The sequence below is a fragment of the Sarcophilus harrisii genome, chromosome 1, assembly GCF_902635505.1.
Source record: "Sarcophilus harrisii chromosome 1, mSarHar1.11, whole genome shotgun sequence".
NCBI classification, from domain to species: Eukaryota; Metazoa; Chordata; class Mammalia; order Dasyuromorphia; family Dasyuridae; genus Sarcophilus; species Sarcophilus harrisii.
The window spans coordinates 242,523,633-242,811,990 of record NC_045426.1 but is presented as its reverse complement, the minus strand read 5'-3'; the positions used below and the strand labels follow the sequence as shown (position 1 = coordinate 242,811,990).

Genomic DNA, 288,358 nt, shown 5'->3' with positions numbered 1-288,358 from the left:
TGGCCTTCCTTGATTAACAAATAGAAAGTTGCCTACTGTGCATTACGAAAGACTATATTTTTGAAACAAGATGGACTTGCTCTTCACAATGAAAAACCATCCCTCACCATCCATATTTGTTGGGGTCACTTTTTCCTGAGACTCTACTCTATTGAGTACAATATTGCCAAGCTCAAGATGGAAGTCAAAGAGCAGACATGAGTGAAACTGTAAATGAAGAAATTATGAAAATGGGGGCAGATTTCAGAGTTCAAGATCTTGGAGTTATTTTTTTTTTAAATGATGATGAATTCCAAGAAATGAATATCCTATCTCTGAGGGTGTCTCTGGCAAAGTGCAGATGAGGGCTTTAGGAGTTGTGGAGCTTGACAAATTAAGAAATCAGAATGTTAGAAAGGTTATCACCATGTAGATGACCTCCAAAGGTTGGGGTCATGAGGAAAAGTGTCAGCTATGTGATGAATTCACTGAGGAAAGAGGGAGACTTACCTGGAAGTCAGCAAATGATAATTGACAAGGATCTTGGCAGAATAATATAATCTGAAACAGTGGTCTTTGAAAGAAATGTTGTTGAGAAATGTAGCAGAATAAAGATCTAAAAGTGAGAGCCAGGAGCAAGGAATATGCCAGTTCTTTCTTTTGGTGTTGTGTGTTTGACAGAATGAGAGAAGAACGTCTAGAAATATGCTGACTTCAGAGAAAAGTCCATTCTTCAGCAAGTGGCAGGAGACTGAAGTAGTATGAAAGGAAGAAGAATCTGAAGGGAAGCTTGTTAATAAAAGAAAGGAAGCAATACCACCAGTATTTTCAAAGATGATTAGGGAAAAAAGGAAAAGAAGTTATATATTCTAAAATGTTTATAGCGGCTCTTTTTGTAGTAGCAAAGAACTGGCTATTGCAGGGATGCTGCTCAATTGGAGAATAACTAAACAGTTGAGTTATGTGATTGTGATGGAATGCTACTGTGTTATAAGAAATGATAAGATCAATTATCTTAGAAAAAAGTAAAGATTTGCACAAAATAATGAAGAGTGAAATGAATAGGACCAAGAGAACACTGTATAAAATAACAGCAATATTGTTTTAAGAATGATTGAACAAATGAACGATTTCAAATACCCAAATTAAAGATAAAGATTTTGAAGAAAGAAACTATTTGCAATCAGAGAAAGAACTGATAAATAGAAATATAGAAAAGTTTTACATATACACAAATACACACATATATAACACAAATAGATGTCTATACATATGTGTATAGGTACATATGTTTACATAAACAAATATGTACATAAATACACACAAAAATTATTTATATCTAATAGTAGCCATCTTTAGGTCAGATGGAAAGGAAAGACAAAAAGAAAAAATTTATATTGTGATTTTATTATATATTTAAAAGGAATAATAAATTTACATAATAGTTTTGAAGTTTCATGTGCAATTATCTTTTTTACTATACTATGTTATGGGAATGCTTGCTTTATCTCATAAATTAAAAATAAAATAAATTTAAAAAATAAAAAGGAAGACTGATAGCTTTGGATAGGCCATGTGCATTGGTTCTCACATCAAACAAGGATATTATTTATTTGTGCTTTATATGTGTTTATATGTTCTAAATTTCAAATTATACCTTGGGTTTGAGGAATCATCCTGTCAGTAAAATCTTTACAACAACATTAATAGACGTTTCTATAAAAATGTTCATAATTTTCAATCTACATAAAAAGAAAAACTTTGAAAACAGTGAGATGAACTATGGGCAAAGATAAATAATTTTAAAAGTTCTAGCTAAGCCCACATTCTTTGAGAAGCAGCCTAGCAAAGATTAAAAAAGACATCAGATGAAGCAATAATCAACTAAAAACAAAGGGGAAAACCTATAAATTTCTCCATTCAGTTCAGGTAAAAACAAAGATGACACCAGGTGCCTGAGATGTTTTGGTTGGAGTGCATAGGAGAAGCCTGAAGTCAGCATATTCTGGTAGATCAAGCCAGAAGTCACTAGGAAAACATCCCCATCACAGCCACAGCAGGGAACAAAGATAGTCATCTAGACAGTCCGTGCTGAGGACTCTCCTGGAGGATTGAAGTCCCTTAGTCTACAAAATCTGACTGGATTTGTTAGAATCAAAGCAAGGAACAAAGATAGATCCCGGCAACTGACTATATGAGGAGATGAGTAGAAAATAAAGACATCTTTGTCGGGTTTTTTCCAGGAGACCTGAAGCAAGCATAATCTGAACCCCTCATATTTAACAGGGCTGTAAGGGATGTAACAAGTTAGCAATTGAGTCTAGAGAAGCAGTCAACGGGAACTTTTTGGAAGGCAAAAGTCAGAGGATATGGCAGAAGGCAAGGATTTGTCCTGATTTTAGGTTCAGCTCTCTATGTAGTGCAGGCCTTTGAAAGAAGGCATGGAAGGAAATTAGAAAAATCATCCCAACTAACATGCAGAAACTACAGAGCATATCCCTGGAATAAAGTTCTATTCCAGGAAAGGTAGCTGAAGATATCTGTTAACAAAGAAAGGAAAAAAAATTATTGCAGTGAAGAAATAGTATGGATTATGAGATATTTACAAAGCAAGTCGGGAAGAAGAAAACAACTTTACAATTAGTACAGGTAGAGCTAACAAACCAAACAAACCAAAACAAAAAAACAGCAGAACTGATAACAAAACCTCTGAGAGTAAATAGAAGAAATAATAAAAGAAATAAAAAATAATGAAATTAGGGCACTTAAGGAAAAGATAGAAAAGAATAAACTAAGACAGATAACAGAAAACTTTTAGAAAAAAGAAAAAGGAAAAAAAGAGAACAAGATGATTCAATGAGACAATAAATTATATTAGAGAAGAGGATTCTGGGAAGATGACAGAGTAGGTTGATAAATTTCAAGTTCTTCATATTTCCCTCACAAATAGAAGAAATTTGTTCCTGAGGGCTAACATAGACTGGTGAAAAATCAAGATTTGGGGCAGAACAGGGATGTTCCAGGTACAACTCAAGAAGATCTGAAGAAAGACCCCAGGGTGGGATTAATCTTTGTGAAGTACAAATTTCTCTTGGCTAGCTCTGCAGAAGCACCAAGTGGTGCTACTACCTGGGGCTAGTAGGGGGTGGTTGGAGCCTCAGCAGAAATTGCAGAAATTTTCACCACCTGGACAGCATGAGGAACCCGGGTCTGCATCCAGGAAGACAGAGGGAACCTGTGTTGATTAGAAACGCCAGGCCCAGCTGTGCTGCAGGAATGCAGCTCTGTTGTTGAGAAAATCAAATGAAATATCATTGGTAAAGCACTTAGTGCAGTACCTGGCTCGTAGCATATGCTTAATAAATGCTTGTTCTTTTCTTTTCCCCATACAGATTTCAAAACATTCTTGGGAATTGAACAAATAAATTCTACTGGAACAGAACCATCACCACAGAAAGAATTATCATCCACAATTCCCTGAACTTAACACTGATGTATAAAAATTTAAGAATACATACCAAACACTCATAAGTTGCAGATTACATACAACAAAATGTATATAAATCTAACAGAAGAAATAAAAACAATTTGTGAATAGGATGAGGTAAACCCTATCCCATTAGTTCTGTCTATGGCTGAATTTATCCCAAAGATGCTTTAAGAGTCTACAAAAAATGAGCTTACATTTCCATACTTTCATTCAAGAAAGAAAAAGGCAATTATTGTCAATATCTCTGTAGTAGCTTACAGAATATTAAATTAAAAGAATAATAGTAAGACAATGATTTACCACAAGACCATGTCAATCTGAAGTCCATTGAAAGAAAGATAAGAAGAGTAAGAAAATAATTATGAGAGGTGCTATGGTGTACTGATAGAAAAAAGATCTAGAAAGATGGGAGTCCAATTCCTATTTCTTACATATATCCTAGTTTTGTGATTCTGGACCAGTCTCTTGGGCTCCTTGCCCTAAGCAAATTTCTAAGACTTCAAGTGGCAGGGCTGGTACATTTTTTTTTTTTAAATTGGAGGTTCTTTTGCTGATGAAATCGCAAGTCCCACTAAAATAGTAATGCATTTATATATCACATTAAGGTTTGTTCAACACTTCACTTACATTAACTCGTTTGAAATCTTTTAATATAATTTTATTTTACATAACTTTTTTCATTTAATAAGCATTGATTTACTCTCCAGCATCCTCCCAACAGAAAAAAGAAACAAAACAAAGCCATTGTAAGAAATGTTCATGGTCAAGTAAATCCAGTTCCTACACTGATCATATTAAAATATCATTTGTCTCATTGTTCACTTTAAGTCCATTATGCTCTTTTCATTGTTGGTCCCCTCAAATCTTGTTAATCAGTGTGTGGATTAGCATTCTTAAATTTTTCCAAGTTGTCGTCTTTACAATCTCCTGTTTATTGTAGAAGTCATTATTCTTACTACTCATTTCATTGTGCTCTAATTCATACAAATTTCTCATGTTTCTCTAAAATGACCCCTTTTATAATTTTTATGGCACAAAAGTATTCTATAACATTAATATAATAACTTGTTCAGCTATTACTCCAAAATGGGAACCCCTCTAATTTCCAGTATTTTGCTACTAAAAAAAAGATAAAAAAACCTGCCTTAAATATATTTGTACACATGGATCTATATTACTTGATTCTAACAAGAATCCTATGATGGAGAGTGATTTTGTTGTTACTATTTTGCAGTTGAGGAAACTGAGATGAGATGAGATGAGAAATCTAAGGGATACATATGGTTACATAGCTAGTAAGTCAGTCCAAATGTTCTTACTCAAAATCTAACACACTAGCCACTACCAATGAAAACTGACTGTTGAGGAATTGCCATTGTCTATATTGGATTTTGCTTTTATTTCTATTCTAGTGGCTGTTATTTTGAACACAAAAATATTGCTTTAGAAAAGAAAAGGGCTTCAGTTACTTGGAAGGAAAACTGTTCTAAAGAAACTTGAAACAGAACCTAGGACTGAGCATTTTTGTTTCAAACAACAGTCACAAAATGTTTGGCAAAGTTCTCCCTGGTTAGAGTGGAAATATGTTTTCTCTGTAATTAAGAAATTAAAGAGGAAAGATAAGTGAGAGCATCCCCACTTCTGGATGACAGAGGACATAACTCATGCCAGGGGCCTGAATTCTTATCACATCCCCATTATGCCCATTTATCATGTCCATTCATCTACTTATCTGGTCTGCTGGAGGGTGCAAACATCAAAAAGCTCGAGCAACCCTAAGCCCTTGGAGAGACTATGATATTGGGCATGACCCTTCAGAATGCATCATGAAACAGACACAGTGTCAAATAGATTATATGGCAAGAGGTTAGAATGCTACGCAGTACAAAAGACTATATAATTCAAAATAGAAAAAAAATTTAGCATCCTTTAAAAAAAAACTAGTAAATCTCTCTCTCTCTCTCTCTCTCTCTCTCTCTCTCTCTCTCTCTCTCTCTCTCTCTCTCTCTCTCTTTCTCCCTCCCTCCCTCCTAGCTTTCCTAACTGTCTTTTCCAATCTAGTTTATTCAGAGCTGCATGGCTTCAGTTGTTTGCTGTAAAATAGTTTTAAAGGGAAAAATATGCTGTCAGAAACTTAATAGTCCATTCTTGTCACTACACTAACGCTTTATCCAGGCTCTTGTAACCAATCAGCCTGAATGGAGTGCTGAACTGAGAGAGATGCCAGAACTTGAATCAGAGAAAGGCTTAAGGGGCAAGGATAGAAGGAGAATGGTGTTCAGCAAGAATGAGGTGAATAAAAGCAGAGCATGATAGTGCCAAGAGCAATCATGTCTCAATAAATTTCTTAGATACTGACAAGTTCACAGCTTATTATTTAGATCACATTTTTTAAGGCTGCCTATAAATACCATATTAACCATTTGCATGCATATTGATTTTGGCCACTTGGTAGACATGCTGGTCCAATTTAGGCAATATGCATATTAAAGCAGCTAAATCCCAAATTATGATTCTATTTTAATTACTTAATTTAATTGGTCATGCAGAAACAACTTGGAGAAGTAGACAGGAAAATGGATTTAGGGTCAGAGGTCCTGAGTTTTAATTCTAATTCTGACTTATTTGACTTTGGGCTGTAAAATGAAAAAAAGAATTCAACTAAAAACTCTTTAGAAGTCCCTTCCATTTCTCAATCTTATGATTAGTTTGATTACCTAAGTAGGAGTTATAATTACTTAAAAACAATTAATAAAATAGTCAAATAGGTAGAATTGTACAGATCACAGGCCTTGTTTAATTAAATATTTCAAGAGAGAACTCCATAAGTCATAGGCACATTTTTGTTTGTTCTAAGAGGTGTCTATTTGTACAGTACTTGTGGACATTAATTCTATGCTCCTTAAGCTGATGACAAAATATCATTTATGAGAATGGTATTTGAGGAGAGAGACTCACTGCTTTCTCTCTCTCTCTTTCTCTCTCTCTCTCTGTCTCTTTCTCTTCTCTCTCCTCTTCTCTTCTCTTCTCTTCTCTTCTCTTCTCTTCTCTTCTCTTCTCTTCTCTTCTCTTCTCTTCTCTTCTCTTCTCTTCTCTTCTCTTCTCTTCTCTTCTCTTCTCTCTCTTCTCTTCTCTTCTCTTCCTTTCTCTCTCTCTCTCTCTCTCTCTCTCTCTCTCTCTCTCTCTCTCTCTCTCTCTTTCTCTCTCTCTTTCTCTCTCAGCAATTGGGGTTAATTGAGTTACCCAGGGTCACACAAGTGGTAAGAGTTAAATCTCTAGGCTGGTGCTGTTTCTACTGCATCATCTACCCATCCCATGATTTGTATTAAAGAGCATATGGTAATTATGTGACATAGTGCATAGACTGCTCAATTTGAAGACCTGAGTTTGAATCTTGATTCAAATAGGAGTTACTAACTGTGTGACCTAGTGACATTACTTAAGTTCTCTTCAACTCAATTGTCATAAAAATCATAGGCTATAATATTTACAGAAATAATTTCTAAAGTGCTTTGTAAACTCTGAGTGGGAAGGTCATTACTATTGGTGGGAAGGATTAAAAAATGTCTTGCAAGAGGTGGCATTTGAGTTGGGTGTCAATAGATAGGAGCTCAACAGGCAAAGCAAAAGGAACAAAATTATTGATATAGGGTACTGCCCCTTTCTGATATGGACATTTTATTTATATTAAAGAAAGGCAAAATGATATCTATATGAAAAACAGAAAAAGACAGCTTGAGGAGAAATCAAATTTTGAGAGAGCCTGAAGGAAAACATATGGCCCCCTCAGATAAAAATGCTTGAGAAGAGTTAAATTTTGAGAGTACTAGAAAGCACTGCCCTTCAAAGAAAGGTAATGCTTGAAGGAAGAGATAGCTATTATATATTTTTTCCTTACCAGCTAAATTGAATATGACTATTTTCAGGATTTTGAAATTTATTTCTGGTGTGATAAAATCTATATTTATAAGAGTTTTTCCATAACAGGTTAGGACTATGCCTCTCCCCAGTAACATGTTAGGTCCACACTTCTCCCCAAGCCCAACAGAGATTAGTTTTCCTTAAAAGATGACAAATAGTATCTAGGACCCTACTAGCCCCTGCCTCCATTGATACAACTTTTTGCTAATCTAAGAACAGAAAAAGTCATATCACATAGTTCAGCCTCTCAAATTTGGTGGGTGCCCAAAATCTAAAGAACCATCATAACTTATTCTGCTGATCTTCAATAATGAGATAAGGGCACTGCATTTATCAAAGCTAATAGATCCTCATTGTTAGCCTTTCTATGCTTATGATTAAGTCAATTCTTTTTGTTAATTGGACCTATAGATGTCTCCTCACATCTCATACGTCTGAATTAAAAGTATAGCAATCTGTTCTTAATAGTTGAGAAATGTAAAATCAAAGAATTGTTTGGGGACAGTAGAAGAATTATATTTAATACTTTCTGTCATATCCAAGAGAAATGTGAGTGTGGGGTTCTTTAGTCTAAGATAGCCATGGCTACTACTCTTAGTAAAGCCTTGATTTCAGACAGGAGAATAATTAAGAAGCTTGATTAAAATACAGATGAGGAGACTCAGAGAAGCCAGATAGAGGATCTACTAATGGAAGAAAAGGGAAAAAAAAGGTTGAAAGAATTGAGAATCCAGGAGAAGAGAATCTGTGAAAAGGTGACAAAAAATGGGGGTAAGTAACTGATAAGAGCTGAATATAGTGAATTACATTATAAATAGAGGTTACAGTTGATACTGAGAGCTGATCTGATTGGAGGGACAATTTTGATCCTGATTGTGGTAAATGGCCTCCTCTAATGTCTCCAATGCTGGTAGGAAGAGCTGTTTGGGGAAGTTCACCTATAGTTTAATAGAGAGTAAATCCCTCAAAGCCTTGCTTACAGCATCTTTTGTGCCTCAGAGGAAGTATTCTCAAAGCCTTTAGAGAGGAAACTTGAAGAGCTTTATAGACCTCATGATTTTTTAAAAAATATTTTTATTTATTTCATAATTACATGTAAACAATTTTTAATAATTTTAAAAACATTTTTGGCTTTCAAATTCTCTCATTCCCTTGTGCCCTACCTCTCCTTGAGAAGGCAAATAATTTGATATTAATTATACAAGTTAAATTATGCAAGATACGTTTCCATTGCAAAAGAAAACAGAGACAAAAAAAAACCCTAAGAAAATTAAATAAAAAGAAGTGCTTTAATCTACATTCAAGAAATTTAGTAGTGAAGGAGAGGTGCCAGATGAGGTGGTATTTGAATAGGGCAGAAAGGTCAAGAGAACTTTTAGGACTGGGGAAAATTGGCCATTTTTTATGGAGTGAGTAAGAAAGGGTAAAAATCTATGTGAGAAAAGGGATAATGCAAGGTCCTGGAGTGAACAGAATCAGAGAACACTAATACAGAATCACTAAGTTTGAAGGCCAAGGGATAGAAATTTAAATGGCACAAACTAGGAGTCAAGCTCAGTCACTAACTAAATATAGAGACTCCTGGTACAGTATGTGTATCAGATATAATTGTGGTGTGGATGGTGGGTATAACTGTGGGGACAAGAGGAGAGAAGTGTTTGGGATAATCTGTGGGAATTATATAAACTACTGAAAAGGATAAATTATAAATATTGTTGAGCAGCATAAGAACCAGTTCCTATAAACTAGACAAAAAATAAATCAAGAAAATATTTTTAAGATTGATACATTATAACTTTTCAAAGTAAATTTTCTCATAACAAATATTTCAAAATAGGTTTGGGAGAGAAATATAAACACTGAATATTCAAGAATATTCTAAATATTGAGAAGCAAAATTCCTTTCCTTAGGGATACTGAGTGAAACAATTTTTTTTGGCTATTATATATTATATGGATAAAAAAGGATTGAACATGTAACAGTTGTACACTCTTGTTTCTTTGTTCTACAGAAATCTCTCGATGAAAAGGAAAATGTGAACGATTTCTAAAAAATAAGAGAACAGCTAGCATATTTTTAATAGTCCTCAGGTTAGGGTAAGCTGATCCTGTTAGTCAAACATATACTTCAGTAACATCCAAAAAGTGGTCACATCCAATAATCTCTGGTTGATTAGGGTACTCCTTGAATTGGTCAGATAATCCTTTTATATACCTAGTTGCAAAACATTTATAAAGGAACTGTTCAATTAAGCTTTCTTAGAAATGTAAAATGATCTTCTAATTAGGAAAATGCAAATGTTTTAATTTTAGTAAATTAATCTGTTATTTAAAATACTGCTAATTGTACTAGTCTTGTTATTGAAAAAGAAACCACATCTCTATCCATTGATTCCAACAATGTAATAGCCATTATTAAGCTGGAAAGAAACCTTCTGGGAAGATAACACAGAAACCCTGAACTTAAATAAGATTAAGAGTTGTTCTAAAAAGGATTTAAGTCAATATTTAATCAATCATTAGAGATCTGTTGCTGTATAAAAATTTAAACACACAAAATGAACACCTTGAGACACTCTTGGAATATATAAGGCAAAGAAATTTCAAATAAACACCATCTTAGCCAGTGAGTAAAACCCTCAGTTGTTGTGGGCTACAGAATGGCATAGCAGTATAGACAAAGCATGATAGGGCAATAGATCACAGTAATAACATTTGCAATAAACAATAACAGAACAAAGCAGACATCTATAAGAATCCCACAAGGAATTTACGTTATCCATAATTTTTCTTTATATTTGAGAAACTGTGTCAGGAAGGACCATTACATTCAATGGCACCAATTAATTTCTGCAACTTTTAATGGCATCTTCTGAGTAAAAACCTCAGATAATACCCCAAGTGTATGATTGATAACCATTTATGTTTGATTTGTACTGGATTTCTGATTTTTTTTTTAGTGTTTTTAAAGAGTCCCTCTGCAGCCAATCAAGCAATCAACATGAAATACTCAGATCGTCTCTTGAAAAGTCTAAGAACACAGAAAAAGACAATGGGGCTTCCTTTGCTGGCTGATAGTTATTGGTGATTTTATTTAAGTAGTTTTCTGCATGATGGATTACCAGAATTTTTATTCTAAGAGAAAAAGATAGTCAAAAGAAAGCATTTGATTCCTGTTCTATATCCAAGATTTCAGAATTTTAATGAAACCTTTAAAAATGTGGTGTAAAAGCATTCAATTTGAAATAATCTGTTCAGGGAAAGTAATAAACTATTACTTTCTTTTACTTTTTTATCTTTAGTAAAATAAAAAGAAATAAAAAGAAAGGATAGAAGGAACGAGAAGAAAGAAAATAAGAGAAAGAAAGGAATACAATAAAGGAAGGAATAATAGCAATAATAGTTCACATTTTCATCATACTTTAAAATTTGCAAACGTATTTTATATAGAAGAAAGAAGAAAGGAAGAAGAATAAGAGCTAAAGTTGAACAACAAGTACCTTATACAACTCTTATTTTCTTTCCTCAGACATATTTTTGGTAGGAATGAATATGAGAAATAAGTTTAATTTGGTGATTGAATTTAGACCCTTCTATCTTTAATCATGAAAACTTTAGTTAATTTTAAGTTTAGTGGCAAATACGAAACAGATTTCTGTCTTGAAATACTGGGCTTTAACATTTCTTCACACAGGAGAAACTCTAAGTAATGAAATGTCATGATGGCAAAAAAAAAAAAAAATTCAGGGCTCCTCTAGATCTTGAGATAGAGTCAAATGATATAGAGTGGTTAAAAAAAAAAAAAAGAAACAAATTTACAAACCCCCCAGCTGTCTTGGTGACTTGGCCCTATTGTAATCTCTTCAGTGTAGTGTAAAGAATTAAATATGTGAATACTCATTAATCATCGAGTGAAGACAAAGCAATTGTATGATTTTTTAAAAGTTTAAATGATTTTAACAAATTCTGTCATCAGAACTCAATGAATGGGCAGCTAGGTGGTACAGTGGATACAGCACCAGCCCTGAAGTCAGGAGGACCTGAGTTCAAATTCATCCTCTGACACTTAACACTTCCTAGCTGTGTGACTCTGGGCAAGTCATTTAACCCCAATTGCCTCAGCAAAAAAAAAAAAAAAAAAAAAAAAAAGAAAAAAAAGAAAAAGAGAAAAAACTCAATGAACTACTATAGAATGTAAGCTTTTTTAGAGTAGGAATCATTTTATTCCTTTTTATGTACCTATACTAGCTAGTAGTATAGTGGATACTTAATAGTTGTTTATTGATTGTAGTAATCTTTCCTCCTTCCTTCTCTCCCTTCTTCCTTCCCTCTCTCAATCCCTCCTTCCTTCCCACTTTTTCCTCCCTCTTTCCCTCCCTCCCACTTTTTCTCACTCTCTTCTTCCTTCCTTCCTTCCTTCCTTCCTTCCTTCCTTCCTTCCTTCCTTCCTTCCTTCCTCCCTCCCTCTCTCCCTCCTTCTCTCCCTCCCTATTCTTCTTCTTTCTCCCCTTCTCTCTTCTCTTGTGCCCTCTTCCTGCTCTCTCTTTCTGTCACCTCCAGCTCCCTCCAAATGTCTCCAGCCAGGACAAAGGTGGAATATGGAGTGAATCTGTCTCCGCCTCCGAGAGTGGGCTTCTGTCCCTGGCCCTGAGAGCTTCTTGCTTATATGCTGTACACTGAGTACACACCAATCATTATATCACCGAGAAACCATTATTTGTTGTAGAATTAAATCATTTCTACTAGATTTAAACTTTGTCTCCTCAATTCCACTTAGTACCTTGTTTCAAGTTCTGGCCCTAACATCTCCTTGTAGGATCAGATCAATCATACTGAACCATGCTAAATTAGATAATTATTGTCTCTATCAATTCTAATGACAACACTTTGCAAGGATTCCAACAGATTCAAAACACATTTATTTCACTAAAATATTAATTCATAATTAATCAATATGATTAACTCATAAATTTAAGAATTAATGACATTTTAGTGAGTATAATGTGATTAGAATTGTTTCAGTATTTTAAAAAAATCATTTTGCTTAATACTTTGAACTTTGTACTTCACAATATGTTAAAGTTAAGCAAATGAATGAATGAGGGCACCACTGTTAATTATTCCATGCTATACAACTCTGATTCTTCTCTTAGACTATCTCCTGAACTCTATGTTCAGGGATGGGCTGCTAAACATACTATTCTCCAAAAATAAAAATCTACATAAAAACACACTTTTAAGTTTAATTTACATGGTAACATTTTTCACTATCACTTTCTTAAATCTAGAGAATCAACAAAACAAAAGATCAAACCCTGATTCAAACCTTTTGACAATTTCTAAACAATAACCATTCATCCTGAAAGTTTAACAATAGACTTTTGTGATAAATTTGAACTGACTCCATTATACTCCCCTGCAGTATGCTGGACTGGATAAAGGTGTCAGTGCAATTGTGCAGTTTAGTTTTTGATTTTTTTCCCTTCAAGATACTTTTAAATAAATAAATATTTTAGGAACATTGAGGTGTACAATGAATAGAGCACTGAACTTGGAGTTAGGAAGACCTAAGTTCACATCTAGCCTCAGACATATTTATATGTGAGATCCTAGGCAAGTCATTTAAGTTGTTTGCCTCAGTTTTTTCAAACTCAAAATGAGGATAATAATAGCACCTAGCTGCAAGATTGTTGTGAGGATCAAATGAGATAATAATTATAAAGCATTGTAAAGCACAGTGTGCTTGATACATAATAAGCATTATGTAAATGTTAATTAAGCTAGCATACATAATTTATTTTTTTAAAATCTATATAGGACCTAATCATATATTCCTATTATGGCATCCTTTTAATTAGCAATGCCTTATTTTGGGGGGACAATAGTGGTAAGAAGCCAGGAAGTTGCTTGAGCTCTCCCTAGTTTCCTTCAGAAACAATGTGAAATTAAACCTTTGAACACCTACAAAAATATTCAATGAAACAATTGTACAATTCAAGAAAGCTTGGAAAGACTTCAGGAAAGGTTGATCTCATTTAGGTAAAAGGGGAATGCAGCCCAGCATAGAGTGTTCCAACAAGGCAAAAGCCTTTAGCCCATAGCATAGATAAGTAGCTGAAACCCCTCTGTTCTGACTCAACAAGAGAGTAGAAAAGCAAAGCAGTGGGGCAGCCTACAGTCCCAGTGCAGAAGGCAAATTGTCAGCTCTGGAAAACAGACAGGACTAGGTCTGAATACCTCAGCTCCATGGGCAAGTCACCAAACACCAGAGGCCCAAGTATTCAAATTCAAAGCTGAAAGCAGCTCAAAGCTCAAAAGTTCACAAGAAACTTGGGATAGTTTTCCCTGTGTTCTAGGAGAAGAGATCAACATTAAAAAAGAGGCAGAAATGTAGAGGGCTCAAACTCTTGAGTCGATGCACTGAGGTCAGGACAGCCGAGCATTTGAGGCTAATTACCGATTGGACAATATTCTATGAACATATGCTTGGAAAATGGCCCTTCCCATTATCCTGTGCTGGCTCAATGATTGGTGTATACAGAGGATTGTAGGAAGGACTAGGGGGTGGAGTAAGACTAGCCAGGGTCACTTTGCCAGTGGATGAGGAAGAAGGAGGTTGTGGAGATCCTGCTTCCATCCCCTTCACTTCAACCCTTAAAGATCAAGAATAAAGACTAAGGACTTTTGCTTATCCTGACTCTGGCTGATTCTAAGGTATCCTATCCTGGGTGCTAGTGTGGTCATCACACAGAAATGAAGAAAGGAAGAAAAGAAAGAAAGAAAGAAAGAAAAAAAGAAAGAAAGAAAGAAAAGGAAGGAAGAAAGAAGGAAAGAAAGAAAGAAAAAAGAAATAAAGAAAACAAGCAAAAACCACTATGGTGACAGGGAAGATCAAAACACCAGCTCAGAAGAAGACCAAATGTCTAAATGAAAAACCTCAAAGAAGGATATGAATTGGGCTCATGTCCAAGAGCCTTCTTAGAAGAGCTCATAAAGGATTTTATAAGTAGAAGAAAAATGAGAGCAACAGCTTGAAAAAGGAGACAAATACTAATTCTAATTGGATAAATAGAAACTAATGACTTTATGAAACATCAAGAATCAGCCAAACAAACTAAAAAGGATGAAAAAAATGGAACAAAATGCAATATAACTCATTGGAAAAACAACTGACCTGGGAAATAGATCCAGGAGAGATAATTTAAGAATTATTGGATTACCTGAAAGCCGTGATCAAAAAAAGAGCCTGGATAGTATCTGTCAAGAAATTATAAAAGAAAACTGCCTTGACATACTAGAATTAGAAAGCAAAATAGTCATTGAAAAAAATCCATTGATCAACTACTGAAAGAGCTGCCACAAGAAAAACTGCACAAAATAGTGTAGTTAAATTTCAGAACTATAAGATCAAGAATAAAATACTACAAGCTGCCAGAAATGAACAATTCAAGTATCAAAAAGCCATGGTCAAAGTTACCTAGGATTTAGCAGCTTCTACAATAAAGGGTCAGAGGGACTGGAATACCATATTCCCAAGGGCAAAGGAACTTGGATTACAATCAAGAATCAACCATCTAGCCAGACTGAGTATAATTTTTCAGGAGAAGAGATAGATCTTCAACGAAGTAGGGGACTTTCAATCATTTCTGATGAACAGACCAAAACTAAACAGAAAATTTGATTTTCAAATACAAAATTCAAAAGAAACATAAAAAGGTAAACGTGAAAGGGAAAAAGCATGTTATTTAAAGGTTAAAGCATTTACATTCTGACATGGGAGGGTGATAATTATAACTTTTGGGATTTTTGTTTTTATTAGGGCAGCTAGAAGGAGTATACATAGATAGGGGGTGCAGGTATAAGTTGACTTTAATGTGATGATATAAAAAAGACATTAAAGGGGGTAAAAAGGATTCTATTGGGTGAAGAGAAAAGGGGAAGTAAAATGGTGGCAAATGACATCACATAAAGAGGCACAAAAGACCTATTACAGTAGAAGAAAATAACAGAGAGGGATGAGCATTGTCTGAAGCTTAATTTCATCATATTTGGTTCAAATAACATATACACTTAGTTGGATATATAAATTTATCTTACCCCATAGGGAATTAGGAGAAAAAAGGGGAAAGAAAAAGGAGAGACTGAATAGAAAGGCGGGCAGATTGTAGGAGAGGTAGTCAGAAACAAAGCACTGGTGAAAAGGGACAGGGTGGAAAGAAAGAAAAAAGTATAAGCAGTGGAGGAAATAAAATAAAGAGAAATACACATCTGATAATCATAACAATGGAATGGACTCTCCCATAAAACAGAAGTAGACAGCAGAGTGGATTAAAAACTAGAATCTTACAATGTATTGTTTACAAGAATCACATTTGAAACAGAGATACACACAGAGTAAAGGTAAAAGACTGGAGCAGAGTATATTATGCTTCAGCTGAAGCAAAAAAAAAAAAAAAAAAAAAGGGAGGGTAGCAATACTGATCTCAAAGCAAAAGCAAGATGTAACTTGCTTCCTTATCTTTAAAGATAAGGAAGCAAGTTACATCTTGCTAAAAGTTACTATAGACAATGAAAATATCAATACTAAACATATGTGCACCAAGTGATACGGCATCCAAATTCTTGGAGAAGTTGTCAGTTTCAGCAAGAAACAAACAAACCCTGGGGACTGTTTGGAACTTAGATCTCACTATTGGCACTTAGGGAGCACAGGCTGGATGGGATAGTGATCCACTTGCATAAGAAATCCAGTAATTAATATTTTAGTTAGAATGATTAGTTGGAATGATTATCTTTAATTTATTACAACAAAATTGACTGAATATACAACCTGGCATATTATAGTAATCATGCATACTATTTAATATATTGTAGAATGTTCCATTTCTAAAATATACTTTTAAATGTTTTAAAAATATATGTGTATTAAATTTTGTCAAAATCTTTTATACATCTTTGTTGTTTTAAGTACCAATATTCTATATAATGTTTATCCATCTTTGTTCATTTTCACCTAACTCTCATTTATGGCTCCAAGAAGCTACGTAGTATTGCAGCAATCATATCCCAGTAAAACCATCTTGACAAGTGGCTTAAACCACACTAAGAGTAACTAATAGTACTCAAACCCATAGGTGAATTAGGAGGATGTTTATCTTAAGCATGTGAAGACTTCCCTCATTGGAATGGGTGGATGAGAACAATTTGTTGCAATGAGCATGACTATAGCTAAAGCAAGTGCTATGGAACACTTAGAACTTGGTCAGATAAAGATGTATCCCAGGCCATTAACAGTCATTTTAACTTTTGTCTTGCCATTGGACTTAAATTAACCTGGAAGGGAAAGTGAAGTTGATGGCTTTGTACAACTGTGCTTCATTCAGATCCAATTCACATCCAAGTCAAGACATTACCCTGTATTGTCATTTTTATTCCTTAAAATAAAGGACAAAGCATATTATGCTTATAATTTTCCCAATATTGAAATAACAATGAATTCTTAGTGTAATTCCAACCTGGTCTAATTTTGTATCCTCTTACAATCTGGCTTCTGATCTCATCATTGCATAAAAATTGTTCTTTCCAAAGTTACCAATGATCTCCTAATTGCCAAATCCAATGGGCTTTTTTCAGTCTTTATTCTTCTTAAACTCTTTACAGATTCTGATACTGTTGATCATTCTCTGCACCTTGAAAGTCTTTTCTTTCTAGGTTTTCAGCACACCACTATCTCTATTGGTTTTTCCTTTTTCCTATCAGACTACTTTTCAGCCTTGTTTGCAGGATTCTCCTCCAGATCATGCCACCTAATCACGAGTATCCATGTTCTGTTTTGCCCTTCTCTTTCAGTACTACTTTTCTTGGTAATCTCATCAACCCTTTATAGAATTACGTATCATTTCTATGGTGATGAATCTCAAATCTACTTATCTTCTCTTAACTTCTCTGCTGCCCTCCAATTTTGTTTTTCCAAATGCTTTTTAGACATCTTGAATTGGATGTATACTTTATCTTACATTTAAGATATTGAAAATTAACTCATTATCTTTCCCCTAAATCTTTCTTCCTTCACACTTCCAAGGTACTGTCAAGAGCAGTATTGTCCTCCCACTCTGTGAGGCTTGCATCTATATATCATTCTTTGTATCTCTGAGTTCCCTATGTTATTTGAGAAATAAGATCTTTATCAGAGAAGTTTATAGTAAACATTTCCCTCAGTTTCCTATTTTTGTTTTAATTTTGGCTGCATTAGTTTTGTTTGTGCAACCCCCTTTTAATTTTATGTAATCAAAACAATCTATTTTACTTCCCAGACTCCCTTCTATCTCATTTGGTCATAAACTATACCCTTATATATAGATCTGATTGGTACACTTTCCCCTGCTCTCTTAATCTATGTCTAAATAAGTTATCCTTTTTGATCTAATCTTGGTACAGGGTGCTGGTCTATGCCTAGTTTTTGCCAGGATGCTTTTCAATTTTCCCAGAAACTTTGTCAATTATTGAGTTTTTAGCTTAAAAGTTTAGATCTTTGGGTTTATCAAATACTAGATTATTATCATTTTTCACCATTGTGAATTGTGTACCTACTATATTCCACTAATCTATCACTCATTTTCTTAGCCAGCACAAGATTGTTTTGCTATTACAGCTTTATAATATTAGTTTGAAATCTGGCACTGCTAGGCCTCCTTCCTTGACAATTTTTTTTCAATGATTTCCTTCATATTCTTGGCCTTTTTTTTCTTCTAAAGGAATTTTGTTATATTTTTCTAATTCTGTAAAATAATTCTTTACCAGTTTGATTGAAATGTAATAAGTAAATAAAGATAATAAGAATCGTCATTTTTACTATATTGGCTTAAATGCTACTTATTTTAAGAAAGGTTCCATTTATTCTTATGTTTTCAAGTGTGTTTTTTTTTAATAGGAATGGTGTTGTCAAAGAGTTTTTCTGTATCTATTAATATAATTATATGATTTTTGTTGTTATTAATATGGTTAATTATGCTGATAGTTTTCTTAATATTAAATCAACCTTGCATTCTGGATATAAATGCCATACTGTATGATCTTTATGATATATTACTGTAATCTTTTTGTTAATATTTTATTAAAATTTTTTGCATTGCTATTTATCAAACAAACTGGTCTATAGTTTTCTTTCTTTGTTTTTTGCTCTCCCTGGTTTAAATATCAAAACCAAAAATTTTGTGTCACAAAAGGAATGTGATAAAATTCCTTTACTATTTTTTCAAATATTTTGTATTGTATTGGGGTTAATTGTTGCTTAAATGTTTGATAGAATTTACTTGTAAATTAATTTGGATCTGGGTATTTTTTCTTAGGGAACTCATTGATGGCTTTCTCAATTTTTTTTTTCTTCTAAGATAAGATTATTTAAGCATTCCACTTTTGCTTTTGTTAATCTGGGCAGTTAATATTTTTGTAAGTATTCATCCACTTTACTTACATTATCAGTTTTATCAGCATATAACTGGACAAAATAACTCAAAATTGCTTTAATTTATCTTCATTTATGAAGTATTCACCCTTTTCATTTTTGATTGAAGTAACTTGACTTTCTTTTCAAAAAAATCAAATTAGCTAATGGTTTATCTTTCTTTCTATAAAACCAGTTCCTACTTTACTTTTATTTATTACTTCAGTGGTTTTTTTTTTTTTACTTTCAAGTTTATTAATCTCTCCTTTAATTTTCAGGATTTCCATTTTTCTGTTATATTTTTAATTCAGGTTAAATGTGTTCTTTCTCTAATTTTTTTTTCATGTTGCATGATCAATTCATTGATCTGCTCTCTCTCTCTCTCTCTCTCTCTCTCTCTCTCTCTCTCTTTCTCTCTCTCTCTCTCTTTGATGTATGCATTTGGAGATATAAAGTTTCCCCTAAGTGCCTACAAATTTTGGAATGCTGCCTCATTGTTGTCATTCTCTTCAATGAAATGATTGCCTGTTTTTATGATTCCTTCTTTATTGCATTAATTATTTAAGAAAATTAAGGTCCTCCACAAGTATAATTTTACTATATATTTCCTTCTGTAATTCATTTAACTTTTAAAAATTTGGATGCTATGTCATTTAGTGCATATATATTTGGTAGTGATATTATTTCATTGTTTATGGTCTTTTTAACAAGATGTTTTCTTCCTTGTCTCTTTTAATTATATTTATTTTTACTTTTTCTTTGAGAAGATGACTGCAACTCCTTTCTTTCTTTTTCAAGCTAAAGAAGAATAGGTTCTGCTCCAGCTTCTTATTTTTAACTCTGCATGTATCTCTTTGTTTCAAGTGTTTTTCTTGTAAACAACATATTGTAAGATTCTGGCTTCTAATCCATTCTATTATCCACTTTTGTTTTATGGATTCATTCATCCCTTTTACATTCAAAATTATAATTACTAATAGTGTATTTCCCTCCATCCAATTTTCTTTTGTTTATTAATCTTTCTCTCTTTTTTAATCTTGTTCTTCCATTAAAGTTTGTTTTTTTTTCTTTTGCTCACTGCCTTCTTTTTATCTGTTTCTTTTTCATCACCATCTTCCCCTTTCTCTTATCCTTTTTACTTCCTACTTCACTGTTGAGTAAGGCATATTTCTATTACCAATTGAGTATGAATATTGAGTATGAATATATATATATTTCCCTCTTTGAATCAATTTCAATTGAGTGATGTTCAAGCATTGTTTCTCCCCTTCTTCCCCTTCACTGTAAAAGTTCTTTCTTGCACTACTTTTTCTCCCACATGAGATAATTTAACTCATTTTATCTCTCCCTTCCCCTTTCTCCTAGGACATCCTTTTTTCTTACTTATCCATTTTTTTTTGTATCATTTCAACATAATCAACTCACTTCCACACTCTCTTTTTTATATAGAATCCTTCTAATTGCCCTGATAATAAAAAAAGCTTTTATAATATATATATATATATATATATTATCTTTCCATGTAGAAAGGTACACAATTTAAAGTTATTGAGAGCTTTATGATTTCTTTTTCATGTTTACCTTATTTTTCTTATGAATTTTATAATGAAAAGTCAAATTTTTACTTGGCAGGTCTTTTCATTAGCAATGCTTGAAAATCCATTATTTCATTAAATATCCACTTTTTCTCTTGAATAATTTACTCAGTTTTGAGGGGTAACTTATTTTTGTTGGTAATTCCAGATTTTTTGCCTTCTGGAATACTATATTCTAAACCCTCTATTCCTTCAACAGGATAGCTGCTAAATCTTATGTGATCTTGATAGTGGCTCCACAGTATTTGAATGGATTGTTTTTGTCTACTTTTCTACTTTTGTCTACTAAATATTTTCTCTTTTGACTTAGGGGCTCTAGAATTTAGTATTCTAATAATGTTCATTTTGGGATTTTTTTCAGGTGATCAGTAAATTCTTTCAGTTTTTATTTTACTTTCTGGTTCTAGGGTATGAGGTCAGTTTTTCTTGAAAATTATTTCTAGGCTCATTTTTTGATCATGGATTCCAGATAATCCAATAATTTTAAAATTATCTCTTCTCAATTTACTTTCCAAGTTGGTTTTTTCCCACAATGAGATATTTCACATTTTCTTCTATTTTTTTCCTTCTTTTTATTTTGTTTTGTTGTTTCTTGATGTCTCATGGAGTCATTAGCATCCCTTTTCCATTTCTAATCTTTAAGGTATAATTTTCTTCAGTGAATTTTTATACCTCTTTTTCTATTTGGCTAATTCTATTTTTTTTACTGAGGCAATTGGGGTTAAATGACTTGACCAGGGTCACACAGCCAGAAAGTGTTAAGTTAAGTGTCTGAGGCCAGATTTGAGTTCAGGTCCTCCTGACTTCAGGGCTGGTGCTCTATCCACTGCACCATCTAGCTGCCCCAACTAATTCTATTTTTTAAGGAGTTATTTTTATCCATGAATTTTTGAACTTTCCCCCCCCCCCATTTGATTAATTTTTAAAAATATATTTTCTTCAGCATTTAAAAATAATTTTCTTTCTTTTCTCTAATTTCTTTAATTAAGTTTCCCTTTAATATTCTCACTTGTTTTAAGCTCTTCTAGGAATTCTTGTTGACCTTGTTTCAAATTCACATTTTTTAAGTCTTTGCTTTGAGGTATTTTGATTTCATTTTCTTTCATTTTTTTCTTTCTAAGTTTGTGTCTTGATCTTCCCTGTCACCATAGTAACCTTCTGTGGTCAGATTCTTTTCTGTTGTTGTTGTGGCTCATTTCCCACACTATTTCTTGATTTGGAACTCTGTGTTAATGTTGAGATCTGTTCCCATGTGTGTATTGGAGATACACTCTGTTTCATGTTTCTTTGAACTGTTTGTCTTTGCACTGCTATTGTTAGAGCTAGATCTACGTTTCTTTGCACTGTTGTTAGAGCTAGATCTAGGTTTCTAGAAGTTTTCAGTGCTACCTATGTTATGTGGTCTGGGGAGACTTGGATCACTATTCTTTTTGTCTGTGCTCCAGGAAAGGCCTCTGATTTCATAGGATTGTAATAGATACTGCTCCTCAGGGCCGCATTTCCTTTAGGAAGAAATATTGGCTTTCAGAGTCTCCTAATCTCTCAGAACCTGAAGTGATACTTTATCTTACATGTCCCATTCCCTCTTGAATGAAGGTGTTTCTCTATGCCCTTAAACTGTGACCTGGAAGAGGGTACAGATAATGAAACTGCTGAACAATGTCTAGTCTTGTGCCTAGTGCTAGCGTGGAGGTACCTTGTAACTTCTTTCTGACAAGTTGTTAGGTCCTCTTACTGTCTCTGATTTGAGACCTCCTAACTCTGATTTGAGTTTTTGGACAACCTCAGATAAGATGGGCATAGGAAAAACACCTATGAATAGGTATATCTAGATAGGATATGCATGAGAAAAGTCCTTTTGTTGTAGTGAAGCCAGAGAGAGAGAAAGCGAGACAGACAGAGAGAGAGAGACGGACAGATAGACAGACAGACAGAGACAGAGAGTGAGATTCAGGATATAGTTGCTAGTTATGTATGGAAAAGGTAAAAAGTTCTTTTGTGGAGTCAGGATATTGGGGTTGGGGCAGCAGCTAAGATTCCATCCATTTCTTCATCTGTAAAATGAAGATATAAATATCAACTATTTCACAGGGTATTTAATACCAAATGAGATAATAATCTAAATACTTTATAAACCTTAAAGCAATATATAAATGCTAACTTTTTTTAAAGCCAGCTTGCTGCATCTTGAGTCAGTTGAGGAAGCTCTAAGAAGTATGACCTCAAAGGTAACTAAGAAAAAAAAAACCCATTTGTTGACAAGTAATCACTCTGTTATTCTTTGAGGTCAAGGAAAAGGAATCTCTATCTCCTACCCTTCATAATTATGCAGAGATGTCCTAGATAGTTTAAAATGAAACCACACAAACAGGAGGTGGTATCATAACTAACAGAAAATTTGGCAAAGTAAATCAAGGAAGGAGACAGCATCAAGAAGGTTGATCTTTGTCAGCAAGAAAGAGAGCTAGCTATGGTCAAGACAGAGTTAGTTCTGGCAACCAGGTGGAGAGGTAAAGACTCACAGAGATCAGCTGAGTGACCTAAACAACAGAGGTGTTGTATTTAGGATCTAGGTGGAAAGTACTATGAGGATACCATGAGAAGAGAAAGGATATTAGGACCCTGAAGTACCAGAAGTATGAATTGCCCTAACCATATGCATTCCCAACTACACTATTACAGGACATCAATTCTAACTCTTCTCATTGATACCATGAATATTTTTGGAAGATCGAGTTACAGGGTTATGGGGAAAATGTTTTATAATTATGGCCTTTGTGGTGACATCTCAGAGCCTTAATTTTAAATTAATTATATTTTTCTTTTTGACTTATTAAAAAGAATCTCACAAGTGGAGGCTTGTGAGCTATAGTTTTAGGTATAAGGGCCCCCAGAATACCTTGTTGCATCCCATAATAGAATATAAGCAGAATGTGGTAGTAGTAGAATGTCTTTGAAGGCAGGGACTCTTTTGAATTTATCTTTCTCATATAACTAGAACCCAAGAATACTGTTCTTTTCTTTGAGCTGAAATACTGTATTGTACCTAGCTAAAGAACTCATTCATTCTAGTATATTTTCTGAAATATTCTAATCTATGGAACTTCAGTTTCAATTTACTATTTGCTTGGATCAATCATTTAGGTAATCAGTGATTGGTAGGAAGGGGATAATCTTGCTAGTATAAGCTAGGACTTACCCCCTTAAAAGCAATCAGGAAAATGATTAGCATTTTGAACCCGGGCCTGTACTACTAGACCAGAGAAACATTTGAGAAGGGCAGATATGTACAATTCTAGTTATGTACCCCTTTCAGAGATGAGAGAAAAGAGCAATCAGCTTCAGTAGCACTCCTACAGCCTTCCCTTCCCTCTCCACCCCTTAGATCCCTTAGATAGCTTGCAGATATAACTGACTTTGGTTCTCCTGTTCTCCAATGAGACAAGTTAAACTTTACATCATAAAATATCAATCCATGACACCTACAAGCCACATTAACATGCTGAGACAACCTACATGTACTTACCTATTTTACAGTGAATTGAACTGAATAGTTCAAGGGCACACAGCCAGATTATAGCAGAGCCAATGCTCAGTTCAGATCTCTTGACTATTAGGCAAATGCTTTTTTCATTAGATCATCTTACCTTCTTCAATATTTCCAGTTTGCAAATATATAAAGTTCTCACACAGATCTTTTCTTAAAATGTTTTTGTTGATATTTTTTATATCACCTTCCAAATGTATACTTTCTTCCACCTCTAAATATTCTTTGAAGCAAAGAATAACAAAAAAATGAGAGTAGAAAAAACACTTCAGTAAAATTAACCAGTATATCTGATAATATATGTAATATTGCAGATCCCATAATCCCAAACTTCTGCCAAAAAACAAGGGAAGTACATTTTCTCACCTTCTCTAGGATCAGGTTTTTTTTTCATAAATATATAGCATTCACTTCAAAGTTTTTTTTTTTTATCCCTTTACATTGTCGTAGTCATTTTGTTCTTTTTCTCATTCTTCTTATATAACTATGCCTTTGAATGCCTTGAATTCTTCACAGTTACAATTTATTATATTAATATATTACATTCATGTATGTATGAATTCCCTAATGAATGGGCATCAATTTTGTTTCTAGATCTTTCCTATCACAAAAAGTACTGCTATGAATGAAGAATACTTTTTTCCCTGTTTTTAATCTTTTAGGCAATAAATGCCTAAAATATGACACAAATGTATTAATCAATCAATAAACAAATATTCATTAAAGGCTTACTGTAAAACTAAGTGAAGTCTTAGTAGAGTGATACGATGATAGCATTTACCCTCAAGGAGCTTATAATCTAACAGGGGAGATAAAAGTTAAACAGATATAAAGCAAACTACATACAGAATAAATAGGAAATCATTAACAGAGAAAATGAACTAGAATTAAAAAGGGTTGGGAAAAATTTCTTCTAAAAGGTGAGATTCTAGTTGGGATTTAAACAAAGCCAAGGATGTCAGTAGGTAGAGCTGAATAGGGAAAGCATTTTAGACATGGGGGACGGTCAGAGAAAATGCTCACTTATAGGAAATGGAGTCTCTTGTTCATTGAACAGCCAAGAGTCCAGTGTGACTGGACCAAAGAATACATATTGCAAAATCAATTGTAAGAAGACTTGGAAAGGTAGAAAGGGGCTAGATTATTAAGGGTTTTAAATATGAAACAGAACATTTTGTACATGAAACTGGAAAAGATTGGAGCCATTGGAATTTACTGAGTAGATAGATGACACATCAGACTTTCATTTTTAGGAAAATCACTTTGGTAACTGAATGGAAGATAGATTGGAATGGAAAGTCTATGCAGCTTTTGAGAGTGATTTATTTATTGCCTTTAACCATTTATTCACTTATGCTTACTTTATTTGTATCAATTTCCTATATATCTTGGATATCACACTTCTATTGCAAAAATCTTTTATAATATTTAAATTATTAAATTAATTTAAAGTATTAGTACAATTATTTAAAACATATTTTCAGTCTCTACTGATAAGTCTACTAATAATAAGTCATAAAGAATCAGCTTTGAAACTAAGATATTTAAGGTTAGCTAAAATGGAGAATTATCTGATACATCTGATGGTCCTAACTGTAAGCGGAAGTAAAAGCAGTAGTTCCCAATCCATTTTCATGGTGGTCCCTGATAAATTGTAATATCATTATTATATTTGTACCTTATCAATGACCCATGGACAGGATATATCAGATTCTAGAGTTTCCCCAGAAGATAAAATATTTGTTTCTACTTAAATTTACATGCAAAGTGGTTCCCAAGCTTTTGGAAATTTGAAAATTAAGAATGATGAATATTTTAGCAATATTTTTTATACTTTGAACTGTTGTACTACTGGGAGCCACCTGACAGTGGCTGCTGGAGATCCAACCCAAACCTGTAGAATGGATCTCTTTTTGTGAGAGGATGATACAAGGAGACTGAGAGGCAGTTGCTGTTCTCTGACCTCTCTGACTGAGAGGTATTGTGTTGTCTGATCTCTCTCCTCTTTCATCTGCCTCCAATTTACCTCATTCACAGTCCATAACACCTGTGTCAGCAAAGGCTGCCCTGCAACAACTTCAGATGCTATGATCCACAGCTGTGGAGACTCTCGGAGAATTGACCTGCCCTTAACAATTCCCCCCCCACCTTTTTTTTGATGTCATTTTCTCTCCACAGCATGGTCCACACATTGAGGAATGCAAGCAGCGCTATCACTTCTGGATGGTTGTAGCAGGTGTTGATCTTGTGAAACATCATGGAGGCAAACTTTCAAATGGAGAAGAACAGGCATTTAAGTTTCTAATCAGTCTCCTGGCTTGGTCCTTTGATGTATTGGCCCATTGAATTATCTCGACCAAAAAAGTCTTATCAGGGCTCTTCTTCCTTTCCTTCTCTGTGGGTTACCAAAGAAACTCTGGAAGGATCCTACTCACAAACAACTCTCGAATGCTGCTGCTGCTTCTTGTAATTCTTATGCTTCTTATACCCCACATTCAGGTGCCATATGTTGTACTACCAGGAGCCACCTGACAGTGGCTGCCAGAAATCCAACCCAAACCTGCAGAATGGATCTCTTCATGTGAGAGGATGATACAAGGAGACTGAGAGGCAGTTACTGTTCTCTGACCTCTCTGACTGAGAGGCTGTTGCATTGTTTGACCTCTCTCCTCTTCCATCTGCCTCCAATATATTTCATTTCTAGTCCGCAACATCTGTATCAGCAAAGGCTGCCTTGCAATGCCTTCAGATGTTATGATCCACAGCTGTGGAGGCTCTTGGAGAATTGACCTGCCCTTAACATTAAACAAAACTACATTTTTTTATAGTAAACTGGATTAGACCATGAAATATGAATCTTGTTGTAGATGTTAACATTGTTAAAAATATCCTTATGTATCTTATATGCTTTCTTTCTTATAAACCCATAACACACACACACACACATACGCTTCATCATGAGTCCATTATAGAGGCAAATTGTATCTTGCTAGTCCCAGTCCAATTTGCACACTTTTTACAATCTTAATTTCAGACTTTGTGAAGCTAAGTGAAAGGCTTAGTTGAGGCATTTTAAAGGATAGTTTAGAAAGGGTTTTTTTTTGAGTGTAAAAAAAGCAGGTTTTTGTAGAGAAAACAAAAAAGAGTCAGATATCCAGTTTTACCCTCCAAAAAAGCTCAATTGCTTCATTTTATACACATAGATATTATTATGAAACATGTAATGATTTAAACAGAAATTTTGAAGGGGAAAAAAACCCCAAAGATCACTTTTTATAGTATTCTCTTTTCTGTATTCTATATTTTCTATCAGCACACTCATCTTTTCCTCTCAAAGAAAATAAAAACGAATCTATTATCAGTAGAATCCAAGTCAAAAGCATGGGACAATAAGGATTATTTGCATAGGATCATAGATTTATAGCTTAAAGAACTTCAAAGAGGTCATGAAGATAATTTCACAGATGAGAAAACTGAGACATAGAGAGTTGGAAATGACTTGTCTGAAGTCACACAAGAATTAAATGGTAGAACCAGTTTTGACTCATGTTCTGTGACTCCTAATTTTATGTCCTTTCTCTTTAAATCCTATAGCCAAATACAGAAGAAAATGTTAAGTAATATTTGCCATCTCCTTTCCCTATATAATATAATAAATGACCATAAACGTTTTGGTCATTAGCAAAATATACCAATTTTATTTAAAGTACTTTTTTGCATTTGTTTTCTATATTATATCTGAACTACTGGATTAACTGCAGCTACTATGCATTATATAGGAATCTGGAGAGAATTGAGGGATGTGGAGTTTACAAGGTCTTAACAGGGTCTGAAGCAAGCAAAAGCAAAGGCAAAGCCTTTGGACAGAACAGGATGTGTAGTATCTATCTAAAACCATCAGCATCTAAGACACAATAGTAAATGATTATAGCAATCTGGTGTTTGATAAACCCAAAGACCCTAGCTTCTGGGATAAAAACTTACTATTTGACAAAAATTGCTGGGAGTATTAGAAAATAATATGACAGAAACTAGGCACTGACCAGCTTCTAATACTCTATCCCAACTTAAAGTTGAAATAGGTTTATGATTTAAATATAAAGTGATACCATAAGCAAATTAAAAGAACAAAGGGTAGTCTACCTCTCAGATCTGTGGAGTAGAAAGGAATTTATGGCCAAAGAAGAACTAGAGCACATTATAGAATGCAAAATGGATATTTTTGATTATCTTAAATTAAAAAGATTTGTAGAAACAAAACTAATACAGAGAAGATTAGAAGAAAAACAGAAAAATAGGAAAAAATTTACATCCAAGGGTTCTGATAAAGGCCTCATTTCTAAAGTATATAGAAAACTGACTCAAATTTGTAAAAATACGAGCCATTGTCCAATTGAGAAATGGTCAAAGGATATGAACAGAAAAATCAGATGAAGAAATTGGAACCATTTCTAGTCATATGAAAAAAATACTCTAAATTACTACTGATCAGAGAAATGCAAATTAAGACAACTATGAGTACCACTACACACTTCTCAGATTGGCTAAGATGACAGGAAAATATAATGATAAATATTGGAGGGGATGTGGGAAAACTGGGACACTAATATATTGTTGATGGAGTTGTGAACTTATCCAACCATTCTGGAGGCAATTTGGAACCATGCCCAAAGTGCTATTAAACTATGTATAGCCTTTGTTTCAGCAGTGTCTCTACTGGGCCTGTATCCCAAAGAGATCATAAAAAAGGGAAAAGGACCTATATGTGTGAAAATATTTGTAGCAGCCCTTTTTGTAGTAGCAAAGAATTGTAAACTGAGTGGATGTCCACAGTTGGGGAATGGCCGAATAAGTTATGATATATAAATGTTATGGAACATTATTTTTCTATAAGAAACAATCAGCAGGATGATTTCAGAAAGGCCTATAGAGACTTAAAGAACTGATGCTAAGTGAAGTGAGTAGAAGCAAGAGAACATTATATACAGCAACAACAAGATTATGCAAAGAATGAAGAAATGCACACTTCCATAATTCTCAAATGAAATATCATTGTCATTGTTTACACTTGTAAACATACAAATCATATAAACATTAAAAAAAGAATTACTGTCAATTCCTCTTTATAATTTCTACATTATAATGTGCCACATTATAATTAGGGTGGGTAATACTCATTGCATGAATATCCTAGCTCATTACTTAATTTTTTATTGTTTTGAGGCTATATTCATTTTTCTCCATCCTATAGTTCCTTTCATCACAAACTATCAAAAATAATTTTAAAAATACAGAACAAAACTAATTTCTAATAGCAGGCTTCTAAATAGCTAGCAAAACAAAACAAAACAAAAAATCTGCAGGTTTTTTATTAAGAAAAAATTTCAAGATTTCACTCTTATAGATCCTTTATATCCAAATATACTTTTCTGTGGAAAAATATTTACTTTGGTTATTTCCAACTGAAAATAACATTCTTGTAATACATTTTATTTTTGCTAATTGATACTTCAAGGACTACTGAAATAAAATATTTGCTCTTTTCATTCCTTTATAGTTAATTTTCTTTAATTATGGAAAATTCATTACAAGTATGTTCTTTGCTATCAGACTGCTATTGGGTGGTTATCCTGGCTGCCAAATTTATTGAATCTTTACCTTATGGCTCCTATCTCAATCTTTTTCTCCCTCATCATTTTGTGGATTGTCCAGTATCTAAAGTGGAAGAAAATCATTATTTATCAAATAATATAACAGCTTTTCATGAAGATATCTGATATTTGTGGAAATTAAATGTTTACTTGCATCAGATATCTTCATGAAAAGATATCTGATGCAAGTAAACATTTAATTTCCACAACTTAAGATATCTGATGCAAGTAAACATTTAATTTCCACAAATATTAAAAGTAACAATATTTGTTGTTTACTGGCTAAATAGATTAATGTTCTTGTGATAAATCTTAATAAGAACTGCAAAAATACTACACAAATTTAGAAATTTTTGGATCTTGGGACATTGCCTAGTCTATGTCTGGCCTCTAGAATGACAACACTCAGACCATCCAAAGCAAATAATCTTATTCTTTAAAAAAATCAAGAAAAAGGAATCTGCTTAGTAACAGAATTCCAATTGTAACATTAAAAACTGGATTAAAGTTTAGCAATCAACTAGTTTAAGCCCCTCATCTTTCAGATGAAAAAACTGCCCAATGTCATACAATATCTTTCAAATCTCAGCCAGTTTGGTTACTAATTGTAACTTTTTAAAAAAGATTTTAAAATTGGATTAAAATTTAGCAATCATTTAACTTAAGCCCTTTGTCTTTCAAATGAATAAACTGAGGATCAAGGATATTATAATTTATCCAGTGTCATGTAGTATCATTCAAATCCCAGCTAATTAGCTATTGAATCTAGACTCCAGTAAACAGATGGATTCTTTCCTACTATGGCATGCTATCTTTTGTTGCATTTATCATCTGACTTCTTTATTAAGAGAAGTTGTTGTATGTCCTTTGATTTGAAGAAGACCAATGACATCATGGGTCTTGACCTAGTTTAGCACATCTGCTGGGATATGTGTGGCTGCTATGCATGTAACAGCTTTTGGAGTCACAGGTGAGAGTTTAATGAAAGGTGGCAATCAAAGATAGACGTTACTAAAAACTCTGAATTTCACATTCTTTCATTCATTCATTCAACATTCAATATCTTGTGTCAAAATGCTCTTATATATATATTATGGAAGTTAAAAAATGAATAAAACAGATCTTCTGATACAAAAATTGCAAAGTAAGGAAAGAACTCACTGAAGCCCTCTCAAATTCATCTCCAAATAACTTCAAAAAACATCTCAGAACTTAATTAGGGGTGAAGAATTAGCTCATTAACATAGCAGGAAGGGTCTGTCTCACAGGGGTGGTTGGAGAGCAAGGTCTAAGAGTAGTAGCTGGCAGGCCACATATCAGGGTTCCTGCAACAAATTTCAAAGAATAATCCATCAGTGAGAACCCTCCCTGAGCAGGCCCAAAGCAAGCAAGGATACTATGGAGACCAGCAGCAAGGCAGGCTCCACTCCAATAAATCCACTCCCAGCTTCAGGGTACCACTTAGGCCTTACCCCCATTGTAAACCAGTAGCAAGACCTGATCCAGAGCAGACCAATAGAGATGTCCCATCTCCAGTATAAGGCAGCAGGGAGTCCCCCCTTCAGGGGAAGCTAGTAGGTAGATTCTTAGGCCCAGTGAAAATCATCAGCAAGGTGAAAAGCACTAGATCAAGAAGCTTGGGACAATGCAGGAGCAGATCCCAACTCTCACATAAAAGAACAAAGTCACAAAATAGTCAGAAAAAATAATCAAACAACCACAACAATCACAACAATAACAAAAGAGCTCAAGCACAGAACATTTCAATGGGGACAGGATCTAGGCAAAAGGATAAGAGGACAATAGTATCAAAATGATCATATGTGAAGCCTGAAAGAAAAATTTAAATTGGTCTCAGGTCCTAAAAGAACTTCTGAAAGAGCTTTAAAAATAATTTTTAAAAGAAAATTAGAGAATTAGAAGAAAATTTGGGAAAAGAAATGATAAAAATCATAACATCATAAAAGAGTCAATATCTTGGTAAAACAAAACAAAACAAAAAAAAGTATATATAAAAAGTTGCCAAAGAAAATAACTCCTTAAAAATAGAATACACCAAATGGAAAAGGAGGTTCAAAAACTCAATAAAGAAAATAATTTCTTAAAAATTAGAATTGGTCAAGTGGAAGCTAATGATTCCATGAGACACCAATATATGATAAAACAAAATCAAAATGATAGAAAAGGAAAGACAATGTAAATTTCTCATTGGAAAAGCAATTGACCTGGAAAAGACATATAGGAGAGATAATTTAAGAAATATTGGACTAACCAATCAGACTCCCAAAAAACTATTTTAATGACCTAGAAAAAATAACAACAAAGTTCATATGGAAAAACAAAAGGTCAAGAATTTCAAGGGAATTAATGAAAAAAAAATCAAATGATGGTGGCTTAGCTGTACCAGATCTAAAATTATATTATAGAGCAGCAGTTACCAAAACTATTTGGTATTGGCTAAGGAATAGATTAGTTGATCAGTGGAATAGATTGGGTTCAAGGGATAAAACAGTCAACAAATATAGCAACCTAGTCTTTGACAAACCCAAAGATCCCAGCTTTTGGGATAAGAACTTACTGTCTGATAAAAATTGCTGCGAAAATTGGAAACTAATATGGCAGAAACTAGGCATTGATCCATACTTAACGCCGTACACCAAGATAAGGTCAAAATGGGTTCATGACCTAGGCATAAAGAATGAAATCATTAATAAATTAGAGGAACATAGGATAGTTTACCTCTCAGACCTGTGGAAGGGGAAGGTCTTTATGACCAAAGCAGAACTAGAGATCATTACTGATCACAAAATAGAAAATTTCGATTATACCAAACTGAAAAGTTTTTGTACAAACAAAACTAATACAGACAAGATTAGAAGGGAAGCAATAAACTGGGAAAATATTTTTACAGTCAAAGGTTCTGATAAAGGCCTCATTTCCAAAATATATAGTATATGCATGGAGAAAGAATGGCCCTGCCCACTACTCTGTGCAAGCTTGATAGAAGATTGGGTGGAGGATTGAGGGAGTGGAGGGAGAAAGCCAGAGTCACTCCTGGCCAGATTTGTGTGGCGATTCCTCTCATTTTGTATTGCCATTCTGTTCACGTCCAAAAAGAATAAAGATCAAGACTTTTGCTGATTCTGACTCTGGCTGATTCTAAAGTATCCAGGGTGCTAATGCGGTCATCACACATCATAGTTATGATTTATACTAGGAATGCAGGTATGGTTCAATGTTAGGAAAATTATCAATATAATTGAACCATATCAAAAAGAATATTTACAGGAATCATGTGATTATTATATGATATGCATATCATATATGCAGAAAAAGCCTTTGACAAAGTACAGCTCTTATCAAAAATACAGAAAACAAAAATAATGGAGCTTAATGATAAGTAATATTTTTATGAAAACATCAGCAAGCATTATCTGTAATAGGATACCTGCCAAATACCTGCTAAGAGAAACCCAGGAATTATAAGACCACAATTACAAAGCAAATGAAAAACATTGCAGGCAATAATAAGCAAAATTATATGAAGAATTGTAAATGATTTAGCTATTCTCATAATGATTCAAGACAATGAAGGTGATTTTGAAACAAACCAAAAAAAGAAAGAGAAAAAATAGCATAATTCAGTCTGTATTTAGAGAGCATCATTTCTTTCTTTGGAGGTGGATAGCATGTTTCATCATGAGTCCATTGGGATTGCTTATCATCTCAGGGAGGGAGGAAGGAAAAAAGAGGGAAGGGATATAGAATATGAAATTCAAAACTTTTTAAAAAGAATGTTCAAATTGTTTCAACATATAATTGGGGAAAATACTATTTTAAAAAGTGAATAAGATATAATCTGTCATGAAGGAGTTTATATTGAATTTAGAACTGCTACTAATATTGTTGTTTTGATGGCGATTGGAATGATTTAGATGAAGTTTTACTTTTAATCATGTTCCAAAATTGTCCTCTTTGAATTCAAGCTTTTATCTTGCAATATAAGCTATGTTTCTCTTGTTCTTTCTTCATTGAAAATTGATATTAAATCTTGGTGGTGGATGTTGTTCAGTCATTTCAGTTTTCTCTGGCTCTTTGTGATGCAATTTAGGGTTTTCTGGGCAAAGATAGCACCTTGGTTTATCATATCCTTCTCCAGCTCAATTACTGAGGAAAAGAAGTAAAGTTAAAAGACTTAGCCAGCATCACATAGTTATTAAATGTCTGAGGCCAAATTTGATCTCACAAAGACTTCTTGGATCCAGAGTTAGCACTCTATCCACTACATAATCTAACTGTATTAATTCCCTATATACAATCTTTAGGGATACCTTATATTCAAGTTTGTCAACTGATTACCTTTCAAATTTTCTTCTTTGTAGAAATTATCTCAGTTCTTTTGTGTATTGGCACCTTTTGGTAGAATAAAAATTCCCTGAGGGAAGAGATCAGATTTTTGTCTTTTGTCTTTGTATTCTAAATTATTTGTACATTGTAGATTTCTAGTAAATATATATAAAACTAAATTATCTTATAGTTTATCTCCCAGTTTCAAAATTACCTTCATTACTTGTCCTTGAATCCTTTCCCTCTTCTTCATACTTACAAATATCTCTTTGTACAAATCAAGAAGTGGAACAATTATACCATAACAAATGGCGCAGGTCTAGAAGAGGATCAGGTCTTGCACCTGTAGCCCAGCCCAAGTCCCATTTGGGTTTTTTTTTCTCTTTCTCTTATCTTCTCTATTTTGTCTACCAGCATCTACCCCCAGAACTGTCTCATTCTACCACTGCCAACTTTTTGAAAGGAATACCTTAACTATTCTCGTCCTCTCTTCTAACCTCTTTGTGACTAAATAAGTGGTCTTTGGTAGATTCTGTGAGTGAAAAATTCATCACCTTGGAGTTGAGGTTGACCAATTTCTCTAAATATTGCTAAGATGGTCCTTTGACAAGAAGCATAAAACCTGTCATAGGCCAGGTTTGAGATCTTGCAAGAACCTTAATATATCATGAAAGAGCAGAATTCTAGTACAGAATAAAGGAATCTAAATATTGCTACTGATACATATAATTTAAGCATCCTCATTGCTACCTATAATGCAACATTGTTGTACTCTCTCAGTCCTTTGTTATATTTATATAAAACAAAGTTCTCTTCTCCTATTTCTATTTATACTTTGTTTCCTTCTGAACCCTCCTTCTCCAGGTATTTTCTCCTTTACTTGTCCTTATTGAACTTCATCCTGTTTGATTTGTATGTTTTCCCTTATCAACTAGTAGATAATACTCCCTCTCTCCCTGACCCCAATGTGCTACTAGAATCTGCTTTTTAGCTGGGTCACCATGTACTTTGTTCCATTTATCTCTCACTTCTTCATGAACTATTTGGAAAGCTTACGGCCAAACATGTTCTGAGTCATGGGTAACTCATGCGAGTGTGTGTCTGCTTTGTGCAAAGAGGGATGTTTCACTCTGAAGCCTAATTCAGTAGATTTATCTGCAACAATTACAACTCTTTGATCACTTTAGAATAGGTGGCGTAATGTGGGGTATAGCTGTCCTTTTCCAATTCACTCTCCTTATCAGGATACATGTCTGTTGATTTGTGGGAAGCTGGCTGTTTTTCGTTCCTGACAAACTCCAGTGATTAAAATGTAGTGGCTTGCTCTTGTTCCCCTGATAAAGGTGACAGCTGCAGAGTTTCCACTGTTAGTGGATATGGTCCATGCAGATTGCTTTTTAATGAAAGCAATATATTATCTTACCTAGAGATCAAGCAGCTTTACCTTGTTAATGTATTCTAGCTTGGCACCACATTCATCTATAAATTAGTTTTATTAAACACACTCCTTACTATTTATCTGGCCTTTAAAGAATTTTTTTAGTAGGAGGTTTTCCCCCCTCCTTCACCTTAACTATCATTAGACACAATGACAACCACCTCAGTACTCCAAAATGGGGTTTCTCATGTATGATTACAGAACTAGAAGAGTTTTTATCACAAATACTGGCATATTCAGTGACTTGATAATCCTTCACAATTAGCCACTAACATATGGGTAGAGAGAGGGGAGCTTAATTCTTCTTTTTTTTTTTTTATTAAAGCTTTTTATTTTCAAAACATATATGCATGGATCATTTCTCAACATTGACTCTTGCAAAATTTTGTGATCCAAATTTCCCCTTCCTTCCCTCTACCTATTCTCCTAGATGGCAAATAATTCAATATGTGTTAAACATATTAAAATATATGTTAAATCCAATATACGTATACATATTTACACAATTATCTTGATGCACAAGAAAAATCAGACCAAAAAGGGGAAAAATGAGAAAAAAAACAAAACGCAAACAAACAACAATAAAGGTAATGAAAATGTTATGTTGTGATCCATACATAGTTCTCACAGTCCTCTCTCTGGGTGTAGATGGCCCTCTTCCTCACAAGATCATTGAAGTTGGCCTCAATTATTTCATTGTTGAAAAGAGCCACATTCATCAGAATTGATCATTGGTTAATCTTGTTGCCGTCTATAATGATCTCCTGGTTCTGCTCATTTCACTCAGCAGCAGTTCATATAAGTCTCACCAGGCCTCTCTGAAATCATCCTGCTGATCGTTTCTTATAAAGCAATAATATTCTATAACAAGTGAATCCTTTTTGATTACAACATTTAACTGACCTTTGAGCATTTCTTCTGATACTGAGCAAGAAAATAAAAAGCCAACTCAAATAAATACCAAGGTGATGAATTAAATTGAACAGTATGAAAGTTTATTCATTTCAGCCTGATTTAATGATTTAGAATTTGAGGATATAGAAAACACCAAGCATATTATATATATATATATATATATATATTTCAAGAATCTGTATATATATATATAATGTATATGTATAATATATATTATACACATATACATATATATGTATATATGTATGTATGTATATGTATGTATATATATACATATATATATAATATATATATATATATATATATCAAGTATCTGTGATTGTAATGGTGAAGCAGCTCACGTTACTGATGCAGATCACAATCTTTTTATGTCTCAAAAAATGGTCTTCTGAATTGCTTTTGTTGAAAAAGTGTCACCTTGAAAGCAACTTTATAACTCTGATCTTCTCTAAACTTACTTAAGGTAGTTTTTGTAGTATAGACATAAAGCCCATGTTTTATTCTCAAAATTTTCAAGAGTCTAGGCTATAGATATATATAAAAGAAATAGCAAATTGTAAATAATAGATTTGCACTTTCCTGTGCAATCATCTTTCTTATTATAATATATTGTTTCATTAATTGTTAATATTGTTTTATTACTAAATTATATGTTTTAGTATATAAATTAGTAATAAAATATTACTTTTTTAAAAAGAATTTGGGGCCTCCATTATACCACAATGAGTACATAATGTACCAGATGAAAGAGAAAAATATTTTTTAACACTTAAACCCCAGGAAATATTCCTTCAAAATATACTTCATAATTATATAAATCATAAAATATATAAAAACAAATCATAATCATAAAAATAAAGTGTGTAAAATGGTCATACCCTTTTGACCAGACATTCTTTTAGTTAAGGAAGCCATTGAGAAGTATTCCCATATATGCCAAAATATTTATAGCATAACTTTTTGTGATAGCAAAAAAGTAGAAACAAAGTCACTTACACAGATTATGGCTAATCAGTTCAACTCTTTAGTGAGTTAATGGTCACAGTTCCACTGGCAACGTTTTGAGCTGTGCTCTTCCCACCTTAAAGGAAGAATCTTATGATATAAGAATGAATAAACTTCAGTCTTCCTCTCTGGGCATTGTTATTACAACATCAGCATCTCAGATTAGCCATATTATTAATCTAAACTTGAATAAACTGATGTAAAAGCCTGAGCAGCATAACTCAATTCCTGTTAGAGAAGTAGTCAAAGGATTTGAAAAACAGTTCCCTAAAGAAAAAATTCAAACTATTAACAACCATGTGAAAGAATACTTCAAATCACTAATATTAAGAAAAAGCAAATCAAAAGTATCCTAAAGTTTTACTTTATACACTGAAGTTTGGCAAAGAAGATAAAAGGTGAGAATAAGTCAAGGTTTAAGGGTTCATGGGAAGAGTATTTTGCTAGAGCTATGAATTAATATAACCACTTTGGAAAGCAATTGGGAATCATAAAAACAAAATGTCTAAAATGGCCATACTCTTTTGAGTAGACATTCTTTTGGTCAAGGAAGCCATTGAGAAGAGTGTTCCCATATATACCAAAATATTTATAGCATCACTTTTTTGTGATAGCAAAGAAGTAGAAACAAAGTGGGATTCTCATTGATTGGGTAATGGCTAAACATATTGTGAAACATGAATGTCATGGAATTTTATTGTAAGAAATAATACATATAGTGAATACAGAGAAGCAAATAAATAAATATCATGGTTGGGGGCAACTAGGTGACACAATGGATAGAGTGCTGAGCCTGGAGCCAGGAAGGCTCATCTTGCTGAATTCAAATCTGACTTAAGACGTTTACTAGCTGTTTGATGTTAGGCAAGTCATTTAATTCTTTTTGATTCGGTCTCCTTATCTGTAAAATGAGCTGGAGAAGAAAATGGCAAATCACTCTAGTATCTTTATGAAGAAAAACCCCAAAGTGGTCCCAAAGTGTTGGGCATGACCGAAATAAACTGAAACAACAAAGATTTGGACATGACTGAAACAACAACAAATATCATAGCTAAATGATTCAACAATCTTCAAGATCACTCTGAATTGTTGTGTAACTGATAAGGAAAACTAAAAAAAAATCTCAGACTGAATGTCATGCAGTTATTTTAATTTCAATATTTCCAAAACCGAACTCAAAACTATCTTCTTTTCCTAACTTTCTTATTGTCAGAATCACCCAGATTCAAAATCTAGGTGCTATCCTCAATTCTTCATTCTTTCTACTCCACAAATATAATTGGTTATCAAGTTCTGTCAATTCTACTTTCTCTACATCTTTCTTCTGATACTGCATTCATTACCTCACTATTGCAATAACTTTCTAGTTGGTCTCCCTGCTTTAAATATCCCTCTACTCTAGTTCATTCTCCACTCAGCTACCAAGAAGATCTTGCTAAACATTGATCTGACAATTTAATTCCCTTATTCAATAAACTCCAATGGCTTTCCATCAGCTCTTGACAAACTATAAAATTCTCTGCTTAGTTTTAACATTCCATTGTAATCTGGGCTCTTCCTACCTTTCTGGTTGTGATGTATGAAAAGTCTGAGGAACATAATTTCTGGGTGATTAACAACCATTTTATTAATTATAGCCAGTGAATAATTAAGAAAAGGATGGTCATTTGTCTTTCTCTCTTAAACCAACGATACCCTCTGGAAAATATTGAATGTTCAAATAGATTTGGAAAGAAGGTTATTCCTGGGAATGGAAATTAATAATCAATGAGGGGACGAACACATTAATGAGGAGATGGGCAAAAATTCTTCAGCCCCTCCTGCAGAGAATATGACTTAATTAAAAAACTCAGCCATCTCCAGCAATCTTGACAAAAGTATACATCTCTATCCAGACCTTTCTGGTTGGTTTTTCACCTTCACAAATTGTCACCTTAAATTCTAATAGAAAATCTCAAGGACAGACAAGTGCTATTTTTTTTTAAGGACAAGATCTTGCTTAGATTGAATTATGTTTGTAAGATTTCCTAGAGTAGATTTCTACTCAAGAGAGAAAAGCATGTATCTTGGGTATTTGGGCAATCTCATCTATTAGCAATGTCTTTCAGAGGCTGGCTGAATAGCATATAAGGGCTGATTTCTCAATGAGGAAATGTAAAGGGAAAACTTTAATCCTGATTTAATAATTGGTTATTAATATAAGAGAGAAATAATCATTCCTTTCATGGTTTTCTTATATTTTATTCTCCTTTACACACTCTATGATCCAATAACTCTACCTCCTTGATGTTCCTCATGCTTTATATCTTGATTTCACAAATTTTCATTGATTGTATCCATACCTAGAATTCTCTCTCCAACCTTTCATGTATTCTGGTTCCCTACTTCTAGGTTCAGCTAAAATTTCACCTTCTTCCAGGAAAGTTTTAGGTCTTCTATAATGTTAACCTTTTTTCTTCTATCTCCAATTTATTGTGTATATAACTTACACAATCATTTATATATTGTCTCCCTCCCCCCCATTATATTGTTAGTTTCATAAAAATAAAGACAGTTTTTGCCCATCCTCTGGGCTTTGCACGGTGGCTGAATGTAGTAGGGGTTTAATAAATAACTTACAAGTTAATATTATTCTCATTAACATTATAATTTTTTGAAGGAGAGAAGAGTATATCAAAATATTTTAGGTACAATAACATATACTTCCTTAGCTTCTAAAGATATAATAGCTTATTTTCACAGAGACTTAAAAGCCAGAAAGATCATATAAACTATATAAATCATCTTCAACTCATTAGTTATTTAAAAAAACTAAATTAAAATTACCCATTATTGTTCTTTCTTCTTTCAATTATATGTATTAATTACCTGTCAGTGGAAGGCACTGAACTGATCTTCTACCTATCTCAGTATTCTCCACTATAACTCTTCTTCAAGAGTAAGTTTTCCTCTATAAATGAAGATAGTACAATATGACTGAGGTCATAATAATGTAAGGGAACAGGAATATGATGCTTCAGTTTATATAGTCACAGATGATAAGATTTTAATCTGATAACAAAATTTCAAATTAAATAAAATTACAGATAGGCCTTTATGAAATATAAACAAATCTTCAGCAGTTCAAGAATGAGGTGGTTTAAATCAAACCTCATAAAATTTGTAAAGTTTCCACTCATGACTCTTTTTTCACCTGAGATTTTTATGTAACCCTAGGTCTATAGGTATATAAAATAGGTATACAAATCAGACATTTACTAATAATAAATCATAATTTCTTGACCCTACATTCAGTTATGATATCCCATTTGGATTCATGAACCATTGTTTAAGCAGGAGTTTAAACAAGTATGAATAATAATTGAAAGAATAAATACAATATTTCAAACAGGTACAGTTATAGCAAGGCAGTAGCTTGGGGAGAGTGTAGCTTTGCAGAATTGGATCCCTGGTAGAAAAGAAGAGAGCTGCCCATTTACTCAACAAAGAGCTAGCACTGGTAATCAACAATAGATGACCTCATATTTATAGTTCCTAAGTCATAGTCATCTTGTTTTGTTAAATTTCATTATTATATAAATATGGGGAAAAGTTCCCAAAGTTTGACATTTTTATTATCATGAAATATCAGCATATTTGTAGAAAAACTACACACCCAGTGATATGAAGTAAGCATAAAGTTTTCAAAAAATTTTAAATTTATTCATTAATTTAAAAAGAATTTATAAAATGCTTGCTTTGTCCAATATCCTTTTTTGTACCTCTGCTTTTCCTTATTTCCTTATTTCTTTCTCACCTTTCATAGTTATATACACATATCATGTCTATGCTCAAACCCATCCATCAACTTTTTCCTGATTTCCAGCCACTTATTGTATATTTCCAATTAAACATTCACAGGCATTTCTAACTTGGCATGTCTAAAAAATAAATTTAATAAATTTCTACAAAATCATTGCTTTTCCTCTCTTCCCTTTTTCTATTAAAGGCACCCATCTGACTTTGGAATTATTAATTCATTCTCATTCAACCCCATCTTCAATAGATTGCTATGCTGTTGTTTCCATCTTCTCACATCTTTCTAATCCTCCTTTTTTACTCATATCACTACTATTCCAGTTCAGGCCCTTTTCACCTTTCAGCTGGTCTGTTGCAATAGCATCTTAACTGAACTCCTTTCATAATTTGTTTCTTCTTCAATTCATCTTCCTCACTTATTGATCTGACCATATTATTGTCTTGCTCAAGAAGTTTCAGTAGCTCCCTGTGGTCTTTAGGATAAAATAAAAATTCCCCTGGACAAGAAAAGCTCTTCACAATATTGCTTCATCTTATTGTCCTTTTTATTTTTAAAATAAAAGTTTGTTTTAATGAATTAAAAATATCAATATGAACATTTCAATGACAAAAATAGAAAATGTATTATTACATATGAAATTGAGTCTATTATGAAAAACTTATTTTTAAATGTGTGTAATTAATTTAATAAAAGAGTACCAACATTTCCCTGTTAAGTATGCTGTAGACAGATAATGGGAGAACTCTGGGAAAGGTATACTTAAAACAAGGACAGCAGGGTGCTTATAGTTAAGCACTTACTCAGTGTGATTGATGAGACAATGGCTCTCTAGTTCACATGTACTTAGTGTGATGTAAAGATGTGATCGCTCTAGTTAGCAATTGCCCAGTATGATATGATGATGTAATGATTCTACAGTTGGCACATGCTCAGTGTGCTGTAGTGATGATTCTTAGGATGCAATTGCAGCCTATCTTTTCAGATTTATTACATTTCTTTCCTTCCCTCACTCTGCTCTTGGCAAACTAGCTTACTTACTGTCCCTTGTATATCCCATCTTCTGAATTGGCATAGGCTATTTCTGGATCCCACCCCTCTATACTTAAATATCCTCCTTCCTCACTTCAGCCCCTGAGAACCCTTTAGTCCCTTCAACACTCAACTGAGGTGTCACTTCCTCCAAGAGGAAGGACTGACTTCCCCAATTGTTAGTTTCCTACCATCAAATCACCACCACTACTTTACATATACCTGGCATTTACTTATCCAAGAATGTATTGGTAGAATGTTAAGTTCCTTGAACTATAGGCTGAATATCTTAACTGATTATTTTTAATCACAGTCTGTAGGATATTTATGCAAAGCTCATTGATTATTAGACAAGGCATTATGCTAGATGATGAGAATACAAAGACAATAACAGTCCCTGTCTAGGAGAAGCTTATATTCTACTGGGCAAAGGATTGGGAAGGAGGGCATTTGATTAAAAATGTACACAGATAAATAAGTTCAAAATGCATACAAAACAATTTCAAATTTATCTAATTAATCAGGCAAATTTGGTCAGAAAAGTGAACTACTTTCCCCACACAATATAGTTCAAGATGGGGAAACCCATCCTCAATTTGGCAAATCGGTAATTAGATATGCTTGAGAAAAATAGTTCCCACAGAAAGGAAAGTGAAAGAAATAAAAGGGATATGAGAGAAAAGAAATGTTTTCGTTAGTTGTGCTGACAATTACATGATTCCACAGGACATATGCAAACAGGCTCTTCAATATGCTGACTAGCCTATTTGTTCTTTCCCCATAATACCAACTACTGGTATCTGAACCTAATCTCTGATCACCTCCCTAATCAACTCATAGGGAACCTGCTTATACTCTAGTGTATTGTTTTCCCACCACCTTTTTGTCTCAGTTGCTTTTGCATCAGTTATTTTGATTGACAAAAATGACCTCCTGTTACAAAGCAAGGAGAAATCTACAGATTTGGATCACTGGGGAAGCAAGGAGATTATCAAAGATCTAAATAATGCAAACTACAGCAAATATATACCACTAAATCACATAAACCAGCCTAAATTAGATAGCACTGTCCATATACAATTACACTGTTTGGCTCCCACGACAGCCTTTAAATGTGACATGTTATTTGACACTTTTGCAATTAGGGCTTGGGAAAAAAATCAATTTTTTACTATTCTATTTATAATAAAAAATGCACTTTTTCTGAATCAAATCCTACCCTTTTGAAGTCAAGATTGGCAAAAAACAAAAAAAAAACAAAAAAACAAAAACCCACACAAAAAACCAACAACAAAGTAATGCTAGACTAGCTCTGCCACATTTACATTAAAAAGATAGACATTCTCAGCCTGCTTTTATTTGATTTTATGAAAAGGTAGAGCCCAGACCTAATTACTAATATGTAATTCTTACACACCATTTTCTTTACTTGTTTTACCCCCTAATTGTTATGTGGTAACTTCATAGCTATATGTAAAAAAAAAAAAAAAGTATTGGTTCCATGCAAAGTAGTTGAAGGGAAATGGATCTTACTTCAGGTATTCAGGAATTTGTTCAGTGGTAGATTCTGTTACCTCTTAGAAATATTCTGCTCTTCCCTTTAGCAGAAATTTAGTAGCCTAAGACCTGTTCTAGAAATGAATGAGGTATTGCTTAAACTGCTGCCCTTTCCTTAATTTCCCTATTAAGAGCAACTCCAAACTACCAAATCCCAGATAACCCATAAACATTGGATTTAGATAAACATTCAAAGCATAGGTCATTAGTCAAAACAAATTGTCAGCCTTCTCTTTGGTTTTCCCCTCCCTGATCCCTTGCTACCAGATCCTCAGGTCCCCTGAAAATCTCTGAGAAATTTTGAGTTTTTATTTCTCTGTATAACATTTGAACACCTTCCTCCCTTTTCCAATGTAAATTATCAGTTACATACCTAAACATACATGTGTCTCTAAATTTATAATAAATTTTTGGGTTGGGCTTATAAAAAATAAATTTAGTCATGAATTTATATTTACACACAAAGAAGAATGATTAGTCCATTTTGTTTGGCCTTAAAGAACAGAAATAGAATCAATGAACAAAACATCATAGAAGTAGATTTCTACTCACATTAGTAAAATTTCCTTTTATTCAGAACTGTGCAAAAGTGGGATGGGCTGTCACTGGGTTGAGTTTTCAACATTGAAGATTGTTAGCCAGACAGTGGATGACGACTTCTCAGAGTTGTTATAGAAGGGATAGATATGGACTGGATGATTTCTGAAATTCTCAATTATTTAAATGCAACAAGGAAATTTACTATTTAAAGGAATCCTATACATGAATACTTTTATTAAGCAAAATCAATCTATTTATAATGTATGTAGTTGAGGTTAGATTGGAGTACATCCCATGGAGCATGTGTTGACTCAGTGATGAACTACATAGTAACCTTGAGATGATGTAGGCATTTATTTTATTGGTCTCTGGGTCCCATGATAGTGACACGAAATTTCTCCTCAAAAGGGTAGGCTGCTGCACAAGAAGTGTACAAGGGAGTGATTCTACCTTTCATCTCTCTCTGGTACCATGGTAGCCATGAGCACATGGCATAAGGTAACCCTGTCCAAGTGAACCTAAAGAAAGGATTTTTGTCTGCCTCTTGTTTTCACAACCTCTACATATCATTGTGGAGACTATCTGTTTGGGTTCTCACACACCATCCCATCCCATCTCTAAAATGTCAAAACTCTTTCAAATTGCTCCTTTCTCTACCATCTAAGGCTTGTACCATGTAGTAGCTTCCCTTCCAGCTATCTCTATCTTCTCTGACTCTCATCTACCATATCTTTTCCGTGGTGGGAGTAGGGGATGGAGAAGAATTTAGCCTTAATTCTAGGGCCCATGAATTTAATATTCCAAGTGAGCTATGCCCCAGTTAAAATGACAAGCAAATCTTTTTTTCATGTCACCAAAGAGGCAGACAGAAAAGTTCCAGGTTCCATTTTAAGTTTTATGCTTGGAAGTTTTTAAAGATATTTTAGAATACAGGAAAAAAACAAACAAACCAGCTCATAAAATGCTCCAAGTAAGTACCTAGCTACTGAGATGTAGAAGAGAAACATAGCTCTTTATGCTCAATGAAAGCAGCCTTTATTGAAACCATCCCCTTTGCTCATTGGGAACATTACCAAATGTACCCAGGGAAATGAACATCAAGTCATTGCTTAACATAGCAAGCAGGCAGGGGATTGGGAGAAAGTGAACTTGGAAAGATAACTTTTGCATAACTTCCTCAGAATCCCATTTTCAATTACCGTAGTCATCTTGTGATTCTCCATTTATACCTCATCTTTCTGTCTCTGTCTTTTTCTCTTTGTTTTCTCTGTTTCTGTCTCTTTCTCTCTCTTTTTCTCTCTTTCTGTCTCCCTTCCATTTCATTCCACTTCATCAGCCTTGAACTTCAAGGCTTGCTTCAATCTCATCCTGCTATTGAAAGCATAAGATAATCTCTTTTGCATTTTGTCTGAGCTAAGAAGAGATTGATCTTTATGATGCTAGACTACACATCCTAAGAGGCTTATCTATCATTAAAAATATTTACAGTAAAGTTTTCTGTACTAATCTTTGCTTACGGGGGTGTGTGTGTGTTATACTTTACTGAGTATAGGTGACAATGAATCAGTTTTAAGTTATACATTTACAAATTTGGAAGCAATCTTGTGAGACTGAGACGTTGGGAGCTCCTTTGTCTTCCTTAGTAGGTGCTGGCTGCACTTTGGAAGGATCTTCTGACAATTCTAGGGCATCTTGTATATCAGACTATTGGTAGTAGAATCAGTTCAAAACCTGTCTGGATTTCCAGAAGAGTTGCTGAAATGTGAAATGCTGATTAAATAATCCCACAAATTGCTTAAACACCAAAACATGAAGCAATTTGTGGGATTATTTAAATATTTTTAATATTATTTATTTTAAGTTCTAACATCACAGGAGAATATAACAAGAATTAATTATTCTTGCTTAAATTTTTTGTCAATGTAAGCTTGTGGTATATTAATCATTATTTTGTTTTAAAATATACATTAAATATCTTTCTACTTCTCTCTTTGAGTAGATCCTAGATCTGAGCCAAACCTTCCATTTTTATCTCTGAAATGGGGGTATAAAAAGCTATATGGAATATGTATATGAAATATGTGTTCTGCCTTGGCTAGACCATACTTTGCTCAGTTTCACATTGAGAAGTTGGAATATATTCAGGTATTGACTAGCATTGTGAAGGATATCAAGAAAAATTGAAAAGATGTAGTATAGAGAAAAGAAAACTTATAGGAAGGAGGGCATAATAGTTGTCTTCAAATATTGAAAGAGTTATGTGGGAAAAGGATTTGATTTTTTTCATAATAATAGATTTTTATTTTTTCAAAATACTTGCAAAGATTGTTTTCAGCATTCATCCTTGTAAAACCTTGTGTTCCAAATTTTTCTCCCTCTCTTCCTCCCCTTCCCCTAGACAGCAAGTAATCCAGTATAAGTGAAATATTTGCAATTCTTCTAAACATATTTCCACATTTATCATGCTGCACAAAAAAGCCAGATCAAAAGGGGAATATGAGAAAGAAAAAAAAAAACAAGCAAAGAAACAACAACAAAAAAGATGAAGATGTTATGTTGTGCTCCACATTCAGTCCCCATAGTCCTCTTTCTGGATGCAGATGGCTCACGTCAATCAGTTTGGACTGGCCTGAATCACCTCATTGTTGAAAAGAGCCGCATCCATCACAGCTGATCATTATATAATCTTGTTGCTACATACACTATTCTTTTGATTCCCCTTACTTAAACATCATGTGATATTCAGGTAAGTCTCTCCAGACTTTTCTGAAACCAGTTTGTTGATCATTTCTTATAGAATAATAATATTCTATTACATTCATACACCATAACTTATTCAGCTATTTCCCATCTGATAGGTGTCCATTCACTATCTAGTTCCTTGCCACTACAAAAAGGGCTGCTATAAACATTTTTGCATTTGTGGGTTCTTTTCCCTTTTTAATAATTTCTTTAGGATACAAACCCAATAAAAACACTGTTGTATCAAAGGGATACAGTTTGATAGCCCTTTGGGTATAGTTCCAAATTGTTCTCCAGAATGGGGTTGGATTTGTTCACAACTCCACCAACAATGTATTAGTGTCCCAGTTTTCCTACATCCCCTCTAACATTTACCATTTTGATTTTTTCTTATTAGCCTAAGAGGGCAATTAGGAATAGTGGGCAAAAGTTATAAAGAGGGAGATTTAGACTTATATGAGGAAAAAAATTTCTAATTTAACACCCACTCTCATTTAAACAAAGTAGGAAAGGGATAACCTGATGTTTCATGTATAAAGCTGTGGTTCCTAAAAGGAGGGAAAGAGAGAGTAGAAGAATGAGGAAAATAGGGAAAGAAAGGAAGAGAGAGAAAGAAGAGAGATGCACAGAGAGAGACAAAAACAGAGAGACAGGGGGGTTAGGGAGGGAGAGAAAGGGAGAGAAGGAGGGAGAAAGAGGAAGAGAAAGAAGGAGAGAGAAAGAAAAAGAGAAAGAAAGAGGGAGAGGGAGAGAGAAAGAGAAGAGAGACTTTTGACTTACACAAGAGAATAGGAAACCAACTGCAATATGTCTCTAAATACTACAAGTCTTGTTATCATATTGCAAAACTTCTTAAACTGTGGGTTGTGACTCCATATGGAGTCTCATAAACTGAATGTCAGGAACATGAAATTATTATTTATTACAAGAAAATGTTTGAATTTTATGTCTACTTTATATACCTATATACTGGGGTCACATAAAAATTTCTCAGCTGAAAAGAAGTCACAAGTGGTAAAAGAAACCCTGCTCTAAAGAATACTTAAGAGTAGATCTTACATGGCTGAGTTCATTCTTTTCTACTTCAGTCTGAGATCTTATCTTGCTCCCAGCTGAAGAGCTCATTTACATTTTAAAAATTTCAATAATATTTTATTTTCCAAATATATGTAAAATAGTTTTCAATGTTTATTTTCGTAAGACTTTTTGTTCCAAATTTTCTCTCTCTCTCCCTTACCTTCCTCTTCCTCAAGACAGCAAGTAATCTGATATAAGTTAAGTCTCATTTACTTTTGTACATTCTTTTATATATTCTAATCTGTAGAATTTCTTCAACTTCTCTTTTGCTTGGATAAATGGTTATCATTTGTTATTCATAATGGTATTTTATTTAACCAGCTCTTGGTGGAAGGGTCTAAGCTAGAAAATGTTAGCTAACCTTTCACTTCCTGTTTTTCTTCTAAACATAGTCTCATAGCACATATTAGAGCTATCTGAGGGGTTGTGGATAGATAGAATTAGATCTAAGCATATTTGGATAGTCTTCTTGGAATTTGAAGGAGAGATCAGTTGATCTTGGCAGTCTTGGACTTTGTCTGTTCAATATCCCCGTGTAGGCTGGCAGTAGGTCTTGCTTGGATCTTTTTTATCCTCCTCATCCCCCCAACTTCTAAAAGAAGAAAAACAGTCCCTCTCAAGATGAACTAGTCCAAATTGGATCTTTGATCACATGCCACCTGTGATATGCATGTCCTACACCAAACAGAACTATTCAAAGGTAGAATGGGCTGTCTTTGGAGGTAACAAGTTTTCTTTCATTATCGATTTTTCATATAATGGCTGAATAAATCACTTCTTGGAGATGATGTAATGTTGGGATTCTATGAAATGTAACCTATCATTTTATAATCTCTCTGAATCCCATATAAAGTGATGGAATTGAGCTCTTCTATTCAGGACTAATATTCTATGATTTAGATTACTGAACCCAGAAAAAACATTTATGTAGAACAATATGATATTTCATGAGAGTTTGTACAAAATGTAGAGAGAAAAATAAAATAGAAATTAAGATGTTTGTATATTTGGATGCCTCTTGCAAATTCATAGTTTAGAATTCATGAAATTAGTAGCATAAATGAAACACGCTACATATGACAGTCTGGTAGAGAAAAACAACCCAATCAGTTTCTTTTGTTGTCTCTTTCACATCATTATATATCACTTTTTTTTGTCAAAATGAGAAAATCTACGGTGATTTAGCAAAAATTTTTGTGACTTTACAGAATGCATGTATAGAAGGAGAAGTGTGCTGGTTATTCAAACCTTCTCCCTCTATTTAAAAATCCCTATTTATTTTTCCCATTTATTTGTTTCTAGGGGCACTATATTATGGAATACTCTATCAGCTATACTATTACTATACTAGCAACTTGTTTATGTCAAGAATCACTTTCAGGATATAATAAACTTTTGCTTTCCAATACATTTGGAACATGAAAAGTTTGGGAAAATTCTATTTTGCTGCAATGTAAATGACTAAGTAACACAGTAGGGAAGCATCTCAACTTTCTACCTTTAGGACTGATTTTTCCTTGATATGTGGTCTGTTTGAAGAGTAGAGCACAGAGTATTTGACACATTATATTTTCTTATTCAACACAGAAGGAAGTAAAGGTACTTGTGAAGAAAAGATGGAGGAATGTATTATATGAACTTGCCTGTTTTGACTGTTTTCCCCTCCTGCTCCTATTCATTCCTTCATTGAACATTTATTGTGTACCTACTATGTCCAGAGCACAGTAGGCAATGAGGGAGATTAAAAAAAAAGTCCCTGACTTCATGTAGTTTGCAGCCATGAATTTCTATATCTTTTGTTTTCCTTTGGAGAGGAAATGGAGGGAAGTAGAAATTAGAGAAATAGAAGATGGCCCTGACCCAAAAAATACAGCATCACTCTGAAGAATGATGTCTGGATTTGGGTAATCAATGACAAGCTAAAAAGAAAACTGAAGATCACTATGAACTAGAAATTAAAATAAGAGTCTCTGGATTGGGAAGATAATATATAATATGCCTTTCTGGGCACAGGGAGAAAATTTCATTTTCTTTCTCTGATTTTTTACTTGGGCCAGATGCCTAATGCCATAAAAGCTCTTGACAACATTACGGTATTTCAGTTAAGAAATAGGAAAATGTTCTAATATCTTTAGGGAGGTAGCGAGGAATGACATGTCCATAACTACTACTGGGTAGGAAAAAAAATCTTGGCTATTGTTCACTTGTGAATTAAATATATAGGCAATCACTAGTCAAGATAATGTCACAAGGAAAATATTTTGGTTGCTTTCTGGTAAATTCTTGGAATGCAGAGTCAGTGTGTTCAGTAGTATGGTCTTCTTCAGCAATGCCTTCAGATTTCGAATGATCCTTAATTTAAAAGATTTTTCTTAAACACAAGGTCTGATCAGAAAAGTAGTTCATGAGTCACTCATAAGTCTTTCTAAGAGATGCTTCTAAGAGATTCAGAGACACAAAGTTAAGCCCACAGAGAAATGAAAGATAACACATGAAAGATAATAAATGAAAGATAAAGGAGCTAATGAAAATAAGTTGTCATGTCTGAGACTATAAAACAAACATACCAAATTATAATACTAAAACCTACAATATTAAATACTAATACTAACTACACTCCCTTCTACAATTGCAACCTATTTTCAGTCAACAATCATCTAATTCCACCATTTAAAAATACTCACAGTTATTTATTCCTCATTCAGTCTCTAAAGAAAGTATATATGAATAATATAATTTTTAGAGTTGAAAGGGATTTAAAAGATGAATTATTTTAATAAATAATAGATTAAAGAAGTTTAAATGACAAAATATCTAATGTATAATAATCTTTGTTACTTCAAATTCAAGTCTTTTAAAAATATATACATACATTTCCACATAGTTTAAATTAAGGTAAATATATTAGTATATACCTTAACTTTTTAATTTAATGTTATTATATATTACATATTAATGATATATTATATAAACATACATTTACTGTTATTATATGTTATTATATATTTATATATTATTACCTATAATGTTATTATATATGTATATATATTTATTTAATGTTATATATATTCTATATTACCTATATAATATATAAGTATATTATAAATAATATATTTAATATTATATATAAAGTTATATATAATATTACATTATCACATATTATGTACAAATATATATATAAAATAGATATATTTTTCTATATACTCACATACTTTTTTAATACCACTATAGTATTTAATCTTTGTTTTAATATTACAATTGGTTTATATGGGCCTATTATTGGCCATTTGGATTATTTCCATCTGTTTTGTCATTATGAGTAACCCTGAATGTTTTTGCATAAATAACTTTTTTCTTTAGTAATTCCTTCAATTTATTGATGAAGAAACTAGAGCTCAGAAAAATAAAGTTAAATGAGAGACCCAAGGTCACATAGCTAATTAGTAACAGAGCTAAGACTACAACTGTAGCTTTCTTACTTCGAATTCAATGTCTTTCCTACTATATCAACCTTCTTCCCCTGCTTTAAGAACATTTCTTAAAAGAGTAGAATACTGGCCTCTAGTAGTTTAGTGAAAAACAGGCTACTGTCCCACAATGAAAGACAACATCCCCCTCTGCTGGCTTAATATGGGAAGGGAAAAACTCTATCCACTGACAAAATAGGAATTCAGGAGGGAAGATGAATTTAAAGTTGTACACTATGATTCATGTGCAATGAAGAGCTTTGTGCATAGCTAAATTTCTAGAGAACATTGTGTTTGTTTACACTCCCATTTAGTTGCTCTTGTCTCTCCCTCCACCCCTAATTCCCAATTTCCACCTTTTTCTCATAGATCTTCATTGATCATTTGGAGTAGCATCACACTTGGATTTTACAATTGCTTTAAGAGATAGAAAATCATAGAAATTCAAATAGAATGATTTGACAGTGAGAACTTCAATCCAGACAATCTTTCTCATCTGAAATAGTTTCTGAATTATTTCTGAAAGTTCAGAAAAGATGAGGATCCCAACAAGTAGTCTTTAAGGTATTCAATCCTGCAATCAAATATTTATTAAACACTTACTATATGCCAGGTGCTATCCTAGATGCTATAGCTGTAAAGAGCAAAACAAATCAGTTTTTCCCTTTACATTTTAACAGGAGAGATAACATATAAATATACAGTGCACAAAACATATGTAAAGCAGAAACAAGGTAACTTTGGAAGGAAAGATACTGGAAGGGTCTCATATTGATGGCAGCACTTAAGCAGAAGCTTGAAGGGGAACAGTAATTCTAAGAAGTAGGAAGTGTTGGGTTAGAGAATTTTAAACATGAAGACCAATAGTGTAAAAGCACAAAGATGGGAAATCAAATGTCATGCATGAGGAATGCAAGAGCACAGTGTGTGCATATTTTGAAAGATTGGAAACACAGGGGAGGGTCAGTGTGTTGAGAGTTTCAGATGCTCATATTGTTAATAGGGAACCATTAGAATTTATTGAGTTGGGAGGCAAAGCATGATTAAACCCAGACTTTTAGAAAATCACTTTGCATGTAGGATGGTTTAGAATGGGCAGAGATTTTAGGCAGAGGAACCAATTAGAAGATTATTGCAACAGTCCAGACTGAGGAAGTTTTGATCTAGTCAAGTGGCATTCACTAATGGAGTATATATAATTTATATGAAATCCTAACCTAAAATCATATGATTATAGATTTAGAGCCAATAAGAACCTTAAAGGCCATTTATTTCAATCCCTCCATTTTAAAGGTAATAAAGAATTTTAATAAAGAAAATAATGAATAAAGGTAATAAAGAAAATAAAGAATAAAGAAATAATAAAGGTGATAAATAAAATAATAAATAAAATAAAGAATAGGTAAGGCATAAAGAATAAAGAAAAGATAAGATAAAAGTCACACAAGTAGTTAATCTGAACTATGCATTTTATTCACAGTGATCAAGAGCCTACTTTGTGCCAAACGCCATAGTAAATTCTGGACACACAAAGACAAAAAATAATCCCTTCCTTTTATGACCTCCTAGTCTAATGAGGGAACACAACATGCAAGTAATATGTATAAACACGCTATATATAGGATAAATTGGAAATAAAGTAAGCAAGTCTAATATGTAATAGAATCTACTATTGCCTACATGTGAATTATATTTATTTTCAACTGTATGCAACTCTAATGTGGATATTAGGCACTATGTATTTATTTGCCTGTAGCTTATACATCTGGGATAATTTGACTATGATATCACTTTTTACATAGAAAAGTAGATTTTGTACTTTTACATGCAGATGATTTGAAGATATTGCAAGGTTTTTTTAAATTTGGTGGCATAAGATGGAAACTTGAAAAACAAGAGTTATCTTTTTTGCAGTTCCATTTAGAAAGAGAAAGAGGTTCACAATTCTTGAGTGAATCAAAGAATGAAAAAAAAATTTCCCACTGACAGTTGAACAGAGTTGTTTTCACTCTTCCTCTTGATAAAATATCTGAAGAACATCTCCACTAACTTTTGAGGGAGATAAAGAAGGGACAAAAGACCCTGGAAAAGGCCTTCAGCCAGTAGTGTCTAGTATTGCCTGCGAAAACCTGCTGAGAGCTTTACCAGCAACTAGAAAAGATGAATGATGATGAGGAATGACTAACACAGTCCAATCCAGAAATTTTCTTATAGATTAGCAGTGGCCAGTGAGTCGTAAATAAATGAGTTTTAGCTTGAACAGTTTTTGAGCAACAGTAGAAGGTTCTCTTCACTGAAGGTTTTAGCTTTTTCACTCTAGTTATAGAGGAACTTCCTTAAATTTTCCCTTATCAAAATTGGTGTGTTTGGAGGAGCTTACTTCCTAAACAAGTAGGAGAAGAAATAGAAAAATATTGTGTTTATTCAGAAATATGATTCTTGTTGACTTTTCCTCTTGTTTCTGTTATTTTATTATTCATATTTTGCCCCAAATAAATGTGTTTTTTTCTGTTATAATGCTGCATCCTAATGTTAGGTCCATTATAACATTAAATAAATAAATATCTAGACTGGAATTAATTTACTAATTATAAGTTGTTTTTTTTTTTAACTTAACTGGATTGGGAGAAATAAGTTGAAATAGATGGATTACAGTTAAAGAATCTGAAAAGGTCAAGGACAAGATAAAGCCTGGATGGTTGGTGGAGCTCTGAATTGGTCTAGTCAGACTGGAAAGCAATTTGGAGTTGCTCTAAGAAGTGACTAAAATGTCATTACCCTTTGACCCAAAGATCCCATGGCTAGGCAATAAGAAGGACCCATATGATAAACAAGTTGTGGTACATGAATGAATGTAATGGACTATTACCACACAATAGGAAATGATAAATGATGGTGAATGAAGAGATGTTCTGACATTCATTGCTCCTGCCTCCCTGGATGCTGTCTCTACTTATGCTGCAAGGATTATGTGGGCAGACCTTCCAATTTCCTCTCTAGTTAATTTACTCCAAAGTACCCTCAGTTTTACCAAAGGGAAAACGTACATAAGTATCTCAATTTTTTTTCCTTTCATTAACTGAGTCTAGTCTATTTTGGTTATATGAACAATGGACATAAAAGATCTTGCTTTGGTCCCCGACTAATACTTGAATCTCTAACTTATATCTAATCTAAATCAGAGAGACAGAGCTGGAAGCCATTTAAACCCCTTTTTGACAGATGAGAAAACAGATCTAAGAAGGTTGTTGCTCAGCGTATTTCACACTTCAGGTTGAAATTCAATAACTTTTCTAATTTGAATTGTCATTTCAGTCATGTCTTAATCTTCATGATCCCATTTGGAGTTTTCTCAGTAAAGAAACTCAGTAAAGAAAGGAAAGTTCATCATTTCCTTCTTTGGCTCATTTTACAGATGAGGAAACTGAGGCTAATCAAGTTAAGTGACTTGCCCAGGGTTACATGGCTTCAGGTTGAAGTTCAACAACTTTCTAATTTGAATACCATGCTGGGCCAAAATATAAAACCAAATCAAAGTCAAAATTGGCTCTGGACATTTTTCCCTTTTCGGTAGCACAGGAATCCATACCATTAAAAAAAATTCAAATCTATTAAGACTTTTGTGAATCTATTCCTTTAAAATTTGAGACCTAGATTAAGAAAAATAACTTACTCCAGATAGTGCTAGACTATTTTTTAGTTGACCACTGCATAGCATCTCTATACTCATAACTCTTGTCAATATGTATGGTCAGGTAGAAGTCAACAACCAGAGATTTTGAGATGTTACAAATTAACCTTCTATAAACTAACCCTGAGGGACTCTAGGGATAGAATATCTGATCTTATATTTTTCATACATCTTCAAAAATAAAAATCTGGGTGAAAAAATCCTATAGGGTCTTGCTATGAATCTGTTTGTTTTGTTTTGTCATTTTTTTCTCATTAAATGTTGTATTAGATGTTGCCCCTACAAGGATGAGTTTTTCATAGAAACATCATACAAATGATCTCATCTCAGTTCAAATCCCAGGAAAATATTCTTAAGAAGCTCCAAATTTTCCTGGCTTTGCAAATTAACTACTCAAAGCCTCCCATCATATCTATCTGTGCCTCCTGTGATAAACTTTTCAAAGCCTGAAAGGGACACACCCTTACACACATGAAATAGACATAAAATGAGATCAGGGTTGCTAGGCCACTTTCTTCTTCCCATGAGAACTTCTTTTTAGTTTGTTCTTAAACATAATCTAGACATACAAGTAAAAGCACAATTTCCCAAAGCTACTCAGGAAAAACATAAATCATATCATCCAAAAATACCACTATCAAAAAAAAAAAAAAAGGTGGAAAAGAGGGAAGGAGGAAGAATTTTGAGCTAATTAATAGAGAAGTAAAAAAGAAGGAAAGAATTATTTAAAGTATATTTAAAGTAAATTTAAAAAAATAATCATTAAAGTCCAGTAAAATTTCAAATATAGGAAAATGATGGACAAATAGGTAGCAGCAGTGGCTAAGGGGAAACCTGCAGGAATAGGCTTGCATCAAAATTACATAAATTAAAGCTAATCACAGGAGGAAAGTACTAACATAAAAAAAAAACCCAAAGGGGAACAATGAAAAAATCCCAATTAAATTAATAGATAGAAAGTATATCTAGCTCTTAAAGGCTTGCAAAGCACTTTATAAATGTTATCTCATTTTATTCTTACAACATTATGAGGTCAGTACTATTATTAATCCTGTTTTAAAGATGAGGAAACTGAGGCAGGTAAAAATAAGTGACTTGCCCATGGTCACACATGGATATGTGTCTGAGGTGTTTGAGGTCTTTCTAATGCCAGGTAGAGTGCTCTAGCCAGTGTACCATTTAGCAGATTCAAAAACTTGAGACACAAGTAAACCTAAATCAAATTATCATAACTTTCAGTATGAATGGATTTAACAGTTCCATGAACTGAGAAGGACAAAAGATAAGCTCCATAATCTGTTGCTTACAAAAAACAAAGCTAAAATTAAGTGGCAATGTATAGAATAAAAATAAGAGCCTGGAACAAAATTTACTATATATCAAACAAATAAAAAAAAAAGCAAGAGTTGAAAAACATCAAATAAAGCAAAAGATTTTTTTAAAAAAATCACAATATAAACAGAGTTAAATAAGAAAATTAAATTGTGTTTAAAGGAACCAACATTTTGGTGTATTGTTTCAAATATTATAGCACTGAAATTTATTAGGGAAAAATTAACCAAATTATAAGGAGCCACAAATAACATAATAATAATAGGATATTTAAATGCTTCTTTCTCAGAATCAAACATGTTTAAAAGTTATCAAAAATGAAGTACAAAATTTAACAAATTTTTGGAAAATTTAGAGCTAATAGACAGGACATTTTTGAATGGGACCAATAAGAAATATACATATTTTTAATAATTTTAAATACAAATGATACTTTTACAAAAATTAAGCAACACTAGGTGACAGAGATTTTAAATAAATGTAAAACAATAGTAATTCCTAACATATTATTTACAGATTATAATGCAATAAAAATAGTAATTAATTCAGGGAACACAAACAAAATATTCAATATGATAAGAAGAGCTTAATAATGAAAACCAAAAACAAAAGTTAAATTTAGGAACCTTTAATTATAGAATTAACAATTATGTGAAAGACAATAATAATGATCAGGCATTTGAAAATTTATAGAATATAGTTAAAGCAATCCTCAGAAGAAAAACCACATCCCTAAAATACAGTTTAATAGCATAGCAAAAAGAGGATTTATGAACAACATTTGCATTTTTTAGAAAAAAAATAGAAATCTAGTAAATAAAAACCCAAGATACACAGAAATGGAAATCTTGAAAATTAAAGAACTACATAAATTGGAAATAAAAAGCTATAAAAGTTAAAAAACAAAACAAAAAGCTGGTTTTTGGAAACAACTAACCTGATTGATAAATATTTAACAAATCTAATTAAAAAGCAAGCAGAAAAGCAAATCACTAATAAAAATGAACAAGTTAAAATAAAAAGCGAAAACAAAAATACCCAAACTTAGAAGTAAAAAGAATTATTAGAAACTAATTCTAATTATAGGTTAACAAAAGTGAGAATAGAAAAGAAATTGGATTACCTTCAAAAATATAAATAAAATATACAATCTTGGAGAGCACCAAATAAGGATTTCAAACAATCCAATTACAAAAGAGGAAATAGAACTAAATCAGCTAAGGAAAGAAAAAAAAAATCCTGGTTTTGGATGAGTTTTGGTGACTGCTTAGATAAATAATACTTATACTAACTTTTTCACAGGATTTCTGTGAAGAAAACTCTTTGTACTAAAAGTATAATATAAATGAGTCATTCATTCTCCTTTGCCTTTTTCTTCTGAAAATATTTATTTAGTGTTGGTTTCATATTTAATGTTTCCTGTCAAATACCACAGGGAGAATATGTGATCTATAGCAGTTTAAACCAGAAATTTCTATCTTTCTCTAAAACTTATGGTAGTTTCCAAGCATTAGGAGAAAAAAAAAAAAAACCTAAATTACCTTGTACAGACTAAACTAGACTGTAATATTTAAAGCTCTGTCTCCCTCTGGTGATCGTTGTTATGCTCTTTTGGTTTTCTTTGCACAAGAGGAAATTCTCTCTCTCTCTCTCTCTCACTTCCCTCCTTTTCTCTTCCTCCCTCTTTTTCTCTTTCTTCCCCTCCCTCCCTTCTCTCTTTCTTCCTCTCCTCCTCCCTCCCTCTCTTCCTTCCTTCCTTTTTTCCTATCTTCCTTCTTTTATTTTACCCTGACTTGAAAGCAAGAGTTAAGTTCAATTTGCAATAACTGCTTACTCATTTCACTTTTTAAGATGTCAACCCAATTATCACTTTTGTTAATAGTGTCTCACCCCAAATTTGAGTCATTCTAAAGAATTTGGAATTATGCTGATGGCTTTAAGTTAAAATTAGACTGTTCAAATCTTATTACCCAGTAAGAGACCGTTTCATGACATTTGAGATTTTAAAGCTCCCTCAATCCGGCTCACTATTAACAACCTTCAGGTGCCCATATCTCATATGGAGAGAACCTGCCTATAGGAAATGCTTTATTCTTGGAACATTATCAGATATTTAATCATTCAGGGCTCATTTGACTTTAATCCAAACTGGACTCTGCTTTAGGGAATTGTTGAGTCTTGTGCCAAGCAGGGAAACTTGGGTTGAGATTTTGAAGGATAGCTGAAATGGGAGGAAAAAAATATACTCCTCTTAAAGGTCCCTTTTTATGAAATCACAACCTGCTGGAGTTTCTTTTTGCTTTCTCATAAACTTTATAGAGGGGCAAATACCAGGACCCATCTGCAGATGTAATCTGAGAGCTTTTTCCAGAAATCAAGAGGCCCTGAAGCCCTGCTTCTGGCAAAAGGATGTGGGAGAACAACAGACAAAAAAGCAGAAATTTCACTGTCTAGTTTTATGAATGGTGATGCCTCTTGAGCTCAGGACACGTGGGTCCTGCTCTCTCTCCCAACTTTTGCTTTGTCATATAGGTAGAGTGATTTTTAACTGGGACATAGTGTCATTCTCCTGGTGTTTAGGATTCTGGAGCAAATCTCATCATGTTCTCTTTCTCCCTTTATTAAGTACTGGGAATAAGAGATGACAAAAATGATTACTGTGCCAGCACCCCCTAAATAATTTCTAGGTAAACTAAAGTAGTTCACTAGAACACATTAGAATGAAATAAAGTCCCAAGTTTTCCAAAATTCCCTACTCTACCTTATCTGCAGCCATTTATTTCTTACTACTTGAGGCCCCATAAACCCAGGGAAAGGGCAATTAGACTGTTCCCACAACAAAATTTGCTTTGGGTGGTAGCCAAAAGCAGACTTTTTGCTGGTGAATTAAATTAAAAAATAAATATTTAGGAACTTCTAGGTGCACAGCCCCATTCTAGGTTCTGTGGTTGTAACTCTAGTAATGTATGTGGGTTATTCTGAATCCTCCCAAATGTAATGTGAATAGTTACATAGGACCCCATCCAATAGGGGTTTTAATGTCCACATTACCAGTGACTCAGTCTTTCACCTGGGCCTGTGAAGTACATATTGTGAAACACAACCCCTTAAAGGGGTTGAGAAAAGTTAGCTCTTAATGTGAATAGCAGTACTCTTTAAGCCAGAGATATGCAAAGCCCTTCAAACTGGCTATCTTTGGCTTATATAGTTATTTACTTAATTGAATGCTTAATTGAATCAAAATAGAGTTGACAGAAGTATGGTTCCCTTTACTTCTCCAGCTAGTACCAGCTGCTATTCCTTGGGATGGTGCTACCCTGATGAGGACTGGTCTTTCTGATTGGTGAGTCTCCTTGTCAGGATTGCCTTTTCTTGAGGAAATCTTAGCTTTAATGTTAGCTTCAAACCCAAGTCAACTCACTCAACTGATAGCTTCACTTCTCCATTAAGTGTTGCCCCCAATCTTCCTTTACACCCCTACCTCCCATTATATTTTATTATGTTATTAGAACATAAAATCCTTGAGAGAAGGGACCATCTTGTTTTCTTGTATTTCCAGTTAGCACAGATACATAGTAAATGAATAATTTAATTTTCTTCCTTTTCTCTCTCCCCACTTTCTTTGTTTTTTTTTTTTTTTCCAATAAAGTGAGAGGTGGCAGCAGAGAGCAGCAAGGCTTTATTAAAAACTTCATCTTTCCTTCATACTGAATGGGCAATACTGAAGGGCCATGACTCTCATTTGAGACCTTCCCCAATGAAATCAACATTCTGACATTAGACATCACTCAACTGAAGACTTTTATCATTTGTCTCATTTTATTGCCATAGCTTCCACAGGATAGCTTTTCAGTCTCAAAGTTGTATTTTCTATTTTTCTCTTCTCCCTCTTACAGCCAAACTTTTGCCCTGCTGTATAATCTTTCCATGATCAGTGGCTTAAATGAGAGCTTCCTGACTCTCAAGAGACTCAAATTTTACCTTAACAATCAGAACTGTCCAAATTTTACCGACCAAAATACTTCTTTTAAAAATCATTGATCCTCCAAATGATTGTATAATTAATCATTTTCTTAGATTTATCCTCTTTTGTGATCAAACATGTATATATGCCAATTAGGGAAAGTGCTATCAAATGTCCACTTTTGAAGTCTCCAAATAAGTTCTCCATTTCTTTGATGGAGTTTCTTTTGAAATTGAGTTTCTTTTCAATCACATTTTTCTATTTTTAAAATAAAAGAGCTTTCTTTGGCTCTTTATATCATTGCTTTATTCCCACACAAATGAGGTATCACTCTTGCCTTATTAACAAAGAAATCTGAGTCTTCATGTCTATGCCATAGATCACTTTTTTCTCAAAATTTTTTATGTCCTATCTGAAAACAGTGTTTCTTTATTTTATTTTAGCTATTTTAGCAGTGGATATTAAAACAAAGTTCTTCTTCTACTCATATTAAATATCAAAATGTTCATAACACTGGCAATACCTTATATCCATTGGCAGTTAATAAAAATCTCTTCCTTAACACAAAAACACCATTTTTGCCCTTTTCATCATTGACTATTTCTTTAAAAAAATACTTTGAAGAAAAAGTGTATCTCACATGGGAATATAAGAGCAACAAGACAGCTAATTAAATTCAATTAAAATTCAATGAGTATATATTTTTGTGAAAGACACTTAGACACTAAAGACTGCAAGAAGATGAGCAAAAATGTATCTCTATATTCAAGAAGCTTATTGTCTAGTAAAGGGAAAAGGAAAATTCACAAGTAAACCTAACATAAAGAAGCACACTATTCTATAAGGAAGAAAGCATCAATTCTGGCTTAGGAGTGGTGGTCTTAAGACAAGGATTCATAGAAGAAATGGACCCTGAAGGCAAGGTAGGATTCCAGGTAATAAAGTTTTTTTGGAGGATAGATTTCGTGTGCAGAAGAGAGTGAGCAAAAGCAGAAAGATGGAAAAGCATAGGATAGAGTTAGTGAATTATAAATACTAAAGCCTGTTATTTGTAGCACAGGGAAAGGTAAAACATTTGCTGATCAAGATCTAATCAAGATCTAAAAAAAATCAGCTTCTCAAGTACAGAAAGGGGAGTATGTGAATAGAATAATATTTTTTTGTAAGAAAGAGGTGAGGGTTTTAATAAATAGTAAATAATATTCATTATTAATTATCAATTAATAAATTAATAAATAATCATTAATATTAAAAATGAATAAATAATAAATAAATAATAAAATAAAAAATTCCATGAAAATACAGTCAGAATCACATAAGTTCTGACAGTTCAATTGAAAACTAAAGAAGAGCTTATAATTCTATCACCCAAAAAGCAAAAGATATAGGCTTACAATCAAAAATAATCCTGAAAAACTGAGCACAAATCTCCAGCATAAAAATGTGCATCTTTAATGGGATAGAAAACTTCGGAGATGTTTTAATGAAAAGACCAAAGCTGGGGAAGAATTTGGAAATATGTAAAAGTCCAGAGAAACCTACAAAGAAAAATTGATTTGAGCAAGTAGAAGGAAGTGGGCAATGAAGTGTTCCTATTAATTCAAGAAGAGGAGGAATAAACAAGTGTCATCTCACAACTTTAATGTCTTCAAATGGTATTGAAGGAATTAAATAAGAAAAATGGAAAGCCTGGGGAATGACTGGTTCTATTCTGAGAGTATAAAAAGGGGAAGGAGAAGGGAAGACAAGAGGAGGAGTATACTATTATAGAAAAAAGGAAGACAGGCATGGAACTTGCTATTTTTCTTTATTTTTAAATCTGGTCATTATTATTTATTATTATTATTATAGTTTTTTTTATTTACAAAACATACACAAGGGTAATTTTTCAACATTGACCTTTGCAAAACCTTCTGTTCCAAAATTTTCCCCCTTCCCTCTGCCTCCTCCTCTAAATGGCAGGTAGTACAATACATATTAAATATGTTAAAATATATGTTAAATCCAATATATGTATATATATTTATATGGTTATCTTGATGCACAAGAAAAATCAGATCCAGAAAGAAGGAAAAAACCTGAGAAGGAAAACCAAAATGCAAGCAAACAATAACAGAAAGAATGAAAAATGCTATGTTGTGGTCCATACTCATTTCCCATAGTTCTTTCTCTGGGTAGATGACTCTCTTCATTGCTGAACAATTGGAATTGGTTTGAATCATCTCGTTGTTGAAGAGAGCCACATCCATCAGAAGTTTGTTTTTTTTTTTTAATAGTGAATTTTTATCCCAAAAGCTGGGGTCTTTGGGTTTGTCAAACACTAGATTGCTATAGTTATTGACTATTTTGTCCTGTGGAACTAACCTATTCCACTGATCAACTAATACTTATTATGGCTCCTTGGTATTTGAATTGTTTTTTTTCTGGTGGCTTGTCATATTTTTTTCCTTGGCCAGATAGTCCTGAAATTTACTCACAATATTCCTTAGAGTTTTAATTTTGAAGTCTCTTTCAGGAGGTATTCAGTGAATTCTTTCAAAGGCTATTTTACCTTCTGATTCTGTGACACCAGGATAGTTCTCTTTGATGATTTCCTGAAAAATAGTGGCTCTTTTTTTCATCTTGGTTTTCAGGGAATCCAATAATTCTTAGATTATCTCTCCTAGATCTATTTTCCAGGCCAATTGTTTCCCCAAGTAGGTATTTTATATTTTTCTATTTTTTCATTTTTTTGGTTTTGCTTGACTGATTCTTGATGTCTCATTGAGTCATTCATTTCCATTTGTTCAGTTCTGATTTTAAGTGCATTATTTTCTTCATTTATTTATTTATTTTTTTTACTTCTTTCTGTATTTGTCCCATTGAATTTTTAAATGAATTGTTTTGTTCTATGGAATTTTTTTCCATTTCAAAAATTTTTTAAGGAGTTATTTTCTTTTTCCATGTCACAAATTCTGTTTTCCTAGGAGTTATTTACCTTTTCTAATTCAAAAATTCTGTTTTCCTGGGAGTTATTTACCTTTTCCATTTCACAAGTTCTGTTTTTAAGGAGTTATTTTCTTTTTTTTGTTTCACAAATTCTGTTTTTTAGGGAGTTGTTTTCTTTTTCCATTTTGTTAAATCTATCTTTTAATGAGTTATCTGCCTTTTCCAAACCCTCTTGCAAAGTTTTCCTTTCCTTTCCCTATTTTTCTTCTAGCTCTCTTTTAAGATCCTTTTTAATTTCTTCTAGGAAAGTTTTGTGTGGTGGGGACCAGGTTATATCACTCTTTGGGGGTTCATCTGGAGACAAAATGCTTTTAGTCTCCTCAGGGTTTGTAATTTGTTCTTCTCTTTCACCATAAATATTATCTATAGTTAGAGTTTGCTTTGCCTTTTTATTCATTTAAAAAAAATTAGAATCTGCTTTTAGGGCAATAGAGGTTTCTCAAGCTTCCTCAATAGGCAGCAGCAAAACATCCCTGACTGTGTTGGGTTCATGCTGACTCATTCCCAGTGTGCATGGCCAGGTCCCATGAGACTCCAGTATTTTGGGGTTCACTATTTACCTTTTGGGGTTGTGTTGGATGTTTATAACTTCTCTGCTGATCTACTGGCTTGCAACTAGGACCGAGCAGCCAACATTGGTGTAGATTCTTCCTGGTAGATTCTCCTCAGTGTGGAGTTTGCACCACCCCATGGAGACTACACCCTGCCCCTTGTCTGCATAGTGTACACTGGCCTCTGTGCTCTGCCTGCCTGCCTGCCTGTACCTGGCCACCTCCCATACCCAACCGAAACAGACCTTTTCTGGCGATCTTCAAAATTATCTTCTGCTGGTAATTTGTTGCCCTCCCAACATTTGTGGATTCTGACAGTCCAGAACTAATTTAGAGGCTGTATTTGATAATTGGTGTGAGGGTAGTAGGAGATGATCAGAAAGAAACATATGTCCTCTCCACCATCTTGGCTCCACCCCCACAATTTTTTCATAATTATTATGTATGAGGAAAAAGTATATACATATGGAGAAAAGGGTTAGAGAAGTTGTCAAATGAACCTCATTCTTATCTGAAAGGAATGAAGGAAAATTGAAGACACAAATAGTCTGGTGCAGAAATACTTTACAGAAATATTAAACACAAAAACAAGTAAGCAAGGGAGGGATGATAAGAGGGAGGCTAAAATTGGGAGGGGAATGACTAAAAGCAAACTACAAGCAAAACAAAGTTCTTGACCTTAAAGGGAGAATCAAAAGGAGGTCACAAAGAAGAAAACTACCTAGAATCTAAGTGGGTGTCTTAGATTGTCTCCTAGACAATTGGAGAATGGTTGAAAATTTTGTGTTATATATAATTGTGTGAGAATATCATTGTGCCATATGAAATGATGAAAAAGATGATTTCAAAGAATCCTGGGTAGTACGAATTGATGCAAAATAAAGTGAATAAAACAAGAAGAACAATTTATACATCAACAAAAATATTATGAAACAACTATTTTTAAAGATTTAAGAAATCTGATCAGAACAATAACAATGTTTCTTGAGGACCTATAATGAAATATGTCCCCCATCTCCTGACAAAGAGATAGACACAAGGTGCAGAGGTGCAAATTTTGAACATGGCCACTATGCAGATTTGTTTTAATTAATGGAAATGGGGATGGAATCAAAGGAAAAAGAGAGGGACATTGGAATATAGGCATACCTTGTTTTGTTATACTTTGCTTTATTGAGCTTTACAGAAAAGTTTTACAAATTGAAGTTTTGAGGGAACCTTTGTCAAGGCAGCCTATCAGTACCATTTTTAAAAACAGCATGTGCTTTCCTCATGTCTCTGTATCACATTATTCTTGCAATATTTCAAACTTCGTTATTATTACTATTATATCTGCATATAAAACTGCAGACTTTAAATTGTTTATCTTTTTATGTCAGTATATATTTATGGAATAAAATAAACATTTACATAATATAGTATAATAAAAAGATGATTGTATATGAAAATTCAAATCTACCAAGTGCAACTTTCTATTTCTTTTTTATAACAAAAATTATCATGTAAATTACTTTATTTCCTTTCATTTTTTCTATCTCTTCCCCCCAACCCTACCTAGAGATGGCTGCTATCAGACACAAATGTTATATAAATATATATGTTTTTGCACATGTAAAATACATACACATGTATGTACACACATAATATACATAAGTATTAGGGATGAGCATTTATATGTATATGTAAACACATACATATGTGTATATATGTAAAATTATTTTATATATATCTATGTGGATGCAGATAGCATTTTTTTCATATATCTCTATAGTTAATTTTAGTCTTTATAATAGTAAATATAACTTACTCAAAGTTATTCTTAAAACAACATTGCTATAACTGTATACAATGTTTTCTTAGTTCTGCTCATTTTGCTCATCATTATTTCATCTAAGTATTTTCTAATATTATTGAGCTCATCATTTCTTATAACAAAGTAGTATTCCATCACTATGATATACCATAGCTTGTTCAATCATTCTTCAATTGATGAGCCTCCCTGAAATTTCTAGTTTTTTGCCACCACAAAAAGAGCTGCTACAAATATTTTAAAACATATAGTTCTTTTACTCTTTTCCTGATGAGAAAATACTGCAGTCAGAAAGAAATAATTCAGATGCTTTTGAACCAAACTTAGTATCTGATAAAATTTAGCAGCTAGCATTACAAAGAAGAAGATTTGGAATATGCTTTTTGGGAGATAAAGGAGCTAGAATTACAACCAAAAATAACCTCAGCAAACCTGATTATAATCCTATAGGGGGGAAATGGCATTTAATAAAACAGAGAACTTTCAAGCATTTCTGATGAAATGACTAAAACTCAGTAAAAAAATATTCATTCAAATATAAGAGCCAAAAGAAGTATAAAAAGTTAGTGACAAATCATAAGGAATTTAACAAGGTTACATTTTTTACATGTCTATATGAGAATATGATAATGTATTCTCTAATAATATTATCATCATGAATGTATTATGTCATGATGATCTCAAAAGAAGAATATAAACATGAGAAAGAGGGATGCACTGGAAAAAGGAGAGAGAGAGGAAAAATGAGGAAAATTATCTGTTAAGGAAGACTTTTTTTGCAGGGGAGGGAAATAGTGAGGGAAAGTGGGCAATTCTTGAATTGCTGTCATTTTAGGTGGTTCAAGGAAAGAAGCGCATATATATAAACATAGGGGTATGTGTGTGTGTGTGTGTGTGTGTGTGTGTGTGTGTGTGTATTCACACAGTTGAGTCTAAAACTTTGTATTCCACCTGTCAGACTGGCTAGAATGACAGGGAAAGATAATGCGAAATGTTGGAGGGGATGTGGGAAAACAGGGACACTAATACATTGTTGGTGGAACTGTGAATACATCCAACCATTCTGGAGAGCAATTTGGAACTATGCTCAAAAAGTTATCATACTGTGCATACCCTTTGACCCAGCAGTGTTACTACTGGGCTTATATCCCAAAGAGATCATAAAGAAGGGAAAGGGACCTGTATGTGCACGAATGTTTGTGGCAGCCCTCTTTGTAGTGGCCAGAAACTGGAAACTGAGTGGATGCCCATCAGTTGGAGAATGGCTGAATAAATGAATATTATGGAATATTATTGTTCTGTAAGAAATGACCAACAGGATGATTTCAGAAAGGCCTGGAGAGACTTACAAGAACTGATGCTGACCTGGCCATCCTCAGCAATGAGATCAACCAAATCATTTCCAATGGAGTAGTAATGAACTGAACCAGCTACGCCCAGAGAAAGAACTCTGGGAGATGACTAAAAACCATTACATTGAATTCCACCTATATTTATGCCCACCTGCATTTTTTATTTTCTTCACAGGCTAATTGTACAATATTTCAGAGTATGATTCTTTTTGTACAGCAAAATAACGGTTTGGTCATGTATACTTATTGTGTATCTAATTTATATTTTAATATATTTAACATCTACTGATCATCCTGCCATCTGGGGGAGGGGGGGGGAAGGAGGGGAAAAATTAGAACAAGAGGTTTGGCAATTGTCAATGCTGTAAAGTTACCCATACATATAACCTGTAAATAAAAGGCTATTAAAAAAAAGAAAAAAAAAACAAATTTGTATTGCCCAAGAGGGAAGGAAGTAAGAGGATAAGGGGCTAAAAGAAAGGGGAGGGTGATAGGAAGGAGGGTAGATTAAGGAAGACAGTGGTCAGTAGGAATGCAGACTTTTGAGGAGGGAACAGAATAAATAAGAAGAGAATATATAGAAGAATATAGGATGGAGGGAATAACACAGTTAAGCAATCAGAGCTGTGAATTTGAAAGGGATGAACTCACTTATAAAATGGAAGAGAATAGCAGACTAGATTAGAAATCAGAATCCAAAGATATTGTTTACAAGAGATATATTGCAACCAAAAGCCACATACAGAGGTAAAATAAAGAATTAGAGCAGAATCCATTATGCTTCAGGTGAAGAAAACAAAAAGACAGATTTAGCAGTCATGATCTCAAACAAAGCAAAAGCAACAATAAATAATAGCAATAAACAAAATAAACAATAAAAAGTAGTTAGCAAAGCCATATTTTGTTGAAAGGTATCATAGACAATAAATTAATGCAAACACTGAATGTATTTGTACCAAAAAACAAAGTATCAAAAATTTTGAAGGAAAGTTAAATGAATTAAAGCTGAAATAGAAAATTATATAAGTAGAAAACTTCAATTTGTCCTTCTTAAACCTAGATAAAACTAATCATAAAATAAAAAGAAAGAGCTTAAGGAGATGAATATTATTTAAGAAAAAAGCAAACATTATAGACATCTGGAGAATATTGAATGGAAATGGAAGAGAATGTATGTTTCTTATCTGTTCATTCATACAAAAAATGATCATGTATTAAAGCATAAAAACCTCACAAACAAATACAAAAAAGCAGAAATATTAAATACATCCCCTTTGGAACATAATGAAAAAATAATTCAACAAATGGTCTTTGAAACATAGATTAAAATTAATTGGAAACTAATAATCTTATCTTAAACAAGTGTGTCAAAAACTAAATGATGGAAGCAATAATTTCACTAAAAATAGTGGCAGACTAAAATTTGTGGAATATAGCCAAACAGAACTTAGGGGAAATTTATATTTCTAAATGTTTACATTTATAAAAGGGAGACAAACAGATCAACAAATTGGGCACATTGCAAAAAAGATCAGATTTTCAGGAGAATTTTGAAAATAACAAATAGAATGTATTATATACTTAAAAAATAAGTATACTTATTTTTAAGTATATTCTATTTGTTATTGAAAAATAATAAATTAAAAATTAAATGGTATGGGGGCAGCTAGGTGGCACAGTGAATAGAGCACTACCCTTGAAGTTAGGAGGACCTGAGTTCAAATCTGACCTAAGTCACTTAACACTTCCTAGCTGTGTGACCCTGGGAAAATCATTTAATCCCAATTGCCTCATCAAAAAAAAAAAAAAAAAAAAAAAAGGTGGTGTGAAATGGAGATTCATGGTATCATGTAGGATTCACTTTTTTTTAATATTCTTCTACATGTATAGAAATGCTCTTTTATGACACTGAAGTTTAAAATATAGACAAAACAAAAACAAAAATGAAAAAAAAATTAAAGGAAGATAGAATCAACAGGAGAACTGATAGAATCTGGGAAGTAATGATGAGAGAGGAGTCAAAAATTGCACTGAAGAATGGAACACAAGTAATTAGGACAATAGTGATGTGACAAATAGAAATTAGGAAACTCAGGAGGAGGAAAACAATGGATGGACTGATGATAAATTCAGATATAGATTGTATTGAATTTAGGGTGCTGGTAGAAATTTACAGTATTGTAGAGGGCTGAAACTCTTGAGTTGTTGCATTGAGGTTGGTTCAAGCACTTAGGGCTCATTACTGATTGGACAATACTCTATGGGGATATGCTTGGAAAATGGTCCTTCCCATTATCCTGTGCTGGCTCAATGATTGGTGTATACAGAGGATTGTAGGAGGGACGAGGGGGTGGAGTAAGAGGAGCCAGGGCACTTTTTTGGTAGAGGAGGGAGAAGGTGATTGCGGAGATTCTGCTTCCATCCTGTTCAATCCTGCATCTAAAGACTGAGAATAAAGACTAAGGACTTTTGCTTATCCTGATTCCGGCTGATTCTGGGGTGTCCTGGGTGCTAGCATGGTCATCACATAGTATGAAGTTAGGAAGAATGAAACTAAAAATATTTAGTGGTCATTTTAACAGAGGGGAGTTAGTTAAGACTATAGGTGAAATTATAAAAGATATAGAAAATAAAGAATGAAAAAAGATCAGTACCTTAGCCTTGAAGAACACTAAATTAATTGTGTAGGAGAAAGAGGAACTATCAAAAAAATAAAGGAATGCTTAGAAAGGAAGGAGGAGAACCAGGTGAGTTAAATGTCAGAAACCAGAGGAGAAAAATGTGACATTAATAGGAACTTTTTCAAATGTAGTTTTATGCCACTCTTCTCTGAGAGCAGTATTTTTCTTTATTTGGCAATACCAGTTAGAAATCAAGCAGTTTCTCATTTCCAGTCATAGACTCCAAGAACTTAAGTCATGGATAAGAAAAGTGGCTCCTCTATGAACATCATCTGGGCCATCAGTCTGGGTAGTGCTGTGAAGACTATCCATTTGGGTATGGATCATTAAGCACAGATCATACTGGCTCCAGCCTCCCGCCAGTGCTGGCTCTGGTTCAAGTACTAAAAATTGAAGACAAACCTTATAAAATAGTATATTTTGGCTGACCATATTCCTAGCTAAATAACAGGGGGAAGATACAAGGGCATGCTTTAATTTTCATTTTCTACTACAGGCAGACTAGCATCATGAGAATGTCTCAGAGTAATAATTTGTTGAGTTGGTATGTGTCTCTCTTATATACAACATATTTTTGGATTCTGGTTTCCAGTTCTTTCTGGTCTATGCTTTTACTTTATGAGTTAGCTCATTCTTTTCACATTCACAGATATGGTCCCTAGCTGTGTATTTCACTTCATCCCATTTTCTTCTGTTTATCTGTTTCCCTCTTTTTTTTTTTTTTAATTCTGTCATTCCTCAAAAATTTATATTGTTTCTGACCATTGCATCCTCAAATCTGTCCTTACTCTGATCATACCCCCCCAAATGTCTTATTTCCTTTTCCTCTTATCTTTCTATTGAATAAGATAAATTTCTATACCCAAATGATGTGTGTGTGTGTGTGTGTGTGTGTGTGTGTGTGTAGTATGTGTATTTCCCTCTTTGAACTAATTCTGGACAGAATAATAATCAAGAATTGCCTGTCTCCTCCCCTGCATTTTTTTTTTTTTTGGAGATCATTCCAAGATAAGTGATTCATACTCATGCCCCCCCCCCCTCCTAAGTTATTAGGGCACTTTTGCATTATTAGGTCTTAGGAGTTATATGTATAATCTTCCCATACAGGAATGAAAATAATTTAACTCTATTGAATTCCGTATGATTATTCTTTCATGTTTACATTTTTGTTTTCATGTTTTATCTTTCTTTTGTCTGGTCAAGTCTAGTCAAGAGTCAATTGATGAGATAAATTTTCCTTTTGTCTTATTTTAAGAAATTGCCAACCTACCTCAACCTTTAATAATAAATTAATAAAATAAATAACATTTAATTATATATATATGCATATATAATTAAATGTTATTACATATATATAGATATGTACACACACACACACACACACACACACACACACATACAATCACAAATAAATAAATAATAAAAACACTTCTCCGAAGTGTTTGAATGTCAAACTTTCTTCCCAGCTTTGATCTTTTCATCAGGAATGCTTGAAACTCTCATATCTTGTTAAAGAACCATTTCCCCTCACTAAAGGATTATACTCAGTTTTGCTGGCTATATCATTCTTGCTTGTAATTCTAGGTCCTTTGCCCTCTGGAATACAGGTAAAATACCAAAAGTTTAGAACCGTACCTTCTAGTCTCTTAATGTGGGAGCTGCTAGATCTTGTGTAATACTCACTGTGGATCCATGATATTATTTGTGGTACTTGTAATATTTTCTTCTTAACTTTGGAGTTCTGGCTGCAATCTTCCTGAGAGTTTTCATTTTGGGATATCTTGGAGGAGGCAATCAGTGGATTCTTTCTATTTATATTTTACCCTCTGGTTCTAAGATAATGTGGCATTTTTCCTTTTTAATTTCTCAAAATATGATGTCTAGACATTTTAAAGTCATAACTTTCAAGTAGTCTAATAATTCTAAAATTATCTTTTCAATCTATTTTTCCAGGTCAATTATTTTTACAATGAGATATTTCACATTTTCTCCTATTTTTTCATCCTCTTGATTTTGTTTTATTATTTTTGAAGTCTTTTGGAGTCATTAGCTTCTACTAGTTCAATTCTAATTTTTAAGGAATTCTTTTGATTCAGTGAATTTTTTCCATTTGGCCTATTTTGCTTTTTAAGGTGATATTTTCTTCAGTTTTTTTTTTTTTTTGTGTGTCTCTTTTACTAAGATGTTAATGTCCCTTTTCACAATTTTTGCATCCTTCTCATTTCTTTTCTGACTCTACCATTCTTATCTCTTTCTCTAAATCTTCCAGGAATTGTTACTGGCCTTGTATCCAACCATCACTTTTCTCAGGCTTTGCTTGTAGTTTCTTGACTGAGCTTTATGTTAAAATTTTGCTCTGTCTTGGGGTGGGGAGTTATTGTGACAAACTAAGTTTTTTTATGTTCCTGTTTTCAGAACTAGTTTTGGAGATCACATATTCCCCAATTGATGACCACCCCCATCAAATTCCAATTCTTTGCCACCTCAAAAAAGAGCTGTAAGTAATTTTGTGTATCTTTTTTTTCTTTTGTTTTGCTTAATTTTGTTTTTCTACCTTCCCTCTAATTTGCCCTTCTCTTCTTTCTCTCCTATTTTCTTGATGAGTGAAATGTACTTCTATATCCAATTTTCAGTAAGGATGCACACATTTTTTCCTTCCTTTTAAAGAGTGAGATTCAAATGTTAACCACTTCCCCCTCATCCTTGCTTCTTCCTTGTTTGTATAGGCTTTTTAACTTATGAAACACAATTATGTTAGATAATTTTCCCTAATCTTCTTTTCCCTAATCTTCTTTTCCCTTTCCTCAAACCAAGTATTTTCCAATTTTCCATTTTTTCTTGTAAGACCAGTAAGATATAACCAATTCTGGGAGCATCTTGCCATATTTAAATTTAAGCAATTTGTTCTTGTTTAATACTTGTTATTTTTGTGCATGTGGGTCCCTTTCCCTCCTTTAAGATCTCTTTGGGATATAAGTCCAGTAGTAGTAACAACTGCTGAGTCAAAGGGTATGCACAGTTTGATAACTTTTTGAGCATAGTTCCAAATTGCTCTACAGAATGGTTGGATTTGTTCACAGTTCCACCAACAATGTATCAGTGTCCCAGTTTTTCCACATCCCCTCCAACATTCCTCATCATTTTTTCCTGTATTCTTAGCCAATCTGACAGGTGTGTAGTGGTATCTCAGAGTTGTCTTAATTTGCATTTCTCTGATCAATAGTGATTTGTACCACCTTTTCATATGAAATTAGAAATAGTTTCAATTTCTTCATCTGAAAATTGTTCATATCCTTTGACCATTTATCAATTGGAGAATGGCTTGATTTCTTATGAATTTGAGTCAATTCTCTATATATTTTAGAAATGAAGCCTTTTTCAGATCCTTTGGATATAAAAATGTTTTCCCAGTTTATTGCTTCCATTTTAATCTTGTCTGCATTAATTTTGTTTGTACAAAAACTTTTTCGCTTACTATAATCAAAATTATCTATATTATGATCAATAATGATCTCTAGTTCTTCTTTGGTCATTAATTCCTTCCTCCTCCACAAGTCAGAGAAGTAAAGGATCCTATGTTCTTCTAATTTTTTTATAGTATCATTCTTTATATCTAGATCATGAATCCATTTCAACCTGATCTTGGTATACAGTGTTAGGTGTGGGTCTATGCCTACTTTTTGCCATACTAGTTTCCAATTTTCCCAGCAGTTTTTATCAGTTTCAGTCTTTTGACTTTGTTTCAACATCTCAATAACAGTAGACTGCTCCTGGATTTAATTAGGAAGTTTTGTAAGGATTGACAGAGCTGTAGGCTTCACTTCAGTAGAGCTTCCTGCCCAATTTGTTCCTTTGTAGGCTTCATATTGGTCTAGAAGCTGGAAATGAGAGCCTTCTCTGTTCTGATCATCTGACTGAGCCATCATTCTACTACTGTTTGATTTTGACAATCTTTCTTGCTTGGTCAGGCTAGAGCTTGGGATTTCTTCTCCACCACAAGCCCTATCTCAATTTATCTGAGATCTGTGACCAAGATCTAGGTAATAATTGACAAAGCAGACCATCAGTACTTGTTCTTTTACCCTGCAAGTAGTAGGATATGTATAAGTTAGCAATCAGAACCTGTTTTTCTTTCTTCTCCTTATGTGGAAGTGTTCTACTTTTGACCAGACACCATTCCCAGGCTTCACAAACCTCTCTATTTGTCTCTGTATGCTGACTTGGGCTGGACAAACTACTCATGGTGACTTTTTCTGTTGTATTTTTTATATCTATTGGGAGGAGTTTTGGGGGTAGCTTACTGTACTTCTTGCTACTTACCATCTTGACTCCACTATCTGTGCTAATTTTCAGCAACTTTCCTGATATGAATGGACAAAGGCTGGAAGTGGTGCTCTCCGGAGTAAAGCAGGGTTCATTTTGCTTCTGGGTGTGAGACCTATGACCTCTGGCAATTTCCTAGCAATTTACCTGCAACCTTCCCTTCCCTCTAAAACAGAAGGATGTGCCTCTGGAATTACCAGAAAAAAATATCTTATTACTAGAATTGGCAACTAAAATCAGTCAGCAAGAGTAGAAAAGCACAGGATTACAGAAATTTTCATCTTCAATAATCATGGAAGAAAACCAATTTCTCCTTCAGAGGTTCAGCTTTACTTTGCAGAATATTAGTGTGGAAACAGACTTCTCTGTGATTCCATAAACACAGATCCTTTAAGTGCTCTATAAGCATCACATGTCCACATAAAGCTCCTTTTTATATTCAACTTTGCAGCCCTCCCTTTCAAGGGTAAGTCTGAGATAGAGATGTCCTGGCTTGCAATTTTAATGAGTGGTACTGTTAAAATGTCCTTCTGAATTAACCTCCATTACTTCTACCCTTCATGTCCTAAGCTCTGTTTATATATTTTTGCTGTTCATGGAATAGAGGTCCAGATAAGCTCTTTAAATATGTTCCAGATTTATTGTTCTTTATGGCCTGATGTCTCATGTGTGCCCTGTCAGATGTCTAAGACCCAAACATTGGGGACATATATGTCTGTTCTTCTTCTGTGTTTAGATTTCCCATTCCTTGGTTCTATGAATCAGGGAGGCCAAGTTAGAGGTATTACTGCTTCTGGCACTGGAATGTGATTTCTGAAACATAACTCAGGTCAGCTGAAGTGTTAGAGTTTATTACTTCTCTTCAAAAAACCCAAAGCCTGCCAACTCAAAGGAAAGAAGGCAATTTGGAGACAGATGGGCTTGATGCTCAAATTCCACATTTGTTGACATTTTACTGTTCATTGTAATGTCTCCAGAAGCTTCAGGGCATTTTGTATAATGGCATTCCTGGAAACAACGTGGCGAGTCTTTAAAAAAGTACTGATGCCTTTTCTTTTTATATCACAGTTATTTCCCGTTATAACTCTCCACTTCCATCTTCCCAGCATTGAACTTTCCCTTCAAAGCTGGGAAAGTTAAGTAAAAGTTAAGGAAAAGAAGAAATGTAACATTCTGTTTCTATAGAGCCCCATTTTTTCTGCCTGAGGCACCTCAGGGACACAGTGGAGACCATGCTGGCTGGGCTGAAAAAGGTAGACCTGAGTTCAAATCTGCCTCAGAAAGTTATGAGCTATATAAGCTTGAGTAAGTCATTTAATTTTTCCTAGCTTTCATTTCATCATCTGTAAAATGAGAGGGTTAAATTCAATGGCCTCTAAGTTTCCTTTCAGCTCTAAATATATGATTTTATGATCCTATAGCTCATCACCTGTTCTCTATGCAATGATGGGTTTACAAAGCAGATGTTATATTTCAGCAGCAAATCTCCAACTTGAGTTGGTGGGAATCACATATTTAAGACCCTGTGCAAGATGGAAATATGAAGCAACTCATTTTTGTTAACTAAGAAAACATGGCATGTTGTGTTAGTTGGTTCTATCAGCTATCATACATACATGGAAGTAACATGGAACTAACATGAAAGTAAATTGACAATTTAATGTAATGGTCATTTTCTTTTGAGAAAATACAATTTTACATAAAATAGATTTGAGATGTATTACATTAAATACATATAAGGGAACCCACCACATATGTCTAACTAATTCAAAGAATTGGGGATCTATATCAGAATTGACTTTGTTGTCTAATGTCTTAAGTGTACTATCATAAATCTGTAAACTAACATATGAACTTAATAATATTTTTCTTCTTAATCCCTTTCTATTGTTTTAATGTCAGTTGATACTTCTAGTTTAAGGATAAAGAGCGATTTAATACCGTTATTATTTTTTATAACTCTAATGAGTTGTCCATCTTGAGTTTTTTCTAAACCTTCTCCAGAATATGATTAGGACTAAAATTTTTCATCCAAGAGATCGTTGTGCTGAAAATGATTGAGGGTTTGCATGATTTATGATTTTTAGGTTAGCTTCTAGGAGAAATATCTGATTATGATGGTTGTCATATTCCAGAGAAAGTGTACTTCTTTGGCGCTCTTTATAAGTAGATTAGGCAATCACTTGTCTGGGATGCTGTTTGTATGGTCTTTCCAGAACGCAACTGGGAATCAGGGAGCCTTCCATGGTCTTTTAATGTCCTGTGACTATCTGAACCCTCCCTTGACTATATACTAAGAAAACAGGAAAGCATATTCAGAAAAGGAGAGATAAGATGAAGATATTTCATTAATGATCATTTCTGCAATATTGGCATTGACACACTTCATTGAGCACAAATACAGATTATCAGGCTCTCCATTCTAAGACCACCTTACTCTTTTCACTATTAGGGGATACCCTGTTTTCCAGAGCTAAAGCTCAGAAAGCAAGTTGCACCTGAGGTTGGCATAACAAGAAGTCTTTGCGCCTGTCTTCTGGATGGATTTTGCTGTAGTTAAATCAAAGAATTGTGGGTCTTCGTGGTGGACTTGAAGAATCACCAAATGGTCATTGAGCACAGACAAGCATCTGAAGGAACCAGATTCTAATCATTTTTGCTATGAATAGACATTTTTTTCACTAGGCCAACTTACCTCATTGTTGCTGTTTTTTTCACTGCTATGCTTGCACCTCACTGCTCAGTTCTTAGTCTAGTCACAACTATATATATCAAGACTTAACCTTGTTACCTTTTATTTTCTTGGTCTTGGAAGAGACTCTAGCATATATGTCTAGTTTCTCTCTTCCAATGGAGTAAGGAAAGTTTTTGCTTATAACTTCCATGAGTTGTCTGGTTTGGTTTTATTTTATTTTCCAGAGTTGACAGTTGACAAAACATTTTTGGTCAGAGTTGACAGTTGATGTAATAACCTCTATGGTTCTTTGGTTTATTTTTCAGAGTAAACAGTTGGTATATGACTTCTGTAAGTTCACTGGTGTTTTTGGAGTTAATAGTTATTGTATAACTTTGTAGCTCTTTGGCCATTTATTTTCAGAATCTAACAAGATCAAAGAGAATGCTAAAAGATGATCAAAGTAGATGCAGGATGGAATGGGGATCAGGAGTATAAACTTGCTTTTCAGAAAAAGTTAGTACTGGAGGATATTTTTGAATGTTGTTTTCTAAGTAATCATTGCATAATAGAAGACATTAGGCTTGCTTCCTAACTTCTTTTCTTTTTCTTTTGTGGGATGGTATAAAGAATTCAATATTATTTTAATCTAGTTCTCAAAGGCAAGGCAACTTACTTAATTAAGTGCCCAAATCAAAAAATTCAACTGCTCAGCATTTTGTGTATTTTTGACCAAGTGGTTCTATTCTCTGTCTTAAGAACATGTGACATATGTCTTAGAAAAATTACTTTGGTGACTGGTTGTACAAAGATGGATTAGAGCAAAGCTTCTTAAATTATGACTCTTGACCTCACACAGGGTCAAATAACTGAATGTGGAGGTCATGATATTATGATTTATTATCAGTAAATGTTTGATTTATATGCCTATTTTATACCTACATATCCAGGATGGCATAAAAATTTTTCTGGCCAAAAGGGGTCAGCAATAATAAAAAAAATGTAAGAAGCTCTGGATTAGAGAACAAAGACTTATCCAGAAAGCTCTTGTCATAATACTATTGAGAGGTATCAAAGGTCCTGTCTATATGAATAAGAAAAGGTTTTTTTTTTTCTCAAACACATCTTTCTTGATGATTTTGCTGGTCCTTCATGCTAGTCATAACTACTAACCATGGATGTTCTTCATGGATTTTTTCTATGTCATCTTCTCTTTAGTCTCTATACTTGATCCCTTACTGATTTTATAAGTACTCATGGATTCAACTATCATTATTATGTTGATGATTCTCAAATCTATGTATCTAACTTTCTGCTGACCTCTAGTCTTACAAATGTAATTATCAGAAATCTCAAACTAGATGCCCTATAAGGCATCTTAAGTTCAATATGAATGAAACTGAACTCATTATCTCTCTCCCCACCTCCATTGCAAACTCTTCCCCCTCTTGAACTTCTTTATAACTTTCAAAGACCACACAATTCTCCCAGTCACCCAAGCTCAAAATCTAAGTCTAATATTTTATTTCCTCTCATCCACCATATCTAGTCTATTGCTAAGGCTATTGATTTTACTTTTAACAATATCTCAATCCATTTTTTCTCTTTTGACACTGCTATCACCATGGTTTATACCATGTCATCTCAAGTCAGGACTTTTTCAATGGCCTGTTGCTTATTCTTCCTACCACAACTTTCTCTTTACAAAAGTATACCACTAAATTTTCAGTTATACTAAAGTGCAGATCTGACCAAGTTAACTAACTCTTCTTCCTCCTCTGCTCCCTGACTCCACAAACTCCCTATCATCTCCCAGATCAAATATAAGAAGCTTTTATTTGTCATTCAGAACCCTTTATAACATTCCCTACTTTTCACTCTCCTTACAACTTATACCTTTCCTCCCCAACATACTCTGTGATCTAGTGACACTGGTATTCTTGTTGTTTCTCAAACAAGACACTCCATTTTCTGACTCTGGCATGGCTGTTCCTTGAGCCTAGAATGCTCTCCCTGTTCATCATAGTTTCTTGACTTTCCCTTTAAATTCCAACTTAAATCCTATTTTCTACAGGAACCAATTTCCCAACTCCCCTTAATTCTATTGCTTCTTCCTAGTAATTATTTAATTTTATCCTGTATCTAGTTTGTTTTTAAACATTTGTTTGAATAATGTCTCTGTAATAAGACTGTGGCCTCCTAAAGGACAAGAACAGTTTTTTGTCTTTTAGCTTTTTTTGTATCCCTGGTACTTGGCACAGTGCCATCACATATATTTATTGGCTGAAAAATATGAGAGGTGTAGAGGTAGAAATGAAAAAAATTTGGCAACAGTATACAATCATTGTGTATGTGAGGTGAAGGATCATGAGTAGTTGAGGATTGATGTGGCAGAGAACAAAATCCAGAACTGAAATAACTTGGAAAACTGTTTATTAAGCAGTTTGGCAGAGAGAAAAGCTAAGAAAGGGGTGACCTGCTCTCTTTGAGTATCTCTAAATTACACATTATATAGTGCTCAAACAAAGGAGCAAGGAAACAGTAGCTGATTAGCCAGTAGAGAGGCAGTTTCTAGATAAGACATCATGGTTTGCTTAAGATATATAGCAGGAGGAAACTCTTCACATCATTCTTCAGATATGAAAAATTTCTGGTCAGCATAACCCAGGTCATGGTTAGCAAAAGTGGGATAACACTCTCCTCATCTAAGAAAGAAACCATAGCAGAAGGTGACAGTTTCAGCAGATAATAGAAGCAGAGGAGAAGAAAAGCAGTAAATAAGTAGCTTTAGAGACAGAAAAAATAGTTTTTCAGATTCTCCTCTCTATAGGCAGAGTTACTAATTATACCAAATAGATATTAATCTATCTTCAAAAGTCAATTTTGGAAAGGAATCTCAGTCACTGTGGTAGATAGTGCTTATCACAGTGCCTGAATTTCCCCCATTAACTACTTCTTTGAGAAATTATGTGGTACATTTAATGATAGAAACTGCCTAATTGCTATAAAAATCTATGTGGTACCTGAAATTCCCCTCATATTTAAATCTCTCCAAAATAACTCAAGTCAGAATACATCTTAGGCATGGAACAAGCAAAACCACAGTTCACAAGTTCCTACTGATGTTTTTCTTTTGCCATTAAAAACAAAGAATAAATTCAAGCACAAGCCATTTAATTAAATAGTAAAAGAAGCAACAAGAATGACTTCTGCCATAACACACATATATGTTCACATAGACATATAGACATATGTGTATATATATATATATATATATATATATATATATATACACATACATATGATTATGCACTCCCACAGATCACTATACTACCAGAAAGGTGGTTCAAATATAATACAGGAATCTTCTTTCTTTTTATTTTATCTCTTATTTTATTTTTACTCTATCCAATTTGATATTCCCTACCCAGAATTAACTATCCTAAAGAGATGTAGTTATGAGCTTAGAAACTGTTTATGTGGGATCAGGTACGCTAAAATCCTTAAATTCCATTCCCTCTTCCATTTCCCTTTATTCCCCCAAAGGGCATCTAGAGATGGTGGGGAATGCTTGACCTGGATAGGATGACTTCTCTCAGGCAGTTGCTGAGGATTAAAGAATGAAAAAGGTAATGGTATTCAGGAAAATCTATCTTTCTTCTTATGAGAGTTCCTGTCTCTGATACCATTCTGGGGTATGGAGGAAAGGATGGGGTTCTTAGGTGAAATTAAGGCTGCATTTTCCAAACTAAAGCTAATTTCCTTGTATTTCCCCTCCATTCCTTTGTCCTGTTCCCTCCTCTGACTTCTTCCAGGCCGCTCTGTAACAACCTTCTATCTCATTATCTGTCAAACCACCTCCTATCTTCATTCAAGTCTCCTTAAATCCCAATTCCTCCACGAAATGTCCTCATATTAAACAAAGGATGGGGAGAGATAAACCTCCAACCCAAGTTCTACTTTCTACAGTGCAATGTATATAATTATGCTATAATATAGCATATATAAATATGCTATATTAGAAATATTCAAAAGAAATTAGTAAGATATTCCAAATATTTCATGGATTAGATAGGTTTCTATGGATTGGTTTACACAATCTATTTAAATGTTATCTAGTAGAAAACACATTTTTAGTTTTAGACGACTAATAAATTTAGAAGACACAATTAAATAGGGGATTGCCTAGATTGAGACTATCTCTTCTTTCTCACCTTTCGAAGAAGTACAAAGACATTTTAATAAAAGCTAACAAGGTGATGAGCTTCAAGATCATTTTAATTAGCAGCTTGTTTTTCACTTTTGTAACAACTCCCCTCCTCCCCACCAGGATATACTCTTACCTGGCACTCAACATCACAGTTTGGGTTCCCTAGAAAATGGCTATTTTTAAAAAGGGTTTTAAGAATGATTCTATGGGAGTCCTTAACACTAGAGCTCCCAAAACCTCACCAGTGAGTTTTCCATTAACAATCAGACAATAGATTTAATTTACTTTTGGCAAAAGCATTTACTATAATAAGAATGATTGAATAAAACATTCTTCATTCTTTCCCCATCTGATTATTGTTGGTGCGTCTCTCCACTTCCAGCACAAGTTGTTGTTCACTATAGTGGGCACTGTTTATCACTGCTTAAGCCATAAACCTTCAGACCTTTTAAAATTCATGAGGTCTCTTTGTGAACAACTTGTTCACCTAAGATAGGAAAGAATACAAAGAGAGTAGGCTGTGTGTTCATAGCCAACACAGAAATGTGGGAAACAAAGCAGTCCTGGGAAGGCAGCCCAAAGTAGTCATTCCTCACTCACAGATACAAAGGAGTAACAGAGGTATGGGTTACTCCTTTTGTATACCCACTGAGCTCTGGCTCAGCAACCCCTGAGTCATTCCTTTGGAAAGCTCAGAAGCCAATTAGAGAATTCCTATTTATTATACAACACAGGCCCCTTGGTTTCACATGGCTGGAAGCAGGCCCCCAAAATTCCACACTGTAGATTAGAACTAGGTAGGGAATGTGGATGCATGCTTGGTATAAAGGGATAATAATCAAAGCATGCTCAACCTGGGGAGGAGTGTGATAAAGGCATGGACCATGCTGTCCTGGGGATTCAAACTGTCAAAGTAAATGTAAATTGGGGGAGTTAACACAGAGGGGTTACTATTTGCATTCAAATAGACGACATGGCCAGAGCTTGGTCTTTGGCTGTGACAGATGTTCTTCATTTAAGCAACAGTACACAAAGCAGTTTTGTATTAGGTTTATTGTGAGACCACTCAGTTGAATTCAAGTTTCCAAGAATCACAACCAGCCCAGTTTCTCATTGGAGGAGGAATGGACAAGGTTTATGCTTTTTCCCAGAGGTGATGTGCAGTTGGAAAAAGAAAGATAGCAGCAGATATAGGATAGTGAGCAGCACAATCAAGTCTTGAAACCTGCTGGTGGAAGAAAAGAGTAATATGGTGGTGGATGTAAGGTTAAAGGAAAGAAGAGGAGAGAATGGATATTATTTGAGTTGAAAGTTTGACTCTAATATTCTCACCAGGATAAATAATATCAATAAAACTTATCTGGTATGAGGAACTGGAGCTTCTTATCACTGCTAAGATATATTCTTAATTTGATATGTTACACTTTGACAATATGTGTCCTTTTAGCCATGGAAAAAAAATTAGACTTGAAAACATTCTGACAGCTATCTAATATATTTTATAATGGAGTGAAGTTTCTCACTCTACTGTCCATAATTATACATGGTCTAGGAGTGTGTTGGATATAGGTAGGGGTATTCAAATTGTTAGGGCGATGGAGAGGGCTAGACTAGGAGAGATAATAAATATTGAAATGGAAGAAGTTAGTGGGCGAAGGGGTTCTTTGGTAAATAGTTTTACTGTATCGGTAGACCTTTATTTTACTATTCTCAGCTCTACTAAGAGAAAATTCATTCTCTTTCTTCTCTATCATTCTTCACAAAACAGTCACAGACAGAAATGTTTTCCCTTAAATTATTTTATATGTATAGGAAAATGAATACTATAACATTATGCATATAGATGTTAATTTCTGGGAAAATTATTGTTACTACTGCTAAGCAAACATAAGCCAATTTTAGTCAACTAAATCTAAAATGAATTTATTATAGGAATGAGTTTTTATAATGTTACTCTGATGATATCACTATTCTCAGGACTCAGTGTCTTGTAGGGAAGCTGATCTGCAATTGCTACTTTCCTCTCTGTTACAATATTTTTCTTCCTGAATCTCAGGGGGTTATGCACTAGTGTATCTGACATGCTAACAACACACCCCTTTCCTTGCATAATTGGATTGTCAGGAGCCAGCCTGAGATTTGGCATTATTTTTTCTTTCAAACAATTAAACTTTCCTGTCTCTGTTCAGGACACTTTTTCATAACTGGCTTGTAAAATCTTTGCTGCTCTTCTTTATTCGCAGTTTTTAAGTTTATATAATCTAAGGATGAAAAGAGAACATTTAAGGAATAGGAAAAATACATTCTGAATGCCAGGCTGTTTTTATGATGCTCACAACATATACATATTCCCCTCAGTGGTTTGTGAGGTTCATTCCTCTATCACCTTTTCTGTCCAATCTTCTTTGTGTCACTAAATGGGAGAGATGTTCCCGTTCAGAAAGTAAAAGAGTTTATTTAAGCTCTCCCTGACTTCTACCTGCTACCATCATATTTATGTGTCTATGTATGTGTGTGTAGTGGAGGTGGGAGTGGGGAATAAGACCCTGATAATTGTCTCAGTGGATACAACTAGCTCAAAGCAAAAGCATTTAGTGAAATGGCATACTGAGGCAAGTAGCAACAACCACAACAAAAATCTAGGGTCCACCATCCCACAAATGCAGTGTGTAAGGGAAGGGAGGACACACAGAGAATTCACAAGTAGGTAAGTGCGCACACAGGGAAACGCCTTGTCATAAGTTAACAACAGATCCAAATGGCCTAAGAAAGGGATATATCCTGTTGTATCATTAGTATTTTCCCATCCAACTTGGGGAATCAAGAAGGAAGAAACAATTGACTTTCTAATTGTTTGATTACCTTCCATATTGAGATTTTCCTCATCACAATTCTGATATTTTGCAGGTTGTCATAAGAAATTAAATGGGGGAGTTTTGCAGAAGCTGCAGATGATGTGCAAAAGATGGCAGATGACACAGAAAAACTTTAGAAAACTTTATATTATGCACCATATATATGCATATATATTAATTATAATATCAATATATTTTATCTTTTAATGTTATAATAATTTATACTTCTCTTGTGTAAAGGTCAAAAAATTTTACACAGAGCATGGGGGTGCTGAGTTCCTAACTACTATAATGTAGAAGGGATAATTATAGCTATTGAAAACTGGAACATATGAATATTAGTACTTGACTCCATATAGAGAAATTTTTGAACTGGGCAGTTAGCACTTATTTCTTCTTTCTCAAATTATCATGTTATATGTTTTTCATAGAATGTATTCTTTCTGGGAGCAAGGACTTTTAAAAAATCTTTGTTTACCTAGGGCCTAGTAGATTGCATCACATAGCAGTTGCTTAATAAATGTAAATGTAAAAGAAGAGAACAAAAAATAAATGTAAATGAAGAAAACAAAAACAAAAAAGTGCTATGTGATGGTAAAAAAAATCAATTTTGGTCCTGGGAGATGCATCTCCTTACTCTATTGGTAGAAGTCAGGTATTATGGTATGGAACATAGGAAATACAGACTTGACTGATATGTAGATTGGTTTGGTCAACGTCCTTTTTTGTTTTTGTTTTTTTAAATTATATTACATTATATTATTATAATAATATATGATTTAATGTATATAATTATAATATAATAATGTCATTATTATATCAAATGGTTGAGAAGTGGCAGGTATATAATTCAGCAATGAAGGCAATATAAATAAAAAAGATCAATGAAAATTAGCAATTAAAAAGTGTTGTTGGATTGAATGATATGTCAAAAATTGAAATAATCTAAAAGTACTTTAGAAATAAAAATATTATAAGTTTATTGGAAAGGGAGGCACTCAGAGATTAGAGATGGCTGTTAACAATGTTTTATTTCCTTTTACAAAAAATAGAAATGACAGACAAATTATACTTGACAAAAAATAAAATAAAACCACTGGTCTTGAAGGACCTGAGCCCAAACAATTTATGTCATTGGGAAAAGGAAGACCAATTAGCATTCTTATATACCCATGCACCTGATAAAAACAAAATGGGATCAGTGGTCAGACAAACAGTCTGTAATGTTGTTGTGGCCTTTACATGGTTTAAAAAAATTATGTTTGTTCAGTAATGCCTTTAAACCATACATCTTTAAAAACAAGTTATATATACACATAGTGTAAAAAAGGATTTCTTATAGAGTCTAACTGCTACAAATTTAAGGCATTCTAATAATCCATTCATTTGCTGATGAGGATTATTTTTCATGGTCCTGTTTCCCCAAAGGATATTTAAGGGATTTCCAAATGTATCCAAAGGTCAGCAGTAAGACATGATGAGGTGTGATTACAAGAAGAGTTCCTGTAGCTCTGGCTCATCAACACTCTCTTTGCTTTGAGATTTCTCAATTTTCTGATTTATGTCAGTATGCCTAAGGAGAAAAGAATAAAAAAATTAGGTAAATCTGTGGTTATGTTTGTTACCAAATAACCCTGAGCTCAAACCAATTTGACCCAAATGTAAATTAATTGTCTTCATATGAACCGCACAGTAAATGTTTCAGTGACCAAATTGCTTTTTCATATAAACTTCTCCTTTTTGAACAATAAAATCAAGAATTATGCAACAATACATATTTCACTGAGTCTTAAAAATATTTTTCCAACTTTATAGGTGAATTCCAGCTTCATCAACATTCAAGTCATCCCATTTCAGATATGAGCAACAATGCAGTCTCCTACATCTAGATGAAACCAGAAGTACTCAGACATGTCTACACGGCATAAAGTCACTGGTGAAGCCTTAAATTCTCAAGGAAACCTGGCTCACATTGTAGGAGAATTGGAAATCAATTGCTCAACTTGGATGTATTAAGTCAGGCACTGTGCTAAGTTTGTGGATACAAAGAAAGGTAATAACAGTCTCTGCCCTCAGAGAATTATATTTTAGTATGTGAAACAATGTGTAAATAATTAGGTAGATACAACATAAAAGAAAACTTAGAGATCTTCTACCATCTGTGGGGATATTGTGGGCTGGGTCTGATTCAAGCCTTGGAAGTGTAATAATTGAAACAAAATGAGACACTCAATAGGTCATCCCAATCCAGTAGTGCATAAAGAGTCATTTACTTAGTCATAGCAGAAGGAGGATATTCAACAAGGATGGGTTATGAGGACAGTTTCAGTCAATTCAGTTGAGTGAAATCTCTTTGCTTGAGTCACCCATTGTGTTCTACCAGTCAAGTATAATCATGTCGCTAGCTGCTTTGTATTCTTGTGATGAGGGAGTGCTACAGCAGCATGGGTCTTTAACTCTAGAGTCAATGAACTCTTGAGGAGTTCTAGGGCTGATTAAAAAATCAACATAACTTGTATGGGAAAGAAGAGTTAAGATATTGCTTCTATCACATAGGATCATCTATGGGATCCAAAAAAGGCATCCTGTAAAAAGTGGCATTTGAACAAATCTTGAACAAATCAGGGAAATGAAGAGGTTAGAGTATTCTAGACATGGAAGATAAGATATGTGAAAATTAGCAAACAGCATTGCAAGGCTAGATTATAGGGAAGATGGAAAAAAAAAAACCCAAAATTGTAGGAAGCTTGGAAAGGTAGAAGGAGACCAGATTAAGAAAAATTTGAAACAATAATTTCCAAATTTTAAACTGTTTGGTAAATCTAAGTCATTAACCAGAAAAGTTGGTACAGTAGAATAACTGGTGTCGAGGGCAGAAGACTGAATTCAAGTCTAATCTCTTCAATTTATTAATGGAACAATATTAGGCAAGTCACTTAAGTTCCCCTGAGCCTCAGGGTTTTCACTGAATGGGAATAAGAAAACTTTTCTTGTTTCTCTCAGAGGGATGTTGAAAAAGATCAGAGAATCAATGTCTGCAGCTTTTCAAAGTGTATCATGTAGAACATTCTCTCTATAAATAAATCCAGAAACTAGAAGGAAATTGTAGTGAAATCAAAGGATGACTCATAGGTTCTTCTCAAAAAGGCAAATAAAGAAGTCAGTGAAACTGCTATTATTCTGTTTTATCATGAAAGCCAAAGCAATAAGCAATCTTTCATGGGACACCTGAAACTCTCTGTAAGGCAAGAGAACATTCAAACAACGAAAAGAAATGTCAAATTAAAAGAACAAAAGTGAGAAAATGTGCAATTAAGAAAGTTCCAACATTTCTATTTAACAAGGTATTGGCATTAAAAATGAGTAATGGATAAAATAAAGACATGGAAATGAATATTAAATAAATAAAAAATAAAACAATCACCTAGAGAGCCAAGAGAATCAAGAAATTGCCTAGAAACGCTGGCTCTCTTTGCTAGGTAGGGAGCTACAGCAGCCAAGGAAACATCATTTTAGAATATAAACTCATTTATAAAATCTTATGGAGGAACACTGCAGAAAGTTATGAATAACATTGCTCTAAGGAACAATAAGAAGCAATGAAGGAAAAACAAACTTGTAATAATTCCATGAGAGGTCCAGTTAAGTCAAATAATTTGTGAGCATTTAAAAATGAATCTGAAAGGACAATGAATTGAACAAAAAAGGGGAAAGAATAGTCAAGGGATAGCTAACAAACCTGTTTCTACATGAATGACAGAGGAACAATCACATTTAAACTCTCAGCATATTTCATGTGGAAGTAGAAATAGCAAGAAAACAAAAATATTTTGTGTTTGAGCAACTATACTAGACCAAATAGATAAAGAAGATTTATGTGCTCAAGGCAACACAGTTTTGAGGATGGGAAAGATGGATTCTAAATATATCTGAAAGAGAAGTAGGCATGCTTTGGAAAAAATAATGGGTTCTGTTGTTTCTGGAAAAAAAGGAAATAAAGAAAACATAAATTTTTTGCATCTAAAAATATGAAATTTAGAAAGAAAAAGTGAGAACATAAATGAATTAGAGGAAAACAAAAGCAATACCTTTCAGATATGTGTTTAGGGTTCTGGATTAGTTTATGACCAAACAAGGGATAGAGAGAATCACAGAAAACAAATTGGACAGTTTTGATTACATAAAAATTTAAAAGTTTTCACACAAACTAATGCATGAAATTATAAGGGAAACAGATAATTGGGGAGAAATCTTTGTAACAAGTTTCTCTTATAAAAGTCTTATATTTAGAATATATAGGAACATATTCAAATTTATGAGAACAAGAGGCATTCCTCAGGAAAGAAATTATCAAAGTGTGTGAGTAGTATTTTTTGTCCCCTGAGTCAATTAAGGTTAAGTGACTTGCCCAGGGTCACACAGATAGGAAGTATTAAGTGCCTGAGGTCAGATTTGAACTCAGTGTCCTCCTGACATCCACTATGCCATCTAGACGGTCCAACAGATAGCTTTCAAAAGAAAAAATCCAAGCTATCAGTAAACATAAAAATGCTTAAAAATTGTTAATGTTTAGAAAAATGCAAATTAAAGCAAATCCAAGATTCTATCTCAAACCTATCAGTTTAGGAAAGAAGACAAAGAAAGAAAAATAGTAATTGTTGGGGAGATCTTTGGAAAAGAGGCACCTTAATGAATAGTTGGTGGAGCTATGGATTCTTGATGCAGCTATTGTGAAAAACAATTTAGAACTAGTTTAAAAAATCATTGAACTGTGATACCACTACAGTGGTATGTGCACAGATATTTATAGTAGCTCTTTTTGAAGAGTCAAAGAACTAAAAACTGAAGGATGATCATTAATAGAGAACTGGATAAACAATTTATGATATGTATATATATAAATATAAGGGAATATTATTGTGTCATAAGCAATTGCAAAATTGATACAGTATCAGGAAATCTAGAAAGCTCTGTTTGAATTGATGTAGAGTAAAATGAACCAGGAAAATGATTTCTATAGTGACATTATAAAGAAAAAATTGAAAGACATAGAACTCTAAAACAATACAATAACCAACCAGGGTTTCCAAAGAATTGATAATGAAGTATATTATCTATCTTTTGACAGAATGCTGATGGACTTAACATGCACACTTAGACAAAGTTTTTGGACAGGGCTGATTTTTGTTTTCTTTGACTATACATATCTGTTATAAGGACTTTGTTTCTTTCTCCAATGGAAGCTGATGTGAAGAAAAGAATGGCAAGAATTATGTAGTAAAAATTAAAAGAAAAATAAGAAAGAGGATGATTAAGTGATCTTTAAAATGCATGGAAAAAGAGGAAGTCTTGAAAGAATTGTGGATAAGTAGAATACTTTTTGAAAATTGTAACTGAATTTGTTTTATATCTAAAAGAAAAGCAAGCTTTACATAAGAGATATATAGTATCATGTATAATCCCAATTATTTTATTATAGCATGTATATGGAAATGACCATTTTATTTAAGATATTTGTTAAAGTCAGAACAAAAAAAAGTTTCATAGAAAAAAATACACCCATTCAAGGTTCTCTTCTGAAAAAGATATCTCCATTGTAACAGGACACAGCTGACACAGGCAGGGGTTATAAATCAAATTCAAGACTGACATTTTACAAAAGAGAATTTTAGTTAGTAATTACAGTAGGAGATTCGGAGCAGAAAAGAAAAAATTTCAATGATATAGTATTGATCCAATTGGGAATAGTTTCCATGACTCTTTGATGCCTGTTGCTATTCATGCCTTGGCTTTCATATTTTGTCACCAGGAAGTTATGCAAAAGGCAAGTCTAAGTCATCTGAGACATTTAGAACAGTTTTAATAGTTTTTAAGGAAAAATCATCTTCAGGGCATGGTGGGACAGGCCTGTGATCTTTCTTATTGGGGAGGTTGAGGCTGATGGATCACTTGAGTTTGGAGTACTGAAAAATGGCAAAAGCAAGTGGGGTATCCTCACCAATTTCAGCGCCAATATAGTGAGCCCTTGAGGGTTGGAAGGAAGGCTCCAGGCTTACTAACAAACTGGGCCTGATCAGAAATGGAAGAGGTTATAGAAGAGGAAGAAAAGAACAAAAAAGAAAAAAAAAAGGAGAGAGACAGAAAAAGAGATACAGCGACACTCACAGGCAGAGACAGCAAGAGTCAGAGACACAGAGAGTTTAAAAAAAAAAAAAAAAAAAAAAAAAAAAGGACTTTTTAAGATTTGGTTTCCACACTCATATATTTGTCAAAATCATAGAAAATATCCTGATTCAACAGAACTTTCTTCTACAAATGTATGATTATAAATACTAATTAAAGTAAACGTAGAAGTATATGCTTGTCAAACAAGTTTGCCAGTGCCATAGGATGCAAAATTCAGGTAGAATAGGGATTCCTTATAGTCGGCAAAGTTCATCAAATGTTCCTATTTGTACTTGACATTGTGTTTATTGCATTATGTCCCAGAAAACTGTAGAACTCCCTAAGGGAGCCATAATTACTCAAGAGTTTGGCATAATTGTCACTTGGGAAATAAGTGTTTAAAGACCAGTCTTTTGTCAAGTATGACATGAAATTCACAGAAATAATTCACTAGTATATATAGCATATATATATATATCTTAGAAAGATGCTACAGGTGCACAGAGAATAGGCTAATGATTGAATAAAGAGATTGTTGGATTGTGTTTGTAAAACTGCTATACAATAATTTCAAGCTTTGCCTTGACAATAAATTCTATCTTTTCAAACTAATTTCCCTCTATGATACCACATGACTGAGAATCAAGGACCTGAGGAATCAGAATTTCAGGATCCCCAAAGGACAGTACAGAGAAGCATAATGGGTTGGAATATTTTACTAATTAAAAGATATTATATTGCTAATTAAAAGATATCAGAGAGATAAATATTTTTGGGGAAAAGACATGCATGAGCTTGTACCCTTTTTGAAAGCAACAGATTATAGATAAGATTAACCTTGTGCTTATCTGATACTCATGCATTTGCAAGAGAAATACAAGAAGACATATTGAGTGAACCCCTCACAAACACACACATGAAGTATGATTTATTCATAGACATGGACAAGAATCATATGGGAGGAGAAGTATTGCAATCTGCACAAATAGAGGGAAAGATTATCACTCCATTTGGCTCCAGTTGACAGCTGTTCTTCAATGAAATCCAATAAAGTAGCTGTGATCTGTGTAAAATCACCTCATTAAGGATGTAGCTGGACACAGTCTCACTGAACTCATTCCTATAGATTAGAATTTTAGAAAAGATAAGTGACTAAATTACAGTCCCTTCATAAGGGATTGTAAGGGAGGGATATTTGTGGCAGCCTGACAGTGCTTGTGTGAATAAGTGTGTAGAATTCTATGTATAAGGTCAGTCTTAACTGCATGGATTTTGGCATTAAGGGAGAGGCACAATGAATACTTTTGTTTTTTAACTTTTAGCCCAAAGACAAACTATACTGTCCTGATCCCCATTCCTCAGGAGGGAAAGGAGACTTCTGAAGCTAAAGACAATGTGGATTCAGCAGGAAGACCAAATCAGCATGGAGAGGATTTTGGAATAAATGTAATTAAAACTTTGAAAAATTGAATGGTCCATTTTCGGAGATGGTAAGCTGTCTGTTAATGAAATTCTTTAGGTAAAGGCTGGACAGCCATGTGTTGGGAAAGTTATAGAGGGATTTTTAAAATTCAAATGTAGGTTGGAAGATGCCTTCTAAGGTCCCTTCCAACTTGAAGGTTCTTTGAGTCTACAATTCTGTGTACTTCTTCCAGTATCTTGGAATCATTATTTGATTATCATCAGTGATTATTAGAAAGGATTATGGATTTAGAAGTTGTAGATGATAGACCCAAGGTGATGTTGAATTAAAAAATGTCCCAGTTGAGGATTTTGGAAAAGTGATGTAGATGTCTAACATAGGCTTTTCTTTTTTCTTCTCTTCTGAGAGTCAAATATTAAGGGAAAAAAACAAACATTAAATGGGAATATGGGACAGTAGTTATACTAGATGGGTCTCAATTAAGAATTTAAAAAAATATGGGTTACTATCACCAGATATCTCTACAGACAATTTGATGTTGCTATCAAAGCAAAGAAGCTTGTTCAGTAGGATCAGCATCACCTTTTGAGAATGATACTTTTCCTAAAATATGCAAGGGAAAGCCATGCTCTCATTCTAGTCTTTTCCATGACCCTCCCAAAACTATATTTTAATCTACTTTTTATTGAATTTTTCTCACATTACTTTATATTCATTATATGAATATGTGTATATTTATTTATATGTAAGTATAACTCTGAACCCCATGTGTATCAGTAGAGGACTTCCTGATGACCTCAAATTATCACCCCTTTCTTGAATTTACTGTTGATTAGACTTTGAAACCTAAGAATAACACTGGATAGCCTTAGTTTTAGTTCTGGATACCTAATTCTCAGTGTGGTTAATTTACTGGCAGGAAAACTGACTGCATCCCATGATGCCCACTGCTTCATGAAAATGCTTTAAAAATATTGCACAATTAACTGCTTGGTGCTGGGATGAGGGACTTTTGAATATTAAATCATTGAAATATGACACTGAAGTTGTTCCCTCAAGATAGAAAGAAATCTAGTGGCCAAGATTTAATGTTAAACTTATAAGTAACAGGAATTGGTGCTCATTTTAATGTGTTATAGGTCACAGACTGACAAAGTGTATTAAATCAATGTTTCACTGGTATTTGAACAAAAAGGTAATTGCCAACATTCCTTTCAAATTGTAATATTACAAAGCTAACTTGTTCTTTTAAAAACAAAACAAAAAAGATTTATCTGCTCATTGTAAAAGTCATTCTCTACAATTGAATCATACTGTAGTTATTCAGTTGTAAAATTGAATAGAATTCTAAAGGGTAAAGAGAAAATTTTCCCTCTTTTCTCACGCTGTGAGAAATTTAGAAAAATAAATAACAAACAAAAACCTCCTCATGGAATTGACATTCCTTTTAATTATGTACAATGTTCTTTTAATAGTTTGATATGGAGTATTCATTTCTTCTTTTAACAGAGAGGTTCTTGGGAACATTAAGTCCAAATCAAGTGTACTCCTGGACAGGGTCTCCAACTGATAATTCCTCATGAGTAGAGTAAAGATTTTTACTAGATTGACTACAGTTTGGGCTTAATTGTAGGAAAATCCAAGTTTTAAAGCTGCTTTTCTCCAGCTTCCCTTCCTTCTCTTACAAATCAAGCTAATCACCCAATTAGGTGGTATTTCATACATTATTTATGTCCACTACCAAGTCAAGAGAAAACAGTAACAGGTCTTGTTCTGGCTTTCTAAATCTATAGGAATTTTTTTTTTTAATTCAGAAAAATTTACTAAGGAAATCCAGAAGGCTTTCATTAACTGCAGCCATTTTAGCTATCATCTGAGGCCCTTAGGCCTGAGGCACATTACTAGAATAGAGAGTAGATATTTCGAGTAGATATTTCTTCCTGCTGCCTTGGACAGGTGTTCACAGGCAAAAATGAAGCTGAGAAGTGAATTAATCATTTGATTTATTCTTTCTCAATTCCCCATTCTGGCTTGAACTTCTCTGAAAAATCTACATTTCATCTTGGAACACAAAGCTTCCCCTACCGTGTATCTAACTAGGGCAATGTTTCCTTTCCTTCAGTGGGATTCTAAGAACAAGCTTGGGAAATTCTTTCCTTTGTTTAAGATTCAGTCATAAGACTCTAACTCATCCTTTTCTAATAGTTCCAGCTATGGAGATGAGAAAACCATTCCTTCAATTTTCTAAGTAAAAGGAAGCTTAAAGGCTGAAATGAATCCCTTAAGAATCAAGAATCCAGATGGGAACTGAGGAATAATTTAGCATAGAGAATGATGTATAATGTCTGGGAAATACTTTATCTTTCCTCCCTTGCTCTTCATATCTCTCTTCATTTCTGTTGATATAGAGAAACTGGGCCTTTTTCCAAGAAGTTGGAACTACAATGAATATTTTTTGGATTTCCAGACACCAGGAGGTGACAGAGTCACAATGGATAGAATTGTAAACATTTTTCTTTCCTTCAAACATTTTTTTTTGGAAGAGTGAATGTCAACTCTTATACGAACACATGTATTTTGATTACAAATATTTCTTATGGGATATTTTTCTTTTTTATTATAAAAAGTGTCTGGCACATTATGTATGATTAATAAATGTTTCTTGGTTGTATGCTTAGCGTCAGCTTCAGTCAATCAACCAATATTTATTAATCATCTGCTATGTAACAGGCACTGTGCTAAAAACACTGGGATTACAAAAATAGGCAAAAAATAGTCCTTATCCTCAAGGAGCTTACAAGCTAACAAAGAAACAATATGCAAACAAATATATAGCAAACTATATACAGGATAAATAGGAAATAATTAACAGAGGGAAGGTATTTAGAGTCAGAAGGTGGCTTTCAGTAAAAGATATTAGATTCCAGTTGGGATTTTAAGAAAATCAGAGTCAGTAGTTGGAGAAGAAGAGAAGAGAAGGTGTTTCAAGTATGGAGGATGACCAGAAAGGTGTGTGCAGGGTGAGAAGTTGTTTCTTGCTTGTGGAACAGCAGGAGGCCATCACTGGATCAAAGAGTACAAAGAGTAAGACAAAGTTTCTTGTCTAAAAGTAGAGATAATTTGGCCTTGTTGACTTCTGAGATCCCTTTCCAGAATTACAGCTTTATAGTTTGATTCATTATCTTAATATAAGCAAAAGAAATTAAGTATTATGGTGTGGATCCCTTGGGGGCTGGCCTTGGAGTCAGGAAGACTAGTATTTAAGTCCTACTTCTGACACACATTGTCTGCTTGACCTTGAACAAGTCAATTAGTACTCCAGGTAACTTTAAGACTAAACTGCAGAATTGTTGAGGATCTACATTAGTGCAGGAAGTTTCCCTACTGGAAGCACTCTACAACTTTAAAATCAATGATCCAGAAAAAAAAATTGGAAAAAACAAACATTTTAATATAACAAAGGTCTTGTTGCTCCTTAAGATAGCATCATGGTGAGAAAGAACACTTCCAATCTTTAATTGGCAATCAAATAAACATTGTCTTTTTTGAAAGTTCTGGTTCTGACTCGAGGCTGGCTTACTTTGTGCACGACAGGAAATTTAATTTCCATACTCATCTGGCCCTTGACTCCCTTTCATCAGAGACTGAAAGTTATGCCAAAAGAAACTAAGCAACAGAGATGATTTACGAACCAGGCTGCTGCTTTTGTGCCGCCTGTGCCTACTGATGGCCTCAACTAAGCCTCTTTGATCGATCATTTTCAAGCTTGATCAAAACTTGATAGGCAATTATACATTTGTTTGCAGGGACTGGGATGGCTGTCATCGACCTTTCTCTGGCACCGGCTTCTGAACAAATGAGGACCAGGAAGATTTGTTAAGAGCTCATGCAATTCAAAGTTAAACAAAAGAAAAGTGGGTTATCTCGTTTCATGATGCACATACCATGCATAGTTACGCAGGTGTTCTTCAAGCAGCAAGTTAGAGGAAAGATTGGTACAGCTGCTGCTGTGAGTCCCCTAGAGAAGTATAATGTCAAAGTCAGTGAAAACATGCAATGATGTGAGCACATGCACAAAACTCAAGGAGATTTGAATGTGATGCACAAAGTTGAAAGGGCAGGAAGCACATGCTTCATACTGTAAACAGATTTTTATTATTTGCTACCAAGGAACACAAACCTAGAAGTTATTAGGATAAATATAATTTTAAAGTAACTTAAGTTTTGATACAATATGTAGATAAAGGCAAAAGTCTGAGGCTATTTCAAGGAATGGGTTATTATTCCACATATATTAAAATCCAAGAAAAATTCCATTACCATGACAGTACCACATGATGTACCAATGTTCACCTTAAGAGACCCAGCCTACAGCCAGCTATACAGCCAATGGATTATCTAGAATAACAGTTAATGCAGTTCAATTCATTACTAACAAATTTAATAGTCCTTTGGCTTAAACAATAATTTGGAAAGCCAACATTCAGTTATTTAGGATCTGATTATTCAATTAGTGATTTATTTAGATCATTTGATTGCCTAGTTTTTCCTTGTGTGACCTCCCCTTTGGTGCCCCTGTTACTTTTAGACTTCTCCCCTTAGGACACTTCAGTCCTTATTAGCAATCCCATCAAATTGATCAAGGATAAGACAGAAGGTAAAACACTAACTAGTGGATTAATTTTATACCACATGAAGTACAATTGTGGTGAATGTGAGCAGCATAAGTATCTGTACCAGAATCTCAAATTAAGTCTGGCTGATTTCAGTCATATGTGCTCTCTAGACTTTCTATTATTACAATTTGGTTGTTTTGCTTGAATTTCATTTTAGCTTTTTATCCCTCTTCAGGGGATATACACAGCAGGTTGGGAGAATGTTTTCTAATAGAATGTTCAAGATCTTAAAGTTTTATTTCTCTGTAGTCTCTTCTGTAACAAAACATGTATAATAATAATCTATTCACACACAATTATGTATCCCAAAAGCCTTAATGCAATTTAAAGCCCTAACTTATTAAGCTTAAATAGCTTAGAACTAACTTGACTCCTTTAGGATACTCTGTACTACAACATATTTGTTTTTAACATAATCTCTAAAATTTAGGTTGGAGATCATTACTGCAATTCTACATTAATTCAGGCACTTTAGGAATATATATGTGTATGTATATATATACACATACAGAAATCTAATTAACAAGACATCTATAAAATAAATAATAATATAATAAAAACATATAGTATTCATAATTGTATATTTATTAACACATATTGAATATATTTATGAGAAAGTATCTATATATTTATTTCCTCAAAAGTTATACCTAAGTTTGGTAGACTATTCCTTAAAAAATAGATTTCTATTTGTGTTCTCATTGATTGGACTTAAGAATCAATTGGTCATGTAAGGGAGGAATCAGTATCAAGAAGACAGCTTTCATGGATAGGCAATTTAGATTATAAATTCCATGAAGTTAAGAAATGTCATATTTAAGTTTGATTTCTTTTCCAGCAGCTATCACACTGCTCTGCACCCAAGAAGCTTTTAATAAATGTTTGTAGAAATAAATTGAATGTGTGACATTTTGGTGAAGAAAACTCATAAATTCCCTGGAATCAAGTCATTTTAGTAGACTGGAGAATCTGAATCTGATATCTGATGAATTTACTTGTTCTTTCAGAATATTTGCTAAAAAGACATAAAAAACTCAAACAAACCATAAATTCAGTGTTATGTTTTTCTCTACTTATGCTTTGATCAAACACTTTAAGGATTCCCTTAATGTGACACAGGACAAAAATCTGCTCCATGGTGAATAAGAAACAAGACATTAATTAGTAAAATAGATTTTCCATATAACACTCACTGCCTTATTCTTTCCTTTGCTAGCAGAGCTCACTGAATTTCCCTTGGTGTCTGCAGCTTTCCTTCCTAGTGAGGTAAAGGGTAGTGTTGATGAGGTCTTGGTCTGGTTTACTGTCTGATAGTTATTGTTATTGTTCTGGTTGCCACTTAGTGTCTCCATTATGGACCTGAATGTTCCAAATGGTCTTTTCAGTTGATCACCTGTCTCGTTATTTGGGGGAAGTCGTTGAAGGACCTTAGCCCGCTCTTTGTCCTTTTCCCCATTAGGTTCAAGCTCAGTTTGCTCCACCTGTACCACTGGCTCCTCAAAGGTTACTCGAAGTTTCAAGTTTTGGGAAGTTCGGCGCTTGGAAGATGGAGACTTGAGGGCACTTTTGGGGCTAGTAGCAACCTTTTGAGCAGTAGTACTATCAGGAGTAGACTGTGTGATGTCCCCAGGTGACTGGCCCTGAGATGTACTCCCAGATGTTGCATATTGCGTTTCTAAGTCCAGATCACTACTTTCTGAAGTAGGGGATGGGCTATGGCCATCCACAGACTTAGAGGCCCTGATGCTAAAAGGAAACCTGCGTCCTGTGGCCAAGGTATGTTTTTTAATCATCAGTTGTAGATTTTCAGCACTTTCCACACTTTCTACAATGGGCTGGGGCCTTGGCTTATCAGTCCTTCGCACAGGAGTATTCTTGAGGTCCTCTGAATTTGAATCTGTATCAGACTCGCTCAGTGATCTCTGCATCAGTTGTCTCAGTCGGGCAAGTTTCAGCTCTCTCTTCTCTGGTGGAATCTTTTTCATATTCCTTGAGGAAGTCTGAGCATCCTGGAATTCCAAGGATAGCTTTTCCTGGGTACAGACATTCTCTGAAATTTCTTTCCCCAATAACTGACGAAGGATTTTATCTGAATCTTCATCTTTTGCCCTGAATTTGGTACGGTTGGAGGCTGATAGACTTCCAAGAACTTGAATCCCATCTTGGATGTTTGGTTTATTTTTTGTTACACACAATTCATCTGCATCAGTTGACTTCCAATGGGATTTTCCAGAAGCTGGTGAAGATGGTGAACTAAAAAGAAAGGCAAAAGAAAAAAAGAGGTGTGATATCTTGCTTATAAATTACAATGATTTGTGTTTAGGATATCTAGTAGCTCTTTCTGTGGAACAAGAAAAACCAATGAAAATTACTCTAAAATATGTGGTCAAAATATCATAATACTAGTTATTCATTTGACCCTACAGTATGAAAAATGAAACAAAATAAAAAATATATTTTTTTTGCAACCTGAAAGAAATGATGATTTCTCTTTTGTATTTTTGTTTAATTGTTTTTAATTTGTTTTATTTGTAATTGTAATTGCAATTATATTATAAGAAAAAATTGTAAACAAATACAATTTGTTTAATTGCATTTAATAATTAATCACTGAGTTAAGACCAAAGTTTTTTCCCTTTTCTATTTCCTCATCCAGAAATCAATCAGAGGATGAAATCTTGGGTAAGATTTTTCCAGTCAAGAAAGCTAAGATCTAATCAGTCAATAAAGAAATCCCAAATTTAGGGAAATGGTAGATTCCTGCCCATTGCATTTACTCTGGGAAAATGCAGATTCTATCTTTTATAGATCAGTGTTATGGATATTGATAAATTTCTATAACCAAGATTAGGTGCTAAGTGTTATTTACCTCAAAACCTTTGGTGGAATAAGCTCACCTCTCATTATTATATTCATTCTCTTACTATTTGTTAACCAATCAGAGTTGATATATCCTCAGGTGTACCTCCTTTTCAAAATAACTTTATAAATAGAGAAGATTCAATAGGTTCAGTCTCTTTGCTTACAGAGGGGAACAATCAGCCAGTTTTGTTGACTTCTTTCTAGACAAAGTCAATAAAATTAATTATATTTTACTCAGAAACTCTATCTTTTGGAAATTTTCAATCATCACAAACCTAAGACTGAAATGATATAGTACAAACTTTGGAGTTTTTGTTGACTCTTGAAAATGTTAACTATAGAGACTGATAGCTTCAAACACTGTTTCCTTTCTTCTTTCCAAGAAGAATATTAATTGCCCTGGTAATTTTTTAAAAAGTAAAGGGCAAAAGGGAGAATAGGGATTTTAAATAAAATGTCTGTAAGGCTTTGGGGCAACTAGGTGGCACAGTAGATAGAATGCTGAACCCCAAATCAGGAAGACTCATCTTCCTGAGACTAAATATGGCCTCAGATACACTGTCTTGACTCTAGGCAAGTCAATTATTTTACCTTAGTTTGATATCTGTAAAATGAGCTAGAGAAATAAATAGCAAACCACTTAAGTATCTTTTCTGAGAAAACCCCAACTAGGGTTATGAAGAGTCATACAGTACTTTTTGTTGTGAACAACACAAATCAACAGAATTCCAAACATCAACATTTTTTGCTATTACCTGGGGGAAGAAAGGAGGGCCTTGCCCTCAGATCTCTGTGCTTCTAAAAGCTGCTGGAGCTGATTCTGTAATGTGACACGTTCCACTGTCTGTCTGAAATTTTAAAAAAATGTTTAAACGTTTTATTATTGTAGATAATCTCTTATTTAGAGGAAAACATTGTGCTAAATCATATCATTTCTTTACGAAAGGGACAACAGAAACTTCCTTTAAATTAAGAGATACAAAACAGCCACTGGTTGTAAAAAGTGAAACCAATCTGTGAACAGTTTCTCACATCATATTAACTATCATAAAATATAATGTTTGAACTAAATTAACCAGACTGAATGTTGTTGAGCAGGAATAGTCAGAAGCTACTGATTAATCAGTATTGAAAAAAATGGAATCAGGAGGACCTGAGTTCAAATCTATCACAGATACTTATTAGCTGTGTGGTGCTGAGCAAGTCATTTAAACCCAATTGCTTCCTTTTCCTCCCAAAAGAAATAAAAGTAGTCCAAATGATTCAAAGTAAGGGGCAAAAAAGTCATACCAAGTAATGATTATTATTTTATGTGTACTCTGAGGCTACTTACAGAGTACAATGGGAATGGATTCAAAATCACCAACCATATGTGGCAAAGGGTTAACTCATAGGTATTTGTTTTTATACCTGGTTTCTTTTTTTCCTTTGGTAGGATATTCATGAAGTTATCCTTAGATATATAGTAGTTTTTTGCTGTCTTATTGTTCTTTTTTATTTTTTAAATATAGTTGCTACAAAAGGTAGGTTAGAGACCATTACTACAATTCCATGTACAGATAGCCACTTTAGACATTTTTTTTCCTTGAGTTAGCATGGTTTTGCCACTCACAGTTAAGTCTGGAATTTATTTTTCTTTAATGTGTCCAGTGTGCTCTCAGCTCCCAATGCAGATACTGTCACTAATTTTTGTTGTTTCAGGAACATTGCTAGGATACTGCTGAAAAGTAAAAATCAGACAGCCCTCTGACATTCATAAAATCTTCTTCTCATTAAGGATGGATAGAGAAGTGATGGAGGATCTCAATCCTTCCCCATCTTTCCAGAAATTCTATCTGAGGGATTTAGCTATACTCTTCTCTATACTGCAAGATGCTCCTAAACTTGGAGGTCTTGAACAGAGCTTTCTATTTTATATAAAACCCCAGAAGTTGAAGACGATTTTTCAGATAATATAAATACAATTTCTGTGTAGAATCACTTCATTTCCTCCAGTGTATTTTTTTTCAAAGACTTATCAAATCTAGTGTAAATGTCTTTGATTCAAATATGTTTACTCTGGGCTGAAAGGTAGTGATTGATTCATGAGAGACATCCAAGTCTTGTTCACACCTACTGGATATTTCTGCTTGATTTAGTTGAGAAATTAGTGATCCTCATTCTTACACTATTACACAATAGGTGCTTAATAGATGTTTACTGGAATTATTCCTATCTCTATTTTAGAAATGAGAAAACCAGCTCAATGAGAGTCAATATATTATAATGGGGCAGAGAACCTGAATTCAAATTCCCTCTGTCCAAAATGAGGGGTTTGAACTATGTAATCTCTAAGGTCTTTTCAGGTGTTAAATTTGTGTGTGACTTTCTGAAGGTACACAGTAAATAATACTAGAGCATGAGTCCAACCCTTCTAATTCAAATCCAATGGTTCTCCTACACAACTTCTCTATAACATGAATGCCTTCCCTGGGGAAGAATGTTTTTCCTCACTTTCCTAATAGCTAACTTTAGGCTCTGTCTTTTTAGAGACTACTTTTCTCTCTGTTCTAAAGCCAATTTATGTGAACACCAATTAATAGTTTCCCAAGTCTAGTGCCATGAAAGTTAACCTAACAACCACAACCCCACAGCAATGTTCTTCTCTGGAGGTAGTGAGTCTGAGTTTGTCCCAGTAATGAAGGATTAAGAAAAAAGTATGGGTTTATTTTCATTTTCTCTAATTCATTCTGTCAAGTCCATCTGCAGCTGGAGTTGACCAAAGGTGAAAACCTAATTGGTTACAGAAAGGACTGAAGGTCAGAGAAAACATTAAAGGATAATGCTTTCTCCCCAAATCCTTTCAGTATTGCTGAGTGGTGATAGACAGGAGGCTTGCTAGGAAGAATTTGTAATGAGTGGGTGATACAGAGAGCTTTAGATCTGCTTTCAAAAGGTTTATTAGGTAGCTCTTGGGAGGTTGTGACTTTGAAAGAAGTAGTCAGAAATAATTGTGTTGAGTAGTAACATGGCATCTAAAGAGACTGCTTAAAACTTAGGAAGGAATGATAGTCTTTATTCAATTTTCCCCTCTGAAAAAGAGCATTTAAAAAGAACTAATCTAGTTAATTACAAATGGACAAAAGAGAAATTCTTGATGGAAAAAACACTATGCTAATGCATCAAGATTTTGGCAAAACTGAAGAATACCATTTCAATCTATTGATTCTATTCATTTTTAATTCTTGCCCCCCACATCTTGCCCCTCCACCCCCATTCTGGTAAATGACATAAATATTTGGTAGTTTCATTCCCTCATATCTACCCTACTAAAGGAGGTCAGTATGTGCTCCCAAATACAACTCCACTTTCTTTATCCATATAACACTATTCCCAAGCCCACATAGATATTCCCCATCGTTTCATCCCTGTATCCCTTTTATCTTAACCACTCCTTGCTAGGTCCAGTTTCTTCACAGAGTCAAATTCCCTTCCAAAGCAGTTATCCTTAAATTTAAGTTTTCCTATGAACTGCTAGAGAGTATAGTAAGATAATATTATTTATCTTATTGCCTAGTAAGATATATTGCCCATTGAAAACTTGGTATGTACCAAGCTGAACTTGGTCCACTTAATCCTATGTCAAAATTGAGAGTCCCATGCTCATTAGGGATCTTGATCCTAATCCTTTCACAGTATTAAAATCTTCTGTGTGAACAAGAGGTCCCTGGTCTATCCTCAAACTAATTTATGAGTTGTATGCCTTAAATAGGCTTAGATGAGTTGGGGGATGGACAGCTAGTAGAAAAATAATAGCCATCTAGGTACTTTCCCTTGTCTCTAGTCCCCTCCCCCTGTTTGGACTTCCATCAACCCTTTTAATAGGAAAAGTAGGAGTCCTACCTTTCCCTTGATACCTCCCCCCAACTCCATCTCCATGCGAAGTTATTTATGGGGTATATGAGAGCTAATGGAAAGAGATAGCCAATTTTAGCACTCATGCAAAAGATCAAGAAAAAATAAGGCCACAGGGACTAAAGCTATGCCCATTAAACCAAATTCTTTATTTAAGTCACTTCAGATTTCCCCAACCTGACTTTAGTATACTGTAATAAAACAATTCATCTAGAGAAGGCCCTGGGGTCAACACAGAGCCTTTCTTATTGATTAATCATAGCATTGGCTACATTCACTTAAATACTTTTATTAAGCTGTGCTCACCAACAAGATCTGAGGGGAATTAAAGGACTGCAGCACATTAGTGTGCATATATATTTTATGGCCATGGACAAAAGCTTGTAACCAAATTGCTGAACTTGGGCCATTTGCAAAAAAAAAAAAAAAAGTTTAAGGCATCCCTGAATTCTTTAGTGGGTGAATTTTTATGTGTTATGTACTTTGAGGATCAGTCTAAAGGAGACACTAAAGAAAAAATTGCTGTCATTCTAAAGCTTATTTTTCTTCCCCATCTTACTAAAAGAAAGGGATAAATTCTTTTATGCATTTGCCAGGTGGACTTATGCATGAAATTCTAAACAGCACAATTCTAAACAGTTCAAAGTTCTATTTTTCAATTCCTATTTGTCTGAGTATTCTTTTTTGGTTTTCCTTGAGAGTTTATAGTCTGTCTTTCTGACTTCTAAGTGTAACTATTCCCAATATAACATCCCTCATTATGTACTTTTTTCTTGATGATATATAACCATTCTCATAGCTTTAATTATCATTGCTATTCAAATGACTCCCAGGATTTCTCATTTCCCAGTTCTAAAAGTTTATATTCAGTCATAAATTAATATTTAAGTAATTTAATTTATATTAAGTTGGGGAAGCTCTCAGTATTCTTGTATATATATATAATTTATTAGGTTATCTAGTTCACCTAGCTAAAATTAGCTTAATTAATATTAAATGCTAAATTTGTATTTTTTCCTCCTTTGAATTTATTCAATCAATTGAAGACTAATTAAGATATTTTTGATAGTGTAAGATTTTTGATTTGTAGTATAAGAAACTGATAAGTTCTAGAAAGCTGTTTGAAGTACACAGAGGTTGTGACTCATATGCCAAAAGTTACACACCTATTTTGAAACTAGTTCTTACTGATTTCAAGCATAGTATTCTCTCCTCTATACTGCTGCTTTGAAATTATTATGTATATTCTTATAGATTTGGGATGTAAAATGCCATCTGTATCCAGAGAATTGTGGAGACTGAATGTGGATCAAAGCATAGTATTTTCATCATTTTTTTTGCTTATTTTTTTCCTCGTGTTTTTTCTTCTGTGGGTCTGATTTTTCTTCTACAACTTAATAAATATGGAAATATATTTAAACAGATTGCCCATATTTAACTTATATCAGATTGCTTATTGCAATAAGCAATCTGAGTAAGGGGAAGATAAAGGAATGAGAGACAAAAATTTGGAATACAAAATCTTACAAAAATGAATATTGAAAACTATCTTTATACATATTTGGAAAAATAAAATAATGTAAGAAAAAAGCTTCCATAATTTTAAGTAAATTTTCTTAATCATGGTCAGAAAATTATTATGCATTTAATTTCACCCTGTCAATGTAAAAAAGAGATGAATGGATAAAGAGGATGGAAAACTTTTCTTCCAGTTTAGTCTTGTAATCTCACCAGAATAATTTGTATGCTACAAAGTTATTTCTCTCTGAATTTTTAAAGATTTGAACACAGACAATTAAGGCCGTGCACTAACAGCCTTTTATTTGCCTATGTAAGACGTGATAAAGTAGAAAGAAAACTTGAAATCAGTAAACCTTGGCAAGTCACGAATGTTTTTTGGCTTCAGGTTTCATCTTTAAAAAATTGCAGACAAACTGCTAATTGGTATTGGTATGGTGATTTTCTTTACCAAGTAGCTCCCCATGTAAGTGAAGTCACACACCTAGTCCCTTATTCCTTAGAGTAAATCACACAAAAATGAAATAGATTCTAGAAATTAGCCATATGACCTGTAAAAGGAAAAGGCACTTCATTAACTCTTCAGATGGGCAATTCAGAATAATCTATTTTTTTCTACTGAAAAGGAAATAAAACTCACTCCTTCAGTTGCTTGGTTAGCTTCACAACCTGAGATGCTAGAGACATACACGTCTCCACCACCACTAGGTAACGGGAACACATGGTATGCCCATGTCGCTCAGCACTCTGGGAGGGTTTCTCTCCTGCATGATTCTGCATGGTAACATTTGCTCCATATTCAACCAGAGTCTGTCAAAAAAAAAATTCAGAGAAATTTATTTGTAAAAGAATTGTCAAAACTTTTTTTTTTGTTATCATCACAATTGTCATTTTTCAACAACTACCAACATCTGACATTGATATGGTATTGCCCTAGTTCATTTAAGGACCCCTAAATATGTTGTGGTTTGTCGTTTGTCAAATAAAACTTCTGGTCATTAAATTCTCAGTGAGCTGAAAATTAAAGCTGATTAAGGGAAAGTATTTTCTCTCTCAAGTTTATGATCATCCACAATGCAAAGGTGAACTCAGCATTTGTCATTTACCTCAGAGGAGTATTGAACAAATGAACAATGGTGAGCAAAATTCCATGCTCATTCTAACTTCAATATTTTTCATTCTAGTACTTTCTTTCTCATGTTTTCTATTTTCTTGTTCATGTATTTTTTCTTTTGCCACTTTGTCCCTGTTCTCTTTTTCTCTCCTACCATATGGAAATCTATTCTTCTCAGAGTCTTTGATTAGTGCTATATTTCATGATTTGAGAACTAGCTATTATACAATCTAACTTAATTAAAATGAATTAAACAATCAAGAAGAGAAATCTTTTCTCTTTAATGATGAATAATCTTAAATTTATGTAAGAGCCTGAAAACTGTATTTAACAGGCAAAATCAATTTATTCTCCCTGTATTTCATTTTTGATATTTTTAAGGACTATAGGAAGTATACCTATAACAGTCTACAATTTTTTGAAGGGCTGATGTAGTTGATTCTTTTCCAGTTCTATACTCATTCATCCTTCACATCCAATCAGTTGACAAATTATAATTAATTCTACATTCACCACCTGTCTTACATGCAACTCCTCCTTTCTATGGACATCATAACAATTCTAGTTTAAGCCTTCATCACCTCTAGCCTTTACTACAATAGCTTCAGATTTGGATCATATGTATCCAGCCTCTTTTTTCTCTAATGCATCCTCCACACAATGAACATGTTGATATTCCTAAAGTACAAGTTTGACCACTTTATTCCTGTGATTACAAAGCTTCAGTGGTTCCTTATTGCCTCTAGGATAAAATGCACATTTCTTTGGCATTTAATCTTATCACACTCTGGCTCCTATCTACTTTTGGGAGCTAATTATATGTTATTCTTCCTATCTTCTAATTAAATTGGTCCACCTCTTTTTCCTCCCACATAACATTACAGCTTCCTACTCTGTGCCTTTGCACAAGTTCCATACCATGTTTGTAGTAAGTTTCTCCCTTTCTCCCTTTCATATCTTGAAACTCTTATCTCCCTACAAGGTTTATTTCCAGTGCTATCTCCTTCATTAGACTTTTCCTTTTGCTCATGATTGTTAATAATTTCCTGCCTTTTCCCCAAATAACCATGTATTTATCTTGTATACATATTACATTTACTTATTTGTATACAAATTACATTTACTTATCTATGACCATGTTGCACTATGTCCACTCTCTAGTCCCTTCAACATTTCAGTTAAAGATTGTACTAACTTTGTCTTTGTGCTATCCCCACCCTATCCCCTTTGCATAGGACAGTGACATACACCATAAGCACTTAATACTTGCTTCTTGATTAATGAACCTTCAACTTTGAGGCTAAATTAATTTTTTCTTTCCTACTTGTCTCTTCTATATTCTCTCTAATTTCTTGACATTTTAAAAATGTAGTATCCCAAAATAAAAACAGTAGATAATAGGAACTATAATAGGAAGATGACTGAAATGTTTGCATATTTTATTCCTAATATGATTCAGTTTCAGGCTAGCTTTAGTCGTACTTAAATATAGTCTATTGCAGTGGTTCTCAAAGTATGGTCTAGAGAATCTTGGGGATCTCTGAAATCCTTTTAGAGGGTCTACAAATTCAAAAATAGTTTTTATTTCCAATGTGGTAAATGTCTAGAAATATAATCCAGATAAACAAAAATGCTTTGGAGAGATCCTCAATAATTTTTAATAAGATAAAGATACTGAAAACAAAAGTTTGAGAACCACTGATTTATTGGGTCTCTTAGATAACCCTCTACTTTATATCTTGCTTGGTCATTCATATGTTGTTTTTTTCACTTGTGTCTGACACTTTGTGATCCCCTTTGTGGATTTTTTTGTAAAATATTTGAGTGGTTTGTCATTTCTTCTCCAGCTAATTTTTCAGATAAGCAAACTGAGGTAAATAGAGATAAGTGACTTGCCCAAGTTCACATAGCTAGTAAGTATCTAAAGACAGATTTGAATTCATGAATGAGTCTTTCTAATTCCAGGATTAGTACTCTACCTGCTATGCCATCAAGATGCCCTAATCATTTACTATCTTAAATAACCTCACAAGAATATCTTTATGTAGTCTGTTTTTCTTCTTTAAGTATAATTCTCTCTATTACTTTGTTCCCCCTACTAAATGTTATGTTATAGAATGAATAAGTTATTATTCTTGTAAAGCAAACATCTTATTATCCATATAACTTGGTATGTATACAACCCTATATATATATATATAAAGTTCAATAAAATCATATATAGATACACATATATCACACCATATATATAGATTTGAAGCTATTTGGATCACTGTCTACTGTAGTGCTTGTTAGAGATCATTAATTTAATTCAGATATTCTTCCCTCATTCTAATATTACTTATTTGCTTCTTATTATCAACAATGACTTTTGTTATATTACAGATTTTTCTCTTCTTCTAAAAAGCCTGGTGCTAATGAAGTGGGAATTTGTACTACCTGTATGCATCCTAGGTACCCATGCTGTGATGTTACATGAACTGCACTGTTACCATCTTGGTCAACTTCATCCAAAGAGATCCCTTGTTCTTGCATAAACTGAAGAAGCCAGAGAAGGATTTTTTCCTACAAAATAACAAATCACATGTAAAAAAAAAATAAGCAGAAATAATGAAAAGGAAAAATAAAAATCCATGTAGAGTAGCTTAGAAAGAAACAAGTTTTGTGTCAAAAAAGAATCTTATCAGATTGGAATTGCAAATTGGAAAAACATTTGTTGAAGAGATTAAAGAGGTCTATATCCTTGTTTGAAGAAGTAAGAAACTTAGAAAAATACCCAACTTAAAACCTGAGAAGAAACTTTAGTGCTAGAAGGGATCTCAGAATTTATCTTTTTTAATCTCCTTACTTTACAGATGAAGAAACAAATGGAAGGCCCCCAAAATAGGATAAGTTGCCCAATGTCACATAGTTAGTAATAGGAAAGCTAGATTAGAATTTAGGGCTCCTTGTTTGTAGTAATTTGTTTTCCAACTACTCCAAAAGAGTCTTTAGAATCTTCTGAGATTGTCTCAAAATTTGTGAAATATTGAATAGCAAATACTATTTTGATGAGTGCCATTTATATTTACACTTAAAATCCATTTCTTCCCATTGTCAGTAGGAACATTAGAAAAGATAATACCATCATGATCCTGGAGAAATAGGTTATATAAGAAATCACTAGAGATATCAAATTAGAATCCCTAGGGATTTCACTAAACTGAATGTTAGTGTTATTTTAACTTTTTTTTCCCTTTCCATTACGAAGTAGGGTAAACCAAAGCTGTGAATTCCGACCTCCACAGGCCAAGAGAGACAAGTAAGAAGACTTTGCTACAACCCATTTCTGTGGTATTTTCTTGTTATATTTGGCTCTAGGAAAAAGTAGGGGAATGAAAATATATTACATTGGTTTAAAATAGAAAAATTAAATATAAAGTTTAAATAAATATAAAAGGGGTAAAAACAACAGTCCACATTTGAGTGGGTGGAGTTTGACATTTAGAAGATTGTACATTTGAAACAATCCTGAACTTCTTTTTAACTTTGGGTTCTTCTCCCTCTCCTCTCCCCACCCCCATTATTTGTTCTTACTGGTCATGAACTTTTATACTTTTCTGGATTAAATTTGTCTTCACCTTCAGAACATGCCAACTAATCTGCTAAAAGAATGTTGGATGAAAATAGCAAACTGCTTTAAAGTCATTTATGCAGGGGAACAGGTCAGTGTTTGAAAAGGAGCAAAACATCAAAAATGGATTGAACATTTTTGCACTGGAGTTTTTCCAAATGAGCAAGTGGGAAGTGAGGTCCCCTGCTGAGAAAGACAATCATAATGAGTTCAACAGTACTGAAACCTGCTATGAATGTACATAAGGAGAGTTTAGTTTTGGTAAGTCAAAAAAGACACAGAAAAGGTTACTGCCCTCCTGGGACCCTACAGAATTAGGTAGAGGTGAGGCAAGAGGGATGAGAGACTGGGGCTTCAAGAAGGGTTAGAGAATGGATCATGAGCTTAAACCCTCCTTTCTTCAGGGGCAGGGCAGAAATATTTTATTTTAGTCTGGACCAGGTGACAATAAAATGGAAATAATGATAATATCTTATTCCTGGGATTATTGCTGTAAAGATCAAATGAGATAATTTTTGTAAAGCACAAATTTCCTTTGTTTCCTTCCTTCCGTATAGTAAATGTAAATAACAACTAATGTTTCTGAATTAGATTTTGGGAAATAGTAAGAGAATATGGAGGATACAGTTTACCAAAATGTTCCCAGAAAGAGTAATCTAGGTTAGTAAATATTTCCTTGAAAAAATGAAAATCATAACATCATGAATTTGCATCAGCCATTAGTTTGTCCACTTTCCTAATGGAGATTTTAAGAAAGATATAGACATTTCTGAAGGAAATATTTTAACAGCAGGAAGAATTTAGGGTCACAAAATTGTAGTGTATCAGGGGCTTCAGAGATTATCCAATCAAAATTTCTTATTTTACAAATTAAAAAAATAAGCTCAAAGAGTTGACATGACTTTGTAAAGATCACAGTTAATTAGTAGCAGAGCAGGGATCTTGGTATCCCTGGGTCCCAGTTCATTGTGTTTTTGTATTCTCCCTGCTGTGGTGCAAAAAGAATTATGAGTATGACACCTGCATAAATTTAAACTATGAAACGAATAACATGATTTATCAGTCAGGAAACCTGATTGACTAAAGGGGTTTTTGTCCCAATTGTCTGGGTAACCAACAGTATCTCAAGGAACACAGATAATGTAAAGTGGGAAAAACTGGCAAAGAACTCTCTCTACTTGTTCCTTGAATGTCCTTAGAGGTTTCTGGTTTTTATTCGTTTTGGCTAGTTTCACTCTTTATAAGCAGGCGATGAAGTAATTGCACTCTCTGAAACATCATTTGTCAAGATGAGGAAAATCAGTAGCTATCACCCAGAAGATGAATTATAGCAGATCACTAAAAAACTACTAGCTATCTCATATTTAAAGGGGACATTTAAAACTAATTTTCATAAGAATACAAATCAGATCTAGCCAATGCTTTAAGAATATATATGATGGGCAGAGGATAAGCAAAACAAATGAAGAAAGGAATTTTCCTTTGTACTATCTCTTATAGAAGTATTTATTGAAAAAATAAAATCAGAAGAAGCACATTGAAATGCCTGCTTGTAGAACTTGCTTGTGTGGAATGATTAGAAAATTGCCAAAGAATAGTCTTTGTGAAAATATTTTCTTTGTTCTCTTTCCAATGTTAGCATTCCCATAGGTTATCTAAAATATAAGTGGCTGTGCTTAGACTAGCTGAACTTTTTTTTCATAGTAATGACCCCACAAAAATATTTATGTACTCTGTTCTAGACTATAATTTATGATGTGAGGATACATAATATTCTTGAGTTCAAATAAGATATCTCTAAAGTGATTAGCAGCAATGCATAGAACATATTAGGTGCTTAATAAAAACTTGTACCTCTGGACTAACAATATGAAAACTGATAGTGTGAATCAAAGAATAAAAAATAATCTCTTCAAGTAGGCTTATAATTTCATTATTTTTCTAAATCAAGTCAAAAATATTTCATTATTAACCACTCAGTCTCAAAAAGTATCATTTCCTTCCACTGCTTTCCAAGAGCTTCAAAATAATTAGAAACAACATTTTTTAATCACACTGAACATGATCTACAAAAAGCCATATCCATGAGATGAATAATGTGAAATATCTCTTTACTCACTGTACTTAAAAGTCTCTAAGCGGTTATAGGCTTTCCTCCCTCTTTTCATGTAAACCTAGCCAAAATCTCTCCAAAAAGGTTTTTAATTTTTAGTTAGCATTTATACAGGCAAAGTAAAGTGGAAAATGGAAAGATTTACCTTTAATATTCACATTAATTATAGCCAATTACTATAAAAGGGCAATATCATGTATTCTGGAATGTACACTAGGATTAATGATGTACAATGATCAGTTTCTTCCGAAATGCATCTTAAAGGGGACATAGTGCAACTCTGTCATTATTACATATAAGAAAACTGAGAACCAGAGAAGTTTTATGATTCACTCCACTTCACATAGTTAATAAACCAGAGCAGGATTTAAATCAGATCTTCTGACTTCAAAGCTAGTATTTTTATATAGAGCTAGATGTGTAATCTGCCTGCCTTAGAAATTCATCAGCTATGGAATCCTGAGCAAGTCATTTCACCTTTCTTAACTTCATTTTCTTCATCTATAAAATGAGGATAATTATATCACCTATCTCATAGGGTTGTGATAAGATCGATGAGAACTTACAAAGCACTTTGCTTAAAGTACTATATATTTGCTAGCTATTACCAATAGTTATATTAAAATCATCATCATCATCATCATCATCACAAATGACTTGTCAGATCAATCTATCACATTACTTCTATAGATTGATATAAATTAAGATAGTTACTTTTTTACATTCCAAGGATAGTGGGCTTCTACAAATTTTTAGTTCTTGCTCCTGCCTGTTTCTTTTATTTATTAAGTAAGTTTGCTTATTGAATCAATGAATTCTGCAAAGTAACCCAAATAAAAAAATAAAATAAATAAAAAATACCTAGAAGATGAGAGACAATAAATATATCTTTACTTTCCTTGGTGTTTTTTTTTTACATAAAACTGGACATTTTTCTTGACCATTGTGGATGACAGAAAAAAATGTCACAGATCATTCTGGTAAAAGAAAATAGACTCTACAAAAAGAACCACCAGTGAACCAGAAAGAGTCCACATAGAAAAATGAAAGATATCCCATAAGAATAATGACTATATATATATATATATATATACACAAATACACATATACAGGCACATATGTGTTTATATATATATATATGTACATATACATGCAAAATATATACATATATACATCTTTAAATTTGAGATTTTTAATGCTCAGAAATAATAATCTGTTAAAAACAACACTACAATATATTTCTATGGGGTATGGTCATGAAGTCAGAAAATATGATTTCACATATAACAAACATACTTCTTTTGTTTTTTACCATAAAAATATACCCTTATATCTATTCAAATAAATTGTTGCTTTAAGGGGGTTATAATATGGATCGTTAGTACACTATAGTTCCATTTTTTTCCTGGTTAGCTTAAAATTACTGCTCTTAAAGAAATGTAATGAATTTTATCACTAGACTTGTAATAGCAATATAGGCAACAGATCTGCTATTAACTCTATAACTTCCCAAAGGAAAAAAAAAACTCATGTCACTCATGGTCTCAAATAGACACATGCCTACTTATCTGCTGAAAAGCAGGTTTTCATTATAGCTCGACCAATTTCACATTTAATAAGACACTCCATAAGAATATAGATACGTATTTTGAGTGAAAAAAGGTTTGTTTTTTTTACATAGATAAGTATTTTTAATGAAAAAAAGGTTTAAGTTTTTTTAAGTTTATTACTTGAAATTATAAAAGGAGGATAATTTATAATAACAGCCTACCTGGCCATAGCAGCCTGCATAGTGAATGAGACTTGGGAAATCCTTTGAACAACTTAATTCTGCAATAGCTTCAGTTTCACTCACCATCCATCGTACACACTCAAGCTGGCCATTCTAAATGGTTAAAAAAAAAGGTTAGATATTAAAGTGGTTTTTAATCTGAAAAAAACTTTTCAGAAATGGTAAACTTGGTTCTGGAAGAAATCATTTGTGAACAATGGCTTTTACATGTGGCTTAGTTTATTTACAAGACTGTTAAGCTTGCTTCATGGTCTTGGTCATATTTCATAGCATTTGTAGCCAGAAAAGACATTAAAGAGCAGACAATCTAACTCTCTCATTTTATAGATTAGTGAACTGAAGCCAGTGAAACAAAGAGACTTGCTAAAAATCACTCATGTAATAACTGGTGGAATCAGAATTTATATTGAGATCCTTTGATGCCAAAGCCAGGGTTCTTGCCACTATAATACAGAAGTAGATAGATATATGAATGCATCTGTCCTAGAATCTCTTGCTCCAATGCTTATCCTAATTTTTCTTTAATTTTGGTTTCTTTAGCTGGTGGCACAATTTCAACTAAAATACATATTCCCTTAAACACTTAAAATTTTATGAACTATTTCTATCATAGATCAGCTATATTTACAACTTATGGTTTATAACATGGAAATAAAAAAATTCATTATCATTTTTCTTGACAGATATTTTTCACTAAGTGCTATTTTATGGTTCATGATTGACTATAGGGCTTTCTACCTACACAGTTATTAAGCATTTAAGAATTATTTTGAATAGCAAGTGCTGTTAAGACAAGAAGATAACACTTATAGTAAATATTATGGAGACAAAAGCGGAATCAACTGCTTTGATATTATATATGATATATTATTAATATTAATTATATTATGGTAATATATACATATATGCATGTATGATATGTAATGGGTAAGAAATATTTTATATATGAAATATATATGTATATATAAACATGTAAATGTCTCAGTTTCTAAACATACAAGCATATAATATTTCTCCCTCCTTTCCCCCCAGTCTTTCTTTTCAGGGTATGGATATTTTGTTGTTAAAATGTTTTCCTGATAGGGATATTAAGGACTGTGAAACCTCAAACTATAAAAGAGGTCTTCTTTTGTTCTTTTGATTAGAGATTGTTCATAAATGAGGAAACATTTTCTAACAATCTCAAAGTTTATGTTCACCTTAATAATTATCTTAAAGTTTATACTGATCTTTATAATTATTCACCTCAATGTTTATAAAGTGATATCTCAGTACTCATCATTAATTGATTCCAGAAGGCATAGTGAGTGGTGAAAAAGATGAGTGCTGAACAAATTTTTCTCAAAAGGAATACATCTTCAGTCCTCAGCCTAACTATCCCTTCCCACTCAATTCCCCAAAGAGACAAGTGGGGCTTCCAGTTGCAGAGAAATAAGCCAACCCAGCCCAGCCCAGCCCAGCCCAGTTGGGGTCCTTCCTTCTTGACCAAACTCATTTTTTGATAAATATCCTAAAAAATAAAATATGGAGTGTTGAAGGATACTAAGCACATGACAACTAGTTGAGTCTGACCGGATGATCTGAGCAAGAGGACACAGAGAAGAAGCAGCAGATACAGTTAAAGTCTGAGCCATAGATGGGGCTCTAATAAGTTGCCAGCCACTTTTCTCTTCCAGCTTCCAATGTAGAAGTATTTGAAGCCATATCTGGAGTGCTCTGATTTTTTGAAGCCATCTGAAGCCACAGAGATTTGATAAGAGTTGGTGAAGATGCTGCCTTTCCTACTCTTTCCCTGACTCTTATATTCTCCAATATAAAATTACATGGGAAAATATAGACATGACAGGAGATCTCTGCTGACTTTTCTATGGGCAGAAGTATGAAATGAAACACAAAAGGGAAGACAGGTAAACACCAGGTAACCATAATCAGACTACTGCAGGTTCTGTGCAGCTTTTCCTGGTTATTTTTTTTACCGAGTCACTTGCATAACATAAAATTTTGACTGGCTTTGTCATCTGTACACTTGTGTTGACTATACTGTTGACCCAGTCTATAGTCTCTCCTTTGTAACAGGTTGAACTAATTTCTAGAACATAGCAGACCCAGCTGTGTTCTTTTACACCTTTTCCTTCCCTCTACTTCCATTACTAACAGCTATGTTTCCTTGTGCAGGTGCTTGTTAATATTATAGTTTAAAAATATTTACTTTACCATGATAACAACAATGATATATCATAGGAATAGCATGTTATTATACTTCTCTTGATACTTCCCACATTCATGATCTCATCTGAGTATGGCAAAACAAAACAAAACAAATTTCAAATTTATATAGAGGCTTAATTTATATAAAGAGCTCTTTTTGCCACAATCAAGGGAACTAGAAAGAGCAGGTCTTATAATCACTAGTAAACTGATAAGGAAACTGTGATAAAGGTTAAATGCTGTATCCCAGAGACACATGGCAAATTAGTGATATTAGTAGAAATAAATGCTAGAGTCTGTTTTCACCACATCACTTTTTCTGGATCAATAAGTGAATGGGTAGATCAATGAATGAATGTATGTATTGCACTATTCTTTGTATTTTTTGCTTTTTAAAAACAGATACTCAGACTGATTTCTACAGTCCTAAATTGTATTCAGCAGGCATCTAATACTGCACTTCTTGTGAACCTGGAAAGTAGATTTCTCTTTTTTTTATAACTCTTGATAGAATTGCACAAACTTAGATTAAAACTTTCTTTCTTTGGCAAGGACACAATGAACGAGATAACTATCATATGCTAATTTCCTATATCTTTTTCCCAAAGCTTTTAATTTTGTGTCCTAATTAATTCTACTTCCTTTCAGCTACCTCAGATCATCTGATTAGCTTCTAAATCTTTTGTGTAAAGTTTGTGTAATTTTCCCAGCAGAGCCTTGTTAATTATGAGGGGAAAAAAACTCACCATCTGGAAACTAAGAATAAAACAAGGTGCTAAATTAGGAGAATCTGGCAAAGGACATAGTGGAGTATTTAAAAGATATCAAAGTCCACTCTTTGATGAATGAGTATCTTTTAAAGAGTATTCATTTGGCTGAGACTGATCAAGAGTAATGAGTTTCTTAGTCTCAGGCAATAAGTCTGAAAGACCTAAGGCTACATAATTCTAGAAATAATAAACAAACATAAGAACTATTCCATTTATCAAGTCATTTTTACTTAGGAAAGAAAAAAAACTTCCCCTTTCAACCTATCAAAGTTTTGGAAACACAGTACATACATGATGATTACAAAGGAAAATCAAGAAAAGGTCCTTTCAAAAAGCTTAAAATTTAGACTTATAAGATTTATGTTAATATCAAAGCTTATAATTACAGTGTTTCCTTTACCAAGCTGCTGATTCTTCTTTCAAAATTTTCTTGTATCACTCATTTCTCTTCCCAATTTTTCTTCTACCTCTCTTATTTGATTTTCAAAATCTTTTTTTGAGCTCTTCTATGAGCTGAGATCAATTCATATTTTTCTTGGAAGCTTTGGATGCTGGAGCTTTGACTTTGTTACCTTCTGAGTGTGTATCTTGATTTTTCTTGTCACAATAGTAACTTCCTATGGTCAGAATTTTTTTTTCTGTTGTTTGCTAATTTTTCCAGTTTTTCTTGACGTTTAACTTTCTTAATGGAGGACTCTGCTTCCAGGGTGAAGGGTGCACTGTCCCAAGCTTCGGGGGTTTTGTGAAGCTTAGGTACCTGTAAGTGTCCAGTTCTTCCAAGGTGGTATGATTTAACAAGAGATGTGTTTACTACTCTCTTGGCCTATGTTCTGGTCTGTGAGTGACCACAAGCACACCTTTCTGCCCTGGAGCTGTGATGAGGGTTTCTGCTCCAGTGAAGCTGCAAGCCTGGTGTAATAATACTCCTACTCTCCTTGGGTCTGGCACCCAGAATAGTGACCTAGTCCTGAGTATGAGCAGAGCAACAGTTGCCAGCAAAAATACCTCTATAATCTCCTGATCAGCTATTTGATTTTTTCCACTGACCCCCAACTTTCTGTGGACTGAGAGCTCTGAGAGCAGCCATTGCTACTGCTAATTCAGTGGCTCCTAAAACCTGTTCCTGGTTTGCTAGGCTCAGGTCTGCCCTGGTCTAGCTTGTCCTGGACTGTGTTGCCCTCTTATCCAGGTGCAATACACTCTTACCCTCTGCTGACTATTTGTTTTTGACTGGAAAAATTATTTCACCCTGTTCTTTTGATGGCTCTGACACTTCAAGAATTGTTTTATGGCATTATTTAAAGGTGTTCAGAACAGTTTTTTAACTTATTAAAGCTTTTTAATTTTCAAAAGTATGAATGGATTCTTTTTCAACATTAACCCTTGCAAAACCTTGTGTTCTATTTCCCCCTTTCCCCTTCCCTATATAGCAAGTAATCCAATTTATGTTAAACATGGTAAAAAATATATGTTAAATCCAAAATATTCATCTATTTCCACAGTTATTTTGCTGCACAAGAAAAATCAAATCAAAAAGGAAAAAATGAGAAAGAAAATAAAATGCAAGCAAGCAAACAATAACAAAAAGAGTGAACATGCTATGTTGTGATCCACATTCAGTTCTCACATTCCTCTCTCTGAGTGTGGATGGATCTCTTTATCACAAGATCATTGCAACTGGTCTCAATCATCTTATTGTTGAAAAGAGCCATGTTCATCAGAATTGATCATTGTATAGTCTACTTGTTGCCATGTGTAATGATCTTCTGCTTCTGCTCATTTCACTCAGTATCAGTTCATATAAGTCTTTCCAGCCCTTTCTGAAATCATCCTGCTGATTGTTTCTTATAGAACAATATTATTCCATAACATTCATATACCATAACTTATTCATTCACTCTCTTAACTGATGGGCAAACACTCAGTTTCCAATTTCTTGCCACTACAAAAAGGGCTGCCACAAACATTTTTGCACATGTGGGTCCCTTTTGCTCCTTTAAGATCTCAGAAGAATTTTAGTGAGAACCCAGGTGACTCCTTGCCTTCTCTCTGCCTTCCAAGAATCCACATATTAATAACACATTGACATATCAATTCCACAGAGAAATGATCTACTCATAACTCATTATAAGCTTTCTCATATTTAATAATAAAGACAAGCCAGGTTAATTATGAACTATCTCTTTATCCACTAGGCCTAAAAATTTATGGGGAGAGAATCATGGATACAGCTTCTTTTCTCCTAAGTTACTTCACTTTCCCTCATTTGCTATCCTTCCCTACTTCATAGTAAGCAATAATAATTCATATTTCTATCATTTTTTTCAGGTTTACACAACATCTTCCTTAAAATAATGCTGGTGTAGCAGAAAGTGTGGGTAGCACCCCCATTTAATAGATGATTTAATTGAAGTTTGGAGAATTGAAGAAAAGGAGATTCTTCCTATGTAAGTTTACCGTTTCAGTTTAGTGAGTGTACTTTCATACAAAGTGATCACAGAATCATAGATTTTAGAAGTAAAAAGGCTTTAGAGAAACTTGTCTCTGGCCACTTACTAACTAGTTTTCCTTTAGTTTTTGATACTTCATCTGTAAAATGACAGGATTAAATTAATTCAATGGTTCATAAGGTTCCTTCTAGCTCTAAATCTGTGTTCCTGTGATAGTAAGATTTGAATCAATTCCTTATTTTACATATGGAGTCACTGAGTTCCAGAAAAGAGGATTGATTTGCTCATCATCATCTAGCTACTTAATGACAATGGTCTTGTAAAAAAATATCATGCTATATATAGAGTACATGGAGGCAGAAAATCTGACTTCAAATGTGAATTCTTCTACTACGTGGACAATCTTTTGCAAGTCAATTGACCTCTGAGTATCTATTTTTAAGGATCAAATAGAAAAAAAATATTATTATTCATTGACAAATATTGTTTTGTATCTTCATATTCCAAGGAAAGTCAAAGGACTATCATTCTGCAGATTTATACCTACTAGAAAAATTTCACCCATTCACTTACTTTCAGTAATGAAAAATATCCATTATTTAATAGAGGCATAAAAGCTCACAAAATCAAGATATTTTTGGAATAGTTTGTAGTAAAGAAAATAAAATTATGTAAATTGGAATTGAGTTTTCACATTTAACTTTCTTTTTCATTATGAATATAACGTATAAATCATATTTCATTTATAAAGAACTCAGAATCAAAGCAAAAACATCTTATACATTTTTAGCATTCAATTAGAACTCCAAGAACAGCACACTTTTTATTGAAGAGAAAAAAATGGTCTTTATGATATTTTTAAATAATTTTTTTTATCAAAAAAGATAGTTGTACCTCAATTTGAAATACAATATATATATATGGAAATCCAGATTTACTAAAGATATACTGAGAGGGACACAAACAGAGAGAGAGGAAAGAGAAGAAAGAGAGGAAGGATGGGAGGGAGGGAGGGAAGGAGGGAGAGAGAGGGAGAGAGAGAGAGAGAGAGAGAGAGAGAGAGAGAGAGAGAGAGAAACAGACAGGAATAAAGGGAGAGACAAAACAAGAGGGAGGCACAAAGAGACAGAGACAAAGAAAGAGACAGAGACACAGAGAGAGTGCTGAAGTGTAGGATCTGCTTGTAATTCCTGCTTTCAGGATGATGGATCTTTCTGGGTTTGGGAATTCTGAGTTAGAATAGACTAAGTCTATAAGTTGTTTGCACTAAGTTTCGCATTAATATGGTGAGCCTTCAGGAAAGGAGTCGGGGGACAGCAGCAGGTGGCCTAAGGAAGAATGAATCGGCTCTAATATCTATGAGCTAAATCTGAATGGTGAGTAGACCTTGTTCTTCCACCCTGAACAAGGTGAGTCCAGATCAGTTTTTCTCCCTTCCCTTTTTCTTCCCTCCTTTCGTTTGTATTTCCATTGTTTAGCAGAATGCCTGGCACATAGTAAGCACTTAATGTTTAATGACTGACTGATTAAAGAGTTGACCTTGTAACTGAGGCACTATAGGGCTGTTTTCTTGAAGCAGATTCTCCTGAAGTTTTAAATTCTCCCCTGTTGACATTAATTTGTGTAGTTTCTGACAAAGTGCATGCTGTGCTCTGCAAATGCCCTATACTAATACTCTCAACAACACTTGATACTCAGGACATTTAAACATCAGATATGGTCCATTAAGAAGTCATTTGATTCTCTGAAGCATTAAAATGCTGTCATCTTTTAAGAATATACTTTAAAAAATCAACAGAGGAACAAAGGAGACATTGTTTCATATAGACCTCAAAATATTAAGATTTAAACTGAGGCAAGTATGAATTAAAACAAGTAGACTGGATCATTTTCTTTTTTATTGATTAACTGATATGAACTTGAACCTTAAATAAAAAATTCACAAAAATAGTTCATTGTAAAGATCAAAAGTTCTAATATTATATAAATATTACCACATCTATCCAAATATAGATCATATTTCCAAATGAGATTTCTTTTGAAAAGAGAAAAAGAATTTATAAATATTCACTTAGAGAAAAGTAATTAAATGAGTTTCTGTGAAAGGATTTTTGTTTTGCTTTGTTTTATGTCATGTTACTTTCGATTCAGAGATACTTTATTTTTTGTCATCAAAGTTTTTCATCTTCAGAAAAAACATGTGTTAAATTTAAATTAAACATGTATGTGTAATTATTGGTTTTTTGGTTTACAAAAAATAGCACATCCAGAAAAATATGGCATTTATTCTTTGCTCTTTGTGCTCTAATACTTTTTGATTCCTCATCATTTGGTGAAGATGACATTGGGTTCTTAGATACAGGCTGTATCTGTTGTCCAAGGAACTGTCTGGCTAAATAGGGAGGGGCTTATTAGTGATTGCCCAGCAAATCCTGATTATTCCCTGAAACATTGGAATTCTTCAAACAAAAACCTGAGTTCTATCAACATCAGTTATGAGCAAGTCCAGAGCTCTTGGTACAGACATACCTTTATTGCTAGTCCAGCAGGTGTTAGCTTGTCATTGTTTCTCTCATTTAAGCAGTCTTCTCCCATCAAAGAAGTAAGGTGTTGCAAACATTCTGCATGTCCTTGGGAGGCTGCAATATGCAACAGATTGTTCCCGTTTTCATCATGAATTTTATCCAGGTTGTCTGCAGCTAGGTGTGGCTATGCAAACAGAAAAGGAAGAAAAATTATCCAAATGGTTAGAATGAGCTGTTGGTCCCCCAAGGAGGGTTATGTAAAAAGAGTAGTAGCAGAGAGATAGTTCTTGTAATGTTCTACAACTTGCCCACAAGTTATTAAAAAGCTTATTAAATAGATTAGTTCCATTTAATTCATCAAACATTTTAGAACAAGGATTCTTAGTCTTCTTTGTGGGATGGATCTCACTGGCAGGCTGATGAAATCTATGATCTCTTTCCAGAATTTGTTTTGTTTTTTTCTAAGTCACTTGAGGAAATGCTAAATTTCAATTAGAGGTTATGAAAATAAAGATGCAATTTTTTCCACATTCAAGATAATGGATCCCTTGAAATTCATCCACAAATCTATTGGGGTTAAGAAGCCTTGCCTTACTATTTTTATGTTGACAAAGAATTGGAAATCCATCAATTGGAGAATGGATGAACAAGGCATATGTGATTGTAGTGGAATATTACTGTTATAAGAAATGATGAGTGAGTTGATTTCAGAAAAACCTGGAAAGAATTATGTGAACTGATGCAAAGGGAAGTGAGCAGAACTAGAACATTGTACAAAATAACAGCAATATTGTATAATGATCAACCATGAATTATTTAGTTATTCTCAGCAACATAATGACTCAAGACAATTCCAAAAGACTCATGATGAAAAATGCTATACACCTCCAGAGGAAAAACCGAGGGAGTCTGAATACAGATCAAAACATATTATTTTTCACTTTCTGTATTTTTTTCATATCCCCCCTTGAGTCTCTTTTTTCACAACATGACTAATAAAGTATTATGTTTTACATGATTGAACATGTGCAACCTTGATAAAATTATGTACTATCTCAAGAAAGATGGATATGGGGGAGGAAGAGACAATTTGAAACCTGAAATTTTTTTAAAAAATGAATGCTAAAAGTTATCTTCCCATGTAATTGGGTGGAAATTTTTTATATAAAATCCCTGCTTTAAAACATGAACTCCTAAGGAAGTTGTAGTCTTGGCCATTCATACTGTTTACAATGATTTTTGGTACAGATATACTACTAATTTAGTTATTAGAGGTAGTTCAAGAGGCATTAATTAATCCCTGTTCTAGTTATTCAAGTGTCTGTGGTCATGTCTCTTTATCTAAGTACAACTATGTTCCCCATATCTTGATTTATTACAGCTATCACGAACAGGGGAAAAGAAGCTGATACAACGATTTGGAACATGGAGAAGGGGGAAAGAGAATGGAAGAAATAGACAAAAAGAAAAAGGGATGAAAAAAGAAGTTTTTAGGGGTGCAAGCCCATATTTTATTTACTCAATTACATAATAATATCAAATATTTATATAGCACCTTATTTTCAAATGTTTTGCCAAATATTTATGATCCTCATAACAATTCTGTGAAATAAATGAGGCAGGTATTATTATTCCCATTTCACAGATGAGATAACTAAAACACTGAGAAGTTAGATGATTCATCCAGGCTTACATTTCCAATAAGTAACAGAATTATCAAGTCTCTGATCTATCTAAGATCCAATGGTATTTCTATTACTTAATATGTCTTCTTTTACATCTCCCAATATAATTACATTCAAATAATTATGTTTTTATATAAACCATGTGTAAAATATAATTTTTGATAATGGATAAAGCTCATATTACTGAGAGTGACACTAAAAGCTTATTAAATAGAAATATTAAATAGAAAAACACTATCAGTATACATACTGATGTCTTTAAATATAATTTCTATAACATCATATTGTTAAAAGCAATTTACAACTGTTCTTGTTTCAAATTTAACTCTAATCTGGAAGCCAGTAGAGAATATGGCATTCTGATATGGGGTATTTCATTTTAGATCTTTTTAATCACAAGGTTATCTTAAATCATTTTGGAAGTATTTTTCTCTAGTTTCTAGTAACTGGGAACTAAAGAAAAATTTCATTTAAGTGAAGGTGTAAATAATCTTTGGGCAGGGAGAAAGAGGGAACGTCTTAAGAATGTTTAATGAATATTTTAGTATCAACACTTTGGAATACTTCATCCTCTAAGTGGGTCTGTCATCAGAATGAGACACCATTAACCAAATGAGTGAATTGCTCACATTTTGAAAGGCAAAGATTCAAGTTTTAATTTTTTTGAAAATACTGTGGGCATTTTCAGAAAAAAACATGCATTTTGCTTGGATTCAGTTGAATAGTGTAATTATATATAAATAAAATAAACTGGGTGCAGTTTATTTTATCTGTCCACCTCAAACCACTTATTTTGAAAACTGAACAACCCAAGTCTCTGAATTAAAACTGCAAGATGAAAACAAAAATCAAAATATGTTTATTACTTTACTGCTAATGAAATTACCCCACTAAACATAATTTGTAATCTATTTATATATGTTAAAAAGGAACACTTACCAAGAGAGATATCTGTCCTTCTTTAACAATGTTCAAGATGCTCTTAATTTTTTTCATGTCCTCGCTCCTTTCTTCTGGGTTTCCTGAATTCCAGTTCCCATGGCTACTCTGTTCATCCAGTTTGGGCTCTGTGACTGAGGATTGCAGGTGTAAAGTCCTGAGCTGGCTGCCGCCTGGTACAATGTTCTCAACTTTTAGTATGTTGGGATCAGCAAATGCCTTGTTAAGGAAGCCCTTGCTCTGGGCTTCAGGTTCATGGACTGAGTTGCATGTAACCAGAGATGGGGACAACTCTGAATCTTCAGTAGAAAGCTTGTGCTGATCAAGAATAAGAGATTGAGCTTTTTTCAAGTGAGAGCTTTTTACTGGGGACAAGACACAAAAGGGTGTCATGCTAGCTGTTAAGCTCTCAGAATTTCCTGTGGAGCTGTTCTTGCCAGAGAGGCCATTGACAGTTGAACATATACCCAAAATTCTCTTTTCTGTAGCTGCCTTGGTAAAAGATGCAAGCTGTTGGCTTGACTTAATGTAGGGCACATCCAGAATCTCATCCATATCGAGGTCATAATGCTCCAGCTCTCCCAATAAAACACTGGGCTCAAGGTTTTTACTTTTAAGGGCTTCTCCCTCTCCAGGGCACAGTTCTTCAGTTGGAGGTGGTTGATCAAAAGCTCCTCCTTTCTGGTACTCCACCTTCTCATTCTTTTGATCATCACTTTCATTGTTCTCAAGGGTTTCTGGATGGTGTTTCAAAGGGGAAACTCTCTTCACAGGACGAAACTTACTGTATACATCTGCGATTCCTGTTGGCTTTTGTGCATTTGCAATAAGAGTTGAGACTCCACAGTTCCAATTAGAACTAGAAACTAAAATATTAAAAGAGGATTATTAGGAGGAACACAAAATCTTGTTTTTGTTACTTTGGTATTCTAGTCTCTCTCTCTCTCTCTCTCTCTCTCTCTCTCTCTCTCTCTCTCTCTCTCCTCTTTCTCTCTCTCTCTCCTCTCTCTCTCTCTCTCTCTCTCTCTCTCTCTCTCTCTCTCTCTCTCTCTCTCTCACACACACACACACACACACACACAAAATCATGAACCAAATCACTAAGAGACAAGGAGAAGAGGGATTTTGTGAATAGAGAGATTTTAAAAATGGGTTAGTTGGTTATCTATTTTGAAGAGTTGTATTAAATCATTTCCAATAGTTTATTATATATTCACACTGGGTGGAAGGCTATTATTCCAAGTATTGGAAGAAGAAGAATACATGATAGAATTAGAAGATGTGGTCTTTTGTAGTCCTGAAGTATATAATCTAATTTGAGAAAACAGGACACTCTTAAAGAAATCATAATATTTTGAAAGCAATATTTAAATGATAGAATGATACAGTAAAAAGTACAATTGTTGTGGACTCAGATGATCTAAGTTCAAATCTCATGTCTGACACATGTGTGACCTAATTGTTATTTTATTTTTTTGGACTTCACTTGCTTCTGCTGGGAAATATAGAGGTAGCTGACTTAGACAGCTTCTAAGATTCTTCCCAACTCCAAATATATGATCATGCACGTGAGTTGGCAAAAAAGAGTTTGACTAGATAGCACCACCACTATTATGCATATATGTCAAGACTCAAGTTGGAAATTGGGAATTGCTTCCTCTTCAGTCACTTGGCTTGCTGTAAAATAGAGGTATATTCCTTATTCCTTAACATGTATCACAGATAACACCCCAAATTCTGTGGTCAAACTGCTCTGCTGTCTTGTCCCATGAATGATGGAACAGTCTCCTATTAGTATCACATCAGTCCTTTATCTAAAACTTTATATAAGTTTGTAACTTGTAACTTTATATAAGTTTGTGACAACTTGAGTAACTCATGAATTGAGATTGAAATACACAGCTATTAAAAATATCTGAGTCCTTGCCCCATACATGGAAGTAGGGATAATGAGGAGTGAGCTCTTCTCATGCTTTTCCCTGTTGGCCTTTCTCATGGCAATGCCCCTTTTTTGGGAACGATTTCCTTTTCTTTTCCTTTGCACTAGATGTTTTGGGTTATTAGGTGAATCAAGTGGAATAAGGAGTGAAATAAATGGAGATGGGACTAACAAGGGACAAATAACTTAGTGAAATAAAAGCATAAGAAATAAAGCTTTCATTGTTACCACTTCTTAGCTATTTGAAACTCAGTTGGACAAAAAGTTCACAACTCTCCCAGAGACATGGTTACATATTGGCTACTACATACAGTTCCCAAACAAGAGAGAATATGACAAGCTCTTTAGATTTAAATCCTAAGCCCTTGTAAGAGTAAGGTACCAACCAGTCCTTTGGAAGCGTTACTGGAAGATAAAAATCATGAAGAGAAAGATAGGTTGTGACTTAGGTTTGGTTTAGTTTTTCCGTGTTCTTTCCAAGCCTAGTTAAGGTGCAGTTTTCTTAGAGGTAATAATTTAATAAATGAACTTTCATAGTCCATTCCAAACATGTGATTCTATGTAACTTTGGGCTAGTATTTAAAAACTTATAATAAAGTGTGAAGAGAAGAGAGAGTGTGGGCTCAGTTCTGAGTAGGCTCTCAGATACAGATGGCTTCAATCTATGGGTAAGTATTGTCATGCAAATTCTTATGCATTTTCTAAACTAGTAAGAGTGGAATGGGTGACCTTTTGGATATTTTTTTTATCCATTAAAAATGAAGAAAATTTCTGAAGCCCAGACAAGGATTGTGAATTAATTCAGTCTTTGGTATATAGTCATTAAATAAATGTTCATTAACTGATTGAATTTTTTAGTCTCATTCTAGTTCATATTAAGATTCTAGGAATGGTTTAGAGGAGGCCTGGACTATTGTGGTAGGAGGGAAAAATCATGAGGAAAAGATTCACAGCACAGTACTATCCTGTCCTTGGACCTCTTCAACTTCACTAACTGATATATAATGAGAATTCCTTTATTTTCAGGATTTTAATTATGTTATTCCAAATGATAAACATCAACAACTTGAACATTCCCATATAAAAAGATCAAAAAATGGATTGCTTTTGAAACTGAAATTCCGTTTTTTTTATTTTTAAAAGGTATATGATACATTTGACATATTAGTGTCAAGGCTGTTCTGCTTTTCTGTAGCTCCTTCTGAGCATCTTTTTTTTTCTCTTCTGTACAAGTTTTAATTGTTTCATGGAAACATTTTTTCTTTTCTTTTGCAGCATCTTCCATTCTAACAGATAAGAGAAAAATAAAATAAATTCACACATTGACCATGTCTCAAAATATATGTCTTATTCTAAATGGATAGTCCATTATCTCTCTATCAAGAAATTGGAAGCATGCTATTTATATTTGTCTTCTGGAGTCATGAGTAATCACTGTATTGATAAGAATTCATAAGTCTTTTGTTTTTGCCCTATACTTTTTTTCATTTGGTAGTCTCACTGGTTCCCTTGGACTCAATTACCATCACTCTACAGATGATCCACAAATATATACAGAAAGATCCAGTCTCTCAGTTGTGTTATATTCACACATCTCCAAATGCCTCTTGGACATCCCAAAGTATATAATGTCTGTGTAGCTCAATCTAAACATGTCCCAAACAAAATTCATTAAGTTTTGAATCCTCTCAGATCTTCCCCTTTAAACTTCCTTTTTACTATTGATAGCACCATAATCTTCCCTGTCACCTAAGCTTGAAACCTTCACATTCTTATTTCATTTCCAAATCTTGTCATTTCTGTCTTTACATTTCTCATATACATTGCCTTCCCTCTATTCATATAGCAACAATCCTAATAAGGTCCTCATCATCTCCCAACTAAAATATTATTAACTGGCCCCCTACCTCAAATATCTCCTCACTGCAATATATTCTCCATTCTATCGCCAAGGTGATTTTTCTAATGGTAGATCTGACCATGACATTTGCTGCTCACTAAATCCTGCTAGCTTCCAAAATCAAATCTAAATCTTCCAACATGAAAAGCTCTTCAGAATACAGCCTCTTTTTACATTTCTGATTATCTCATATGTTATTTACCTCCATGAATTGTATAATTAAACTATGCTGTCCTAATCGAGACTCTTCTGATAAGACACTTCATCTCTCATCTCAGGGTATTTGTATTGCCTGTCCCTCATGCTTGTAATGCTTTGCTTCTTGATCTCGATCTGCTAGTTTCTGCAGCTTCCTTCAGGACAGCACAAATTGCATCTTCTACAGGAGACCTTTTCCAATTCCCCCAGATACTAATGTCTCCTTTTTTTGGATTACTTATATCTACTCTGTATATACAGAACTAACAAGCATTGTTACTGAAAATCAGAATATAAACAAGTGGAATTGAATGATCATTTTTGTAATATCTTCTACCTTCTTATCTCAGGTATTTAATTCTCTTAGTTCTTCCTTCCAGAACTATTATTTCAGTTATAATTTCACTTTTTATCCTTTGTTTCATTTATTTCAGCTTCTGTCAGAGTTCTAAAATCCAAGTCACTGCTGAGGATATACTTATAAATGTGGTGTTAACTTACCTTTTTTCTGGATTTACCTCTTGGAAATAGTATTTTTTAAATGTGTTTACTGTCTCTTCAAATTCTTCCTATCTTTATTGCTTTACCTACAAAATGCCCAAGTCTTCCCATATCCTTTATAAATTTTTTCATATCCTTTAAAAATTTTTTCATCAAATCCTTCTATCCCCTCAAGCTGATGTCCTATAGCGCTCTTCTTTTTATCTATTAACTTGATTATCTATCAAATCTTCTATTTATCTATTCTAAGGAAAACATTTTTCTACAATTGTTGCCGTTACTTATTTTACTAATTTACTTCTGAACCATTTGTAATTTAACAAAATCCTGGAGAGAAAAAAATATTCAAGAAGCAGGAGGGAAATGATAGGGGAAAAAAGAGAAGTCTAGTAAGATCATACTGCAAACTCTACTACGAAGCAGTAATCTTTTTAATTGCTTATGATGGAGCCATGCCTATAAAATACATATTATGATACTACATAAATTAATTTGCAGATTTGGTGCAATAATAATTACATCATCAAGTCAAATCAAGTCAAGTATTTATTAAGTGTCAGATATGGTTACTTTCCCAAACTGGAAAAAAAAATAGCAACCTTAATTTGAAAGAACATATAATTCAAAATCTCAAGAGACATAATTACAAAAGGTGATCACTAAAGGGTCCCCCAAAAAGTTACCTCTTACTAATCATACTTCAAAGCAGTAATAATCAAAATTATTGTACTATATTAAAAATGTATACCAATTCAATGAATGGAGAGCTAGCCTAAGATCTGGGAAAACCTGGTTTCCATTCCTGTCTCTGGAAGATGCTGACTATGTGAGCCTTGACAAGTCACTTAGCTCTCTAAGTAACTAAGATTTTAAACTGCAGAGAAGATGCCAATCTGTATTGGTAGAAAGAACATCCTCATTTAAGAATTTCCTATAGAACTATACCTTACAAAGTTTTTGTCTCTATATTTTTATCCTAAGTGCCACCTCCAAACCCAGCAAAATTGATCAGAGGAATAAATAAGGTACACAAGACCTAGAAGTTATTAAATATAGCAGGATATTATTCTATAAGCCCAAGAACTCCAATTATACTGAAGTAAGGAATATTTATTAAACAACATATGCCAGGAAAACTAAAAACAATCTGGAAAATTTAGATTAGCCCAGTATCTCACACTATGTATTACAACAAATGCAAAATGAATACATCTACAAATAAAATTTCATATCATAAACAATTAGAGATAAATTTCACAATTATGCATAGGAAAAGAGTTCTCAAGTGATGGGATCATAGGTGATCAAAAACACTATTTTGATTATATAAAGTTAAAATGTTTCTGGATAAAGTCAATACTGTTAGAATTAGAAAAGAAATAATTAAGAGTTAATGGGGAGAAATTATTGTAGGAAATCTCTCCAATAAAGGTCTCATATCCAAAATATTTAAGTAACTGATACAAATAATGGCATGATAGCTATTCCCTCAATGAAGAATGAACAGGGAGTTCTCAAGAGAAGAAAGGCAAGCTATCAACAATCCTATGAAGAAAATGCTCCAAATTACTAACTATAAGAGAAATACAAATTGAGACAACTTTGAGGTTGTACTTCTTACCAAACACATTTTGAGATTGTACTTCTTACCAAACACATTGACAAAGATAGAAAAAAAATGAGTGACCGTTGAAAGAGCTGTGGGAGGACAGGAACATTAATATACTATGAAGTGATCAAGACAATCTGAAAGACAATTTGGAACTATATAGCTGAAATCACCCTGAAATTTCACTACTAGATATTTTCCTCAAAGGGGTCAAAGATAAAGGGAAAAGATTTATGTGTAGGAAAATATTTATAGCAGCACTTTTCTTGTATCAAAGACTTGGAAACAAAGAGAATGCTAATCAATTGGAAAATGCCTTAAGAAATTACAAAATATGAATGAAATAGAATTATTTGCATTTTAGAAATTCAGAGAAACTTAGGTGGATTTATATGACCTCATGCAAAAGGAAATTGGGAACAAGAACATTATACAATTAAAAATTATTGACTGATTACAACTCTGGGAGACTCATACTGACTTATGCTTTTACTTCTCACAGAAAAGATGGACTAGAAGTATAAAATGAGACATACCTTTTCAGACACAAAGGAAAAATTTATTTTTTATACACAAATTATTAATTTAATTTTAATTTAATTAATTTTGTATACACAAATGATTAATTTTTGCAAGGAGGAACTTTCATATTTCTGTTTTTGGGGAGAATGAGGAAATTTAGGAGTGATAGTGATATTCAAAAGAAAAGGAAGAAAATAAAGAAAAAATCATCAATGAATTATTTAAAAAGAAGAGGTCAAAAAGGGACATTTTCGCACATGGCAGTGTTGAAATTACTATGTCAAATCTGAATTTTTTAAAAGTTTTAATTAGTTGGGGGGGAAATTAAAGTGAACATGATAAACAGCTTTATGACCCTTTTTTGCTTTTTTCTTTTTTATACTGATATGGTTATGTCTGCTGATGTTTATTAAATAATAAAATTATATATAACGTATTTATTATGTATAAATATGTTAAATAATAAAAAGAAAAAAGAAAAAATTTTAAAGGAAAATAATTTTAGCAACCATGTGAAAACTGAATTGAAGTGGGGAGAGATTTGAAATAGAGAAACTAGTTAGAGATCATTCCAATATATCAGATGATGAGAACCTGAACTAAGATGGTGGATGTGTGAAAAGTGAGAAGGGGAAATATAAGAAAGATTTTGTGGAATTAAGAAATGATATAATTGACTAATGATTGCTTATAGAATTTGAGGAATAAAAAGTCAAGGATGATAAGGTTGCAAATCAGGGAAATTAGAAGAATTTTCCTTGAAAGAAATAAAAATGTAGAAGTGGAGTATTTTGGGGGGATTAATGATAATAATAATAACTATGACTTGTATATCATTTTAAAGTTTGCATAGTATTTTACATAAGTTATTTTATTTGATCCTTATGACAACTTTGAAATGTAGTTACTGTTATTATCCCCATCCTACAGATGAGGAAACTGAGGCTGAGAGAAGTTAAGAGACTTTTCAATAGGTCACGCAGGTAATATATGACTCAGAATTTGAATTTAGGTCATCCTGAATCCAGGTCATCTACTTTATCCACTGCCACTTGACTAATGAGCTCTAGTTATAGATTCAAAGTATAGAATGAGATACAATTTTTAACTAGAAAAAAGATTTGTTTGACTTCACTTAGCATTTTTTTTCATTGATTGTATTTTTTCCTTTTTGATGGAGAGGGGGACTTGGATTTTGGGGGGGGGTAAGTATAATGTTGCCCAGAAAAGAGTGGAAATTAAATACATTATTGAAACATATTTAAATTACAGAGAGGAGAATAAAAGGATTTCAGAGGGAAACACAAAGAAGCAAGATAATTTTGAAAAGTAGCACTTTGAATTCATTATATACATTTAAAAAACAATTTACAATAAATAAAAAATTAAAAGATAATTAGCTGGATTTTAGACATACTGATTGAGATGTCTGTAAGGCTTTCTCTTCAGAAAGTCTGATAAATAGTTTGTGATGTGGGATTAGAACTGAGGAAAGATTTTAGGGTTGGTTATATAGATCTGAGAGTCACCTGCTGAAATAAAAATTCAGCCCATGGGATACACTGAGTGAAAGGGTGTAGAGAAAGAAGAGAAGAGAGTTCAAGGAAGAACCTTAGGGTAAATTCAGAATTAGCAAGAATGATATGGATGAGTCAGCAAAAGACACTGAAAAGGAATGTTAGAAAAGAAGGAAAATTAGGAGGAAGTAGAACCATGAAAAATCAGAGAAAAGAAAATATCCAGAAGAAGAGACCAAAAAGGCACAGAGAAATAAATTAACAGGCTTTCCTCAGCACATACACATAGTAAGCAGCAAAGCTGCAATCTATCTCCAGGTCTCCTAAATTTAAGTCTACTGTGTTTTCACTATTTCATGCTATCTCTCATAATGACATAATCTAATTCATAGCATTCAAAGACTATGGACTATTTATATATCCTAAATAGGTGGCCTGGTGAATAGAGTGCCAGGTCTGGAATCAGGAAAACTCATCTTCTTGAGTTCAAATCTGGCCTCAGACATTCACTAACTGCATGACTATGGACAAGTAAGTGGCTAGATTATTTTTGCTTCCGTTTTGTCACCTGAAAAATGATCTTGAGAAGGAAATGGCAAAATATTTCATCATCTTTGTCAAGAAAATCCTAATCAGGGCCATGAAGAGAAGACACAACTGAAAAACAACAAAATTATATTTTCTGTAAGTGAAAATAATATTCACAAACATTGCTAATGTACATATTTTGACCTAAAGATTTGTAACAAACACTTCCAACTACTTAATGACTCTGGAAAATCCTGAAAATGTGTATCACAGAAAGTAATAAAAAAAATTAAAAACTCGTAACTCAGTGGGTCAACACAAAGAGCACATTGTACCAATATATTTATGTATTGTATAAGATCCTGAGTTCAAAGGGCTACACTTTTATGTTGGTTTTATTTACATGTGAAATTTTTTCCAAGTGATACAGGGAAATGGATACCATATGTTTCCTAGCTATTTTGTTCTGACAGGAACCATTAAGAACTCTATGTGGAAATGGATTCTGTCTGTGCCTTATGAAAATAATTCCTTCTACATAAGGGTCTAGACATTGCAAAAGAAGCATCAACATTTTGATTTTGTTGTCATTCTCTTTATTCACAAATCTACTATTCTGTCTGAAGCTGAAAATGAAATGTGTTCTTTTCTCCCTTTCTACCTTTGATTTGAAGAAAATCCCCAATAACAACAGCCAGAAGCTACTGTTATCAAAATAGACTGTTCTTGGCTCCATTATTCTTAAGGTGCTCAGATTTGTTGTTTCTGTACATATGCAACTTAACCCAACAAAAATAAATTCTCCAAACTCTAACACTTTCTTTTAAAGTAGGAAACGATAGAACAAATTGATAATCAACTTTTAAGTGTAATTCAAGATAAATTTTCAGAAAGCTTAACTTCTGTTCTCAAATAGTAGTTAATTGTTTTTAGAATATACAGAAATAGAGAAATAATTAACCACTATCAGTCTTCTAGAAATTTTTTTCTAACAAATCCCAAATTAATTAAAAAAACATTAATCAAACTGTCACAAATTTGTTGGAAAATAAGATTGTATACTTGAGTAATCAAAGGTCATTGAGGAAAGGAACTGCATCTTTTTTCCTGTAGTCTCCTATGGTGTTCAGAATAATATTTTGCACATTAAAAATTAATAAATATTGATTAACATAATGACTTAAGTGAATCTGTTCAATAAGTAATGTCTGAATCTCTATTCTTTTTGAATATTTTTAATATTTCAAAAGTTTTATTCATAATGAGTTAAACTTTTCCTTCTTGTGTCCTTCCTTTCCCATCAAGTTCCAAAACCCACTATTTCAGATAATTTATATCTCTTACATTCTTGAAATTAAAGACAGTAAATATTCAATTAGGTCTAAGATACAACAACTCTCTTGTTTTGATACAATTTATTTACAGGGTATAACTATGTACACTTATCCTTTCCACACCACAATTTTCCCCACTGCAGTTTTAATATGTTAGAGGTCAGCAAAAGAAATTAAATAGGAATTTTGGGGGAGTTTTGCAGAAACTGCAGAAAGCATAAGAAGACTAGCAGACAACATTAAAACAGTTTAGAAACTCAGAAATGCACTACATATAATATTATATAATATAGCCTATTATATATATGCGCATATATATACTTAATCCAAATTTTACAATAAGGTAATGTAGACACCCCATAAAAGAAAAAGGGAAAAAAATTCTGACTTCTATGGTATAAAGGGAGGGTCAAAACATTTTACATGGATTTTCCAGATCATAGGGGACACCATGCTTCTAAACCCCAGAACATGACAGGGATTTATTTTGAATCTGGCTTAGAAGCATTGGTCTGGGAAAAATATATATGCAAATTAAAGATAATATGCAAATATTCACTCAACATGTGATTATTCAGCATATTTAAAAACTTGATGACTTAGAAGTGAATGCTACATTAAATATCTGATTTCATTCACATTAGTCTAATATAACAAAGTTTGTGATATGTTTTTATAACTATTTTATTTAATCTTTAAAACAAATATATGACCATTCTGGAGAGTAGTTTGGAACTATGCTCAAAAAGTTATCAAACTGTGCATACCCTTTGATCCAGCAGTGTTACTACTGGGCTTATATCCCAAAGAGATCATAAAGAAGGGAAAGGGACCTGTATGTGCACGAATGTTTGTGGTAGCCCTCTTTGTAGTGGCTAGAAACTGGAAACTGAGTGGATGCCCATCAGTTGGAGAATGGCTGAATAAATTGTGGTATATGAAGATTATGGAATATTACTGTTCTGTAAGAAATGACCAACAGGATGATTTCAGAAAGGCCTGGAGAGACTTACACAAACTGATGCTGAGTAAAATGAGCAGGACAATACTATATGATGACCAGTTCTGATGGACCTGGGTATCCTCAGCAATGAGATCAACCAAATCATTTCCAATGGAGCAGTAATGAACTGAACCAGCTACGCCCAGAGAAAGAACTCTGGGAGATGACTAAAAACCATTACATTGAATTCCCAATCCCTATATTTATGCCCACCTGCATTTTTGATTTCCTTCACAAGCATGGAGCAGTAATGAACTGAACCAGCTACGCCCAGAGAAAGAACTCTGGGAGATGACTAAAAACCATTACATTGAATTCCCAATCCCTATATTTATGCCCACCTGCATTTTTTATTTCCTTCACAAGCTAATTGTACAATATTTCAGAGTATGATTCTTTTTGTACAGCAAAATAACGTTTTGGTCATGTGTACTTATTGTGTAGCTAATTTATATTTTAATATATTTAACATCTACTGGTCATCCTGCCATCTGGGGCAGGGGGTGGGGGGTAAGAGGTGAAAAATTGGAACAAGAGGTTTGGCAATTGTTAATGCTGTAAAGTTACCCATACATATAACCTGTAAATAAAAGGCTATTAAATAAATAAAACAACTATATGATATTGATAGTACATTTGTTCCTTCCACTTTGCAGATGACCCAGATTGAAGTTCAGATTTTCCAAAGCTCCTAAACCTATTTAGTAGAGTCAAAACTTGAACCCAGTCTTCACAAGACAAGGTAATTATTTAGCAAACCATTGAAAGGATACATAAAAAGTTAAGGCAGATATTTAAGATAATTATATGTGTCACATTGTAATCTGCCCGATTTCTACACAGGTCCTACATTAAGCACGTCATACATGTGCATATATGACCCAAACCAGAATGAAACTCATTCTTCTGAACCCTTGACTTTAATCTGATTTCTCTAAGTTTATAATTATAATTATAAGTTAATTGCTGACAGAGGACAATTATTTGGCTCATGAGACTGATAAAATAACATTTTCTTATGCAGATAATGTGTAGTTTGCTACTTTAAGTGTAGGTTTATTTTTAAGCCTCGATGCCAGTGCTGACTGCCAAAATGCCAATTCTTTGCTGACATCTGCTTATAATGCCATCCTAATATGAAATTGGGGCTTCTATATTTGAAAACTAGCTTGAGAAATCAAAAGAGAAAAAATATAGTCTTCTAAGTTTCCTTTATTTAATTTATATCAAGCAAATTTTGTTTTTTAACACTAATAAAACAATTGCTTTATACAGAATTCAATTCCTATCCTAAGCAGAAAGAGAAGTAGGAGCAAAATACTATTTCCATACCAGAGCATATAGTGACTTTTTTTTTTAGCATCCACTAAGAATGGCATTGGGAATCTAAGATTTTCTGAATGCTTTTATTCTGAGTCTTATATGTTTCCTTCTATTTGAACACCTAAGTCTGTAGCAGAAATTAATAAAAGTTTTAATGTGGGTTCCAGGTTCCCAAAGCTTTCATAAATTGACTTCAGTGCAAAAACTTCAAGGTCTGAAGGAAGTGATAAGTGGCTTATACCTTTTTCTAACAACAGGAAGAGAAAGATTCCCAGGGGAAATAACTATCTTCAGTGTTCCTATGACTGAGGGCTGGATAGTAGCCTCAAATTGGAGATAACTTTGACTATCTCTTGATCCATGGAATGGGGTCAGGAATTTTTGTGGTAGGAAAGAAAAATCTGTATTAACATATCTGTGGAAAGAGAAAATCTAAGTGAATCTTCCCTGGAACTCCTCCAGCATATGCTATTTTCTCTTTATTCAAGAATTTGAAAGACTAAGATGAGTGCTCAACCTCAGCTACCTATTTTAGTTCTGTTAGAGGAGAAGGATAAAAGGTGATTATGGTTGAAATTCATTAAAAATTCCTTTAACAAGGTTTTTGATGAATAGGAAAGCCTTGGTGAGCACTACTTGTATTCTCTTTTTCTGTTCCCAAAGATTTGGAGACCAACAGATGAGGAAATCCTAAAATGGTAGCAAGAGAGAGAAAAGGAGTAGGTATATGGGAGATATTTTTTTTAATTTAAGAATTACTAAAATTTTATTTAAAAAATTTCAGCTGATGATCTGATCACAACAGAAAACAAAACAGGGTAACAAAATTACCCTGATATTCTAGAATCAAAAGGCAAAAGAGAAATTGAAAGAAATCATCAATCACCTCCTGAAAGAGATCCCAAAATGATAGCTCCTTTTATAACCAAATTCCAGAGATCCTAGGTCAAGGGGAAAATATTCTAAGCAGTCAGAAAGAAAAAAATGAAATATTATCATGCCATAGTGAGAATAATACAAAATTGAGCAGCTTCTTTGTTAAAAGATTGGAGGACTTAGAATATGGTATTCCAGAGGGCAAAGGAGCTAGAATTACAATCAAGAATCACCTTCCTGGCAAAACTGTATATTGTGTATAATCATTTGGGGGGGGGGAGAGGGAATGGCTATTTAATGAATAGAGGACTTTCAAACATTACTGATGAAAAGACAAGAGGTGAATAGAAAAGTTGGCTTTCAAATATAAGACTCAAGAAAGGCATAAAAGTATATATATGAAAGATGTGGGCTCCACTTCTTGGATAGACTGAGACCTGTGAAGCTCTATGACTTGAGAGGGAGGAAAAGGGGCAAATGTGAAACAGTAGAATTTAAGGGACAAGACTGAGGAGGAACATGTGTAGCACTTATCAAGTTTATAGTACCACAAATGAATAAAAAGAGACAGTAATAAGAATGAGAAAAAGATGGAGCAGACACTAAAATTCAAAGGATTTTAAAAAGTAGTACTTTGCCAAAAAATATCATGCAGGAGATTTTCCCCCCAAATTTTTAAATACTGTCACAATCCTTTACCTATAATTCCAGAGATAAAATTAAATCAGTTTTAGAGAGAGAGAGACACAATCTTCCTCCCCCAAAATGGTAATCTGAAAAAATAGAGAATAGGAAGTAAGAGTTAGGAAGGAACACAAATATATTGTACCTTTAGAAGAGAAAAAGCTGTTGTAAAAAGGATATTAACATCAAGATTATTATATTCACAAGAGGTATTGATAAATATCAATAAAAATGAATGAAGAGAAGAAACAAAGGTAATTGAGTTAATATTTTTTGAGAAAATGAATAAATTTAAATTTCTTAAAGCCACTTCAAGAAGAAAGAAGAAACTTCATGACTATTCATATTGGTTCAGGAAAGTAATCAAAGAATTAAGTAAAAATAACAAAGGAATAAAAATAGAAGTTAAAGGTCTTAAGAAAGAAATTGGGAACTTAAAAAAAAGATAATCAATTTCAGAATAAAAGACAAAGACTCTATAACAAAGGAAGATAGTAGAATTGGATTGCAAAATGGAGAGGCAGAAAAAAAATAAAAGAAGAAAATTAAAAAAAATAAGATCAGAGAAAACATGGGAGTACTAACATTTAAGAATACTTAACATGAAAATAGAAGATAACCAATTTTTTTTTATAATTATGACTTTTTATTGACAGAACCCATACCTGGGTAATTACAGAGACCTTCAACATTCTATTAAGCTGACTTCATCAGCTGAGTTCTTCCTTCATGCCTCTACTCTCCCTAATACTTTTCCATCCCTGTGATACTAAATCCCCCAGTGAGAAAGCAAAAATCTTTCTCTATCAACTACTGTGTGCCTTCTCATCTCCATTCACTTCAGCCTTAACCTCAATGCCCCATTCCATTTATTTGCTTACCTTTTACTATGATCCCTCAAATTAAATTTAATAAGCCTTTGTTAATTTTAGACATCTTCCTCTCATTCTATATTCTGGCTTTTACTAAGACTTGGTACCATCCAAACCCAGGCTGACACAATTTCTGACCTGAGAGAGTTGGACCCTTAATACCCAACTTCTCAAACTCATTAATCCTAGTAGTGTGTGCCTCATTCCCTCAGTAGTTTTACCTCCTTTGAAGTTCACTCTATCAAACTTATCACCTAATTCAGATCTTAGTGGCTGTTATCTATCGACTCTCAAAACATTCTTCCTCTTTTCTCAGTAATTCAGTGCCTGATTCATAATCTCCCTCTTCACTCCAATATTTGTTCTTTTATTAGGAGAATTAAAAAAATCATTGGTGTTCTCTCAAATACCATAACTTTTCAGTTCTCAACTGCCACTCCAGTTTCATATAAGGTATAATCACATCCATATCCTTTTATCTAATAACAATCTTCTATCATTTAATTTCTTCCCATGATTTATATCTAAACTTATTCTTAGTTCTTACTACAATCTCTAATTCCTTTACTTCTCAATACTTTACCAAAGCATTACTACTGCCTTAATAATTTTTCTTCCTAATTCTGACCCTTTGATGAAGCAGTTCAAAGCTCTATTATCTTCTACTTTGTCATCAACTGTCTATTTGAACACTGATGGAAAATTAAAAAGCCTTAGATACTTCTAAGCATGCAATATTCTCCTTTGGTCAAGGTGGAATTAGGGACAGAGAGACCTACACTGAAGTTAAGGTTGAGGAACTTTCTTCTTCCCCATCTCCCTAAGCAGTTTCTTCTAAAGGCTCTAAGTCTCTTTTATCTCCCTAGAATATCTTAGCCCTGAACTGGATTGGGCAGGTATGACCAAATTTTCTCAAAGACTTTTTGCATTTAAAGTCTTTGACTGATTGATTTACTTAATGAAGGTAAATAGATTTTGTCCACACCTATGGTTTGAATGATTCAAACAAGATATATTCATATCTGATAAACATATTAGGTGTGATAAATTAATGTGGTGGGAATGATTTTGAAACCATTTCCTGACATATTCAACTGTAATCCCTCAGATTCATTGTCTATATCATAAACTGTCTATGAGAGATTTCAAACTGGATGTTGCATAGTCATTTCAAACCCAACAAATCTTAACTACAAGTCATTACCTTTTCCTCAAAGCCTCCTTTTGCCAAACTTTCCTGTTTCTAATGAGGGAACCACCATCTTTCCAATTACTTAAGTTCCCATATATCCAATATATTGCAATATCTGGTTTCTATTTCAACAACCCTTATTACATCCAACTTTTCATTTCACCCATCCACCTATCATTCTAGTTTGGGTCCCCATGACTTTAATCATCTCCTAATTGGTCTCCTGCTTCTAGCCTCTTATCACAATCCAGCTTCCACATAGCCATCAAAGTGATTGGCACTTCCTAAAGCAAATATCTAACTGTATATCTTTCCTCACCCCTTATGTGGCTCCCTATAACCTCTAAGATGGAACCTAAACTCCTCTGCTTGTAATTTAAAGTTCTTCAAAAATTGACCCTTTTCTATCTTAACAAGATTATTCATTACTTCCCTATACATATTTTATCAACCAGCCATGCTTTTATACTTTGTTCCCTCTTTTGTGTTAATGATTTTATTCTGGCTGTTTCCCTTACTCCATCTTTACTCTACCTCTTGAAATCTCTGATTTCCTTTAAAACTTAGTTTAAATGCTACTGTCTAGATGGAGGATTTCTTGATCCCAACTCACTCCTTAGCTCCATTCACCACTGTTAGTACTTTCTCTTCTCAAACTACCTCATAGTAATTTTCTATATAGCATGTATATATTAATTTTAGATAAGCACGTTGTCTTCCCAAAATGATTGCTGCCATCATTATATAGTGTTCTTTTAACTCTACTAATTTCATTCTACATCAAGATGATGATTATTACAAAGGTCAGATGAAGACAGTGAGAAAGAGCAATACCTAGTGGCCTGGATCTTGGTGAGGTAAAGTGGAAGAGGGAAGAGAACTATGTAGATCTTTAGAATTATATATTCTACCATTTATTTAATTGACTTTCAGTCTCTGGCTCATTTTTCCTTGTGGATGAAGGGAAAAGAAACATGGCAAAATATGATTGAGGGAAAATCTAGTCTAATAATTATGATAATTATTATGAATAGAATAAAAATCTCCAATAAAATGGAGGTGACTGCCAGAATGGATCACAAAACAAAACTCTAAAATAGACTGTTTACAAGAAACAGACTTGAAACATTAAGATTCACACAGAGTTAAAATGAAGAATTGTAATAGAAGCTATTATGTCTTAACTGAATCTAAAATCTTGGATTGATACCATAAATGGTCATGGTTAAAAGAGATAATTAGGTAAAGTATATTACTGTTAAAAGGAATTATAAACAATGAACACATACACACACATTCAATTCTATATATCTAAACATTTTGCATAATGACTTTATTATCTAATATGTTGGCTATCCCTACTGGATTTATATCATTTGCAAAATTGATGAACATGTCAGCTATGTTTTTATCCAAGATTAAAAGGCTAAACATCATGGTTTTAATCATAGATCTCTTAGAGGACCCTATCTGAAATGTTGGCAACTAACCATTAGACAGTTAGACAACACAGCATATAGAGTGCTGAACTTATGAATCTGAGAAATCTGAGTTCAAACCTTACCCTAGATACCAGCTATGTGATTCTGGGCCATCTCAGACTCAGATTTCTTCTTAGGGCTGTTGTGACATAAAAAACGAGATAAGATTTTCAAGTTACTTTGCAAAAGGTCCTTATGAACTCTAGCTATTATTAGCTATTATTATTGTTAAAAATTACCCTGGTCATCTGATCAGTTCTGAATCCATCTAATTGTATTATTGTATTACCAAAAACTCTTAGATTTCCAATATCAGATCCTTCATGAAATACTGTTTTTACTGTTTTAAATAAGACCTACTATATTTTTCTTATTTATCAGTTTAATAACTCTGCATGAAAAGGAAATAAGTTTGGTCTCATATGATTTGTTCTTGATGAAGCCATGCCATCTCTATTTAATTGGGATTTCATACTGTAGATGCTCTTCCATAATAATCCCTTTAGAGTATCCAAGGAATCAAAGTCAAATTGATAGGCTTATAATATGCAGACACTATTTTCTTCCTTTTTTTTTTTTTTTGAAAATTAGTACATTTGCCCTCTCTGATATTGTAAATACCGTTCATTTTCTACATGTTTTCATATATAAGAATGACAGTAGTTCAACAATCATATTTGCCTATTCTTTCAGTATAAGACATAATTTATTTGAATCAGATGATTTGAATTCACCAAGAACCCCTAGATGTTCTCTTACTATCTCTTTACATGAATATCAAAGTCCTGTTAGCCATTTTTGTTCTTTCATTTCCAGTGGGAAAATAATAAAATAAAAATTGAGCAACCTATCTTCTCTGCTGCCAGTTATCATTATCCCATTGACCCTAAGCAATGGTTTTATCCATTTTCTGACCATTACTTCTACCAATATAGTTTTTTAAAATCTACTCTTTCTGTTGCCCTTATTTGTCTTTGTCAGCTTCAGATCACTTTAAAGTTTAATGTTTTCAATGCTATTTTTATAGGACTGTGATAAACTATTAAATTATTTTCTGTTATATGATATTACTAAAACACTTTTAAAAATACCTAAGTTAATTAATTGGTGAGTTTACTGTGCATCTGCTTTACTTTTTAAAAGAACTTAATTACCTGACTGAAATTTTACCAAAAAAAAGATGTCTAAGAATTACTGAATGAAAATCTTATTTTTCCACTTTGCATTGTACCTTTACAAAAACTGACATTATTTTAGGGCATTTAAAACTAATGGACAAATATAGACAAACAAATATATTAACATATATTTCTTTAAAAATTGTCTTTTCAGATCACAACATGATAAAAGTTAATTACTAATAAGATGAATGTGAAGAAAAAAATTCAGATTTTAAATGGAAAACAAAAATATCATCCTATTAAAAAATAATTTTATCAGGGAAAGAAATGACAATGACATAACATAACTAAAATGTTGGCATGGAACCAAAGCAATCCTTAGAGGAAAGTTTACATTTTCAAACAAAAGAAAAGTTAAAAAAAAAAAAAAGGTAGAATGAATTAAGCAGTCATCATTTATGGTAAGAATACTAAAAATAAATAAATAAATCTTTATTTGACATTATAAATAATAACTATCTAAAAATTATAATTATTTTTGGAGGGGTAGGGGGAAGAACAGAAATACACTAAAAGCCTTTCCAAAAGATCAAGACTAAAGCACACAAATAAGACAGGATAATGAACTTTTAGGGAATGAGAATAGATAAAGAGAAGCCAAAATTATCTCTATGTGCCAATGACATGAGTTTACTTATAAAATCCCAGAGAGATAAAACTTATCAAAGGAAACAATAAGTTTAATAATGTATCAAGATATAAAATAAATCGACAAAAGTATTAATCCTTTAGTTCATTAAGAAAACCCAATAAGATGAAATAGAAAAAAAAAATCTCATCCAAATTAATTATCAAAAAAGTGAATAAAATATCTAGAAGTCTACCTACCAATAAACTTTGAGACTTGTATGTATACAAATGCAAAACACTCTTTACAATTGGAGGGAGATTAGTTTCTCATGGTTTTACTGCAATTAAATTAAAAATAACAAATAACAATGCCACTTAAACTAATTTACAGATTTGGTGCTCTACAAATCATACTTCCAAGGGACAAAATAATAATAAAATTCATTTGGTAGGAAAAAAATCAAGAATATCCTGAAAAATTTTGAGAAAAAGCATTCATAAACGAAGCACAACATTTTTAGAGTTTAAACTACATTTTAATGTAGCAGTCATTAAAGCTATATGGTTCTCCTTTAAAAAACAAACAACTCCAGAAAAATAGAAGAGTGGAACAAATTAGATAAGCAAAAGAGCATAAACAATTGAAAAATGTTTTCCAGTGTTTGGTAAAACAAAGAGCATAAATTATTTTGGGAAATACCTTCATTTTTGGATAAAAATTGTTGGGAAAACTAGAAAACAGCAGAGTTCTGATTTAGATTTTTAGTTCTAGTGACAAGCAAGATGGTGAATTTCTCATTTTCTCTGAGTCCCTTCAACTTACATCTTCAAATGGATGGATTGTCAGATTTAGAATATTTCTAGTTAAATATATTGAAGAAAGAAGAGAGAACCCTTACAAAAATCATCATCATCATACTTAAATAGTGCTTTAATAAAAGTAACTTATACATACTTTATCCTTACAACAATTCTCTTAGGTAGGTACTATAACTATCCTCACTTTACAGATAGGGAAACTGAAGCTAAAAGAGATTTGTGGATTATCTGGAAAGTAAGTGATGGAAGCAGGAAAGAGCTTTATAAATTCTAATCTTAAAGTATTCATTCAGCACCTCACCTCCACTAGCATCCATGTATACACAGCTGGGATACAATTTAAAAAGCATGCTTGTGCTGGGCCTGTCTTAACATTCCATTCCTCTTGCTACAGAGACTCTGGGGGAGGAACAAACAAAAACACCACTCCAGCTAATTATTTATTATTTAATGCTCAGGGCACACCTGGGAGGGGGGTAACTACTAAAATAAAAGAGAAATAGCACCTCCACACTTCTAATTAAATTATAAAGCAAGAATCATCAAGGTTCTTAGAGAAAGAAGCATCATAAGCAGTTGATTTCAATAACTCAGTGTTTGAAAAAACATAAAATACTTAGAGAAGAATTCCCTATTTGATAAGAACTGTTGAAAAAACTTGAAAGCAGTATGAGAGAAATTAAGGCTTAGACTAATACCATAAACCATGTATCGCAATAAATTTGAAATGGAGATGACTTAAATATTAAAGATCACAATATTTTTAAAAAGTAGAACAGAAGCAGATCAAATATCTTTCATAACTATGAAAGGGTGAATTCTTAGCCAAGCAAGAAATAGAAATAAGCACACACACACACACACACACACACACACACACACAAAACAGTTAATTTTGATTATATATAATTAAAAAGCTTGTGCATGGGAAAAAAAATGCAAGCTGAATAAGGAAAGGAATGGTCAATTGTGAAAAAATATTTGTATCTAAAGTCTCTAATGGTTTCCAAGGTATACAGACACTAATTGAGGAGGCTATTAGAATAGTTTTTTCTGGTACAGAGTAAGTATTTAATAAATGTTTATTGAGCTGAATTGAAGAGATGATGATAAGAAAGCAATTAGCAGAATTACCAAGTCCCATCAAAGATATAAGAAATATGAACTCCTTACTACAGATAATATTAATGCATAGGAAAGTTCAATGTAAATATATGTTTTCATTTAAATCAAGTAATCGACTGATCACGGAAGGCTTACTGGATAGAGAGGGTAAACCTTGGAGTTAGGGAATTATTCATTCTAGTCTTGTCTTTGGCATATGCAGCAGATGGTAAAGTGTGTAACTCTGGACAGTCCTGTTAGATTTTCAATATTCTTGAAAATTCCAAAAGCCAATATTATATAGGTTTGTTTTTCATCAGGATCTATGAGTGAGTTTCCATACCAAAAAGTTCCTACAATGAAGTCATGGGTCTGTATAAAAAAAAAAATCTGGTCTCATTCATTTTAATTCACCAGAAATACTTCATGTGTACTATCTCCCAATGAGCTTGAAGTCAACTCCTGGGAACATTCAGCATCTAGAAGGGGATGTGGTAATTACAAAGAACTATCACAGCTTTGTCAAGAATGAGCCAGGCCAGATTAACATAATTTCTTTTAGTTTTTGAATTATTAAGCTCTGGATTGAAGGAAATGTTATGGTCAAGTTTACTTAGATTTTACAAAAATGTTTGATAAAGGATCTCATTTTTTTTTTTTTTTGAGGAAAACATAGGGATATGAACTAGACAATAATATAATTCAGAAAAAGATGGATGACTAGACTGAGAGTAGTTGTCAGTGATTCATTATCAGTAGTTGCTGTGATGTACCCACCCCAAGAATACTTATGCTTGAATGTCATATAACATTTTTATCAGTGACTAAGATAAAGGAATACATGGCACGTTTATCAAATTTGCAAGTGATAGAAGACTGGAAGCTAATAGTAGTTAGTAGTTAGTAGTATCTGTCAGGATTGTTAATATTTGAGAATCGTTTTACATGTTATCTTATTTGTTCCTCACAATAACCCCTTGAAGTCGTTATTATCATCTCTATTTTACATGTAAAGAAACAGGATGACAGAGTTGTGACTTGCTAGGGTCACACACAGCTATTAAGTATCTAAAGCAGGATTTTAATGTAGGCCTTCCTAACTCCAGTTACTATCATTCTATCCACTAATCCAGTTAGCTAACTGGACAATATCCCCAATGATCTTGACACAATAGAGCATTAGGCAGAAATCTAATGAGATTTAATTTAGTAAGGGTAAATAAAAACTCATCATTTTCCCAAGTACAGCATGGATAATGCATGATTAGGCAGGAATTTGTCTGATAAAGACCTGGTGAGTTTTTGTGACCTATACAAACTTAAGAGGAGACAGCAATACAATGCGATAGGTAACAAAAAACAAAAAACAAAAACAAAAACAAACTAATTTGATCTATACTTGTCCCAAGAGCTAAAATTCTTGGTTTTCCAAGATTTTCCAAAATCTTAATTTTAACTTTTATTTGATTACTGGGTATTTTGTATTTACTTGAGTTCATTTTTATTGTTACCATTGTTTTTTACTTTGAGGGAAGAGAATCCAGGACAATGGATATATTTGTGAAGGGCTATGGGAAAGGGGAAAACAGTCAATTTGTGTCTGGGAGATGTAGATATAAAGGGACTTAAAATATGGGGTGCTGAAATAGTAGACCTTGAAAACCTGTATATTTCTTTCTTTGTTTTCTCTCTTTTTCCCTCTTCAATGGTACTAGAAGATTAAAAGACTATTCCAAGTTAGTTGGATTGTAAACCCCAGACCAAATTCTTTTCTAATGAATGAGGAGCAAATTTATTGGGATTAAATTTGTTTTGGGACCTCAATGGACAGAATATCAGCAATAATGAATGAAAATAAAGTACTTTCATTTGAATCAGAGATATAATCTTTTTATGTGAGTTGCTATTAAATATTTATTTAAATTGAAAACAGAAGAGTTATATATTTAGCATCATCAACTATGTCAGTGATTCCCATAAGGTTGTCATGTCAATTTATTATTTTAAGTGCTGGCTCAGGGCCTACAAAAATCTTTGGAAACCATGGATTTCAAATTTATAAGTTCTAGGTTTGTTGCAACATTGGAAAACACTTGGGAATAAGCCTAACACCATTGCCAAGAATATAAATATACCTCTAAGATGGCATTTACTGAAAAGCAAATAAACACTTAGGATTTGGCCATGTGCTGTAATTGGGTTAACTGGGAAAAGCATATTACTTTTTAAGATCTACATGTTTCAAAGTTCAGTTCAAAGGATACTTATCCTAAATTTGCCAGCAGCTAGTTCCCTGAAGTTATTTAGTACTGTTTTTGTGCATATTTTATACTTCTTTGCTTATATATAGTTTACTCATAAGAGAATATAAGCTCCTTAAGGGCAGGTTCTATTTAATTTTTGTTTTTTGGTCTCTGTACAGGCAAAGTCTAGCATAATGCCTAACACATTATAATCATTTAATAAATTTTTAAAAAAGAATGAAAAATATTTACATATAAACTGTCATGTTATTTATTTACTTCATTGTATCTATGTTTTCAGCTGAATTTTGCATAAAACACTACTTTGCCTTGTTTGGAGAAAAATGCATAGAGTTTAGCAGCTACTTTTAAAAAATAACAATCAACTGAACTTATATAACATTAAAATGAATGCATATCTAAATATGCAGGCCAACAAAATAAGCTCCAACTAAATTAAATTGATTATATTTTATTTGAATAGCATATACCATATAATTTTACTTTAAAATTTTGCTAAGTGAAATAACAATGACTTTTCTGACTTACCAAATCTAAGACAGCAAGTATTATGCAATAGCTACACAGAAATCAAATGTTTCATTGCAAATCATTGTTTTTTCACTTTTATAGCAATCGACCAAAACTAATCTTTATTTGCTGAACTGCCTGGCTTCCAAGCTTGTCAAATTTTTACAAGTGTACTCAGACCCCCTACTAGACTGAAAAGTTCCATGAAATCAGGGATAATGCTTTATCCAAATTTTATCCGTTCTTACTCTGAGCCTGAAATAGTGCATAACACAGAATAGATTTTTTTTTAAACAAATAAATGTTTGTGCAATGAGTGAATAGTTTAGGGACCCCCTAACCTATTTTGTAGCCATGATACTAAATGCAAAATTGTGAGGCAGGTGAAGTTTGTCCTTAGGGTTTTCAGTTTCCTAGTTATATATCCCATTTGATGATACAATCCTGAGGTACTTGGCATATTTTTCCCCCCAAAAAATTTCCTTCTCTAAAAAAACTGGAGACTTATTCTCAGTAAACTGACAAGAAATTAAAGTATTACTTCTCCCTGGGGCAAAAGCCTTAAAATTTTATGACAGAATTTCAGCCAAATAATTAGTCATTTGGGAAGATAATTATTAGGAAAAGATTTTTAAGGTAGGGTGGGATCTTCCTGAAACCTTGAAATCTCATGTAAGCATACTCCAGTTTTAGGTTGCTGCTTGACAACTGGATCTAGACCCATATTCTTGAAACTGGGCTTGAATAACCAGTTTCCAAAGGTCAACTGTGATGTTTGTTACATATGCATATATCCATTTTTGTGTATATGAAGATACAGGCAGATTTAAGTGTGTGCATGCATATATATGTCCATAACATATACATATGTATGTTTTATACATAGGGAGACATAGACATAGACATACTACACATATGCGAAAATGAAATTGTGTTAGTTTTTATCATTGTATCTTAGGAACCTAATAAAGCCAAGTATGTGTATATATATATATATATATATGTCGGGGTGCATATATATATGTTTATGTGTATTTATAAATAGATGTACATACACATAGATGTATATATACATATACATCAATATAGAGAAATGTAAACAGAAAGATAATATAGATGACAAAATTATAAATGTTAAATATTGAACTTTTGAATGAAGGATGGAAGAAAGGTACAAAAATTGCTACAGAATAATTCAATGAATAATGTATAATGATATAACATTAGGGGAGGTAGAAAACAAAAATGGTTAACAGGGAACTGAGACTCAAGTAAAAAAATAAAAGTGATCCCTTATCTGTTTTCATTGAGTTCAAGCTACCAGGACTAAGTAAACTACCTCACAGGGTTATAATGGGTGAGCTACTGGGTTTTTATTTATTTGAAACTAAATGCAAAAATAAGAAAAAAATAAAAAAATAAAGTCAGAAAAAGAAAAACAAAACAAAACAAAAAAAATGTGCCTGTTAGAACATCAGGAAGGATTCAAAATATGTAACAGTAAATTTCCATTTCAAAAAAGCATATATAATAATAGAAGACATTATATTCATGAGTATTCCATTTTTCTTTGTTTCCTTGTATGTTATTCTTTTGTTCTCTGCTGTGCACTTTTTATTTTTCCCCCTTTTCATTCCTGCCATCTACCCCAAAAATGGTATAATTATGCAAGAATATATGTATAAATGTGTGTGTGTAGATGTGTTTTTGTGTATTTAAATACATATACACACCTGCACACATCCACACACACATACATCTATATACACACATATATGCACCTACATCACACTTAAACACACTCATTCATATATATTTATACATACAAATACATACCTCTAAAACAATATTAATATGGCTGACATATAATGTAGATTTTTCTGTTGATTGAATCTTTAAATCTGACTTTGTCTCAGATCAATAATTACTAGTTCTACTTTTTTTCCTAATAAATTTACTCCTTATCCTTATTGTTCTGTTTATGTGCATGCCTTATTTCCTATCCTTGCTAACTCTTCTATTGTAGTTCTATTCCTTAACTTGTCTTGTATTACTTAACTTATCCCTACCCATGGATCCCTCCCTCATTTTCTCCCTCAACTCTTTCCTTCCTTCTTTATTCCATGCACATTAATATTATCCCTAAACACTGTACTGTAGCCCATCTAAGCAAGTTATTGTGAAGAAAATGAGAGAAGTTACAGAACTAGAATTGAGCAGATGATGCCCTAGTTTTTTATAAAGAAGGTGGATATTTTAAATCATAGATCCATTAACTTCAAATCTTGGCAAAATTCTAGAATATGTTATATATTAATATTTAGAGAAAAAAGTAATGATCACCAAGAGGCACCTAGGATAAACAAGAAGAAGGGATGGAATTCATTTTCTTTTATGACAGCATTATGAGATTGACACCTCATTATTTCTGCCCCTTCTGTGATTTCAATACTTACAATAGCTGAGAAATTCCTCTCTCCCCCAAATAGATTCATTTAAAATTTAATCTAATTGGTGAATTTTGATAATTTTCTGGATAGAAGGTTAAAGCATTTGTTTTGTAACTAGCAACAAATGTACTAGGAAAAATTATTTGGAAGCTTCTGTTAATTGTTTATCTAGGTGATTGAGAAAAGCTTTTATCAAATAATTAGATAAGTGAAATTAATTTTGAACCACTGAGAGGATTTGAACATGTTTGAGAGGTAGGACTTAAGATGTGATCTCACCATGAAACTTTATTGTTCCTCAATCCTACTTATGCATTTAGTCATTCACTGACTCAGCTAAAGTTCAATTTCAATTCAGGTGATTTCTTAACCAGACAGGACATTTTAAATTTCATATTGAGACTCTGTAACCAAGCCATTAAACAATTCAAACCATTATTTATGATTTTTTAAAAATATTAAATAAAAATTATTTGAATTGAATTTAATATATCCATCAATATTGTTTCTAATGTAAACCAATTCTCATCACAAGATCTAGAGTAATAAACAAAGCCAAGAAATGATAACCATTTTCACAAATTCATCAAAGTAAACATTAACAATAAACAGTCTATGACAGTGGTTCTCAAAGTATGGTCTAGAGAATCCTGGGGAATCTCTGAAATCCTTTTAGAAGGTCTACAAATTCAAAAATAGTTTTTATTGCCAATATGGTAAATGTCTATAAATATAATCCAGATAAACAAAAACACTTTGGAGAGATCCTCAATAATTTTTAATAGGATAAAGATACTGAAAACAAAAGTTTGAGAACCACTGGTCTATGAGATAAGAAGATAATAGACTCAGAACTGTAAGAGACTTTAGAATCCATCAAGATCAACTTGAAGATGAAGAAACCAAGGTTACTAAGTAAGGAATTACTTGAACCCAAGTCTTTCTGTCTCCACATTCAGTATGGTATTCACTCTTCCCCTCTGTGTAGTAGGAAAAAATACATTGAATATATAAAATGATTTTAATGTGAATGAACTAACATATTGGTAGCACTATAAGTAAAGAACTTTAATTTATTCACTGCATACTTGATACAAATAATTTTGAGTATAATTTCAAGTCTGACATCACCCATGGATTTAAGAATTCAGATAGCTACTACTGAGGTTCCAGATTTAATAATCCTCTCAAATCATCACATGAAAGAATAACAAATATATCATAGCTCAATACAACACTCACACCCCAGCAATCCCTTATTTTTTTTTTTTTTTTGCCCATCAGAGAGAGAAAAACAAAGAGGCTTAATTTGATTTACAGAGTGAAAAACACCACTAAATGTACTTTTTGTCAAAGGAGGGGGGCAGTGCTGGGAGGAGAGTTCATCCAGCTGTTTCTCATCTATGTGCCATGATTCTCTGTTTAGTTTACACTATTAGACTCAAAAGCTTTGCTTTAATCTTAACTGCTACAGTATGCCTTATAGTAGATTCTATCATGTAGCTCCTTGATAGGGTTTCAGGCTTTGGCAAAGACCCATCTTTCAAGCTGTCCATTACCATATGGGTAGTAAATGCATCCAACATTTTTTCATTGGCGCCTGTATCATTATGTCTTGTCACCAATGGTTTCTTCGATTTTTCAGTAAATTGTTACATATAATGTGGTTTGAAGCTGATGAGATGATCTACCTTTATAAATATATGGCCAATCCTCTTAGGTCTTCACATCTCTTTTTGCTAATGACTTAATATCTGAGGGAAGGGAACCGGGAACTTTTTGGAGAAAAGCAGTGCAAGAATAACATAACAAAAGGAAAACTTCAAGCTTCCAGAAATCTGTACTCAGTAAAGCAAGTGTAGAAAAAAGGGGGGGAGGGGTAGCGAAAGAGATTGAAGGTCATACCTGATCTATCTTCATTCTGTGAATCACATCTCCGACACAGTTCTGGGATGGTCTTGAGTGATGTTACTGAGTACTAAATGGGAAACCAGAGAGAAAAGAACATGTGAAATGATAACCAAAAGTAGATTAATTTATTTGCTCAAATAGTGACACAAATCAGGACAATAAAACCTAACTCCCTGTAAGGAGAGATTCAGATCACTTGCATGATTTGGAATAGTCTTGGATGTTATAAAAACACAGAGGTAGACAGAGAAACAAAATAAATTTAATAGTTTGCCTTCATTTCGCTCTAGAGTGTAGCCTGTGAAAATGATATCATCTCTGTACTTAATACAATCTGAGTGCTGCTTAGCTTTGAGTATTTTTGTGTCTCATGCACATAATCCACAGAAAATAATAACCCAAAGTTAAATTGGGAAACTTTCAAGAATCACATTAAATGAAATGCACAATAAAGGATTAGGGTAGTTCATGAAGGACTATGAACAGTCTGGACATCCATCTTTGTATGGACTTCCTAAACTGTCCTGCCTTAACCTATGAAAAAAAATACCACTGTAAAAGAAAAAAAAATCTTCAACAGGATGGAGACTGGGAGCACTAATATTTATTTGAACAGGAAAGGGGCTTCATTTTCAAATAGTTATATGGCAGGGCAAGAGTCTGGCATCAACTTAGTAGCTGACTACCAGGATAATATTAAATTCTATCCAGTTAACATATTTTTCATTTAAAAAATATCTTCTGTATTTAAGGAACTGTGCTGGGAGCTAGGGATACACAAAAATGAACTAAAATAGTCACTTCAAGAAGCTTACAATCCATCATACATGAAAGAATATAATACAAGGCAGAATGTAAAAATGCAAAGGAGAGGTCAAAACAAAATACTCTGAGGAGAGGGACTAAAACTTTTATTTGGAAGGAAGAGTGGGTTGAGGTGTGTGCATGTGTATGTGATGGAAGGAGGAAGAAACTAAGTTGAGCATCCACAAGTGGAAATGTAAAAGGGAGTGGAATCATAGCCATAGGAGATAAGTGTGAACAAAGACAGAAACAGAAGAGATGAGATCATTAAATAAAGGTCAGAGGAAAAAGTACAGAGCATTGGGGCTTGGCCAGTCACTGTTCATGGGGAATGAGGCATCTGTTTGTTGACCTTAGAACATTTGAGAAGTCTGTTGTCTTCCTGGGGCATGCATCCGAGCCATAACAAATAACCATCCAAGACTTATCAAAACAGATGACTACTACTGATTTCTGATGATTCATATGGGCACACTTTATACTGCCAGAAGGAATATAAAAAAGAACTGCCAAAAACTACAAAGTACAGGGCAAGAACTAAAAACTATAGGGGCTCATGCTGTGTTCTCCATTGTTGTCCACTGAATGAAAAGATGTTGAAAAGAAAAAAAGAAACTATGGATATTTGTAAATAATGTGGTATCCGAGAATAACATTTGGATTACTGGACAATGGCTTAGAATACAAGGATGATAAACTCCTAGTCAGTAGCTAACGAAAATTGGCAAAATCAATTTAAAATTGTTCTTGCCAGGTATTTTGCTAATCTAATCAAAAGATTACAACTAAAAAGGATGTGGAAAGGGAGTTGTTTATGTTTATCTATTAAGCTGGATACCATAGAAAGTAGGTTTTTAAGAAGAATAACAGTTGAGACCCATAGAAATTCACAGGAGACAAATCAAGAAAGGATATAATAAAATCCACGGTCTCAAAATTTTATATAGGGATGCCAAAAGATTAGTTAATAAACTGGAAGCCCTACTACAAGAAGAAAAATTTGACCTCACAGGATATATATAACTGAAACTTGAAGAAATGAATGAATTTCATTACTGGAACATGTCTATGGAATGATATATCTATTCAAAGAAATAGCAGAGGTAAAATAGGGAGGATGAACAGCATTATCTTTTTAGAAAGCATCTTCATCAGGAAATCTAAGAACAAAATAGAAACATGATGAAAAACATTTGGGTGAAAATCAAGGCAAAGAAATAAAATCACTTATTTATCAAGAGAATACATAACAGACTACTGGAGATAAGTAGACAAGATTGATATATTAGAATAATATATCCAACATCCCTTCCTCTAAAAAAAAAAAAAAGAATACAGAACTGATGGGAGACTTTAATTGTTCAGACATCTACTAAATCTTTCCCTCTCCCTCACCCTCTCCCCTATTCCTACCTCCTTCCCTCCCTCTCTCTTTTCCTCCTTTCCTCTCTTCCTCTCTCTCTGTCTCCCTCCCTCTCTCTCTCTCTCTCTCTCTCTCTCTCTCTTTCCCCTCTTCCTTTTTTTCCCCTTTCTCCTCTTTATCCATTCCAAGAAGATCATCTAATAGAGGGACTAAAAGAGAAAATTCTAAATCTGATCTAACAGGGAAAAACTGGTTGCTGTCATGGAAATTATGAGAATCTTTGGGAGGCAGTAACCCTCTTCTCCTAGACTTTATGATAAAGGCCAGACAGACATAATAGTCTAACATATGCCTTAGACATTGGGAACATAGGTTTCAAGGTTTTGATAAGAATGGATAGGACCTCATGAAATAAACTTCTTCAAAGGCAGGCCAGGAGAGATGGGAGATGATCAAGAATGAAATTTTCAATATATAAAAGGAAGCAATTCTAATAAATACGAAAATCAGGAATTATCTGAAATGCCTAACTCATAGACAAGGAATTCACCAACCAACTTTTTTAATGCAAATTTATAACATAAAACAATAAAAAGATGATTTAAAAAAATGGAGATGAGTATATGAGAACTACCCAGTCCCTAAAAAAGTGTCAGTAACCATAAAACACAAAATGAACAGAGGAAGAAAAGTCAAAACAAAAAGTTACATTGGGAGAAAGAGAAGATAGAGGATTCCTGCATGGAGTATATTATGTGACAAAAAGCATCGAAAGAAACAAGGCAGAGCTACTTGATTTTGATTTTGTTATAGTTGTCATTTTTGCTGCCAAGAAGAATGGACTTTTCATTAAAAATGGCTGAACAAAAATAACTAACAAGATATTCATATCTAAAAAATAAAATAGTAAGAAAATAAATGTCTTAGATGAATTGAAGCACTGAAAAAACTCATGAGTACGATTGCTGTGCCATTATCTTTTTTTTTTATTAATTTTTAATTTAAATTTGTAGTTTTTCACTTAAAATTATTTAATTTTTAAAAAAACCAATCTTTTTTCAATTTCAATGTAATTTATTTATTTTGTTTCCATAGAGCCACCATCAGTAATATTTGGAAGAATTAAAACACATATTACAAGGACTTGAGAAAAACAAATACAGTTTTAATTTTCAAAAAAAGAGAGCTATAGGCCAGAGAGCTTGATTTCAATGTATTGTTAAAGAGCTAATTAAAAATAACTAGAAAAGAAAGCAAGGATTACAATGGCCACTATGGCTTTATCAAAAACAGATTATGCCAGACAAATATTATTTCCTTTTCTGATAGATTTATTAAACTGTTGAATTAGCGGAATGCTGTGGTAATAGCTTACCTGGATTTTTTAAAAAAGCATTTCATAGAGAATCCCTTATTGTTCTTGTGGAAAATACAATAATATGTTGCATGAGAGTGCAATATTCTAGTCCACAAATCTCCATATTTTTCACACTTTTTCATTAAATGGCCAGACTCAAAGAAACCTTATGACTGGTTAAATGTCAAATTCACTGGCAGTCTTCAATCAAGTCTTCTTTGAAAGTATGTGTTTGTCTCTATGCACTTTTATCAGTGACTTGGGTGTAGATGATGTGCTCATCAAATTTGCTAATGACACTAATCTGGAAGGTGTAGCTAACACATTAGACAAAAATCTAAAGATTTCAACAGTTTTGCTGATGTTAAGAAAATGAAATTCAGAAGTGACATGTAAAGCCTTACAATTGGTTTTGAAAAATCAACTTTATAGGCATGAGATGAGGGAAGTATGGTTATAAAACAGTTTGTCCAAAAGATATTTCAGGGTTGATTTGGCAATTGTCAATGCTGTAAAATTATCCATGCATATAACTTGTAAATAAAAAGGTATAATTAAAAAAAAGATATTTCAGGGTTTTAGCATGTTACAAGCCCAATGAAGTAGCAATGTGTCAATGGCCAATAAACCAAAAAATCTTGACTTGTATTAATGGAAGCACAGCCTCACGTAATAAAAGGGTTGTGTTGTCTCTGTACTAAATCCTAGTCAGACTTTGTCTGGAATAATTTGTCCAGTTTAGGAAATCACAGTTTAAGAAGTGTCCAGGATTTTCTGGATAATCAAGGCAATCAAGATGGCAAATGAGTTTGGAATTCATGCTACATGAAGATGGATTGAAGGAAATAGTGATGTTTAGCTGGAGGAGCAAAAGCTTTAAGTAAACAAAGAGAGTTATCTTCAAATATCTAAAGGACTGACTTGTGTAGGAAATATTAGAATTGTTCTGTTTGGTCCCAGAAGGCAGACCCAGGAACAATGGGTAGGAATTGCAAAGAGGCAAATTTAGCTATGCTATCTGGAAAGCTTTCAAAAAATAAAATGAAATATTCCAGGAAAGGATTCCCATCCTTTAAGATCTTCAAGACTGGATAAGCATTTGTTAAGTATAACTGGAATTTCTTTATTGTACTGGTCCAACTATTTTTCTACTAAGGACCCTTTCAAGTCTAAAATTCTATGCTTCTGTGAAGAGAACAGACATTGGGCATGGAGAGTAGTCAAGACATTTAGAGTATATGGTGCATGACATAAAATATTCCATAAAATATATCTGATAAGGTAAGTTGGAACCAGTCTGCATAGGAACTCAAATTTCTGAAGAGTTATTTTAGGCTTTATTCCTCATGTAACAGTGAACCACTGAACTTTTTAAAGCAGAAGAATAGTAGTATTATGTCGAATCAATTATAAGGAGGAAAGATTGAAAGTAGCAAGAGAGGTAGGATTTGTTACAATTGTCAAGGTGAAAGGCGAAGAAAGTGGATGTGTGGAAAAGAGACAATGCATACAGAGATATTTCAAAGGTAAAATCAACAAGATTTGAGAACTGGGAGATGTGAATGATGAGAAAGACTTAGGATTTGAATATCACTGAAGCTTTGAGCTTGAGTGACTAAAATATGATGGTACAATCAGAGTTAAAGAAGTTGGGGACTTACTGTGATTTTAGGGACAAGATGAAAAGTTCAACTTTGGAATTATAGAATTTGAATTATTGACAGGCCATACATGTGCAGATGTTCATTGGGAAAGTTGGAAAAATATGACACACTATGATATTGGAAATAAATATTTGGGAGTCATTCACACTAATTTCAGAAGCAAATAATTCCTTTTTATGTTACCAAAACAACCTGAAAATTAATAATTGCCAACAGACTGGGGAATAGTTGGACAAATTCTGGGTTATGAATGCAATAGAAAATTATTGTCTCTTGGAAAAAAGCCAAATATTTGTAATTCACAAAGAAATAGTAAGGTTTGTGAGAACTGAGACAGTGTGAAATAAATATGTTATACACAATGATATAAAAATATAAAAAAACATAAAAATTCAGAGAAATGCAAAGAGCAATATCAACTTTGACCACCTGACTACAAAACATATCTTTCTTCTCTTGGGAAAGAGGTGATGACAATGTAGGGAATGAAGTATATGCTGTCATCTATGATCAATTTTGTTTTTTTAATTGTACTATTTTGTTACAAGGAAAGGTTCTATTGGAGGGTATTTTGGAGACAAAACAGCAAAAGGAAAAAAAAAACAATTTTTTTAAGCCAATAGAATGACTGTCTCACTTTTTTAAAAAATGGGAGAAAAAATACCAAATCTAAATGAAAAATAACTAAAAGAATGGTTAGAATTACTAAAATATAAGATATTGGTTATAATTTCCCTAGAAATAAAAAACCAAAATAAATTTTATGTTAACATTATGATTTATCAGGACTAGATTTGATGTCAGTCATTTGGATTATTCCTATAAGCAAAAATTTTATAAAATAGGAAAAATATGTTTAGGATGAAAATATATGTATATGTATACACACATATGATTAAGATACTATTTTTCTTTTTAAGTTCAGGGAATTTTTTCCTTTAATCATGTGTATGGTTTAACCTATAAAAATACAGTTTTCCAAAAATAGAATGCTTAAGACTATCACAAATGTTATTTAAAAAAAAATGAACACACATTTAAATCACTATGTTTTCAGAAATCCATAGCCCTCATCTAAAAAGGAAGAGAGGAAAAATGATATGAAAAGGTGGGGGGGAAGAAGTCCAATATAAAAGAAAAAATGGCTGAAGGAGATCCTTAGATTACTACAATTGCCCTAAAATTTAAAGAATGTCAAATTACCACATGCTGTTTAACAAGGCAGATAATTTTAGCTAGCTGATTATTGAGTGATAAAAGCACAACATCTTAAAAGAAATGTACTACAGCTTTCAGTATAATAGTAGGAACCAACAGATTGCTGGGTCCGAAGGTGGTGTAAGACTTAATTCACCAACTTCATGTTATAAGCAATGTAAATTTTAAGAGCTTCCAAGGCATAAAAGTGAAGTGTCAAGTTATTAAGTACAGAAATTATTTCATTTTTGTGATGCCACAAGATACCACTTGGGATGAGCATTCCACAAAAACACTTATGTGTTCCAATTTAAACACTCAAAGATACAGGCTTTCCTTATATCTAAAATGACTCATTATTTTCCCTATATTCTGACATATTTGGCTTTGGTAAATCAGAAACACAGAGAAATTTTTGTTTTGTTTTGTTTTTATCTACTAGGTACCTTATGTTTTCAAGAGAAGAACTAGGTCCCTTAGGAATATGGTGGCTTCTTGAGACCAGCTGGTACAGGTTAAATAATTATTGTCTATAATTAAATTAGAATTAGGCATTTTGTAATCCATTGCCATATGTCCTACCCAAGTACCTACTTTTTTCTCCTCTTTTTTTCTCTTCTTCTTGAAAGAAAAATTGGTGTATGAATATGGTTAAAATTGCATTCAAATCTTGTTAAAGGCTGCACATTTTATTAGATTTAATCATGAAACTCATTGCTAGAACATCATTTATACTTTTAAGAACATTCCAACAATATCCTAAAGTGAAGATTAGTAAAAACTAATGGGATCTTTTAAAGTATATTATTCGGAAAGGTGAATGTACAAATCAGAAATGTAGTCCCTCCCCAAAGTTTACCACCCCAACTCTCATCTAAGAATAGCAAGCATTATTTTATTTTGTTTTTACATATGTGGGCTATTAGTCATAAGAGAACTAGAGGTAGAGAACCATGCTACACTCATTTTTTAAAGTATGTAGTTCTACTTTCAGAATTACTGGCTATAGTTATATTAAAGCATAATGCACATGCCCTTTATATCAAATCTTTTTTATCTCCATGTTCAATTATCTTGCTTCCACTTATTCTTGGTATCCTTTGTACTCTGAAGTGTAAAGGGGTAGAAGGAATAAAAGTAGTTGAGAATACAGAGAAACTTCCTCATCTCATGATACCCTAGTTTCATTGTTTTTTTTTTTAAATGGTTATAGAATGATAGCAGTCTCTTTAATATACCTAACCTATACTTATTTCCCATGAGTCTCTGATAAGTATTTTTTTGTTTGAGACTACATTTGGAATGCTTTGTTCTTTTCCTCATCCAAATTATACCTATCCTTCAAAAGCCAGCTCATCTAACTTTCCCGAGAAGTCTTGACTTAGTCCAAAAGGACTTCCAAAGAAAAGATACTCTATCATATAGTTTAATGTATAACTAAATGCTTCCTTTTTTAAAACTATTGTTTTCATATAACTTTGATAATTAAATTCAATTTTAAACATTAAGGTCAGAAAACAAGGTCTTATCTATGTACCCTTTATAATACCTACCATAACTGATCTCATTGTTGGGACATATTAAGCACTTTTTGACCACTATACATTGTCAAGATATTTGGAGATAACCCTGTTTTTCATAGTTAAGCCCTAACAAGTAGGTTGTGGCCTCAGTTTAATATAACAACAATGCTTGGTATTCACACTGTGGATGATCTCATTATGTGATAAAATGTATTGCTTAGATCAGCCCCAGGTGTTCCCTGAGGATTTATGATTCTCATAACTTTCATAACTATTTAGATTTGTTGGAGTTTTCCTATTTTCCATGAAGTAAGAGGCAGAAACAGTCAATGTGCTATAGCAGAAAGTGATTAGTCACCTATCCTGACTCTCTGAACAGCTCCTACACTTATAAATGCTAAGTGAACCAAATCAGGAGCTGCACTCCTATTCTGACCACTCCAACTCTGGTTTTGTACCTCACTGAAAGATCACAAGGCTCAACAACCCTAAATATGTGAATTTTACTAGGCTTGAGTTCATTTAAAGATACCTTAAACAGGGAAAGAATCTAAAATAATAAAAATCTCATAGAATAAAAAAATATAATGAATGAATAAAAGTTAAAGCATTCATTAAGTACTACTATGGAGAAAGCACTGTGGTAAATATTGGAGATATTTATTTATATTGGAGATATGAAGAGGAAACCAAAACAGTCTCTGCTGTCTAAGAGCTCATATTCTAATGGGGGAGACAACATATTTAGGAGATTTCAGGAGCAGGGAAGAGGAAAAGGCCCAGTAGTCCATAGAGAAGCAAGACATATTAGGTAATTATGCCAAACAGATTTCCACTACAAAAGAGCATTTCTTTAACATAATATCCTTGTAATTCTATGATTGTGAACCACGTAGCAATGCAATTTTAATTACAATGCTAATAATTGTGGCCACCAGGAAGGTTGAGGTTGCAGATCTTTTGAATTCAAGAGTTCTGAGACACAGTGACCTATAGCAATTGGATATCTATACTGTTTTTAAAAATTATTTATTTTTAATGCACATTGCTTTATGAATCATGTTGGGAGAGAAAAGTCAGAGCAAAAGGGAAAAACCATGGGAGAGAGAGAAAAAAAAACTAGAAAAAAGAAGTAAACATAGCATGCGTTGATCTACATTCAATGCCCTTTATTCTTTTTCTGGATGCAGATGGCATTTTCTGTCCAAAGTCTATTGGGATTGCTTTGGATCACTGAACTCCTAAGAAGAACCAAACCTTTCACAGTCAATCATCACAAATTCTTGCTGTTATTGTGTACAATATACTTGTTGTTCTGCTTGTTTTGCTGAGCATCAGTTCGAGTTATTCTTTCCAGGCCTTTCTATAAAATCAGCTTGTTCGTCATTTCTTATACAACAACAATATTCCATAGCATTCATAGACCACAATTTATTCAGCCATTCTCCAATTGATGGGCATCCACTCAGTTCCTTTGCTACCACACAAAGAGATGCTACAAAAATTTTTGCACATGTGGGTCCTTTTCTCTTCCTTATAATTTCCTTGGGATACAGACCCAGTGGTGGCCCTGCTGGGTTAAAGAGTATGCAGAGTATTACATTTTGATAGCCCTTTGGGCATATATACTCAGTTTGATAATAATTTAGTGATACCTTCCCTCAGAGTGGGAGCAACAAGATTGCCTTGCCAAGGAAGGGCAAACCAATCTAGGTCAGAAGCTGGTTAAGATTCAAGATTTTCTGCTAAGGAAGAGGAATCAGGCCAGTAAGTAACACTCACACTTCCATTCTAGATGAGATAAGGAAATCTAGCTTTAAACATGCAATTATTATTTTGGTTGAATTAAAAATATAAATAACCCTAAATTCAATAAAATGATACATGGCAGGTATAAATAAACAGGCTGTAGCATATTAGCAAGGAAAATACATCTATTAAAAATGTCTAAATATGCACATGAGAAGCAATGTAGCATAGCAGATAGAGATCTCTTAAATCCAGGAAGACCAAGATTCTGGTCTTGATTCTGACCTTGATTCTGACACATATTGAATATGTGACTATATGCAAGATCCCTAAAACTCTCTGTGTTCTGGTCAACTATCCAAAACTAAAAGTAAGAAATGAGCTGATGATCTGTATCGGAGAAGGGAATTTAAATTTCCCACATTGATGAAATTACACATCTGGGATAATTTTTTAAAGAGAAAAAGAGAAAAGTCTTAGCAACTAGTAAGAATAAGAAACAACAGATGGTCAGTGTGGAAATAGAAGTATTCCCAGAATAATAAAAAAGCCTCAAAAGCATTATATTAAAAGTTTTATTGGCAAACATGGACAAAAATGGAAAAGGATGCGAATGTGCTACACTCTTTAGAGAAGAAAGTAAGTGCACACGTGGATGACATCCCCAAACTTTGAAATATTGAGACAAATATTATCATAATTTGGAAATAGGCAGGTTTGGTTTCAGACCATCACAATAAAGCAATTCACACATTTTTTTTTTGCTTTTCCAGTGCATATAAAAGTTATATATTTCACTATACTGTAGTCTATTAAGTATATAATTTAAAAATACCTTAATTAAAAATATTTTATTGCTAAAAATGCCACCCATCAGCAAAACCTTCAGTAAGCCATAATTGTTTTGCTATTCTAAGATAGAAGCTACCTGAGCAGGGTGGTGGTTGCTGAAGGTTGGGATAGCTGTGGCAATTTTGTAAAGTAGGACAATAAAGAAGTTTGCCTCATCCACTGACTCTTTCACTTGAACACTTAAAAGTAATTGTAGGATTATTAATTGACTTTCAATACTATTGTTTCATAGGGAATAAGTAGGCCCAAAAAGAGGGAAAGAGACTAGGGGGGGAAAAGCCAGTCAGAATAAATACATGCAACTTTTATAGATTAAGTTCATGGTTTTTTATAGGTATGTTTTGTGATCCCTCAAAACAATTACAATAGTAACATCAAAGATTACTGATCAGAGATCATTATAACAGATATAATAATAATGAAAAGTTTGAAATATTTTGAGAATTATTAAAATGTGACAGAGACATGATGTGAGCATGAAACTGGAACAATCATACTCACTGACTTGCTTAACATAGGGTTGTCACAAATCTTCAATTTATAAAAAAACCCCACAATTACCGCAAAGCACAATAAAGTGAAGGATAATAAAACATGGTTTACCTTTTTTGACCAATTTATTCTTTAAAGGCCCTACCTTCTCACCTCCTTTTCACTCTTCTGGCAGGTATCTTTTTCCCCTCACTCTCTGACTTTCATTCTACTCTAAGCAGATTCTTCAAGTATTTTCTAAACCCCCTTTATTTTAGCCAGAATTTTAAATTCATTAAGATGTGAATACTAATGTAGTTGGCGGTGGGTGGGAAGGAAGTATAGTAGAGCAGAAGACTCATTATTTCTCAGCAGGTTATATTTGCTTTTTCTCTAGTCTTTACTAACTCAAGATAGTCATCATTTCAGAAATGACCCTTAAGTTCAGTTCTAGAAATTGCATATACTTTATGTAACACAAGAAAACCACGCATACCTGTCTGTGTTAGTCAGTTTTGTAACAGTGCCATTCAAAATAGCATTTACAGCATGCATGGGATTCACAAGTGCAATGACTTATTTTAAGAAATTCTGTGTGGAGACCTGGACACTCTAACTATTCTTTAGGACTGTAAATCTTTGGCCTGTATTTCCTAAAATGAGAGCCAGTTGGGTGAATGTGCAGACATTACTCAAATGGAAATGAGCCACATAATCTTAGGAACCAAAAATTCCAAGCAGCCAGAGCCTTTTAAACATGTTAAGGTCCCATCAGATTTCTAAAGGAAAAATAATTGAAATCAGCCAAACAACCACACTAAGGTTCATGAATTACTCCTACATAGCATTCCAAAAGGCAGACACAACAGCAGGAGTTCAGGAACAAGAAAAGACAAAATTAAAAGGAAGAGTACTGAAAGATGGTAAAAATGAAATTTTTTAGAAATGATTATTTTTATAACTTGACATGATGTATATGGGTGTAGTTTTTTTTTCTGATTATACAAGCTAAACAACCTTAGATTTCACAGGATCACAGATTTAGAGCTGGATGTGGGCTCAAAGGCCATTGATTACAACATTCCAATTCTATAGAAGGGAAAATTGAAACTAAGGGAGAGTTAATTTTGTTCTAAGTCATGCAGATTGTAAGCTTTAGAGCTGGGATTTGAACTCAGATGCTTAACACCAAATCTACCTTCTCCTGCACTTTAATACTTCCTTTTAATAGCCCAAGTTAAAAAAAGAAAAGCATAACTCCCTTTACCTCCTATCTTCTGCAACATACTTTCTCATTAAATAAAACCCTAAAGGACTCCTCTCCATTTAGAGAAGCTTAGAAGAAATATGCCTTTTAAGCTCATCATTGCTTAGTTTTTCCCTTATATCATGAATGATCCTTAAGAATTGGATCCTGGGGAAATAGTCCATAATTAGAATCATTAAGCCTATTTAGGGTGGTTGAGTAGTGGGTACAAAACCAGAGTTAGTATAATGGGAACAAGTATGCAGCCCCTGATTTGATTCACCTATATTTATAAGCATAGGAGTTGTTCAGAGTGTCAAGAGAGGTGGTTGATCACTTTCTGCTGCAGCATGTTTGGTGCTTCTAATTCTCAGGTCCCTAGAAAATATGGAAGTTCTAACAAATGTTTACTAAGTGCTAATTAAATGCAAGATATTGTAAGGGAATACAAAAATGATTTATATAAATTTGCTGTACTTATAGTTGCTACTCAACTCCTTTATTTTGATCATTTGCTGTTATCCATTTCCAAACTCCAAGTCTATTTCCTCCATAACTGATTTATTTGCTTTCAGATCCAGTGTTGACCCAGTATCTTTCACAAGCTCTATGTTAGACTCCTTTGTCCCCTTGACCTCCCTCCATTCTCAACCTGCTAATCTTCATCACTAAGGAAAGGTAAAGTTTAGTTCCAATGCCACCTTATATATGACGTCTTCTCTGATTGCCCTCCACTGTTTCCTTGCTTCCATTATCTTGTATTCATTTGGTATATATATTTGTATATACTTGTATAGAGAATACAATTCCACAACAGCAGAGACCTTTATTTTTGTATTCATATCACTAGTGCCACCAAAGAATAAGTACTTAATTAATACTTTTTGATTGAGTGATTGAATTTTATCATATCTAATACTGGGTTTTTAATTGTTACTAAAGAAAGTCATCACTTTTTTAAAAAAAAATCTGTCACTTTAAATTTATGGCACACAACTTTATTTGGGCTCTTGTTGTTTTACAGTACTTCATTGATAATTTCCAAAAAATCATTCCCCAAAGTGATTATTCCAAACTATTTACAATGTAATAAAATTATATTAAATAAAAATGACCTTAAGGAATTAATAGATTAAGTAACAGGATATTAAATAACTGGTGATTTAAAGAACAAAATCATAGAACCAAAAGGAAATTATATTGGTAGAGCCAAGATGGTGGAGTAAAGCCAGGAAGTTGCTCGAGTTCTTCTAGTTTTCTTCAAAAACCACAAAAACCCAAGCCTCAGAACAGAGTTTGATGGAATGAAACCCCTCTCCAGATCAAGATAGATTGGAAGAACTTCAAGAAAGGTCAGTCTCACTGAGGTGGTGTTCAGCCCAGCTCAGATAGACTCTGGGAAAGCCAATGAGAGGGTCTTAAATACAGCAGATCAGCAACTAAGACCCCCTGTCATGGCTCAGTAGTGGAACTGACTAGTGGAGCATTCTCCAGCTCCGGCTCAGAAGGCAAATTCTGGGAAACCATGCTGTTTTCCTGGAGAGAACAGGTAGGGCTACTCCCTGCTAAAAGGAAGACACCAAACATAAGGGAGTGCTATGCTCAAAAACCAAGGCTCAGAGCTGTACAGGAAGCTTGGAACAGCATCCCCTTTCTTCCAGGAGCAGAGGTTGACCATTAAGGAAAGGAAATAATATGAGTAAGAAACAAGAAAGAACCTTAATCACAGAAAGCTACTGTGGTGACAGGGAAGACCAAAATATCAACTCAGCTGAGGGCAAAAGATCAACAGAGGAAATTGCAAAGAGTGATATGAATTGATCTCAAGCCAACGAGGCTTTTTAGAAGTTCTCACAAAAGATTTTAAAAGGCAAATAAAAGAGGTAGAAGAAAAAAATGAGAAAAGAAATGAGAGGTATGCAATAGAGAGTCAACAGCTTGGAACAGGAAGGGAAAAAATTGACTTAAGAAAACAATTCCTTGGAAAATACATTTAGCCAAATCCCCCCCCCAAAAAAAATTCACTGAAGAAATCAGTTCCTTAAAAAACACAATAGGACAAATGCAAACAAAACAAAACAACACCACACTGAAGAAAACAGTACCTTGAAAAGTAGAATTAATCAAATGGAAAAGGAGATACAAAAGCTAAATGAATAAAATCACACGTTTCAAATTAGAACAGGGCAAATGGAAGCTAATGACTATATGAGACATCAAGAATCAGTCAAATAAACTGAAATCATCAAAGAAAATAAAAATGAAGCCACATATGATAGCTTTGGGGATTCAGTTAAAACAATATTTAGAAGAAATTTTATATCTCTATATTTTCCCATCAATAAAAGGAAGAAAGGATATATAAATAAATTGAAAATGCCACAAAAATAGAAAAGCAACAAAATTTTAAAAACCCAACTAATTATCAAAGTTAACATTCTGAAAAATTAAAGGTGATCACCCTCCATGCCTCCCCCTTGCAAAGAACAAAACACAAAACAAAAAACCATTAAATTGATAAATATAAGTAGGAGCTGGTTTCTTCATGAGGTGAAAGGGAAGGAAGGAACAAACTAATAACCCTACCCACTACTGTAAGACGCCAACAAAACTAAAAAATTTTATTAGAAAAACTGGAAAGCAGACAGGCATAAACTAGGTATAGACAAATGTCTCATATCATATATCAAGATAAGTTTCAAATGAATGCATGAAAGAAAAAGAAACATTACAGAAAAAGAAACATTACAAGCAAATTGGAATGTAAAGGAAGAAATATTTTTTTAAGAAATATGAATCAGAAATAGTTTATGACCAAAAGATTAAGAGGATCATAGAAGATAAAATTTAAATTACATAAAATTAAAAAATTTGCAGAGACCAAATCAATAAGCTTGAAATTAGAAGGGAAGCAGGTGAATTGGGGGAGAGGAATTTTCATAGTGTGTAATGAGGCCTTATGAAAGAAATTTGCTTCAAAATCCTTTTCACAATTATGTTTGCTAACTATATTATTACCATTTATTTTCTTCTTTCTCTTCTTTCACCCTGACACTCTTCAAAAGTCTTTGCGTGGTCAATGTGAGAAGTCTTCAAAAGTACTCTTTTCTAACACTATTTCCCCTTCCCACTTTCCTAAAGGGTAAGATAGATTTCTATACTCATATTGAGGGTGTATGCTACTTCCTCTTTAAGCCAATTCTGATAAGAATAAAGTTTACTCACTCCTTCCTTTGCTCTCTTCCCCTCTGTTATAAATGCTTTTTCTTGCCTCTTTTATGGCAGATAATTTACACCATTCTACTTCTCCCTTTATGTTCCTATGTCACCCCTTAATTTTAATTTTTTTAGATATTATCCCTTCAAATTAAACTCAGAACAATGACCTCTGTCTTTATATATTTATTCTATCTGCCATAATAATGAGAAAGTTCTTACGAGTTAAAAGTATCATCATCCCATGTAGGAATGTAAACAGATAAACCTTATTAGGTCCCTTATGGTATCCCTTTCCTTATGTTTCTCCTGAGTCTTGTATTTGAAAATCAAATTTTCTATTGAGCTCTGGTCTTTTCCTCATGAATGCTTAAAAGTCCTTTATTTCACTGAATATTTACCTTTTTCTCTAAAGGATTATACTCAGTTTTACTGGGTAGTTGATTCTTGATTGTAATCCTAACTCCATTGCTCTCCAAAATATCACATAAAGTCCTCCAATCCTTTAATATAGAAGCTGGTAAATCTTGTTTTAATCTGACTGTGGCACTATTATCATGAATAGTTTCTTTTTGTATGTTTGCAATATTTTCTCCTTGACCTGAGAGTTCAGGAATTTGGTTATTATATTCCTGGGAATTTTCATTGTGAGCTTTCTTTTAGGAGGTGATTGGTAGATTATTTCAATATTTTACCCTCTGGTTCTAGAATATCAGGACAATTTTCCTTGATAATTTCTTAAAAGATGATACCTGGGCTTCTTTTTTGATCATGGCTTTCAGGTAGACCAAAAATTTCTAAATTATTTCTCCAGAATTTTTCTTTCAGGTTAATTGCTTTTCCAATGAAATATTTCACTTTGTTTTCACTTTTTTCATTCTTTTGGTTTTGTTTTGTTTCTTGATTTTTCATAAAGTCATTGGCTTCTATTTGCACAATTCTAATTTTTAAGAAATTATTTTCCTCGATGAACTTTTGCACTTCCTTTCCTCTTTGACCAAATTTGGTTTTTAAGGTATTCTTCTTGTTAATGCTTTGTATATCCTTTTGCATCATTCATTTCCTTACCCAATTTTCCCTCTATTTCTTACTTGATTTTCAAAATCCTTAATAGCCATATTTTTAAAATAATTGTTAATGTAAATTAAAACCTGAGGTTGGTATCAAATTAACAAACCTGACCAAAAGAAAAAAAAAAGAAAAGAAAAATGACAAGTATTTAAAGGCTTGCAAGAAAACAAGCACAATTATGCACTATTAGTGGAGCTGTGAATTAGTCTAACCATTTGGGGAAGCTCTTTGGGACTAAGTCAAATAAACTATGTATATCTTTTTACTCAATGATACCACTGTGAGGTCTATACTCAAATAGGTAAAAAGAAAGAGGAAAGGGGCCTGTGTAAGTTAAAACAATATATATGGCAGATCATTTTCTGATAGGAAAAAAACTGGAAACTAGGGAGGACTCATTTTATTGGGGAATGACTAAAGAAATAATGACATGAATGTAATGGAATATTATTTATTGTACCATAACAAACAAGGAAAGTGATGGTTTTAGAGAAACAGAAGGAGACACATAAGATGATGCAGAAATGTGACAGAATCAGGAGAATAACACTCACACACACATACATACAAATAACATCTTAACAAACAACTTGGAAAGACTTAAGAACTCTAATCTATATATTTGGCAACTATAATTCCAGAGGATGTTGATGCTATGGGCAACCAACCTAACAGAGAGAGGTTGGATTCAAATACATATGTGTGTGTGTGTATACATGTGTGTGGTCAATGTGAGAATTTGTTTTGCTTGAAAAAATGTTTCAAAAGTTTTTCCCCTATGGCAAAGGGATGGAAGAGAAACTATATTTTTATTAATAAAAATCAAATAAAATTTGTTTAAAAGAAGAAAAATAATAAAAAACGATGAGCTGGAATTTGTCCCAAAGTTCCTTAAGTCATGTTCACACATATTTCTATTAATAAAACAGTTTCTTTGAACATGAAGAATAACATATGTGCTGTGCAAACACTTTAAAGCACTAGTATAGTTGAGACAAGATTTGTGGGTTTCATTTTATTTTAGCTATTCTGTGTAAGGTTTTACCATTTGCGGTGATGTTTCACTGACCCTTGAAATATTCAAGTTCATAAAAAATTCACTATGTCATAACAGGCTTTTGTTGTCTATATTTTGTCTCTAGGCCCAGTATTAGTATTCTATTTCCAGAACTGAATGCTATGTTGTTTTTTTCCCCCCAGAACTAGAAAACTTATAGATAAAATCCATTTGTTAAGTTACAGGGTACCTTTGAGATATTATCTTTTTCTTTTTCTGCTTACTCAAATTTTTTGTTTATATATATATATATATATATATATATATATATATGTATATATTCCAGAAACTTTTGAATTAAAACTTTTTAGACTCAATAAATAAAATAGGGTATACTCAAGATTATACATACTATTTTGACCTATAAAAGACAGGTATTACTTTATTATTGAAATGAAGTTTCATAACTTTTATAATCTGTTGCTTTTTAATCCCATTTGAAAGTCCTTGTCTGGAATTTGTAATACTAAATAAATGCAAAACATTGATACAAAAATAAGAATAACATACCAGTTCAAGGTCTGCTTTGGTATTATCATAATTTGTCTTATTCTAGGCCTCAACAAAAGAAAAGGAGCTAGGATTTCTGATGAAAGCACTTGAGTTAAAAATACAACATTAAATATAGAATAAAATTTACTTAATTTTTGGTGTTGTCATTTTTCTTTTCTTCAATTCTATATCCAAACAGTTTTTAAGTCCTATTTATTTAATCTTACAATATTCCTTGTAACTTTTCCCTCCTCTTTCTTCCTTCTTGTTATAGAGTTTCTTTATCACTCTTTGAGACTAATAAAATAACTTTTTAAAAGTTCTTCCTATAAGGGCAGCTAGCTGGTGCAGTGGATAGAGCACCAGTATTGAAGTCGGGAGGACTTGAGATCAAATCTGGTCCCAGACACTTAACACTTCCTAGCTGGGTGACTCTAGGTAAGTCACTTAACCCCAAATGTCTTAGCTAAATAATAAATAAACCAACAAATAAATAAATATAAGTTCTTCCCACCTCTGTTTTACCTTCCAGTCCTTACCTATATGAAGGTGATTTCAGTGACTTTCTGTTATGTATTTGAATAAAGTTCAAAAAAATTTTTTTTGCATTCAAGACTTTTCACAATCTGAACAACAACAATAATTCTTCAGAAGTCTTCTTTTTTCCATTATTGACAGGTTTTACTACTACAAATGCAGACCTTAAAATACTCTTGAGAACTCAACCAATAAACTGTCCTGGAACTAAAGCATTATCACAGAACAAATCATGTCGCCTAGAGTCACTTAGCTGTAACACTGACCAATAGAAGCTAAATAAAAACATCCTAATGCCATACAAAATATTCAGAACCTCTAAGCAACATACAATGAAAAATTATCGTTTAAATAGCACTTTGAGGTTTGCAAAGTACTTTCCATAGGACATTAAATATAGAAGAATCATAGCAATAATACAGATCTATTATTATCACATATCTATTAGATGGGAAACTAGATATTTTCCAATACTTTCAAAAGCCACTTCTAAAAGGAATTGTGCACAAAAGTTAAAGCAATTACAAGGATCTCCATAGGCCAAGACAACAAGAAGTCTAGCTAGGTAACAGCAATATGACAACTATTAAGAATTCTAGTCTCCATTTTCTCACTTTGTATTCCTCCATTCCTCAATGAATAACCCCCTTTGTATACTTCTCTGAGATCTACTCAGGAATAATTTTCCTGATGTCATAGTAGCCTCCTTTATCTCACCTCACATGATACAGCAACAAGCTGTATAACCTATCCCTCTTCCACTTATAAAAGGGGGGAAGTACAGGAAGGCACCAGGGACTGCAGGGCAGGGTAACAGAGCTCAGTCTGGAGAAAGTTGCTAATGAAATTTTTGGAATAAGAGTGAGATAGTGTAGTGCATGTAAAGGAAAGGGGAAGGGTCTCCAGCTGGAGTGATTTTGTTCTCTCCTCCTATTTGTTGAAGCTAGCAAAAACTGAAATCCTCAGTGTAGAAGGCTGAAAAAACCTTTGATCCGTTATCAAATGAGATAGAATCGAAAAGGGAGCAGTAACAGAATGTAAGGGGGGAAAGACAATTTATCAAAGATCTCAAAAGGAAGAAAACTTAGATAAAATTTTAGAATGTCAGAAATTCAATCAACAAGGAAGATATTAAAACAGAATGTAAGATTACCACCTAGAAGCCCCCATATATCTAAATAAAGTCTTCAGAAGTTTGCTTCATTCATTCCGATAAATATATTTCTCTACTACAAATGTAGACCTTAAAATATTCTTGAGAACTCAACCAAAAACTGTCCTAGAACTGAAGTATTATCACAGAATAAACCACATTGTCTAGAATCTAAACACTTGCAGACAAATGAAATGAAACTAAAATCAGATGAGGTAAAAGACCTTGTGGTTCCTAAGAAAGAATAAAACTGTAGCAGAATATTCCCAAATAGTTTAAAAAGAAATCAGAATTGAAAAAAAAAACTTAAAAGGGAACAAATGGCAGAACTTATGGTCTGCATTACAGAAATAATTAGTAGAATAGAAAAAATGTGACTGCATAGTGGTATACTTCTCCAAAGAAGTAAAGGGAAGAATAACTAATTGGAAATTCAAAAACATTGCAGTGAAAGATAATCTGGGAGAAGTGAAAAACAACATTTTAAAAACACAATCTCTAAAGTAACAAAACAGAACTTAATAGAACTCAAAGACAGACATATAAAGATGACTAAGGGTAATAGGCCTTTAAGTGAAGATGAAAAGTCAAAAAACCTGAACACCCTAATGTAAAAAATAATACTCTTATCAAACCTCAATGTATATTATTCTACCTCAACAGGAAAATCAAAGCTTCTGATAGCAACCAATATTCAAAAGGTAGGATGACATGGACTCAGAGAGGATATTCTACAGCAAATGGAAAAGAAAATGATGTTAAGGATGACAGACTATAGAAGTGGACATAGAATCAGAAGATAGGAAAGTTTTTACCATGAGGCAATAATACTCTTTCTTCCCTCCTTTTTATAGAAATTGACACTTCTAAGAGTGAGTCACAATCGAAAAAAAAAAGGATAGGGCAAGATCTACAAGACAATAATAGAAATTGTTTAGAAGAATTGTTTAGAACTCCAAATTGTCACTTCAGAAAAGGTAATTTCATGAGGAAGCAGAGAAACAAAACAAAGAATAAATAACCACAAAGATTATGAATCAATCAACCAAAAAAGATTTATTTACTACTATGTGCCAGAGTGCTAACAGAATAATAGTAGGAGACATTAATGTTCCTTTCACAGATTTAAACAAACCTAAAAGAAACAGAAAAAAGGGGAAATATTGAATTAAACAAATTGTTGAAGAAAATAGAGCTAAAAGATTTGTGTTATGGGGCCAATAAAAACTCTGTGTGTGTTGTGTGTGTGTGTGTGTGTGTGCTTTTCTGTATTTTGCATCACCATAAGTAATATCTGTAAAACTGACATACATAAGGACATATAAACATAAATATCAAAAGTTAGAATTATTAAACACATATTTTATAATCCATAAAGCAATCAGAATAAGTTAATAAAGCACAAACAAAACACACAGACCCACATATAAATTTGATAATGAAATCCTAAGTAATGAATGGTTTAAAGAGCAAATGGTTGATTGTTGTCCTTCATTCTCAAAGAGGACCAAAAGGATGACAATATGTTAGAGCTGCATTACAGTGTGTCCAACAGTGGCTAATCAGACACATAGAAACTCAGAGAGACATAAATCCAAATGTAGATTAAATAATAAAATCCAAAGTAATGAGTAGTTCAAAGAGAAAATAAAAGAAACAATAATTATGTGAAAGAAAATAATAATGTCAGAACAAGATACTAGAATTATTAGAAGGCAACAAAAGCAATCCTCAGAGGCAAAATTATATTACTAAAACTAGCTATAAAGAAACTATTAAAGGGGGAAGGGGGAGGGAAAACACCTTGGTCTTTATAAATAAAGTTTTAGCTAAAATACATGCCCATATTACCAAACTACCCCAATTCCAGACTCCTCTGAAACCCATAATTTTTTGGGATCTTAGTCCTTGGTTAGGAAGTTAACTTTGATTAGTGGTCTCTCCCCTTACTTCTTTAATTGTAGATTTCTAAAAAGGAGAATTCTATCCAACAACCACAAACAACAAAACAATGCCAATACTCCAAATATTATACTCAGAAATTGAGTAAAAAGTGCTCAACAATACTTCTATTTTTGAAATAAATCATCATAATTCCTAAAGGGAAGTATAAAGCAAAGAACTACATACCAATATTATCAATGAATACTGATTTAAAAATTTTAGGTAAAATTCTGTCAAAGAGACTACAGCAATTAACCCAAGAAATCATTCATCATGACCTTTATGCCAAGGATGAAAGGATGGGTTAATTAGATTCACAATATAATTAATTATATTAAAAACAAACCATCTAAAACCATATGATTATCTTAGGAAATATAGGTAAAAAGTCTTTCAGAGAGTACAAGATTTATTATATTTAAAAACCCTAAGAGCCAAAATGTTTGTGGCAGCCCTGTTTGTAGTGGCCAGAAGCTGGAAAATGAATGGATGCCCATCAATTGGAGAATGGTTGAGTAAATTGTGGTATATGAATGTTATGGAATATTATTGTTCTGTAAGAAATGACCAACAGGACGAATACAGAGAGGATTGGCGAGACTTACATGAACTGATGCTGAGCGAAATGAGCAGAACCAGGAAATCATTATATACCTCAACAGCGATACTGTATGAGGATGTATTCTGATGGAAGTGGATTTCTTCAACAAAGACAAGATCCAACTGAGTTTCAATTGATCAAGGATGGACAGAAGCAGCTACACCCAAAGAAAGAACACTAGGAAATGAATGTAAACTGCTTGCATTTTTGTTCTTCTTCCCAGGTTATTTATACCTTCTAAATCCAATTCTCCTTGAGCAACAAGAAAACTGTTCGGTTCTGCACACATATATTATATCCAAGATCCACTGCAATCTATTTAACACATATAGGACTGCTTGCCATCTTTGGGGAGAGGGTGGAGGGAGGGAGGGGAAAAATCGGAACAGAAGTGAGTGCAAGGGATAATGTTGTAAAAAACTACCCTGGCATAGGTTCTGTCAATAAAAAGTTATTTAAAAAAAAAAACCCTAAGAAGGAGTAATGGAATTTTTATTACTATAACAAGAATATCAATCAACAAAAACAAATAGCTTTTCCAGTAAATATAGGAACAAACCAACGATACTTATTTTCCCCATGACTAATATAGTTTTAGATAAACTAGCAACTGCAATAAGACAAAAGAAATAAAATAAAATGCCTATAAAGATAGAGGAGATAAGATTATCCCTATTTTCTAAAATGATATTTACTTAGAAAATCCTAGATAACTCTTCATAACTCATTTGGAATTTTCTTGGCAAAGACAGTGGAGTAGTTTTTTATTTCCTTCTTCAGCTTATTTTATGGATGAGGAACTGAGGCAAATGGGATTAAGTTACTTGCCCAATGTCATACATCTAGGAAGTGTCTCAGGCCAGATTTGATCTCCAGAAGGAGAATCTTTGTGACTCCAACCTCAGTACTGTAGTTGCCCTTTGAAATGTTGCTCTATTTCTAATTTTTGCCAAAATGTTTTCTAGTTTCCCAGTGGTTTTTGTCAACCAGCAAATTCTTACCCAAGTAGCTTCAGTCTTTCTGTTTATTGAACACTAGGGTATTATTTCAATTTCCACTTGTACATTATATACCAAATATGTTCTTCTGATTCATCTTTTGAGGTTTTTTTTTAATGATTGCTATTTTGTAATATAGTTTGAGACTTAGTATTGCTAGCTCTCTGCCTACCTTCTTTCCAATCATTTCCAATATTTCCGTTGATATTTGTGGTCTTTTTTTTTATCTATTTTTTTAATCTACTTTTTATCTATTTATTTGTGGTCTTTTTTTCTTCTAGATGGTTTCACAAATTTTTTTTTGCCTCTGCAAAATAATCTTTTGGCAGTTTGATTGATATGGCATTGAACAGGTAAGTTATTTAGACAGTTGTTTCAATTTTATGTATTTATGTACTCTTTAAAGCCATTATTTCTTACAGTACAACAATAAACTATTTCATTCATGCACACACACAAAAATAAAATCTTAGGTAACCAACAAAGACAGTTATTGAGACAATAGTTCTAGTAAAGATCCAGGTTATAAAATATAACCCATTCAGAATTTCTGTATAATAATAATAATAATAATACATTTATTATTATAGAAAAATTCAAAAGGAAAGAGGAGAAAATAAATTTCTTTTGAAAACTACAAAACATATCAAGTATTTGGGGGTCAATCTACCAAAACATAATCTGCTTCTACAGATTCAATTAAAAAATAAAAGTAATGTAATTAGCTGGATTGCTATTTGTGCTTCTTGTGAGGTTATGTCAATATCATACAAATGACAATACAATATTATGGAATATTATTGTTCTGTAAGAAATGACCAATGGGATGATTTCAGAAAGGACTGGAGAGACTTACACGAACTGATCCTGAGTGAAATGAACAGGACCAGGAGATCATTATATACTTCAACAACAATACTATATGATGACCAGTTCTGATGGACCTGGCCACCCTCAGCAATGAGATCAACCAAATCATTTCCAATGGAGCAGTAATGAACTGAACCAGCTACGCCCAGAGAAAGAACTCTGGGTGATGATTAAAAACCATTACATTGAATTCCCAATCCCTATATTTATACCCACCTGCATTTTTGATTTTCTTCACAAGCTAATTGTACAATATTTCAGAGTCTGATTCTTTTTGTACAGCAAAATAACGGTTTGTTCATGTATACTTATTGTGTATCTAATTTATATTTTAATATATTTAACATCTACTGGTCATCCTGCCATCTGGGGGAGGGGGTGGGGGGTAAGAGGTGAAAAATTGGAACAAGAGGTTTGGCAGTTGTTAATGCTGTAAAGTTACCCATACATATAACCTGTAAATAAAAGGCTATTAAATAAATAAAAAGAAAAGAAAATCCATTAGAAAAAAAATGACAATACAATCAAAGTTAATTTAGAAATTTAATGCCATGATAATTAAACTATTATATGCATACTTTACTGAATTTAATAAAATGATAAAATCAATTTGGATTAAAGAAGTTCTAAAATATCAAAAGAACTAACTTTTTTTTTTAAAGATTAGAATGAAAGGGGAAATAATATTTCTAAATGTCAAGCTAAATTACAAAGCAATAGTCATTAAAACTACTTGGTATTGATTAAAAAGAGGATTAGAACATATGAATAAACTAGAATAGGGAGAAATCACAAATAATTGAACTCACTAATTCAGGGTTCAATTAAACCCCTAAATATAAATTACTTAGGATATTTGATAAAATTCAGAAAATTAAGTCAGTTCTAAGGTACCACCACTACACACTTCTCAGATTGACTAAGATGACAGGTAAAGATAATGATGACTGTTAGAGGGAATGTGGGAAAACTGGGACACTAATACAATGTTGGTGGAGTTGTGAACTGATCCAACCATTCTGGAAAACAATCTGGAACCATACTCAAAGGGCAACCAAACTGTGCATACCCTTTGATACAGCAATGTCTCTAATGGGCCTGTATCCCAAAGAGATTATTAAAAAGGGAAAAGGACTTGTGTGTGAAAAAATGTAGCAGCCCTTTTGTAGTGGCAAGAAACCAGAAACTGAATGGATGCCCATCAATTGGAGAATGACTGAATAAATTGTGGTATATGAATTTTATGGAATATTATTGTTCTGTAAGAAATGATCAGGATAATTTTAGAGAGGCCTCAAGAGACTTACATGAACTGATGCTAAGTGAAATGAGCAGAATGAGGAGAATATTATACACAGCAACAAGACTATGTGATGTTCAGATACATGAGGTTCTTTTCAACAGCAAGGAGATTCAGGCCATTTCCAATGGTGTGGAGATGAAAAGAGCCATCTGCATAGAGAAAAAGGGCTATGGGGACTGAGTGTGGATCACAACATAGTGTTTTCAGTTTTTTTGTTGTTCGTTTGCATTTTGTATTCTTTATCATTTTTTTCTTTTTGATCTGATTTTTCTTGTGCAACATGATAATTGTGGAAATATGTACATAGGAATTGCACATTAATATATATTGGATTACTTGCCACCTGGGCAAGGGAATGAAAAATGTTTGGAACACAGGATTTTGCAAGGGTGAATGCTGAAAATTGTCTATGCATATATTTTGATCAAAAAATATGATATAGATAAATTTTATTTAAAATATGTTCCTGAATGTTGTACATTTGTTATGTGTTTGTATATGTGTGTGTTTGTGTGTGTAAAAAACACAAAAACAAAACCCTGAGTATTGTAAAGAAACTGGTACAAAATCTGCAGATGTAGAAAGCTAACTGGCTGAATTAATGAAATAGAATACGTATAACAAGATTACAAAATAATATCTAGTATGTTTTTTAATTAAAAAAAAATACTTGTTCTTAAAATGAAATCAAAGTAAGGACATGCCTAATAAATATTTGACTATTCTATAGGAGTAATTCTTAATTTATCTTAAAGACCTAGATATTTTTAAATGTGGATGCATAAGGAACCCATTTACCAAAAATAAACATGGTATATTCTCTCTTATATATATTCTCCCACATGATGACCACATCATCTTCTAAAGGATTAATTATTTTAGGTGACTCTTAGAATCATGTGTATATTCCTACTTTCTCTCCCATTCTTCATTCCCATATCACCAATTGTCTATGAATTTTTCAGATTTAGTGTCTCATAATTCCATATGGCAACAGCAGAATGTATTCTCCTTCCCCACAAATCTTCTTTATGAACTTCTCCATTCTTTACTCACCTCTCTGCCCCTTCTCTGCTAAACTGGTGGACTAGTACTCCAAGTGATGGTAATTAAAGCTGAGTATCAATCTTTCTACCCTCCTACTGAAAATGGATGGGAGTGCTAGATGGGGTATTTGCACATCCCTTTTTTTAATTTTCCCAATTAAAAAATTTTAGATGAAAAATTATATCCTTTCTAATTGTTAAGAAATCTCTTCCAGGTTCTCCTACTGCCTAAAAATAGGAAGAAAGAAACAGGAAGAGAAACACCATCTGTTCTTTCCAGGCTGCCAACAAAAAAAGCAACCAAATGTTTGTCACCTTGACTATAATTCTTTCAGTTATGATGTCATTCCTATTGCTTGACATATTAAAAAAGGAAAAGTTGGCAGCAGTCAAAAGGCTGGCAGTTGACAGTCCTTGCCTGATGTAATTAATGAAGGGAATGCACAATAATTGAGAGAGGGAGCTCCTTTTGCCATTAATGAGGCTGGTTCCCTTTTAAAAGGAGTAGATAGGGGGTGGGGGGAGGAAAGAAAAAGTCTTTGAATTTCCAAGAGAGAGACATAAACTGAACCAATAAGCAAAAACTCTCAACTAATTTGAGCTTCTTAGAAGAATAATCTTCCTTGGGGTAAGCACTGTGAATTTTGATCGCAGAGATACTAAGGCTCAATGCTGCTAGTTTAGCCTGAGATATTTGAACTGAGGTAGTTTAATTGCAATGTTATAAGAGGACACTTACTAGCTGAGTTCTCCCAGCCACTATACAGCTGTACTGATCATTTCTATTCTCTATTTATAAAGGCTTTATTCTCCCATGGAACCTCACTCCACCTTACATGTGGGAGGTCCTGAAGTTATACCTTTCTTCTGGAGTATTTCTTCTGAGTATTTAAAAAGAAATTAACTTACTTTCCATGGTGCTAAAATTGTGGTTATTATTTTTGAAAATATTATTTTCCTCATTTGATTGGAATTCTTGTTGGTTGTTTTGAATTTTGAGCCAAAATGAAACATCAAAAACTGATATGGTTTTATTCATGGGGATGACACTAAAGAAGATGATTTGCCAGTGGCTAAAAATCAATGAACTTCTTTACCTGACTTGAGGCTAAAAACTATATAGGTTGTCTTCTATTAGAATGTGAACTATTGAAAGCATAGATCATCTTATTATTCTATTTATATTCCCAGAGGGTAACATAGTGTATATATATATACACTATGTGATCGATTAATTCTTTTTCACTCATTTCATTAATTACTATTCCAGATTTTATTGATACTAGCTGAAAGGAAAAATCTATCTTTCCACTTCTGTTGTACCTTTATGTTTCAGAAGCTCATTTTAGAAATAACTTTGTTTTTATTTACTGACTTTTATCTTGACAATTCAAAATCTGTTTTAATTTTTTGCCTTGTTTTATGTTTTGTTTAGCATTTCCTTCTCCCTAATATCTATGCTCACCTCTGGAAATTTTATTTTAGTTATTTTAGTTAGTTTTCTCTACTTTGAGCACTTTTTAGGCCAGCTCTTTTTTGAATAGATTTTCCATTTTGTTCTCATTTTCAAGATAATTAAAATACGTTCTGGTTATTCTTTACAATATGTAGTTTTGATAACATTAAAGTTCTGCTTTTTCTATTTTATTATAAAATTATTTTGGTATGGCTCTTATTTGCAGAGAGACAATTCTTTCTCCCCTGACTGATCCGCTGTTATCATGGAAATGTTATTTATACAAAATGTTTTCCTAGATGCTATCAATACAGTTTGTTGATGAAGATATAAGCTGCATCCAGTATTTTGATTTATTGCATGATTTTTGCATAGTTATAATTATTTGCTAATTGAAGGAATTCCCCCCCAAATAATCTATTGATATTATTTTTCATTATTTTGAGTTTGTTCTTACATTGGTAATAATTGGCATATTTGTTTATTGTTTATTTTCTATGTATTCACTGCATATAGGATCTGATGCTAGGGTGATAAATTTTGTGCATTTATCACTAAAGTTGGTATTATTGGTTTACTAAGCATTTTAAACAAGGAGCAATTTCTTTAAAAAAAATGGCTGCTGGCTAAGTGGCACAGGGGATAGAGCACCAGCCCTGAAGTCAGGAGGAACTGAATTCAAATCTGGTTTCAGACACATAAACACTTCCTAGCTGTGTGATCTTGGGCAAGTTACCCAATTGCCTTACAAAAAAGTGGGTGCTGAATAAATTTTTCTATTGTAGTGTCATAGGTGTCAAATTGTACTAAAATTTCCAGATAAAACCAGGTTTATAGAATTTTTCAGGTCATGGGTTCCATCTCACAATCTAGGTTGCTGCTGTGGTCTTAATGTATAGATAAAGTCTTGACCCAGTTGTTCCACCCAGCATGAGTGTGGTCTGGCCCACAGATTTCTACCTATACATTAGTAACCTGGTGTTCCTCTTGGATTACTGATGGGAGCTATACCAAGTTCCCTTATTCAGTAGACACTTCTCTGGATCACCAAATAAACCACATAATTGAGGAAATTGGCAGTTCTCATCAAACTGACATATTAAGTAACATAAAATGAAAATTAGCATGGTTTAGAATTTTAAACCTTTTGAAATAGTCTTTCACTTGAATTTATGATGATCCTGTTTAGGTAGGGATTATGACCTCCACTATAGAGATGAGACAGCTGAAGTAAAGAGAAATCAAAGATGTTCCTAAGATTACACAATCTGTTATCAGTTACTGAACTTCTGATCTTCTACTGCCAAGGTCTTTCATTTATACCATACTGACCTCTAAAATCAGTCAAAATAATACTAAAACACAATTCCTGTTTTTGCCATTATTGACCTTGCCCAAGACAATCAATCTTGTTTATAATACTATTTATGTTATAAAAACAGCATCTTGACTTTCTGATTTAAAATACAAAAGGCACACATCAAAGCCAAGTTAGTAACTATAAAGTAAATAGTATTCCTAAGAAGAAACATGTATATTGAATTAATTTGAAATACAGCTTTGAAGGAAATAAATTAAAATTTGAAAAATTATTTTTAGCCACATAAACTCACATTTTGGACTTTTATGTCTGTGTATATCTTCCTCTCCCCAGAATGAATCTGCAAGATTGTTGCACAATGTTCTGCCCTTTGGGCTGGCAGAAGTCCAGTAATATATACTTAAAACTGTTCATTTGGCAGGGAGAGGGAAATGGGTTGTTTTGGAATTTGAAGGACTGTCAACTCTTCTACAGCCTTCTGTGTTTTGTCTCAGTAGGTGAAAAATAATAATTTTATAGTTGTTGTGCACCATTATACAATGTATTCTGTAATTAAAACAAGAAATGGACTCATGACCAGAAGGAAAGAATATAAATTACAAGCTAGGTTGAGACCATGTGCAAAAAGGATTAGGGCTGGAAAGCAAGAGACAAGCTTTAGACCAGCGTGTCTTCCTTCCTGAACATATTTTTCAAATGAAATGTGCATTTTCTTTCCCTAAGACAACACTTAACTAGTAAAAAAGCTTAGTCTTGTCAGAGATGGAGGATTATGAAGTCCTAAAAATAAAGGCATGTCTAATGGGAAATTACTTTTATTTCTATAACAGTGAATCCATAAGTTGAAACCCTTTTCATTTTTCAATTTTGGTGACTGATTGTTCCCTGTGTAACCAGAAAAACAGATGCACTCGTTTGCTTCTGCTCAGATTCAGAGGGGATCATTTTAAAGTATTAGAAGTTACTTTGGTCTCTTTTCCCATAAAATTCTTAACCACAGTCAAGAATGATGGTGGTCAATTTGACAGCTACTTTTTATACTGAATCCAGACCTTAAGGACCAATTCTGAGTTGATAAACAGGTTAACAAACATCACATTTTTTTGCCAACAGTAAATCAGACTAAACAGAGAAGTTTGAAATCTCTTTAAATGGTTGCATTGCTTTTTAACTGAGCCAAGAGAGTTTTCCTTGTTTCTTGAAATTAATCTTCTTTTACTTCATATATAATTTGCATTTTTATGTATCAAAATGTTATAATCTTCCTAGTTGACTGTAAACTCCACAAAAGTAGAGCTTATTCCATTCTTTTCTCAGTATTCCTACTACTTCACATAGTATTTTAGTCACTGAAATTAAGGCATGTTTGCTGACTTAAATTCCTAAAAGGAGACAGCATACCTTAGGAACCAAAGTCCTCCTGAAGAGAATTTAATCTGGAGTACCAGTTGGCAATAAAATCATTGTTTGAAATAAAGATTTTTTAAAGGCTTTGACTGATTTCATTATGAAATTTAATGTCAGATTAAAAATAATCAACTTTGAAATTAAAAAGTCCAACATTTCAAAGAATATGCTGGGTAGTAGAAAAAGGTAGAGTAGGCATATTGACAATCTAACTGTACACATATATCTTGGACAGATGTCTGGGTAAATGTGGGGGTTGGAGCAAAGTGGAAGAAAGGGGGAGAATCAATTTTCTATTTCTTATAGAGTGACATCTTGTTTTTTTTTTTTAATTTTGTCACCTCTATCAGGACTCAATAACTAAAAAAGTCCCCATATACCACAAAATATTTATAGAGGCACTTTTTATGTAGGAAAGGCCTGAAAAAAAATTCTCCTCAAATGTTAAATAGCTTAACAAATTGGGATACCATTCTGTATTATTACTGTATTGTATGATATAATAAATAGAATGAATACAGAGAAGTATGAGAAGACTTATATGAATTGATTTAAAGTAAAGTAAGCAGAGCCAGGAAAATAATATACAGAAGGATAAAGAAAATATAAATGGGAGGAACAGCAACAAACAATAGAAGCTTAAGACTGTAAAATTATAGTGGCAAGGATTGACCCCCAAGGAAGAGATACAAAAGGTATCTTCCTCCAATTATTTCCTCTACCTATTTCTGCCACTAGAGATGTGGAACATTGCATATAACATCAGACTTCTGATATGGTCCTTAATTTTTCTGAACTTTTTTATACTTTATGGTAAAGAATGACATTCTGTGTGAGAGAGGATGAAAGGATATACTGGGGAATAGAATTGATGTAAAAATAGAAGATGTGAATAAAAATCATTAAAAAAAGCATATGGGGAAGACCGAATGCCCTTTTTCTGAGATAGTGAAAATTAGGTTCTGGCAGTGGATGAAAGTTTCAACTGGATTAACTATAAAGTCCCTCCAAATCTAAAATTCTATGATTCTAAAAAATATTTCTATTCAACACCCAGAAGATCATATTTGAAAAATTTGTAATTTATATACTACAAAAATATTGTTTGATAAAATGATTATACTTACAGATATCTCATCACTAAAATCAATTTCATCCAAATCAAGGTATTCAGGAGCTTCCATTATTCCACTATAAACATTTTGGGTAGTTTAGAATGCTTAGAAATACCTGTTTTAAAAGAGAACAGACAAGAAGATAAAAGAAAAAAGTTAGTCACTTAACTTCAAGAAACAAATCCAACCTCTATGAAACAACAAATTTCAATTCCACAAGCTCTTAAAGGCATATTTTGTTGCTTGTTGAGCTTTTATGATTTCAAAAACAAGCAGCAAGAAGTCATCTTCTAGTCTCTAGCTTTGCCTTCCATACTCAGGGCTCCCTTTACTTCTCAACCTGAATTAGATTGGAAAATTGGGAGCTAAAGATCCATCCCAGGAATTCTGTGAAAATTATTAAAAGCAGTTCATTTTACAATTATTTAGTGATAACTCACAAGGGGGATGTGTATATGTATGTGTGTATATGCAGATGAACCAATAATAATATGTTCTTCTATTAAAAAAAAACTTCACCATATAATTAAAGTTACCTAACATGGCCCCAGAAAAGAGATGAAAAAATAAACTTCCCTCCTTTCTTTACAGAGATATTCAAGAATGGTTATATTATCAGACTTGGTTGATATATTTATTATTTTTTCTAAACTAATGTTTTTTCTTCTTTCTTTTGTAGAACCCCATAGATTTACAGGCAGGAAAAAAGTCTCTAGGAATTAAATGTATGTGCTTCCTAGGAAATATTATTCATAGTCTCTAAAAGAATTCTTTCAATTCCAAAAAAAGAGATGGGATTTATCACACATTTTGGACTTAATAGGGGAAACTTTAGATGAGCAGAAGCAACAAATGGAGGACACTGTGCATAAGAAATATTCCAGCAACTTTTTCTTACCCTGTCTCTCCATTCTGCTACCTAAGAAAATTCAGGAGAAAGTGACCAAACTATGTGAATTTCTTTCTCTTCTCTCTACTTCTATTTGTTTTAATGTCATATGCAAGTAGTTAAACTTATTTACTGTTATGTATTTCTCTGCTCCTTTGAAATTTATTTATTTTACTCAATCAATAAACATTTATCAAGCACCTACCATATGCTGGGCACTGTATTACGAGCTGGGCACAATTTACTTGTCTGTTCTTTAATTATAGTTATAGATAAATATATAATTTGAATTGTGTTTTGAGTAAGTCTTTGTTATAAAAATGTACGTCTGCAAGTGGTTTATTTGACTACAGAGAATTTAACTAGCTAGGAAACTTCTTTTCCAGCCTGGGGAGTAGAGTCAGTTGCCCTGGGGCTCAGAGGTTTTTTTAATTACTATTATTTTTAAAATCTGAATTAATCTGATGGACGGGGATCTCTTCAACAATGAGATGATTCAAATCAATTCCAATTGTTCAGTGATGAAGAGAGCCAACTACATCCGAAGAGAGGACTGTAGGAGCTGAGTGTGGACCACAACATAGCATTTTCACTCTTCCTGTTATTGTTTGCAGGCATTTTGTTTTCTTTCCCAGTTTTATTTTCTTCCTTCTTGATCTGATTTTTCTTGTCCAGCAAGATAACTGTATAAATATATATATTTATATTGTATTTAACATATTTTAAACACATTTAATATGTATTGAACTACCTGCCATCTAGGGGAGGGGATGGGGAGAAGGAGAGGATAATTTGGAACAGAAGGCTTTGAAAGGGTTAATGTTGAAAAAGTACACATGCATATGTTTTGTAATAAAAAACTTTAATAAAAAATCTGAATTAATAAACATTTCCAAATATTAGGGGAAGGATGGTAAGGGAGAAGGGAACCTTTAAATCATTGGCCTCTGCTAAATAAAATCACGAGCTTATCTGTAGCAGTGAGGATTTTCTTAGAATAGAGGTGCTTGAGGTGAGACAAGGTCTCCACCTTTCTATGACTGAAGAAGGGAGTAGGGGAAGGCACCAGAGGGAAATGTACAATCATTTCTGCTGTAACATGTGTTTGGAAAGTGTGAATTTGTTCTTATGTGACAGATATATTAAGGAACATTTTGAGTTCAATGAAAATTTCAATTTTGCTTCTCAGAGATTTCTTCCACAAGAAATAGTAAGAATGTAGAAAATTGCACCATTTCAAAGTAACTCATAAGCTGCAACTGGTTTAGGCTCACTTCCAAAAGTAAACTTCAGGTCTTTTGTCAAGGGAAAGTATTATATTTATCATTTATCTTCTGATGCAGTAAGAACTGTGAATAGAGGAAGTCTGGTCTGTCCCATTCCACTGTGGCCTCCAATCTCATGGAACTGTAATATGACCAACTTGCTCATGCAGTCCAAGGCATATTTCTTAACCATTTAATATGTAGAGAACTGGCTATCTTTTTTATTATGTTTCTATCTTTTTAAAAATTGTGTCACTGATGAAATTTTTGACCATCATGCCCCCAACATCATTTTCCCCATAAATTCTGTAGTTTTTATTGTGAAATTGTGCATAGCCAGGTGCTTTGGGGGAATGCATATGTCATGTTTTATCAGAACTGGCTGTAATGGCTCAAACCGGGCACCCTGGTCAGAGGCAGTAATGATATTCAGCACTCAGTCTTTTCTATTGAGAGAGGAAAAGTTCTCAACCAAATTCAGTTCTCTAATACAGCAGTGGTGGATAATACTTTTTTTGTCCTTTGTTATGAAGGATGTCTTGTTAAGGTAGAAGAAAATAGTAAGAAATATAGGTCATGCAAAACCAAAAAGATATCAATTATTTTTTTTTAATTTAAGGGAAAATCTAATACTGAAAAGATATCTATATATCCTAAATTTTGGATTTTTAGAATTTTTTTCCTAACAGTTTTGTTGCTAAGAGACTGATTTTGCCAGGTAATCTAATATAGCCAGTATCCTCAATTAGATTCTCCCTTAGAGCTGCCTAGAGCTGTCTCCTAAATCTCTCAAGATAAAATACATAATCCCCTAATTCATTTTTCTGGCACTTACCACACATTATCAGTAGCAATGGTGCCCTGTTACCTCACAGACAAAAATATTTCTCTGGTGGTAGCCTTCTTGTATGTATTTATATTTGACTGAGTTATCTAAAATGGACTTTTATTTCCTCATACATGACATTTTCATTTTAAACTCATTTTAAACTCTCATATACTATAACTCCATTATCTGAAAGAATTCTATGACTCCTATTCTCATCTATGTAAACAAGGTTAAACTTTGTTATTCAGAAGCACATTGCTCATGAGAAGAAATGAATCACCCATCATCAAAGTAGAACCATTAAGATTAGGTCAGCAATGTTAAAACAATGATTTATAAAAGTAAAACCTGATATTGAACATTACTTTCCAAGAGAGCTATAACTCAAAATTAAGCTTTTGCTTTCTTAAATGACATTATATTTTAAAAAGTAAAACATCTTTTAAAAATGTTAATAAAGAAGTGCAAAAGATATGCAAAGTTGAATTCATGAATTGTTCTTTATTTGAATTTCAAAATATATTCTGGAGCAAATTATTTAAGCCTTTAAAATATATCATTATTCTTTCAAATTCCCAGAACTTTTCACTGGGAAAAAAAGAAAAAGAAAATATATACCAACATATACATGTAGGACAAAATGTTCAAAATGGTTATTATATCAACATTAATAAATCTGAGACATCCCAGACTTTCTTTGTTTTATGTAGACATCTAGTACAAAGTTATTCCAATTCAATATTATTTTAAAAATTTACGGTACATATTGACTTGATATTATAAGATCATATTCTCCTACTCTAGATAATATATTGACAATGCCACTAATACCACAAGGTTAGGTATCTTATATAGCATATTAAACCTAGGAAAAAAAGAAAAAATGTCAAGGGGAAAATATATCTATCAAATATATTAAGTCAAAGTAATATTAAATAATTCTCAAAATTAGATTTTTAAATTATTAATAAATATATGAAAGACTGCTCAAAATCACTGATCAAAACTTTAAAGCTTCACCCATAAAACTAGAAAAGATGATAAAAGGTAGAAATAGTATTGTAGGGGCTATGGAAAGGCTCTTATTGCTGTTTTTGGAGTGAAAAATTACCCCAACCATTATGGAAAAATAATTTAGAATTATGCTAAAAAGATGACTAAAATATCTATATGTTTTGACCTATAAAACTGTAGATCAGTGTTAGATATAACCCATGAAAAAAACCATTCAAGAAAAAGAAGTTACAAAGATACATTTGGGGAAGGAAAATGCAGGCATCTCATGACTCTCAGTTTTATATTGACAACAAATACACAGTAATACATTAAACTGGAGGTAGGTGTTACAATGGATGAACTAGTGGTCACAAGCACTAGTGAAGAAAAAGAAGAAGGGAAGTGGTATAATTCCACTTAAATTATAGATTGATCCCATTCTTTTCCTGTCTTTTTTTTCTCTTTATAAAGAAGAAAAAGAGATTTCCAAGAGTAAAATAAATTAAAAAAAAGAAACATCATGGAGGAAAAAGCCCACTTATTAAGAATAATGATGAATGCTAATTAGGAATATTACATTCATTTAAAAAGGAAGTAGAAAGGAATAGAAATTAAAATCCAGTATTATTTTATTTATAAGTAACATACCTGAAACATGAAGATACACACACAGAATTAAAAGAGGAAATGGAGTAAAATTTATTGTGATTCATGTGAAACCAAATCATGATCTCAGAAATAGTAACAGTAAAAATAAGACATGTCTAAAGGAGAAAAGAACAGAAATCACATTATGCTTAATACCTTCATACGTAATGAAATGTAAGTGCTATATACATACCTACAGACACAAACACACATTTCTGAAAATGTCTCATCTGTAAAAGTTTACACATATTTATCTATATATATGTCAAATTTCACAACATCAAACTATTAAAGGGTAAGAATTGAATTCAAAGAAAAATAGGCAAAAAACTATAATTGGAAACTATATTATGTATCACTGAAGCCCAGAGAAATCTAAAATTAAGTAAATAAAACAAGACAAGGGGAAGAGGTAGTAGCATGGAAGATAAAGCCCTGGTACTTAAGTCAGAATCTGATCTCAGATACTTATTAGCTGTGTGACCCTGGGCAAGTCACTCAACCTTAATTACCTCAAAAACAAGAAAAAAGAAAAGAAAAGAAAAAGAAAAGAAGATAAAGACCAGAACAAAATTGTAGAAATGTTATATATGATACATCTGTTTTTTAAAACAACAAACTTTTTTTTTATTTTTCAAGTAATAAGTATTTTTTAATCCATCTCTACCACTACCTTTACTACATCAAATAATTTTTAAAAGTCCCTCAATACATAACTTTAAAATCAAGCAAAATAAATCTCATATTAGCCATATGCAAAGATTCATTCCTATTTCTGCTTAAGTTCATTATCTCTCTGTTTGGAAGGGAGTATCCTATCTAAGCTCCACTCCTTTGGAAAGGAAAAAAAAACCTATCATAATAAGATAGATTTAGAAGTAAATTTTCAAACGGTCAAAGAAAATATCAACTCTTATGTTACATAAATTGTTTACAAAAAATAAAGAAAAGAAGGCATTTTAATCAAATTCCTTCCGTCAAATACAGTCCTAATAACCAAATCAGAAAAAGATAAGTAAGAGCAAGAAAACTATGAGCTTTTGTCTCTAATAAGCATTATCATCAAAATGTTGAATAAAATATTAAAAAGGAGGCTACAGGATATAAAAATATGACCATATAGATTTTATACCAAGAATTCAAGGTTAGTTTAATACAAAGAAAATGATAGAAAATAAAACATAGAAATAAATGGACCTTTGCAATATGGTCAATAAAATTTATCAAAAACCCAACAACTATCATTTTTTATAATAGGCAAAAATTTGGAAAAGGCAAAAATATTGAGAGAATAAGTCTAAACTTAACAAATAAAACAAGCAACAAGCTATTAATCAACTCCCTAAGAAAAAAATCCCCAGGACCAGATGGATTTACATGTGAATTCTACCAAACATTCAAAGAACAATTAGCTCCAATGCTTTATAAAATATTTGAAAAAATAGGGAATAAAGGAGTCCTACCAAATTCCTTTTATGACACAGACATGGTACTGATACCTAAACCAGGTAGGTTGAAAATAGAGAAAGAAAATTATAGACCAATCTCCCTAATGAATATTGATGCTAAAATCTTAAATAAAGATATTATCAAAAAGACTACAGAAAATCATCCCCAGGATACTACAACACGAACAACTAGGATTTATACCAGGAATGCAGGGCTTGTTCAATATTAGGAAAATTATCAGTATAATTGGCCATATTAATAACCAAATTAACAAAAATCATATGATCATCTCAATAGATGCAGAAAAAGCATTTGATAAAATCCAACATACATTCCTATTAAAAACATTTGAAAGTATAGGAATAAATCTATTTTCCTTAAAATAATCAGTAGCATCTATTTAAAACCATCAGTAAGCATCATATGTAATGGGGACAAACTGCAACCATTTCCAGTAAGATCAGGAGAGAAACAAGGTTGCCCACTATCACCATTACTATTTAATATTGTATTAGAAATGCTAACTTTGGCAATAAGAGTTGAGAAAGAGATTAAAGGAATAAGAATGGGCAATGAGGAAACCAAATTATCTCTCTTTTCTGATGATATAATGGTATACTTGAGGAACCCCAGAGATTCTACTAAAAAGTTATTAGAACAATCCACACCTTTAGCAAAGTTGCAGACACAAAATAAACCCACATAAGTCATCAGCATTCTTATATATCACTAACAAAACCCAACAGTTAGAGTTACAAAGAGAAATTCCATTTAAAGTAACTACTGATTGTATAAAATATTTAGGAATCTATCTGCCAAGGGAAAATCAGAAATTTTATGAGCAAAACTACAAAACACTTCACACAAATTAAGTCTGATCTAATCAATTGGAAAAATATTAAATGCTCTTGGATAGGGCGAGCAAATATAATAAAGATGACAATATTACCTAAACTAATCTATTTATTTAGCGCTATACCAATCAGACTCCCAAAAAACTATTTTGATGACCTAGAAAAAATAACAACAAAGTTCATATGGAAAAACAAAAGGTTAAGAATCTCAAGGGAATTAATGGAAAAAAAATCAAATGAAGGTGGCCTAGCTGTACCTGATCTAAAATTATATTATAAAGCAGCGGTTACTAAAACCATTTGTATTAGCTAAGAAATAGACTAGTTGGATCAATGGAATAGGTTAGGTTTAAAGGACAAAACAGCCAATAACTTTAATAATCTAATGTTTGACAAACTCAAAGACCCCAGTTTTTGGGATAAGAACGCATTATTTGACAAAAATTGCCGGGAAAGTTGGAAATTAGTACGGCAGAAACTAGGCATTGACCCACACTTAATACCATACACCAAGATAAGGTCAAAATGGGTTCATGACCTAGGCATAAAGAGTGAGATTATAAATAAATTGGAAGAGCATAGGATAGTTTACCTCTCAAACCTGTGGAAGAGGAAGGAATTTATGATTATAGAAGAACTAGAGATCATTATTGACTACAAAATAAAAAATTTTGATTATATCAAATTGAAAAGTTTTTGGACAAACAAAACTAATACAGACAAGAGGGAAGCAATAAACTGGGAAAACATTTTTACATTCAAAGGTCCTGATAAAGGCCTCATTTTCAAAATATACAGATAATTGACTCTAATTTATAAAAAATCAAGCCATTCTCCAATTGATAAATGGTCAAAGGATATGAACATACAATTCTCAGACAAAGAAATTGAAAATATTTCTAGCCATATGAAAATATGCTCCAAGTCATTATTAATCAGAGAAATGCAAATTAAGACAACTCTGAGATACCACTACACACTTGTCAGATTGGCTAGAATGACAGGGAAAAATAATGTGAAATGTTGGAAGGGATATGGGAAAACAGGGACACTGATACATTGTTGTTGGAATTGTGAACACATCCAGCCATTCTGGAGAGCAATTTAGAACTATGCTCAAAAAGTTATCAAATTGTGCATACCTTTGATCCACCAAAGAGATATTAAAGAAGGGAAAGGGACTTGTATGTGCCAAAATGTTTGTGTCAGCCCTGATTGTAGTGGCTAGAAACTGGAAAATGAATGGATGCCCATCAATTGGAGAATGGTTGAGTAAATTTTAGTATATAAATGTTATGGAATATTATTGTTCTGTAAGAAACGACCAACAGGATGAATACAGAGAGGCTTGGAGAGACTTACATGAACTGATGCTAAGTGAAATGAGCAGAACCAGGAAATCACTATATACCTTGACAATGATACTGTATGAGGATGTATTCTGATGGAAGTGGATTTCTTCAACAAAGAGATCTAACTCAGTTTTAATTGATCAAGGATGGACAGAAGCAGCTATACCCAAAGAAAGAACACTGGGAAATGAATGTAAACTGCTTGCATTTTTGTCTTTCTTCCCAGGTTATTTTTACCTTCTGAATCCAATTCTTCCTGTGCAACAAGTGAACTGTTTGGTTCTGCACATATATATTGTATCTAGGATATACCGTGACATTTTTAACTTGTATAGGACTGCTTGCCATCTGAGGGAGGGGGTGAAGGGAGGGAGAGGAGAAGTCGGAACAGAAGTGAGTGCAAGGGATAATGTTGTAAAAAAAACTACCCAGGCATGGACTCTGTCAATAAAAAGTTTAAAAAATGTATAATAAAAAAAGAAATATCTTTTGGACCAACGAAAAAAATAAAAAAAGAAATAAAACAAGCATTTACATAATGTAGTAGAATAGCAGAAAAAAGATGATTTACACATGAAATTAGAAATTTATTTTATGCAACATGCTGTTCCTTTTAAACATATAATGACATTATCATTTAACTTTCTTTTCCCCCTCCTCTCTACTTAGATATGGTAACCATTAGACATAAATGTGTGTGTTTGTGTGTGTGAGTGTGTGTGTGTGTGTGTGTGTGTATGTGTAAGATCATACATAATTCTATTTATCAATCTTTCTCTGGATCCAGATAGCATCTTCCTTCATAGGTCTTTTGTAATTAATTTGGGTATTTACAAGAGTCACCAAAAATTATTTTACTATTAGAAAAAATAATAACAAATTTTATTTGGAAGGAAAAATATTTAAAACATTAAAAAATGTAAAGGAAAGGTTTATCATTTCCACATCTTCAACTATATCATAAAGTAGGAATTATCCAAGCTATTTGTATTGGCTGATATAGAAAGGTAGATCAGAGGAACAGAATAGACATAATTTAAAGCAGCAGATGACTGTAGTAACCGTACATTTGACAAATATAAAGACAAGTTTGGGAGATAAGAATTCTTTGGTAAAAATTGTTAGGAAAGCGGGAAAGCAGTAGAGCAGAAATTGGGTATAAACCAACAACTTACACCATTTGCCAAAATAAGAACAAAATGGATATATGGCCTAGATATAAAGGGAGATATTAGAAGAACATTTGAAGGCTATGGAATATATTACCTATCAGACTTATGGGTAGGAGAACATTTATGAATAAATGAGATAAGAGAGAAGTGTGAGATATAAAATGGGTAATTTAAATTACATTAAATTAAAAAGTTTTCATACAAATACTATCTAATAATGTATATTAATACACAAAATAAAGTATAAGGGAATTCAGAAGGTGATACAGACAATCAGGGCTCAATCAGGGCTGTTTTGTTACTATCTCAATAAATTTAACAAATCCTTTAAAGTAGTTTAAAGTATCATCAACAGTCTTGTTTTCTATTCTTATTATATTGAAATGTTAAGTTAGAAGAATAAATACAGACTTGTAAAGATAGAGAAAAATGTGTACTGTTAAAGAGTGGGGTCAAACTTATATAGCCCATATGTTCAATTAGAATAGAAAGTAAACCCAACCCCCCAAATCAAACTATTCAAAAACAAAGCAGAGCATCTTTATTAATTTACATATTACCATTATTTGTTTAAATTTTGTCACATATTTAAGCCTCATAAGTCTCAGGGATTCACATTATAAACTTTGCAGACTCCTCTGTTGTTCTCTACACAGACTGATAGTTGTGATTTCCACTTACCTCCAGGGGAGCAGCGGGATTCTTGCTCCCATGAGGGTTAGCTATAGACAAAGTGACAATTGAGTGGGTTAAATTCTGGCTATCCCTCCTTACCTCAGAATTTGGATAATATGTATTCTGTATCTCACATGAGATATGTTGTATAGAAACTTTAAAGTAATGATTCCCTTGGTAATAATAGAAGTCATAAAACTGGACTACAGTTTTCCTTAATCAGCTAAAAGTGATAAGCAGAAGTTATCATCAGGAAAATATAAGAATCCAAATGTGAATATATTACTTTCCCCTAAATAAGTAGACAAAGCATTTTATTTAAGAAAGGGGTCTTTGGGGGATCCTTTATTAGTTATATATATATATATATATTTCTTCTTCTGAATTTATTCTTCTAATACTCCTGGAAGTAAATTCAATTATTCTTTGAATATTCTCTGAAAATAATCCCTCCTTTCATATTTCTCTCTTTATATTATCTAATGCTTTCAACCTTTCTTTTCAGAGGATTTTTGGATGAGTAACATCAAAAGATAGTAGGAAGAATCAGAATCAGAAGAATCAGGTCTCTACAAGTGTATGTGATCTTCATTAATGAAATTAGGCTGCTCAATTCTAAATATTAAGGTTTCTGAAGATCCTGCCCTTCTCATCTTTTCTATTTTATAATCCATACCAGATGTGAACTGAAACACTACTAAGAATGATGGAAAGACTCAGAGCTAGGTCCCTGCCACAACATAATTATTTTAACTTGAAAGCCTTATGAGCTTCACTAATCAACAAAGATTCTTCATATATCAACAAAGTACTTAACTGGGGATGAAGAATGAAAATGGAAAAACTAACTCTGACGTATGCTATCTTTTAGTTATACTAATATTCCCATTTCATCAATATATCTCATATCTATTTACATTGGGCTACACAGACTTACTGTCACAATGAAAAGAAAATAATTAAACAATCAAGAGTTGAGCAATATCAACTGCATGATCACCAAAAGGATTTGTATAATATTTAAATTTTCCTTAAATTTTCTCTCAATTGGTTTATTTTTTTTTCTTTTTTCTTTTTTTATTTAATAGCCTTTTATTTACAGGTTATATGCATGGGTAACTTTACAGCATTAACAATTGCCAAACCTCTTGTTCCAATTTTTCACCTCTTACCCCCCAGCCCCTCCCCCAGATGGCAGGATGACCAGTAGATGTTAAATATATTAAAATATAAATTAGATACACAATAAGTATACATGACCAAACTGTTATTTTGCTGTACAAAAAAAATCAGACTCTGAAATATTGTACAATTAGCTTGTCTCAATTGGTTTAGCTATTATTTCCATACTATCACTTTCTAAAAAGTAACACTATTAATTCATACCTGTGACTTATTTTCACATTTGTAACTATGCAACAAAATTTATCTGTGATAAATTGGTGAAGTTCAGAGAGGAAATGGAGCATTATTGTATTTGGGACAAACTGGCTAGCACCAATCAATAAGCATGTCTGAGGTATTTAACATTTGTCAGGCTCTGTCTTAGATCACTGCCTTGTCATAGGGTAGGGGATTATGTAGCTTGATAAAACAATGAGCTAAGCTATATAGGGACCAAACAAATCATAGTGGAGGGTTCTACTAAAAGGTGATTCAATGAATAAGGACATGGCAAACCACTGCAGTTTGCCAAGAAATTCCCATGAACAGTAATAAAATGATAAAACATGACACTGGAAGAACTCTTCAGGTTCCACTATAGAGGAAAGGTCAACTATACTCTAAAATGACAGAATGATAGCTATTGTAATTCAAGGTAAACCATTCAACATCATAGTAATATAAAAATGAACAGTGGTCACTAGATTGGAAAATATCAATTCAAGTCCCAGACCTAAAGAAAGGCAATGTCAAAGAAACTTCAACTAACTGAACAATTACATTCATTTCATATGCCAGTAAGTTTATACTTAAGATTTTGTAGCAGTATGTAAACTAAGAATTACAGAAGCACAAGTTAGTTTTCAAAAAAGCAGAGGAATAGAGACCAAATTGCCAAAATTCACTGGATTATGGAGAAAATAAAATAGCTACTTCTGCTGACAACACTAAAGTCTTTTGACTGTGGGGATCATAACAAAATGTGGCAAATCCTCAAAAAGATGAGAGTATCAAATCATCTTATTTCCTGAAGAACTTCTATGCCAGCCAAGATTAAAAAAAGAGAACAAAACATGAAACAACTGATTGGCTTAAGATTGAAAAAGAAGTATGACAGAACTGTCACCTTACTTAACTTTTATGCACAGTACCTAATGCAAAATGTGAGGCTAGGTGAATGAAAAGCCATAATTAAAATTACTGGGAGAAAAATTAACCATCTCAGATATGAAGATGGTACCATTCTGATGGTAAAAAATGAAGAGGAATTAAGAAGCCTCTTGATAAGAATGAAAGAGAAGGGTATAAAAGATGGCTTGAAATTTAATATTAAAAAATAAAACAAAACAAGCAAACAAAATCCCTAGTATCTTGGAAACTTGTCCTATCACTTCCTAGCAAAAAGAGGGAGAAAAATTGGAAGAAGTGTCAGATTTTATATTCTTGGATCAAAAATCACTGCAGACAAAAACTGCAGCCATGCAGTTTCTTGGCAGGAAAGATATGGCAAATTTAGTTATCATGCTAAAAAGTAGAAATATAACTTTGCCAATAAAGGTCCATATAGATTTCCCCACTTAATGTATGACTAAGAGAGTTGGAACATAAGGAAAGCCTGGCACCACAAAATTGATTGAAGTGGTCTATGATGTGGGGTTTGGTACCAAAAGTTGGGGTTCAGTCATGTGAAGAATTCACAATGGCCATTTTTTGTTAAAAAGTAGATTTATTTAGAGGAATAAGTCACAGACAAAATGAAGAGATACAATAGACATTAGGAATAGTAAATATGAAATAGAGTGGGAAAACACATGAAAGACAATTTCCTCAGTACAATTCATAATTATCTAGTAGAAAGGGAGCACCCCATGAGGTTGAGGCATGCCCTTAGCTGGCAGGCTAAATCCTGAAAGGGATTTAGCACCATAAAAGAGTTAGTTAGCTGTAAAGAGGAAAAGTTGGGTTGGGAAGCACAGTGGAGTTAGGAGAGATACCACAAGCTATGGAGGAAGAGGAAGGGAAAAGGGAAAGATACCAGGAAGCAGAATGCTTTGGCAGACTGACCCAAAAGAAAGCAGTAGCCATGGGATGGTCCATAAGTAGATTTAAAGGGAAAATTTAATCTCAGGGACATGATTGGCATTTCTGACAGGACATGACACAAAATGAAAAACAATTTTAAATTTTACTCAGTGATCTTTCAAATCACTTCCAGCTTCCACATTCTATGAGTAAATGTTCTCTATCCCTGCCTCATGTTTTTCAGTCATTCATGCAGTCATGTACAACTCTTTTTGTGAGGACAAAATGTTTGTAAATGAGAGAAAAAGACGTGAGGGATTCATTTCCCCATCACTTGGTTCTATAAGTTTCTATAGAGAATATGTGTAAGAAGATGGGTAAAACAAGAGGGAAAAATGGAAAGGGAAAAGTAAATGGAGAGGGAAGAAAAGAGAACCCAGGTGCAGTTAGTAGAGCATGTCTATAATGCTGAGAAACTTTTACAACTTAGTCCCATTCATCTGATGCATTCATTGAAATGCTAGCAAAAATTTTGTTTCACAGTGCTCCACATGGCCAGATGAACTAGGAAAAAAAATGTCAACTGGATATGGCATTTTCTAGTGCTTTTTAAGGATTTGCTACATTCCAAAGTCCTAGATAGATTACATCAAGCATCTTTTCACCTGTGAGTGTCTCTACCAGCTCAGGGAACTATCTTCAGACCTTATAGTGCCCTTTTTTTTTAATGTCTTCAATAGTGGCAAATCTTTATCCTTCAAGAAAGGTAGCTTTGGTTTTCGGAAGTTCCTTCAAAGAAAAGTCGGGAAAATAAAATGAATGATCAAACTGAGTGAAAGTGTTTATTGTCAAAAAATGAGGTGTGAAGAGCTTATAAAGTGACTCTCCAGACAATTCCAAAAGAGATGCTCACAAAGGGTTCACAACTTTGTAAAATGTGCATAACCTCCCAAGGTGACTACTTTTGATGACATTATTCCTTTAATTATATATATTCTGGTATATTGGCTCCTAAAAGTCTCATTGTTTTGTAGCCAAACCTCACATATACTCCTCCCCAGAAATAAAAAATGCCTTTCTTCCCCTCACTTTATAAAGGGGTATGGAATTATCCTGAGGCTCATGTTTCTTTGTTACCACTGAAAAAAAAAACGACTGCTGCCTTTACTATTATACCTAATAGCACAACAATTAGAAGTCAGTCATATTTGTTAAATGAACATAAATTTTTGATGAGGAGGTAACTTCATTAATATTGAAACTTTTTCCAAATATCTTTAATCCACAAAACATGGGAAATACCAATCTGTGTGCTCAGCAACTCACACGCTGAATAGCTATCTGTTCTGACAAGAAGATAGGTAGAACATTCAATTTTGAAGGCTATTCTAAGATACTTTAATCAATAAAAATGAATTCAAATCCATCATAAAGAATGAATAACTGGCAGACGTGTGTGGAAAAAATGAAGATTCAGTATATAAAATGTTGTCTCTAGTTGTCAGTAGCTATGTTGGCAAGGAAGCAACTCATTCTAAATGTTGAATGAAGTTTCTTTCACTTCTTAATTCAACTGGAGTCATGGCAGAAACTATAAACTTAATCCTAGTCCTAATAATGATAGCTAGAGCAAGAATGTCAAATGTTAATGAGCCAAGGCACACACAGACTCAGAATAAAAGAGAGAAACAGTTTGAAAGAATCTTTTAACAGTAGCACTCTGAAAGCAAGCATATTTCTTATATTTCTTATTGTCTTATATTTCACAGGACTTTAGTTTTTAAAAGCATTTGCACATACCTGTTAACTGATTTTATTCCTAATCAATCCGTGAAGTAGGTAGAACAGCCTGTTTCATTCTACAGAAAGGGAAATATCCAAGCATTATGGTTCCCTAAAATGGGTCTGATCACAAAGCAAATAAGTACTGATTTCAGAAGTAGATTCCTGTCCAATGCCAAGCAGACATGGCTATTTCCAATGCCCAGACTACTTCACTGAAGCTACCTTATAATTTTCCTCCCATTTAATGTCAGAATTTTTTAGTCTTGAACTATAGTTTCAAAGAGACATAGTCTTTCTAAGGCATTGCTCAAAATTGATTATTACCATTTTGTTTCTCCAACCAAAGAATGAAATTTGAGTTCAATATAAAATGTCAGCTGTCATATTCAATACCCAAAAATATAGATTAGTTTTTACAAAGCACCTTTCTCTCAACGACTGTAATAATCTTAATGAAAGTTTGTAAAGGCTGTCCGACCACATTCTTTTTAGCAGTATAATAAATATTTGCAAATCCCTTACCAAATTGAAAAAGGTCACCAACATGAGCTCTAATCAAATTTCGCCTCTCTCTGTCTCTCTTCTCTTCTTTTTCTCTTTCCCTATGTCTTTGTTTTCTCCATCTTTCTCATTCAAATAGCTATTTTAAAATTCTACATTCTGTTCTAAATGTATTCAGCAAATCACTTGAGAAATAAAAATAATTGCTATGTTTCAAATTGTCCTTCAAATTCAAAAGTTATGCTCTTGACCAGCCTTTTATGTGACAGATCTCTTGGGGGACATGTTGTCTTTCCAGTTCACATCACGGGCTGTGACAAGCATTTTCATTTTGTTCCTATGGTCACCAATGGTACAGATTCATTAAGTGGTTACTGATGTTAGAGTCTCTAGCCATGGACAGAAATTATTGTGTTTTAAATAACCTAGGTCATCATCCCAATCTCATCAATAGTAGTATGCTCCAATCAGCTAAGTTTAAAAGAGCACACTATACCTTAATGGATCAGCAGGATGAGGGTTAAGAAATATGAGAAAATTGAAACCAAGATAGATAGAAAAATATTATAATAGACTGGCAAAAAATTAATAATCTAGTAATGGAATATAGAAAGAGCAATGGAGAAGGAACCAATAATAATATGAAAAGAAATCCTGAGGCAAAATGTGGAAGGAATGCTTGGCTTTCATATCCTCAGGAAACAGACTTTCTACAGTATAACTTGTCAATTTTAAATGAATAAACAATATGTTCAAAGAGTTAGATGATACTTAAAATGTAATTAAAAGTCCAACTCATAGACTATTTTATAACAAAAATGTCTGGGGAAACAAAAAGGAAACAATAAATTTACAGGAATGGGAAAATTAAGCATGAGCTTCAGCCAATAGTGTCTTGCACTGTTTTCTGGAAAGAAATACAGAATAGCCTGGGAACTGGCTAACTTTTTCATTTCACATTCTTGGCCCACCTGGAATGGTCCTGTTTTATACTAAATGTTACAAAGATTATTTAATGTATATGGTTGCTTTCTTTGGCCATTAGTAAAGCTTTGTGGAACATCTTTGACTGGTCTAAGGCTCAGATTGGAGAAAAATAAACATAATAGTGACAAGTAAGGGAAGATTCTAAAAATTATGTCACAGGCCTATTGATTTCTTCATTCAAGCACAGCTGATTATTTGTGAGGATGAAACACTGATGTAAGTACAGATCATGTCCTAGTCAACTTTTATCATTACCCTAAATAAAAAAGATGTTAAATCTTTTCTTCTCCCCTTTTTCCCCCCTTCCCAGATATTAACTCACTGCTCACAATCCATGCCTGGTACTCTTCAGACTAAACTACCTCTGTGGACTCACTTAGAATTTCCCATGAAGACCACCCAGAAACTTCAGATGTTCTGAAGTCTGCCTGTTTTATTCACTGTACAATATAAGGTGTTGTCTTTGACCTTCAAAGCCCTACAGAATTCAGGCACTGGTTACCTTGAAAATTCTTTGGTTCTTTGCACCTCACAGCTGCAGAGATCTTCAGAGGCCCTACTTGCTAATGAGATCCAGATTGGATGTTTGAACAACTGGAGTGTTTTTCTCCCACAGAGGAAACCTCAACTTGGAAACCTCCTTTAATTGAACTGTAGTGTATATAACAGATCCCAACATTTAGAGCTGATATTAAGAGTTATAAGGTCTTAGAATTTCATATGAATTAGCTATATACTCAATTAAAATAAAGATATTTATGATTTAAAACAATCTAAATGGTGAATATGAATAATTGTGTAGGGGAAAAATCTCCACAACAAATCCTGCCAATATACTCCTATTTTTACTGAAAATATATCCTCTGAACTTCATATGTAGTTCAACTTCCTATTGGTCATTTCTATCAGGGTGTCCTGACACCTAAAATTCAACATTTCCAAAACTAAATTCTTTTTCCATATCAAAAACCTGATCGCTTCTCCTTTCTTAGCTATTTAGTAGTTTATATACCACCTTTTCCCAATTATCAAATGCTCAAAAAATTGATGTTATCTTTTCCTACCACATTCAATAAGCTGTCAAGTGCCACCAACTCTCCCTTTGAATATATTTTTTTTATTTACTAATCCTCTCCATTCCCACTGCCATCAATCCTAGATCAGATTTTAGCTACCCATATAAGTTTATTACAGAAGGGACCAAGTATTATCTTAACTATGAATCCCTCTCTTGGGTCATATCATAGTAATTTTGCACATAATAGTTACTTAATAAACATTTGTTGAATTAAATTGAAAATTGGTCTTTCTGCTTCCATTTTCTCAATTCTTCAATATATCCTTTATATATCTCAGGTCTGGAAATCTGCTTCAGTCAGGAAGGCATAGAGCCATTTCCTGTCTCTCCTACATAATGATTATGTATAGGATACAGTCATACAGAACCTACAGTTCTTGATCTGAATTGGTGGAAGAAGTATAAAAATGGTGCTACTAATTGCAGATAATAATTTGGTCAATAAATATAGCTTATTTCTTTGTCTCTTCCCATGTGACTTGCGAGGTACAAATCCTGTAAGATAAGACTCTGAAATGTATAATTTTAGACAGTTGCTTAGTGCACTATAATATTAAGTGACTTATCCACAATCACATAAAGTCATAGGTAGACGATCAGCAAAATATCTACAAACAGAAGCATCTGAAGAACATCATCATTTATAAGAAATTTTACTTTTCAACTGGACTTTTTTTAATACAACATGAACACATATCTTTTTTGAATAACATATTTTATTCCTTTGCTAATAGCAATAATGAGAATATCATTCTACAAAATTATCTGATTGCATGTATTAAAGAATCTTACATAATCTTAACATGTAAGGGAGATCTGTCTTGAAGCTGAATTTTACTCTAGCAAATCAAATATTTTCTGTAACCAATAAACAATTTGAAATCTTTATTCTAGAAAAGCTTTGAAAATCTGCTTGTTCACCTCCTCATAGGATAAGAGAGATGAGTGGAAGAATGGAAAAGAAAGGGGAAAAAAGAGGAGGGGAATGCAAGGAGAGACAATATATATGTTGCTGAACATGTTCTGGTTATTGTCAGTAGACAAAGGAACAAGTAATAAACAATAAATGTTTATTCATCAATTGAAACTATAGTCAATGATGTACTTCACTGGAAATAAATCTTGGCATGAAAATAATGTATTACTATTTTTAATCTAAATAATGCTGAATCTTTAAAATTCATGAATTAACCAAAATAAGAAAAAAAATTGAAAATTCATTACATTGTTTTTAAGGAACAATTAGCCTTACATAATGAGAAAAGCATTGATGGATAAGAGATTAAAAATTTCTGACAATCAAATGTTTAATAGGAAAAAACCATTTTTAGAAATTATAAATTACAACTTAGCAAATTCTAATTTAAAATTCTTTATTCCAATTATTATTCAGCATTGTTAATTACTAAGAGGGCTAATAGTTAAATTAGATGAATAAACACTGTTTCAAATTTAAGTGGAATATGATTTTGGTCAGTAAAAAACCAAGAAATTGTGTTATTAATTTATTTCTTACATATATGTTGACACATTTCAAGAAAAGTAATAGGTAAGAACAAACAAATTTTTACTGTCACATACACAAAAGAATAGTTACAACTCACAGAAAATGAGTATCATCTCTAGTATTAAATCTATTATTATTCTCTTGCAAAGTATCTTACTTATAGCAGATGTTCAATAAGTGTAATGATTGTGATTTTTATCACTGAATCTCCGATAATTCTAAGAAGATTACTTTTATGTAGGGCTGATTTAACTTTTCTATAACAATCATTTCTTGAGTTAGTAACTTAGAAATCAAACAAAGAAACGTAATTTTTTTTTTTTGCACAATTAGGATTATCTTTTTAATTTAGCACATTTTAAATCAATTAGAGCATAGTTTAGTTCCTGGCAAATAGTAGGCCCTTAATAAATCCTCCCCCATTCTTTCCCCAGACTTACTGCAAAGTTATTATTATCCATACCTTCTCTCCTTCATAGTTTTCTCGAAATACCTATTTTAGTTATGAGGTGTTTTGTTTTCCTAACCTGAAGGAATTTTTCTGTCAGCTGACAAGGATTTCTGGGAGATTTGTTCTTCCCCTATATTAGGAAGGCTCTTGTGTTACCAAAACTAAAAATAAAGTGCATTTTGTCATTATGCATATGGACAAGAAAGAGCATTTGTAGGTTGTATAGTAGATTTTTCTTTTTTCCTGCAACAGAAGGCATCCAACTTCACTTTGTAATTAACTAACATAAGAATATATGGACTAACAACAGAAAAACCTGAAGACAGAGCTGTGAGCAAAGCTGGAATAAAATGACAGGATTCCAAGTTTTTAAAGAAACAAATAATAACAAAGTGGGAAATCCACAGAGAGGTAATCAGTAATGTCAACAAAATACTGACTTTAGCTCCTCGAAAGATTTCAATCTCTAAAGCATCATCTCCCATCCAAATGCCACCATATGTTAGTTTCTTTTGCTCCCAAAGCAGGAAAACAATCCAAAAGCAAACAAAAACTAAAATGGTCAAAGGAAGAAGATCAATAAGGACTAAAAATATTTTCTCATAGTAATACTCTACTTGTTGGTTTCCAAAATCAATCTCACAAACTTTGTCAAGGCCCTTCAAACACAGCAATCCTGTACCATTAGCTGCATTCAGATGTTGGGATTTTTCAGTGAAAGCTAAAATTGGAATACAAATTCCAAATCCAGTGATCCAAATGATGGAAACTGCCTTTAAATGCCCCTTCTGATGATTTGAGTTTGGAGTCTCACTTGAGGGATGGACAATGTAGTACAGCTTACGATGGTAAAGTACCGCAAATAGTAACATGAACCAAATAGCAAGCCGAGTGGTCAGAGTCTCTGTGAATCGGAGAATTTTGCAGCTGACTGAGTCCAACATGTCACCAGAGGAATAAACAATTTTCATGATATTCACAACCAAGTTTTTCAGGAGGTGAACAAATACAAGATTGAAAATAAGCAGGAAGGATGGTTGTAAAGGTCCACTGATACATCTCCTTGTAGAAAAAAATAAGCAAGAATTTCCCACAATGCTGACAAAAATGAGAATGGCACAAGTGATGATTTCTAGCATGCATGCCCATGACTCCATTGTCTCTGGTAAATCTATTCTCTTTAGCCAAATCCCTCAGTTTTAAAAAATATATAAATATTTAAATATGGCAAATACTGGCAAAAATAAACAAATAAACAAAAAACTCCTATGTTCTTAAAGCATCTCCCTTACACACCAAAAAAAACCTAATTCTGTTGCTTGAGGATGTGGCTGAAAACAGATCTCACTAGATGCTTCCCGAAAGGAGTGTATCTTGTCCTCTCAAGGGGACATTCCTATTATGAGAAAGCACTAGGTATCATCACTTAATTAATAGTCATGGGAATATATTAATAGCATTGCAGCATGCACACTGACCTATAATTTTCTGACAAGAAAGAACAGAAATTTATTATCTAGAGATTCTATAGAAATATCTATTTTAAGGTCATATGGATATTGACCGCTGAATCAACATTAATCCTCTCTACCCATGGTTCTGGGAAAAGAGAATGAAAAATAAATAATAGCTCACCTTTGTATATCACAATAAGGTTTACACACTACTTTCCTTAAAAAAAATTCTTGTTACATAGGTATTCATTTATTATTGTCCCCATTTTACAGTGAAGAAACTGAGGCTCAGAGACGTTAAATGATGGTTATTCAACTAACAAATTTCTCAATCAGGATCCAAAACCAGGTGTTTTCTGACTTTAAGTATTCTTTCCACTATGTCACTTCACCTGCCCTAAAATTCTTCAATTGTGATGTAGTTTTAAATGAGAAAACTTATAAAACAACAAATCAATACTAGGGTATTATCAATAATTTTTTTAAATGGCAATAATTTCCTGGTCCACCTCAAGCAAATAATTGAACAATTTAATATTTTTTGTTTTTCCTCAATGGAAAAAATACCACTTGGTAGATATTATGAAATTTTCTGCTTAGCATATGATGGGCAAAAAAATAATATGATAAATGAAAGTACATCAGAAAATAAGGATTATATAAATATGTTAGCTAATTGTATCTGACTCTCTACCCGGCTGATTGGACAATTATCTTGAATGATAAGCTTTGTTGAAAGTTAAAATTAGTCAATAAAAAAGTTTTTGTCCTAAGTTATTTTAGAAGGTGTGGGGATGAATTGGAAAACTGTGAAAAATTTTATTGCCCAGGTGATTCCAGTCCTTGTTTCAGTATAGGGTTCAAGCTGAAAGATTCCCTATGGCGGTGAAGTCTTCTAAATACTTCTTTTGTGAATGACATTTTGGTGCATCAAGTCCTGGAGCACTAGTGAACCTCCTGGAAGACTGATCAGACCAATCAGACTGTTGTCAGTTTTTTGATGGAAACTAGATCTTTCATATTATAAACTTGTATTCTCTTATGATCAATCCTGGTTCTGCATTCACCTGCAAAGCTGATTCGCAGAAATACATCTCTCAAAGCTCATAGAACTGGATGCATTTTCTTGATCACAAATACAGATCCTGTTACTTTTCGAACTAAAAATGAGAAGTCAGTGGGGCATGTTTGAGTTCCTGCTCTGTTGGTAAATTCCCTCCAAACACATTTTTATTGTTCATTTTATTAGAAATCAAATAGGAAAAAAAATCTTACCTCATAGTGACACAGAAGTGAGTCTTTGTTCTCAAAGATTATAGTGATACTTAAATTATGGTAGGTTCTACTGTAATGCTGGAGAAACTGAGGCAAGATAGAGATTAGAGAGTATTTAATAATTTATTTAAAGGGAGAGATTTACTGGGACCAAATGGATCCATGGTTTGGCCCCAGGGCTGAATGAGACTATGGTCTCCAAGAATCCAGCAAACAAGGAGAGTTCTCAATGACCTATATACACATGGCTCAGATTCAGGGGGTAGACTGAGAAGGGGGTGGAGTCAGGGTGCTGAGAGAGGGAAGGGGACTCTGACAATCCAGTTCTGATAGGGTGAGGAGATGCATTGGGGGAGGAAGCCCGGAGATGGGGAGAGGTATCTTGATAAGACGGTATCTGACATTCTGACAGCTTGGGATGGTGAGAGACATTCTGATATTCTAAAATATAATATCTTGTGTCCTTATCAAATATTTTGATAAAGAGAGAGGGGAGGTTTTGCAGGACTGAGCTTTGAGTTGAAGCAGAGAAACTGAGTCAGGACTGGGTCAGGATAATTATGGAAACTGAGAACTGTAGTATAATACTACCAAGTGGCAAAGGATTTGAAAAAGGGGGTCCCCAAATGGATTGTTGACTCAGAAACAGCTTAGCTAAATTAGGAGAACTTCAGAGTCTGTAATTCTGTGATGTTTACCACCAAAAGATTGATCACTTGGACAATGAATATTTTGGTTTCAACAATTTGTGAAAACACTAAGACACAGAAGGACTGTAATCTTTGTTAGAGGAAATTTTAGACCAATTAAATCATTGTTCTTCCAAAGGACCGAGTTATATCTATGCATTTTCAACACTCAACAATCAAAGTGATCCGTCACAGTGAAATAACACCTCACTTTTGTGGAGATATAGAAAAACCTCTATTTTCTATGCTCTAGTCTTTTCTTGTCCAACATGTTTTCTCTTCTCTGGCAATGTTTCTCCCCTACTAACTGATATTCTTCTTTCCTTTCCTTATTTTGGAACTCTGCCTAAGATGAATCTTCTATTCCACTTGAGACCAATACAATGATTAGAATGCTGAACTTGGAATCAGAAAGACTTCAATTCAAATTTAGCTTCAAATTTTTATTACCTATGTGACCTTAGGCAAATCACTTAATTCTTATTTACCTCACTTTCCCTAATTGTAAAATGGGAATAATAACAGCACTTACTTTGAAAGATTCTTAGGAAGATAAAATGAGACAATATTGGTAAAATACTTAGTACAGTACCTGCCACATAGTAAGTAGACTTTATACACATGCTTTTTCCCTTTCTCTTCCTTTCCTACAGCAGGCTATAATTAGTTCTCTACAGTTGCCTATACTTAGTTCCCTAGGAGAATGTTGTTACCCTGCCTTTTAACTTCAAAGGTGGCAAACCAGTAAAACCCACCCAAGTAGGATCTTACCCTACTATTAAAATACTCAAACTACCCTAAACTAGAACTTCCATTATCCTGAAGTCCAGAAAATTGCTGTTACCCATCTTAAGCAAGCTTTCCTGACCCCAGAACTTAAGGATCCATCCAGATATTTTGGACTAGAGATGTCAAATATTTGGCTGGAATATTTGACTGGAAGCAAGTGCAGCTGGAACCAAATTAAATGTAACTGGAAAATATTTAAAAAAACAAATAATAATATAATTAAAACATAGGTAACATTATGTTTTAAAATGAAAACAATATGTAACCAGCAGGTATGTTTATATACCCATTAACAGCTCTTGTTTCTCTCTTAGTTTGGCACCAATGCTTTAGAACATCAAGAAATCCCTCTTCTTGTGATGTCCTGGAAAATCAGCACATCTGTGGCTCCCTGGCAACATCCCTAGGATGAGGATACTGAAGTAAATAGGGTTAAGCTGTGTGACTCTGGGCAAATCAGTTAACCCTATTTACTTCAGTATCCTCATCTGTAAAATTAGCTGAAGAAGGAAATAGCAAATCATTCTCATAATCTTTGCCAAGAAAACCTCAATTAAGTTATGAAGAGTCAGACATAACTGGACAAGAAGTATTTAGTTTTGATTAGGCACTGTGGAAGATATGAAAGTAGAAAAAGAAAGAAATCTTCTAGCTCCAACTCAAATGTAACTTGGTCTATGAAGTCATTTACAAAGAAGTGATAATTGAAGCCATGGAAATAGGAGGAATAAAAGAAAGATCAGAGGGCTGAGGACAAAGCACTGGCAGAAATCTACTGTTGGGGAAGAAGATGGAAGAGGACTGAGGAAAGAAGCACATGATGTAGTTACTGAAGGAGAAAAAGAGCCAGGAAATTGCATTGTGAAGGAAAAAGGATGAGAGAATTCCATTGGCTGGAAGTAAATTATGGGACTAAACAAGAAAGCCCTATTTCAAGGAAAATATAAACAGCAAGAAAGGAATGTGTAGGATATCTGATCCAAATTAAAGATGATATCTGTAGTTTTTGCTAATCTATAAAGTGAAGTAAAAAAGATCATTAACTAAGTGTTGGACAATTTTATAGCATATAGAAAAAAGTAAGGGATATGGAAAGGTACAGAAGAAATGACAACATAGAATCTTAGATTTAGGGACACAGAAAACTGAACTGTACTAGTTCTTAAAGCAGAAAATATATCCCTATGAGGCAGTCATCAAATCATGAAATCACAGTTGAAAAGGACTTCAAAATTTATCCTCTTGCACCTGTACCAGAACAAAAAGCAGAGCTTAACAAAATACCTAGCAAATGATCATCTAGTATTTTTTGGAAAACAAGTTTGAAGTGAGATGAAACCCACTGCCACTATGGAAGCTCTTTCTACTTCCACACAGCTCAAATTTTGAGGAAGTTTTTTCCTTATATCAAGCATAAAAGTTTTTCTTTTCAACACATACCCTTTGTTAGTTCTCCTCTTGAGTCAAATAGACTAAATCTAACAGCTCTTCACCTAAGAATCTCTCAAACATAATTATTGTATCCTCCTTGACTTTTCTTTCCTGCATACTAATATACTCAGTTTCTTCACCCAGTCCATCTGTTGGAGGGTCCCTCAGCCTCCTGGTCACTCTCTTCTAGGCATTCTCTAGTTAAATATTGTCCTTGTGCTGGGTTCAGTTCTGCTTGCATCAGGAATGACTTTGGAAAAGAGTGGAAAGAAATACTATATCCTGTTTTCTTCTGCCACATTGGGTAACTGGGAGGATGAAGCTTCAAGGGAAGCTTCAAAGGAAAAAAAAACTTCCACTGAAAACCAAACACTAGCAATGCCAACCAAACTTAGCTGAGGTCATATGAGAGCTAAGGAGCTCAAAGGGTCTCCACTGTTTCAATTTACTTTGGCATGCGATTTAACACACACACACACACACACACACACACACAAAGGATATGAAGAAGAACTAAGGGAATGTATAGGACCTAGGCGGTTTTCCAAATTTCAAACTGCTGAAGATATTTATAATTTATTTTAACTTGGTTCAGATGTAGATGCTTTTTTGTGTGGCTTACAGCAACCTAGGTTTCCTCAAAGGCACATGGACAGGGCTAATATTAAGGATTTGGTCTTTAAATCACAAGGTACCTTGGATTACTGTTAATTAGAGACTGCTGTTGCTTTATGCAATTTTAGGTCACAGAAAAAAAGGAAATCTTGCTTCTTCAAGCATCAGATTCTCACAGTAGCACTAAGATAAACAAGCTTTGCAGGGAGAGGTATGCACATTTGCATCTTTAAATTGAGTATATAATATAAATATCTGCCTTCTAAAGAGCGATGCCTGAAACTTGATTCTATGTCTACACTGGAACAAGGGCAATGCTTCATTTTAATGAATAACAGGATAGTGCATATGGGAGGAAGCAGTGCTTTCTTTACAGCTGGGCTGGACTAACTCAACAAGATGATTCAGAGTAAAATATTTTCTGAGCTGGGCTGATTTGTTCCCAACCAAGGAGTGCAACAAGAGCCAATATTTGTTTACAGTCAAGCATATCTCTCTCCCTCTCCCTCTCCCTCTCCCTCTCCCTCTCTCCCTTCCTCTTCCTCCCTACTCCCCCTTCTTTCCCTCCCTCCCCTCCCCTCTCTTTCTCTCCCTCCCTCTCCCCTCTCTCTGTCTCTCCATCTCTCCTCTCTCTCTCTCTGTCTCTGTCTCTGTCTCGCTCTCTCTCACACACACAAACACACACACCAGAGGGGGGGAAGGGAGGAGAGAGAGAAAGAAGGGGAGAGAGAGGGGAAAGAGGGGAAAAGAGAGAGAGGCACACACAGAGAGAGGCAGAGAGAGACAGAGACAGAGACAGAGAGATAGAGACAGAGAGACACAGAGAGAAGGGAGATGAAAAAATTATTGTAATGGAAGAATTGTCATTGTTTTTTACTTGGAAAACAATAGATTCCTGTGGTTATTCATACCTTTCTTCAGTTCTAGGATGATAGGATTTAAAGCTAAAATAGACTTTAGAGATAATTTAATCCAGGCCAATCCTTTTTTTCCCCTTTAAATAATAATAAAAACAAAGTCCAAAAGGTCAAACAGCTAATAAGTGGCAGTGATTAAGTTCTAACATAATACCCTTTACACTATTTTATATTGTCTTCTTTAAAGTGACTGTTGTTTGGAGAGAAAAGTATAAGGAAATTTTAGATAAGAAAAACCTAAGTGATGTAATATAACTTGTAAAGGTTGAAATTAAGACTTGCTCAGAAGAGCCTCTCTTTGGTCATTTGTTTTGTGCTGTGCTGGTAAAGGGAAAATCTCTAGAAAATCTAATAGGTAACATTCAGGGAAGCTATCCATTTCAGGTTTATTAGGCTAAGAGGACAGTTTCAACAAACATGATATGGGGGCATGAAGTTTTGTTTAGTAGAAAGAACAACAGATTGGCAATGCCAAGTTTCAATCCTAGTTCTTTTAATATCATTAACCTTGTGGAAACTTACAAATCCAGTCAAGAGAGATTTTCTGAAAATGGAAGTGAGAAAAAAACTGCCCACATAAATCTGAAAAAACATGATCACACAAATCAGAAACAAGGACAATAGAGAAGGAATATCACTGGATAGGTCCAACACTTTATGAGTGATAATAACTAGAAACAAAGTGATTAATAGAAACAGAAGAAAATTGCATCTGAAAATTTTAAAATTATTTCATTTTAAGGATAATGGAGAATCATATAATACATGTGAAAAGACTATAGCATATGACTAACAAGGTCCTCTGAAGAAAAATATAACCAAGGAATTACATGTTAGGGAAGAAGATGGGCTGGCCACCTGATAAGAGGATTTGAGATTTTATGGCAGACCATCTTTATCTGGGCTCACACTTTTCTGATGAAAGTTCTCTCCTGTTCTTTCCTGTTCCAGGAAACTTTTCTCTCCTCAGTTTCCAGTGCTCTTGAAAGTAGCCTCTTCAGCTACCATGTCTGAACTCAAAGGGCCACGAGCTTCCAATCCTTCTAAAGTTTCTCTTTTCTATGGTTTAGAAACCATAGCCCCTCTAGTATGAGTCAAGTAAGAGTGATACATATTTCACATCCCCAGGAGTATCCCCAGACAGAGCCTGGTCTTGGCATAAAATTCCAAATCTTCCCTTCACCCTTCTTCACCCTCTCACAAATGTCCCTGATTAGAGAACTGCAGGTTCCTTGCATTAACCCTGGTTAGAAGCTTGAAGACAGGTCTGTTTATTTAAAGTAATACTGTCTTCCCTGGCACGTCTCCTCTCCCAGTACTTATAAGCTTGGTTGTCTTTTCTTGCCTGGAATGACATGGATGGAGGAATTTACTACTGTTCCTCTGTAGATTTTTGGATTCTTTTTTCTATCCAATGCTCTTAGATCTTCAATAGATTTTAAGTAGAAGAGCTGGACATCTCTTCATACCTTTTACATTACTGTCTAACTGGAAGATCCATTGCTTGACTTTAACAAATTTTACTTCTTCTGGTGAATAAAATTCATCTGATTTAGCTTTGTTTTATAAGCTGGGCAAAAGATATAATCTCTCAGGAACCCAGATAACTATACATGACTAAACATTAGAGAAGAAGACAATCTTCATTGGTAGAGAAAGTTTCTCATTAAAAGAATCCTTTACCAATGAAATTATAGGTCATTTAAAAATAAGATGTTTCAAAGAAAAAAACTCTAATTCATTAAACTTTCTGCAGGTCTGTGACATCTTTATCCAAAGTATTATCATCAAAATCCAAAATTTAAAATAATCCCATATGCTTTATCTGAATTTTAACCAAGCACCATACATAAATATAAACTCTGACATTATTTTCATCATTCAAATCAAATAGAATTTCTAAGTCTTCCCAAGTCCAAGCCCTGTGTTCCTGCCACTATGTCACCCCACTTATCCAATTAGAAGTTTAATTCTGATCTAGTTAATTTGAATGATAAAAATAATGTCAGAGTTTATATTTATGTATGGTGCTTGGTTAGAGTGAAGTCAAAATTAACACCAAAATAGAATAATTGATGAAAATGAAAAGATGCTGTGGTCAATTAGAAGAACTCTGATTTGTCATTTTTATGCAACTGCTGACTCTGAAAAAATGGAATACAAACAAATCTAAATATGACTATCATTATTCCCATTATTTAGAAAAGTTTATTGGATGCAAAACAGTCACCAAAGTAAGGTGGCCAAAAGAATGCAAAAACCAGTTCATTCAGCAAACCCTTGATCTCCTTGCCAAGTGAAAATAAAGATATGGCAGCCAACAGCAACACCAATTTGAAGTATAAACTCCCTTGCAAAACATTTCAAAGGAGCATCAAGAATATTACAAACATTATTGGCTCACAAAATATGTTAAAAGCAGTGAAGGAGAAAATGGACCTACCAGAAAGCTTTGTAGAAAACCCAACTAAATCAGGCTATGCCAAAAACTTTATAAATTAAGCTGGATGAAAGACAACAAATAGACATAAAAGTGGAACAGATCCATCAGTATTTTATAACAATCTGTTCTCAACAACAACAGTGGAATCACCACATTTGAACTTGTAATATTTTACTACATGATGTATTCCATGAAGACTGTAAATAATTCTTAATATGAAGTCAGAAAGAGTTGCTGGACACAATCAAAAATCCTTGCTAGAAGTGACATGGTTTTAAAGATATTTAGAATCAATTTTCAAGATATCTCAAGGAGGAAGAGGAGAATCCAGAAGAATGACCTCTAATATTCACCCTCCTCATCTGTGTCTCTTGGTTTCCCTTGCTTCTTTCAATACTCAATTCATATCCTACCTTCTGCAGTACTTTTTCTCATTTCCCTTTCCTTCTCTCATCTTTTCACTCTTATTATACATCTTGCATGTATTAGTAATTGGTATATTGTTTCCCTTCATTATTGGGAGGAACTGTATTTCTGTCCTTGTTTGTACTGCCAGTACTTAATTACAGTACCTTGCTTAATAAAAGCTCCTTAATTGGCTGGTTCTTTATTAATCAGAAGGGAAGGAAGACCGAGTCACATTTGGGAAATTGGATAGTTTTCAGTGACCACAATACTTTTCAAAATTAATACTATTTTTTACTAAAATTTTTATGGTGATTTTAAATGGCTAGGACACACAGCCATTAAACATAGTTTAAATGGTTAGTACACATAGCCAAAGAATCCAAATTATGAGTGACCCAAAGACAATGGGGTGATGCACCGTGCATCACACATTCCCAATGGATGAGTCACCTAGCAAAAATAAAAGATAACAGACAGAAACCTCTTGTTACATTTAAATTAGTGAAAAAATCAAGTGGATAAACTCCATTAAGTTGGGTATTTTTAATGGGATATTTATGAATGACATCGACAAGAGTTAGACAGAATAAGAAGCAATAGATGAGTTGAGACCATCACTGATTTATCTGGGAGAAAACAGGGAACAGAACACATCATACTTCTGAGATAATAGATCCCTTGAAGTACCTTTATAAAAAGACTTTTTCTATAGGTAATTTTAAAGTACAAATACAAGTAAAGCATTCTTATGAAGTAACTTTAAAGATCTTAGATAAGTTTAAAACATTTTATTATAAGAAAAATGCAAAAAGCCAAGAATCAGGCTGGAGGATTTATTTCAAAGGAGGCAAATTTTCAAGCTCCAAATTACCTTATCCCTTATCATATTTATTCAGAAATATTTTTCCGAGTTCAAGAGTTCACAGCAACAATTTATAAGGGTCTTAGCTCTTAAGTCAGCCAGTGAAAGTCCTGCTTTTAATCAGCACTCAATTGCAATCATTGTTTAACAAGTTACATTGACAGGATATAACATGCTGGAAGTTCAGACATTGTCAAGATTAATTTTTTTTCGATTTGAAATTTTCCAAAAGAAAATCACAATGCCAAAACCAATAACAAAATGAATGTCCACAAGCATTCTCTATTCCTCATCTTTTTTGGATCAACTCAGATCAGTGTCACAATAGGTGAGCACCTCATCTGGCAGTATAGGAGGGAAGGAAAAATAATTTATTTGTCTAAAGGATTTTTTCAGAAACTGATTTCTCTAAGAAAAATCACATCAATTGATTTGATTATAAAAATGAAAGAAAGACTTTAAGCAAGTATTGTGTTATGTCAATGTGTACTGGGGAAAATGGTTACTCAAAAGGGGAAAGAGATTTCACACTGGCCAAGTACTGTACCAGTGTCATACATTTAGAGATGAAAACTACTTTAATAGTCAGTTAGTCTGACACTTCATTTTAAGATTAAGTGACCTGCCTAAGGTTACACAAGTAGTGAAAGGCAAGATTTAAACCCAGATCCTCTGGCTTCAAAGGCAACAATCTTTGCACTGTCTCATGTGCCTCTCATCTCTACTTTCTCTTAATTTATGGGGCACTTTTTAAACTTTCTAGAAGATTTAAGGATTATAGAATGAATGCTGAATACATTTAAAACATTTATTATCTAAAATGATAGACATTTTTCTTCTACTTATATCTTCCAGAAATTAAACAGGATCCTTATGAGCAATAAAGTTGACATTAGACTACTAACCACAGGAGAATGATTCTCAGCAAACTTAAAGATCAGGAAATACATGGATCCAGAAAAATTCAGTCAGCAAAATATTTTCAAATATATTATGAAGAACAAAATATGCAATGTATTTATAAATACTTTTTATAGTAAGATGTACCTTCACAACCCCTACTTAAGTCAAAGAATATATAATTTATTAATAATTGAAGCATATTTCCATTGATGACTTAGTATACTGGCATAAAAGACCATAACGTTCAACTATGATGTTCATGAGCATAAAAGGAGTTAAGAGAATGGTATGACAGTGGGGAACCTTTATGCTTCAATGGTAATATTTCAGAGATCTGTGATTTTTTTTCAATGAGGGTATTCCCTCCACCAATACAAATCACAGCCCCACTATAATTAAAATGTATGAAGTCACTGGTATGGATGCATCATGCCATTTGCCCAAGTACATCGCCTTATAATATCCTTTTCTAAGGACTTGAATATAACCACTAATCATTGGGAATGAACTGGAAAATGATTTCATAAATTGTCATTGGGAGCCATCTTGCATTTGAAAATGACAATCTAATATATTCACAAGAAAATAAAATTTGAAGAGAGTCATACTTATTGTGTAAAAGATTTTAATTTTATTCAATTTTTTGTTTGTATATGCATGTGTGATATAAAATATTTATATACACACATATATATATATTCATGAAATACAATAGATGGGAATATGAAATGTGAAATATGCACTAAGTCCAAAAAAGATTCTCCTACTTTCTGTGGTCATTTCACTTTTCTCACTTAAATTTCTCATTTATAAAATGTGTGTGGGGAGGGAGAGAAGAGGGAGAGAGGGTTAAGTTCTAGATACCATTGTGATCCTACATGTATAAATATACATATAATTATTAAAAACTTTTATACTGATCTTGACTGGCCACTCTACATACATAAGAATAAGCTCTTGCACAAAGAATGTACATAATACAAGCACATGTACATTCTATTCTCCAAAAGATTAAATGACCTCAAATCATAAACTTTTTCTTGGAGCATTAAACTAGAATTTATATACTGGTACTTGTATGCTTTGGGAGTTGTGCCTACAAAAATAAACATGTTTTCCTTAATTAGTCCTAAAGGAAAAAGCAATATAACTGGAAATTAATATTTGTTATTTTAATATTAAAATGGCAAACATGGTTCACATCTTCTACAAAAAATGAACACACCATATGCTTTAATATGAACAAATATTTCAAAATAAATAATAGGCCAGTTGATCTATTATAAATGGGGAACTTTAGCTAGTAGTTTTGAAGAATTTATGTTTTTGCTCATTTTAAACTCCTATGATGCTGAACACTAAGAATATCATGTAATCTATAGTCGCAAAATATTGATATGTAAAATTCCCTCAATTTGGGTCAAACAAAAACTTCTCAGGAGAATTTTTTCTTTCAATTGTTTCTGCTGGTAAGTGGCACAAACATCCCAGTCTGGTTAATTCTTTCTAAGGGCTTTAAGGCTCACTAGCATGCAAATGAGTACCTAATCAATTAACAACCCTTAGGCCCCAAGTAACTTAATATGTATATGTGCACATAAATGATGGAAGACTCTGTATGGCATTCCTATTAAATCTTATAAATTATAGAATCTCTATACCTTCATTACAATTTATTCATTCTATATAGCTGAATGAGAACAATCTGTTCCAATGGTCAAGAAAACAACTGAAGTAGTTGCTGTGGAGCACTTAGAACTTGGTCAGATATCTAAGAAGCCAGTTATCCACTGCATCATGAGTCATCACCAGTCACCTAGATTTCAATGATTGTGGAAGAGAATGAGGGTGAAAAATTTGTTCAACTCTGTCTCCTTTAAATGCAAATTACACACAAATCAAGACATCATTCTGTGATGATGTTGATCTTTTTTAAAGAACAAAGGATGAATAACAAATTGTCCATGAGTTGTTGTTTTTGGTTTTTTTTTTTTTTGGCAAAGATTCTGGAATGGTTTGCCATTTCTTACTCCAGTAGAATAAGGTAAAACTTGTCTAAGGTCACATAACTATTAAGTATCTAAGTCTGGGATTTGAATTCAGATCTTCCTGATTCCAGAGTCAGTTCTCTATCCACTAAGCCATTGAGCTGCCTCATACATACCCACATACACCTACACGCAAAATTACCTATAGTATTAATTCATCAAGTTTAGGGGAATGAGCATTAAAGTCAGAAAATCTAAATTTTCATCTGGCCTTTCCTATAATCTATGACTTCTGGGTATGTGATTTGGATTCCCTCAGGCCTTAGCTTCCTCAGATATAAAGGAATAACTATGAAAAGCATTGTAAAATATACAAAGACAATTGAAACATGACCCCTGCCCATATGGAACATACACTGCTGCATCTTTGCCAAAAAAAGAAAACCCACAAGGGATCATGAAAAGTCAAGCGCAACTGAAATGACAACAAGTTATGGTTATATATTAATGCATAAACAGAACTCAGAGTAGGAAGGGAACAAGCATTTATTTAGTGCTTACTATGTGCCAGGCACTGTGATAAACACTGAGAAGATAAATACAAATAAAAAATAAAAGCAGCTGCTGATCTCAAGGAGCGCGCATTTTAATGGGGAAAAAAAAACAACACATCAAAGGAAGATTAAAAAACAGATTGGGGAGGGGGAAAGAAAGAAGGTACCTATTCAATGGCATGGTGTGAAGAGTCAGCAGCCCAGAAAGGAAGGGAAAAGCAAGACTGGCCTAGATCCAAACCCAATACAGGAGTTCCCAAAAGAATTCACTAAGGAGGAAAGGAAACCAAGATGGCAGAGAGAAATTCCAGGGTGAGAAGAACATAAGTACAAAGTTCTAAAGGATCACTAAATTCCCCTCTAGCTGTAACCTTCTAAGTCACTAAATTCAAGTTACTAAATCTTAAAGCTAATTAATCAGAAGGCCATTCTTCAAGTAAGGTAACCAAAAATTCAAGTCTTGCCTCTAACACAGATTCTGGTTATTTCACAACAGGCAAGTCCCTTAGTTCACTTTCCCAGGCAATTCTCTAAAGCACCAAAGTACAGAAAAGCTGTTAATCTATATTAGTGGAGGGAATTGCTACACTCAAGTTTTCTAGACTGATGAAATCATTAAGTCAGATCCACTGCTCACCACCTCACTCGGACCTCAAAGAAAAAGTATTCACAGTCTTGACAAATCAAAATTTTAATGGTGTCTGTTAGCTGATGACATAGTAAATAGAGCACTTAGCCTGGAGTCAAAAAGACCTGTGTGTGAATTTGGCTTTAGACACTATCTGTGTGATCCTAGACAAGTTTATTAACCTTTATTTGCCTCAATTTCCTCAAATGTTAAATGGGAATAATAATAGTATCTACTTCCCAGAATGGTTGTAAGAATCAAGTGATATACTTGCACAATGCTTAGCACATTTCCTGACATTATAAAAATACTTACTCCTTCCTCTATAGAAACACTGTTTGGCTAAAATGGTAGAAGGGATGACTTAGGTAGAATTCACTTTAAGAAAGGTTTTGTTTATATGAAAATTAAATATCTTTCCATACCAATGGAGTATTGTATCCATAGGGTGCTCAATAATTATCAGCTGGGGCTCTCAGAACTATCATAAACATTGAGAAACAAAATGAACTAGTACTCAGAAATTTCTATTAACTTACACAAGTTCTAGCTAGACAGGGCAGTTCTCCAACTTGGCACATTTTTCTGTAATATATGGTTATTATTACTGGCCATCTTTCATTTACTGAACAACTTCTTTCCTAAGAACCTGAAGCCATTTTTAGAGAATGGCTCATTAATCTTTCCCTTCATGGTTGTTCCCTAGAATGTTTAAGGAATGAATGAATGAAATAATGGACCTTCATCTGTTCTGACTATTCAGCACATAGTGAATAAAAGCTTCTAATAGCAAAATTATTCCTCTTCAATCCTTCACACCCCTACCCACTCTATCCTCTACTCTCTTATAATCCCATGAAAAATTTCTAAGAAAATTTGTTATACCTTAGTCTCAAATCTTCTGATGAAAAAATCAAGATAAAAATTTGGAAATCTTTTCAGATTGGTGTTCAAGAGATAATGGTATCTTTTCCCATAGAGTGCTTTAAGTTATAAATGAGATAAATTAGGAGGTAAGAGAATTAGGTGAAACCTAGCTGGAAAAGGTAGAAATAAACTGGATAGTACCTAGGCCCCTGATTTTGTTAAAACTTTCAAAACGCCAATATCTCAAAGCAACTAACTGATCATTATAATAATGACATTTAAATATCATTTTATTATATTTACATATATTTAATTGCATAGGGTATGTGATATTTATATATTTATTTATATAAATTATATTATATATTTATGTTTGTTGTATAGATGTTTTCCTTGTGACAATCATGTGAACTTAATAGTTTAAGTATCATGTTCTTTATTGTATAGATTGGGAGATTAAATTATCTACCTCCACCCACATAGTGAATATAATATTTACTAGTGTTATATAAATAATCTTTATGTATGGTTTATAAAGCAAGTTAGAGGTACCTAGATGGTACAATGGTTAGATTGATAATCAAGAAGAGTCACCTTCAAATATGACCTCAGACACTTACTGTTTAAGTTTGAGTAAATCATTAAATCCTATTTGCCTCAATTTGTCATCTGTAAAATAAGCTGGAGAAGGAAAGGGAACACTAATACAACCAAAATAACCTTAAATGGGATACCTGTATGACTGAAATTATTGAATAATTATAGCAACATAAAGCAATACTCAGATTTCATCGGATCTCCATAGAAACCCTATAAAATAGGTGCTTTACTTATTTCCATATTACACATTAAGAAATTGAATTTAAAATATAGACTAAATGACTTGCTCAATCACACAACTAGAAAATGTCTATAAGGCAGGATTTGAAATTACACTTTACCAGCCCTTAGTCCAGCATTTTAGCCTCTGTGCTAAGTAGCTGTTAAGTACTATCATGGTCATGACTTGAAAAGTCAGGCAGTTTTTTTTGCTGCTAAGACCTCATCATCAACAAGCATTACTGAGAGCTATATTTAAAATACTATGCAATAGCATCATAAGTTCTTACAAACGTCTGCCTTCTTAGGCTTGACATGCACATATCTGCATTGTCTTTTGACAGGCAAATAACATTATTTATCAATAAATTTATTCATAATTGACCAATCCTGCTGTCTCTTCCTAGTGTCTCTTTTCCTATTCTATATGTTTATCTTTAGAATTATGTTAGATTTATTCAGACTTACTTAAGAGTCAGCCTTTCCCAATGAAGTCAGTATAAACATCATGGTTATGGCTGAGCCCAAATATAGACAAATGATAATGCACACTGTTGATTAGTGCCCTTTGTTCAAGCTTGAATAGGGTCTGATGACATTCCATGGAAAACAAAAGAAGATGCTCTCTTGGCTAGGCAGAATATACAAATCACTAAAGAAGAAATGTTTTCTTTAATCAGTTAGTATTTGTTTTTTCTTATATTAATATAAATAAAATAATAAACAAGGCTCTAAAATTAAGCAAGGGAAAATCACACTAGATTTCATTTAGAAAAAGTTAAGAAAATTTACAAAAATGGAACAGTTCTGTTATATCTGAAATACCATAAAAATTCAAGAATTTTTGAGTTGGAAAGGACCCTGTACCTGAGCAAGAATCTTTTAAAAAGATATCCAGGAAGTGGTTCTCTAATCTTGCTAGAAGACTTCAAATGAAAAGAAACCAAGAGAGAGCTCAGTTCACTTGGCATGGCTCTAAATACTAGAAAAAAACTTTTCTTAAATCAAGTCTAATTATGCCTCTTTGCAATTTTCCATTCATCTCTTCCAATTCAATTATCAGGGATTATTAAGCAGATAATTCTTCAAATGCTTAAAGCTGGCCTTTAAGGCCCACTCCAATGTCCTTTCTTTTACAGATTAAACATCATTAGTTAGTTCAAAAGATACTCATAGCATAATCTCAAGGTACTCCAACAATGAGATAAACGTATTACATTTTAGAGCCCTGAGATGAAGCCTGAGCTTGCTTTTATTAGGGTCCTGCCTCACTCAGACAAAAGTAGTTTTTCTTTTAAAAACAACATTTAAATTGTCATTAAGATTTCATAAGCTAAAAGAACTATTGTTCAACATGTTGAAATAGCTTCCTGGTCACTTGCAAGCATGTAAATCAAGGATTGCTCCATGGGGTTTGGGACTATCAGACTAGCAATGTTATCAACCATGGGAAGGCCTCATAAAAATCTTGAACAGTGAAGAACAGACTCCTGAGCACTCTTCCTTCCTCCCAAAGACTAGTTCAAAGAGTACTTAGATCCAGACATTCAAACAGTTCCAAATCCATCTAACTACATTATTGTTTGAGCCAAACTATTCCATCTTAATGAAAGGAATAGCTGAGAGTTTGGTAAATGCTCTGCTGAAATATAAGTAAAACATAACATTCCTCTGACCCATCTAGGAATTCAGTTAAAAAAAAATGAAGTGACATGATCTCTTCTTGATGAAGTCATTGTCAGCTCTTTGTGATTATTGCCTCAGAATTTTGTCAGTAATCAGTCAAGTGTGTTGACCTATCCTTTGCAAAATTGTAGAGAGACTTGTTATCAAGTAGTTTATAGTTTTAAAAACCTAATCAGTGCCTTTAAATACCATATCATTCAAACTATCTTAGGTTTCCTTATAATTAAAAATATTAATTTGATATTATGCCAAGGACTACAAACCTAAAGCTTCAATCATGTTATAGCCTCTGTCTTCCACACGTTTGTAGCCTATGTTGGAATAATTATTACTATCACCTCCACATACTTATGCTTCTCATGTCTTTATGGTTTTTTTTAATCAATCTTTCTTCACATCTTTATGATGTCCCTTATCTTTATCTCCTTGTGACTAATTTACTTTTATATTTTATATTCTTATTTAACTGCCCTCATTGGGAGCACTTTGTACCAGAAAATGTACTCCATTATAATTTATCACCAAGCAAAATTCAGAAAATTCCATTTTGATATGTTAATAGTCCCTAATGAGTATTAGAGTCATTGTGTATGTAATATTTTTGAATGAAAATTCTTTCTCAATTCTCCAAATCCTTACAATACTGTAGATTAAAGATGCAAATATTCTGGTAATTCTGAATCCATAGAGGATAATAAAGAGCTAGTAGAGAGAATTAGAAATAACTGAAAATGCATAATAATTTTAAAAAGAAAATTCTAAAGATCTAAATTCACAATGTTAGAATCATATAACAAATGATGAATAAATTGATTGGTTTTCAAAATTACAATCTTTAGGAAAGATATGGTAGAAAGGGAAAAACAGAAGATGTACATGAGGAAATACAATTTTCTTATTTTCTTATTTTTAACTGTCCAAAATTCTCATTTTTTAACCTGAAATTTTGCCATATTTTCCATATTGATTTTACCTTCTTTCCCTTCTTGAATCTGCTATCTCTGGCCCCTGATCCTCATCCCTACTCCCTCTATATTCCCAGTATTTCACAGCTGAAATCTTAGAAAAAAAAACAATATTATGAAATATCACTTAGAAGTCAAAAACTTAAAAATAAATTCCTTAAATAGACTGCATATATTGATTAGAATAACAAGTTAATTTTTCCAAGTTTTCATATGAAATGCTTTATTTTGTTAAGACTACATATGTGTGACAATAGTTATTGCTAGATATTCAGAATTTAGTCTAAAGAGAAATGAAGAAAACACAGATGTATTAATAATAGATATTCTAAGACTAGTTGTTCCAACTGCATCAAATTAATATACCCACACATGTTTAATGCACCAAACACTTTGAAAGAATGTGGAGAAATTGCTTAAACAAGTTTGTATAAGAGGAATGCTTATGATTTCAACATGCTTGATACACACGACAGTTATATCTTTGCAATCTGGCCCCAAGTACAGAAGCCTGTCAGAAAGAAAAAAGAAATCATTCATTAAAGTACTGTTACAACTTTTCAAAGAAAGCAGAGCTGGTAAACAGATGTTCATTGTGGTAAAGATATCATGATTTCCATTTCATCCCAACAGGCTCCAAAAAGTACTTCTCACATAGGCCTTCCAAAAAGCTATCACATCACAATTGAAAAAAAGGACATAATCTATAATCTTATTTCTAACAGTTTGTGTGTGAAAATAAGAAAAGCAAATATTATTTTTTTTAGTTTCTTCTGAAATATCCTTATTTCCAGGTATGTTAAAATGCCAAGGTCTCACTCTGCTGCTTAATTCACACACATCTGGAAGTAATTCCTAGAAAACTTGCCTCAAAACCTAACTGATAATTCTAAAATGTAGGCTAATGTCATTATTTTAAAATGCCATGCAATCTACTGATAAATACTATTCATTATATGCATTTACCAATAGCCTACCTTCCTACCATGTTCCAGTTCAATTATCTGAAATATCAATAAACTGGTAGCTTTTTATATGACTATTGTGTTTGCAGAATTGATTCTTTAGTTTTGTGTGACTATTGCTAGATAAGTTAAAAGAAATGCAAACAGATTCTAAAATCATTGATTTAGAGTTGAAATGAACCTTAGAGAGAATCTAGTTCAATTCATCATTTAATATATGAGGAAACTGAGACCTAGAGAACTTTAAGGGACTTGTCCAAGATAAACAGTAAGTAGAAAAGTGGATTTCCAAACCCAAGCCCTCTGACTCCAAATCTAGAGATTTCCTCACCATATAAATCATTCCTTGATGATTATCATATTGGCGAATTATGATAAGCATTAGAAAAATTCAAAACCATAAATTATCAGATAAAGAATTAAGGCACACATGAAAATCATGCTGAACTATCAGGCTTTCTGAAAAAAAGCAGGAAAAAGAGGAGAAAGGTGAAGGAACGAGAGGAGGAAGAGGAAAAGAAAAAGAAGGAAGGGGGAAAGGAGGAGGAGAAGGAAGAGGAGGAAGAAGAGGAAGAGGAGAAAGGAGATAAATGATAAATGATAGTAGTAGGATATTAGAAGATATATGTGTAAAATTTTGTGACCCAAAATTAAGAATTCCTGATATAGAGAATTAAAAGTAATTTCTATTGGGAAAGAAGCTTATTCTAGTTCATTGATAATGATCTGGAGTGAAAGCTCAAATTAAAACATTAATAGATGCAAAAGAAGTTGCAATTTTATTGCAAAAGAAAATATCAAAACATGTCCCTGTATATATCTAAATCTCAGGATGATAGAATGGAAGATCAGCCTTATATAGGGGTGTGTGTATGTGTGTGTGTATAAAATCTCTTCTCTATCCTCTTTAAAGGGAAGTTCCTTTAAGATAGGGTATGTTATCTTTTCATTTTTGATAGATATTGACACAGATCCTTACACATGAAATGTACTTAGCCCATGTTCATGGAATCAAACACAAGTGAAATAATTGAAAACAAAAATCTTAAAAAGAGATTAAAAATGTTATTTAAGTAGATCTATTCTTATGTTTAATATTTCATGAAATAGCTCCAACGGTAAGTCACCCAGCTGCAACAATTGCATTTTTATAATAAACATGTCTCTAAATTATGATTTCCACTGCTTTATACTCTGTGAGCATGATAAACACTATTTCTAGACTTTTCTTTGGCAAAAGAACCAAATATAAGAATTCAAGGATCACAAATGGGTCAGACACTTTCCATTATGTGGTTTTAGACAGTGACATACTAAAGCAATTGGGGTGAAGAGTAGGTGGGGAGGGTGACTAAGGAAAAGGGTGACTAATTTCAAGAGGAAAGTGATGAACTTATTCCTTCTACCAACAGCAACTCCCAATCTGTCTACAATTTAGGTTAAGTCTTAGGGAGTTGCTTGAAGCACTTAAAAGTTGTGACCTGTGCATGTAAAACTAGTATCAGAGGTAGAAGATTTGAATATCCATCTTTCTTCCTGAATTCGAGCTCTCTACTCTATCCATTATGTTACCTTTATTTGTAAGGCTTGTTTAAAAGTGAAGCACACTAATTTTAAAAGTCCAAACACTAAAATAACTTCATCTGAGATTTCCATTATCTCTATAACCAGATTCAAAATTTGTAAATGATATACTACATGTTCAACTTGTTTATAAGAGTATTTTTTTTAACCATTGGTTTATTCAACTCTATTTTCTTGTTGGATGCTCCATTGGCTGAACTTTCTAACCAATTTCCCTTGGAAATATGATTTGTTCTGGGAACGTAATCAATAGAACATCTAGCTTATTTTATCAGATGTTCTTTCAAAGATTATATCAAACATTTATTTTAAAAAACTAGTCTTTATCGTTATCTTGAATGTTGTGACAAAAACAATATTAATCATATGGCATACAGTACTTGACATGCTAAAATAACCAAAAGATCCTTAAAGTCATGGAGGGGTCTAATCCAGAGGATTTAGGGGGAAAAAACTCATTTTAGAATTATATAGGATAGGAAGATGTAAGGTTGGTGGAGAATGAAATATTCATGGATGGAGACAATGCCCCTTCAGATGAAAGAACAGATTAATTAAAATACTTAAATATGGCATTCGAAACACTGCTTTATGAAGGAACCATTTTTCTTGTTCCCCTACATATATAAATACATATATACATATATTCATGTCTGAAAAAAGTTGCTAGAATATGTCTTTTCTACTTACTAAACATACAGTAATAAAAAAAGACCAAATTTGTGGCATATAAAACTAAACCAAGGATGTTGTGTTCCATCTTTATGATGAAATGCAGATTTCCTATAAAAGGCAAATCCTTCAAAAGCTTGAAAAGAATAGTACACTTGAAAAAATTTCAGCTGGTTAAATTTAGGATATTAAGAAGGAAATCTAATGCAAGAAAAGTAGCAGGAACTATAGTTTTTGTTTCATTTTAAATGATTAATTGGTTATTATAATTATTATATATATATATATTTTTAAGTCTTCTGAGATTTTGAAATAATTAGTCATAGGAATTCTGGGCCTGATATTCTTCCCTCCCTTATATAAATGATCCACTTCAGTTGTATTGTTACCAATTAAAGGTAGATCTGAATTCAGTAACATCATTTGACTGATTAGAAAAGAAATGATGTTTTCCTTCCTATAAATCACCTGGGCATTCATTTCCCTCTTTTTATCCCCTTATTTCCCTCTTTTGTTCCCTCTTCTTTAAAACTGATGTAAATGGAGCAATATTAAAACAGAATGGTCTCAGTGAAGTAAAAAAATGATGAGTGCAGAGACAGGTAAGCCATTGGTGGCCTCTCGTGGCCTGTGGACTCCTGGTGGTATTGACCATGAGGTATTCCCCTTTGCCTCAGGAGAATGAGAGGTAGACATCTTTGAAATATTTGGGGAGTAATTTGGGGACATCTTCAGCCCAACAACTGTGCTAAGCTTCAGCTCTCTCAAAGACTGGAACAGGAGAGTTATCTAGATATTCTCTTGAGGAAACTGTCTGGGATTTTATATGGTATTTGACAGGCCATTCGTAACTATGTCAAATGGGACTTTTTGTTGCAAGTCACTGGAGCACATGAAAAGAGCCTAGACACCTTATCTGAATTGCAGACATGGAACAATGTGGCAAATACTGTTCAAGGGGATTTCGCATGAAGGGAGGAATGGGCTGGTGGTGGATGCATCACTTTAAAATTTTAAGGGAGAAATGAATTCATTTTTTCTAGAACTATGTGAATTCTCTTTCCCTCTCCTTTTCTAGATCTCTTATTTTCTCCTTCCCTTTCCTTCCTTCTCATCCTCTTTCTCCTTCCCTGTCTCTCTACTTCTGCCTCTGTCTTTCTTTGTCTCTGTCGTTCTATCTGTCTCTCTTTCTCTGTCTCTCTTTGTCTCTCATTTTCTCTGTATGTCTGTCTCTGTCTCTGTCTTTGCCTCTCTCTATCTGTCCTTCTGTCTTTCTCCATCCCTCATTTCCTTCCTCCTTCCCTCTCTTCACCTTTCTTCTTTCCTCTCTCTTTACCTCTGTCTCTTTCTTTGTTTCTGTCTATCTGTCTCTCTCTTTCTCTCTACTTGTCTGTCTCCCTCTCCCTTCCTCCCCCCTCCTTTTCCTCTCTCCCTTCCATATATATGTACACACACACACACACACACACACACACACACATATCTCCAATACCTTCTAGGGAAGCTGAGGGTTCCCTGTGAACATGGCAAGTAAAGCACATGTGCTGACCTAAAGGGGTCTTTTCTTTTGTCTTTCAAGGTATTCTGTCCTTAAGATTTTGCCCCCAAAGAATGTACTATGATAGATGCAAAATCCTAAGACCTTACCTCATGCAGATTAAACAGTTTTCCCTACAAATGTATTAAAATAATCTTTGAACCCCGAAATCCTGAAATAACCCTGGTTTATGTTACTGATGTAGCTTTCTCATGGTCTAGAACAAAAAAACAGAGTAGGAGTATCACCATGTTCCTCAGACTTCTGATGATGATATTATCATGGACAATACAGGCAGAAAAGCAATGCCCAACTGCAACAATGTCTCTTCTTTAAAACCTTTCCTTGCTACAACTAAGCAAATTTCTTTTTGTTGGTTGTCTGATATCCTAGAAGCATTTCTTTTTGTTCTAATATTAAATCTGAGTTAGCAAATTTGAATTTGAAACTTGAATTTGACCTGGCTGAATTAAAAAACCATTCTTGAGCTATTGTTTGACACTAAAAATTAGTTGATTTACCTATTTACAAGGGGAAGGATGAGAGGTAAAGAGGAAGATGGAGGAGTGTTTTCTCAAATTTTCCTTAAGGAGTAATAAACAAGAAAAACTTTAACTCAAGCTATCACTCTTTGAATATTATTGTATTTGAATAAAAATTCTCTTTGCATTTGAAACATGCTGTTTCAGATTATTCAAAGTAATTTGGAATGAATTCCTGAATTATCTTACAGCAAATATCTAAACAATGATTCTTATCTATTTGTTACTGGAGGCTCACCAATTCTTACCTAACTGAACTTTGGCAAGAAATAAAATTATGATTATTCATCACCACCACCACCATCATCATCATAGCTGACTTTATACATCTAAAAGTATACAAAGTACTCCACTCGGATTATCTCATTTGTTCCTTACAACAACTCTGTGAGGTAAATATTTTACAGATAAGAAAACTATTATTGAAAGAAGTTAAGGGACATGAACAGAGACATATTGTTAGGGTTAGAGGCAGAATTGAAAACTAGTCCTTCTCAACTCTAACATGGTTTCCACTACACCCTGCTTCTTTTCATTTCATTATTCAGTTAGTTAACCAATAAGCATTTATTATCTAGTCTTAATATGTGCCAAGCACTGTACTAAGCAAGGAGGAGATGCAAAGAACTACAAAAACATAATGTCTGCTGCCAGAGAGCTCACATTCTAATATGGAAGGCAATGCAAAAACAAGTACATGTGTTTTTTTAAAAAATAGTGAGTAAACAGACGTTAATTTCAAAGAGAAGGCAGAAAGGGATGGATTTGGAAAAGGTTTCCTGCAGAAAGTGGGATTTGAGATGAATCTTGAAAATCAGAGAAGCAAGTTAAGAAAATGGAGTTAGGGAAGGAGAGCATTGCAGGTATAAGGGAAATTCAATGTAAAGACAAGGAGTGTTGTGTGTGAGGAACAGCAAGTAAGTTTATTCACAGCATGAATGGAGAGGAGGAAAAGGTAAGAAGACTTAAAAAGCAGGAAGAGATCAGTGTGGGAAAGGTTTTAAATGCCAAACAAAGGACTTTATATTTGATCCTTTAGGTAATGGGAAGCCACTGAAGTGTATTGAAAAGGGTAAGATCTGAACTGTTGGAAAATCATCTAGATAGCTGAATAGAGAATAGACAGAGGTAAAGCTGAATAGAGAATAGACAGGAAAGATTTGAATCAAGAAGACCAATAAAAAGTCTACTTCATAGGTTTAGGCAAGATATGATAAGGGACTGTACTATGATAGTGGTGGTATACACACACACACACACACACACACATATATATATATATATATAATTTAAGATGTGAAAGTAGAAACATTTGACATATGGTATGGATTAGAATATGAAATCAAAAATGGCACCAAAGTTGGAAGTCTAAGAGGATGAGGGTACTCTCAACAATAAATAAATTTTGGGAAGAGGAAAGGATTAGGAATAGGAAAAAGTAAAGTGTTCAGTTTGGGATATGTTGGATTTCTAAGAGAATTCAGAGTAGGGGACTCCAGAGAAAAGAGATTAAGGCTGATTACACAGACCTGGTATTCATGTATATTGAGTTGATAGCTATGGATTCCCATGGTGGCTGATGATATCATAGATCAAAATAGTATATTCAGGAAAAAAAGAAGAGTCCCAGAAAAAAACCTCGGAGAATACTCTTGGTCAGTATAAGATAAATAAAGAAATAGCAAAGCAGGATCTTTTTTGTTATACGTTAGCAATTTCACCATTTAGACTTAAAACTGAGGGACAATATGGTAAAGTGGAAAGAATATTTGAGTTTGACATCAAGAAGGATCTTGGTTTGCATTGCATTGCTAACTTGAATTAGTTGTATGATTTTGGAAAAGTCAAATAACCTTTATGAACCTCAGTTTGCTCATACATAAAATGGGAATAATGATGATGCCTATAACATTTAGCTCTCATGAGAATCAAATAAAATATTGTACATATAAATTGCACTGAAAAATCTTAATGTTCAATAATTGTCAGCTATTGATATGCCTTTTATTTTTTTAAATGAGGAATTCAGATTTTTCAGTAGTATCAATTAAGTTTAACTACTTTTAGCAGTCTCCTTTACCAGCATGAAAGTCTAAGAATACTAAAGTTCCCTGGCAGAGAAGGAAGGAGAAGTGAAGAGGGAATATAAGAGGGGGAGGAGGAAAAGAGAGATGGAGAAGAAACTACAAGAAACACATTTGGCAGGCAGCAGTTCAGTTTCACAAGCAAATATTTAACTCTCCACAACTGATGAGTAAGCACAAATGGGGATTGGTTAGATTTAATTTGAAGGCTGAGCACATAATTTAGTTTCAACATTTCAGTGTTTGGATTTTATATAAACAACAGTGTCATCAGAAAAAATTTTGTTTAGTATATAATTTCTACTCATGAATATATTGGCTGTAGCTATTTTAAAATGTCATCCACCTTGGCACTTATTCTGGAGCAGTATAATCACACATTTTAACAGAAATAAAAGAACATTCCATTTTACTTTATCTTGTAATCAGGGAAAATCATGCTGAAGTTTAAACCAAAAGATCTGGGTGTGACTTTTACCTTTGCCACTCAATAACTACAAACCTAGCCAAAGCACTTTACTTGTCTGGGCTTCAGATGGTTGGACTAAATTTCCCATCTAGCTGTATATTTACAATTTTTTAAAAAGGAAAGGTCATCCTGTGAGTAAGTGAGGGAAGGAGAATTCACAACACAGTTTTTAATTCCAAATTCAGGCTCTTTTTCTAAAGAATTTCTAAAGAGCTTTTCTAAAAGAGCTTTCCGGGGGGCCGGCTTCGACAAAGTTAGGTGACTTGCCTAGGATCAAACAACCAATCACACTTGAATTCATGCTTTCCAGTCTTGGAGGCTGCCTCTGTACTAGAAATCAACTCAGGCTCACAGACTATCACCACTACCAATATGCCTCTGATATACAGCAGAAACCTAAGATGAATGTGTGCCTCATGAACTTTCAATAAGTGAAAAAGTAACAGATAAATATCACACTTTAAAAATGAACTTTAACTCAGTATATCAAGTGGAATATGGGAGGGACATAAAAAAGAATAAAAAGCCATAGTCACATGAGTTTCCTACATCAAAAAGAGGATACTAGATTGAAGAAAAATAATCACCTTCTAGACCATATGGATACCATGAACTCTCAAGGCTAAAAACATTAATGTATTCTGTTATTCTGTAAATAGAATATTACCAGGCCATAGTGAACATCTAATAAATGCTATTGATTAATTAAACATTAAGGGAATATGAATCAGGCCCAAAGAAAGCTTATTAACATCTTTTTTGTTCCTTTGGGGCCTCAGGAATGCCAAAGCTATATATAACCTTTTTTGGACACAGATTTGTGAGCTGGAAGCAGGGATAGAAACCTTGACCAAGGTTTTCACTTATCACTGCTCTATAAACTATTTTTCATTGCTTTTACTATACTATTTCAATTCTCTTTTCTCCAAAGCTTCCTGATCTCTTGTATCTGTTCTTTTTCAGCTGTATGTGAAGAAGAGAAAGAAAATAAAAACCTTCCTAAATTAAATATCTACTTTTACAATGGCAATATCAATTATGTGATTTTTAAATTTACAGAAGAAAAGGAAAAAAGAAAAAAAAACAAAAATATTCAGCACTTTCTATGTGCTTTACAAATATGTCATTTTGAGCTTCACAACAACCCTGAGGTAAATGTTATTGTGATCCCCATTTTACAGTTGAAGAAACTGAGGAAGAAAGAGATTAAATGACTTGCCCACAGCTAATATATGTCTGAATCTGGATTTGAACTCATCTTCCTGACTCTAGGTCCACTGTTCTATCCCCTGCTATGTTTATGTTGCAGGAAAATAGATAATCTGGCTTAGAATATGTTGGTGTTTTTTCTTCTTTAAATATAATATAATAATAAGATGGTTCTCTCTGGGAGAGAGGTTCCTCGGGGAGGTTTTCTGGAGGCAGCCTTAGTTTCAAAGATTACAAGTAAATAATCATCCAAAATCACAGCCAGCTGTTCAGATCTTTTATTGTGTCCTTCAATATAGCCCGGTTAGCTCAGAGCCCTGTCTCTCTGCTTGGTTCTAAGAGCTCTTGCAGCTTTGTCCTTTGCTCGTGCCTCTGCTTTCTTCAGCCTCCAGCCAGCACCAAGGTGAAAGTTGTAATGAATCTCTCTTGCCTCTGACAGAGGGCTTGTGGGCTTTCTCCCAGAGTGCTCCTCTCCGACCCCTGGGAATGTTCCCAAGGAACTCTTCTGAAGCTCTAAATGCTTCCTCTATATATATGATCTCCCAAAGGTTAACTCCTCCTTCTGGAGTCAGGGCTTAAGGGAGGTGTAAATTCGGATATCTCATACTAAACCGTGTGAACTCCAATGAGTTTCTTGCTTCTGTGAGCTCTCTAAAGGTGTGAACACAAGCATCATTTCTATCAGTTGTACTTAGTACCTTGTTTCAAGTTCTGGCCCAAAATATCTCCTTCTAAGATCAAGTCAATCATATTGAACCATGCTAAATTAGATAATTATTGTCTCTATTAATTATAATGGCTTAACAGTTTGTAAAGATTCCAACAAGAGTATGTACAAATATGCTAATCCTCCAATACATTTCATATGAGACCTTCTCGAAACTTAGACTGCTGCTGTATATTTCTTGAGATCAAAAAGTACATTTCATTAAAATATACTTATGAATGAAATTATTCCCAATATACTTTGGGGGCCTCTATCTTTCTTGGACTTTAATTCTATGCTACTGACATAAGTGAGATGAAATATGGGGGGAGATTCAAGACAAAGTCTTATTCACATGAATGCTGGCCACTCTTACTATGCTTAAGTTATCTTCACTATATGCAGACTTTTCCAATGATTGACTGTGAAGGAAAGATCAATGTCATAAAACATTATCAGATATCAATAGGTTTTTACAGGAAATCAAACCTTTGATTTCTCAATGGTCATTGAAGTGTTGATAGGAATAATTATTTCAAATGATAATTAATTCAATTTAACAAACATTTAGTAAGTCCCTACTATATCCCAGACACTATCCTAAGTACTGGAAATACACATCAAAAACAAACACATTACAACCCCAAGTAGCTTATTTACTTCAGAGAAACATGTATACAGAATAAGAAATATGATGCAAAATAATATAAAGTAACAGAAAAGTGGGAAATACTAAACACTAAAGGGAAAAGGGAAAATTTTAGCTAAAATGTCTTGAAATGAATTAAGGTTTCCAAAGGGGTGGAGGTTAGGGAAAGTATTCCAGGCATGGATATGGGAGAAGCAATGTCACTGAACTGCAAACAAAAAGTAGGCCAGTTTGGTTAGATCATGGAGCATGTGAATGAAAGTAATGTATAATCAGCCTGGAAAGATTATGAAGGGATTTAAATGTCAGAAGAGTTTGTGCTTTATTCTAGGAAGCCACCAAAGTCTTTTGAGCTGTGGAATAACATGGTCAGAGTTTTTACTTTAAGAATATCAATGTGATTTTTGTAAGGAAGATGGTTGAAGCAGAGGTACTTAAATTGACGTCCATAACCTTGTTTTGATAATATTTTGACAACTGTGTTTCAATTTAAATGGTTTCCTGTGTGTGTGTGTGTGTGTGTGTGTGTGTGTGTGTATAGTTGTGTGCATTTGAAGCATGATTCTGAAAAGGGGTCTAAGAGTTTCATTAGATTGTCTAAAGAGTCCCTGATGCCAAAAAAAAATTTAAGATCCTCTGTATTATGGAGGTGAGAGACTTAAGATAGGAAAATTAATTAGATGACAATTGTACCATTTCAAATGAGAGGGAAGGAGAACCTGAACTAGAGTGATGATAGTCTAAAGGAGAGAAGATAACAGATGTAAGAGATTTGATGGAGGTAAAGTAGGAAAAAATTGAGACAAGACTGAATATGGGAAGGTGGGGTTGAGAAGGTGGAATAAGGAATTAAATATGATTCCAAGGTTGCAAACCTGAATGATTAAGATAGTGCTACTCTTCTAGAATAAATTTCTTTATTTTGCATTTTGATCAATTTTTATGCTTATAAGTACTATGAAGAGTACCACAATGCTTCAGATTATATATAAGGAACATATATATATGGAAGGTTAGTTTCTTTCTAATCACAATATGAAGCACACAGAATCTCCTGTCACATTACATTTTATAATTTGACACATGGAAACATTTTTAAATACTCTTAAGACATTTATTTAGTTCTATGCTGAGATTTTACATTAGTTAATCCATTCTGTGAGTTTTCCTAACATTTCTCTATTTTGAGTTTCCAATTTCCAATGTTACATAAAAACAACTTTTTCAGTCTTCAATGTGTTTACCAGCAAACAAATAGTGAATTCTGAAGGTCTACCTCTTTGTTCCCTAAGTGAATCTTACTATTGCTCTGCCACATGATAAAAGCTTTTAACTCAAAACCCATTGGAAAAGGAATGAAACTTCTGCAAAGTGCACTTTAAGAAGAATACTTTTAGCTTATGAAAAGAAAGGAACGAGTCTTCTAAAATAATAAAAGGGAGTATTTTACAGTTAAGCACATGATTTGAGGTTAAAAATTTAGATGTTGCTGTTCTACTGGTACAGTACATGAGTTATTAATACTCCTTCTTGATCCTCTTGTGGACCTTCTTCATCTGTGGCATAGAGAATCTCCATAATCCTCTGCAACACTGGATCATTTTCCCCTTCATTTTCCTGACAGATCAATTCAATATTGCTTAGCTTCTCAAAGTAGAAATAATCTCTTTCTTTCTCTAAGTCTTCAACAGTGAGCTTCACTACATTGTTCTGCTGGAATAATTCTACTGACTCATGATCTCCTTTTCCCATATCTGGATTCTTTCTGACCATGCCAAGGGTTGTCTTGGAAAGTGCTGTGGAAATGGGCACCACTGGTATCAAGAAGTTTTTTTTTTGGCTTATTCAAAACTGGAGTCATGAGGGAAGGGAATGCTGTTTCTTAGCTTTGTTGAGCTGCTACAGGGTCATACTCTTTTCCATCATAGTTTGCATCAAAAAATTTCTTGAACCATTGAACAAATTCAAAATTGTCCTGAAATTTTCCTTTCACTAATTTGTCCACAGGAATTATGTTGTTAACACCCTTCTCTTAAAACTTGCTTGTAGGATCTTGAAGTTCTGAATGTGTTCATATTCCAGTTTTGCTTTGAAACTTCACTTTTTTTTAAAGCAATGGAACCAGGGAAAAGCATATCCATAAAATGACAATAAGCAGCACCTGAACATAAGTGTTCAATTTTTGTCAAAGTCAACTGCAGAGATTCATTGATCCAGGCCAGAATGTCATGTTGACTCAAATTATTGCTAGTTACTGAAGTTGAATACACATTAATTGCCATCTTAGACTTCGGACTCCACCCTCACCAGCATCCCAGTTCTGTCTAGGTCTTGTTCAAACTGCCCGACCCCACAGGTGAGATAGTGGTACTCTTAACAAAAACAGAGAGGTTCAGAGGGAGGATTCTGGGAACATGGTGGAGTAGGTCAGTAAATTTCAAGTTCTTCCAATTTCCCCCACAAATAAAACAAATTTGTATCTCAGGGCAAACATAGATTGGTGAAAAATCAAGAAGATTTGGGCAGAATAGGAGTCCTCTTGGAACAACCCAAAAAGATCTGAATTAAGACCCCAAGCTGTGGATTAATTCATGTGAAGTGCAAACACTTCCTGGCTAGCTCCACAGGAACACCAAGTGGGGAACCCTGGGGTGAACTGGGTCTGGCTGGAGCCTCTGCAGGAACTATAGGAACTTTCACTTCCAGGACTGCATGCAGAATGGGGGGGGGAATCTGAGTACTGGAAGACTGAGGGAAACTTTCCTGATTAGGAACACCAGGTCCAACTGTGCTGCAGCAATGGAGCCCTGGGGTATAAGGAACCAGCACAACCAATGAGTGCAGAAGCAGTGGAGAAGCAGAGAAGGCCAGATGAGTAACTGCCCAGCAGTCAGTCTGTATTCATAAAGGCTGGGAGGAAGCAAGAAGAGAAGACTATGGAAAAGACCCTGTAGCACTAGATCATGAGTTGCCTTTAGCCACACACATACTTCCTAAATATATGATTTCTTTAGGGAGTATTATCTGTGTATTCTTTCTTTCCCTTGCTATTATGTGTATGTTTTGGAAAAGGATCATTTCAGTAAATGTCTGAATAGAGTCAATAGGATGCTTTGGCTCACTTTTCAGGATAATACACCAATGGGGTTTTGTGAACAATAATTTTAGTAGTTTGTACCCACAGAATTGGTAGGGAAAGAAGGAGTAAGTGATCCAGTGGATAGAGTGCCAGGTCTGAAATCAGAAAGATTCATTACCCAGAGTTCAAGTCTAGTCCCAGTCACTAGTTGTATGATCCTGGGCAATTAAATTAACTCTCTTTGTCTCAGTTTCATTATCTATAAATTAAATCGAAGACCATTTCAATATCTGAAAGAGTTAGATATGACTGAATTTTTGAGTTCCAACCTCACCTATGATACCTATAATCAGTGAGAATGGGGGCAAGAAATGCAAGGTGGTACAGTGTTTGGGGAAAAAAAAGAATACTATAAAAATTGGATCATCTAGGTTTAAATTCAAGTTTTGCCACTTACTCCCTATGTGACCTTAGGCAACCTCTTCAAAATCACAAGATCTCAATTTTCTAATCTCAAAAAAGGGAGTTAAATGAAATGACCTCTGAGATTGCTTTCAGTTCTAGGCAACTAGACGACACAAGAGTTCTGTATTTAGAGTCAGAAAGATCTGAGTTCAAATTCATCCTGGAACACCTACTATCATTTTGATTCTGAGCAAGTTACTTAAATGCTGTATAACTCAGTTTCCTGTGAAATGGGAATAATAATAGCACATAACCTCCAGAGTTATAGTGAGGATGAAATATAATATTGAAATATTAGCTATCATTAAATCCATGATCATATAAGTTACCTCTTTAAGTCTCTTTTTCTTTTGCTATGAAATAGGAATAATACCATCTAATAGTCTACTTATCTATTTATTGTAAAAATCAGTGAAACAGTAGTGTTTTACAAACTTTAAGAACATCAGTTGTTATTCTCAAAAATGTAGACTAAAGATAAAGAAATGATGCTTGTCCTTAGTGAAGGTCAGGTTGGTAAAATAATTCTTGAGGAATGGTAAATTTTCTAGGGGACATCTAGATGGCTAAGTGAATAGAATGCATGGTCTGGAGTCAGGAAAATTTGAGGTCAAATCTGGCCTCAGACACTAATTAACTATGTGATCCTAAGCAAGTCATTTAACTTCTGTTTGCCTTAATCCACTGGAGACAAAATTGGGGAAAAAACAAAAAAACAAAAAAAACTTCAGTTCCTTTACCAAAAAACATTATAATTTGGACATTATAGTTCATAAGATCACCAAAAATTGAACATGACTCAATGTTATTTTCTAAGGCTATTTTCATAGCTACTTTAAAAATACAATAGCTGTTCCCCTCTCCCCCAAGTTAACATGAAATCATGTGTTAATTTTCACCTGCCATTTATCTCAGAAACCACTGTTAATAAGGCCCAGTGCTTTCTAGGAGTAAAAATAAATACCTAGAAGTTTTTTCTACATCATTCTTCATTCCCTTCCCCCTTATCTCCTCCATTTAGTCTTCCTATAAGAGTAAGGTTATTTTCTCCAAGGATATATATTGTAATTCACCCATGAGACCCTGTCCTATAGAACAGTTGTCCATTTCCTCCCATAAGTCTGTAGCTCCGGATGAGAGCAGAGTAGAGGGTCCATTCAAGGTACTGGGTGTCTTTTTTGAGATTCCTTGATATCTCAAAGATTAATCAATTATTGAACAAGTATTTATTAAGCACTGATTTAATGGAGTATTCTAATGTACTATGTAGACTATAAACTATTCTTTACTCTAAATAACCAACCCATTTTATTTTTCAGCCAAACATTTATTTGATGACATTCTTTACACTATTTCTCCCTTATAATTCCTTGTTTTTAAAGTATTGGAATCTACTCATGCTCACAGTGCACTTTATTGCCTTTCAATTAATCCATCATTCAATTTCATTTCTTCTTGAGTGATTACTAGTGGCTACTATCCTCTTACTAAGTAGTTGACAAAAAGGTAAACACAAAAAGATAATGGTTCACAAAACTCATGTTGTTGAAAAAAGTTTTTGGAAAAACAAATATTTTATGAATATTTTAAAGTACTATCCAGCACCTTTTCCCATTCAAATGTTTAACCTATTAAATGGTTTTTTATTCCCCTCCATCTATCCAAAATGGCTGACTATAAAGTACCATAGACTCTTCCCCAAACAAGTGAACTAATAGATATATTAGGGAAAGATAATGCTCTTCACCATTTGCAATTTTGAGGACACTTCACAAATCAGATGCTTACTCTCAGAAGTTTATAAGAACAATTTAAAACAGAATATAGCCCATGACATGCTGCTTTGGAAAAAAAAGTTAGTATGTTGACTTCTCATTTTTTGCTTGCTTTTAAATTTTCTTTTCCCCCTTTCTAACAGATTATTATGCCATTTAAAAACTATGTGTTGTTTGAAATTAGTATAATTGAGGGTAACAGATTAGTCAGTTCCTTTAAACCACTAAAATCCTTCAATCTTCATCTCCTCCTTCTAAAAAATAAGACCTATGTTCCAGATATAATTACAGATCAATCCACAGAAGAAGATAGGATCTCCAACAAGGCAAACTATTGTATGATTTCACAATAAAGAACAATCCTTATGCACTACATAGAGCTCTTATTCAGTATCCCTCCCCATGAGCCTCCATGCATCATGGGAAGACACACATGTCTACTCACATGCTTGTATAGTGCCTGACCCTAGAGTAGGGAGTCCTGCTGCAGCAATAACTCTGTACAAACACCTGTCCCCTCCTGATCCCACAAAGCAGACGTAGACTTTGAATCTACCCAGCCATATGAAGGAAGAATAGGTAGGCTGAAAATATATTTCATCCTGACCCAAACCTGCCCTACACTAATGTAATATTCTCTCTAAAATGTAACATTCTCTTGTTGGAGTTTTCTTGGGGACTCTGGAGGCAACCTTCCTTTCAGTTCAGTAATTACCACAAGTGCAGTCAGGGATTAAGGTCCAAATCCTTTATTGTCTCCTTCAAAGTCCTGCCACCACTTATCTGGTCTTCCCTCATTCTCTTTCTGGCTGAGTTTGTTCAAGCTTATATAGTCTCTTATCAAAGGTGTGAATCTTGTAGAACTAGAGTAAGTACTAAGTACATGTAGTGAATTAGAGAACTGTTAAGCATCATGCTAAATAACCATTGTCTCTATCAATTCCACTGACTGAGCACCTTGTTTCAAGTTCTAGCCATAACACACTAAGGCACCCAAAGCTGTGGTGATTCTGCACTAATATCATATACATTCCCCCCACCCTATAAAAAGTGTATCTTCCCGGTCATGAGAAGGAAAGAAAAAGAGAGGAAAACATAACTACATGGGCTGCTGAAGAAAATACTGAAAAGCAGCTGGAGTCAATCCCGTTTGTCCCCCTAAAGGGACAAAGAGACCTAGGCTAGTGAGCCCTATTATCTCCATATGTGAAAAGGCTAAAGCAGTGATTCATTCCTGAACCTCAGTTTCACTAGAAAAGAGGGAGTTCATTCACCAGCAGAATGAATGAAGGGAAATTTTTTTAAAGGCTGAAAAATTATCAAGAGAAAAAGTTAAATGAAAGCTCACTCTAAATCAGATGAATCAACAGGGAATTTCTAAACTAAAAAAAAAAAACAAAGCAATATTTTAAAGGGAATGCAAACTCTCCTAACAAATTATAAATGAAGTTTAACAATGACTGATGAAAGAAAGATCCTATATACTCCCAAGAGAACTTAGGACAACAAATTGCAGAATGGTTCAAAAGAGAAATTAAATCAATAAAATAATAAATTAGTAATGAATATAGGTCAAAACTTGGAGTCTTCCATGCAGAATTTTAAAAACACAATTAATAGCTTAGGAAAAAAATGAATTGATGGAAACACCTGTCTAAAGAAATGAAAGAGAGCTTAACAGATTTGAAACACAAAAAGTACTGAAGTGTAGGAAAAATTTAGAGGAAGAAAAACAAAATGCAACAACATTAAAATAATACAAAATTCTATAAAAGTCAAGGTAATTGACCTTGAAGACATTATGTGCAAAGATAACTTAAGAATAACAAGTCTCCCAGAACAACATGATAAATCAAAAAACCTGGGAATACCAAAACGTAGGAAAGGATACCTCCCAAAATCTGTTTATAACTTTTGCAAACAAACCAAAAAAACAATGATTGAAAGACTATGTGGATTACCAAAAGGAGAATAAAATATTATACTTCAAATTCTAAGGCAATGAGAGTTAAATTTAACAATTTCAAATATCCTGATAAAATTGATTTAATTAACATCATGTTTAACTGCAGTCAGCAATTTTTTACTCTCCCAGTATTTTTTTTCTTCTACTCTTTAATATATATTTGAAAAAGGAAGGAAACATGTTCAGATGTCCAGTACTCATTTTTCATTCCCAACCTATATTGGAAGCCAATGAATATCAGATATGAAAACCTAAGAAACAGAAAGAGGCCCTGAGCAATCTACCAATGAGCGCTCCATTAAAATTACTTACATTTTTATTAAAAATGTTATAAAAACATATCAAGTATATAGACAAATGATCAGATAAAGACTGATTGGGCCTGAATCAAGACAGGAAATAACTTTAGTATACACTAAGATATGAATGGCTAAGAGGCAATTTGGCAGCAAATTTTAGACCTATCAATAATCAAACAAAATAGGACAAATGCAAAAACGTCCAAGTTGTGTGTGTGTGTGTGTGTGTGTGTGTGTGTGTGTGTGTTTTAAGGAATCACACTGTTTATATTTGAAACCTGGCAGGTCATTGTATTTTCTCTCAAGAAAATATTTTCTTAAATATTACCTACCAAAGCTTGTTTTTATATTATAATTGTTTTAACACATAAAAATTAAAAATTCTTAACAGCAAGGCACTAGCAGTATTTTACTGCCCTACAAAGTAGGATAGATATGAACTATGCCAGCAAATTCATATATTTGGCAATTGACAAAATTTTACTGAGAATGCACTCCTTCATTCATTTACAGAAGGCTTGTCTTAACATACTTTGAATACTGAGACCTCACATCAAATTCTCCAGGGAAAACCCAAACTCTTGGATAAAGAGTAATTCCTTGCTACACAGGAAGTCTCTAGGTAAATATGACTTCAGCACTTAGTTTGTGGCTTTACAAACAGGATACAATGTTCATAGTCAAAAAGGAGAGGTAAAACTATCCTCAACTGCAATTTGATTCCCTTGCATTCCTACACTTTTGAAAATTGACATTGTCAGTATGGCTTGCATTACTATATATAGAGAAAAATAAGATGCCATTTTTGTATTTTTTTGACTATTTTATTGCTGGAAGTGATCCAAAAAGAATAACAAACTTGAATTTTCAGGTGATTTTTAAAGTGCCATATTGAGTGGTAATCTTAATGTCTGTCCCTTTCCAACTTCTGATTTGTTATTAAATAAATGCTAACAAGTTATAAATAACTATTTTTCAACTGATTTATCCTATTTTTTCCACTGCCTCATAGCTGTTGACATGAATGAACAGAAACACACAATTCATGGTGAGGTTCAGAATCCAGAAACTATATAATAGACAGACGTCTGTTATATATATATATATATATATATATATATATATATATATATATATATATTCCTTTCTTTACACAGATTAAATAGCAATACTTAGATTATGTACTGTAATATGGAAATATGCTTTTTTAACATTCCAAATTAATATATAGGTAGAGCTGTGCCACATATACACACACTCTCTCTCTCTCTCTCTCTCTCTCTCTCTCTCTCTCTCTCTCCATCATACAAATCTATTCATGATTCATGCCATTCAGCTATTCTAAAAATCCTCCATTAAATTAAGATTTGAGACCGAACCAAACACTAACATGGATAATCATGTTTGTTTCAACTATGAAAGGGAAACATAAAGTGCTGAGCTACTTAATATCACTATTAACTGCCATTTATTCTATTGTTTCAAAGAATACCAAAGATTGAAATATGGTGCACTTTTTTATTTGGAAGGCAAACTACTATCAAGACACCCTTTTTGCTATACTATTATATTACCTAACATAAGCAATACCCTAACAATGTAAGCAAAGAAATAAGAGAACCTTGTCAAGTGCTTTTAATGGGCTGTCAAAATAAATCTAAGAAAGTCAGTTCTTTTGAATGCAAAGGAAGCATTTTAACATTTAGTGGTGTATTCTTTGGGAGTCTGATTTCACCTGTCAGCAATTAATCACAATTCTTAGCTTTATGACCCTCAAAAGAAAAAAAATTACCAAGTAAGCTAGGAATTCTAACCTAGGAAGAACCCGACTTCAGCAAAATTAAAAAAAAATTATTATGATAGTTTCATACATTTAGAGCTAGCTTCCTCTTCCTTGCCCTTTTTCATAGATATTAAAGTAGTATTTGGGCCTACAAAATCATTTTGGGTAGTGGTATTGATGAGGTTTAGATTTAGGGAACCAAAATGAAATTAGGGTTTCTGGTGGTCAGGGAGTTAAATAATAAGGTCTAGTGGCAGGGTTCGGGGTTCAGGGAACCAAATGGAGAGGTTTGGCTCCCCTGTAACCCCTTGGGATTCGACACAAGGATAGGGAGTTTTGGGGACTCCCTTTTGGCTGTGGAGAGGTTCTTTGTAAAGAAATTTACAGACCTGTAAACCTAGATTGATACAGGGTTTATTATAGGATTGGATGTAAGGTTGAAGTCTAGTTAAGGAAATAGGTGAGGATAAAGAAAGGATGGCATTGGAAACAATATTCCAGTGGGCAGAGACCCTTGGCATGCCAAGCATAGGGCTGGCATGTTTGGAACCTCTGCAAAGAGAGGATTTTAGTTTGGCTCTTTTATAATAGGGGGCTTTGGCTACAAGCTGAAAGGGGCTTGTGGGTGGAGTCCCAAGTTGAGTCCAAGCTGGGTTTCAGCTTCTAGCTAGAATTTGAATTGAATTCAATGAGTTTCAGGACTGAGCCAACCCTACCCAGATAACAAGAAAACTGCTTGTCCCTGGGGCAAAGTCTCTCAATAAGGCAGAGTTGAAGGAGATTTTCTCCTTCAAGGATTTTCAGAGTTGCGGTGGTCCCTCTTCAGTATCAAACTCAAATCTAAACAGGCCTACTACCATATTTAAAGATCACTGAAATCCATAAACTAACTTAGAATAGTACATATAAGCATTATCTATATTCTACTGTATTTTTACATATTTTACATATTTACATATTTTGTTAAATATTTCCTAATTACATTTGAATCTGGTTCCTGCCATTCTGTTTCCCAGAATGGTCTTTGAAGTTGAGTTATTAAATGAAATTCTAAATTATATAAAAACATCTGAACACATTTTTTATGACATCCAAAGACCATTCAAAGGTTTGTTTTAATTGATGTTTGAATCATTTAATCACAAACAAAATTATAATAAACATGATAGCATTTAAAGGCTAGATTTCTATATGATATCCAATCAATGTATAATTTAACAAATTATATCTATCATGTTCAATTCAATGAATATATATTAAGTGCCCTTATTAGATACATGGATGAAAAAAAAAGATCTGGCCCTAACAACTTATTATCTCTAGGAAAGTGGGAAATGTACATAAAATGGGACATGAATGGGAATACCTTATGTAAAATAATTAAATTCATAGATATCAAAATGGTACAATGACATGTGACTTTAATAGCACACTGTATACTGTTGCCAGTTTACAAATGGTCCATGTATACAACAAATGATCACTATTCTATCCACTCTACCCACCAATCTCTCTCCTGCCATCACCACTATAGCTCTTTCTGCTACCACTTTGGAAGGTCTTTTGAAAACAGTGGTTTTTCAAAGATCTTTAAAGTTCAGAAGAGGAAAGTAAAAAAAAAAACTATGAAAAACAACCTTAAAAGACTAATTTAAGGGGCAGAATCCCCAACCATTTTCTCTTTCTTCTCTCTTTCTCTCCCCTCCCCCCAAAAAATAAGGAGAAGAAAGAAAAAGACAGAAAGGGCAGAACGGAGAGAGAGAGAGAGAGAGAGAGAGAGAGAGAGAGAGAGAGAGAGAGAGAGAGAGAGAGAGAGAGAGAGAGAGAGAGAGAGAGAGAGAGAGAGAGAGAACAACAGTGAGAATTTGAGAATTTTGACTAAGGAGAAGAGATTGGTAATTTTGGAAGGCTGGTAATTGGGAACTTTGTAGACTTTGGGGTTAAGGTAATTGTAGGTAGAGCACCACATTATAGTGTTCACAGGCTGAAAAGTCTAAGGAGAATGAAAGCACCAGATGGGGAGAGTATACCAGAAATGATCTGGGAATGCTAAAGAGAAAAATTTATATATTTCTAAATTTTGCCTAAGCCTATTATGAGAAGGAATATTCTTTCTCTTCTTCTTCATCCCTTGCATGGCTTCTTTCTTCCAGACCCAGACCAGTTTAGTCCTGTTAGTACTACAAAGTCCAGCTGCATTGTGAGGTCCACAAGCTATTGTGGGCTGCCCTTGGAAGCTAAATTTATGTGTTTATAATGTTATTTCTATGAGGAAATGTATTCAGAATTCCAAACAATTGATTCTCAAACAAATGTTGAGAATACAACTCTTTCATAAATTGTAGCATTTACCTTAAATTAATAAAATATGTGCAAGATGTGTGAACATGTACACCTATATGTGTACATACCATATGTATACTTATGTATACATATATGAATGTGTGTGTATGTGTGTAAGGAAGAAATCTAGGTGTATTACATTTGGACAATTGTGAAGGACTTCTTTTAATGATTCAAAACTGCTCATAGTTGTAATATCCTTTTTCTACACCATACTATAGGAGATGATCAGTGACTCTACAGAGATAGTCTATCAACAAGCATACATTTAAGCTCCTGCCATGCCAGTAATTGTATTATGTGCAAGGCATATAAATACAATGAATGAAACAAGGCATTTATATTCTATCAGAAGAGATGGCAAATACTTATACAAATATACAAAGACTAAAAAGAGAACAAATACAATAAAAATTGAAAGAAATTCAAGATATTTAGGGGACAGAGCATCTGAATTTGGAAGGAATCAGGAAAGCATTCATGTATATGAAGTACTTGAGCAGCATGCATCTAGAAGAGAAAGGGCAGAAGTGAGGAGTAAGTTCCTTGAAGGGAGTGCTTTTTTCATTTTCTGTGTTTTTATCCTTTGCACCCACTCAGTACCTGGGGTAGGTAGGTGGCGCAGTAGATAAGAGTACCAGCCCAGAAGTCAGGAGGACCTGAGTTAAAATCTGACTTCAGATACTTAACATTTCCTAGCTGTGTGACCCTGGACAAGTCACTTACCCCCAACTGCCTCAGGTAAAAAACGGCACATAGTAGGTGCTTAATACTCCTTACTGATTAATAGTGTATTCTAGACAAGGGAAATATCCAGTAGAAAGGCAAGAGATGAGAAATGTTGAGTGTTGCATGTAGAAACAGAGAAGAAAACAGTTTGGGTGGGTTGCAGAATGAAGTTGGAATGGAGTTGTTGAGAGTGGGGGCAGTAACAAAGAATTGAAATGAAAAAATTTTAGGGTCAGATTGTCAAGGGTTTTAAATTCCAAACAGAGGAGTTTATATTTTATCCTAAAGACAATGGAAAGTCCTTGAAGTTTATTGCCTAGGAAAGTGAAGGTCAAATAAATAAATAAAATCACTTTGAAATCACATCATATGAAGATAAGCTGCAGCATGAAAGAGATTTGAGGCAAAAAAAAAAAAACAATTATAAGACTGGTGCAATAGTCTGTCTAAGTGAGATGTGAAGAAGGCCTAAACTAAGGTGAATGTGGAGAAGGGGTTGAATGTAAGAAATGTCATAAAAGTATAAATGGGAAAATGTAACAATGGAATGGATATATGCAGTAAAAAAGAGTGAGGAGTCCAGGATAACAATGAAGTTATGACCCCTCTTTGACAGAAATAGGAAAGTTTGGAAGAAGAGTCAGTTTCTGGGAAAAGAAGCTGAATTCTATATTGGATATATTACATTTGAGATGATTTGGGGACATTAGCATCACAAGACTGAATCTCTGGAGAGACTGGGATTGACTATGTAGATCAGCTGACAATCTACATAGAGATGACAGCTAAAACTATAGGAGTTGATGAGGAGTTCAAGATAGTCTATCAAGAGAAAGGAAAGAACTCAGGACAAGAAAAATAATATAGAGCAGAAGCTAGATGGTGCGATGAATTGAACACCAATCTTGAATTCAGGAAGACCTGAGTTCAAAACTGCTTCAGACACACTTAACACTTCCTAGCTGTATGACACTATGTATGACACTTAACCCCAATTACCTCAAAAACAAACTAACAATAAAAGAAAATAATATAGATAAGCCATCAAGGGAAAAAACCCAAGGAAGGCTAAGATTGGTGGGAGTAGAATAAGAAAAAAATAGTGTCAGGAAATTCAGAAAGGGAGTATTGGGTGGGGAGGGCAGTCAAATACAGCAAAAAAGGCTAAGGAAAAAAATAAGTCAGATTTGGCAACTAAAGTTCACTGGGTAACTTTGGAAAGAACAATTACAATTTACAATTACATAGGAAGATAGAAAGCAGTGTAGAGAAATGAATAAGAGTAATAATGTAAAATAAATGTTTACAGAGCATGTTTTAGGAGTTTGCCTGAGAAAGGAAAGGGAGATTTAGGCTAATATCTCAATGAAATCTATGATTTTTTTTCTTAAGAATTATTGAAGCCCTAGGCAGATTTGAAAGCAGTAAGCAAAATCAATAGATAGCAAGAGAATGAAGATTAAAGAGTAAGAGTTAGAGACTGAGGGAAAGAACAATTTACTGGAAGATAGGGGATCAAGGACACATGTAGATCTATTAATTTTTGCTGTTGGCAAGAAGAAAGTCCTCATTATCAGAAACTAGAAAAATAATGAGAAAATAGGAAATAATGTTGAGATTTTGAGGTGACAAGAAAAAGAGGAGAGGAATGGTCTCAATTTTCTTTTTGAAATAAAAAGCAAGTAGAGAGAGGAAGCACTAGAGGCTTTAGAGAAAAAAGAGGTTTAGAAAATCTTCTGTGATTATGAGTGCATATCATGACATGTCACAGATCACAGAATCATGGATTTTAAACCTCGAAACACTTTAGAGGTCAGTGATTCTAATTTCCTCATTTTATACATGAGAAAATTTAGATGCAAAGAGTTTAGGTGACTTGCCCAGGATTGCACAACTAGTAGATAATCTGAGGCACAGTTTGAAACCCAGTTCTTCCTGAGTCTAATCCAATATCTTATCCATTAGATCTAAAATTACAAATAATTCAAATGGAAATGGAAAACCACATCATGAGCATAATTAGGTGGCCCAACAATATGAAAAGCAATTTGTGTATTAGAAATGGCATCAAGATAAGAAATAGATGTATGTGCATAAAAGGGATCAAATATATGTAGAGCCTTGGTCTACGGAAAAATGAGAGAATAACATGTATGTTGTGTTTACCATATTCCAGGCATTGTGCTGCTTTATGATTATTATCTCATTTGATTCTCACAATAACTCCTCATTTTGCTGATGAGGAAAGTGAAGCAAACAAAGTTTTAAGTGATTTTCTCAGTCACAGAAAATATGTGTATGAGGCTAGATTTGGATTTAGTTCTTCCTGATACCAACACTAAGCCCACTCTATTCATTGCAGTGAAGAGACAATACAAAAAGTATAGCCCTGAAATATAAAATCAGTAAGAAGAAGATTTCTGCTACTTTGGGTAGATTTCCTATAGAGTGTTTATGGACAGACAAAAAAGAGAATTGAACAAGATAAGAAAATGTGGAAGGGTTACACCAGTTAATTCAAAGAACTATTCAAAAAATTAAGTATCACAATATGTCCATGATGCACAAAGCCATTTTACATAACATCCATCATCAAATGAAACAGCTGTAGGAAAGCTGTTTTTGAATCACATAATGTTGGCAGATGAAAATAAAAACAGGTGTCATTTTTGGTACTCCCAATTTCCCATAAGACTAAAACATTTACTGGAATTTTTCAACCAAGGAAATTGTGCCAAAATCAAGTTTAATGATAATATCAAAATATTTATATAAATATAGGTATGGATAGGGAAAAGAGAACCACTTTTAAGTTCTATGTACTATATGTACACTATGAAACAAATATCATCTCATTTGATCCTCACGACAATCCTGCGAAGAAAATACTTCTCCTTCTTCTTTTTTGTTTTTTTTCAAACAGTTGAGGAAACAGAAGATCACACAGTTAATAAATTTCACAGGCTGGACTTGAACTCAACTATTATATGTCCATTAGTCATCAATACAAAAGATCAGCTAAAGACTAGTTAAATTTAGGCTGTAGATCAACTGTTAAGATTTTTAGAAATGATGATTGAACTGATGAGTTAACCATTCCTGAAAACCTAATTTTTTAAAAAAAGCAAATCACATTCCATTAAAAACAAAATAGCTTCTTGACAACTGTTCTTTTTAAATGTTTCATAAAATAGGAGACACTTCTCAAATGTAAATTTTTTTACAAATTTCTCAAAATTAAAATCACATTCCACTTTAGATGAGTATTATAAGAATTAATCATATTGCATTTTATTGTAGATCATACTATATCTTGGTTTTGAGGAGTAGGAACCCCAAGAAGAAAACAAAAATCTAATTCTGTAGATTGGAAATAAATTTGTGTTAGTTAAGTTTTTTCCCAATCTATATTAAACTGTTGCCTAAATTCTCAGTGCAGGTGACTCGTCACACATGGTTTAATCTACACTAGTTTAATAAAATCTATTAGTAATTTAATCTTACCTCAACTCTACTGAAGTCACTCAATCCAGGCCCAAAGAGTCAACGCCACTTTTGTCTAACTTATCCTGACTGGCTGAATAACCCAGATTCATAGAATAATGTGGTTTAGGTGGCCAAGTCTAATCAGCTTTATATCTTCCTGGAAAGCAATCTTAATATTTTGCAGGAAAATTAACCTAGGACTTCAGTAATCCTAAACAAATTTAGCAAATCTTCCAACACAAAATTTGGCAACTGTAGACAGCTTTAAACCGAATTTCCAGCTTTATTTTTCTTCTAACATGAATGAAACAGGCCAGAAAAATACTCAGAGTTTTTTATACTTTTGTATTTTTCTTACCTTAATTTCACTAACTTCCATATCCTTACCATCCCTTTATTTCCCTTATCACTGTAATTTTTTGAGAGTGAATTAAGAAAACAATGACTTTGGATGAAGAAATTACTAGTCTTCCTGCACAGCTACTACCTAAAAAGTATTAGACTTAAACATAGACCTGAGTTCAAAATTTTCCTTTGTAAAATTAAAAACCTCAGTAGTCATGTGACCATGGTTAAGTTCTTCAATATCTCTGAACCTCAGTTTCCTCTATGTAAAACTGGCTTCTTATTAATATCTGTAATTTCTGTCTCCCAGTATTATTGTAAGACTGAAATGAAATAATAAGTGTAAAGTGGGTAGACCAGGTTTTCATGGAATGAGATGCTCCAGCTACCACATAGTCCATCAGCAAGTAACAGTTTGGGAAGGATCTCTGTGCCCTCCATTCCACTGGTTCTTTACCTTTCCAAGAAGCACATTTTTGTCCATTATTCTCTATCTCATCTGATCCCTTTTAAGCTTTTTCTTTTACCTGGGCATTAATAACAGCTTTTGAAATACTTAACACAGTGCCTGCTACATAATAGGCACTTAGTAAATTTTTCTTTCCTCCCTTTCTCTCTCTTTGTTGAGATACTGTGGCACTCCACCTCCATTAGTAACTGTCTCTCCTCAGGTAACAAAAATACTGGCAATTGACTCACAGGTGTCAGCATAGCTCAGGGTTATGTATGAAATCTTTATGTATTTACTGTGGTCTGGCCATTTTCTCATGATTCTCCTGGACTTTGCTGTATCTGTAAGTGAATATTTACTCTACAATTTTTTCTTCTTTGTATGTGAGTAAAATATGATAAATATAAGGTAGTCCTTCCTATGAAATCTCATCGTTACCAGGCAGATTTTGCAAATTAGTCTGTCAGGTTTTTCAGCCTCTAGGACTGAAACAATGACCAGAAACTGTAACTTTGAGACTTTTTGTCAAATTCAAATAAGTTACAGCCAGAAAATATGGAGGGGAAAAGGGGATTTTTTTTCTTTAAAACTAATTTTCAAGAATAGTCTCCACATATACTGTATATAAGAATACACAGCTTTATTTCTATATAAGGGCATATGTGTATATATATGATAAGTGATATATGAAATGAATGCATGTATGCATGTATTTACCTCTAGCTGTATAATGTTTATAAAATATATCACATACATATTTATGCATATACATACACACATCATACACATAAAATACCAGGAATGTATATAATAGATATCATTTTATCTATCTATCTAAACACATATAAGATGTATAAATGCATAAAATATAAAATGCATATTATATATGTGTGTGTAAATGTATTCTACATGTATTGTGTTATATATAGTTACTGTGTACATAAACATATTTATGACATGTATGTGTACATTGATGGTGTGGTGTGTATATAAGGACAATATACATACATGTATAACATATACATATATAACATGTGTGTATAGATACCTGCATATACACACCTGTAATTTGTATGTGAGATACATACATGCATACATACATGCATACAAATTTGTGTGGGTTGTAAATTGGTGAAAGTTGATGCAAAGACAAAGTTGACTCTCTTTGCAATATCAAAGGACTACTCGCTTGTCAATAGATCTGAAAGGTAGATAAAGTTTAGCACAATTTGAAGTAAGGGATGGGTGGTGTAAGTCCTCTGGTGTAAATCTTCATTGTCACATAAAATGGAGGACATGTTAATCAAGAGGAAAACTCACACGAACACCACTAATATACACCCCTTGTTCTGTGATTATTAGCTGGCTCAGAAATTTATTCTGTCATATCTAGGATCATTTGATTCACTTTAGGTTATTAATCTCTTTCTGCTAACCAACTGCAGTTGCCTAGAGAATATTTTCACCAACAGCCTTCAAAGTATTTGTAATCTCCAGATGGTATTACCTTTTTCATTTCCCACATGCTATGCTTAGGGATGGTATGTATCGCTGCTTTCTACCCAGCCTCACACATTTCCCCAGACCTCAATCCTCAATGCCAACATTAACCATTCTTTATAGAAGGGGGATGAATGAAAGCCAATGAAAGAATACAGAGCAAAGGGGGAAGAATACAATTCATGGATACTGATAGTGCTGGGCACTGCTGACTACAGCAGGAATAGGCACTTCCTGCTTTGGGCTCTTTTTCTTTGTGGAGAGAAGAGCAAAGCAAAAACCCAGGGGAGTTATTCAATAAATACAAGTTTTGAGAAACTGTATCTGAGTGGGCGCTGGGGTCCTCTCACTAAATATGGTCTGCATATGCAATGTAATACACTCATCAGTAACCAAAGCAGTAGCCACTAATCTCAGTTTGTCTAGGGAGGTGAAGGCTGGAGAGCAAAATACTAGGATTATATCCCTAGCATCTTTGTATATGGTCCTTGGCAACCTAATTCCTCTTTTTCTGGCATTTTTCTCTGAGAAATCTCCAAAAATACCTTCCCACAAGTTCCAGTTCCAAAACATCACTAGCTGAAGGATTTTCAGGTTTGATTCAGTGAGTTAAGCATTTATTAAGTGCCTGCTACATGCTAGACAGTGTACTAAGTGCTAGAATCACAAAGAAAGACAAAAGTTAATGCCCAACCCCAAAGAACTCAGCATCTAATAGTAAACAACATGCAAACAACTGTATGCAAACAAAATGCATAAGGGAGATATAAGAACTAATCATGAGAGGGTGTTTGGGGGGGAAGATATTGGCACTAAGGGGAATTAGAGCATGTTTATTTTAGAAGGTGGGATTTTAGCTGTGACTTGGAGGATGCCAGGAGATAGAGATGGAGAGGCAGAGAATTCCATGTATGGAGGACAGCCAGAAAAAATTCAGAGAATAGTGAGATGGAGTGTCTCATATAATGAACAGTAAGGGAGCCACTGTTACTAGATCATAGCCATGAGAGGGCCGAGTAGGAAATGGGAGAAGCTTGAAAATGTAAGAGAAGATGGGGTTGTAAAATGCTGAGTAAAGAATTTTATATTTTATTTTGAAAGTTATACAGAGCCACAGAAGTTTACTGAAGGTGGTCAGATCTATGATTAGGCGGATTAATTTGACAGTTGAATGAAGTAATGAACTGGAGTATAGAATCTTTCAAGGGAAGGAGTTTTTGATGCTCCATCAACCACAATAGATCCTAAATGCTATAAAAATAGGGGAGGGGAAGGAAAGGGTATACTCTTGCCAATAGCAAGAAGTTGGATTTCTCATTGGAGTATCTCATTTACATCACAAAGGTTATCTGAGTTTTGCAAATTATCAGTGATCATAGAGCTGGAACCTCAGAGATCATGTAGTCCAACCTGTACAGTTTACAGATGGGAATACTGAGAACTAAAGAGTTTAAGTGACTTAGCCAAGATCACAAAGACTGCAAGTTGCAAAGCCAAATGTCGCTTAAAATATAAAATAAACTACTAGCTAGTGTTGTAGTTTTATGTGAGTCGCTTAACACCCCTCTCCCAGGCCTCAGTTTCTTCATATGTAATATATATGGATTAGATTATGGAATCTATAAAATTTCTTACAATTCTCTCACTGCAAAAGTATAAATCCTCATTGATAAAATAAAGTAGTAAGAATAAGATGAATTGGTCTTTAAAGAATCTTTAGCAAAAACTTATTTTATTATTAAATTTTATTATTCTCTTATTGTTAAATTATGCTTTCATTCATTAACACAACAAAATAAATTGATCCTATCCTTTTCTGTTTGCTACCCTCATTTATTTTTCCTAAATGTTCTTTATATTTTATTTGGAGAATTAAAAGTGATATGGACTTTATTTTTTTTCCTTTTGTTTGTTCTCTCATTCTCACAAAAGCCAATCATCCCATTTGGTCTGTTCTCTCCCACTGGCTTTTGCTCCTCATTATCCATTCACAAATATTCTTGGCCAATTTTAATCCATCTGCATATCTAGTATAGGTTTTGATTTCTCAGGTTTGGGGTACAAAGAAAGGAGGAATCACTGCTGTTCTTTTGTCCCTCTGTGTTAGGTAATAACATGTACTAAAGAATTAAATATTGTCTTTTTCAAATTTTATATAGGAAATCCTGAGCAGTACAAGAGAGGAAATGACTGAGTCTTAAAAGTTAGGATGATGTTTCTAAAAGATGTAAATTTAGATTGAATAGCGTACATTTCTGTAAAATAAGTGAAGTATTTTTCTGTCTCCATAAAACAATATTTCCACCTCATATAGTATTATCATCAAGATTCACAACTCAGGAATGAAAATTTCCAAAAATATTATGAGACTCCATGAACTACAAAGTCTCACAAGCTCTCACAAATTGACTCTTCAAGTAAAGTAATAAAGCTGGTCTCAATCAATACACTCAGTAGAGATAACTCGCAAAACACCTAAGGAACAAATGAGTTTTGCAATAATATGACATGTTTATAAATATTTTTTTGGTTCATAAATGCATTTGAAGAGTTATGTTATAGTATTTCAATTTAGCCATTTATCTAAAAATGAGTATTTTCTTGGCAAAAAACAAGCTAGGACATTCCAGCTGCTCCAAGCTCTCAGATTCCCCTTGTATTGCAAAGCTTGTTTTCTATTAACAAAAGACAGTTCTTGTTATATCATGTGACTGCATCTTTGATTTATGAGCACTGTCTTTTGGTGAGCTTATTACCAGGAAGTAGAAAAGCTTTGCACAAGCTCAGCTATTTTCTTATTTCCAATGTTTTCTTCACTGGCCAAATAACTTCCTGATAAAAGGTTAGGGAGGAAGTATTAACTCTTTGAAGCAACTTGGGTCCATTCAGTTTTCTCTTATCATGGTAGTCTTGGATTTGTATTCATTCCAAGAATCTGACTTCATTCATGTGGGTTTATCTTCCACCAAAAAAGACACCAATCTCACTATACATTCATAATGTATATAATTATGAGAGGCATTTGGTAGAGTAGATGGAAAATCGGTCTCAAAACCAGAAAGACTTTGATTCAAATCCTGCCTCTTGCACAAAATGCTTGGGTGAGTCTGTGGGGCATAATGTTTAACCTCTTTATTCTAGGTGATTCTAAGTTGCAGAGAAGATAGTGTCCAGCATGATAGAAGGAGTTTCCTCAAGTGGGGATTCCCTATATCAATAAAATCACAGGTCCAAGCTCAATTCCAATTAACCCAATCAAGCTCCAAACCCAATTAACCAGTATGAACACCCCCCAAAAACCCCTCACTACTACCATCACAAAAAAACTAACCTCATTATTTCCTAGCCACCTGGTTATGAGCCTGTTCAAACATGGCTAGGTGGTCTTTAAGATATACTATCCTTCTCTAGATCTGTTGAAGAAACAACATTTTTCTTGCTTGCTTGTTAATATCTAGTAAAATTTATATTGTTCTGATAAATTCTTCAGGAATCTAATATGACCTCCAAGTCACAAAAAAAGGACCAAAACAGAACTTTAAGGGATTTATTTTGTTAGCCTAAGGTAATCAATTTTACCTTCTTAAGTGCCTAATTTTTTCCTCTGGCAGATGGAAATCAATGAGAAAAATAGGTTTTACCTTAAATAAATCTGCTTAATGGCCAATTTTCCTGGAATGCTTCCATTCCATAAAATAAGGTATTCTATAAAATAGGGAGTCTGGTATAAGGGGAAGAGAGAGAGAGAGAGAGAGAGAGAGAGAGAGAGAGAGAGAGAGAGAGAGAGAGAGAGAGAGAAATGAATGCTAAGAAGTCTTGGCTCAAGTATTACTTCTAGCATATATTGGCTGTGTTGTCCTAGGCAAGTCATGTAACCTTCCAGTGCCTCAAGCATTCCCTAAGACTCTGAATTGAAGAACAGTTGCAGACTACATTGGTAAACAAGAGTTTCTTCACTGAGACTGTACAATATCTATTAATTCACAAATATGAATCCTAAAATTAAAAAGAAAGTAATATCAATTTTTCCATAAAGTAAGTGACATGCAGTAAAATTTCACAAAATCAGAAAAATGAGAGGAAAAAAGATTTGATGAATAAAAGTCTGAATTATGGAAGACTTTAAGCTAATATTGTATTCCTTTCAGTAGAAGAATAAAAAAGAGAATGAACCAGCCTTCACAGTAAGGGGTGTTTCCTCATTTGGGAACTCCTCATATCAGTTTGATCCCAGAACCAGTTAATTCATATTGATCCAGTTGCTGTGAAAAAATTCAAACAGAATACCTACTTTTATGCTTCCCTTTTGTTTTGGCCAGAAATCCTAATGGTCTTCTCTCAGACTGATTTTTTAAATTAAGTAAAAGAGGGCTTTCTCTGCCTCACTTTTTACTTAATTTCAATCATTGATTGAGTGTTACCTTAGTCAGAGATCTGTTAAAAGACCTTATCTTAAAAAGGCCAAGGTCTTCCACTGCATCCAGAGCCACCTTCAGGCATCCAGAACACCATAGACAGCCTTATCAGCAAGAAGATCTAGAACTTTTTTTTGTCATCAATTAGTCATTAGAATCCACAAGTATTTATCGATAACTGGTAAACTTTATTTAAGGGCAGTAACACCTTTACCTTTAAAAATAATTCAAGGACTATAGCTGTCTTAGTTGTCTTTAAAAAAAAAGTCTTTATGGTGCTGCCAGCTAGAAAGTTTGGCTTAAAATAACAGATAATTATTGTGGTTGATTAATATTCCATGTATTCAATTTAAATTCTGCTAGAATATTCTAATAGTTGTATGCACTAAGTGAGTGAACTCATGAAGACTTTTGCCCATTTCACTAAACTTTTAGCTAGAATTGAATGTAAGAATTAAACAGATCATATCCTTAAGTAAATTGAAGCAAGATGTGGTCTGGACCAACTCCTTCCACCATCACTCCCACCTCTAACACAATAGGGAATTAATTAGATGTTTAACAGAGTTCAATTAAACTCTGAATCAGTGAAGCTTAACATTTTTTGTGTCATGGACTCCTTTGGCATCTGGTGAAACCTGTGCTCCTTTCTCAGAATAAGGTTTTTTATTACATAAAATAAAACATACTGAATGTCAATTTATTTTAAAATACTTATGTAAAAATATTTTCAAAGCACATTCACAAACCCCAGGTTGTATGCCTTTTCTTCTAATGTAAAGTCTAAGTACATGGATTTAACACAAGGACTGATTTCAATCAATAAGGACTAGCTCATGTCTGATTTTTTTTCTTTGGTGTGGAAAATCAATAATGGCTCTATGGAGTCAGAATTAATCCAATTTCACTGTGCAAGTTCATTAAGGGCCAAGAGTTATTTGTTTTCTTTTCTTTTAGATACAAAGAACTCATAGACTGAGAAGGAGGGAGGGAAAGAAGATTAGTATGCGCTTTGCTAAGTATATTCTTCTAAGTATCACCATGTACAAATCTGAATACTTAGGAAACTAAATGAATCCTCAACAAATTAAGAATGACTGAAGAAACTTTAACATAAACTTGTAATGGATATTGTTTTATAATCCGGGTCTTGTATCACCAACTGAACATTTTGAGTTAGATATCCATATACCAATCCTGTATCACCAATTGCCTACTGGACCTTTTTGAATTAAATGTTCCATTGATATCTTAAATTTAACATATTCAAAAGTGAATTTGTTCTATTTTTCTCCAACCCACTATTTTCCAAATTTCCTTATATCAGTCCAGGAAACCACCTGGTTTATAACTGCAGAGTCATCCATAATTTCTCAATTTCAACCTATCTCCTTTCCCATATCCAGTAAGTTCCCAAATCTTCTCATTTTTGTTTCCCCTTCTCTTTACCCAAAACTATAATCATAGTTCAGGTGCTAATAACCTCTCACATGCACTACTGTAATAGCCTCAAAGTTGAACCTCTAATTCAAGTCTTTTTTCCCTTTCCAATCCCATTCAAAGGGCAACCATATCCTTCCCCTTCTTAATAAACTTCAGAGATTCCCTATACCTTGTGAATTATACATAAACTCTTCTTTGTCATATAAAGTTTTTTACATCTTAGAGTTAATCTACCTTTCCAGCCTTATTAAACCTTACTCTTCTTCATAAACTTTGTTGTCATCTTAAACTGATATTGCTGTTCCACCTCATGGTGATGTATCTTTACTGGCTGTACCCCATGCCTAAAACACATTCCCTTTTCATTATTACTTCTTAAGAATACCTAATTTACTTCAAGGAAGACTTTTTAAACCCTCACTCTACCTCTTTCTAGTCTCTAATGCTTTTCTTTCCATAATTCTATTGTATTTATTTTGTTTATAATTTATGTACATTTTGATGTAGTTTTGTTGGTTTTCTCTTCATTGCTCTATATTTCCAGAACATAACACAATGCCTGGTGAGTAGTGGGTGAAGTATTAAATGCTGACTGACAAAATTATTAAATTTATGATTAATGATGACTTTAGAGAAGCATGGGAAGATCTATGTAAACTTAAACACAATAAAATAACCAAAAGCTGAAGAATAAAATATGAAATGATTAGGAGACTGAAAATGAGATAACTAAAGAAGCCTAACACTGAGTAACTAAAAAACCAGCAAAGGCACAGGGGAAGTGATTACAAAATAAAGTGGGGAGGAAAAAGGAAGAGGGACTTGGAGGACAGAAAGTTGTAGATTTAATAAGATATTGTTAGTATATCTATTATTTTTTTCCTTAACTGCTTTTCATATCTACAAGGAAAGGTTCAGTCCCAAAATGCAGGAAACTACAAGGAATATAACCAGAAATCATCATGAACAGTTAGAAAATAAACAATAAGGCATTCTCCCAAATAGGAGAAAATTAAATGTTAAAGGGAGACTGATCTTGGGGAACAGATCTATACCAAGAAGCCTAGTGTGTATATATCTGCTGCACAGATGGGATGGCTCACTACATACCATCCACTGATGATGAGGAGGCTTTTTATTTCTTAGATCAGAGCTTCTCTCCATTATTTCCCTAAAAAGCAAATGCTACATTTTTCTCCCACTTTAAAACTCAAGGCCCCTCCTTCATGGCTTAATGCCACGCCACAACTCCTAGGTAAAAGGAAAATTGGCCATAAATATTTCTAGTATATGAGATCAAATTTGGCTTGGTTCCTTTCAAACTTCATTGAGTAGGTCTTCATTTTAATCATATGTTGTGAATTTATACTACTATAATAGAAATTTAAGCAGGGAGAACAGGAGTAGTAATTCAGAATATAATACTGCTTCCTCCCATTGTTCCAGAAAAAATACAGCATTTTACTTCAGATGGAAAACAAGAAGTGGCAAAAAAAATGCACATTAAGTTGGAAATACTAAATTAAGGAGGCCTCAATGAGATCATTGAATACCTTGGGAACTCTCTAAACTAGCAGATTCTTATAGTACATTCTCTAAAGAATAAAGAGAGATAGGGATAAGGATTTAACTTTTGATTTCATTGCTGTAACGTACTGCCAGATGAAAAAAAAATCTACCAATCAGGAACTTCTTTGCAATGTATAGTCTTAAGACTTGCCTGGAATAATAAGAAATACAATAACTTCACTAGAGACCCAGTCAATATTTGTCAGAGATGGGACTTGAACTCAGATCTTCTTGGTTTTGAAGACAACTCTATTCAATAAGAGGCATTTTCTTTTTTGTTCTTTTTTATAATAGCAATCTCTCAAGGGATTATAGAACCAAGAATCACATTAACAGAATTAGAATAGTCTTCAGAAGTCCAATCTAACCACACATTGTACAGATGAACAAACTGAGTTCTAGAGAACTTAAGTGCTTTTCCCCAAGATCAATAACAGCAAAACAAGGATTGGAATCCAGGTTTTCTGACTCCAAAGCCAGCACTCTATCTGTTGTGACATATTATCTATCTTTATTACATCATCTAAAAAATATGCTTGACTTCACCTTTCATCATGCATGACACTGGCAAAACCTCTTGAGTAAATTATGTGTTTGTTATATTTGCTCCAGGCTCATTTACTAGGTTTGGGTTTTTTCTCTCCCTGCTGCTAGTTGTATATATAGACCTGTGCCAAGAGCTGGGGGGAAAAATGGTGCTAGCTCATCAATCATATGCAAATAAGCAATCATTACAACTCTCTTTCCTTTGTAGCAAACAGACTGTCCTGGCTTTCCTAGAGAGGATTGATATATTTAAAATCAAAGCAATATAAAAATAAAAGATTTTAATTTTTTTAAAGTTGAGAAGCAACTATATTTTGGGGGCATGTAAAATGTACAAAATTACTGCATAAAATTACAAGGAAATATAAGACAATTTTCCCCTTCTCTTATAAAATATTTAATATAGTTAAATAAAGAATGACCATGAAATGATAACAGTACATAAGACAATATGCATTTTTAACTGTCTGCTTGATAGCTATGTGGTCGACAAAATTGAATCATGTTGAATAAAATTACTAATGACCTAATTGCCCAATCTCATGGCTTTTTCTCAATTCTCATCATTCTTGATCTCTGTACAGCCTTTGACACTATTACTTTCTTCTCTTTAATACTCTTTCTCTTAAATTTTTATGGAATTGCTTTCTACTGGTTCTCTTCCTACTTTTCTGATCACTCCTTAATAATCTTTGCTGGCCTTCATCCAGATTAAGCCTGTTAACTAAGGGTTAGTTCAAAGACTCTGTCCTGAACTTTCTTCTTTTCTTCCCATATATCTTCTCATTTGGTGATCTCATGAGCTTCCATGTATTCAACTACCATCTCTATGTAGATGATTCTCAGGTCTATTTATCCAGCCCTAACCTCTCCCTTGAACTCCAAGTTTCAAATCAAGTCAAGTCAATAAGTATGAAACACTTACTATGTGCCTGACACTGTAGCAAGCATTGCAGATACAAAGAAAAGTGAAAAAACAATTCTCTGTTCTCAAGGAGTCGACAATCTAATGGGAGAGACAATGTACAAACAATTGTACACTGTTTACTGAACGTCTCAAACTCATGTCCAAAAACAGAGCTCCTTATCTCTTCCCCAGAATTCTCTCTTCTTCTGAACTTCCTTACTACTGCCAAGGACCTCTATTCTCCTAATTATCTAATAGCACAATCTTGGTATCATTCTCAGTTCCTCAATCTTAGCTACCACCTTCATAAAGGTTCTTATCCCCTTACACTTGGGCTAATATTTGCTATTTGGGCTTCCTAAATCGAATTTATCCTAATTTCATATACTCCTCAAATTCCAACATGATCTCTTTGAAAAGCTATCATGTCACCTCCATTTTAAATTTTTAAATGTTAAATCAACCCCAGTGCCTCCCTATTACCTCTAAGATCAAATATGATGTCCTCTGTTTGGTTTTTAAGCCCTCTGAAAACTGGATCTTTCTATTTTTTCCATCTATTTATCTCATTTATCCCCTTTTGTGTGTGACATTGTCTTTCTTGTTATTCCTTACACATCTTCTGATTGTGCCTTTTTACTGGTTTTACTCCAGGCCTAAAATGCTCTTCTTTCTCACCTTGGTTTCCTGGTTTCCTTCAATACTCAGTTGAAACCCACCTTCAAGTTCCTCTCACTACCCTCTTAATTCCTTTTTTTTTTTGAGCTTAGCTCCCATTTATACTATACAGTTCTTATACTTTCCTACTTTTTTGCATGTTTTCTCTTCCATCAGATTATGAGCTACTTGAAAACTTAAACTATATTTTTACCTTTCTTTGTATTCCTAGCACTTAACATAATTCCTAATACATAGTAGGTACTTAAGAAATGCTTGATGATGATGATAAGGAGCTAATATTTCTTCAATCATTTTGAATTTTAGACCCAAATTATGTGTCACACATACACACACACACACACACACACAGAGAGAGAGAGAGAGAGAGAGAGAGAGAGAGAGAGAGAGAGAGAGAGAGAGAGATTTTTTCTAGATTCTCATTGGATAATTTTTCTAAGGCAATTCAAGATGTATTCAATCAGCATGAAATTTCAGCCAATCATGACAACTTTATTATCAAAGAGGCAGAGGTTGTCATGTGAGGGCTTTCTCAAATGACTAATCCTTGGCTAATCAATTTGTTAGCTTTTATTTCTGACACATACACTCAAAGTTTTATGAGTGTACTGTGAGTTATAGGAATAAAGATCCTATTTGTCCAACTAAGCAGCTACTTATCCTTATTTTCTTAAGTGACTCAATTATGAGAAGTTCAAGAGCATGCACGAAGAGGCTCAGCAGTAATCAAAGCACTGCAGAATTGTCCTCATGTTCAGCACCAATTCTGGCTAACAAACTAATATCCTACAATTCACCCTTAACAACTTGTAGTTATGGAGAACTGAAACAATCTACAATCCCTAGTCCCAGCTATTAGCAAAAAGAATACTAGATGATATACACTTTTCTTAAGTTGTTAAATGAGCACAATTGCAATGAATTGGACAAAAAATAAAATCCTTTGCCTGTGAGGTCAATATGTGATCTGTGTTTAAATGAATATATTAAAAATGTTAGCTCTTCCATCCAGATATGTCTTCTACTTTTCCACCTAATTATATATAGTATAGCTTTGTGGACCAAACACAGAAACAGAAGTCAAGAAACCTCAATCCATTTCGCACCTCTACCCCTCAATCACTATGTAATCTAGCATTTAATTTCTTTTTTTCTTTGCTAACCTGATCTTATAAATATATATAAAGGTATTTAATCTTTAACCTTCTAGAGGCATTCTGTTATATAGCAGATATAAATGTTGGACTTGAAAAAAGGAAAATCAGTTGCTCAAGTTGCCTCTAATAGTTCTGGGCAGTCAAAGGCAAGTAAGTTAACCTCTCAGAGCCTCAATTTCCCCATATGTAAATGGAAAGGGGTAGTGGAGGGGAAGAGCTGTAATCATACTGATGTCACTGTGGGGTTCAAAAACAGATATATACAATTGATGGGGACAGTTCAAGTAAGTACCTAAAACATTACTCCTCAGTTTAAAGCTTTGGTAAGAGGTAATTGTTAAAATTTCAATATAATCACTTATACCTTGAAAACTGGCAGATGCTATAAAAACATATTGTGTTGTTGATTAAGAATTGTTGGATTATTAGATTAGAATTAAGAAATTGTTAGAGAAAATGTTAATAATGCAGATTAAATTTTCAAATGTGTTATACATGCTTTTTTTTTCCCCTTCGGTGAATTAGTGATTAAATATTTACCAGCACTATTGTCCCTAACCCAGTCATACTAAAATTCACAGTCAAGCAAAACAGCAACAACAAAACAATCAAGAATCCCAAGTCCAGAAAAAATAAGAACTAAATTGTTGTTATCAAAAAGATGGAAACATAATTATGCTGCAGGCTCAGGAAAACATTGTACTAAGCACTGATTGTTCCACTTAAGAATAATATTTTTCCTCCATTTTCCACTTACTTATTAAAGGTAAGTAGCATCTTTCAGGGTGGACAATTTTTTCTTTTAAAGTAAGTGCACTTTGTAATACCACCTCTGGGTGCAAGTGATTGGTACTTCAAGATGCTATTAAGTTCCACAAATCAAATTTCATAAAAGCAAAATTAGTAGGCACTAGCTTCAATTTTAAAAAAGTTGGGAAAGTGATTTTCAAAGAGACTAAATTAAAAACTACTTATGTTTTTCTTTCTGGGTTCTACTTTTGAGCCTCATCACCCTGCTCTTTCATGCCTGATTTCTGCCTGAAATAGAACATACCAGCAATTCTTTTTGTTTTCAAGTTACACAAACAGAAAATAAGCTAAAGCTACCCCTTTCATGTTTGCATGAGTTAGTTTTTCTTTTTTCCTCTTTTGACTGCTATATACTTTGTCGTGCTATACAGTTTGCCAAAGGGGAGGAGGGAGAGAATGAAAAGCATAATGGGATTTCTAAAAGTAGAACTTTTAGTAGTTTTGGAAAATCATCAATTCGAATCGAATTTCCATCCCAACGACTTTGACAGCATCCCTTGAATGAGTAGAATGCCAAACCTTCAATTGCCTTCATGATAATTAGATGTTTAAGAAAAATTTTTCTTGATGATTATATCAAATGGAAAAATACATTAAAATAAAAACCCAAATGCTGACTTCATAAAACTGATGTCATCCTAAGATCTTTTAGGTAAAGGTTCATTAAAATTCTCTGCCTGTATTTACTTAGGTGCAACCTCTGCTCCCTATTGGCCCACAAAGGTAGGAATTCTGTTGCTTATAAAATGTATTTACATATATTATGAAATATGCTCCAGAGGAAAGAAATGATCAAGTCAGTTACTTGAGGGGAGTTCACATCCACATTCTGGCCAAGGCAATGAGTAACTTGAGAATGGACCTTGCCTATTTCCTAGCAACCCAGAGCAAACATTGTACTACATCCAATGCCCAGGCTTTGTAACTATGTTAATCTTTGAGTATTTAACTTAATTAAACATTAGACTTTTAAATTGTGTTTTTAGTGCACAACAATCATGTTAAATCATGGTGTTCAGCATCTAAGTGTGCTTGTGTCTGCAGACCTGAGGAAATTAAAATGACTCATTTATTTCAGTTTTGATATTGCTTTCCTGCACTGGGACTTTGTGTCCTAAGTTTCCAGGTCTTGGGGTTCAATGGAATCCTATGGTTAAAACACAGCTCAAAGGCCACATTTATGGAAATTCTGTTAAACTTTTCCCTACTCTGGCAAATAGTCTGGCTATCCTGAATGACTTAAAAATAGCTTTCAGTTTTTATATAGATTTGTTACTAGTTCTTATAACTGCAGAGACAGCACAATAAAGCCATAATGTTTGAAGATGAGTATAATAGTTACAGGAAAGCTAGAGCCACAAGTTTTCTTTTTTTTTCAAGCCTCAAAGAGTTGTTATTTATAAAACTGGGGTGAACCACCTTTTAATTTTGTATGTCTATGACTATTTCTTCCATATATATCTGCTATTTCTGCCATATAGAGACAATGGATAACTTTCATGAAAAAAAATTTATGTATAATAAAAGTTCCTTGAGGGAAGGGTGGAAAGAAATATTGTTCACTTTGTCTTTCCATCCCTAGTATTTTTGTCATTTTTTTTTGAGGGAACAAGGGTCCAAAACTATTATTTCCTTAAGTAAAGAGAACTCCAAGTGAGGAAATCCCTCTACCAAGACAATTAAATATGTGCAGCACCTTCTTGTTACTTAGTCATTTCAGTCACGTCTGACTCTTTCTGCCTGCATTTGGGGTTTTCTTGCCAAAGATATTGAAGTGGTTTGTCATTTCTTTCCCCACCTCATTTTACATATGAGGAAAACAGGCAAGCAGAGTCAAGTGACTTGTTCAGGGTCACACAGTGTCAGAGTCTAGATTTGAACTCAGATTTTCCTAACTCCAGGTCCAATGCTCCATCTACTTCATCATCTCATGGCCACAAATTATTCAATTTTCAGTCATGTCCTATTATTTCTGATCAGTGAATCATAGCAAGTCCATAGGTTTTTCTTGGCAAAAATGTTGAAGAGGTTCAGCATTTATTTCTCCAGCTCATTTTACAAATCTGGAAACTGAGGCAAGCAGGATTAAGCAACTTGTGCAAAGTCCCACCTCTAGTAAGCGTCAGAGGCCAGAGTTGAATTTAGGAAGATGAGTCTTCCTGACACTAAGCCAAACATTTTATATATTCCATCAAATAACTATCTCCCCCAAACTGGAGATTTTTGGGGGGAGAGCACTAAGTAGTTTAAGTGATTTACTTAGGGTCACAGAAAAAGTATCAAAAACACTATTTGAAACTAGGACTTCCTAATACTAAGTCTGGCTCTCTACCTTAGAGGTATCTGGGGACTGTGGATAAAATTCTGGGTCTGTCCCAAGAAACTATTATAATGACCTAGAAAAAATAACAACAAAATTCATATGGAAGAACAAAAGGTTGAGAATTTCAAGGAAACTAATGAAAAACAAAATGAAGGTGGCCTAGCTGTACCTGATCTAAAACTATATTATAAAGCAGCAGACACCAAAACCATTTGGTATTGGCTAAGAAATAGATTAGTTGATCAGTGGAATAGGTTAGGTTCACAGGACAAAATAGTCAATAATTATAGCAACCTAGTGTTTGACAAACGCAAAGATCCCAACTTTTGGATAAGAATTCATTATTTGACAAAAACTGCTGGGAAAACTGGAAATTAGTATGGCAGAAATTAGGCATGAACCCACATTTAACTCCACACATTAAGATAAGATCAAAATGGGTCCATGATTTAGGTATAAAGAACAAGATTATAAATAAATTAGAAGAACATGGGATAGTTTACCTCTCAGACTTGTGGAGGAGGAAGGAATTTGTGACCAAAGATGAACTAGAGATAATTATTGATTACAAAATAGAAAAATTTTGATTATATCAAATTGAAAAGTTTTTGTACAAGCAAAACTAATGCAAACAAGATTAGAAGGGAAGCAATAAACAGGGAAAATATTTTTACAGTTAAAGGTTCTGATAAAGGCCTCATTTCCAAAATATATAGAGAATTTACTCTAATTTATAAGAAATCAAGCCACTCTCCAATTGATAAATGGTCAAAGGATATGAACAGACAATTTTCAGATGATGAAATTGAAACTATTTCCACTCATATGAGAGTGTTCCAAATCACTACTGATCAGAAAAATGCAAATTAAGACAATTCTGAGATACCACTACACACCTGTAAGATGGGCTAAGATGACAGGAAAAAAGAATGAAGAATGTTGGAGGGGATGCAGGAAAACTGGGACACTGATGCATTGTTGCTGGAGTTGTGAATGAATCCAAACATTCTGGAGAGCAATCTGGAATTATGCCCCAAAAGTTATCAATCTGTGCATGCTCTGATCCAGCAGTGTTACTACTGGGCTTATATTCCAAAGAGATACTAAAGAAGGGAAAGGGACTTGTATGTGCCAAAATGTTTGTGGCAGCCCTTTTTGTGGTGGTTAGAAACTGGAAAATGAATGGATGCCCATCAATTGGAGAATGGCTGGGTAAATTATAGTATATGAATGTTATGGAATATTATTGTTCTGTAATAAATGACCACCAGGATGAATACAGAGAGGCTTGGAGAGACTTACATGAACTGATGCTGAGTGAAATGAGCAGAACCAGATCATTATACACTTTAACAACAATACTGTATGAGGATGTACTCTGATGGAAGTGGATTTCTTCAACAAAGAGAAGATCTAATTCAGTTCCAATTGATCAATGATGGACAGAATCAGCTACACCCAGAGAAAGAACACTGGGAAATAAGTGTGAACTGTTTGCATTTTTGTTTTTCTTTGCAGCTTATTTTTACCTTCTGAATCCAATTCTTCCTGTGCAACACTACTGTTAGGTTCTGCACACATACATTGTATCTAGCATATACTACAACATATTTAGCATGTATAAGACTGCCTGTCACCTAGGGGAGGGGATGGAGGAGGGAAGGGAAAAATTGAAACAGAAGTGAGTGCAAGAGATAATGTTGTAAAAAATTACCCATGCATATGTATTGTCAATAAAACGTTATTTTAAAAAATTATGGGTCTGAATAGTTAGGAATACTTCAGATTTGGCCTCAAACATTAACTAGTTGGGTGATGCTAGGCAAGACACATAACCACTTAATTTCCTCTACTCAAAAACACAGGTAATAATAGCACTTAACTCTCGAGTGGTTGTGAGGATCAAATGATATAATATTTGTAAAGAACTTAGCACAGTATCTGAAACACAGTAGTTCTTAATAATCATTTCTTCCTTTCCTTCTTCAGTCTTTCTTCCTTCTTTCCTTCATCTTTCCATTCCCTCCCTCCATCTTTCTCTCTCTTCCTTCATGGTTGAAATGAACTGGATTGGTAGAACAGCATAAAAATTCAACCAGAAAATGTTCAAATTTAAAATGATGTGAACTAATCATATAGCAAAAGCAAATTTTAACAGCAAATAATGCTCAGGCACTGGAACCTACAGTGCCAAAACACATACATGAAGGTTTCTGATACATTGCGTGGACCTTCTTGGAGGATTTACAGAAGGATATGAACAAAGATCACAAAGGATGAAAATCTATATAGAAGTTGTCATCTCGAGGCAGCTAGATGGCACAGTGAATAGAGCACTGGCCCTGAAGTCAGGAAGACCTGAGTTCAAATCCAGCCTCAGACACTTAATACTTCCTAACTGTGTGACCCTAGGCAAGTCACTTAGAAGAAGAAGATGAAGAAGAAGAAGGAAGAAGAAGAAGAAAAAGAAGAAGAAGAAGAAGAGATTGAATGCACTGCGTCATTGAAGAGATTTGAAGATTATGATTAAAAGCACATTGCTTCCCTATAATGGACTTCAATATTCTCTTCTGTAAAATAGAGATTATGCCATTTACATTATCAGTTTCACAAAATCACTGTGAAAGAAAATGGTCTATAATCTATTACCATATGAATTGCTATTATCTATTTTATATATATAGTACAAAGAGCACCTGCATTTGGAGTCACTGGAGCCTATGTTATTCATCTTGACTGTTTAAAATGAGGGATTTGAAGGTCCCTTCCCACTCTAAATCTATGATCCTCTAACCCTTTATGATCCTTTCATTCAAATACTAATACTGCTGATAATAAAGAATATGTTGCCCCAAACACCCAAAGACACAAAAACACACAAAGTTTAAATGATTTTTCTAAAGTAAACGATGATCCAAGGTGAAACTGAGGTTAGATCCCAATTCCAATTCCCAATACAATGATCCTCTTTTGTAGATCATAACTGCTTCTTAAAGGATCTGAATTAACTGCAGTTTTCTGAAAGTGCATTGTTTTTACATAACTCTACAGTTAAAACACTGATGCCTACTTTCATTGTATTCTGTTTCATGAGAGTAGTCTTTTGAAGAATCTAGGGTACAAATGGTTATCTTTTCACTGGCCAATTTATAATGTGTGATACAGCACACAACCAAATACCATAGATGGTTACAAAAGTTCACAAAATTCAAATGCCATATACATAAAGAGCAGACAGACAAAGACAGAGACAGAGACAGACAGAGAGAGAGAAAAAAAAAGACAGAGAAACAGATTTTGCATACTATATAATATATAGTATATATACATACACAACATCTGTGGATGTACACACACACAAACATACCAATTTTTATAGAGGCTACTAATGATTACCATTACTGAGAATGTGGAGAAAACCATTCCATTCTAACAGCTTTCCACCAATACTATTTCTTTTCTTAAACTTTTATATATCTTGGTTAAACCAACTTATAAAAATTAAGAAGCATGTTTATTTTTTGGTTTATGTCTGGGTTTTGATAGTTTATTAAATAAAGACATAAACAGTACAACAATACTATTGCTTAATTGTCTATGATCCCACTTTATATTTTAATGCTCATTATCAGAAGAGGGACCCAAGTCTTAAAGATTAAGAACATGAAAACTTTTAATATTGCTCATGTTCTTTCCATCAAATCTCATCCAAATTTGTCCTATATTGCTTTAGAAGCTAGGAGCATAGAATTCTATAACTATAAGGAATTTAGACTAACTTATTTGTCCAATAAAGAAAGGTTGAGCTACTTTTACTTCTAAGACATATATATATATATATATATATATATATATATATATAAAGAGAGAGAGAGAGAGAGAGAGAGAGAGAGAGAGAGAGAGAGAAATTGAGATCCACAGAAGTTAAATTAAATAGGTCCCAAGGTCACTCATGAAAGGCCAGGATTCATACCTTGGTCACTCAGGTGCCCAAACCAACATTTTTTTTTGCATTGTATCACACTGCCTCAATCATAGCAGAGTCAGTCTATATCACAAAGATTCCTAACACAGCCCATAGTATGAATGTTTATGGTCTAGAGAAAAAAGCAAATTTTGAGATAGCAAGATGCTAAATGTCCACCCTGACCATAGCTCACCTTCCCCTCTACAAAATGGGAGAAAAGATGCTAGTTATTTCTGAATATATTACTTCACTCTCGTAACCTTTGAATCCCTCAGAGCATCATAGAGAGAAGACGACTGCTAGAAAAGTATAAGGAGTTTTTGTTTTGTTTTCCTGTTTTTATTTAAATTTGGAAAGTTAAGAAGCTGCAAAGAAGCCAGGGAACGCAAATAGAATAAGCCCTTCACCAAACTGTGGTCATCTTTGTTGCTGAATACTAGCTGAGTCAATTTCTCCAAAACGTCTAAACTACCCTCAGGAATGAGCTACACCAGTGGGTCCCAGAATCCCAGTGGTGGTGGTCTATTGTATCCACCCTATATAGCCATGGAGTATGGTATTATGAGAGAAAGAGAGAGCCCCTCTAGTCTCTGACAAGTGTAGTGCTAGAGTGACCACATTTAAGCACTATAGGGTAGCCCAGATTTCAGGACAATGAATGGGAAGTGGGGCCTGAAAATATGGACCCTGTGGGCATGGAAAGTTGGCTTCAAGTTCACTCTGCCTTGTACAGACTCATAGGCAATGTTTTTGTTATTCCTATTGGGGAAATTGTATAAACTTCATTCAGCCCACTCAATAGGCTATCACAACATTTAAAGAATATAACTCATCCCTATTTCATACACAAGGAATCCAAACAATTGATCGCTTGTTCTTCACATTGGCTTATTCCCCCTTTAAGAAGCTTATATAAAAAGTGAAAAGTAATAAAAATCTCAGGAGCATAGAAAGATATCCTATTATTTGGAAAAGAAGTAATGAATATGAATTTTATTATGAGAATGAATTTTAAAACAACTCAGATCAATTTATGGAGTTATATAATTTTATCCTTGGATTGGATCAAACAAATTTCTTTCTCTTTGCCAGCCTCCTTACAAAAATGATGAGCAAGGGCTTCTGCCCCCATAATTCTTTGCCACTTACGGGATACGATTTTTGCTTAACAAAAAATGTTAAGACTAGTAAATTCTGAGGCAAGAAGTCCTAAGGTAGTAGCAACAGAGTCAGGATGAATACCCAGGGCCTCAGTGACTCCAAATGCAGATACTGTCTTACAGAAGTACCTTAATCTCTCTCTCTTTTTTTTTATTTACATTAGTATTTTTATTTGCAAAACAAGGAAGTTGAAGAAGATGATATCCAAGGTCTCTTTCCCACTCTAAATCTATGATCCTCTAAATCTTTTGACACTAAATACTGTGATCCTTTCATTCAAATACTAATACTTTCTATAACACATCTGAGGCTACTGGGGAAAGTCTAAATTACACTTTAAAATTTTAAAGTTTATTTTTACATCCATAATATGCATCATTGTTAATTGCCCTAAGAAGGAAGACAAATATAATCCAGCTTTTCTGCTTCTCATAACTGTTGAAACCCTTAGTTTCATGTGGCCCTTTGAATTCTATATCATTATAATATCCTAAAAATTCCTGGATAATTCAAGGTACGAGGCTTCTGAGCATTCACTATTATGGGGGATCCTCTGTTCATTATTCAACTCAGCAAATGTTAAGAATCTCTAGTCTAAAATCTAAAAGAGTGGAAGAATTTGACAAAGAGAAAGAAATTCCTCTGAATCATTCAAGATATGGAGAGGAGGAGAGAAGGACAGAAAAAGGGGGGGAAGGGAAGGGCAGAAGGAAAGAGAGAGGGAGAAGGAGGAGACAGAGATGGAGAGAGATAGAGATAGCTATAAAGTTAGATATCTGTGTGTGTTCATACACACACACACACATACACACACACATACACGCATACATATTTAGAGTAAAGCTCTTTTCAGGAAAAGGGAAACAACCTAAGTGTTATCTGAAGAGGAAGCAGGTTTATTTTTACTTACCAAAAAAAAAAAAAAAGAATCAATAGATAATGTCAAGTAGTAAAGATACCAGTTATTGACTACAGGGAGAAAAAGTATCCTGATGAGTCAATGATTCCTTAAATGAGGGATATAAAGGTAGCTAGATACTGAAGTCACTATATATGTAGTTTTCTATCGGTATATATCCAGATATAATAAAATGCTTTCTCAAACCTGTCAGATTTAATGTTCCACATCTATTGTTGATGATTGCTTTAGGAATGAATAACATCACCAGATGTTATTCCTAGAATAGGAATTCCTAGGCATTATGAAATCTTAGACAAAAAATGAAGAACTTGAGGACACATTACAACTAACTGAAAGTGGAGACCTTAGAAGAGAAAGCAGTACTTAAAAAGTAAAAAAAAATCACTAAAAAAAGATAGTATCCGAGAATAGGATTTAACTTTCTACATTATTTCTGTAGCTTAAATATAAATGATGAATTCTAATGACTGGGAAGAAATAACTAGCAGTGGGAAGCTAGATTTGGAATCAAAATACTTGAATGAAGAGGCAATATGGCATGCTTCTCTGTACATGATATGAAGCTGTCTCATGAACATGCCATGAACTTTTGTTTCAAACAGGAAAAATGGAATCAAAGGCAATGGTCCCTTAATCAGTTTTCCCAAAGGAAAGGAAGAGATATCAGTGAGAAGGGAACCATATAGAGATAGCTATATGGACAGACATGTAGATTTATACATATGTGTTTATATATACATAAGTATGTGAATGTATTATTGTGTGTATTTATTTGTATTCTATTTTGGGATAGTGCCATTGTTCTCCCTAGGAATCTTTTTTTTTTTTCCTTCCAAAGGTTTTTTTTTTTTATCAAGACTCAGCTAAAGCTCCAACCCAATCATAAAACTAATCTCTACAGTTTATAGTAATCAGTCTGTTCTTCCTTTGAGTGTCTTTAGCATATCTTGTCTGCATTGCATTTTTTGGTGTCTAAATTGTTTTTGAACTTTTTATATATGTATGTATTGTTTCTTCCACTAGATTTTAAATTCCTTGAGACCAGGGACTGCTTATTATACTCCTTTGTATTCTTCATCCACCTAGGATGGAGGAGAAATTCAATAAATAGATGCTGAAATAAATAGGTTTCAAGAATAAGAGAAAAAGTCAACACAATATTTAGTTTCTCCCAATATTTTAATAAGTTTTTCTCAATAATTTCTTAAAGCTAAAAATAAATTGATGTTAAATAAAAACAAATTAAGTACAATAAAATATGTAATGTGTACATTATCTTATAAATGTATTTATTCACTATAAGTTGCTTCCTATCAATTCCAAATCATCCCAACAGTATAAAGAAGTAGCAAGCATATATTTGACAAAGGTTCTAAGCTAGCATCTGCCTGATTTCTACCTACTTTTATCCCAGGATACATTTTTCTAATAATTTTTTTTCATACAGCATCAAATTGACAGACTGCCAAACACATAGAGTCTCTATTTTACTAATGTCACTTATTCTCTGGTCAATGTTCAATAAGATTTTGCATTAAAAAGAGAAATTCCCTTGTGTTTCTTATAATGATGCACCTGCTCTATGTGAGATTTCCTCCCCTGACAAAGAAATGTCTTAAATCTGGCAAGCAAAACTGCTTCAGGCTCTTTCTGATAATATCAAAGTTCATTTGTTTATATTAGATGTTTGTTTCAGTTACTTCCCTTTAAACATCAGTTAAACATGCTACAACTCCTTTCAAAATAACATTGAGTAAAAAGTTTCTTGTCATATATTTTCTGTTTTGTTAGTGCATAATTACATTTGAACCACTGCCTGAAATTAACAAGGCTCCTACATAATGAAAAAAATTTGTTTGCTCTACTTCCCCATGCACATTTTAAAATAGTGAACATGGAAATACAAAACAATTTCAATTCCAAGCTATTATCCTGTATTTATCCCTTTTTAACACTATGACATTAAGTCATTTAAAGTTCATGTTTAGATTCCTTTTCCCTTCTTAAAAAAATGCAAGGAATAAATGTTTCTCTTCTACATGTTTTATATCCCAAACAATTAGGAAAATCAGTATTTTTCTTTCCAGTACATGATACACACTTTCTTGTATGTGTAAATTCTCAATCAATGTAGTCTTGCTAGGGAATGCTATAATTGTCATTACAGTGTACCATAAAACCTTTTCCATCAAGCTTTAAGGACACTATTCAGGGACTTGGTAAAACAAAATAAAGTTAAATTTCCAATTACACTTAATCAAAGATACAGCAGATGATATTTTATATAAAATACACACAGTTTTCTTGTTTTTTTGTCTTTTGAAATTCCAGTACATAAATAAAATATAGATTTCTACTTAGTCCCAACACATCTGTGTTCATAAGACTTCATAAGAAAAATAGATTTTACCAGGTTGCAGATTAAACAGAGGAACTTTTTGTTTTTAAAGTGACATTTGGAGAATTGATATAATTTGCATATATGTAATCCTGATAAAACTCCCTGGATATTGTCCCAAGTTCATTTAGAAAACAGCACCCTGCACTGGGCTCCACTTCATATGATGTGTGACAAAACAGTTCTATTACAATTTTCCCCCTCCTTAGAGAGTTACCTGTCAGTCATAAGCTGAGAGAAGTTCAGAGCTTTATTTCAAGCAGCAGGAAAATAACACTAACAGTAAAACTTCCTTCCTTGGTCAACTTTCTCAGGGCAAACAACATGGGGGGTGGGTAGGGAGAGAATGTGTATAAGCGTGTGTATATACTCACTAATGATTCCCTTAAAAGTAGTCACAATGTTGTTGCTCTTTTCCTAGAGACTTTCTTCCTTGCAAGTGAGTTCAGCAAAGAATGCTAGTATTTCCTGTGGAAACTGTATGGCTGCCAGTAATGTCTCAGTATTTCCCCCCTTTTTTCTTTTCTTAAAAAAAAATTAAGCAAACAAAACCTGGCATTTGACAATAGCCAAACTACCACTTTACTCCACTTAACACCTGCACATGAAATTCACCAGGACAGTAAGCAAAGTACAAAACATTTCATCAAGCTAACACAAACAGGCCCCCAGAAGAATGACTTAATAAAGATGCCAAAATCTGACTGAATTGCGATGAAAGGGAATACAGTGTGGTACTCAGACTGTTTTGATACTAAAAAGATATATAGGTATAGATATAAATATATTATCTCTCTGTCTTTCTGTGTAACTCTCTGTCTCTGTCTCTGTCTGTCTCTCTCTCTCTTCAACCTCTCCCTCCTCCGTAGTTTTGTTAGATCTTTTAATTGGTTACCTTAACAGTCCCAACCAACATCACGGCCAGTAACAGTAGCGATGCTGTGATTTACTGATAAACACAAAACAAGCTAATAAAAAGAGAACAATCAATTGAAATCCGCGAGCAGAAACTGAAATTCCTGTGCTGGTGCAATTTTCCCTCTTTGGTTAAAACAGCCCTTTTGGCAGCGGCTACTGTTACTATAGATACATCTTCTCCCAAACCCTTTCAAGAGAGATTTGCTGCGGGCCACTCTGGCGCTGGTTCCATTGGCCAAAGCTACCTTTTCTTCCCTTGCAAGCAAAGGATGCAAGGCACAAAAGGGAAACATTGAGAGACAGAGGGAAGTGGCTGGTATGGTGGGGGTCGCACACATGCAAACTTGTAGGAACCTCTAGCAAAGGCCTTTGCCTCCCTCTTTGGGACCTGGGTTCAGAAGAACTTGAACTCACCCGAGGTGCCCTATAACTCAGCTCCTGAGTGGGAACGATGATGCTGAAAACGGTTGCTGCTCCAGCTACTACTCACTCCGGCTCCCGTGGAAAGGGCCCTTACCGGCAGGCGAGACACCGCCACCACCGCAGCAGCAGCAGCAGCAGCAGCCGCTGCTGGCTCCCTCCCTACGTCACAATGCGGCCGGGACGCGGTTCTTTTTTCCCAAGCCCAGAGTTTAGGAGGGGGCCGGAGAGAATCGTGAAATCGAGGTGGGAGTAAGACAACGGCGAAAGAGAACGGGGACCGCCACGTGACGTCCACAGCTACAAACCTCCTCCTGGCGCCGGGAAGAACAGGGGAGCAAGGGCGGGGACGCAGCTGGAGGGACTTGCTGCTGCTGCTCGTGCTGCTGCTGCTGCTCTAGCCGCTGTTGCTCAGGTCTCCTCCGCCTCCTCCTCCACCGCGTATCTACAAGCGCTGTTACCACTCTGACTGACAGCGACCCTCCCCCATGGTGCTGAAAGAACCCCCGAACCACTCCACCTCCCGACAAGCACAAACACACCCCTCTCTTTCTTCCTCTCCGGCTGCTCTTGTTCTTCTTCTTTAGGCTCTTTTTCTGCAACCTGCCCTCTTTATTTTTTTTAAAGTCTTTCCCACCCCTACCCCCACTTTTCTGCCTATGCATTTGCTTTTTTCTCTTGTTTTAGTCGTTTTCCCTTTTTCTTCCCCTCTCTTGTTCGGCTTCTTTTTTGGCTTATCCATTTTTTCTCCCCTTTCCCTTGTTCTGTTTCCCTCCTCTGCTTCCTTGGGTTTTTTTTTTTTTTTTTTTTTTTTTTTGGTACTTTTCTCCTTTCCTAATTAAATTAATCTTTTATTTTAGGCTCATTTGGTTAAATTTATTTTCTTAATTCTATTGAAGGGTTTCAGGTTATACACACACACACACACACACACACACACACACACACACATATAAAGCCTATGTGGAGAAGGCATAATCCTAGTAGCAGCACATTGCTTGAAAAGTACCTTAGGCTAATAATTATCATAGGCATGGCATTTGGCATTCCCAAACATCTCCAGGGGCTTCACACACATACTACGCTTCACTGCTTAACCATAACTCTTTCTTTGATGAAGGAGTAACCTGCACTCATATGTTAAAGGGAGGAAAAGTGAGAAGGAAGTTAGGAGGTCGATTTTTGCTTTAGAGAGTCTTTTTAATATATTCAAACCACTACAATCCTGAAACTACAATAATAATAAACTCCAGCATACTATTTCTTTCACAAGGGGGAGGGGCAGGTTAGTAAAGAAACTAGTGACTATCCTTCCTCTTTTACTTCTTAAAGTTGAGAGTGAAAACATTTATAAGAACATTGGCTCACAAACATCTCATTTTTGCCTGTTGGAAAGCTTTAAATGATTTTTGAGAAATTCTCTTCTTAGTGGACTTTCTAGCCAAGACAGTATAAGGAAGTTCACATAACTTAGATATATCATCTTAAACTAAAGACCATGCTGTTTGTTGCTCCTTGATTGTTTGGCTGAAGCTGCTCACCAGAGACATAAGTGAGGAAACTACTCTTTCCTAGCACCAAGGACATTATCCTTTTACTATCCCCTAAAGACAAAAGTAGAAATAATGGACTTTTCTGGATAACTTAATGATAAGGATTTGGTGATAATTGTATCATTCTTTCCAGAAATGAATTCCTAATAAGGTTTGAAAAACAAAGTTTACCGGATTACTCATTAAGTTATTACTACCCTTGCAAGGAAATTAGGGAGGAAATGTCAGCTCCCTAGACCTATTCAAAAAAACAGAGAGTTTCTTAATCACAGAAGACATTTGACACTAGGATAATTCCATTTGCTACTGGAAATTTCTGGCTCTTTGCTTTTTGTCAAACAATCCAGCAATTTATTGTCTTTTTTTTTAAATTCGTCATGTACAAAAATGCAAGTATATACATAAAGATGGCTTTCCTATTTAGAAAATGCACAATATCCATCATATAGCATATTGTCAGATGACATCACATGGCACTAAAATACTTGAAAATATTGAGTTTAATTCACTCACATCTGTTTAAAATAAAACTTTTTTTTTTTTGACAGTGTAAGAGGCAACACAGTTCCTTGCTTGCTCCTGGCCAACCACATGTGCTTGCTGTACTACTTGGCTCTTTGGGATGATGAAGCAATCCCTGTATTAGACACTAAGCAAGAAGAGCGGTTGACTCAGTGGATCTTTAAAAGGGAATGATTTGCCTTCACTTTAATCTTTCCCTCCCAGATGCAGACCACACCACAACTGTTTGAGCCCCTACCTATGAAGGTTGGGGGAAAGGACTGCCTTTAGTTTTACTCCAGACACATGGTTGACACCTCCATATGGGCTGTTAGTGCAAATGCCTTGCTAGGTGAGCTGAACCTAGCCCTTAGGTAGACTGGCTGCATTTTCCTTATGTATTTTCTTCTCTGAGTGTAGATGATCCAACAACAGTGCCCAAACTTGTAAGTTTGTTAGCTGTGGAACTGAGATCTTTTGGTCAGAATTGAGTACCAAAGGACCTGAGGCATCTCCAGAGAGGATACAACCAAAGGAAGGAGTTCAACCATTTGGCCTTGCTTGCCAAAAGACCTAGGGAGATTATTTGGATAATGCAGATTGAGTGTAGAATTTTAAAATGCCTATTCAGAAATCCCCCAAATTACATTATGTCTAGATAGTTTAAATAGCAATCTTCTGGAAATGTATCACTATGATTATTTTTTTTGTTATAGTTTCTAAGTTTGCAGGAAGTTCATAATTGTGGATTTTGTGTATTATGTATTTATTTTGGGTGTACAAAATAGATATTCCATATCTAATTAATAATTTATATGTATTAGTTCCTATCTATGAAACAAACCTACTTTTAAAATAAATCATTGACCAAATAATAGAATGGAGAGGAGTAATGAGCCAGAGAGAGAAATAGAATCTGACTTCTCTTATAGATGGTCAAAGTTCACAAGGACTAAACCTAGTACAGACCACAAATATTGAGAGGTCCAGGACCAAATAGAGAGGAGAACAGCAAAAATCCTTGCCCATTGGATACAGCAATGGTTCCAATTGCTAGAAGAGTAGAAAATGTGTATTGTTAATATAAAAGCAATTATCTTGCTTCCATCCAGTAGGTATCAATGGATTGAGTTCATTGACACCTTTGCCATATTTTTTATTGAACATAAGTCTACTCCTATTGCATAAAACAATTTAACACCTTTTACTAGGAAAACCTTTTATTGGGGGGGGGGAGATGAAATTACAAACTTCTGCCTCCTTTCAACTGCTTTCAATCCAAAACATATAAGAATGGGTCAGATGCTCAGTAGAGTTCCTTCAATAATCTCGTGCTTTTATTCATACATGGAAAAAAATGTGATTTTTTTTAAACTTGGAATTTATATGAGCAAGAACTGAGGAATGAAGCAGAATGATCAATGTAAGAAGGGTTCCTAATAAGTAACATCCAATAGTGAAAAACAACCATGTTGGAGATGTACTTTCAAATTTTTTTCTTTGTCTTTTTATAGTTCCTTTTTATTGTCTCTTGTTATGTTCTGGTGCTAACATGGTTTTCATTATATTTTCACCATTGTTTCCACATGGTTGTGTTTATACTGTTATTTACATTTTTTTCTGGTATACACTTTTCCATATATACCATCAGTGTGATTGCATATTTTTAAAAGTTTCTCCTAAAACAGTATCAAATCCCAAACACAGAGTAGACTTCATGTTTTCTCCCACAATGAATAAATACTTGGGCCAACTGAGTAACAATAACACATTTTATCAAAAGAATATTAATATTATGCCAAACCAATCATTTTCCTCTACTCTATTCCTTAGCTACTGTAGGTAATCAAGTTCCAAAGAGTATAATTTTTCCAAGCCAGGGTTTTGTTTTGTTTTTTATAATGGTGACTATTTAATATAAGAATAGAGCTCTTTTCTATCAATTTCTAGGCTCTAGGTCATTTTAAAAAATGGATTACTCCTTATTTCTAAAATACATCTGTCCTATCCTTACTTAGTTTACAGAACAGATCTTCATTGTGTTAGAAAAGGGTAAATCTGCTGCAATGAAGAAAAAAATGGCAGCAACACAAAATAAATCACTGCCTTAAAGAAAATAGGGATGGGAGAAACTAAGCTTGCGCTGACTTAATAAAATCTATTAGATTTAACCTTCCATGATGGCCAAAGAATAAGAGAGGCATTCACATAAATGATCACAAAATGGATAATCTCCCTGACTAGGTCTATGTTATAGAAGCAAGTTCTATGAGTCTGAATGGAAGGTTTTTCATTAGCCTTAGGCTGCTACTAGTTCTGCTTTTCCAAGGTGAATTTCCTTCATGTAAATGCATAAATATTTTGTAGTTGTGTGACATATGTTGAATTGAATACTTTGCAGGGACTATCTCAGGGATCATATGCCTGGTACATCTTTAGAACCTTCCAAGAACTCTAACAAACATTTTAATTCAGTGTTTGTACACCAGCTTTGTTATTTTTGTTCAGTCATGTCTAATTCTTTGTGACCTTATTTGGGGGGTTCTCTACAAACATACTAGAGTGGTTTGTCATTTTCTTCCCTAGCTCATTTAACAGACAAGGAATTTAGGAGAACAGAGTTAAATGACTTGCCCAGAATGATGTAGTTGGTAACTGTCTGTGTCAGATTTGAACTCATGAAGATGAGTCTTCCTAACTTCAGATCTGGCATTCTTTCTCTCTGGATCTCTTTTATTTAAGTGCTCCAGGTAGCACCATGTAACTTTGAGACATACAGTGACAAATAGGGGACAGAATATTTTCAGGTGGTGAAGAGGGACTGAAGTAGGCAAACTCGAAGTTGAGCCACTAGCTGCCTTTTCTAAGTTTCCTTTCCTGATTAGGTAAGTTACCTTCTAGTTGATGTGTAAGTATCCAGTCGTAGAAAAGGAATTAAGACCAGAGGTCCCAGGTCCTTTGCATGAAATTGATTGTCAATAAAGAAAATTTCTTCATCAGAGAAGATGACCAATAAGAGAAGGAGCTCAAATTCCTGACCTGGCTTGTCAGAAGAATAGATTCTGATGAGTAAGTAAAGAGGAAATATAAAATACCTAATTGTTGTGATATGCAAGTCACCTGCCAGTGCTGCTGGAGATCTAACTCAGACCTCTAGAATGGATCTCTTCATGTGAGAGGATGATGATGATACAAGAAGACTAAGATCTAACTCTGATCTCTCAACTAAGAGACAGATGTTGTCTGATCTCTCTCCTCTTTCCTTTTGCCTTCAATTTATTTCATTCCCAATCCACAAGGAATATCTGAGTTAGAAAAGGCTACTTTGCAACTCCTTCAAGTGTTATGATTCATAGCTGTGGAGGCTCTCGGAGAATTGACTTGTTCCTTCACTTAGGCATGGTTCTTAACACCTAATCAGCAATCTACAAACTATTGATGATAGCCTCCTACTAGATTATAGTAATTATAACTTAAATTAATGAGTCCTATTTTAAGTTTTCTGTTCATGTATACTCTCTTTCATATTTATAATCTTAGGGGGTTGAAGGAATAAGACATATGTGTCATATTTGACTTATACTATACTTTAAATCTTTTTTTACTCCTCATTTTAGGGCAATATTAACATGAGTAAAAGCTAAACTTTAAATTTTCCCCTAAGGTCTTAGAGCAGAAGATTTAACAAGCTAATGTGTATGAAAAGGGAATCATTCAGAGAATCTTTCCTTCTTTTGAGTAAAAGCTAAGTATCTCCATTTCTGAATCTCATCAGAATAATTACTTGGGTCCATAACAGAAGGACTCCATAGTGGACAAGGAAGAGAGATAAGTGTTATTTTCTACCTAGTGTTTCCTTTCCTGGATAGGTAAGTTATCTTCCACTTGAGGTGGAAGCACCCAGGCTTACAAGACAAATAAAGTCCAGAGGTAATAAATTGCTAGTAATTTATTATTTTTAGGACAGTATTTAGAAATGTCTCATGAGTGGATCATCTGTAGTGAACATGCAAAATGATATGATTAAGATTTTTATAGGATGAAAAAGTGTAGAAGTGTTGTAATCTACAAGGGGAATATATCACTTAGGATTTTAGGTCATTCATATGTTAGTAACTGTCTTTAACCGAAGAATTACAAAATATATTTTGCATTTTAAAGTATGGGAAGAAAAGCTTTATCTTAATATAGGACATTCTATAGCCATTTTGATTATGAACCTTCTTTAGTAGTCTGTGAAGTCAGAACACTCTCATCTGCAAATAAGAACATCTGGAGGACTTTACCATCTGTAGAGAATCTGACTTTGACTTGGAGTTGGCTCTCTTTTCAATGACAGTGAGGAATACCTCTGGTGAACATATGTTGCTCTGTTTTATGCCCTATATTATAGGACTGGTTTGACTTGGTTGTGTTTGGTAGTTGAGGCTCAAAATCAGATGAAATGAAATATGTATAGGTCATCTAGCAATTAATGGAGGAACCTAGCTATATAGCAGGCAAAGGATATTCAGTATTCCTGGCCAGCAGTCTGGATTGAGTCATTTGGCAGTTATATATCCACAAAATCCAAGAGACAATAATATATAGTTAGTTGGCCTCTTTTATGCTATTAGTTGACCAGAAAATCAACTCAAGAATTCAAGCCTTAGTACCTGAGCCAATTAAGTCTCAAAGATGATTTTTAACATCTTAAAGAAAAAAGCAGCCTAGTTTGCATGCAGAAAGTTCTAAGAAAATTTAGCCCAGACCACATAGCAGAGATCTAGAAAATAATGCTCTTATAGGACCTTCTACCACTTAAATGGTACTGCTACTGGACAGCCCTATTCTGGGGGTTAAGAGAGATCTGTAATAGACTTCATAAGAGAGGAAAAATAAAACTTAAAGCAGATAGCAGCAAACAAGAAAAGCAAGCAAGACAATGGACCTCTTAAGGACTGAGAGAATATGAAAGAAAACAAGATTAGAAATCTCAGGTTTTGCCTCTCTCCAAACATCCACTAAATGTTGTCTCTTTTAGAGAGGCCTCTATTGAGGGTTCTTTGATACCTTTCTTCTATGGATTGGATGAAAACTCCCTTTCACTTTCATTCAGTGAAAATTATCACCCATTTAGCCAAAGATTCCCAGTACCTCCAAGTCAATTCTTGATCACCATCACTATAAAGAATCTGACTTTGATTTGGAGTTGATAATGATAACCTAGCTATAGCAGTCCCCATATAATTCTACACTACTCATATTATTAAAAAGCAGATCCCACCAAACCCTTTCTAGGAATGATCTATCCCAATCTAAGAAAAGACACCTGTATGGTTCCCCCAAGTTTCACAGAACCTTCTGAAGGGTAAAAAAATGTTGAGATTTGGGCAACCTCACAGACAAAATGGAATAAAAAAGGATTGGAAAGGACTGAATGGGACTATATCCATTCTGCTGAGGCTAGTCTTCCTGAAACTTTGATCCAAGAAATCCATGGAGTAGAGATCCTGCCTCTTTCTTTAGCTAATACTAATTTATCAGGCCTTGTTTCTAGAAGACAGAATACCCAACACTGTTATAATAATGAGTTTTTGTTTTAGAAGTCTATTTTAGTATTGCATGATACCGTGATACTGGCAATGATATGGCTAGAATTTGGAAAACCTAGTAAATGTGAAAGTGATGAAGCCAAAGCAGACCTTCTTCAAAATAAAATATATATTTTACACTGATCAAAAGTACAAAGGGATTCATAAGAAAGAAGGAGATGTTCTACAAATACTTTAAGAGTGGCTTCCATCTTAGCAGACTCTGCATTCCTGTAAACTAAGTAGATTTTAACTTAAACAAGGACAGTTTCTTGCCCTGCAGAAGAAGAGTTCCTAAATTAGAGGAATGTTTGTGAACCTCATGAAATGATATGATAACTGATGGGCATGCTGAACAGAAACACCTGCTTTATCTTTATATAAAATGTTCACATGACTCCATTCCTAAAACAAAATGGCATCACAACTCCTTTGTCCAGATTAATATTGAACCCAATATTGAACCTCTTCAGTTCTCATAAGATCATCAATCTGATCATTTGGTTCAGCAAAGAGCATATGATGTCTCTGACAGCCACTAACACACCCCACAAACAATAGTTGGTGGTGAAAGGTATCAGCAATTTTTTTCAATAATCCTAACTCTGAAGTGGAGAAAGTTAAATTGTCTAAATGTGTTCTTCTATTCAGCCAAACCCATAGCCACCATCAAATAACTACTATCAATTAAATTTTTTCCTATCCTATCCCTCAAAGATCTTTTGCAGGCTAATCTTGCTTGTAGCTTGGTTCACTAGGACTTGATAGCATACCCATAACTTAGAGTCTCCCCTGTTACTGAGTTAGTTTGTCAGGGTCCAGTTGCATATACCTTTCTCATAAATGTAGAACCATCTGTAAACCAAGCAAAAGAGTGTTGCTCAAGAACTAAGTCCTTATAGTCAAAGGTTTATTACAAGTAAAGCAATGGGGCTAAGACCTTCAGGCTCAACTTCTAGCAACATTACAACCTGTTAATGAAGAGGATTAATACCTGAATTATGTGGAAGCTCTCTAAAGTAATATTTCCATTTAACAATGGAAGCCCACTTATATTGTTAGAGGATCTATCACATATTGTCCAATTTATAATGGTCATCTCTAGATAAGCAGCAATAATATGATCTTGTATCATCTATTTACTTTAAAATAGGCTCAACAATATAAAAGCAATTGCTTCTTTGGCATATATGAGTGGCCACTTTTGTTAGTTTACACCTAGAAAGCCCAAAATCCATTTTATCTGGCTATCCCTTGGTACTTGCCAGAGGCTTAGCCTGGACTTTTTGGATAAAGACTTCCAAAAACATTTGTCTTAAATATCATAAGTGTCCAAGGAAAGTCACTGGTGGATGACCCATTTTAATCTTCCAAGGCTATCATTTGTTCTAGGTTCCACTCAAAAGACATCCTTTTGAGTTGGGAAAAATATTATTTTACCCTTGCTGATGCCAATTAAAGTTGACCATTTTTTTCAGTAGTATACTTTCAAAGTTTCTTCTTTCTTCCAAATGTATACTGGAAGAAAGTTCATATATTTGAAAATATTTTTCCTATGATATTTTAACAGCCATGAAAACATTCTGGTTCCTTGCTGGATATACCTGTACATACCTTGTAAAGTAGTCAGTCATTATCAATATATAACTTAAGTCTTGCCAAATTATTTCAGACAAATTCCAAAAGTTCATTTGTGCTTATATTCTTCATATATGAAAGACAAGTTTATACATACAGAATATATTAATCAATCAAAGAGTTTAGGCCACAGGGGAAAAAAAAGAACTTGGCCTAGAATAGCATTGCAAAGGAAAATTTGGATTTAAAAACTCAAGCATACTCTCAGGGGCATCTATAAATAATTAAGCTAATTTAGAACCCGAGGTTTGAGCAATCAGGCATTATAGTTAAACCTCTGAGGAGAAACTGCCTGGAAGGAAGGAGAATCCTTGGTTTCAGTTTTGGCCTAAGTGAATTTTCATGTTTCCAAAAGACTAGAGCAGTGGAAACAAACTCAAATAGAAATGGAGGCCATTATTCCAACATGAGAATGCCTTAGGCTCTAGATCAACTTAATTTAAAATTTAATGGCATCTGTTTTCATTTTTTTCATTTTGTAAAACATTAATAACAATATAATAACTAACATTTAGATAGTCATTACTATGTGCCAAGCACTGAGCTAAGCATTTCAGTTATCTCATTTTATTTTCACAATAATTTTTTTGAGGTAGGTGCTATTATCCCCCTTTTACAGATAAAGAAAATGAGGAAAAGAGAGATTACATTATTTGTCCCAGATGACATAGCTAATAAGTGTCTGACAGGTCCAAGGCTCTATTTACCCTATCACCTAGCTTATTATCCTGTTTGGACTGCATTCAGGAGTGTTGGAGGCAGCATGAAATCTCATTTTTGACACCTATGATTTCAAACCAGAGGATACTTATTGGTAGGTGAAGTTAGTGTTTATATTGGGATCCAAGGGCTGACTAGACCTAAGTTCATGGCTCCATAAGGATCCCAGCCTACTATACCATAACCGAAGGAAACTTCTTTAGCACCTCATACAATGCAAAAAGGGATTTTAAGCAGCCAAGAAGTACATTAATCCTTTGTCACATGTGATCTCTAAGATTGAATACACTTTCCCTGGACTTTTAATGTATTTATGAAAGAATGTGAGACTTTTAGGGGGCTATTTTATACCAAGTATTCTTATTCTTATTGTACACGTTAGTGCTCTATCCACTATCCCTAAAATGATTCTCAACTGAGAATCAGGGAGGAGGGTCAGGAATACATTTGTGAAGGCTCAAAGGGCTGGTATTAGAGAACTACCTCCAATTATTATAACTCCATGGAGTGAGATCTATGTAGGAGAGAGGGAGTTAGCTGAAGGATCCTCAGAGTTTATAAGAGCTACAAACTAATTTTCTCTATTTTTTTCAGTGTATTCATCTTGTGAGCTCTACTTTCTGTTCTTAATTCATAACTTCCATTTGTCAATTAGAGAGAATGGTTCCTTTAAGAAATCTCCCAGTGGAATCATGATACTACTGCACCTGGAGAAGAAAATAAATGCCAAAGAATTATACTGGATAAGCAGAAGCTGATGGCTATGAAATAAATGTTCTTTACAAATCATCTGAGAGGAATAAAAAGTGATTGAGGGAAATGAAGAGAAGAGAAGGAAGAGGTTGATTGAAGTGAATATATTAAGTAGGTAATTAATGAATGTTTCAAGTCACATATAATCATTTCTTCAATAATTTGTAACTATATGTTCATGTTTAATAAAAAGAAGTACTTTTTATTTTTTGTTCAGGATCATGTGCAAAATTTTTGTGCTCACAATGTCCCAGAAATAAGTATAGGGCATAGGAAAAAAAGTAACTAATGGAAAAAGGGAGGGAATATCAGACTTTTATCTGGGGTACAGGCATTTTCAGTGGGTTAGATTTTCCCAAATGCCCCTGTGTGGTTAAATTTTTTAAGCCTCTAGAGTCTTGGCACTCTAATTTGAGTAATAATTCAAATTTTAACTCAGTTCTTCTTCATTTTAAGGTCAGCTAGTCATTTACCTTTAAATAAATGAATAATCATATGAAATGCTACAAGATACATCTATTAAAAGTTGATTTTTAGTCAAAAATGTTTTCCCCTTACCTATAATGGAAGAAATTTAGAGCCTTCTCATTTATTAATTTAACACACATTTAATAAATGCCCACTAATTTTTACCAAAAAGGAAACAAGCCTGAACTTGTTCAAGGACACATAGTTACTTATGGTAGTCAGCATTAGAACCAAAGATACATTCACTGAAGACAGCTCAAACTGACCTGTGAAAGCCAATTCTAAAATTGTCAGTGAGCATTTACACCTCAGAAATCAACAGTGTTACAAATCAGGACTTGACTTATTGTGTTGATTGTCTAAACTTAAGAAAATGCTGAAGAAAATTTAATGATACATATTAAATTTAAAAGTGTGTTATGGGTACCTTCTCCACTCCCCTTTCTAGTCCTTCCAGACCCCCTCAACCAGTTGTGTGAAGAACAGTTTTTATGGTACAGTGGAAAGAAGAGTTATTTTGGAATTAGATGCTCTCCAATATCTGGGGTTCAAGTTCTACCTTTAACACTCTTATCTGTAAGAATTGGGGCAAGTTATTTAATATTTCTGGGCCTCATTTTTCTCATTTAAAGAATGAGGGGTTTAGACTAAATGGCACTGAGAAACTTCCAATTTTAGATCCACGGTTCCATGAAAATATTTTTTGCTTAATTGGGCTACCCTTATGACAAATATATTTATCAGAACAAGGAAATCCTGGAGACCCCTGTCCCCAAGAATGTATAATTCATCAGTCTTAAAAATGCAGCATATTTCTAGTGTATGCTAGAAATAGGATTTGAACTCAGGTCTTTCAAGGTCAGCTAGTCATTTTGCCTTTAAATAAATGATCATATTAAATGCTACAAGATAAATATTAGCCTCCTAGAAGATTATAAGCATAGTTATAAATTAAATTATTAATGATTTTAATCAATGATTTTTAGTCAAAAAGTGTTTTCCCCCTTGCCTATAATGGAAGAAATTTAGAGCCCTTTCATTTATTAATTTGACAAACATTTAATAAAAACCTTTTGAATATTAGAAAGTAAAAGGAATACAAAGATAAAGCTTAGGCCCTACTTTTGTACAATTGAGAATTTAGTGGGGAGTTATCATGCATACATATGTATATGTGTACATAAACCCCCACCAAGGTACAACACCAAACATTATAGAAATTATTAGAATAAAGTAACTATAAAAGTGCAATATAAAACATAAAAACAATATGAGAATTGTGAAGTGTTGACATGAAATCAAAGGAAAAAAATATATTTCTAATCATTTCCCTGATATCTGTCATAATCATGGAAATGATTTTTTAAAAAAGGAACAATGTTGACTGATAGAAAGATACCCTAATAGCAAGGTCCTATGAAGGTTAAAATTAGAGGAGAGTGCTTCATTTTTTTAAGCCTATATCCATTATTGATGTCAGGCAGTACTCTACTCTATATTATGATGTAAATGCACTAATAGGTCTGCTGAATGTGTTTTAAATGCTATCCATTAAATCCTTCTAAAGAATGTGAAAAATCATCCTCATCATGTCTGCTACCTAATGTGCATTGAAAATATTCCCACAGAAATGAACAGCAGCATTGTCCAAGAAAAAAAATGAATTAATAGTAAATTCCCAAATATCACAATTATTCAATATTAGAAATATTGAAGTTTGATGGAAAATTTGGCTTTTTTACATGTATAAAAATTACAAATAGGAGAAGGGAAAGAGGAGATGAGCAAAAAGAAGAGGAAGAGAAGAAAGAAAAGAAGGAAGATGGAAAATACCAACTTTATTTTTATGGTCTATGGTTGAGGGACACTAACTAAATTGATTTAGAAGTTTGCTCAGTGATATGAATAAAAATCTATCCATACTTGCCCATGTTATGTAACGCTTCAAAATCTTAAGAAACTCTATTCTGTCTCATAAGTTGCAACAAGGGTGCCCACTCAATATGTTGGATATCTTCCTCACTTTTTCCTGACATCTTGAGGGTGCCAATGGAGCATCCCTCATCTCGTTATGTGAACAGTCCAAGTCTTGTCATTTAATTTTTCAGAATTCCTCGTTGGTTATGTTGTAGATTTCTTACC

General features: G+C 33.6%; 2 protein-coding genes and 1 pseudogene across 3 annotated transcripts; all 3 read right to left on the bottom strand.

Moving 5' to 3' along the window:
* Window positions 1-84,938: 84,938 nt before the first annotated feature.
* Window positions 84,939-275,578, bottom strand: SNCAIP (synuclein alpha interacting protein). 2 transcript variants are annotated; one of them, XM_031939011.1, is made up of 12 exons: window positions 275,005-275,578; window positions 183,834-183,936; window positions 152,003-152,075; window positions 123,721-124,586; window positions 121,101-121,280; window positions 113,123-113,236; window positions 108,065-108,190; window positions 105,152-105,321; window positions 99,855-99,947; window positions 97,431-98,490; window positions 95,506-95,579; window positions 84,939-85,546 (listed from the first exon to the last, which is right to left on the bottom strand). In XM_031939011.1, the coding sequence occupies exons 2-12, from the start codon at window positions 183,888-183,890 to the stop codon at window positions 85,462-85,464; spliced, it is 2,898 nt and encodes a 965-aa protein (XP_031794871.1). In that variant the 5' UTR covers window positions 183,891-183,936; window positions 275,005-275,578; the 3' UTR covers window positions 84,939-85,461. The 2 variants fall into 2 exon arrangements, with proteins under 2 accessions (XP_031794871.1, XP_031794878.1); XM_031939018.1 differs by lacking the exon at window positions 95,506-95,579 and having other exon boundaries at window positions 275,005-275,577.
* LOC116419378 lies at window positions 200,019-205,148 on the bottom strand. Its single transcript, XM_031939027.1, has one exon. The coding sequence runs from the start codon at window positions 204,600-204,602 to the stop codon at window positions 203,631-203,633; it is 972 nt and encodes a 323-aa protein (XP_031794887.1). The 5' UTR covers window positions 204,603-205,148; the 3' UTR covers window positions 200,019-203,630.
* Window positions 234,248-235,602, bottom strand: LOC100920363 (annotated as a pseudogene).
* Window positions 275,579-288,358: the final 12,780 nt, after the last annotated feature.

Bases quoted from the DNA above. Each gene is read 5' to 3' on its own strand.
- SNCAIP (XM_031939011.1), bottom strand. From the start codon at position 183,890: ATGGAAGCTCCTGAATACCTTGATTTGGATGAAATTGATTTTAGTGAT. The intron at 124,587-152,002 runs GTATGACCTTCA...TTAATATTTTAG, and splicing joins ACAGAATGAAGATAGATCAG to TTTCTAGTTCTAATTGGAAC. The intron at 99,948-105,151 runs GTGAGTTTTATT...TTAAAATTTCAG, and splicing joins CTAACCAAGCAACTGAAGGA to ACAGACAGTGGAACGTGTCA.
- LOC116419378 (XM_031939027.1), bottom strand. From the start codon at position 204,602: ATGGAGTCATGGGCATGCATGCTAGAAATCATCACTTGTGCCATTCTC.